Here is a 288,358-nt window from a genome sequence, read left to right as displayed (position 1 = left end):
TCCGACATAACCTCTGCCTCACCGTCGCTTTCTTTTCCACGCTTGGTGGTACCTCTGTTGGTTTTTTCTATCTCGTCTTCCATGGGCTCCTCTTTTTTCTTCTCTTCTTTCCTCGCTCTTTTTCTTCTTTTCCCTCTTCTTCCTCTTGTCGCTGCTCTTAGGCTGTTTGAAGCCGTCTTTCTCGTCCATGGATGAGGATGAGTACCCCTCGTTATCAGTCTGCAGGTGCTGAAACAGGTTAGAGCCCACTTTGCGTGGGCTCTCATTAATTGGCGGGGGTTGCGCCATGGATCGGGGCGGTGATCGAGACCTAGCTCGATCAATTGGTTGGGGGCGAACGGTCCTAATTTTGGATGAAGCCTTTTTGTCTACCGATTGGCCCGACACCACATCGGTTTCAGGGTTGGCTCCCTGCACAATTTCGCGGTTGTTCACGTACCCAGACAGAACTGAGTACGGGTTCCACTTGAGTTTCTCGATCTACTGACCTAGGGGCCGGGGCTGCATCGATGTAGATTCACAAAAGCTACACCCTGCAGTGTTTTAAACTACACCCTTCCCTTACGGAGGCACAGTAGATATCCCGTAGCGGGCTCCCGTCGAGCCCGCTTTGCTTCTTCTGCTAACCGATCTCTAGCTGCGGCGTCTCAGAGAATCCAACAAAATCAAATTCCCTAAGTTTCACCACATCCAGTCGATCGGCCTTTGCCTCTCCATCTTGCCTAAGGCTTAGAAGTGCACGATTTCGCTATCACGCTTACATTCGTGATGGAATGAAAATTCCTGCTAGTCGTACAACCTCTTTCACCGTTGGCTCCTCGTCGTCTTCTCGCCTCGGAGAGTGAAAACGCTCAACTGTTACCTCGCTTACATTCAAGGTAGGACTAAAAAGTCCCCAGCCGAGCAATCCCCACTACTCGTTGGCTTCTCTTCGCTGCTTCTCTGCTCCGCTCCGCTCGCACGCGTATTACCAGTCCAGTGGTCGGCACTAGACTTACTCCGTATACTCTCCTGTACTTACTCTCGCAGTTTGGTGTTTCGCTACGGTCTATTTATAGACTTCAACCCTCGACAAGGCGAGCGGCACTTAAACACACATCTGGGCCCTGATTCTAAATCAAATTTCGACACTAAACAAGTCGCTTTCAATATGGCGACGTCGAAATGCGACTGTGCGAGCCTTGTGGATTTTAGTTGAACTAACGAAATGACGTCACGAAATAGCGACTATCGAAATTAATAGCGACTCCAAAAAAGTGGTTGATATTATAATTTCGATGTCGAAATTATTTGACACGGAGATGAATGAATGACCAAAAGCGAGGTTAGGTTTAGTTTAGATGTGTTTTGTTTATTTCTTGCAAGGAAAACTAAAGCAAAAGGTATTAATATGGCTGGGTTTAATTGAAATTTGCTTGTTTTGAGGAATTAGATAGAATAGTATTAAATTAGAAATATAATAATTGAAAATGTCCACAACATGAATCATCAACTCAATGAAAGAAGTAAGGGAAAATTAGTAAAAAACAAGGAAAATTAAGTATGGGAAAATTAGTAAAAAACAAGGAAAATTAATTACCAGCTATTTTATTGCTGGACATGCTGAAATCAAATCTTAAGATTTCCTATATTAGTAATATAGCTGTGCAAAGTCCACAGAAAGTGTGCTATTTTGTTTATAAACAAATTAGCGCTCCGAAATCTTTTTTTTATTGCTTGCTCTATAACTCCGAAAATTTTAACTTAAACCAAAACACTCGCATAAAAATTGACAGTAATTTAATTCTGCACATTGATAATTTATTCCAATTTCCTTCGACGGAAATTTTCCTCGGAAAATTCGGGTTTTCCAAACAAAATCTTTAATTTTCAACTAAAATTTGAGAGAAGTAATTATTTATCAATAATTAAATAATTTGGTGACAGTGACATAAATCTTTTTTGTTATGAGTGTCTTGAAGATATGAAAATTTGTATGTACAAAGAGAACCGGAATTAAAAGGTATCTACCCAGCAAACAGACCGACGTGTTAATTACGTGAATTTTAGGTACATTTGTCACCAATATACGTAAATTGTTTACGTGAATTTCACGTGAAAATTTGGTTGGAATGTCACATTGAAAATACGTCTTTAAATTACGTGAATAACTCGTCTTCAATAGACGTGTTATTTACCTTAAATAGCAATAAAATATTTCGGGAAATTCACGTTGCAAATACGTGTTGATTAACGTATCTTTTAGGGAATGTATATATTAGTATTCACGTAAAAGGTACGTCCTCGGTTCACGTAAATAATTCGACCTTAATTAACTTATGAATCACGTAATTTTATCCTCATATTATGATATAAATAAAACAAGCATAGGTAACCATGTATTTATTTAGTAGAATTACAAGATAATGAACCAAAAATGGTACTGACCTAAAGACACATTAAAAAATTTGCCAACACAAAACACCACACAGGTCACTTTTTATTTCAAGGAAGACACTTCGACATTTTATTGTTTTTTCTGATTGCTTAATCAGCACTTCAACCCTCGAGCAGTGAGGTAAACGTTAATACGAAAGACATTATTATAAATAAACCCGCCTAAAATAAAACGAGAGAAATAAAGCTCTTCACGTTTCACTTTTTGTTGTGAGTGTGAGAAATATGTGAGAAGCTGATATTAAGTAGAGGTTATGATCATCGATTATAAAAATCGATTATTTTTAAAATTACAGTTAAACTATTCTACTTACTTTAAATTAGTATTACGTATTTTCTTTTTGTTTTTAAATTTCTTCTACTATTAACTAATTGGTCTTACTAAAAATCTATTTCAATACCAGAATAGTATAAAAAAATAATCCTATCGAAACGTATCTATTATTCGATAAATCGCTTAATTTAGTTTTCGAATCAACTATGTTAATCATGTACCGTGGTCACGTGATAGTATTAAAAGGAGGAGAAAGGCTTGGTAATACGTCATCACCGCGTGCGATTTGAAAATTAGACTCAAGATCATTTTTAGTTGCTGTGATATTTTTAAAGCAAAAAATTAAAAAATAGCTTCAAATCAAGGTTGGATTGAAATAGTTACTCTAAATGATTTTAAAAGCGAAATCATAAACTTTTTGTTTAAATATTGGTATTATTTACATTACTTTAACGTTTACGTGAAATAAATCTAATTTTTCGACGGCCATAAAATACAGTGAGTAAAATTCAAGCGATACGTATTTAACCAACACTGTTGTAAAATTTTGTTTTCCAAAATATTTCTCAAAATTTAACCAAAGGAAGTTATTTCTGTTTCGTGATTATTACGTGAAATACACGTACCTTTGCGATGTAACCAACATTCACACCTATTATAAAAAACATGTACTATATTCGTCATTATGATTTTATATTATTCTAATGTCAAACATGTGTAAAGGAAGCACTAATATATAAGTGAATTATTTGGCACTGAAATACGTTTTTTTTTCCCGTCATAAATCACCGAGTTACGTATTCGTTGAAATTTGCCGTAAATTTAACGTAATCATCACGTAACTGGGCTCAAACCTGTTTGCTGGGTAATGGTTCAAAGATTAAAATCCTGTTGTTTATAACTCTGTCGCAAATGCCGGTCAGTTTTGACCGGTTATACCTGGAATCACTCCTCGCAATTCAATTTTTTTTTTCTTCGAAAAGGGCACAGAAGCCGTGCGCTTTTCAACAGCGTTAACTTAATTTAATTTAATCTAATATTTTCTGAGGGGTTCTATTTGTTTATAAGCCAAAAAAATGTTTCTTTATAACATTCCTGAGACCGCTCAAATGGTCCAATTTCAATCCTGTAAGGTACGTTGAATAGGTATATAGTGCTTTTTTATACGAAAACCATAGTTATTCTGGTGTATCATAATCTTTCTGGTTATTATTTCGACCGAATTTTTTTAATTAACATTTTAATTATTGCTAAACTATTGGATAGATTGTCGCCGGTCTCCTGATATACAGAGAGGGGCTAAATTATGGAATAAATTCATTTTCTCTAAAATGGACGATTTTAGAGAAAAATCCCGAAACAGTTCGATTTTTATTTTTAAATTAAATTTTTTTGGCATATATTTCAAACTAGTGACGTCATCCATCCGAGCGTGATGACGTAATCGATTATTTTTTAAATAGGAATAGGGGTTCGTGTTGTAGCTCATTTACAAAGGCGTTCAATTCTCTATTCAGTATAGGGCTTTTCATTCACAGTCATTTATTTCAAGCTTCTGTCATATTTCGTATAATCCGTAAATATTAATATTATACACAGATTATTCAACATATTATGACAGGAGCTCGAAACAAATGACAATCGATGAAAAGCCCTATTATAAACATTAATATCATTATTTATACAGGGAGGCCAAAAAAGTTTTTGAATTAAATTAATTGACGCAAGAAGAACAATGCATGTAATTTATTTAACTCAAAATACATTCTATTGCTGTCAGAAAATAGAAAAAAATGTTTATTTTGCAAATAAACATTGCTTTTAGCTTAAATTAAATGTTCAAACTGCGAATAGGTAGGAGGGAGGCTGTTTGTGATTTAATTTAAGCGAAAAGAAATGTTTATTTGTGAAATAAACCTTTTTTTCTATTTTCTGACAGCAGTACAATGTATTTTGAGTTAAATAAATTACATATATTCTTCTTTTTGCGCCAATTAATTTAATTTAAAAATTATTTTTTGGCAACCCTGTATAAATACCTAATGATATTAATGTTTATATTACTGAATAGAGAATTGAACGCCCTTTCAAATGACCTTCCACACGACCCCTATTTCCATTAACAAAATTATTGATTACGTCATCACGCTCAGATGGATGACGTCACTAGTATGAAATATATGCCAAAAAATTGTAATTTAAAAATAAAAATCGACCTCTTTCGGGATTTTGCTCCAAAATCGTCCGTTTTAAAGAAATGAATTTATTCCATAATTTAGCCCCTCTGTATAATCTACTATAATAAATCTTTCATGTCATCAATTATTTAATTATGGATAAATAATTAGGTACTTCCCTAAAATTTTAATTGAAAATTGCAGATTTTTTGGGAAAACTCGGATTTTCTGAGTAAAATTTTTGTTGAAGGAAATCGGAAAAAAAAATAACTTTGTGCAGAACTAAATTACAGTGAATTTTTATTTGAGTGTTTTTGGCTCAAAGGAAAAATTTTAGGAGTTACTGACCACTAATTGAAAAAAAAGAAGATTTAGGAGTGCTAATTTGTTTATAAATAAAATAACACACTTTCTGCGGACTTGTCATACCCCATATTACTAATATATGCAATCTTAAGATTCGATTTTAGCAATAAAATAGCTGGTAAATAATTTTTCCCAAAAATGGCATTTTTTCGATAATTTTCCCAGACTATCAACAAATTCCAATAAACCGGAGCGCCAACCCAAATTCTGAGCAGTCTCAACATGATAAGGTTAATATCCCCAGTTGTAACATGGTTGTAACTAATATCGAAATGAATAAGAATCGCTATACTCTGCGGCTGTCATGGCGGTGTCGAAATGAAATTGCGACTGTCGAAATGAATTAGAATCAGGGGCCTCTGTTCGACTCGATGTCTCGATCGCGACTGTCTTTTTAAAATGCTCAATTCAAATTTAAACACAGACTGAAATAATGTGTAAATACGCCAATCAGTTGAATATGACCAAAATGGGCAAAATGATACAAAAACGATTCAAAGTTTTTATCATTTTCATGTAAAAACGCTGTAAAATAATTATCAACAACAGTTTTGAAACCACCATAGGCGTAGATATATTATTTGTACGTATTCCAAACTTTTGGACATGTGTGTATAATATCACCTTTATACTTTGGTATACTAATTGGTATACTAATCCAGTACATTCATTTGTCATTTTTAGCCTAAAATATTAAATAATTTTTATTTTATTGATTATACACTACAATGTACTGTATAATATATATATAATCGGTTTAAAACGTCCTCCGACGTCTTCCGATGCCCAATCTCCATGCATCTCTATCTTCCCAAATGTCTTCGTCTAAACCTCTCTCTCGGATCTCTCTGTCTATTCCTTCTCTCCAGCTCTTTCTGGGTCGGCCTCTTTTTCTCTTACCATGTGGTGACCAATCTAGAATCTGTTTTGGCAGACGGTGTTCTGGCATTCTCTGCACATGTTCATACCACTTTAGTTGTTGTACTCTTATATCTTCGACAATCGTATGTGTGACTCCCATAATCTCTCGTATACGTTCGTTATTAATTCTTTCGAGTTTTGATTTTCCTGCGGCACGTCTCCAGTAGTCCATCTCCGTGGCTTGTAGTGTTCTTTCAGTAGTTGTCTTTAACTGCCACACGTCACTTCCATACATTACTATGCTCTTTATAATAGTGTTGTATATTCGATGTTTATTTTTTTTGGATATATGTTGATCCCAAATAATACTATTTAGTTGACTGTATAATCAATATTATTATATGTGATATAATAATGTTGTTGTTAATTAATATATTTCGATAAGTAATTAAAATCGATTAATATGATTTATATAGGATAAAAAGGTATAGATATGTTATCTGTATAATAAGCAAGTACAGTTACAAGTTATAAACTAATAATTAATAAAAAAAAAGACTATGGCATATAAAACAACATAATGCTATTCTACATCCCACCAGAATGAAAACAATGGAAACCTTCTCTGGTTACACCTCCGAGGCTTCTACAATTTGCAAGCCATACGGATGCTGAGACTAAGGAAGATGAGGGAATTCTACAATTTACAATTCACGTCCCATCTGCTCAGCGCGGTAGAGTTCCAACAAGAATGGTTCCCTTCATACTCCACACAGAGTAAATGTAAATCAAAAATGAATAACCATTTTCAATTTCGTTGCAAAACGAAAATACAGCCGAACCATATTCTAGTCCAATCAGAGAGTGCCGCAAGCACCTCTACCGGTTTCGAAACTTATTAGTCTCTCATCAGGAGGCACATATGCTGCTCTCCCTGATCCAACCAAAACAAACCCCAGCGTGCAGTCCCTGATTGCAACGAACGAAATGGCATAGATGCCCTAGCGGCAACTGCTACCAAAAAGACTAAGTTTTCACTCTAATGGCATATAAAACAACATAATGCTGGTGGGATGTAGAATAGCATTATGTTGTTTTATATGCCATTAGAGTGAAAACTTAGTCTTTTTGGTAGCAGTTGCCGCTAGGGCATCTATGCCATTTCTTTCGTTGCAATCCGGGACTGCACGCTGGGGTTTGTTTTGGTTGGATCAGGGAGAGCAGCATATGTGCCTCCTGATGAGAGACTAATAAGTTTCGAAACCGGTAGAGGTGCTTGCGGCACTCTCTGATTGGACTAGAATACGGTTCGGCTGTATTTTCGTTTTGCAACGAAATTGAAAATGGTTATTCATTTTTAATAATTAATAATGCATATTATGCAATAATCGAATCCAAAGGGCCGGTACGGTTAACTAACCGGAGTTTAATCGAGAAAATACCGGCCCTAAGAATAACAGACTTCATAAATGGAATTATAATTATTACCTATAATTATAATAATAATTAAAATTGCATTTATTAAGTCTGATATTCTTACGGTCGGTATTTTCTGTCCCGATAGACACCGGCCCTACCTAGCGTCACCAAATTAAAATTTGATAACACGAATACTAATCCACAGCGGCTTCAGAGCCATCGTGCCCGCAAAATTTTCAGAGACGGTCCAGTCGTGACCGATACAAAGATCCTACCATCGTTGCCACTCACAGTAGTGGTAACGGCGCGGCGCACGGTAAGGGCACAGTATATGGAACCTCTTTATACTGTGGTAAGGGCGTATTATAATAACGTGCAACCGATTTTACATAAACTCGCTGATATTTTCGTACGTCTAGTTGGCTATTTGCTGAATTAGGTAGATACTATTAACAAATATTTCTATTTTTAAAAAATATAAATAGAATTATTTCATAGTAGTCATAAAATATTTATTTACAAATTTTAACTCTTACCAATTGTAACAATGGTTACATGGACGCTTCGCCAGTGTTCAAAAGGTTTGTTATAGGTGTGGAAAACCAAACCATATGAGCTTCGAATGCAAAAGCAAAGCCATAATCTGCTATAATTGTAAAGAATTGACTACTAATCATAATGGAAGAACATGTAAGAAGAGAAAAGTTTTAGGTAAGAACCGTGTAGGATATGAATATAAGATGACACAGAGAAGAAGAAGATTTTATAAGAATGTGGAAAACGAGGTCGTGGAGGTGTACAATTACAAGGAAACCGTAACATAAAGAAGTTCAAAAAGGTCAAACTCGCTGGTAGTGATGATGAAAAACCAAAATATGCATACATTGCAATGGATGAGAGTGAAATGGTTGAGGACGAAGGTGAAGCGAACGCTGTGGAAGTAGAAGGTATGAATTTAAATTCACTTAAAAATATTATATTTCTAGCTGATTCAGGGACTAACGAACATTTAGTGAATAATATAAATTATTTAACTGATATTGAAGAAGTTGATAGAGAAATTAAAATTAAAGGGGCAAATTCAAATAAGGATGCTGATTTAAAATAAAATATAAAGGTGTAATTAAATATAGATTATCAAATGGTACAATAAATAAATTGAAAAATGTTTTTTATTCTAAAAATTTAACTAAAAATTTATTTGCATTAAGGAAGGTAGTCAATAAAGGTGGGAAAGTAGATTTGAATAAAAATGGAATAGATATTATTGATAAAAAATCTAATAAACTAATTAAAAGAGGTAAATATGATGGATGGTTTTGGTGGTTGAATTTTGAGCTTGTTAGAAGACAAATCTGAAAACAAAATTAAATATTTGTTTAATTCCAAATCAAACATTGAATTATCTGATCATAGTTATTGTAAGTATGATATGATCAAAGTAATGATATAGCAAATGATCATAATTATAGTAAAAACCAAAATTTAAGTTTTGAGAACATTAATAATGAAAATACTTTAGATAAATATGTTGAATGTGTAAGTGAAATGAATAAATCTGATCTTGAGGAAATTGATAATAAAAAAATTGAAAGCTTAAAAGGTAATAGGTCTTTTGTGGCATTACCGTCTAGGTCATGTATCCAAATAATATTTAGATTATATGTCAAAGAATGTTGAAGTGTTGAAAAATGTAAAATTTACTTACGAACTTCAGAATTGTGAAGTTTGTAAAAGAGCAAAATTAGTTAGAGCACCATGCAAATCGGTTAGATATAAGTATGATGAACTTTTAAAGTTAATTCATACAGATGTAATGGGACCTATTAAGCCAGGTACATTTAAATTTGGTAACACTTATATTGTTACTTTTATAGATGATTATACGAGGTATGCATGGGCTTATCCGATGGCTAACAAAACTATGGTTCACATTGCTTTAGGGCTTATGTTGGAAGACGTTAGAAATATTCTAGGTAAAGATACAAAAATTACTTTTCTAAGACTTGATAATGGAACTGAATACATGACAGAAAGTATGAAGCTGTTAGTTCAAAAGGAGAAAATAACTCTTAGAGAAGCACCTCCATATACACCAAACCTAAATGGTACAACTGAGAGATTTAATCTGGAAATGCAATAAAAAATAAGAAGTCTTTTGTTTGATTCTGGCTTTCCTGCTCAAATGTGGGGATATACTCTAAGTTTTGCAGTAAATGTTTACAACAAAACTCCTAAAAATCTTTGGGTTATAAAATACCGTTTGAAATTATACATAGAAGACCTTGCTCAATAAAATATTTTAGAAGGTTTGGAAGTTTAAGTTACGTTCTAAACACTCAGATTAAAGGAAAATCTAATGATAGAAGTATGCGTGGATTCTTGGTAGCATGTGGTGAGACTAGTTACTATGTTATTGGACCAGAAAGTGGAAAAGTGAATAGAAGTAAGAATGTTCAATTTGTCGAATCTAAAACATATGGAGCTGTGTTTGCAATGAGTACAAATAAATCAGTTTTGTCTGATTTGTGTGAGAATGGTGATATATCTGAATGGTTAATATGTAATGATGAATTGTTAAAAAGTAGTAACATTGATATAGAAACAGTAAGAGAGAATTTTGGTCTTATATGTGAAAAATCAGAAAATGATAATGAAGATGAATGTTTAAATAATATTGAGTACAATGATAGAGTTATTTTATTGAAACATTTGCTGCTTATGTAGATAATGATCCAAATAGCTAGAAAGAAGCATTACAAGGTGATGAATGTAAAGATTGGATTAAAGCGATTAACGAAGAATTCAATTCTTTGGACAAAAATGAAATATGGTCTCTTATTGAAAGAAATGAAATTCCTAAAAATAGTAATGTCTTAAAATCAAGGTGGGTATTCAAAAAGAAAAATGACATAAATATGGGAACAAAATATAAGGCACGACTTATAATTAAAGGTTTTGCTGATAGAAATCGATACGATTTGACAGAAACCTTTGCACCTGTTGCAAGGCTATCAGATGTTAGGTTTCTTTTATCTGTTGCAAATAAATATAGTCTAGACATTCATCAAATGGATGTGAAAACAGCCTTTCTGAATGAAAAATTAGAAAGACCTATATTTATGTAGATTCCTGAGGGATATAAAGGTAAAGAAATATTAGAAAAGAAATATGTTTGCAAATTGTCTGGTGCTTTATATGGATTGAAAGTAAGCCCAAGAAGATGGTATGAAAGATTTAGAGTATATAATAAAAATGAATTTTGAAATTTATAACTTTCAGCCTTGTATTTTTGTATGGAGAAAACTGACTAAATTTGTAATTCTACTTCTTTATGTGGACGATATACTAATGGTTGGTAATTGTCCCAATAAAATAAATAAAATAAAAGCTAATTTGTCTAGAGAATTTGAAATGGTTTATTTAGGTTGTCCTGAAAAGTTTTAGGAATCGAAATTAAGAGAGATAGAAAGAATAAAATTATTTTCTTAAGTCAGAAGGAATTTACATTAAAAATGCTCAAACGTTTTGATATGATTGAATGTAAGCCAGTGAAAACTCCAATGGTTGCCATGAAAAATTTGGATTGTGAAAATATGATTGAAAATTGTAAAGAGTATCCTTATAGGCAAGCAATAGGCAGTTTGTTATATTTGGCTAATGGTTCAAGACCTGATATCACTTATGCAGTAAACATATTGAGTAGAAAACAAACAAATTTTGATAACAGTGACTGGATTAAAGTCAAAAGAGTGTTTCGATATCTAAAAGGAACTTTCAATTTGGGACTGCAGTATAAAAGTGAAAAAGATGGTCTAGAGTGTTTTGTTGATGCTTCCTTGGGAATGAATGATGAAGCATGGAAATCAACGAGTGGTCTTGTAATCATGTTGTTTGGAGATATTATAAGTTGGAGATCAAAGAAACAAAGCCACGTTGCTGAAAAGAACTCATTTGTTTTAAAGAAATGTGTAATAAATTGATTAAATTGGATATAATGCCTATCATGTATGAAGACAACAATGCAGCCATTAAATTAGCAACATCTGATGAATCTAAAGCGTTAAAACACATAGTTAAGTTGTGTTATCATTATGTTAGGCTTGAGGTAGCAAACAAAAATTTAGTTATTAAATGGGTGAGCACGAAAGATCAGATTGTTGATATACTGGCAAAAGCACTTGGCTATGAAATATTTGTAAAATTGAAAAATTTGCTTCTGACAAAAGGCGATGAGGTTTAATAATACTTGTTTTCTTTTACAGGAGAACTGTTTGAATAATAAATTGAAGCAGAAAAATTACAGTTGTTAAAATATGAAGAAAGTTATGAGATTTTGATTTAAGTTGTTTTTTAGTGCAGTCACTGCAGTTTTTCACCTCCGATTTCGTTGAACCTCCATCGATTTTCATGAAAATTGATGAGTAATTAGAGGATACCTTAAGGAACAAAGGTGACATAATGCCAACTTGTACTTTTACCCTGGGGGTGGATGCCATTCCTTCTCGGGGGTGAAAATTATTTTATTAAAAATAATACCATAAGTAGATAGAGGGACAACCCACATAACAATGATGTTCGCATCATGTTCTAAGCATATACTACCAACATTCGTCGGAGTATATTCTTTTTAGTATATGTGTAGTACAAGCATAGCATCTACCTTAAAAAAACATTCTAAATTTCATGTTCTTTGCATATACTTCAAAGTATATATTCTCGTACCGAATATACTAAGTATATTCGTGTACGTAGGATCTCGGAATATTCGTAAAAGTTTATTCTTAGAATATACCTTTATCGAATATTCTTAACACATACTTATAAGTACATTCTTAACACATACTTATAAGTAGATACTTTTAAAATATCTTAAAAATAATTTGTATGTATAGGAAGTATAATATTAGCCTTATAGATTATCAACTTCGTTATTTTTTAGAATACATAATTAATAAAATTTATGTATGTAGGTAGTATTGGACGAATTTCATTTCAAAATTGTTGTAGGGTAAAAAAGTTTAAACATTAATTGTATTAACGTTTATATAGATACTATTAAAAATTCGTTTTCATAATTGAAATGACTTTACCATTTCGAGTTTATCATGAATCATTAGTATTTTTACATCCTTGGAATTTGAATTTAGGTACATTCAATTCAATAGGCCATTTCGCAGAACCAAAACGTGCCAAACTGTACAACCAAAGCAACCAAAGGCTTTGGCGTTGCCAACCGTCGAGTAAGCTTTTTCCGTTAACTTACCTTAAAAATTCCCACTTTTATAAAAAAAAACTTCCCTCCTGTTTACAAAATCTGAGAAGATATGTTGAATTATTTTCAAATATTTTGATTTTTTCTTAATATTTTACAATTTGGACTGGAACAATAATTCCCTTTTGAGTTAACTTTTTCCCTTTATCACCTTTTATGTTGAAAATTCCCGCAAAAAGGGAAATTTCTCTCCGTTTGGCAACACTGACCACCGATTTTGTTATTCCACAATACATTCATAACCCCCCCCCCACCATCATATTCTGACCATTTCTATTCTTACCTGAATGGATCAGGGATAGGAAGAAACCGTAAAATATGAAAAAGAAAACAGGCATTATTTCATTATTTGTATCATCTATGGATCTATGCAGTGTTAAGGATGAAGGCGAATGATGTAGTACTAGGACTAAAGAACATACATAATCTGTTTATTTTGTTTGCGGAGCTTCAAAATACATATACATAATCTATTTTGATAACTCAATATTACTTAAATAGGTAAGTACATATAAGTATTATATAAATTTTAGTTACTTATTATGCATATAGTTTAGTTTAGCTAAATATTATATAATGATTTATATAAATAACTAAAATTTATAAAAATGTACTTACTTTTTAAGTAATATTGTAGAATGTAGGTACTAACTACATTCTCATTTGCAATTAAAATATGTAAATAGATATTTGGTAGAACCAGTAGAACCTAAGATGAGATTAGGTGATGCTGAAAACATACTTCTAAGCAATATAGCACTTGATAGCACTTTCTTAGAATATTCTTAAAAATATAATATTCTTCCCATACAAAGATGTGCGGTAGTACGTTCTTAGTATATAAATAGAAGGTTTATAGCACTTCCTTGGAATATTCTAAAAAGTACCGTCTTGGTATAAACTAAAAAGACGTGCGGTAGTATGTTCTAAGCATACACATAGAAGGTTTATAGCACATCCTTGGAATGTTCTAAAAAGAACATTCTTGGTATATACTGAAAAGAAGTTCGGTAGTACATTCTAAGTATATACATAGAACGTTTAAGTACTGTAATGTAGTATATACTCAGTATCTGCTCTGCACATTCGCAATGGCACAGAATAACTAACCATACAGAAGCGAAACTGACTGTCGTTTCCATTGATTGTGTGGGAACCGAAATATTTGACCTTGAGCCCTAGTTACAGAATGGAACTTGATGTTCTAAGGAATAGACCAATTCAAATGATGTGATATTTTTGACAAGTAATTATTAATTAATGTTGAAATATAAAGTTTAACTATAAAATATAAATAAACTATAAAATAAAACATATATAAATATAAAATTTAACTAAAAACAACTGTCACTGTCAGTCTAAAAGTGAGGTTATACCAGTTACGTTGACACATGAGCATGAAAATTATGTTACCATTTTGGGCCTGAGTTTCGCTTCTGTATGGTTAGTTATTCTGTGGCAATGGTAATTACGCACATTCTCAGTATATACTTTTTCTGAAAAGTATGTTCTATGAATCTACTAAGAACATGAAATTGTTATGTGGGAAATTATAAGCAAAATTTGTTATATAAAGTTATTAAAATAAATCAACACTTTTTGAGTTATTAAAGACCAAAAATTTTATTTTTTTGTAAAAAAAATGCATGTTTTAAATCGGTTTTTCACGTATAAATCAAAAACTATAAGCTTTTACTAAAAAGTAATTAATGAAATTGAAGATAATAAAAAAATTAATACATTCCTCACATAAAAAACTAAACTTATGTTAGTTTAAAGTGGGTTATTGGCAATTGAATGTGTATTTTTTTCCACGAGTACTCAAATCTAAGTATTCAAGCTTAAATAACGGGAAAACGATGCAATGTATAAAATATTCCTGCCAAACATTTTTCAAAGTAAATCGGAATACCTATCAAATGAGCTTCAGAACAAGATAATAACGTCAAAATTAAGCAAGTTATAATGAAAATAAAAGAACCGTTTCGATTTTTTTAGGAAAAAGTGAAAAATAAAACATACGCCATTTCCACAGAAATTAAAATTTATAGTAAGCCTTACAAGAATTTCTTTATATTAGCATAAGTAATGTTTTCGATAATTTTGACCGGTTTAGAATGCATATTTTTGAAATAAAGATATAATTTACACAATCATAATTTTTAAAATTATTGTAATTCTCATATTCTTTTGATAATAACTCCAAAAATACTTAATATATATATAAAAAATTATGTATAACCAAATTTTAGTTTTCCTGTGCTAAATATTTTACCTGTTTTAATATTTCTATAGGGTAAAAAATAACCGAGATAGAAACGTTTAAATCTTAAATTTTGCTGTGGGAGCCATGCAACCGGGGTCATTTAACCTTTTATTTTTAAAAAAGTAAGGGGTTTAAAAGATTAGGTTTAACGTGCTTAAATAGCTTTTGAAAGTAGATTTCAAACAGTTTGTAGATGAACCCGATATCGTTAACACAAACGGAGTTATTAAAAAAAACAATAACATTTTTTGGAAAAATTTTTAAAAGATAAATTTTGGAGCATAAATTTTAACGGTATCAACATATTCGGGGGCTCATTTTATAGATATTTTTAAGTACATTGACAAATGTTTAATAAGATTATGTTATAAAATGCATCAATTTCCCATTATTTCAGCTTGAATACTTAGAGTTTTTTACTCACCGAAAAAAATATACATTCAATTACCTATAACTCATTTTTAGTTAACATTATATAAAAGGTTTTTATTTCAGGGGTTTATTTCATTTTTTATTGGCTTCAAGTTTGACAATAATATTTTTTCTGTAAAACTTACACTTTTTGAGTTATTAATGAAAAATTGGTTAAAAACATGCAAGAAAAATTAAAATCTTTAATCTTTAATAACTCAAAAAGTTTTGATTTATTTTAATAACTTTATATAACAAATTTTGCTTGAAATTTGACCCTCTATCGAACTATGGGGTTAATTTTAATAAAATAATTTTCACCCTTGAGAAGGGGTGACATCCACCCCCAGGGTAAAAGCGCAAGTTGGCACCATGTCACCTTTGTTCCTTGAGATATCCTCTAACCACTCACCAATTTTCATGCAAATCGATGGAGGTTCAACGAAATCGGAGGTAATAGCTCATATCCACCTTCAGTGACTCCACTATTTATGTTATTATTATGTTTAATTTAATAAGAAGTTAAGCTTATACAGTTTTTAAGTTGATTTAATTTGAAGTTTAAAAGGAGATTATTTCTGTTTTACAATGTTTAAAAATGAAGGGAGTAAATGTTTAGTTGTTAAGTTGTGTTCGTATTCCAAGTTGTAAAATTAAATATAAGTTGTTCTTAAGATTTTTTAATAAAGATTTTACGTTCTTAAGAGGAAACAGTAGCGATCAACAGGTAGCGAAAACGCGTTCCAAGATTGCGGCTGTAATTTTGAATATTTTTTCGAGATATTTGGCACACTTATTCGTAATATAATAAAGAATGGCGCGCGGTACAGAGCCCAATTTGAAAAATATATTAATATGTGGAAATTACTCTGTAATTAAATACAATATTAAAAAACGAGCCTGTACCGCCATTAAGAAGAACAAAAAATACACTTTCTTCAAATAAATTTTTTTATCCGATGCCTAGATTTTGTGTCATTTTGGAACAACTAATGAAATAAACAATTTTGGTAGTTCCAAAATGACACAAAATCTGGGCAACAAATAAAAAAGTTTATTTGAAGAAAGTGTATTTTTTTGTTCTTCTTAATGGCGGTACAGGCTCGTTTTTTTAATATTTTATTTAATTACAGAGTAATTTGCACATATTAATATATTTTTCAAATTGGGCTCTGAACCGCCATTCTTTATTATATTACGAATAAGTGTGCCAAATATCTCGAAAAAATATTCAAAATTACAGCCGCAATCTTGGAACGCGTTTTCGCTACCTGTTGATCGCTACTGTTTCCTCTTAAAAGAAATTGTTTATTATGTGCGATTGTTTTGATAAAGGGTAAAAGTTTTTTTTGTTTTTGTTTTGTCTGTTTTTTCAGTATAGATTCAATGTTGGAGGACTCTGCGATTGGATTATTGTCAAGTCTGATCATTTCAAACTAGCCAAGAAGGGAGCGACGGAATATTAATGCCCCGTCTCACCATCAAATAATTGACAGTTATTTGATCAAACTTGACAGTTAGTGACACAAAGTGACAGTTAGTATGTATAGTTTGTGTCACTAACTGTCAAGTTTGATCAAATAACTGTCAATTATTTAATGGTGAGACGGGGCCTTTACAGATCTGACGGCTGGTTGCAGTGTAGAATAGAAGTCCGAACGGAGCTGGAAAATTGGCAACGTTTATCATGACTGATGACAGAAGGAAGGAAGATATGACTAGAACAAGCATGGCGAATATGGTGGTGACTTTGCATTTTAATTATGGTGTGTTAGTTTTATAAAAGTTGATTAATATAAATAAGTTGAGTACATCTATTTGTTTTAATTATTCCGACGGTAACGCCGACATAGGATTGAGTGGTCTAGTCTAGCCATCTTTGTCTGTCACATGCGCGGGATCGCTTGGTTAAAAGAGATAGATAAACCACCGATCGACTGTTTCCATGCTGTTTCCGCGTTACGCTTTTTTGGTGAGTATGCCGTGTCTACGCTTAATATGTCAATGCTCTATTCACTGTCGCCATATTTCAACGTTATTTTTAGGCCCTCTATTCACTGTGGCCAAATTTTTGTTCTGGTTTTGTGTTACGAGGGATTAATAAATTAATATTCATCATAATGGTACAAAATACCTACAGTCGGAAAAATGAAAGAATAGCACTTTTCATCGATTGTCATTTGTTTCGAGCTTCTGTCATGTGTCACAAAATAGTAATATAGCTACGTCATACGTCTTTGGTTTGTATCATTTGGTAGATACCAACGTATGACGTAGATATATTAATATTTTGTGACACATGACAGAAGCTCGAAACAAATGACTGCGAATGAAAAGCCCAAGACCACGGTTATTAGACTTTATTACGGTTGTCTTGTCCGACGGTGGTGGGGAGACTTATATTTTTGACTTTACGTCACAAGAGTTTACATTGGCTGCGTTCACCAGAAATAATCGGTTTAAGTTTCAACTAAACAGCTATGTTGCAGCGCTTTAAAACTACGTTTAGTCTGGTGAATGGTATTTTTCCGTTTGACACTTTCATAGTTGGTTTTTTTGTGTTCCCACCTGTTCTATGTATGAACCTAACCTAAAACGAGATTCGTTGTTTTTGTTGATTTATGATACTTATCGTTCAACGATAAATTGGACGTATCTTAAACAAATTTAAAAATGGATAATATACTACCTTTATTGATGTTTGAGAATGAAATGAACAAGAAATAATTTTTGGTGCTGCTGGCTGTGCTGGACTTGGCAGAGCAGAACCATTGGATGACCCACCATAAATAAATAATAATTATCACGTAAATATGAATTATGTTGAAAATATTGTTCATTATACACAGATTTACAATTTCGTGAGCATATCCAATTATGTATCTCCTAAGTTTCAATTACTTTATAATTAAAATCATTGTAAAATAAATATTTTCAAATAATCGCGCCATTACAATATATTTCTTAAACACGTTCAATATTGAAGCGATACAAATACTACGTTCAATAAAATGGCGACCGCTTCGTCAACACGTTGAAGTTTAGGCTAAATTGACATGACGTTCACCTGACGTTCACCCGAAAAATCTTAAACAGTTTCAGAGCGCTGACGTAGCGCACTGGTCTGGTGAACGCACCCATTCCCATATTTTTAAATTATTTTCGATCATTGAATGTGTGTTATTAGGTTTGTTCCAACACGACCGAGAACCGTCACGAAACGGTAATGCTCCTGCGCAGTAAACAAAATCCGTTCCAACAAAAATATGATCGTCATCGGATCGTCCTTCCCACTGTTTCAACAAGAATTGTGATCTTTCGGTGACGGTTTCGTGTTGATCATTTCACTAATCGGACAAATGCATAATGTGCTGGTTGGACTGACTTGCGCACTAGGACTTAATTCTTTAAAGTTTTTGAGCCTTTTATCGACTAAAAGCACACAAGCTGTCACCAATAAAAATGACAAATATATGATTACCGTCATGGGACGATAACTGGGCGATACAATTACGAACATGCGCACAACAAACGGTACAAGTAGTTTCGTGACGGTTTCTGGACCGTCCAAAAGTTCATGTTGGAACAAACCTATTGTGTATATATGTGTATTATTTGTGTTATTATGAAGCAATAAGACAAATAGTACACATTTTATCTTATACCGGGTGGTGAATCGTAAAAAGGGCCATAGGAAACTCAATGTAAAATTCTGAATTGTTGAATTCCTGCTTCCCTAATTATTCTACATCAAAAGTCATGAGAGAATATTTGTAGAGAATTAAAATCTGTATTAAAATCAAAAGTTAAAATTGTTCTACGATTTAAATGCATTCCAAAATTTTGAAAAATATGATACATTTGCCACGTTTTATATTACATTTGATACATTTGGTATGCGTGTAAAAGTAAGGCCACACGTTACTATTTAACTGACAGTGCTCACACCATTGACTGAATAAAAAAATCTTTATTATTAATCCTTTCTCCGCAACTGAGGGTATCTTATCAACTGTATTGTTTTTAAACAAAGATGATAAAATAAAAATATTGACAGTTTAAAAATGTGAACATTATTGCATTGTGTGTGGCCTAAGTTTGGGCTGAAAACTAAAATGTATTACATTTTTACAAAATTTTTGAATATGTTTAATTACGTAGACCAATTTTAACAGTTATTTCCAATACAGATTTCAATCCTCTTCAAATAGTTTCTAATGTCTTTTGATGTAAAATAATTAATAGGGAAGCTGGAATTCAGCAGTTCAGAATTTTATATTGAGTTAATGCAAAACTTTGACGCATGTCAAAATTCTCAATGTGTTTTAATTGTATTCATTTTTTTCGAATCCTGAGAAAACTAATAAATATTTTTGAAAAATTTAAACTCAGAATGAAAGACTACATTATTACCGAGGGCTGAAAGTCCCTGAAAACTTCTATAATGTTTATTTTAATAAGTTACAGGGCTGAAAATAAAAGAGAAGTGTGATATTTAATTTCAAATATTTCATTCAATAGAATCTGCTTGTTTATTCTAAGGGGCTTTCCGCCCTCGGTAATAATGTAATATTGCATCCTGCGTTTAAATTTTTTTGATTGCTTCTGCTGAATGCACCCAGCAAATAGGGCTTTTCATTCACAGTCATTTGTTTCGAGCTTCTGTCATGTGTCACGTAATATTAATGTATCTACATCATACGTTATTGGTATTTTGCTTTTTTGCAACGCTGTGTCTAGGTACACGCTAACGTGTACGCAAATAGAAAAGTTAGGTACACGCGAATTAAACTTCATCAAGCCAGTGACGTCATTATTTAGCGTGCGCAGTGACTTTATATTTTGGTACACGCTATTTTGATATGCTTAGTGTTTGTTGTTTCTTTGATAGAAAATATTTTTATTAAGGGAAGGGGAAGGAAAATAAAACTATTCAGATGTTTCAAACTTAATTATTGTAATAAAACAATATTTTTATAAAAGTATACAGGGTGAGTCATGAGGAACTGTACATACTCCTACCTCGTATAGAGGCTCCTATGGGGAATAACAAATGACCATTAAAAAGTGTCTGCTCCCATTGTTTAATAATATACAGGGCGAGTTTCGCATTTTGACAGAAACTTGTATTCGTCATAATTTTTGAACGGTCTGATCGATGTATCTCTTATTTTGGTCAATCGTTACACTATTACCACCCAATCAACTGATTTAGTCAAATTAGAAAAAAATCAGGTCCGGCTTTAAAAAATTAGTTCGTTTGGGTCTTAGAAAAAATTTTACCCTGTATACGCTTTTTGAAGACTCTAATATGAATTCTACAAATAAGACAAATGGGCAATTAAAATGGCATATTTATTTTTTTCCCCACACGATTACTTAATTTTTTATAAAAAAATCAAATTTGACTATGAATTAAAAGTTTGGTAAAGTGAACCATAGATTTAAAAAAATTAACTTTTATTACAAAAATTAATTTTTTTAACAAATATTTAATTTATCCTACCACCCAATTAACTGATTTATTCAAACTAGAAAAAAATCAGGTCCGGCTTTAAAAAATTTTTCGTTTGGGTCTTAGAAAAAATTTCACCCTGTATACGCTTTTTGAAAACTCTAATATGAATTTTTCAAATTAGACAAATAGGCAATTAAAATGCCATATTTATTTTTTCCCACATGATTATTTAATTTTTTATAAAAAAATCAAATTTGACTATGAATAATTATTAAAAGTTTGGTAAAGTGAACCATAGATTTAAAAAAATTAACTTTTATTACAAAAATTAATTTTTTTTAAACAAATATTTAATTTATGTTACCATCCAATCAACTGATTTATTCAAACTAGAAAAAAATCAGGCCCGGCTTTAAAAAATTAGTTCGTTTTCGTCTTAGAAAAAATTTCACCCTGTATACGCTTTTTGAAAACTATAATCGGAATTTTACAAATTAGACAAATAGGCAATTAAAATGGCGAATTTATTTTTTTCCCCACACGATTACTTAATTTTTTATTAAAAAATCAAATTTGTCAAAATCGGAATTTTAACCTAAAAATGAAAAAAAAAAATGAAATCACGGTAACTTGCTACGACTCTGTTCCAATTTAATATATTTTTTTTCTGAAATTTCTACAGCACATATCTCTTACCATTGTGAAGACTATGAAAATTGTTGTAGACTTTCAGTCTTCTTCTCGTAAAAGTTATGAATTTTTAAAAATAAAAGGTGCAGATTCGTGAATTGAAAAGTTAAATCGCAAAAATTAAGTGAAAAAATTTAAAATTTATCTATTTGATCACGTCTATGTTAAACTATAGAGTCCAAAGAGAAGTGTATGGGGAGTTTTAGATCTAGACGTGTTATAGAAAAAAAAAAGGTGAAACTTTTGATTTTAAGAAAAACGTTGTTTAATTTTTTTTATTTTTATGGTATAATTGCGATTTTGACAAATTTGATGTTTTAATAAAAAATTAAATAATCGTGTGGGGAAAAATAAATATGCCATTTTAATTGCCTATTTGTCTAATTTGTAAAATTCATATTAGAGTTTTCAAAAAGCGTATACAGGGTGAAATTTTTTCTAAGACCCAAACGAACTAATTTTTTAAAGCCGGACCTGATTTTTCCTTGTTTGAATAAATCAGTTGATTGGGTGGTAAAATAAATTAAATATTTGTTAAAAAATTAATTCTTGTAATAAAAGTTAATTTTTTTAAATATATGGTTCACTTTACCAAACTTTTAATTCATAGTCAAATTTGATTTTTTTATAAAAAATTAAGTAATCGTGTGGGGAAAAAAACAAATATGCCACTTTAATTGCCTATTTGTCTAATTTGTAAAATTCATCTTAGAGTTTTCAAAAAGCGTATACAGGGTGAACTGTTTTCTAAGACCAAAACGAACTAATTTTTTAAAGCCGGACCTGATTTTTTTCTAGTTTGACTAAATCAGTTGATTAGGTGGTAAATAGCACAGCATAGAAAACGTTTTGTTTATTATGCTGTGGTAATAGTGTAACGATTGACCAAAATAAGAGACACATCGATCTGACCTTTCAAAAATTATGACGAATACAATTTTCTGTCAAAATTCGAAACTCACCCTGTATATTATTAAACAATGGTAGCAGATACTTTTTAATGGTCATTTGTTATTCCCCATAGGGGCCTCTATACGAGGTAGGAGTATGTACCGGGTGTCCCAATAAGAATGGCTCTCGGCTATATCTCAGGAACCGTTTATAGTAGAGCTTTGAAATAAAAAATTTTATAACAAAAGTTGCCTCTGGAAAAGCCTGGAAATTATTTTTATAATTGTGGGACCACCGCTAGAGGGCGTAATTGAATATCAAAAATTAAAAAATCTAAATTTTACAAAATTTTCCTAATGAAGGGGCACTGGAAATCCGATCGTCGTATTCTTCATAAAATTCTACGCATACTTGATTTGACAAGTTTAGGTCTATCTTTGGAAATAAGAGGTGGGGGTGAGTGGGAACCTTGTTATGAAAAACTGGCTCTGAGTCCGGTTCTGCTTAATCAAATTTTGCAAACTTGGTCTTGTTGAAGATAGATCTTTTTCATCAATGTAAAAGTTATGATTTCGAACCAACTTACTGAGTAATATGCCAGCTAGAAGGCATTATTTAATTTTTTTCAGAAATCTAGTGTTCCTTGGAAAATATTAAATACAAACATGCATTTTTAATACCATATTACAAAATTAGACAAAATTAGCAACAGAATAGCGAAAACCGCATGTTAATACCTTTTTTCTATCTCGAGATATCTTACAAAACGTGTAAATTTAAAAACATAACTGTTACTGTCACCGGTAAACGAAATAATTCATTAAAAGTAGTGTGCTATGGAAACAACAAAGAAACATTTTCCAGCTCTCAACGTATATTAGGTCTTTTCAACGCTTCTCATTTGTTTCGAGCCTCGTTCATATCTCGTATATTAATATTATACACGGATTATACGGCATATGACAGAGGCTCGAAACAAATGAGAAGCGTTGAAAAGCCCTATTACAAAGAAATAAAAACAACTATTTAGTGATGACATAAACGTTCAAATTTTTGCCCATCATTTTCGTTGCAAACATTTACTCTTTCAAGAGTAGATTGAACAGCAGTCTCAATTTCTGCTCTCGATATGCTTTGAATGGCGTTTAGTATTCTCTGGATAATGTATTCTAGAGTAGTGTATGATGGGCAACAATTTGAATATTTAGATCGTCTCTAAGTAGTTCTTTTTGTTCTGTGTTATATTTAATTTTAATAGTATTGCTTCTCTTTATATTGTTGTTTTAATTAATTATATTTTTATACGCTGACATCTGGAAAATGTTATTTTGTTTTTTTCCACAGCACACTACTTTCCATTAACTTAGTTTACCGGTGATAGTAACAGTTATGTATAAAATTTACACGTTTCTCGAGATATCTTGAGATAGAAAAAAGGTATCGACATGCGGTTTTCGCTATTATATTGCTAATTTAATCTAATTTAATAAAGTATGATTAAAAATGCATACTCGTATTTAATATTTTCCAAAGAAAACTAGATTTCTGAAAAAAATTAAATAACGCCTCCCAGCTGGCTTATTACTTATTAGGATGGTTTAAAATTATCACGCTTACATTGAAGAAAAAGATCTATCTTCAACAAGACCAAGTTTGCAAAATTTGATTAAGCAGAACCGGACTCAGAGCCAGTTTTTCATAACAAGGTTCCCACTCACCCCCATTTCTTATTTCCAAAGATAGACCTAAACTTGTCAAATCAAGTATGCGTAGAATTTTATGAAGAATACGACGATCGGATTTCCAGTGCCCCTTCATTAGGAAAATTTTGTAAAATTTAGATTTTTTAATTTTTGATATTCAATTACGCCCTCTAGCGGTGGTCCCACAATTATAAAAATAATTTCCAGGCTTTTCCAGAGGCAACTTTTGTTATAAAATTTTTTATTTCAAAGCTCTACTATAAACGGTTCCTGAGATATAGCCGAGAGCCATTCTTATTGGGACACCCGGTACAGTTCCTCATGACTCACCCTGTATATTCAAGTTAGCAAAATAAATATTAGTAACATGATAATAATATATACAAAATGCTGCTAAAATAAATTTTATACGTAAGTTAATTATACCAGTTTATATTGGTGTTTATTTTTGCTGTAGTGTTTATTTTTATTTATACAGGGACTTGAACTTGTTACGATTTTCATAGAAAATTGGTTATAACTTTGTAAATACCCTATATAGCATAATAAACCTTTATATTTTTGTGATATGAAAGTTAAGACGATTTCGAACATAAAATAAAATATAGGGTGTTCCATTTAAAAAACATAAGTTTGGTCTGCCACTATATTATCGAACGTCCTGTAACATTCTAACTAATTTTAGTAATTTTGTAATATGAAGTTCAAAATTTGCTAAAATTTTTGTTACTAACTTTTATTGCTATCTATTACTATAGCGGATCTACTGAGCTTTATCACACTAATCAATCGCCCTTATATTTTATTGTATTACTTCTGCTACCCTTAATCACGAATTTTTGTCTCTTATCTTTTTCATACTGTTTTAGAATGTTGTTAAACTCATTAAAAGAACTATATAATTGTTCATACTCCATAGTTGATTTAAAAAAAAACACTAAACAAGTAAAAAATAAGGAAACTCTTTACAAATCAATATTAAAGTGTAAACATAACGTGATTAGACAAATTCTAACCACACTTACTAGCGATACTAGGGAGTTTTTGTTGCTACGTAACGTACGCATCTCCGTATACGTAAAGCCACTAACGTGTCGTAGAGGATGAACGTTAAAATAGGTAGTTTTTGTGACTGCCTTAACGTAACGTAAAGCAAATCGTAAAGTAATTTTTAAATTCCGTTGACATTAAAAAAATAAAACACAATATACAATTAATATACAAATGTAAAAAAAGATAAATGAATGATGAAATTGTATGGTTTTTATTGCTTCTATTTAAATATAAAAATATTATTTTTCCTTAGGTTAAAATTTTTTTATTTTTGTTTATACCTACTTTTTAGTTGTAAATTATTGTACCTACATCAGAATTCCAGTATAATGTAAATAGTTTGTTCATATTTATTTGAAAATTTTACAGAAATTAGCTCATTTATTTATCAAGTTATTAATTGTGGTGATCACTGTATTTCTTAAATTAATACAAGATTTGTTTGTTTTGCTTTATTAATAGACAACTTGAAAACAATAAAATTTTAAATCTATTATGAAGTTCCAATTTCCAATTACAAACACAGAATAATTTTACTCAAATAGACTAAACCAATAAGCAATATAACCTTAAATATTTATAAACGGGTACTGGTAGTACGCTGATGAAATGTTCATTTACTTCATTTGGTAGCCATTGGTAGATAATCCAGTGTTGCCAATGCAAAAATAAAAATTATCCGAATGTTGTGAGCCAAATATCCGAAATTATCCGATTCTAATTAAATGGCATAATTGACATTGACAGTTGACATTTGTACATTGGTCGATGACCTTGACTTGACACAATGTCATATCCAATATGGCGACGAGCAGGTTTTTATGTTTTATTATGGAATATTATGTTATTAATTAACTATTAAAATTATTAATTATTCATATATTTATATAATACAATATAATTTTATAATTATATATTTTATATGGAACAGAGTATACTACAAAAGAGTTGTTCCGCCATATTGGATAGTGCGTTTTTGTCAATGGAATCGAGCCCATGCCCATCTACTTAACCGTATGTCATATCCCCTCTCCGCCATATCACTGTAGATGACAAATAATGGCAATGGCAAGAAAACTTGTATGTTGTAAGGTTAATAGAAATCTATTTATTGAAATAAAAAGCATAACAAATAATACCTTGAATTATCCGAAATTATCCAAAAAATTGTTCAATCCGAAAGTTATCCGATGGTCCATGAAATTATCCGAAAATCGGATAATTATCCGGACATTGGCAACACTGAGATAATCGCCAATCGGGCAAGATCCTCGTGTGCATTCGGTGACTTTCGTCTCGATAGGGATGCGTTCTCACGTACGTATCAGAGCGCTACTTTAGGTAATACGCATCGAGATACGGGAGTTCAACCATTAATGCGCAAGCGTATATGTCAAAAAGATGGGTTACGTTTACGTATTTGTGTGCACAAAAACTCCCTACTTACAGATACTTAATACCACAACACACACGCGGCTCAAATTAGCGTGTACCAAAAAGCCCAGTCATAGTACACGCTAAATAATGACATCACTGACTTGATGACGTTTAAGCGTGTACCTAACTTTTTTATTTGCGTGCACGTTAGCGTGTACCTAGACACAGCGTTTTTGCAAACCAAAGACGTATGACGTAGATATATTAATATTATTTGACACATGACAGCAGCTCGAAACAAATGACAATCGATGAAAAGCCCTATTCTTTCATTTTTCCGACTGTAGATATATTTGATTAACATCTCATTTTAAAATAAAATCTCGTTTAAAAACAAAAACGTTTCCGAATTTTTTGTGCTGCATTCCTTAATAAACATGGCTGTTGGTATTTCTCAACGGAAATAACACAGTGTACCAACATAAAACTTTTATATAAGGTTCGTTCCAAGACGACACATTTGTACGATCCCTTGAACCGCCACGAAATCGATTGGACTGTTTTAATGCGCAGAATCGCCCTTGAACGGTTTTCTTTCGATCTCGATCCGATTACCGGTACATAACCCTCTTGGAACGAATTCGTGTACCATTTCAAGTTCGAGTTGCGCCTGAGCCATTTTCAGTGCGAGTACCACTGTTTTGCTAGATGGTTAGAAATTAATATTTCTAATGTCCACTTTACATCAACAATAAATTGAATAAGAAATTGACAAAGTTATTCAATACCAAATTTGACGAGTACAAAATGTATGGTTTGTAAAAGAAAGTGAAATAATTTGATGAAATAGAACAATTGGATATGTTTTATTTTGTCAATTTTCTTTTTATTCACGGCAAAATTGGATGTAGAATTGTGTTTTGTATAAGCCAAATTTGACCTTAAATAACTTTGTCAATTTCTTGTTCAATTTATTGTTGATGTAAAGTGGACTTAACATGTTCATTAAACATCACTTCAGCTTCAAAACCTTCCCCAGAATCGATATCTGACATTAAATCGTTGTCTTCTATGAAAAAAGAAAATAATAAATTATCCATTTTTATAAGATTAATTTGAAAAAAAAAGAATTAATAATTATTTAAACGGAAATCAAGATTCACAGGTACTAATAGCGTAAATTGTGGATTATTCTATTATTGAATCATCAGCTGATCTCATAGCAGTGACCAGTAAAAATTAAAACAATCCTAACTGCGCAAGTCAGTACAAATAGTTTCTGCTTGAAGGCATGTATCAAAAGGGCCGTTCAGTTACCGATTTCGAAGCGGTACATGGATCGCTTGGAACAACACGGTGTACGATACCAATCATCGTTCATGTTCGCTTGGAACGCATTTTTTATAATGCGCATGACGAGGGCAGTACGAAGGACGGTTTTCATGTCACTTGGAACGCGCCTATAATAACCTGAAAACTTGCTTTCCGATTTCCTGTTTCCTTCCCATGCGTCCATCGTCCATGTGTTCGTCAGAATACAATCGAAGTCCACGTTCTTATTCATTTTTCATCACCATTAAAGGTATTTTTATTTTTATTATATCTCATACATTAACTGCACTGTATAAATTATTTTCGATTAGCATTAATAGCATCTTTAATGTACCTATGTGCTTCCTTTTACTACAAATATTTCTTACTAAAACAACTTTCCATGATGAGTATTTGTCTCGTTCGTATGAGCTATGATTACAATTAATCGGAAATTTCTGATATAATATACGTATTTTTAACTGTAAATGTATTACAACAGTATTTTGTTTCAACAATATTTAAAATTAAAGTTGCAGTGTAAAATCATCGGAATGTCTATAGCTGAGATGCTTATGAATAATTCTCAAGATATGGTTTTTGAAGCCCTGGAAGATGTAAATTTGTACAGCTGATGGTAAGCAAAATGTTTCTTTTACTCATTTTTCGGGCTCAACATTCAATGCATACTAAATATTCAATAGCTGTATTTGCTGAACCTATATCCTGAACTTACCCAGAGGGAGATAGCCTGCACTCCTGCACATTAGGTGTTCCGAGGGAAAAATTTGACCTTATTGGAGGTATTGAAAATTGTAATGCGCAGGTGTTCTCCCTCTGGATAAGTTTGGGGCATGCTGCAGGAATAGGGCTAATATTAAAAGCCAATTTATGGATTTTTTGTATTAAATAGCTAGATAAGCAAGCAATCCTGTTCTGTATCCTCGTTATAGGCACTATCCTCGTCGAGGTATAGGGTCTCTTTCATATTTGGTTTGCGTAAACTTCTTTCTTGGATTTCTTTCCAGAAAGCCAATCTCTCCCTGTGCTTGTAACTTGAATGTGAGTAAATCAAAAAGCATTCACTTGTCAGTGTATTTACTTGGGAGCGTTCAAGTATTCGTAACGCAATTTTTGAAGATGTTTGACCCCTCCCCCCTACGTAACGCACTGTAATGGGATTTTAACTATTGCGTAACACAATTTTTGAAGATTTTTGACCACCCCCACCTGTGTTACGTAATACTTGAACGGCCCCTTATGTCCTGTATGTTCCTTTTCAGTATATGTTATTAGTTGTGTAGTATGTGAGTGTATCATTTTTCAGTTTGTCTGTGTTCTGCTTTACACATCCTGACTGTATCATCTGACACAAATGAACTCCCCAATGTTGGTCAAGATATTTGGGTGGTTTAAACCAGATTCAAATATAGTATTTTTACTACAAAAACGATATTATGTAGGTCAAAAGTTTTGACGTAAGAGAACTGTCAAAACATTAGAATGTGACTTTTCATTATTGCCATGTTTAAGAGAACTGTCAAAACATTAGAATGTGACTTTTCGTTATTGCCATGTTTATTATAAACATGGCAATAATGAAAAGTCACATTCTAATGTTTTGACCTACGTAATATCGCTTTGTAGTAAAAATACTATAGCTATAGGTAGCATGTTGGTTTTTAAGATACACTTTAGGATGACCCTGTTTAGCTTCCATGCGCGTTTGTTTACAGTTGGGAATCTGTAAAATGAATAGACATTAGTCCTGACTGTATCATCTGACACAAATGAACTCTCCAATGTTGGTCAGGATATTTGGGTGGTTTAAACCAGATTCAGATAGCTAGCAAATTCCCAACTATAAACAAATGCATGTGTTACTATTCGTCAAGAGGCTATTAAATCTAATTTATTGCCCTAAACAAGGCGGATTCTCATTTTACAGGTCCAAACTGGTCAGTCTGCAAATTCAAATTATAGGTAGCGTGTTGGTTTTTAAGATACACTTCAGGATGACCCTGTTTAGCTTCCATGCGCGTTTGTTTACAGTTGGGAATCTGTAAAACGAATAGACATTAGTTAACGATGGCTTTTTCCCATTAATGCATTCACTGTGCGTAGCTCCGATCTGAGTCAAAGTGATACTTTACTAGATGTGCATGACTCCAATCAAGACAATAACATTGATTTTAAAATTGATTTTGCTGTCCCTGGATAACAACTCTTACAAAAAGTCAGCAGCAAATGTGTTAATGAATTTCCTGTTTTCGTGCTCCATAGTACTATTCTCCTGGCCACCTTCTCTGAGGTTGGTAACATGTGCGTTTGGTTTAGTTATGGATTCATGTGAATGCCTTAATTGCATTATTAAATGTATATGTTATAGTCAAAGCCTGAATTTCAGGCACTCCTAGGTTTGACTAGACTATCCTCAGGTCTGACTGACAGTCTTAGTCAAAGCCCGAAATAAATTACAGTTTTGGCCTTTGACTAGTCAAACCCTGGAAAATATCGTAATTTGTTAGATTAGGTTTAATAAAACGTCATTTTTTTTAATTTTAATGTTGATTATCTTTATATTGTCGTAATTAAAATAAAAAAATTAGTGTTTATTCTCACATGTTGAGGCATTATGGCATTTAGAGTTACACAATATGTCTGATCTTTTACACTTAAATAATTTTGAAGAGCATTTCTTATTGCAGTAGCATTTTATAAAGCCTTGTCCTCCAAATTTAGAATTTTTTGTACTAATTTCTCTTAGAGACAGCTTAACGTCTGGAACATCTTCCAAATTAAGAAAATTCTCTTTGCATTCTCTTACTTGATTTCTTGAAAAAAGTGTTTATTGTTCCGTATTTCGTACCAACTCTCTGTAGGTAAACCGTCAATTGTTTTATCTTGTATGATACCCAAAATATGTCAAGCATCTCCTTTGGCTCTATCAAAGCTGGGGATAGGTATTGTTAGTTTTTCCAATCGAAATTGGAGGAAATTTTTTTCACCTAATTGTTCCATAGTATTAGCCTGGGCATGAAGACCTTAAATCGCCTTTCCTTTATTTATTTTAATCCTTTCTGTCTATGCACTATGCATGCATGTAACTTTTCTTTCAAAACCTTCATAGTATGCGCCAAGTGTGCTGTCAGCGCACACAACATGTACCACCTGATTACAAATTACGCACTTATGTACGTCAAGCTCTCTTTTTGGCAAATACAACAAACCACATCTGAAGAAGTAATCTGAATTGTTGTGACAATTTTCTTCCTCTCTTTGTGACTATGGTCCAGGGGCTTCGTTAGTATTATGGTGATCCTTAGTTTTTCTCCGATTGCATTATCTTAATAGCTAGATATTTTAATAGCTGATCAGGGTTTGACTAGTTAAACCCCGAAATTTCGACCTTTGCCTGACCAACTTCTCAAGTCTCGTAGGTTTGACTGGTCAAAGGCCAAAACTGTAATTTATTGCCTAGTCAAACCTAGGAGTGCCTGAAATTCGGGCTTTGACTATAACATATTATGACTCAGATGCAATGTGACCTATCCCACAACCCACAATTTTACCAAAACTCTTTTATTACAATAAAGTTAGCCCTTATTTAAGTGATAACTTGAATGTAATAAAAGCATTTTGGTAAAATTGTGGGTTAGGCCACTTTGCCTAGTAAAATCTCAGTGTCATTTTGTATCCATATAAGAGGTACAGTAGACTCCCATAAGTTCGGCCACCCTGGGACCGGACTCTAGGCCGAACTAACCGATGCTTATCTAAAAAATGCCATTTATTGTTTGTCTGGATCTAGCAAAAACAAAACACTTGTACATTAAGTACAAGACAACACAGAGGAATACTCTGACATATATTTAACATAATGTATGAAAAGATAGACTGTTACAAAAATACTATAAAACAATACTTACAGAACTCTCTCTCTCTCTCTCTCTCTCTCTCTCTCTCTCTCTCTCTCTCTCTCGTTCCATCCCTCCTTGTGGAGTATTGGGCGCTTATGCGTTTCTTGGCCAAAAGTGTAAGATTGCTGTCTGGCCGGGACAGCGCATCTTCTTTTGTTTTTATTCTCTGGATAAATTGTGAACTAATTCCCTCCACTCTCTTCTATCTTTTGCTCTCTTTTTGACTTCGCCCCATCTTAGTCCAATTGTTTCGAGTTCTCTCGTTGTTCTTTTCCAGCTGTTGTCTGGTCTGCCCCTCTTTCTTTTCCCTTCTGGTTGGTATTCAAGTGCTTGTCTTGCTATGCTGCTTTGGTCTTTCCTTAAAGTGTGGCCGATCCATTTCCATTTTTTTTCCTTGACTGTAGTACAGCGGTTCTCAATCTGTGGTACATGTACCACTGGTGGTACATTTCATTATTTGAGGTGGTACAAAAAATGCAAAACAGCCAAAATAAGCACCACTATTATAATTAATTAGATCACCTAGCTAAATAGGTATTTCAGTTAGGTGGCACCAAAAATAATAAAAAGTATTTGGTGGTACATGACTCAAAAAGATTGAGAACCGCTGCTGTAGTAGATACGTTAGTTTGCTTTGTCTTACAGAACTCTAGGCCTAATAAAATTTAAAAATATTTTTTTCCTTGACTGTAGTAGATACGTTAGTTTGCTTTGTCTTACAGAACTCTAGGCCTAATAAAATTTAAAAATATTATTGCACATTGGTGCTTTGGCTTCTTAAACACTTAAAAAAGTCAGTAATTTTTTTCTGAATTTTTTTTTTAATGATTGTTGATGTGCAAAGTGTGTGACTAATGCTCAGAGAGCCGGCCGGACTAAGCGGAGACCGAACTAACCGAGGCCGGACTTACAGGAGTCTACTGTATGGGAAATCATTAAGAAATCCTGTTGTTTTTTTTTCTGAACCTATGAATATCTAAACTTAGCAAAAGTATTTACAATCCTCACACTCAATAATGTGCATTGTTCAAATTTTATGTTTTCTCATTGATACTGAAGTGAGCAAATAGAAACATGGCATACACCATGTGTAATACCTTCACTTCATCATCAGTGATGATGGCTGATCCTGTGATTGGCACAATCTTCTGTAATAGTATGTTGATCGTCAGATTCTTAATTGTCTTTAATCATATATTGTCTCTTTTGTCCTAATTTATCTATTTCACAAATACACTGTTTAGCGTTATCCTAGTTGTCAAAATTTGGTGAATGTTTTAACATGATGTCTTTAGTTATCCCTGTCATAAACTAGTTGATGACATATGCTAGTCTGAATTATTATTACATTTGCTCTTTTAAATTAAAACATTTAAAACATCAATAATGTACATGACAATTTCTTTTTCAGAAATGCAAGGTGTAGTATTGAACGTGAAGATCTTTCTTTTATAAGGTTAGTGCAAACTTAGTTTTAAATAATGTTTATGATGATCTAATTTTCACAAGCATATTTGAGAAATACAGAGAATACTGAGAAGTACCAGATGATCATAAATCAAAAACTACAAAATACTAAAGAAAATAGAGTCAAAAAGTTGAACAATTATCAAACTACTTCAAAGAGATAATACTATATCATACTGCGACAAAAGTATGTGGAACAAGTAAAACGAGCAATAAAAGAAAGCAAACTGCGTGGTGGAATGAAGAAATAAAACAACAAGTTAAAAGAAAGAAACATGCTTGGAAAAAACACATACTTACAAAACAAAACACCAGAAAACTATGAAGAATATAAAAAACACAGGAGACTAGTAAAAGAACTGGTTACAAAGGCAAAGGACAAATGGACAGAATTTGGAGTGAATTTGGTGAATGTTTTAACATGATGTCTTTAGTTATCCCTGTCATAAACTAGTTGATGACATATGCTAGTCTGAATTATTATTACATTTGCTCTTTTAAATTAAAACATTTAAAACATAAATAATGTACATGACAATTTCTTTTTCAGAAATGCAAGGTGTAGTATTGAATGTGAAGATCTTTCTTTTATAAGGTTAGTACAAACTTAGAATAATACAGTTTTAAATAATTTTTATGATGCTCTAATTTTGACAAGCATATGACTGAACTTTCATGTGGATAATTTTAACTGACTTCAAAATTATATATAACATTTTGATTTTTTTTATATAGAAATATAACCAGAACATTTCTTTTTCAGAATATGTAAAAGGTTCGTGTTAATTCTAGAAGTGGACAGCGGATTCAGCAGATTTTTTTAAATGGTTAGTATGAAAGCTATATATTTTTCGCAATATGTTAAAAATACAATCAGTGTATTTAGAAATCATATCATTTTCCAAAAAAGGTAGCTTTCACTAAAACAATTCCTTTGTTTTTACATGACAGAATCGCTGTGTTTCAGAAGCTTTTGTTTTTGTTTATTTTAACCCTAGAATACAGGACCGTTTTTGTCAAATGTTAATACGGGACTATCGTAAATTTTACTACTCCATAGAAAAAAAGCCTATATTTTTTACTTTGAATTTTTTATTCAGTTTATAGAAAACAATTAAGATTCTTACAATAAAAATAAAAGCATAAAATTATGAAACAAACATACAGTAGAACCCTGAAAATCCGAACTAATTGGGGGAACAGCCAGTTCGGATTATCTGAAAGTTAGCCTAACTAGTAGTTCAAAGCTTTCATTGTCGTTGATTTTGAGTCATAAAAACGTTCTCGCAAGAGTGTGGTCAATATTTTTGGACTCAAGTTGACTACGAGAGAACCAAAGTAAGTTTATGTTTAACCGTTATAAGCACTATCATAAAGAAATTTTAAATGTCAAAGTCCTTTTAATCCTACATTGTTCAATTTTCTGGTTTTACTCTGTATAATAAATATGTTTTCAAGTTTTTGTCTTGAATTTTTTTCACTTTCCATTGGTTCGGATTTGCCGAATGTTCGGATTAGTGGGGTTCTACTGTAATTTGGGTATTTTTAGGAACATGGGGTACAAATATCTCCTTGGTGTTCTCCGCAAATTGGTTTCTTGCACTTCTTGCAATAGTTGGTGGTCCTGTGCCTTTTTTGTCTGGGCAGTAGAAACGAGTCTTCCTCATCTTTTTCTGGGTCGTATTCGCATCATCTCCTTTAGTTATGTTGAGGATTTCAGCTATATTTTGGCGAATATTTCGATGTAAACTTGCGGGGTTGTATCTGTTTATCGCCATGACTATGACTGCTATCAGAGCCATAGGATTCAGTTTCCAAATTGTCCTCTTCCCAGTCACTATCACTATCTTCAAACGGATCTGGATCACTCTCTTCCCCATTCATAATACGTGCCGATTCCTCCTCCAGTTGTTTTGTGGACTTAATTATCACAGATTATTTGAATCTTCTTGTTAGTTCCACTACTTTGAATCTCTTCAGGCGTCATGCATCATTATGGTCATCAGTGAGGTTGCTGGCTAACTCGTTTGGATGAGATTCTAGTCTCTTTGTGTATTTTTTGTAATATTCTGTTCTTGCTGTTTTTATGGATGGCACATTGAAATTGAAATTCTTTATTGAAATAGAAATCCTACTAACAATATTTAAATATGAATTTGCTTAATTAAATGTAACATACAATATACAATACATGCAATATACAACACATACAGATTTATTAAAAATTATTTTTTTTTATCCAGGTAAAATATGTCTTCAGTAATTTTTTAAAAATTTTAACTGTCACTGCATTCTTAACACTGGGGGGAAGATGGTTAAATTCATTCATACATTTGTAAAACAGGGATGTCATTGTGCTATGTTTATTAGTTTTTTTAATATCAAAATCTTCAATATTTCTCGTGGTATATGAATGAACTTGACCCCTCAATGTAACATATTCATTAAAATATGCAGGCAGCATTCCTTTTTTTAATTTAAAAATGAAAACCATAGTAAGGTAGTAAAGCCTTTATTGAACTGAAAACCAACCTAAAGTAGAGTACATCATCTCAATTGGCGTGTAGTGATTGCATCGAAGAATTGTTCTCATACCTCTGTTATACAAAATTTGCAATGATGGGTCAATCCATATCAAATCAACCAATTAAAATTAAAATGGTTGCTGACTACTTTTTTTTATTTTTTTACCCAAGATTGTACTATGTTCAGAGAGTTAAAAACTGGTAGTCATTAATTTTTTTTATGTTCAGTTTTTTTTTGGAAGCCATTTTGTTTGGTTGCGACAGCCGATTTTGCGTTTTGCAAAGGTTTGCGTTTAAGTCTGTATCTCATTCATTTTCAAAGATATTCAGTTATAACAAAAACCATCTTAAAGAGCATTAAATTTACTATATTTTAAACTTAATTAATACTTACATCTACTTAATAGTGAATTTAAAAAAAAATTATAAACATTAACGTTTTGGGAAGATAAATTCTCATTTTTGAAGTTAAAAATTTTAAAGAAGGAATTAAAACTCACCTTTAAATATTTTTTCAGATGTAGTCCTTATATAGCAGTACTTCTCCAAACAGTTTTAGCTTTGAATGTCTCATCCTTTTTTTTATATGATTTTTCAAAAATTGCAATTTGTCGAAAATCAACCATTTTCAACCTGAAATATCTCAAAAGGGACACACAAAAATCTAAAATTCTCACAAAGTACTCTTTACTTAGGTGGTAGTAAGTGGTTTAAATTGCATCATTGAGACTTTATTAGTTTTTAAGTTACAAATTTTTAAAAATAGTGTTTTATTCAATGTCGCAAACACAAAGACTCTTACCAATTGAAAATAAATTATAAAGACACATTGTTATTTTAACTTTAACTGTACATATTGCTTATTTCCTTTAAAAATTGTCAATAGGTTGCTGTTATTGTCACTTGGTGCTCTTAACAAATTGTTGTATAAATTTGACTGATCGCTGTACAAAGTTTTTCACTAATGTTGAAACTCAGACCTGTGGCAGTTGTAAATTCTGTTGGCGACAGTTTTTTTAGTACCTTGCTGATGGGCACCCACACCTTGTCATCTTTTGAGGCTTTAAAAGAGGTTCTTGGACCATGTGGATGAAAAAAGTGAATACAGAGATCATTATGTTCTTCCGATGTTTCTACGACTCTCCCGATCCACCATTTATCGTCATAAACACAAGCTATAGTATCATTTATTTCAAATGAAAATGCATTGCAGTCTGGAATAAGAGAAGTACTGCAAATAGTAAAGCGTTCTGATTTTGAGTACTCGTAGCATTTTATCTCTGCTTGACTTAGAGGTACAAATCGATGACACGCCCTTGTCTGCGGTACTTTTACACAGTAGTCAAATCTCTTTTGTAATTTTGTGCTGTTTGTTTCAATTTCTTCTGATGTTACAAAAATAAAATGTATGCCTGATATATTATCAAGGCAAAACTTGTACATTTCTTCAGCTGTTAAAATTTGATTGTTATAAGGACGTTTTAAACTGGCCTGAGTTACAGCTCTCTTTGTGGTACCACCAATTCCGTCACAGGCATTTTTGCCATGTGAGGAGGCAAAAAAGTTCCATTCACATGCAATATCAAAATCAATCTTATGGTGGCAAATGTTACTGAAGTTCTTTCGGTTCTTGTACTGACCGCTGCATCCATCACTGAAATAAATTATTGTCTTTACTTCTGGTGCTACTTTCTTCACTTCTTCGACAAAATATTTTTGGAATGTGTGAACAGTAGCAGTGTTATGATCCAAGTTGTCACTTATAATACATAAGCTTTTACATTTAATACCATCTTCATCATTTTGTTTGTAGTAAAATACAAAGGGGTGCAAGGTGGCTTGAGGATTGGACCAATGAAAACTTTGAATTTCGTCTTGTACAACAAATGTCATGTTCTCCGCAAAATCACACAACACTACACAAACATCGTTTGATAAATTTTCCTTAAGGTCTTTCAAATATCGAGACTGTGCTTTCGAAATGAAATGATGTTTTTTAATTCAATAAGCCTGTCAACTAAGGCCTCAAAAAAGTCATCAACCGGCATAGTTCGAGTGATTAGTTCTGCTCGATCAGTACTAACCCACTGCATAAAAGTAATATCATCAGGAAGATCATCAGTTTCAGTCTAGTAGCTCAATAAGAAATTGTCTACCTGGGCAGAGCTCACAAAGATCAAGCATGCATTCACTACTCTCAGAGTTGCAAACCAGTAAATCAATTAAGTCTTTGTAATCAGTATTGAGGTTTGCTCCAGCAATCATAAGTTTTACATTCTGGTGGTACTTGCACACACATACACTGTGTGTACCAGATGACCCAGGTAAAACACACCACTTGGGCCTTAAGGAGCAAAAAGCTGACCTACCAATTTTATGGCTAGGATATTTTTCTTTGAAAGCCACAAACAACTCATTCAATGTATACAGTATTAGTCTTTTTTGTTTATAAACTTTGTGACCCAATGAAACACATTCCTTTTTTTTTCCGGGGCATAACCGACTATTTTCATCGTCTTCATAAAACTTAATGACATCATTAACAACTCATTACTTAATCTGTGGCCATCCTTATTTTTTAATTCAGGTAAAACACTTTGACTTCATTAGTTTTCGTGATAATCGTACTTGATAATCAGTAACATCAAACTCTTTACATATCCGTTGTTTGGACCAAGAACTGGGTAACAGACTTATGATCTTAATTTTTTCTTCTTTTTTACTTAGTTTACATTTTTCTTGCAACTGTGCGATAAGTTTCTTGTAATCATTTGACAAGTCGTCTTCAGTTTCTTATGTGCTTTCTTCTTCATTTGGAACACTCTCATTGAAAGTGTAAGCCAATTTTCTTTTCACAGCTGTACTTATTTTTTCGGTTTTATATTTTAAAGCTGACTGGCGTTTTGTTTTACTCAATTTAATTATTTTTGAAGCAGGGGATATATTTAATGATTTACAAACAGAATCAACTAAATTTAAACTGGTGACTTCACCAACAAATGATTTCTCTACATCCGTTTCTGGTTCATAATCTATGTCAATGTCCCTTGTTTTTCCTTCTGCGGTGACACCAAATATTTTCTTATTACATGTAGGACAAAGTGATTTTCCAGGGATCAAGACAACGGGAACATTTTGATTCCTTTGTAAATGTTCAAATAAGATCTCCCTTAATCCATTTCTAATAGGTTTTTTTATGGATACCTAATGGGTCACAACAACTTCTACCAAATATATGATGGTACTTATTAAGATACTTCAATTTATGGTAGTTGCAAATTGTTTCTAGTTTACTTAATAATCGAAGCTCTAATAATAGTTGTTCACTTACTTTATATATATATATATATCCTTAGAAAAAGGCTGGTATTCAGATTTATGACATAACTCGCTAGTTAAAACTCCTAATGAACACTCCATATCAAAACTATCTTTTACAACACATATTGAAATACAACAACTCTCCACTAATGCATGAAGTCAACTGAACTACTATTGCTGAGCCTTGCCTGTAGAGACTTGTCTGTCAGTTATCTCTACTAGTCTCTTGGGGTCATCCATAAACTACGTCTTTGAAAAGGGGGAGGGGGTCTTTGCTTATTACGACGGTATACGACAGGGGGGAGGGGGCCATGAGTGCACATCCGACGTCGTTTGATGGTCACGAATATAAAAAATTACCCTATTTTAGAATTAAAAAGAATTAGTAGGTATATTAGTTTTATCGCATACTTTTCTTTTCGTTTTTATCACTCACGGCCTTAATAATATTGCTAGCAGTTTTGTACAGAATAACAAACAATAAAACATTGTTCTATGTATTTAAACAAACGTTTCTATACAGAACAACGTCTAAAAGCAATAAATATTAAACTGTTCATTTATTTACTGAATACTCTGTGTTAAACAATTCTACAAGAATGAATAGAAATAAAATATTCTATTCTATTTAGTTAGTCCATTGTATCCATTCATACTTAATAAAAGAAATGGCATTGGAATCAAAACAAAATAAATATTAAGATTTATATGATGCAGTTAAGAAAGCATAGGAACTCCGATAACAGTGTTGTCTTTTGTCCCAATAAAGCTAATTATTAGTTAGTAACTTTGATAGCTAACTTTAAAAAATCCAGAAATATCATGGAATTAAAAAAAATCACTAAAAAGGGGGATCATTAGTTGCAATTGCGACGTCGGTATGAGGGGGGGGGGGTCAACTGTAAACGACGGTTTACGACGGTAGGGGGGGAGGGTATTAAAAAGTCCGAAATTTTTACAACGTAGTTTATGGATGTCCCCCTTCTTGCCTCAACAGGCATGAGTGACTCATTCCTTTACAAAATTCAAAATTTAAACTTTTTTTTCTTTGAATATATTAAAAATCTAATGGAATATTCATTTTTAGGACTTAAAAATAAGTTAAAATACCAAGTTTCATTACAATCGGATAATAAATAAAAATATATTTTTTTGTTAGATTAGATTTTTTAATTTGACATAAAATTCAACTCATATATTAACTTAAGGCTATGGGTACATAATTCGCAAATATTTTACGTGTATCCCTACTTTTTCTGTCTTTACACGGCAAATTACGTGTAGTAAATTTCACACTGGTATGGATATGTAAACATTACTAGAATGTCATTCTACTTGAAAATGTCATCATTAATTTAAAGAGATGGCTTTTGAATGTTCTTGGATAACTGTTATTTTTATAATTGCAAATTATTAATTCAGTTAATAAATGTGATAATTTTTTCACTAACTATGTATTCAGTGATTGTAATAATTTATTTGTACAACAAAAACTAATACTCAATCGAGAAAAGAGGAAAAGTGTTAAAGTGATCTTTTTAATAATATATTGTTATGGAACGCTTACAATTTTGAACATCTTTAACAACAAAATACTTGGATCACAAAATATATTATCCTGATGTATTCTCTGCTTGGATCTTCCACAAATAATACACAATAAATAACTTTTTATTAAGTTCATGTCTTAAATAAATTATTTATCAAATACATTATATATCAATAATATTTAATCAATACCTCAAAATATTCCCGATGCAATGTCAAATATTTAAAATTGTCACTGATTGTCAGTGTCTGACTGACAATATATGCTGACAAAAGTTTATTTTGAATGAGATATTTGAAATTAAAAATCACACTAAATTTTCTCTTAGTTTTTCACCCCCGTAACTTATTTAAATAAACATTATAGAAGTTCTCAGAGACTTTCGGCCCTCGCTAATAAGGTAATCTTTCATTCTGCGTTTAAATTTTTCAAAAATACTTATTAGTTTTCTCAGGATTCGAAAAAAATTAATCCCCATTTGAATGGCATTGCAGCCGAAAATACGTACCGATCCTCTTATATTAACAGCTTTTGTAGTAAATAAACAGTATGTACAGTTAGAGTTAAAATAACAATGTGTCTTTATAATTTATTTTCAATTGGTAAGAGTCTTCGTGTTTGCGACATTGAATAAAACACAATTTTTAAAAATTTGTAACTTAAAAACTAATAAAGTCTCAATGATGCAATTTAAACCACTTACTACCACCTAAGTAAAGAGTACTTTGTGAGAATTTTAGATTTTTTGTGTGTCCCTTTTGAGATATTTCAGGTTAAAAATGGTTGATTTTCGACAAATTGCAATTTTTGAAAAATCATATAAAAAAAAGGATGAGACATTCAAAGCTAAAACTGTTTGGAGAAGTACTGCTATATAAGGACTACATCTGAAAAAATATTTAAAGGTGAGTTTTAATTCCTTCTTTAAAATTTTTAACTTCAAAAATGAGAATTTATCTTCCCAAAACGTTAATGTTTATAATTTTTTTTTAAATTCACTATTAAGTAGATGTAAGTATTAATTAAGTTTAAAATATAGTAAATTTAATGCTCTTTAAGATGGTTTTTGTTATAACTGAATATCTTTGAAAATGAATGAGATACAGCCTTAAACGCAAAATCGGCTGTCGCAACCAAACAAAATGGCTGCCAAAAAAAAAAACTGAACATAAAAAAAATTAATGACTACCAGTTTTCAACTCTCTGAACATAGTACAATCTTGGGTAAAAAAATAAAAAAAATTAGTCAGCAACAGTCATTGGTTGATTTCATATGGATTGACCCGGATGCTTCATGTAGGGGTTTGCCCACAAGAGTCTTCATTTGGTCTGCCCATTATGAGATCTTCCTCTCAGTCAGGTATACAGCCTTCTATCTTTCTTCTACTATCAGTAGTTCCATAGTCCCTATTCTTCTTGCTATATGGCTAAAGTAATTTAGGTATCCTCAGTTTACTTATTTTTTAATAGCCTACCTTTTATAATAATATGAAAAGCTCATCTAGAATTGACATGTTGGTTCTATCCAGCACACATGCAGAATTCTTCTGTACACCCGCTTTTGTTTCAGCTAAGTATGTAGCAATGGGGAAATAAAAACCCAACATGAGCTTAGTATTCCTTGTTGTTGTTTGGTCTTTCGATATTTTATATCTATGTTATAAAAAAACATCTATGATGATTTATTATTTGACAAGCATATGACTGAATGTCTGTGTTGATACATATATCTGATTCACATCTTCGTTAATCATTTAGTGTTTATTAAATAATGTGTTTTATTCAAAAACTCTTATTTTCAGGAACATTCTGATGAATAAAAATCAAGTGAAATTGGGTTATGCAGATAATAAAATAATGGTAAGTACCACATAAATATCTTAAATTTATTTCGCAGAATACTTATTATGTTCATCTGTCTATCTAATCAGCCCTAAACATCCATCCTTGGATATATGCCTCCTCTTCCTTCTTCCATGCCTCTCTATCTTGGGCAATGTGCATCCATTTTGACCCAGTGTGTTTCTTCAGATCATCTGACCATCGCATCTGTGGCCTTCCCCTTTTTCGTTTGTGGTTCCACGGTTTCCATTGTATAATCCTCTTACTTAGTCCATATTTCATCCTTCTGCTGTATGGTGTGTCCGGCGAACTTCCGTTTAAGCTTTGCTACTTGGCTAGAGACATCTTTCACTTTTGTTTATAGAGGATATAAAAATATATTCAAATATTTTTTAACACTTTCAGCTCCGGGCCAATAACAGATATTTGTCTAATGTGCCACTTTCATACAGTCCGTCAAATTTACTTACCGTTGCACGTCATTATCTACGCCAGATATCAAAGTTGACATAGTTGCCATATTGGCTATTTGTTCATTTGTTTGGTTTATTTGTAGTGAATCATTAGCTTGTTGGAAACAATTGGGAATTTGTGTAGGATTTTGGATCATTGGAGCCATGGTTTTTACATTTTGTTCATAATCTGGTTGGGAATAAAAGCCTGTTGAAAAGTTGTTCATTTTACCTGCTCGGTTGATAGGCCACTGGAATGTCGTAACATCATTGTTGACGATAAATCGCTGCTAACAGCTTTCAATGAGCGAATGTTCTTTTACTTATTAACGTTAAAGATTAAAATGTTATTAATAAAATAAAAGCACTCATAAAATCCGCAATAAATTATTGGTTTGTTTAAAAATACATTCACAAATTTTTATACACAATAAAATAATTGTTTTGTTGTCTCAAATAACTCATTAGCGAAACCGGGTTTGATTTGAAGAGCAACTAATAATCTTGTAAAGCATTAAATTTTTGATTACCGTAATTTCGGGTGACTTTGACTCACTTTCGAAGTTTAAATGTAGATTTCAGTTTTTTGAATACATAAAAGTATGTTTCTTTATTTATGTGTATTTGAGTCTATAACTACTCTTTTGGAAAAATTACACGAAAACACAAAAAAGCGCTTCCTGTATTATAAAAAAAAATAAAAATGTGGTGTGCAAAGTCACCCGCTAGTGTCGGGTGACTTTGTCTCAAGCTACACTTTATATTTATTCTCTGTGATTATTATTGTTCGGGCTAAAGTGACCCTACCAGATGAATCAGAAACAAACATTTTGTTAGGTGAAAAAAATTTATTTAAATTTCAAACAAAGAAAAACTAAAACTAACATGAAACTTTACATAGGACCCTAGGTTAACAAAAAACATCATTTCTTAACAAAAAATGAACAATAAAACGATTTACAAGCTTTTTTTTTTAAATCTGGAAAGAAATATCGGTTATCTACAAGTTCCAATGGCTCAGTGAAATCAACATAAGCCAAGTGGTAGGATTTTCTTACGGGGACTTCGGGCCATTGCCATAAACTTCTTTCACCCAGTACCATTACTTGCACCTAACCGTAACAGTTATTACTACCTCTTACAAATCCATCGAATTTTACTGGAAAGCTGTCAAAGTAGTCAGCTTATGTAGATCTTCATTATCCCTATAGCTCTCACTAAATGAAGAATTAGACGAAGTATCTGCAAGTTAATAAACCCTGCAGTTGTTACAAGGCTAAAAGCAAATTTAAAATCAGCATTTACTTACTTTAATTTAATATAGAAGCAACCAATGACCAAAATCCAACAATCAACAAACTGGGACAAAGTCACCCGAAAACCGTTAAATTTTGTAGCACCTTGCAAAATAATATCCGACCGTCTTACTGTCTATGTTTAGACTGAAATAACGATGCACGGAGGTTAAGAATTCACATATTTTCAATATGCCACTACACAATTAATCTTACTCTTGGAAGTATTATTGGTTGCCAACCAATTTTTGCAGTCAAAAAATCTTATGTGGAATGACCAAATTTTAGAAATTCGTTTTTTTCGTAACATAACAAATATTAGCATAATTTATTAAAATTTTCAAACAGTTCATATCGTACTGATGGTGCGGTATAATGAAATTTACTTGATAATTTATTGTACAATTGCCATAGTTGCTAAAATATATTTTTCCCAAAATGAGCCAAAGTCACCCTGGCGGGCCAAAGTCACCCGAAATTACGGTATTTATTTTTTATTTATTTATTTAAAATACGGGATAACAGATAAATTAACAGATTATTATTATTGATGAAATGAACATATACATCATTGTTATACTAGAGCATGTTTGCCTGTTGTGATTTAACAGAAAGTTCACCTCATAATCTTGATCCAGAGTATTAATTATGGCACACATCCAAATGTTTTAAATATTACTCAAAAAACATCTCATTCCTTGAACCCTTGTTGGGATGTGGTGACGCTTGTTAGCAGCTTCGCTATGTTTCGAGATGTTTATAAATTTACATTGAGTGCGTTATGAAGCATATATCCCCCATTCGCCACTTTGCGTTACCAGAAAGTTGAAGCAGCTAACCGTTAATCTATTTATCTATTTGTTAGTCTATTTGTCCTATAACGCAGCCAAGGTGTTAATATTGTTAGGTGGCTGTGATCCTGTGTCAGGTGGATGCTTCATGTAGGGGTTTTCCCACCAGAGTCTTCATTTGGTCTGCCCATTATGAGAAGATCTTCCTCTCAGTCAGGTATACAGCCTTCTATCTTTCTTCTACTATCAGTAGTTCCATAGTCCCTATTCTTCTTGCTATATGGCTAAAGTAATTTAGGTATCCTCAGTTTACTTATTTTTTAATAGCCTACCTTTTATAATAATATGAAAAGCTCATCTAGAATTGACATGTTGGTTCTATCCAGCACACATACAGAATTCTTCTGTACACCCGCTTTTGTTTCAGCTGGGTATGTAGCAATGGGGAAATAAAAACCCAACATGAGCTTAGTATTCCTTGTTGTTGTTTGGTCTTTCGATATTTTATATCTATGTTATAAAAAAACATCTATGATGATTTATTATTTGACAAGCATATGACTGAATGTCTGTGTTGATACATATATCTGATTCACATCTTCGTTAATCATTTAGTGTTTATTAAATAATGTGTTTTATTCAAAAACTCTTTTATTTTCAGGAACATTCTGATGAATAAAAATCAAGTGAAATTGGGTTATGCAGATAATAAAATAATGGTAAGTACCACATAAATATCTTAAATTTATTTCGCAGAATACTTATTATGTTCATCTGTCTATCTAATCAGCCCTAAACATCCATCCTTGGATATATGCCTCCTCTTCCTTCTTCCATGCCTCTCTATCTTGGGCAATGTGCATCCATTTTGACCCAGTGTGTTTCTTCAGATCATCTGACCATCGCATCTGTGGCCTTCCCCTTTTTCGTTTGTGGTTCCACGGTTTCCATTGTACAATCATCTTGCTTAGTCCATCTTTCATCCTTCTGCCATAGGGTGTGTCCGGCGAACTTAAATTTAAGCTTTGCTACTTGGCTAGAGACATCTTTCACTTTTGTTTATAGAGGATAAAAAAATCTATTCAAATATTTTTTAACACTTTCAGCTCCGGGCCAATAACAGATATTTGTCTAATGTGCCACTTATATACAGTCCGTCTCATTTACTTACTGTTGCATGTCATTATCTACGCCAGATATCTAAGTTGACATAGTTGCCAAAGTATAAAAAAATCCCGAATCCATTTTAAATCAAGTAGATCACTTAATTATTGTAAACGTGCATTACACAACAAAACAAATTAATATTCAATGTAAATAAGTAAAAACTTTGCATTGTTAATAATTTAAAAAACGGCTCCGAACTCTTGGCATGAAGCCGGTAGGTTTCTTTGTATCTACAATAACAACTAAAAAAGTTGTCAGGTACCTTGATTATTCCAAGTCGTGATAAAATTTGGTGAAATTTATATTTTTATAGTGAAGGATCTTTTTATAGTAAAGTAAATAATAAAAACAGTAAATATAATAAAACAGATACTTATAGTACAGAATATAAACAAATATGAAGTGTCGTCACCACAACTGTCAAATAAATGTTACAATTTATTCTAAAATGTCACCTTCGTTTGATTACAGTTACAGAGCGTTCCGAGCAAATGTGCTTCATAAAAACGCTTTATAATCCATTTATACAAATTAAATGAAACATATTGTGTATTTCTTTAGGTTAACATTAATAGAAATCTTCAAATATTATTCCTACGCGTATATAATAAAATATGTCAAGTGGCTGTAATTCCAGTATACTCGACAAAGTGATTCTAAAAAAGAACACACCTACCGCCTAAATATTTCGTGTTGGCATCATGCGACGTCACAGGCTATGACGCGGATGACATGCAATGGTTAGTAAATTAGACGAAGTATACGGTCATTGGAAAATTGTTGAAATGTAAACATGGTAGGCATGTCGGTGCCACCTGATTGATAACAGTGTGAACACGGGAGCCATTTGGTGGACTTGAAAGTGTTAATAAACTTTATATGGAGGTCTAATGTCATTGTAAGTCAGTATTCACAAAAATCATTGATGCATTTCTTCATAATATTACTGTTTGTTTTTTAATATAAGAGTCTAAAATATGTTTATATACTAATTTTCTTACTGGCACATGCATCTTATTCCTCCACAGTGAATAATATACAGTACGTAAATTGTTCAGCTGGACATAGGGAATATACATTGAGAGAATTGTTGTAACTGCGCTAACCTGTGTTAGTTGAAGCTTCTGTTCTAGTACGAGTTTTTGGTACAATAGAGCTGTTAGAGTGAATAGAATGAGTGACTTTTGAATCAAGGCTGTCCATAAATAAATCAAAAACGAAGTTTACGATTAATGAGTTAATAATTTTACTTTCATTTTTAAAATATTTTTTATTTAAAAACTAATTTCAAAACAGTTTTCTCATTCCCTTGGCCAAAAATATTTAGCTACTGCATTGTCATATTTTGACGTTTATTTGTATCAGTCAAAATGAGTTGTCAATTTTGAGGTTAATGTCCCTTAATGCTAAGAACTATATTGTCACCGAGAGAGCTGTTGCCACAAGTATCTAAATATAATACAATGTATATATTTATGTATCTAAATATATTATACAATGTATGTTCCATATGTCCAGCTGAACGATTTACATACTGTATGTGTTGTCTTGTAATGTTTGATTTTTGGTCATTACTGATACATATATGTAATTGCTTTGCTATGATGATAAAAATTACCGTCAGATGTAGCTGATTATAGTATGGTTGCAATTTTTTGTAACTGATTAAAATTCACGATCCTAAAAATTCTTTTTGTGGAAATACAGTTCTCTTCTTCTAATGGCGCTACAACCCTGTGTGTCTTGGCCTGCTTAACAATGTTCTTCCACTCTGCCCTGCCGATACTTTCCTTTGCCACTGCTTGATGTTCATGGTTTTAAGATCCCCCTTGTCGTCTATCCATCTTTTATGGGGCCTTTCTCTTGTTCTATATTTAGTCACAAAAAACTAATTGTCAACAACAGACACAAAACATCTGCTCCTAAAAATTCTTTGAATTTCATAGTTTAAAGTGAGTCTTTTATTTTGAAAATAATATCATTTTGTGGACAAAGTTGTGAGTTATACAGTGGCTGTATCTGTTTTTGTCCTATTTTTGAGGTATTTGTGTAATTTGCAATATACTGCTAAAAATAAAATACTAAAAATTTTAATTCTACAAAAAACTAGTTCTGATAAGGTAATTTGAAGATAGGCCAGTTAATGAGTTTGGCTTGTATATGGATTTAATTTAAGCAAGCAGAACCTTTACTCATTATAGGCCAGGTGTTAATTTGATTTTGCTTCATTAGTGAACTTAATATCTCCAATTCAACTTTAAAATGGTTAGCAAATGTTCCAGTTGTAATGATGATCTTCTTGACAAGTTTGTCGCATGTGATAGCTGCCATGTTACTGTGCACCAGTCTGAACACTGTACTGGTTTATGCGCCTCTGAACTACGCGCTGTTGTTATCCAAAAAAGAACCTTAATGTATTTTTGTGCTGATTGTCGTTTATCTTTTAAAAGTGTACCCAAACTTATTAGGGAAATTGACAATTTTAAAAATGAACTTAGTGCTTTGAAACAGGACATGTTAAAACTTAAGGCTGAAAAAGGTGCTAATTCATTTTCTGTTGATGATGTGGTAAACGAGCTTCATGAACGGGAAAAAAGATCTAAAAACATCCTCATTTTTAATCTTCCTGAATTAAGTAACACTTCTGAAGATGCTTCTCAAGTAAAATCTATTTTATCAAAGGCCCATGCCTCCATCAACACAAATGAAGTCAAAATCTTACGCTTTGGAAATGTGAACAAGAATGGACATCGTCCCATTAAAGTAATTTTTTCTTCAGCAAGTGATGCTCTTCATGTTATTAAAAACAAACAAACAGTTAGTCGTGAAAAAAAGATATATTTTATTTTAGATCAAACCCCTAACCAAAGAAAGCTTTTAGATAGTCTTAGGTCCGAGCTTTCAGAGAGACAAAATGCTGGAGAGGTTAATCTCACGATTAAGTATTTCAATAACATACCTAAAATCATTCAAAAAAACCTTTAAACTCTACTGACTTGGGCAAGTTTACAGTATATTACCAAAATGTCCGGGGTCTCAGAACAAAACTTACTGAATTAAGCCTCAATGTTTTTAATTGTACCTATGATATTATCATTCTTACAGAAACTTGGCTCAATAGTGACATTGCTGATGCTGAAATTGGTCTTGTCAATTACAATATCTATAGACAGGATCGTACACCTGCCTCTAGTTCATCTCTTAGAGGGGGTGGAGTATTAATAGCTATTTTAAAGAAATATTCATCATTACGAATCCAATCTGATCCTTCTATTGAACAGCTATTTGTACGGTTCCACGGCAAACTTATTCTGGGAGCTCTATACATTCCACCTCAATCTCCAGCCTACACCTATCAAGTTCATGCTGACCAACTGATGCTTCTAAGTGAACAGTTTTCATCCCTGAAATTTCACTTATTTGATGACTATAATCTCCCCTCAGCTAGGTGGAGAGTTGAAGATTATTGCTCTTCTGCAACCTCACAAACTTCATCACCTCTAGCTGTAGTTGATGCCATTGAGGTTGTTTCAAATATGTGTGCTTATCATAATCTTTTTCAATGTAACTTTATATTTAATAGCAGGGGTGTTATTCTGGATCTTATCCTGGCCCCAGAAGAGCTTGTCATTTCTGAAGCTGACGATGCTCTGGTTTCACCTGACTCTCATCATCCTCCTCTGTTAACATCATTGCAGCTTAATGTTTTTGATAGGTCAATTTCTGGTAACGAATATTATTATGATTTCCGTAATGCAAACTTTCCAGCAATTCACCAATGTCTAGAATATATAGAATGGGATAACCTGTTTCGTGGTAGAGATCTTTCCGACATGATCGCTATGTTTTATGACATTATTTACTCTCTCATTGAACATTTCACTCCAGTTAAATATTTTAGTACTAAGAAATTTCCTTGTTGGTATTCTTCTGAGCTTAAGCAATGGTTAAAGGAAAAAATAAAAGCTCATAAAATTTATAAAACCTTAAAGACTCCTGAAAGCTATGCTGATTTTTGTCATCTGAGAACAAATTGTAAAAATCTATCTAAATGCTGTTATGACAATTACATACGTTTCACCGAATTTTCTATACAAAATAACGCAAGGCATTTTTGGAAATTTGTAGGTAGCAAGCGTGAAAACAATTGTATACCTGACTCAATGACCCTGAATGACTCTGTAGCTTCATGTGGCAATGATATTGCCAACTTATTTGCAGATCACTTTTCATCAGTTTATAGTGATATTACTTTAAAATTCAATGTTGACCATATTCAGTCTCAACTCAATATCTCATCATATCGTATCCAGATTTCCAAAATTTACGAAAAGCTTTCATCATTAAGTGTCAACAAGGGTCCTGGGCCTGATGGTATACCACCTAATTTTCTTAAGGAATTCAGTTTTGTACTATCGCGACCTTTGTTTCATATATTTAAGAAATCTTTGGATGTAGGTCAGTTTCCAGACTTTTGGAAACTTTCTTATGTCACACCAATATATAAATCTGGTAATAAATCTAATATTAGTAATTACCGCCCTATATCTATTCTTAGTGTTATACCAAAGGTGTTTGAGAGTATTATAACTGATTTCCTCACCTTCGATAGCTCCGGGATCCTAAACTCTCAGCAATTTGGTTTTACTACAGGTAAGTCTGCTGAACTGAGTTTGTTGACCTATGTTGATTTTCTGTCTGAAGCCTTGGAGGAGGGACTTCAAGTTGATTCAATTTATACTGACTTTTCCAAGGCCTTTGACAGAGTAAATCATGAACTCCTGATTCAAAAGCTTAGCTCCTATGGCATAAGTGGACCTTTGTTGCAGTGGTTACAGAGTTATTTAACCGAAAGATTTCAACAAGTTCGAGTAAACCACTTTTACTCACAAACCTTTCCAGTTAAGTCAGGTGTACCACAGGGGTCCCATTTGGGTCCATTACTCTTTAATATATTTATTAATGATATTACCAACTGTTTTCACGATTGTAACGCCTTGCTATTTGCTGATGACTTGAAGTGCTTTAAAGTTATAAAAAATCATTATGATGCTGCCATATTGCAATCAGAACTGAATAACCTCTCTGCATGGTGTTCACTTAACGGTATGAACCTTAATTCAATCAAATGTCATGTAATTAACTTTAACCGTACTCACCACCCAATATTATCAAACTATTACATTGATGGCCAATTGCTCAACACTGTTAATAGAATCAAGGACTTGGGGATTACACTGGAAAACTCTCTTTGTTTCAATACTCACATCATCAATGTCATTCAAACATCTATGAAAATGCTGGGTTTTGTAAAAAGAACAACTCGTGATTTTACAAACATATCCAGTATTAGAGTTCTTTACTTCTCTTTGGTCAGGTCTCACCTTGAGTATTGTTCTTCAGTGTGGTCCCCACACTATTTGGTCTACATTAGGAAACTTGAACAAGTCCAAAATAGTTTCTTCCGTTACATTGCTTTTAAGCTTCATACCTATCAAGATTACGCTGTATGGCAGCATCAACTGCAGGTCCCTTCTCTTGCAAGCAGGAGAAAACAAAGGGACCTTTTGCTATTATTCAAGATCTTAAATGGTATATGCAGTTGTTCTCAACTACTTAATAAGATCGCACTGTTTGTACCACCTCGCACCACTAGACAAGTGCGAACATTTTATGTACCATTCCACAGGTTTAATTATTCACTTTTTTCATTCGTACCCAGAGTCTTGAATTTAGCAAACTCCCTTTGCAATTTACAACTGTTCGACAACTCCATCAGTCGTTTTAAAAGAAATTTAGATGGGATCAATATTTGATTGAAGCGTCTGTAATTTGTTAACTTGGTTTTGTAATTTGTTAACTTGGTTTTATGATATTATTTCATAGTACATATTTACTTCTAATATTATATTTGTATTTCTGTATGTCTGTTTTTTATATTATATTATGTTATTGTTTTTTTTCTGTACACTATGTATTTTTGTAGAATTGGGCTTGCCCGTAAAATAAATAAATAAATAAATATATCCTTGGGGCTTCCATCTCTGGATTACTTTCACCGCTCGATTATCTGGCATTTTTTTAAGTGACCAAGCCAGTTTAGTCTTTACAAATCTAACAATTTCTGTGCTCTGCATTAGTTCATCCAGTTCGTGGTTCATTTTAATTCTCCACGAACCATCGCTGCAATGTGTTGGTCAAAATATCTTCCTTAGTATTTTGCACTCAAATATTCTGTTGATTTTCATCAGTAGTTGAGAGGGTCCACATTTCCATATGTGACCACTGGTCTACTGTTTTGTAAATTCTAAGCTTAGACATAAAATATAGTTCTGACTTTCTGACATTCGCTAATTTGTTTTAGGTCTTTTGACTTTGCGGGACCTTTCCCACTATTCTAAACTTCAAATATAGGTAAGTTACTTATTAGAACCATAACTTATCGATTGATCACTGTTAAAATAAAATACGGTGAGCTTCTTTATAATATAAGAACTTTGGTTATATGTACTACAAAGAAGCAACAAAGTGTGATTTTGAAATTACTTTAATAAAATATTTTACTGATTTCTCCAACAATTCAACTGTGAGTTGAGTCAATAGGACTTTTCATCGATTGTCATTTGGTTCGAGCTTCTATCATAATATGTTGTATAATCTGTGTATATTAATATTATACACGGATTATACGACATATGACAGAAGCTCAAAACATGACTGTGAATGAAAAACCCTATGGGTATGTTCAGACAACCTCAGAGACTGGATAGGTAACTAAGCTGTAGCTGCCTCAATGACAAGCCCCTTGAAGTTAGCTGCTGCTAAATTATAACATTAGTTTCCTGGGATTGTATAAATTTCTTTTATCTATTTTCACCAGTGGCGACTGGTCAGAGGAGGCAAGGGAGGCTTAGCCTCCCCATAAATTTTGCTACACTGCTACACTGTTTTGTTTACTTTGCTATTTTGCTTCGTGTTAGTGATATCGGAAAAAGTTATTTGAACAAGTTGTTCCAAATAATGTTCTAACCCCACATACCAAGTTTCATCACAAAATTCGCACTTTTAGTTTTTTCATTATTTGTAGTCAGGATCCTAAAATTGGAGCGGAGGCTGCTGGCCGGACAGTCTCACTTGCTAATGCTCCGCGCAGCCCAGCAGCGTTTAAGGACACCCGGTCTCCTTAGTGTTGCATTATCGCTTAACGCACACGCTGCCCGGAGATTTAGCAAGGGCAGCTAATCGGCCAGCAGCCTCTGCTCCAATTTTAACATCCTGACTACAAATAATGAAAAAACTAAAAGTGAAAATTTTGAGATAAAATTTGGTATGTGGGGTAAGAATAATATTTGGAACAACTTGTTCAAATAACTTTTTCCGATATCACTAACGCGAAGCAAAATAGCAAAGTAAACAAAACAGTGTAGCATGTGTAAAAAATTTATGGGGAGACTAAGCCTCCCTTGCTCCCTCTGACCAGTCGCCACTGGTGAAAATAGAGAAAGAAATTTATACAGTCCCAGGAAACTAATGTTATAATTTAGCAGGAGCTAACTTCCAGGGGCTTGTCATTGAGGCAGCTACAGCTTAGTCATCTATCCAGTCTCCGAGGTTGTCTGAACATACCCATAGAACTTTTCATTCACAGTCATGTTTCGAGCTTATGTCATGTCGTATAATATTAATATACACAAATTATACAACATATGAAAGAAAATCCACGAGGAAAATAAACTTCCTGTAGCTGGCTGTATACCATAAATCACAAAAATGCCAAGTTTTTTGTAAAAGGTATATATTAAAATACCCTAAATAAGGGTCAAAATACAAAACGTTTTCGGATTAAGGAATCCATCATCAGTGTTTAAAAGCCAAAATTTGCATGCCTGAGCCACCAAAATGTATAGGGTAAAAACCCTTTAAATGTAAATAATAAAGATGTTTTACATATTTATATAAAATTCATCGGATGTAATAGATAAACCTGGATGTTACCCAGGGCAACACAGGACTCTCCCCACGTGGTTGGAACTTTTTTTGGTGAAAACCTCACATATTGGATTTCAATGGCCAACTGTTGGCCATTGAAATCCAATATGTGAGGTTTTCACCAAAAAAAGTTCCAACCACGTGGGGAGAGTCCTGTGTTGCCCTGGGTAACATCCAGGTTTATCTATTACATCCGATGAATTTTATATAAATATGTAAAACATCTTTATTATTTACATTTAAAGGGTTTTTACCCTATACATTTTGGTGGCTCAGGCATGCAAATTTTGGCTTTTAAACACTGATGATGGATTCCTTAATCCGAAAACGTTTTGTATTTTGACCCTTATTTAGGGTATTTTAATATATACCTTTTACAAGAAACTTGGCATTTTTATATGAAAGAAGCTCGAACCAAATGTATGTGTTTCTGGATTCGCAATAGGCCGCTTTTAGAATTAAAAAAATTAAGTTGAGTATCTTAAAAAATGTGAACCTTCAACCTGCATGCACTGCAAAACTTCAAGTCTGTATTTATTTTGATATGCATATCTACAGTGATAGAATTGTTAACAAATAAACGACACAAACTTTGGTAATACACTTTTACAATTAGACTAACTATTTTTAAAATGATATATTATGAAATTATGAATTATGATATTATAAAAAGTAAATAAAAAATGGTCAAAAAATGGGGCCTTAAATTTTTTTTGCTAGTGCAAATTTGTCATAAGATATTTTACAGTTAGGTATAGCCTCCCGTGTTGTAAAAATCACGAGCCGCCAATAATTTTCACATGGGAACAACATGAATTTTGACAAGGCTTATTTTGCCTATAACTTGATGATAAAAATTACCGTCTGAATCATGGTGATTATAACCCATGGCTGCTTTTTTAAACTGATCAATCTTTTTATTTTAATGTTTTAAGATATTTTGTATTGTATTCCTAATATTCCTTTCTATTGGTTACAGATTGGTTTTCGGAAGACCTCACACTTTCTAATAGGACATTAATAAACCAAAGTAAGTAATATTTTTTTGTCAGATACTAATATAATATGATCAAAGCAACTAACACATTGACTTGGGAACAACATGAATTTTGACAAGGCTTACTTTGGCTATAACTTGATGATAAAAATTACCGTCTGAATCATGGTGATTATAACCCATGGCTGCTTTTTTTAAACTGATCAATCTTTTTATTTTAATGTTTTAAGATATTTTGTATTGTATTCCTAATATTCCTTTCTATTGGTTACAGATTGGTTTTCGGAAAACCTCACACTTTCTAATAGGACATTAATAAACCAAAGTAAGTAATATTTTTTTGTCAGATACTAATATAATATGATCAAAGCAACTAACACATTGACTTGGGAACAACATGGATTTTGACAAGGCTTATTTTGGCTATAACTGATGATAAAAATTACCGTCTGATTCTTGGTGATTATAACCCATGGCTGCTTTTTTAAACTGATCAATCTTTTTATTTTAATGTTTTAAGTTATTTTGTATTATATTCCTAATATTTCTTTCCATTGGTTACAGATTGGTTCTCGGTAGACCTCACACTTTCTAATAGGGCATTAATAAACCAAAGTAAGTAATATTTTTTGTCGCCAACCATCACTAAAGTCATTCATTATTGTACTCATTTGCGGCAGTAAAGCAACATTTTATTGTACTGAAAGAAGATTTTACTTTACCTGCCGCGATTAATCAAATTAACTGAGATTGAATGTAAGTGGTCAATGGTTGTAATCGATTATTTATTTGAGTGACCTTAAAATTTATTTACTTTAATTATTAAAAATGTACAAAATTTAAGTTGTTACTAATTAAAATTATGTCAGAAAATGAAATTCTGTACTATCTTGCAATTATATTTATAAAACATAAATCAAAACTTTACAGATTTAGTAATTAGGTACATATTCAATATTGATACCTAACAACTATCGATTAAACATCGAAATCGGCTATCATGCAAGAGCCTTCTGTCATTACTGTCATATGAAATTTTTATTTAGTGTAAAAGTAAAAGAATTCTTAAATCTTTTAAGTTTCGTATTAATGCAAATATAGTATGAAATGGTGTTTTTGTTAATTCGATTTATATATAGGACGGTGATAAATATGTAGGTACTGATAATTTGTTAGCAAATATATTTTATTTAGATTTTATACTATTCATCACGGGAAAAGCAACTTCCTTCATAAACAATGACGTAACTGTTAACAGTATTTTTAATTTTTGCTATTTTACTAAGTACTAAAATTAGTATTATTATCTAAATATATTAGTATATATTATATAAATATGATAAAACTGTTTAAAATATATTTATTTCATTGAAATCATGATACCTAATAGAAATATAACTTATTTTGTGCGTACAAAGTACACACTCTTTTTTGATTAAAAGGATGTAATTAAGTAAGTGTTAATGTTTTTTTATGACTGGCGATAAAATTTTGTATGCACCCCGTCAGTAAATACTCTATCAAACTCGTATGTTATTCGCCTTGCCCGCTAGGCTCGCTCGGCTCATAATATCAGACTCGTTCGATAAAGAGTCACTTTACTGACTTGGTACATAAATAACTATTGTCAGGTACTAATATATGTAATATGTTCAAAGCAACTAACACATTGACTCCCGGGTGTGTGTGTGTGTGTACCACACTGGTATAGTTGTGCAAGCAAACTAAGAGAGTCATTAACATTCAGGTCAACGGGGTGCTATTGATGGAAATTTGTACTTAACCCGGGAGCAGTCGCGCCATTAGAAAAAATCTAACATTTTATTCTTTTCCGTGATAACTTATGAAAAATTCAAGGAAGAGTTGTAGGAATGCGTAGGTATTTTTTTTATTTTTTTTTTTGTGGAATTTATGGCTTTGATGAGAACATAAGTAAACAAACATTTTAACATAAGTAAATAAAAGTTTGTTTTAAATTCGTATTGTTAGATTTTTGCTAACGGCACGACCGCTTCTGACGACGAGGTCGAGGCGCGTGTTGAAGCGAGATTCAAGTGGGTCCTAATTTAAACGTCGGCAAAGAGAGATATAATATTATATAATAGTGGAAAAGAAAGAGAACGCAGATACCCTACAAGACGGTAAAATAAGTAATATTTACACTTTGTGATAAAATGTCCCGAATATGTCCCGAAGAATACAGGCAACCAAAAAGTTGACTGCTCTCAGTGGTGGAGATAAAAGTATTAGTTGGCTTTTTTTAATTCTCACAATGATAAAAATTAGAACAAAACGTAGTTTGACCATAAAATTACCACGCCACTGATCATACCCTCGGCTGACAAGACATCCACACTATCCGCAGGCTAATAAATTTTAGCATTTGGTGTTATTTTAAGGGTCATAAATACCAAATTTTGACAGAAATTTCTCTATCTATTCTTACGTTTAATCTTTTTCACGTTGGGTTGAATTCCGTCTTCAGTTTTTATCCTTTTCTGTTACATTTTTTTATTTCACTCATAGTGTCGCAACACGCTCTGTCAGTTTTCCTCTTTACGTGGCAGAAAAGAGCGCGACTGCTCCCGGGTTAAATAAACAAGGTATTATTCCATAAAACCCCTTGATCTCTGGTTGATAGAATTTCACACCTTAAAGAATAGCATCCTGCTGACTTGAATATTAATGACTGACAAAATACAGTTCTGCTGAGCGGGGTGCCATTGTCCGAGTTGTGAAATTATATAAACAAAGATTTAATTTTATAAAACAGGTAGATGAATTGTTTATGGAATTTCTCAACTCTGAGAGACAATATCACCCGGCTCAGCTGAATATTAATGACTCGTAGATAGTTTGTCAGACTTTAAAGTAGTTTTATCTGGATAAAATATACTGGCAAATAGTTGTAATGTTCTGGTCTAACAAAAAACCCATATTATAGTGGTCTGGGTCTTAACGTGTTAATCTATCATCTGACTGGATATTTTTTGCAGTGTTATCATCTTACATGATCTCTTCTTCTTAGTCGTCTATCGTTCATGTTTAGACATAGGCCTCTCCCAACCCCTTCCATTAATCTCTACCCTGAGCAACATAGTTCCAATTTGTTTTGGCTATTTTTACATCATTCTTTCTATAATTTAAGTGAATAGCTTTTATGGACAAAATAAGACTATTATATTATTATTTAATCAATAATTGTTATACAGGGTGTCCCGAAAAGATTGGTCATAGTGTGACCAACACCAATTCAGTCGAATTCGGGACAAGGCTGAAAAAAAAATCTAAAATTCGGGACTTTTCAATGAAAATTGAGCCATTTTTATGTTGACATTGATATTTTTAATGGGATTAAGCCACATTTGGTTGGAATGATATTCTTTTTCTCATGAGCATCTTTCAGTGCGTCACAGTTTTCGATTTCTTTCTAACGCACTAAATTGTATGTGATGACAGTTATAACATTTATTCTAGTTGTCGAGAGATGGCGCTATAATCGAACAAAAATTATTTACGAATTATATAATATATCTACGAATATAATCTATACAATACAAATCAAAGAAAATACCATTTTATAAATGCAATAAACACAATTGATTTGTTTTTATGCCAAATTGCAAATAAAATGTGACAACTGTCAGATTTAACTAAAATGTCATGTTAGAACAAATGTGTATTATCACGGACTTACCTTTTTTTCTATCATTTGTGACGCACTGAAAAATGCTCATGAAAAGGACTTAAATTACATTTTTGTTAGTTTTTGACGTTTCGACTTCCAATCCGGAAATTGTTCTCAAAATCGGAGAAAAATGAGAAAATCAACTGATGGATTTCCATATAAATCTAACCTTGAGTTGATATAAAAATTTAATTATCATTACAACCAATTGTGGCTTAATCCCATCAAAAATATAATTGTCAAACATGCCACAAGAAAACAGCTTCAGAACATTCTTATGGTGATTACATCTTTTATTTTATTTATCAACGGGCAATCACCCAATTAAAATACAGTATAAACATTAATCACAGGAGATTTATAACCTAACCTAAAGTAAATTTAAAAATTTTAATCATACAAACTAGGAACATTAAATAAATAACAAACATTAACAAAAAATGTACAAAACACAAGGATATCAAGTTATCACGCACAGTTTTTAAGCTGAGCTTTAAATTTATTTGGAAAACTGTAACAATCTAAACCTTCCGAATATTGGTTCGCAAATCTAGGTGTTCTGGACATGAAGGAGTTGTGTCCGTAGTTAGTGCGATGCGGTCTAATGTAAAAAGGTTGATTTAGCCTCGTTTGTCTACTGGGAACATGGAGGCTAATTTTCTCCAATAGTTGAGGACTAAAATTATTGGAGTGTAGTATATTATAAAACATTGTGAGATCCTTATGCATGCGTCGGATTTGGAGAGAGGTTATGTTGAGTGACTTCTCTATATTAGAATAGTTAATTTCATCAACCCTCTGATTTTGTTTAAATGCAACAAATCTTAAGAACTTGTGCTGAACTCTCTCAATAGCTAGAATATGGGTGTTATAGTGTGGAGACCAAACACATGAACAGTAATCTAGGTGAGGTCTCACAAGTGAACAATACAATACTTTTATGGATGGGATATTTAGAAAGTCTTTTGCACAACGTTTGATAAACCCTAAAAGTTGAAGTGATTTTGAGACAATAGATGAGATATGGGGGATGTAAGATAAACTGGAATCGAGCACAACACCTCGGTCTTTTATCTGAGATACAGAGTCTAAAGGACAATCCTTAATAGTATAGATATGATTTGCAGGAGTTCTATTTCGACCAAAAACCATTAAGTGACACTTTTTAACATTAAGTTCCATTCCGTTGTTATCACACCAATAGCTCAACCGATCCAAGTCAGATTGTAATTTTTGACAGTCACCATCATTCTCGATTTTCAAATATAATTTTAAATCGTCAGCAAACATTAGGAAAAAAGCAAAGTGGAAACAGGAGGCAATATCATTAACATAGATATTGAATAGAAGGGGTCCAAGGTGTGACCCTTGTGGCACTCCTGAAGGTACCTTAATTTCAAACGATTGAAAACCCTGAACACGCACTATTTGTATTCTTTCAGATAGGTAGGATAACAACCATTCTAAAAGTTCACCCTGGATACCCAGACCTCTCAACTTATTGATTAAAATCTTGTGATTTACCTGGTCAAACGCCTTTGTAAAGTCTGTGTATACAGCATGAACCTGGAAGCCACCTTCAAGAGATTCCACAAGGAAGTCGGTAAATGACAATAAATTAAGTTCAGTGGAGCGGCTAGAGAGAAATCCAAATTGCTGGTCGATAAAACAGCATTTTAAACTTGCTGACAAATAGTCACAAACAAGACTCTCAAAAACTTTGGGAATACAACTCAGAATGCTAATCGGACGATAATTGTTCACTTGAGACTTATCTCCAGATTTTAGTATTGGGGTAATAAAGCTAGTTTTCCAGTAGTCTGGGAACATCCCGGTCTTTAATGACAGGTTAAAAATGTGAAAAAGAGGTCTCGAAAGTAAAAAGCTTAAGTGTTTAAGAAAAGAAGGTGGAAGACCATCTGGACCTGGCCCCTTGTTGCTATCCAAAATGGAAAGTTTTTCATATAGTAGACGAAATAGAAATGACAAATTGAGATATGATAAATTGTGATAAGTTGATGTCACCAGAATCTAAAATATTATCCTGCAAATCACAATCTCTATCACTATAAGTTTTTGAAAAGTATTCAGCAAACAAATTAACAATTTCTGTACCACTAGAACCAGTGATATTATTATAGTGTACAACTGATGGTATATTAAGTTTGCTATTTTTATTACTAACAAATTTCCAAAAATTTCTAATATTATCCCCGAGAGATGATTCAGTTAATGCAATGTAATCACGATAACATTGTTGCTTTAAGCGTTTACATTGAGCCCTTAATGCAGAAAACTCATTAAAGAGAGTGGGGGATTTAGTTCTTAGATATTCTTTGTGAACTTTCTTTTTCTGAATAATTGTAACTTTGAGATCAGGAGAAAACCACACCGGAAATTTCATTGCTGAATACTTTTTAACAGGAACATAAAGATCAATTGTTAAGTATATAATATCGTAAAAAATACTTATCATGTCATCAAGAGACTTATTTTTAAACACATTATCCCAATTAAATTGAGAAAGAAAACTTGTAACATCTAGGACGTTCATCGCATGGAAATCTCTATAAAAAGCATCACCAGTCAGTCCAGGGTTGTTAACACATGATTCACACTTAAATTCAAAAGATATAGGTGGATGATGAATATCCAAAGGAAGTAGGACTATCTCTACTGTTGATATCTTAGCTTCGCCATCGTCCATGAAAATCAGATCCAGCAAATTGTTGTGTGCATTTTTAATGGAGTTGACTTGATAAAGGTTATGGTATGAACATGAAGCTGAGAGAATCTGTATGGATTCAACTTCACGAGGTGAAGCTCCTATCAAAGGGGTACCCACTGAAGACATTCCATCCTTGGACCAGTTACAGTAAGGAAGGTTAAAGTCCCCAAGGATACAAAGCTTGTGATCCGGATTTTCATCCGATAGTTTCTCCACATTCTCCGTAAACTCCCAATATTTCTCTGGTTCACTTCGTGGTGGGAAATAAGCAGTAGCAATGATGATCTTATTGCTTCCAACTTCAATTTTAACAAACAAATGTTCAACACTGTTACTTGCTAACAAAACTGTGCTAGATATTGTTTTACGGACAGCTATAAGCACCCCACCTCCACGAGAAAAAAATGCTTGTTGTTAAAGATCTATCCTTTCGGTGGATGTTATAGTCGAACATTTGTAGTTCAGAATTGTTAATGTCACTAGTCAACCATGTTTCATTTAGCACTATAATGTCATATTGTGAATATGATATATTCTCATAGAGTAGATTAAGTTTTGTTCGCAGACCTCTGACGTTCTGAAAATAAACAGGTATTGACGAAGTGGCTTGAACTTTTAATTCTGTTGATTTTCTATGTTTTTTGTGAGCAATTTTGGTATACCGTTTACATATTTTAGAATGAGATTTGATTCACCATTACGCTGCCTTTCTTTAAGTTCTGTTTTCAGAGAATTAACCTCTGCACGTTGTTCGTTAGTTAAGTCAGCCTCAATAAACACTTTTAAGCTTCTATCGAGTCTTCTTTTGTTCCTCAAGATTGAACGAACAATCTCAGGAGACTCAAGGGTTAGACGTAATGATTGATGTCCATTTTTATTGCGTTTCCCAATTCTGGCTGAGCTCAGTATGTTGACTGGGGAGTCTGACAGACCCAAGAGGATGTCGTTGGCTCTAGATAAGTCGTCTTCCTCATTGTTTTGGATTATCTTACTATCATATTTGTCGAACAATTGAATTTGCTTAAAAATGAGAAGAAAGCTTTTAAAAATCAAACATCTTTTCGTCCCAACAATTCAGTTTGATGTAAATTCTTATAAGAATAACGTATTCAAAATTTCAAAACAGAATTTTACCAAAACGTTGAAAATTCGGATGGCCCGGAAACCTTATTCAGGCACCGGAACACGACTTCATAATTCGGCCCATGTCCCGGGTTTTTCGGACTAGTTGGTCACACTAGTAATAAATTATACCGCAGATTCTGAGGTCAAAAATAGGTTGAATGAACCTCACTTACCTATATACAATAGTGCACACAAAAAAAGTTACAGCCCTTTGAAGTTACAAAATGAAAATGGATTTTTTTTTCATATATCGAAAACTCGAGATTTTTTATTGAAAAGGGACATGTGGCATTCTTATGGCAGCAACATCTTAAAAAAAAATAAAGTGAAATTTTTGCACCCCATAAAAATTTTATTAGGATTTTGTTCCTTTAACCCGGCATTGGTCGCTAGGTAGGTTGTTACGCGAGTGGTCGTGCGTGAGATTTTCTCTCACATATCCAACTTTTGCCTTTATAAAATTTTACAAAAAAGATGAGGTTTCATCAACGATGCCATTCGCTTAAAAAAAACACGACGTTTTTCTGTTTTATTATTATTATCTTTATATAAAATGTGACTATTGATGCCACCAATATTTAACATTGAAAAATATAAGGTAAGTGACCATCTACAACTTACCCGTGAAACAGAATATAGGATTTCATATCATCGACCACATCCACGGCGCCATTTATTACATCATAAAAGGATATTATTTTAGGTTTTAAGGGGAAAAATAAAATTAATTTTTATACACAGTTGATGACGCCGGTGGTTGCTTGATGAGAGAATCTCTCACATGAAGCGCACTGACTCAACAATATGGCGATACTAAGTAAACTGAGTCACTATCTGAGCGGACGAGTCTATTAGATTGTCGAGGGAGGATAGTTAGGAGACTAGAAGAAACTACAGCGCGTATAATTTTCCAGAAAAAAAGTTGTGCGCAATTTTCTGAAACCGTGAGAGAAACTCATATAGCGACCACTGGCGGGTTAAACCCCCCCAAACTTTTGTGTACGTTCTAACTAAATTGTTGTGGCACCATTAGCTAAACACAATGTTTTTAAAACTTTTTTGCCTCTTAGTACTTTTTCGATAAGAGGCAAAAAAGTTTTGAAAACACTGTTTAACTAATGGTGCCACAATAATAGTTAATTGGAACGTACACAAACATTTGGGGCTTGGGGATTTAAAGGAACAAAACCGCCATAAAATTTTTGCGTAAATAATATTAAAAAAGAAGCCGCATCTCGATAAAAACTGGCTTATCGAAAAAATACTAAGAGGCAAAAAAATTATAAAAACTTGTTTAATGGTACCACAATAATGAATTAATTGAAACGTACACAAAAGTTTGGGGGAGTTGTAAGGGAACAAAAACCCCCTTAAATATTTTATGGGGTGGACAAACTTTACTATAATTTTGTTTTAAGGTGTTCCTGCCATATGAATGATACATGTCCACTTTCAATAAAAATCTCTAATAGTTTTCGATATATTGAAAAAAATCGATTTTCATAGGGCTGTAACTTTTTTTATGAGCACATTTTGTACTAAAGTAATTTAGGTTCAATCGAACTATTTTTGACCCCAGAATGTGTGGTATAATTTATAACACAATCTTTTCGGGACACCCTGTATATTATGTAATCAATTGATGGTTGTTCTACTGTTTCTGTGTTCCCTTCAATCTATACATCTTTCAAATAAACAATTTTTTTAAGAACATAATTTTTTAATACTGGAGGTTTTTGGAAATCTTAAAGGCGCAAAATGTCGCCTGTTAAAATGTTCAGTGTGTTTTAAATGTATTCATTTTTTTTTAATCCTGAGAAAACTAATAAGTATTTTTGAAAAATTTAAACGCAGAATGAAAGATTGCATTATTACTGAGGGCCTAAGGTCCCTGAAAACTTCTGAAATGTTTTATTTTAATGAGTTATAGGTGTCAAAAACAGAAAAGAAAATGTAGAGTAATTTTTAATTTCAAATATCTCATTCAATTGAAACATTTTGGTTATTACAAGGTACTTTTGTCCCTCGGTAAAAATTTAATCTTTCATTCTGCATTTAAAGTTTTCAAAAATATTTATTAGTTTTCTAAGGATTCGAAAAAAATGAATACATTTAAAACACATCGAGCATTTGGATAGGCGATATTTTGCGCCTATACCCTTAAGGGAGCTCGCAAACCAAAGCAATATCCCTACATCGCATAACATACATTGCGGAAAGATACGCACTGAGGGTCACATCTGGTTTTCGGTGAACGAAATTCCATCGAAAGTCACCGAAGATTCACCGAAAACCAGATGTGACACTCAGTGCGTATCTTTTCGCAATGCATGCCACATGCGATGTAGGATATTGCTTCGGTATGCGAGCTCGCTAATGTTCTAATGATGTTTTTAGTTATCCCTGTCATAAATAGTATTTGATGACAGAATTTCTTCTGATTTAAATATTTACAATTAAAAAAATTAATTTATTGAGAAAAATGTTAATTAATATTTATCTTTTGTTTTCAGATAGAATTTTTACCTGCCACAACATTTTTAATGGTAAGTAATTCAAAATTCATGAGTTTTTTTTTTATTTGTGACTTTAGCACTTAGCTATTTAGCCAGATACAACTTGATAATAATTAATACTAATACAAAAAAAAACTATTAAACCTAATACAAATTATTAAAAAGAAAAACATATTATTCTAATTTACTTAATACTAAATAAAAAAGTGTCTATACCTACTATTGCAAACAGGTCATAATAGTCAAAAGAAAAAAAACCTTAAAAATTCCCAAAAAAACATTACTATAAATAGGGAAAAGGAGGGAAAATAAATAAACAATTGGGTAAAAAAATTCATGAGTTGATCTGTTCAATAAAAACCATTACATAAATTGATTCATTTTTGTAACAATCAACAGGAATTGAGGCTTACTTAGTGATTGATTTTTAAATCTTTACAGCCATAAACTCCTTCAATGATATTTGTCAATGGTCTCAGCATGGTGTCTCATAATGTCACAAGGAAAATATTATAGAGGCCCTTATAGCATTGAAGAGGGTCTTGGGTTCTAAAGAGATTCTAAGCGCAATATACTGAGAATTTTCATCTCAGCAGTCATCTCGACATGCTGCTCACAATTCATCTGACACGTATCTGGCATCTCACCATGACTCAGTCTCTATGTTCCCAAAACATTCAACCACTAACTTTTTTATAAATGCATATTCAATATTGAGAATTCCATTGAGTACTGAATAATTAAATTGTTAAGGAAATCCTAAGCCTTCAACCCGAAACTAGTTACCAGTTTTATTGATTTTCCATATTGATCTACTGAAAAATCTATATGACTTTGGTTGTTCTGGGGGATGTTTGCCAATATTAGGAATAAAAAAACTCTAGCCTGTCGCTATTCTCTTGGAATATAGTCCAAAATGAAACTTATCTTCAATATTTTACGAGGTGAGGCAGTAGTACATATCGCTGGTACCTATGATTAATGTGATTCCTAATACATTTTCAGTGAAAATAATAACTCTGATAAGTGTTGGCGATACAATTTATTTTTATATGTGTGTCCGCGAAGATTATAACTCCCAAAACATTTATGATGAAAAGATTTAGTTCTTAATAGATGCCGACGAAAACAATTATTTCCCTTTCTGTTCTCATGAAAAAAATAATTTCTGGAAGATTTGTTAAGCATTTTAGTAATTATAATTTTCGTGGACCCACAAAGAGAAATGATGTTTTTGCTGATACTCCTCAAAAAAATAATATTTTTCGCTAACACTTTATTAGAGATTTAATTTTCAGAATCATATAATCGAAAATAATATTCTTCGTGGCGTTCATTGAAAGTTATATTCTTAACGGCATTTTTCGGAGTTATACTTTTCGTAGGCGGCGGCGGCGATATATCCATTTCTTGTTGTAACAGCTATATTGGACAGAAAATTTCTTCTTATTCTCTAGCACTACAAGCTGAGGTCGGTCTTCGCTAATTTCACAATGTGTCTTTACTTGCAAAGATGTGTCAATATTATGTTATTCTACTTGTTCAATATTTAGAGCACGTGAATCTGCTGCACTACTATTACCTATCCACCACATCTTTGGCCTTTTCAGCGATCGATTTCTTTTTGGGTTCTCTTCCCTGACCAGCCTGGTGACATGCTGATTTCTGACTTTATTATTTTTATTATATCTCGCTGGTTATATAATCCTCCCAATTATTGTCGGTTAGTTCTTACTCCATATTTTGTGTGGTCCATAGTTAAGCGGTCCATATATCCTTAAGAATTCCTTTTTCTGCTACTTTTAATCTGTTCTCATTGTGTTTATATAAATCAATGCATACGTTAATATAAATCTTATGGCTTCTTATTTTTGTCCTGCGGGATACATTTCCAAGACTTTCTTTGACCTCTTATCTTGTCCATGATGGATATTCTCGAAGTTTGTGCTGGGTGATCTCTGTTTTCTTTTTCCTTGGAGATTCGACTCTAGGGCAGTATTTGAAATACTGGAACTATTTTTTCGGAGGGTGTGACCGATCCAACCCCATTTTCTGGACTTTATTCATTTTTTTACCCTTTTTTTGTTCGGTCAGGTGTAGTAGATCTTCGTTTCTGATGATGTTTGGCCAGAAAATACGAACAATTCTTTGTAGACATTTGTTAACAAAGACCTGCAGTTTGTCTGTAAGGGTTTTTGTCACTTTCCGGGTTTCACATCCAGAGTAGAATAGACTCATTTGACTGGAATATTCGGATCTTTGTCCCTGTAGAATACTCGCATATATGTAGAATATAAAGATACCTATATAGATAAATGAACAAACAATAAAAATATTAAATATGTACTACATTATACTACACTAAACAGCAAAATTAACGCACCACCTTAAAAATGGGACATTTTTGATGTCTCGAATTTCCTAAACCTGTTGTCCGATTTTAGTGATTTTTTTATGATATAGCCTTATTCTTTAAGAATATCGATGTAGTAATATTGTTGCTTGACAGGTAATGTCTTTGTATACTGGGTGTAACAATCATACTGTTTTTTCATTAAAGTTCGGAACATCCTGTGGAATATTCTAGCTTGTATAAAATATTGAAATTAAAACTCAATTGTAGCCTTAGGCTTTCTTAACATCCTGATTTTTGATTCATTCACTTATGTTGGATAATAAAAAAGTTAGGTACGTTAACAACTAGTCACGTTTTTCATCGATAAATCCTCATTTTCTGATCCTGATTTTTGATTCATTCACTTATGTTGGATAATAAAAAAGTTAGGTACGTTAACAACTAGTCACGTTTTTCATCGATAAATCCTCATTTTCTGTTTAGTTTAATAAAAAAAGCCTGAAGTTGGCTATGAGAAATTAACAATTTGATAGATGTCAAATTGTTAACAGTCAGAAAGTGTCTGGTTTGTTGTGAAAGTTAGTTGATTTATTATTTAAAGTTTTAAATATGCCAGTAGTTTTTTTTCTTGTTTGGTGAAAATGGAACGTACTACAAGGAATTTGGCCCGTGATTAGTGGGTTCAAGCAGTGGATTCCACCAACGCTCTAACCGTTGCGTTGGTGCAATATTTACTTTAAGACCCTTCAATATATCGATCGCATCTCGACCTTGGCTCAGCAAAATCCTCAGTATATTCTTGCGCTAAAACTACCTAAACTTCCTTACGTTCATTGTGTAAATGATAATTTTTTTAAATGCAAACATTACCATGATGATTTCATATATACGCTATTAAGAAGTTATAAACTTATGGTTACACTCTTGCCCTCTCTGATATTTTTAATATTAATCAATATGATAATTAAAAATAATAAATGACCTAATCTATGCTTTTTTTCTTCAGGTACTACACAACAAATGATGAATCTGGAGCAATCACATAGATAGATATGCTTATTGACAATTTTTATACAGAAAGCAATACATGGCATGTCTTACGTTAAGGTAAATTCTTGCGCTAAAACTTCCTAAACATCCTTACGTTCATTGTGTACATGATAATTTTTTAAATGCAAACATTACCATGATGATTTCATATATACGCTATTAAGAAGTTATAAACTTATGGTTACACTCTTGCCCTCTCTGATATTTATAATATTAATCAATATGATAATTACAATAATAAATATGATCTAATACATGCTTTTTTTCTTCAGGTATTACACAACAAATGATGAATCTGAGGCAATCACATAGATAGCAGATATGCTTATTGACAATTTTTACATAGAAAGCACCACATGGCATGCCATACATTAAGGTAAAAATAATACAAGAATAAAAACCGCTAAACGCCGTAAAGATGAGTGGCACATACAATATTCCAGCTACAAAAGGGCTGATATGAATAAGTGGCTCGAAAAGTATTTTCATTTTGTTGGAAAATAAAATGCTAGTTTTATTTTAAAAGATGTTTGCATAATATTTGCTAACTTTGAAGTAAATTTGATAGAGTTTGTATTTTGAAGCTCTTTTGTGGCACGTTTTACTTCAAATTTAGCAAATATAGAAACATCTTTTAAAATAAAACTATAATTTTATTTTCAAACAAAATGAAAATACATTTTTGCGCCACGTAATATTCATATAAGCTCTTTGTAGCTGGAATATTGTATGCGCCACTCATTTTTACGGCGTTTAGCGGTTTTTTATTCTTGTATCAGGAGTTTTTCAGAGTTATTTATAAATTAAATCTATGAGTTGAATGTAATGTTTTTCGATTCCGCGTTATAAATGGTCGCGGTTCTAGCATTATCTCTCAAATGATCTAGTGCCCATCGAATGTACACTAGATTTTTTTTCTATTCGAAATAGACTGAAAAAAATATTGGGATGGCCGGTAAATGAACTCGGATTTTCCTATCAAATTTAGCGTCGTAACCACTACAACTATGTACATCAACTATTTCGGCGATAATGGTCAAATGGATTATACTTTGAAGCTTGGATAACTTCGAAGCGGCTTAACCGATTTTAATCACTAAACATGAGTTTGAAACGTATTGACAAGTAGTATCTGATACATTCAAGGTCAAGTGTGATAACTGAAGGTATTACAGGAATTATTGAGCTTGAAAAACCGTTCTTCCCATAGGAAATAGATTTGATCACACTTATGAAGCCTATAACTTAAAAGTTCGAATTTTCCCCGATACGAGGTATACACCATTAGACGCGTCTAGAGTCCTACAAACGCTCAGTTATTGGCACAATTCGTAGGTTGAAATTTGAAATAATTGTCGAAAAACCAAAATTTTCAAAGTTTGGTTTTTAAGTTTTTTGGCTATACTGAGCCGTGTGTATGTCTGATCCTAATCGCTTAGGCATCATTTGAAAGCTTAACTCAACGCTATTGATTTGGTGTATTTGCTGTTTTCCTGCCTCTTCTAAAACCTAAGATATATACCCTCCAAAAATATGCCGTTTTGTACCTACAAAGTCCTATAAGCTGGCTTATGGGTGGTCGAAAGTCACAAACTACACCGGTTCTGAATCGACCCTGACCCCCTTTTGAAACACAGAAAAAAATTTAGATTGGTGAAACTTGTCCACATACACAAATACATACATACAAACATTTTCTCGGTAACGTTTGAATGGTATAACCGATTTTCAAAATTGGACATGCATTGGAAAGGTAATGTTCAGTACCATCAGGAGCCGCAAAGGTAGGACTTAAATTTTTGAAATTTTTGGGAGTTTTGGGGACAAGAACGAAAAACAGACCCTAAATGGGAAGGACCGTAAAATCCACACCCTTGGACCAAAATGGGTGGTTGACATATGGATGGGCGAGTCTTTTCATATACTTTAGGATGGGATTCTGTCCAATTTTCAATTCAGTCATATTTACAAAATCGAAAATTTCATATACAGGGTGTCATGAGGAACTGTACATACTCCTACCTCGTATAGAGGCCCCTATGGGGAATAACAAATGACCATTAAAAAGTGTCTGCTCCCATTGTTTAATAATATAAAGGGCGAGTTTCGCATTTTGACAGAAATTTATATTCGTCATAATTTTTGAACGGTCAGATCGATGTGTCTCTTATTTTGGTCAATCGTTACACTATTACCACCTAATCAACTGATTTATTCAAACTAGAAAAAATCAGGTTCGGCTTTAAAACATTAGTTCGTTTATGTCTTAGAAAAAATTTCTCCCTGTATACGCTTTTTGAAAACACTAATATTAATTTTACAAATTAGACAAATAGGCAATTAAAATGGCATATTTATTTTTTTCCCCACACGATTACTTAATTTTTTATAAAAAAAATCAAATTTGACTATGCATTAAAAATTTGGTAAAGTGAACCATAGATTTAAAAAAAATTAACTTTTATTACAAAAATTAATTTTTTTAAACAAATATTTGATTTATGTTACCACCCAATCAACTGATTTATTCAAACTAGAAAAAAATCAGGTCCGGCTTTAAAAAATTAGTTCGTTTGGGTCTTAGAAAAAAATTTCACCCTGTATACGCTTTTTGAAAACTCTAATATTAATTTTACAAATTAGACAAATAGGCAATTAAAATGGCATATTTATTTTTTTCCCCACACGATTACTTAATTTTTTATTAAAACAAATTTGTCAAAATCGCAATTTTACCATAAAAATAAAAAAAATTAAAAGTTTTTCTTAAAATTAAAAGTTTTACCTTTTTTTTTCTATAACACGTCTAGATCTAAAACTCCCCATAACACTTCTCTTTGGACTCTATAGTTTAACAGACGTGATCAAATAGATAAATTTTAAATTTTTTCACTTAATTTTTGCGATTTAACTTTGTAATTCACGAAGCTGCACCTTTTATTTTTAAAAATTCATAACTTTTACGAGAAGACTGAAAGTCTAGAACAATTGTCAGTCTTCACAATGGTAATAAGAGATATGTGCTGTAAAAATTTCAGAAAAAAATTTTTAAATGGAACGTTGTAGCGAGTTAAACCGTGATTTCATCTTTTTTTTTAGATTAAATTTCCGATTTTGACAAATTTGATTTTTTAATAAAAAATTAAGTAATCGTGTGGGGAAAAAATAAATATGCCATTTTAATTGCCTATTTGTCTAATTTGTAAAATTCATATTAGAGTTTTCAAAAAGCGCATACAGGGTGAAATTTTATCTAAGACCAAAACGAAATAATTTTTTAAATCCGGGCCTGATTTTTTTCTAGTTTGAATAAATCAGTTGATTGGGTGGTAACATAAATTAAATATTTGTTAAAAAAATTAATTTTTGTAATAAAGTAAATTTTTTTTAAATCTATGGTTCACTTTACCAAACTTTTAATTATTATTCATAGTCAAATTTGATTTTTTTATAAAAAATTAAGTAATCGTGGGAAAAAAATAAATATGCCATTTTAATTGCCTATTTGTCTAATTGGTAAAATTAATATTAGAGTTTTCAAAAAGCATATACAGGGTGAAATTTTTTCTAAGACTCGAACGAACTAAATTTTTTAAAGCCGGACCTGATTTTTTTCTATTTTGAATAAATCAGTTGATTAGGTGGTAACGATTAGTGTAACGATTGACCAAAAAGAGACATCGATCTGACCGTTCAAAAATTATGACGAATATGAATTTCTGTCAAAATGCGAAACTCGCCATATTATTAAACAAGGGAAACAGACACTTTTTAATGGTCATTTGTTATTCCCCATAGGAGCCTCTATACGAGGTAGGAGTATGTACAGTTCCTCATGACTCACCCTGTATAGTGTCGCATGTACGGGGGGTTGTGCGCCACTGGCGAGAACTGCCGTTATATGGGATAATAAGTATTCTCTTTTTTAAGGTTTCTATCAACATTTTATGATGGCTTTAATATACGCTATGATCAAAAGTGATTACTTATGATATAACTGAACAATTACTGCTTTTTGTCACATTTACTGATGTGGATTCCATGCAAAATTATAACTATTATTTCTTTTTCAGATTAGTTATTGTACGAGCCCTAACAACTATATATTGGTACAAACTACAAAACAAGCGTAATTCAGATAATTGACAGTTTATTTGTTTCTAATAATGTAAACATTTGATTAAATTCCACTAATGATTTTTTGATACCATGTACAATTGATTGAATAAATTATAACCAGTATTTTTAATTTGTATCACTAAAACAATATGTTAGTTTATTGCATGCCCAAAATGAGTATATAATTATTTGATGATGTAAGGGCAAAATTTTATATATCCTACCATGAAGTCCTAAAAAGTAAACTCCTGTAGCCTGTTCACTTAGCTTGAGAATTCTGATAGATTCATTGCCTGAAACACAAATTTCTATTAGGCTAGGAATTAAGCAACAAATCTACTAAATTTTCGCAGTTTGATGAATCTTATGAAACTTTTTGCATTCTATTTGCAAGAATCTTAACTATGAACAAAATTGATGATATGAAATGAAAATTACATTCCTGAACAAGAAAAGGGCATTTCGAAGTGATGATAAATTGAAGGAAATGAGTTTTTGGGCTCACGGAACATGAATATCATGACAGCGATGGTATCAGGCACCTGGTGTCCATAATGGGCCTCATCTGTATTATGAAAATTCGATAGAAAATCAATTCAAACTCATTACTTCTGAGAGTTTTGGGATTTCTTAATACGAATATTATGTCATCATTGGTCTCTGGAAACATCTATAGGCGCCTAGGAGGGAACTCTTCTACAGTGCAGTTTTATAGAAATTCGATACAATCGGTTGATCCTGCTTATCAGGAGACCATCGCTTCTGAGTTTGCACTGATTTTATATTAATTTTCTACAAAAATCCAGGCTAGGCTCTTCCAGGTCACCAGGTACATTGGAGACCATCGCCATCATGACACCCGTAATCAGCGACCCCAAAAAAATCTCGGATTAACGACTTAGCACACTAATTTTCACATACCAGAAGACGAGGCTCTTCCTGGTCACCAGGTACATTGGAGACTATGATAACCGTAATCAACGACCCCAAAAACCTCCGATTACCGACTTTTTTAACACACTAATTTTCATAAAACCCCCAGGACATGAAGTCGTTCTGGTTACCAGGTGCATCAGAGACCATCACCGCCATGGCATGTAATGAGTTTGCACTAATGGTATGTCGAATTTCCAATAAAACTCCAGATGGCCCGGATTCCATTATGGGCACCAGGTGCTCGGAGACCATCGCAGTCATGATATTCAGCGAGTCCAAAATCCCCCGAGTAGCAAAATTTCCGAACTACAAATTTTTCATCACCTCTAAATGGCATTTTCCTTGGCCAATGATGAAATTTTAATTTGGTCATTATTTTTAAAAATCCACAAGGAATAGCTATTTGTATAACAAGGGAGGAAAGTGCTACTTTTCCTCCCGAGAATGAAGTTTACTGCCCGACGCGTAGCGGAGGGCAGTAATCATTCAAGGGAGGAAAAGGCACTTTACTCCCATGATATACATATGGTTTTTCCACCTTCCTCAAATAAGTCATTTTTTAATTTTTACTTAATTTATTTATGTAACTAACCAACAAAAAATATTAGAACTAAAACTAGCAAGTAGGTACAATTATTATTAATAATTATTATTATTAATAAAATAATACTGTCAAATTATTACTGTAAACATTGTTAACTCATAATAACAATTTACTGTTTTTTACCATTCTGCAAAGTACAGGTTGTTTTATAAATAAACGTTAAAATGTATAGATACTTACGTAATAGAAAATAGATATTGTACAGGGCGTCAATAAGTTATTATTCATGAATGAAATACCATGACGTCACTTTTACTTTTCCTCCCTAGGGAGGAAAAGTACAACTTTGCTCCCTACAATCAAGTCCGGAAAAGTATACTTTCGGTAGAGGTAGGTGGAAAAAAGTTTTCCTGTAGTTGGATGTATACCATATGAAGAGTGGATATATATTATGGGCCAAGTGACAAAAATCAATATTTCTGTTTTTTTCATTATAATGGTCTATGTATGACAGCCCTGGGCACTAAGGCTATCTTCTCCCGGTGAGGGTGGTTATCCCTTATCCGAGGGGTGGAATAATTGATACGCTTACTTGTTGAGTTGGTTTATTTACACTCGCATTAGTATAAGCTGGTAGCACCTCACCCAAAGAACATCTCGTGTAGAAAGAGACACTATCTTTAATGTGGAAATATTACGTCTGATCACCAAAACAGAATGACGAATGTCCAATATAATAATAAAGAATTCCCTTGTTATAGTTTAACTGTTTATATATTTAGAACTGCCTATTCAGCATCGACCATGAAAAGTGTTTATAATTGACTCTGCAATTATTAGTGAATCGTGATCTTGGCTAACAATATTTATATAATCGAATGAAGGTTGTAATGTTGTTTTGATGACATAAATAACTGAAAGTAATTATCGTAGATAATTACAGGGTGTTTTTAAGATATATCTACTGAGTACAGATGAATTCTTGTACACCTTCCCTTTTTAGGAATTTTCCGACTACGGGGAGGGAAATATGAAAGTCGTGCTACCAACCCATACTGTGTTGTAATCAATACAAAAAAATTTATTTTATATACAACTTCCTAAGCCTACGCAAATACATAAATAATATAAAATGTTCGTTTAACAACATTGTTTCGTAACACTTGTCACTCACTGTGTTTTCGGATTGTAAGCATATAATCTATTCTTATGTATTTCCTTGATTTTATTGTTTTCTATTCTGATTTTACAATTAACGTTATTTACTTCTGTTATCGTGAAAGGACCTACATAAAGACTATCAAACTTACCATTCTCTTCCCTTTTTACAAGGACTAGGTCTCCTATTTTAAAGTGTTGTGGTGTCGCTTTGAGCCTATTCTTTTCTTGCCGCTCTTTTTTGTGTTTTAATAAGAAGGTTCTGGCTCTCTCGTGTGCGCTTTGTAGTTTGTATCGTAACTCATTGTAGTAGGCATCTATATTGTAACATGGTTGAATCTCCTGTGTAAGGTCTTCCGGTAGGTTAACCTTCCTGCCATATAACAGTTCGAACGGTGTGTATCCATGATACGCGTTAGGGGTTGTATTGTAGCAGTATGTGAACATTCTGCAACACACATCCCAATTTTCTCTGTCTTCGTCTATGAATGCTCTTACGTACTCGTTCAACGTTCTGTGTAGTTTTTCACAACTTCCAATGGACTGTGGGTGGTATGCCGTTGAAAAGTTGTGTTCTATTTTTAATAGCTTTGTTAATTCCTGCATTACTTCGTTCTTATACTCTGTGCCTTGGTCTGTTCTTATTTGCTTCATGAGTCCGTATGTTGGTATGAAATGATCAAAGATTCCTCTTGCTATTGTCTCTGCTTCTTTATTGCACACTGGTATGCTGACCGCGTATTTTGTCAGTTCGCACAACATTGTGATACAGTATTTATTACCTTCATTACTTCTCGTGAATGGACCTATTGTATCTATGTATACTATGTCCCATGGTTTGGAAGATGTGTCCGATATCACGAACTCTTCGACATGTGTTCTTTTCGGTTTGTTAATTTGACATTTGTGGCATTGTTTTACGTATTTTCTTACGTCTTTTTCCAAATTTTTCCATCGGAATCTTGCCTTTAGCTTCTTAATTAGTCTGTTATTCCCTACGTGTCCTCCGAACATCGGGTGATTATGGTATTCTTCTATTAATCTGTGTTTTTCTTTGTCATCTTTTATTGTTTCTGGTACTTCACATATGTATATTTCTATATTCTTCAATTTTTTATTTCCTTCTTTAATAAATTCATCAATTGTGCACATTTTAAAAATAATATCATTTACGTATATTTTTACTTTACGTACTGCATTCTCTACCGCCAGCTTATCAAGCTGTACCAACGCTTGGTTTAAATCGAAACGATTCAATCCTGTGGCTATGCTTTTGCTGCATTTTATTTTGTTTTTGGCCCTAATGCTCAGTCTTGGTGAGATTAGTTCTGCTCCAAAGGACAAAATTGGTAGTCTATGCGCCTCTAAATTATTTAGTACCTTCCTTACTGTCTGTTTGGTGGCCTCTGGCTGTAGTGCGAGTTCACTTTCAGCCTTTGTTTGTCTTGCTTCTCTCTCCTTTTCTTTTGCTTGAGCTCTTGTTATAGCTAGTATATGGGCGTTGTCTATGTATAGGTTTTTTAGTTGATGCAATGTTATTCTTGAAAGGCTGTCTGCGTAGTTACTTTTCCCTGTTATATACTCTATTTCGAAGTCATATTCTTCTAGGTCTAATCTGATCCTCGTGAGTTTTGAGGTTGGTTCTTTCATTGCAAATAGGTGTGTCAAAGGTTTATGGTCTGTTTTTACTTTGAATGTTGGTGCTCCATATAGATAACATTTAAAATAATTAATTCCCCAATGAATCGCTAGTAATTCCTTAACGATTATAGGTTTATTACATTCTCCTTTACTAAAACTTCTTGATGCATATGCTATAGGTAGGTCAATTCCGTTGTAATCTTGACTTAGGATTGCTGAACAACTCTCATTGGATGCGTCTGTTGTTAAGATAAACTGTTTGTTGAAATCAGGATATTTTAAAATTGGTGGTTTCGTCAGAGATGCTTTAAGCTTTTTGAATGCTTTTTCACACTCCTCGGTCCACGAAAATTCTACTCCTTTCCTCGATAATTTGTTGAGTGGTCTGCATATTTCCGCAAAATTTTTAATAAAACGTCTGTAATAGTTGCAAAATGCTACAAATCTCTTTGTTTCTTCCGCTGTCTGAGGTGTCGGATATTGTTCAATTGCTGCATACTTCGCTTTGTCTGGTGATACTCCCTCTTGAGAAAGATCATGTCCTAAATATGTTACTTCCCTTCTAAAGAATTGACATTTTCCTGGGTTAAGTTTCAAATTGAATTTTCGACATGTCTCAAATGTCTTTTTCAGGTTGTCTAAGTGATGTTTTTCGGATATTCCAATTACTACGATATCGTCCATGTAAAGAAATGCTTTGTCTGGTGTTAATCCTGAAAATGCTATTGACATCATTCTTGAAAAACTATTTGGGCTTACATTTAATCCAAAAGGTAATCTGGTAAATTGAAATGCTCCATTTTCTGTGCTGAACGATGTGTATTTTCTCGATGATTTTTCTAATGGTATCTGGTGAAAGCCTGACATTAAGTCTATAACTGAAAACCATTTTGCTCTTCCTAGTTGATCTAATATCGAATCTATTCTTGGTAATGGAAATTTGTCTGTAACTGTCTTCTTGTTCAGTTGTCTAAAATCTATGCATAATCTCCATGCTTTTCCTCCATCTATAGCTTTTTTCGGTACCAGTACTACTGGACTGTTGTACTCGGATGTAGATGGTTCTGATTCCTTGGTCTCTTAGGTTTTGTACTTGTCGATTTAATTCCTCTGTTTGCGCATGAGGTGTCCTATAATTCTTGATATATACCGGAGTTTGGTCTTTAACTCTTAGTTTTTGTTCGTAGAAATTGTTACAGGTTAACATATCATGCCTTAGGGCGAATATGTCCGAATATTCCTCGCATAACGATACTAAGTTGTCTCGTATGTATTCTGGTATGTCTAATTTCAGTGATTCTCGTAATTCTTTTTTTCTGTCCTTGCTGTCGTTGACTAGCCTATATATATTGAATAGTTTAATATCCAACGTCCTGATTGTGCTTGCGTCTACATTTACTGTTTCGTACGTTGTGTTCAAAATTTTGATGTATGGATTATTACTTGAAATAATTGCTCTTGCTATGAATATTCCTGGTTGTATTTCTTGCTGTTCCACTATCCTGTCTTTCTTTAACGTTTGAAAAATTTTTACGATTCTGTAAATTTCACATCTAGGCGGTATTATTATGGTGTCATTGTCTATATTATCCAGAATTTTCGTACTAATGTAACAATCGTTGTCCTCTTTAATGTGCATTTTAAGGTTTGCGTAATCTAGTATACATTGAAAGTTAGAAATAAAGTCTCTCCCAATGATTCCGTCTGTTGGAATTGGAAAGTTAGGTTCTACCAATTGAAAGATGTGTTCGAATCGAGTTCCTTTTACTTCGAGTGTTGTCTCAACTTCTCCCATTGTTTGCAACTCTCCTTTAGTGACTCCTTTTATTTTCGCCTTTGTGTTTGGTTTCACCTGTTCCTTCATAAAATCTTGTGAACATTTTAGTATTGAAATGTCAGCTCCTGTGTCTATGATAAAAGTGCTTGTGTTTTCAAGAATTCCTGTTTTCATTCGTACAAAGTTCGTTAGGTTTAGGTCGAAGTTGTAAATGTTATATTTTATTTCTGCCTGTGTGCTTCCAACTTGTTGTTCATTCAAAACCCCAACTGCTGGTTTTCTTGCTCTTCTTGACTGTCCTCTATTTCTAGTAATCTTACGTTCCTGTTACGTCCGCCTCTCTGGTTTCCTCTGTATGTTTGATTGTTAAATTGTCTGTATCCTCTGTTCGAATAATTTCGTTGATTGTCCGTTGCTTCTCCTTCGTTCCGTTGTCCGAAGTTATTTCTTCTTCCTCTGTCATATTTGTTATGATATCCTCTTCTGTATTGCTGCTGTCCTCTCCTATTCTCGTAGTTTGTCCTATAATTTAAGACTCTTCCTTGTGCATTTTCTTCAGTCGTATCGATCGACAAAAATTTAGATACTACTTCCTGCGGTGATGTAAAGTTACCTGCTTCCAGTATTAGCTTAGCTTTCTCTGCATTAGCGTTTCGTTTCATTGTTGTTACTACGGCTTCCGTCGTATATTTCTTTGCTAAGTCAAGTGGCATTCCTTCCGCTATGTATGCTACTTTTAATTGTTCTGCTAACTCTTCCACTTCAGATGCGTACACTGCTGCATCTCTATGCCCTTGCCTTTTTTTGGCTAATTTGGCTATTAAATTCTTCGGATTATCACCCTTTAATTCTTTCTTTAGTGCTTCAGCTATCCGTGGAATTGTATCTTCTGTGGTTATTAGGTTCCTAGCCTTATTGGTGAGTCGCGTTTTTATTAGCGTTACAGCTGTGTCTTCATGACCTTCTGCCAATTTTCCAAGTAGTTCTAATGCGTCTAAAAATGGTTGTAATTTCCCTGCGCTTCCATCGAACTCGTTGGGCAATATCTTGCTTGCGATATTCAAAAATTCATTGATTGTCAAAGCCATGTTTAATATTGTTATATCTTGTTTTATGTCACCTTTTTCCTCTTTTATTTCGTCGTTAATTATTTCTTCTTCTACTTCCTCGTCGCTTTTTCCTTCTTCTATTTCCTCATCGCTTTGTTCCTCTTCAACTTCCTTGTCGATTGGTTGATGTATTGAACTTGGAACCACTGTTCTCACATTTACTGCTTGAAATGATCGTATAACTTTGTCTCTGATTTTTCCAAAATATTTGTTGCACGATTCCCTTTGTTTGTCCGAAAGTGCTTCCCAGTTTTTCCTAGTCAATTGTGTGAACTTGTTATAAGCTTTAATTAGCTGTGTCGTTACTTCTTCCTTTATGTCCTTAGATTTCGGAACTTTTTTCTTTAAGACTCTTCTGCTTTGCCTGTCTGTTTCTTGTGCAATTTCCTCAACTATTTTGACAAAATCTTCCCAAGTAACTTTGTTCCTACTCATTTATACATAATTTTTTTCAGCTCCTGCACTTCTTAGCGAAAATATAAATTCGATAGTCTTACCCCAAACAGCACAGTACGTTTTGAGTACGTACAATTTTGGTACTGTACGTACATGATGTAAAATGTACGTTTTAAGTACGTACACTGGGGTACATACCAGTACGTACAGAAGAGTACGTACTAAGTACGTACTATCACGTCCAAGTATGTACCATGAGAAAGAAGAGCTAAGGCATATTTATTATGTCAGGTTATGTTAACCTAACCTAATTTATTTGGTTAGGAACAGGAACTTTCCTTCCACCTCGAGTACAGTTTTGATGTGATAATTCATTGCAAGACAGTTTCATTTAGATTTTTTTTACTTATTTTTGGTGTTGGAGCTTAGTGTGGTTTCCTGTTATCTTAAGATTATTGAGGTGAGTGTTTTTTAACTTATTATAGTAATACTGAAAAATGTATTTTGTGGGCGAGGAAGTTAGATAAATAAAATTAAATAAAAAATAAGTATATTTAAAACAAAACCATTTGGCAAACTTTAAGAGTCATAAGTTTTGCTTGTTTTTGTACTTCAAATATGAATTTTTTTTCATATTGGTGAATAAAAAGGTAATTTTAACAATTATTAATTCATCATTTAGGTATCTATTTTAAATTTTAGACATGTCATCAAATAGTAAACATTACAAAAATGCTACAAAGCAATTGAAACGATTTAAGCAAATGAATGTGCAAAAAATATCTAGTTTTAATATTTTGGTGAAAAGTGAAATACTAGTTTAGATAATAAAACTATGGATATGACAGACACTAATGATAATTCAATGGATGTTTTTGAAAATTTAGAACATCATCCATTACCACACTCTCTTTCAGACACACTCTGTTTTGAATATGAGAATATATTATTAGAAGATGAAAAATGTATTAGTGATACTAGGGAGAATACTACATAAAAGTCTTACCAGTAGCTTATAAGAATGGTGCTGTAAACATAATATTACACATGTGGCTATTAATGACCTGTTAAATATTTTAAAACCATATCATCCTGAATTACCCCGAGATGCTAGAACTCGTGTTACACACTCCAAGGAAAACTATTCTACAACCAATAAACTCAGGTCACTATATTCATTTTGGATTGAGAAATTGTTTGCAAAAACTACTGTCTCAGTATTCTGGAGAAGAGTGTCTTGATACTGTAGAAATTTTAATTAATATAGATGGTCTTCCACTTTCAAAAAGTTCATCCAGTCAAGTGTATCCAATTTTATGCAGTTTATATCCGAAACAGGGGCCAGTTGATATAGTTGGTATATATCACGGTTATGAGAAACCCAAAGATTCTAATTTATTTTTAGAAAAATTTGTAGAAGATGCCATAGAAATAATAATTAATAATGGTATGAAATATGAAAGTAGAACTTATTTTATTAAAATTAAAGGTTTTATTTGTGATGCTCCTGCTAAAGCATACATTACATGTACTAAAGGTCATTCTGGTTACATGTCTTGCAGTAAATGTGACATTGAAGGGGTTTACACTAATAGGATTTGTTTTCCTGACACGAAGAATTTTCATTTGCGCACTGCATAAATTTGACTGTATTTAAACTACATTTGACTGTAATTAAATGCATTATGTAACAAAGATATGTACTATACAGTTAACTATAATTTATTGGGCTTAAAATAAAGCATTTAATCGTACTAGAGGGACATCAGTCTTAAAACAGATTTTTTTAAATTATTGTAAAAAACAACCCACTTCTAAATTTCTAAATATTTAGAGCAGTTGCAAAAATGAATTGATTTTCGGAGACACACAAGGCAGACATACATTTAGCAGTATTATTTATTTATATGGGTGTATTTCCATGGGTTAATTAATGTTTCAGTTGATGATGGTTGTGATAAAATATTCTTTATCAAAAGTATCCAGTTTTATAATTTGATATTCTTTCTTTATAGAAGCTGCAATAAAAAGTCAAAAATGTAGTGATAAGAAGGTGGCGGAGCAAGAAATTGGACGATGGTTGAGGAGAGCCGGGGATCGCTTAAAAACTTTCAAGGAAAAGGAATCAGAATAAAAATTGAATTTATTTATTTTTTAAACAATAAAGATATATTCAGCTATATTTACTTTTATTTACATAAATCATCATAAGTGTGTATAGTATGTACATAATATTATGTATATACAGTGATGAGCACGCTAATAACTGGCAACATAGCACAACAGATGGAAAACATATTAAATTGTGAGATAAAAAGAAATAAAACTAGTAGAGTTGTTAAAATTAGCGATAGTAACATATAAATTGATATTATATTGATTGTTTCCCACCTTTAGACGTATCAGAGGAGTATGTCAACTAAAACTGTCACTGTGACAGTGGCATTTCTCAAAATCGTCTGATACGTCTAAAGGTGGGAAACAATCAATATAATGTCAATCTACAAGTTACTACCGCTAAATTTAACACCTTCACTAGATTAATCTCTTTTTATCTCACAACTTAATATGTTTTCCATCTTTTGCGTTATTTTGTCGGTTATTAGTGCGCTCATCACTGTATAGTATGTACTACGTACATACCTTCAATATGTATCTACTAGGTACGTACCTTCAGTACGTACTAGGTACGTACCGTCAGTACGTACTAGGTACGTACCGTCAGTACGTACTAGGTACGTACCGTCAGTACGTATTAGGTACGTACCTTCAGTACGTACTAGGTACGTACCATATTTTGGAAAATGTACGTCTTATGTACGTATTAAGTACGTACTTCGTACAGCAAAGTACGTACATTGTACGTACTTTATGTCCCATCAGTACGTACTTAGTATGTCTTATGTACGTACTTGTGCTTACTGGGTACGGTGTATATAGATATGTAGTATATAGATATATAGTAAAAATATAGAGATAAAATAATACGTCAATATATGGTAAAAATATGTAAAAATTGCAGTAGTAATAAAAATTCAAAAATAAATAACGTTATATTAACCCTTGTAAATAAGTAGTTAGAATAATAATTTAAATGTATTATGCATATAGCGTATATTTGTTATATCGTATATTTATTTTGATAGGTATATTTACGATAGCAAATATTAAAATCATAAAATTGCAAAAATGTACTGAAAATCAGTAGTCAAATAATAAATGAATAAAAGTCAGCAAAGATAAGGTATACGTTGATAAATATGTAAAAAAATCATAAAAAATTGTATCATTGCGTCCTATAATAACTTAATATGAGGGTAAAAAAAATCTTTGTATATTGATAAATATTGGTAATAGAATAGAATAATTAAGTAAGAATAGGTAAACTTGAAACATATATTAATGTAATTAAGGTAGCACATAATTTTTATACTTTATACTTTATATTAATCAGGAAATACCATAAAAATAGCTAATACCCTAACAACACACAACATTCCAGGAATGTACTACCAAAGTTCTATCAATATTTGAATGTCCTGGACATTTAGGGAACATTCGGTGAACATCTGTTTAAATTATTCCTGGAATGTTACCATAAGACATTCTGTGAACATACTACCAATGTTCCTATATTTTAAGTTGCGAAATAATACATACGTGTAAGAGATACAACATTACTTATAACATACCAGACAAACTAAGTGACATTTTAGGCCTACAGTGCAATAATATGTCAAATTTAAAGAGTTTCCCAAGTTCAATTAATACAATATTATAAACATACAAATGTAATAAAAATTATTGTTCGCGAATATTCAATTTGGAATGCGATTTTGTTAATAAAAAAAATACTTATAACTTATGCAAAACCCAAGAGAGGCATTTATATTTATTTCTTTTGCGTTCATTTTCAAATTCGCCGTGCATATATTTTTGTGCATGGCGCTTGAGAGGGCATCACGTGACTAAAAACGACCAACCAACGACCTCGCTTCGGCCATCTTGGCATCTTCATCTTGGCGACTGGCGACCTTGCCCGGCCTTGCCTTGCCGTGGATTGTTTGTATTATTTGTGCTTTTTAAGAATATTTTTTTAATTCGGATACTTTTATAATAGCTTTAATAGTATTATTAACATAGTGCATAAAATGGTGTCCTGTTTTTAACGCAGTTGGAGTAGCAGAAACAAATGTAGATAAAAAAATCTGCAGGAATAACGTTTCAATTATGACAGAAGCTCAAAACAAATGACTGAATGAACAGCCCTATTAAAAGGTTAGTATGCAAATATGTAAACGAAAGCATGCCCTGTATTTCAGAAAATAAATTAATACTATTAATACCCTAATAATACTATTCATAAAAAATCTTTTAAGTAACGTAGATATAACAAAGTGAATAAAAGGCATAAATCAGAAGAATTATTATTTTATTTTATAAGTTAATAATTGGTCATATCCATTTATTATTTTAATAATAATTGTGAATAAGCCACAAACTTCGCTTATTCCTAACTAAAATAGTAAATAGAGATAGGTAATAACAAAAGGATTTGTAAAACTAAAATAATTCTTTTTGCGTTTTTGCTAGTGTATGCGTTTATAAATAGGATGGTAGACCACACACTATAATATGCAGTACCAACTAATGAATACACAGAATATTATAGTCGATTTGCTAAACTCAGTCTCAGTACTAATTACTGTAATTTTGGCAAAATTGGCCAAAAACAAAAAAAATTACCTACTAAAATCACTAGCCAGTTGTGTCTGAGTTTGGGGAACGGACTATACTAATAAACAATTTCTAAGCTGTTTTATAATAATTTTGTGAGTTCATTAATCATATTTTTTATTTAAAACTAAAATTTGTTAATAATGCTTAGTAATGCATATATTTTGTATTTTTAGCTTTCCAGAAGATCCTGCGAAGAAGACATGAAGTATAGATCAGATTTGTTAATAGAGGAGTATGTTCAAAACACTTTCTAGAAAAAGATATTGACAGAACTTCACTTTCATCTGTTCGTTTGAGAGACTGTGCTGTTCCAATAGCTTATGTCACACAGGTATATGCATAACCTAATTAATAATACAGTCCGTACAATATAGATACTGTTGTAATTCATTATCTACATCGGAGATCTAAGTTGACATTGTTGCCCAACTGCAAAAAATTTTTGAATTCATTTTAAGTCAAATATATCACATAATTATTGCGAAGTAGATTATACAACAAAACAGATTAATATTCAATGTAAATAAATAAAAACATCAGAAATCGAAAACAAGAATTAAGGTATAATCTTATGTTACAGTTATTAAGGTACCAAGGGTATTATAGGGATATACGTTGACCGAAAGCGTTATTATTATAATACCTGTGGTGCCTTCAACGTTTAATGTCCGACTAAATTATTCTTTATATGCGAAAAATTTGAACGAATTTTGAATTGATTAGTTTTTAAATAAGTACATTTACCAGTAACAGTAGTAACGTAATTGTGGTAACCATAGTTTTACTTAGGTTGATATTTGTCAACTTGACAGTATCTAAGTCGTTATTTAAATTTAATGCCCAAGGGCGTTATATCGTACTTAACAGACTTCGAAATGTCATTATTTGTCAAATAATGTACCAGTAGGACATTAAAGTAAATAATAAAAACAATAAATATAATGAATACTAAATACTTATTTGTTTGTGAAAAATCTATTTCTTTGTGGCTTTTTTGTAATTAATTATTCTAATGGGGAAATAAGCCACAATTTACTTGAAAAAATAATTTTATTAAGGTTTCTACTTCCACATCGGATGTCGTTGTCAAAATACAAAATGTTCATTATTATTATTTTATTTATTAAATATTATTTATTATTTATTTAAATATTATTTAATATTTATTTTTTTATTATTATTATTTATGCATATTATTACCTGTAAATAATATTTCTTTTGATTGTTAATTGTAAAGGATAGAAAAATTACCTTTTATTTTATTTTCTTTTAGAATCAGCTGAGAGAAGTGGTCTACAAAAAACCAGAAAGGAAACAGAATATGTGGCTACGAAAAGCAAAAGAAAGGTTTACAAAGCAAATGTGACACATTTTTTTATAATATTTAGGAATGTCAGCAAATTACATTAAAAAATGTATGTAAAGATTTTTTGCAATAAAAATGTTTATATTTATCAAGGATGTATTATTTGGTATGGCCATATATCGTCAGTGATGTGACAGTACCTCCTATCTGTTTTTTTCAAGAGATTTGTAAGATAGACTAAAAACTTGTTTCGGCCACCTCCTGTTTTCATATATTTTTTGACTTGTTTTGCAGTAAATTCAACTATCTATTTACTACAAAAAAAGTCAGAATACGTACGAAACCAGAAAGTGACCTTAAAAAATGTTTTTTGTCTCCTGCAAACCTCATGAAAAAACATATAGGAGGTATTGTCACATTACTGACGATATATTTCAGTGAATGTCTAAAAAATATACTGTGAATGTTCAAAGAACGTTCGTAGACATTCATGGAATGTTCTAACAAGACATTCAGTCTAAAAATATACTGTGAATGTCCAAAGAACATTCATGGAATGTTCCAACAAGACATTCAGTCTAAAAAATAGACTGTGAATGTCCAAAGAACATTCGTAGACATTCATGGAATGTTCCAACAGAACATTCTAAGAATATTTAAAATGCTGACACAGCACTTTCCTGGTACTTTCCAGGGACATTCGTGTGCATTTGGGGACATTCCAGGAATGTTTTCAATGTCCTGTGTGTACATTCTAGGAACATTCATGGAATGTTTTGTGTTATTAGGGTATGGACTTACCACTTTTACACGTCTTTGTTCGTATCACAAGTCCTCGCTGCACGTTCCATAGCATTGTCCATTGTCCATTGTCCCACGATGTTCCATCTCCATACTATTCCATTCTCAGCTCCGCGTCGGCCTGATGTCTCCATCCATTTTACATATACCACACTGTTGTCTAAGGTGGTCTAGGTGCCTGAACATTGACGTGTTTCTTCATACCTGTCCTGTTTACCAGTCCTGAGTTCTTCCCTGGTTCTGGATCGCCATATGACAGCCCTGGGCACTAAGGCTATCTTCTCCCGGTGAGGGTGGTTATCCCTTATCCGAGGGGTGGAATAATTGATACGCTTACTTGTTGAGTTGGTTTATTTACACTCGCATTAGTATAAGCTGGTAGCACCTCACCCAAAGAACATCTCGTGTAGAAAGAGACACTATCTTTAATGTGGAAATATTACGTCTGATCACCAAAACAGAATGACGAATGTCCAATATAATAATAAAGAATTCCCTTGTTATAGTTTAACTGTTTATATATTTAGAACTGCCTATTCAGCATCGACCATGAAAAGTGTTTATAATTGACTCTGCAATTATTAGTGAATCGTGATCTTGGCTAACAATATTTATATAATCGAATGAAGGTTGTAATGTTGTTTTGATGACATAAATAACTGAAAGTAATTATCGTAGATAATTACAGGGTGTTTTTAAGATATATCTACTGAGTACAGATGAATTCTTGTACATATGCAACAAGGCCGTTAACCAGTATTATGGATTAAATGACAGTTCTAAATAAATAGAACTGGACAGTGGAAACAGTTCTAAATAAATTCAACAGATAGCGTCCACCATAAGTATAGCGTTCCGTTTCCTGATAAAAACTCATTTTTCTCGGTTGTGTATTTTGAAAACGGGCCATAGGAAACTCGATGTAAAATTCTAAACTGTTGAATTCCTGCTTCCCTAATTATTTTACATCAGTCATCAAAAGACATTAGAAACTTTGTAGATGATTGAAATCTGTATTAAAAACAACTTAAAATTGTTCTACGAATTAAACATTCCAAAATTTTGTAAAAATTTATTCCTTTCATTTGCCCCATACTCTATACAGGGCCGGATTTACATGTTGAACCCTACTAAGCATTAATATTTCTGGCGCCCTACGCCTTGATCGCCCCCCAACCCCCTTATAACCAACCAACTTTTGGCTTTACCAAGCTCTACCAAAAAACCAGCCAACGACTGATTATATCCTTTTACTTTACTTAAAGTTGTAGTTTTTATACTGAAGCTTGTACTGACTTTTTGTAATCGTTCTAAAACGGTACTCCAAAATATGAACAAAAATACTGTCTAGTGATTCAAGGTTTAATCTTAGAGCAGATGCATCACTACGGCATGAAGGTTTTTCGTTCCTGCCATTCTCTATTAGTTTTAAATATTCTTTAATTGCCGACCAATTTTCTTTCAAAGCTCGACAAGCATCGTTTCTCGCTAACCAAGGTGTTTTAGATAGGCTTTGAAGTACCACAGAGCATTTTGGTTCAAATAAAGCTCCCATCGATGTGTTGAACTTGTGAAAAAATTGTACAGTTCTTGAAGTAGACAAAAAAAGAAACAGCAACCACACATGAACTAATGGCCACAGATCCTACCAGATTTAAGGAATGAGAGGCACGTGAGACATACTCAGCCTGAGGACATAGTTTTTTGATTCTGGTTTGAACACCTGAGTCCCTGCCATATTACTGGCATTGTCATATGACTAACCACGGCATTTTGTGATATCCAAATCGAATTTATCACAAACATCGATAATAGCATTTACAATCTCTTCAGCTTTGTGTCCAACTTTAGGCAAAAACACAAAAAGCGTTCTACGGGTATGCCATCTCTAGTTATATTCCTTAATACCAACGTTAATTGGTCAATATGAGATGTGTCTGGAGTGGAGTCTACCATAATCCCAAAATATTTTGCTTAAGTATAACTTCTTCATATGTTGACTAGGAAATGTATGAAGTTGTACCTGAACCTCCATCGCCATATACTTTCAATTGCTCTTCAAGAAAGGAGTCAAATTCGAATAAAATTGTATTAAATCTAAAAAGATGCCTTGATCAAACAGTCCTAAATATTTATGGCTACCACAAAAAGCTAATCCTTTTGTGAATAGAAATTTTACAGCGGCAACAACACGCTTAAGAACATTCCTCCAGTTTTTAGTTTCCTTATTTAACTGATCAGCAAGACTTGAACTAACGTCCTTTTATTTGACCTCTCAGTTTTAATGTTTTCTGGTGTGACTTATGACAAGGACAATTTTCGTGGTCTACCACTCTTTGTGAAGCATTTTTCCAATCATTAAAACCGGTTGTAAATGCATTTGCGTTAGCAAGTGTAACAAAAATAAGAAAACTTCTGTTGGAGTGAAAGTAAAAAGAAAGATATACTCCAACAGAAGAAAGGGAAAAAAATAAATAAATAATGGGACATAGATGTAGAGAGATGGGCTGTAAAGAAGAGATAAGAGGTGAGTGTAAAGAAAAGGGTGAAGTGGCTTCTACGTTGAGAACCCTAATAGCACAAGGACGTCCAATGGACGTCCATTGGACGTACTTCACGGACTTTAGGGACGTCCATTGGACGTCCGTTTTCGTCCGAGGAACGTCCTTTATACGTCCTATTTTGGTCCAAATGTCGCGCTACCGAACGTCCATTGGACGTCCATCTAAGGTCCGAGGGGACGTATATTGGACCTTAATCGGACGTAATTTGGACGTTGATCGGACGTCCTAGGGGACGTAAATTGGACCTTAATCGGACGTAAAGTGGACCTTAATCGGACGTAAATTGGACCTTAATCGGACGTAAATTGGACCTTAATCGGACGTAAATTGGACCTTAATCGGACATAAATTGGACCTTAATAGGACGTAAATTGGACCTTAATCGGACGTAAATGGGACTTTAATCGGACGTAAATTGGACCTTAATCGGACGTAAATTGGACCTTATCGGACGTAAATTGGACCTTAATAGGACGTAAATTGGACCTTAATCGGACGTAAATGGGACCTTAATCGGACGTAAATTGGACCTTAATCGGAAGTAAATTGGACCTTAACCGGATGTTCTAGGGGACGTGAATTGGACCTTAACAGGACGTCCAATTTTGGTCCAAATGCCACGTTGCCAAACGCCCAATGGAGGTCCACTTAACATCCGAAGGGACGTTCGGTGGACGTCAATTGGCCTTCATAGGACGTCCCAGTTTGGTCCAATGTCTTGCTGCCGAACATCCATCTAATGTCGTGGGAAATAAAAAATATATTTTTTAAGGAACTTATATTACATCTTATATTAAATTACAATTATTGGATATTACATTATTTACATTAAATTACAATACACTTCTCCAAGAAATTAACGCACCACCTTAAATATGGGGTATTTTTGATGTCTCGTATTTCCTAAACCTGTTGTTTCATCTAAGTGATTTTTTTATAATATTATAGCCTAGGCTATAGGTTACCTCCTTAAGCTTGTCATGCACAGGCAGCTATGCTGTAATATATGTACATTATATCATATCGCTCTCTATAGTAATGAGTGAGCCTGCAGACAGGAAACAAATGGTTCCGTATGTGCAGGCTCACTCATTACTATAGAGTGCGATGTGATATAATATATATTACAGTATAGCTCCCCGTGCATGACAAGCGTAAGGAGGTACTTAACCTATAGCCTAGGGCCTAGGCTAGAATATTATAAAAAAATCACTTAGATGCAACAACAGGTTTAGGAAATTCGAGACATCAAAAATGCCCAATTTTTAAGGTGGTGCGTAATCGGTTGTATATACAGGGTGTAACAAAAATACACGTCATAAATTAAATCACATATTCTGGGACCAAAAATAGTTCGAATGAACCTAACTTACCTTAGTACAAATATGCACATAAAAAAAGTTACAGCCCTTTGAAATTACAAAATGAAAATCGATTTTTTCGATTATATCGAAAACTATTAGCGATTTTTTATTGAAAATGGACATGTGGCAGTATTATGGCAGGAATATCTTAAAGAAAAATTATGGTGAAATTTGTGCACCCCATAAAAATTTTATGGGGGTCTTGATCCCTTAGATCCTCCCAAACTTTTGTGTACGTTCCAATTCAATTTTATTATTGTGGTACCATTAGTTAAATTCAATATTTTTGTTTCTTAGTATTTTTCAGATAAGGCAGTTTTTATCGAGTTGCGACTTCTTTTTTAACATGTCTACATAAAAATTTTATGGGGGTTTTGTTCCTTTAAACCCCCCAAATGTTTGTGTACGTTCCAATTAAACTATTACTGAGGTACCATTAGTTAAACAGAATGTTTTTAAAACTTTTTTGCCTCTTTGTATTTTTTCGATAAGGCACATTTTATCGAGATCTGGCTTCTTTTTTAATATGGTTCAAAATATACCTAAAAATGTAAAGCATAAATAAGTCTGCATATTATTACCAAGTCTCCATAATCGTACTTAACCATATACAAATATGTGGTGGATTTGACAAATATTCAAAATATTTCGATAAAAATTGACTTTTCGAAAAAGCAATAAGAGGCAAAAAAGTTTTTAAAACGTGTTTAAATGGTACTACAATAATAATTAAATTGAAACGTGCACAAAAGTTTGGGGGGGTTTAAAGGAACAAAACCCCCGAAATATTTTTATGGGGTGTCCAAATTTTACTATAGTTTTTTCGTAAGATACTGCTGCCATAATAATGCCACATGTCCATTTTCAATAAAAAATCTCTAATAGTTTTCAATATATTGGAAAAAATCACTTCATCTTGTAACTTCAAATGAGTGATAAAGGCACAGAGACTTAGATGGCGAGGTCACATTGAAAGGATGCCAAACACGAGGACTCCAAAAATGGTACTAAACTACACTACAGCTTCAAGAAAGAGAAGAGGAAGGCCGAAAAATAGATGGAAGCAAGAGGTCGAAAAAGATTTGGAAAGAATGGTGCTACAGGGTCAGAAAAGAAAAATGAATAACAGGAAGGAATGGAGAAAAATCACATATCAAGCCAGAGAAGATCTCAGTACATAAAGAAACGTGAAAATGAAGAAAAAAACAAACTTTTCAAGCCATGGGCCTCTAAAGCCCTTAGTGCTATTATATATATATATATATATATATATATATATATATATATATATATATATATATATATAGAATTAAAAAATAGCCAGAGCAAGGACCCGGATGGAATGAACACAAAAATAATCAAGGCAATTAAACACAATATTAGCTTACCTTTAACTAAACTAATAAACTACTCAATTTCATCCTGCATTTTTCCTTCAGTGTTTAAAACTGCGAAAGTCATACCTCTCTTTAAACGTAAAGGTTCGGCTGATGATCATAATAACTTTCGTCCAATTTCTCTTTTGCCAATTCTTTCCAAAGTGTTTGAGAGAATCCTAAAGAAGCAGATCAATGACTATTTTGAATCTAATCGGCTTTTTGCAGTGCAGCAATTTGGATTTAGAAAAAACAAAACAACAACACTTGCTATCGATCATTTTACAGGCAGTATTTTGGAAGGATTTGAAAACTTTCTTGATACCCTTGCCTCGTTCCTTGATCTTACTAAAGCTTTTGATTGTGTCACTCATAGTATTCTTCTTAAAAAATTACATGCCTATAATTTTCATCCTATGTCTATTCAATTGATTGAGTCTTATCTATCAGATAGATTTCAATATGTGTTTTTTAACCAGCTTAAATCTGATAAAAAACCTTTGATGTATGGAGTGCCTCAAGGGTCAGTTCTAGGTCCAATATTATTTCTCATTTATATAAATGACTTGGGATTTTCACAAGAGGGCCCGGTAAGCACAGTCCTATTTGCTGATGATACTACATGCTATCAAAGTTACCACCCTTCCCAAATCAGTGATACTGATCTTGAGACCACAGAGAGCAATTTGTTCCAATGGTTTTTGGCAAATCGTCTCTCTCTCAATAACTCAAAATCACAAACAGTGAACTTTACCCTAAGACATAACACCATTACACATCCCATTTTAACAGATTGTTCACAGGAAGCTAAATTTCTTGGTGTTTATCTTGATCAGGGACTCACTTGGGAACGGCACATACTGAAACTTTCCCAAAAGCTCTCAAGCCAACTCTTTTTATTTAGAAACCTATCTAAGGTTACCTCCCTTCAAACCCTTCTTACATCATATCACAGCAACTTTCACTCACGACTAACTTATGCAATCCTTTCCTGGGGACACTCTTGCCATATAGATAAGGTGTTTGGTCAGCAGAGAAAGTGTATTCGCATAATCACAGGTCAGGGTTATCGGGACGATTGTAGGCAGTCTTTCAGAAACCTGAGGATTCTCACACTACCTTCTGTGTACATTATGCAGTGCCTGTTGTATGTTCATCAAAATGTAGATCTGTATAAAACACAACAGCATACTTATCAGACTAGAAATCATGATGCCCTTGTACCAGACTTCAGTCGACTTGAGAGGACCAGAAATGGAACCAGATACCTAGCATTGAAATTTTATAACTGTATACCAATATCTATTAAAAGTCTGGATTTTAACCAATTTAAGAGACAAATTAAAAATTATCTTCTGATGGGTGCTTTCTACTCATTTGAGGAGTACTTCAGATCTAAATTTTGTTTTGTCCTGTAATTTAATTAGTGTTTAGTTTTTAAAATAGGTTTTTTTTTACTGAAGTACTGTCAACTTTTAATGTAATTTTAGACAATTTTAATTATTGCTGACCTGTAAAAGTACATTTGTACATTATTACCAATAAATACTCTACTCTACTATATATATATATATATATATATATATATATATATATATATATATATATATATATATATATATATATATATATAACTTCAAAGGGCTGTAACTTTTCTTGTGTGCACATTTGTACTAAGGTAAGTTAGGTCCAATCAAACTATTTTTGGTCCCAGAATATGTGATTAAATTTATGACCTGTATTTTTGTTACACCCTGTATATATCTACATACTTCGTCTAATTTACTAACTGTTATTTATTTTAACTGAAATATTTAGGCGGTAGGTGTGTTCTTTTTTAGAATCACTTTGCCGAGTACAATGGAATTACAGCCACTAGACATATTTTATTATATACGCGTAGAAATAATATTTGAAGATTTCTATTAATGTTAACCTAAAGAAATACACAATAATATGTTTCATTTAATTTGTATAAATGGATTATAAAGCGTTTTTATGAAGCAGATTTGTTCGGATCACACTGTAACTGTAATCGAACGAAGGTGACATTTTAAAATAAATTGGTAACATTTATTTGACAGTTACGGTGATGACACTTCATATTTGTTTATATTCTTTACTATAAGTATCTGTTTTATTTATTATATTTACTGTTTTTATTATTTACTTTACTATAAAAAGATCCTCTACTATAAAAATATAAATTTCACCTAATTTTATAACGACTTGAAATAATCGAGGTATCTGACAACTTTTTTAGTTGTTATTGTAGACAAACTTATACAAAGAAACCTACCAGCTTTTTGCCAAGAGTTCGGAGCCGTTTTTTAATTATTAACAATGCAGTGCAAAAACTCTTGCACTGCAAATCTTAAAAGATTATAACTTAATTCTTGTTCTCTATTTCTTAAGTTTTTACTTATTTACATTGAATATTAATTTGTTTTGTTGTATAATCCACGTTTACAATAATTATGTGATATATTTGATTTAAAATGGATTCAGGATCTTTTTATACTGGCAACTATGTCAACTTAGATCTCTGGCGTAGATAATGACCTGCAACAGTAAGTAAATTAGATGGACTGTAGGTTATATTTGGACATTCCCTGGATATAGTCACTGATGTGACATACCTCCAATTTGTTTTTTCATTAGTTTTGTAAGAGAGACTAAAAACTTTTTTTATAGTCACCTCCTGTTTTCATATATTTTTTGACATGCTTTGTAGTAAATTCAACTATCTATTTACTACAAAACATGTCAAAATTTACATGTGAAAGCAGATGATCCTAAAAATGGTTTTTCATCTCCTACAAAATTCATGAAAAAGCAGATAGGAGAATTATTGTACATTACAATTCTCTGATGTTTGGGAAAAAGGGCTTAAGTCAGAATTGCACATCGATAATGTTTTGATGATTTCTACAGTACTGTAGTAGATTCTACTGTACATACAGTTTACATCTACAACAGTTTTTTTCTGGTCCAGAAATCATCAAAACATTATCAATGTGCAATTCTGACTTAAGTCCTTTTTGCCAAACATAAAAAAACAATCTGGTCATAACTGACCAATGAGCAATTTTAATTTAACCTAAATTACTACTGTTTCTTAAAATGAAGAGCTTACCCCATAGCGTCTCTTATCTAATCTAACAAGATCGTGCACTATTCTAACATACACAGGCACAGCACACAAGCACTATGCTCCGTTTTTCACTATCACCTATCACTCAAACTAGTTCAAAAGGCTTTGTCCTCTTCAATCTTCTAGTTTGCCCAGTAGTATCGAGGAGCTGGATTTCCTCGATATTCTTGAACTTATGAAGTTGTTGCTCGTGACCCTGCTATCTTCTTGATATTTGTTGATAAAGTAATAACTTATTATGCATGGACAATGTGGACTTTCTTCCAACTAGCCAATACACTTTTTATATCTCTCTTTTGCCTTTCATAGCCACAAGGCTATACATTTCCTTCTTGGTTTTTTTTTGTAGGCCACTTTCAGCTGATTCTAAAAAAAATTAAAATGAAGGGTAATTTTTCTATTCTTTACAATTAAAAATCAAAAGAAATAGGAAATAGGTACTATTTACAGGTAATAATATGCATGCATAAATGATTCGTTTCATAAAGAATAAAGAAAATTGAAAACGGATTTTATAATACTTACAAAATTGTTTAAACAAGAGATCCAGCCAGAGCCCAGAGCAAAAACTAGCAGCATAGAAAAAAGTGTTGTGTGATTTGACTAGCAGACAGTACAGCAGAAAAGCCACTAATTTCCATTTCCCACACCCCCTTATCGATGCATTTTTTTCCAATCAAAATTTTTACTAAATTTTTAGGTTATCGGTTATCTTATGAAAAACTCTTCTATGATGAAAATGAAATGTGATGACCAATGACCACGCGACGCTACATAGATACTCGCGCGGCAAATTTGAAAATGAACGCAAATTGAACAGTAAATGGCGAATGGCCTCTCTTAAAATCTTGTAATGGAAAATTTTACCCCTCCAGGAAGACATTGTACTATGTTCATAGAATATCTTGTGGTAACTTTCCACCCATAATTTAATCAGATAGATGTTCACGGAATAGAACGGTAGTACCTATATTCCTGGAATGTTTTGTGTTGTTAGGATTAAACTTTTATTTTATTTATTCTTGAATATTTCCTATTGTTAAACATTGCAACCAATAATTTACAAATAAGATTTTCATTACATTACATAAAATCAAAAACATGTTTTGGATATTAAACTATATAGTTTGTTTATAATTGTAATAATTGTATATACAATTTTGAATTAAGATTTAATCTTTTCGATTTAAACTACAGTAAAACCTGTGTTACCGGCCCCCTGCAAACACCGGCCACCTGTACTAACGGTCAGTTTAAAAATTCCCCAAACCAATTACAGTAAAACCTGTCAGTAACGGCCACTAAAAATGAAAAAGCTATTGGCCGATATAGAAAGGTGACCGGTATTGCCAGTTTTTGTAGTCCAGATATAATTGGTTTGGGGAATATTTAAACCGGCCGTTAGTACAGGTGGCCGATTTTATCAGGTGGCCAGTAACACAAGTTTTACTGTATATCTAGACTACAAAAACTGGCAATAACGGCCACCTTTCTATATCGGCCAATAGTTCTTTCATTTTAGTGGCCGTTACTGACAGGTTTGACTGTATTTCATTAACGTAAAGTTAACGCGTAAGTTAATATTTTATTGAATTATTTTGCTATTTGATCCCGTAATTGGTATAATGTGTCCAATATATTATATAAGCGTTCATAAAACGTCCGTATTTCGTCCAGTATGGACGTCCAAAGGACGTTCAACGTCGGACGTCCAAGGGACGTCCATATTTATTCCGTCCGAAGGACGTCCAACGTCGGACGTCCAAAGGACGTCCATATTTATTCCTTCCGAAGGACGTCCAACATGGGACGTCCAAAGGACGTCCATATTTATTCCTTCCGAAGGACGTCCAACATGGGACGTCCAAAGGACGTCCGTTTATAGTCCATGGACGTAAGGACCAAAAATGGACCTATTTTGGACGTCCAAAGGACGTCGTGTGCTATTAGGGAAGCCGCAATAGGAAAAAATACTACTTTGCAGTAGTACTGAAGAAAGGGGGATTAGAAGGGATAGAAGTAGAAGTGGGAAGAGACAGAGGCAAACTGAATAGAGTTGGCTAGCAAGAGATGCAAGAAAACCACTTGACACTCAAGGATGGATACGGCTCGTTTGCATGCCTGTCGAAGAACAGTAGCTCTATATAGATAGTAATGATGACTAAAAGATGAAATAATAAAATAAGAATAATGTACTGAAACTGAATGAAGATGGATAATTGCTAAAGACGAACAAAATAAATAAATCTAACAAATCATGGGCGCCATGAAAATGATCTTCGATCATTTTCCCAGGTATCTTACACTGCTGTCAAATATTAAATATATCAAACCTGTAATAGTGAACATAAAGGAGTAGTAAAATTCATGATATACAAAATAAATAAATATTTATTAAAATAACTACTAGATTTTTAACAATCTCTGAGTTAGACAAGCATATATCATGTAACTCTAAAATGACATAAGTTATACAAGAAGCTATATATATTTTAAAGATAACAACAATGTTATCTGTTATAAACTTAAATACCTCTTACATATATATAGGGTACAAAATTACATAAGTCTTCTACCAAATGGTTATAGTACGCCTGCTACGTACAACTAAAGGAAACTGACAAAGATGAAAATACTACAAATAAATAGGCCCAAGCCTCACTAAGGGAAAATACAATAATGAATAAATAAAGTTAAATATACAATTGACTAAAGTAGAAATGAAGTTGAGATAAATACCGACGATGACCTAAATTAACCGATCAAATGGAATAAAGCGAATAACAGTAAAATATTTGGGAAACAAGCTAGTAATATTAAAAAAATAAATTTACCCGAATTACATAAACCAATATCAAAGCAATAATAAAGTATTAAAAACCTAATTTTCTCTAGGCTTATTCCTGTGCACAAGAAGTTACCGTAGATACAAAGTTTGGGAACCAAATAATCTAATATACAAATATGTCAAAAAAAAACCAGAGGTAACCTAAATCTGGAAAAAAAACATAGTGTATTTAACAGATAGTCTGAAATATAAAAAAACCAATAGTTACTAAAACACCTCACTAAATGTTCCCAAACGAGGTTGCGGTTGCATCCTAGAAAATGATGCACCAGGATGGAGCGACCCCATGACTCCTGTAGGCCCAGGTGCCAAGACGAAAATTGAGCTGGAACGCTCCCATAGCTTGCTCCCAAATCGACATACTCCCATGATGACTTGACTGTGGCTGTAGTGGTTTCTCTAGGTGGTCAAATAAGGTCTATGACTTCATGGTAGGGTTTCTCCCAAATGGCTAAAAAACATTCCCAGTTTTATTTCTCATTTTAAACATGAGCAAAAAGTAAAGGGAAGAAGAAATAATTGAGGAACTTTTTAGAAGCAATAGTATAGAAAAACCGACCATTAAAACTGGAACAAAAACCAATCTCAGGTAACCTTGAACTGTTTTGAGTGTGAATACATGGACAAATGACATTGAAATGATTTATTTGAGGAAATATCTGTAAAAATATATTGAATTTATAAAATATTGGATGTTGAATAATTTAAAACCTACAGAGAAATGGTAATTATTTTCAATATTAATTTGAGGACTTCAAAAATGTTTGGTTATGTAAAACCAAAAACCACATTAATATAAAAGATCGATATAAAGATAATATAAAGATCGAAATAATCTACATCCTTCCCTTAATAGATTGACTAAGAAAGTTTAAAAATGAACCTAGTATATCAAATGTTCCATAACAAAAAACAAGGCTATACATAAAAAAATTATTATGAAAAAGTAGATCTCACCGAATGATTCCTATTTAGACTCCAACAGGAGTTGTCACTCACATGTCTCCTCACTCCAGACAATCCTTGGTGGTAACTTTTTACTTTACTTTAAATTGCTTGGTGTTATAAAATAAGTTGGATGAAATCATCCGCCATTCTATATGGTACCTCTATTCGAGACAACAGCCAACAGTCAAGTAAAGAACGAGAGGCGCTTCTCCGGTTATGAGATGTTAGCACCTCATTGATCGAATTTCGTAAAAATAATTATACCATCCTTTTGCTCACGGTTTGTACAGCAATGATCACTAGGTTTCAGATTTTGATCACCTGTAGTTTATTTTTTATTAAGGGTTGAAAAGTCAAGGACGAAAAAAAAGATGTTGGCACCTCATTGATCGAAATCTTTAAAACAAATGACTGTATTCGATAGGAAATAAAGCGCTGAGCAATGATCACCTATTTTGAACATTGATCAGGCTTTTTTTTGCACTGAAAATAATTATTAAAGTTGCAATAACATTACCACGCACGCGCAGTCCATTAAAAACTTTATATCTAACAGGAGCTCTGTTCTTTATTTGAAAAATTTTCAAGGACAGTCACTCTTCGGTCCGAGTAAAATTATTCTGTCTAAATCTTGACCCGAGGGGTAGCGGCGTGTAATTTGGGTTGCCTATATAAACATCGACGAAATTTGAGTTATTTAAAACGCTGAAAAGACTAGTTAGTGATAATAAAAACCGATATTTACTGCGGTTACATGATATTTAATATTAAAATATTATTGGATGTGGTAGAATGTAGACTCTTTGTATAATTACCAATTGAACAGTGAAGCTGTTAGATCAATTTTCCGATTCAATCATTTCTACTGTTTACAGTTCTGTGTTTGTGTTTGCTTTTGAGTATGTATTTCATTTTCTTGACATCGAAAATGTTAGGTGTGGAAAGAATTAATAAGTGCGTGAAATGCGAAAAAGTGTATAAACATAAACATGATTTAAAAAGACATGTAAAAAGTTCGCATCCCGACAAATTGGATGCAATTGCCCCTTTAAAAGTGCTTAAAGGCAACGTCTATAAGTGCACACATTGTGATAAACAATTTAGATATGTCAAGTTTAAACTTTCATGTCAAAAAAGTGCACACAAATGTATCAGTTTCTGCAGAAACTAAAACATTTCATCATAAATGTTCTCTGTGTAATTATCATGCAACTTTTAAAAAGGACTTTATTAAACATTATGAAACTTCTCATAGCATTCCTATGCAATGCGATACAATAGAGTTTTCCAACCATGATGACTTTATTTCTTGGAAGAATAAAATAGAGCTTGAAACAAATGCTAGTGTAGTTTTATTGCTGAAAAAGTGAACTACATAATTGCCACCGATAATGAACAGGCTATTTCGCGATTTAAGGTTATCAACACAAATTACACGCCGCTAATATTCGGGTCAGGATCTAGAATCGAGTATCAAAATTGTTGCAAGCTTTTTACTCTTCGAACGAACCGTTTTCTTACAGTGTTGCGCGATTTTGAATAAGTAATAAATTATAAGTTCTGACCCAGAAAACTCAGAATTGATTTTTACATTATAATCAAACGAAGCGGTTATAGTTAAATTTGTTGCTATCTAGAGAATGTAAAGATTATTCGTGATAATAAGAATTGTAATAGATTTCTTTGTTGTGGATATTAGGACTATTTTATTCCAAGGAGATAGTCAGATCACACTATTGGCAACTGAGCATCTTAAAACATGTCTTATTATATGCATTGTTGTCAGGTGTAAAAGTTACTTTTTCTCTTAAAGTTTTTTATACCTACCTAATAATATTAGTATAATTATTATATTATATTATATTATATTATATTATATTATATTATATTATATTATATTATATTATATTATATTATATTATATTATATTATATTATATTATATTATATAATTATATTATATTATAATAATTATACTATCATTTTTTAAAAAGGAATTTCTTTTTTAAGGAATGATAATATTATATAAAACTGGTGATTTTTTCCTTCGCCATGCGACGGGGGATACAATCAATTGCCATGTACAGTCGCTGTACTCAATTTTTTCTGGCATCCTCTAATTTTATTTGACAACCTCAACTATAAGAAAGACTGGATTGATTTCGCTAATTTTGATTTTGAAATATTTTTAGAAGTCGTGTTCTCACCATAGGTATAATAACACAATAGATTAGGCCAGGTCCGAAAAATAGCGTAACGCGGAGCAGTTCGGGTCGGTGGTCTATCTATCTCTCTTTACCGGCGCTTAGCTTTCTCTCTCTAGCATATGATGGCTGCCGCCTCTGTGTCACTCAAGGTTCATAGATAGTATGCAATAATCTACCTTGTGTGTCACTATCGTTCCATTACTCCCACCTCTTGGTAGATACGCTCACACTGGCACGACAGACAAAGATAGCTGGACCACTGTACTTAACCCGCGAGTAGTCACGCCGTTAGATAGAATCTCACATTTTATCCTTTTTCGCGATAACTTGATGAAAAATTTTGAAATTTTGAAAAAATTTCGTAAGTGCCTCGAGGAAGGGTGTAGTAATACGTAGGATTTTTTTATTTATTTATTTCTTCTTCTTCTTTTTGTGGAATTTATGGCTATGGGGACAGCCAATTAGCTTTAATAATTGTTAGAAATAATATAAAATAAAAATTTGTTGTAAATCCGTATTTAAATTCCAATTTTGAGATAGAATCTAACACGCGACTATTCACGTTACAGAAGTGAGCGCGACTACTTCCGGGTTAATATTGGCGTTACACCCAGAGATATGTCAAGAATAGATCTGGCTAGGGATATGCTAAATAATGCATCGGGGTGTAACGTCAATATCAAGTACGGTGGTCTAGCTATCTTTGTCTGTCGTGCGAGTGTGAGCGTATCTACCAAGAGGTGGGAGTAATGGAACGACAGTTAAGGCCGCGTCCCACCATCAAATAATTTGATCAAACTGGTTTGAGCAAATTGAAAGTGACAATTAGTGACGTCACATCCTGAGTGTTCATTGTGGATAATAATGAAAAATTTTAATTTTAAATAAAGTACAAACAAGTTAGACAACTCAATACACAAAATTTGATCAAACTAGACTGATAGTGAGAGCACAGATTTTTAGAATTTCAAAAAAACTGCAATTGTGACGTCACTTTGACGTACTTCCGGAGTTTGCTCAAACTGTTTGATCAAATTATTTGATGGTGAGACGCGGCCTTTACACAGAGGCGGCAGCCATCATATGCTAGAGAGAGAAAGCTAAGCGCCAGTAGATAGAGATAGATAGACCACCGACCCGAACTGCTCCGCGTTACGCTATTTTTCGGAGTTGACCAAATCTATGTGTATAATATCTTTGGTTACCCCCCGATGCCACAGTATAGGAGGCCGATGCATTGAGTAGCATATCCCTAGCCAGATCTATTGTTGACATATCTCTGGTTCTCACTTATCTCTTGACATATCTCACATTATCAAATAATGAACCGTGATAGTGCGACGTCAAAAGGTCCAAAAAGTTTCCAAACAAAGCAAAGGTTTGACGTCTGTGAATTGTTTATACACGTGATTTGTGTAATCCATTTTAATTTTATTTTCTTTTAACAATAATCTGCACATTTTTTCTTAAGACACAATCCTTGTTAGTCATATCAATATAGTCATATCATATTGCTTTTAATTTTATAAATGTCCTTACACAAAATCAAGGATTTACACACTACATAGTACTTACTGCTCTTCAGGTTCTTAACCAGTCCTATATGGAAATATGGTGGGAAATATACTATGAGCATTGATTACAATCACGGGTACCCACCACCCAACACATTACCATTTTGTAAAAATTAAACATCTTACAATAAGCAATATATTCCAATTATCAAAGAATACATATCTCCCAAGAACCGACACAAACGGATTATCTATGAACTAAATTTTTATGCGCATGTGCCAGATCGGCCATTTCTCAATTTGTATGAATAGCAAATAATTTTGGTGACATTTGTCTTGTACAGGATCGGCGTTTGTTGTCACAGTTGTTTGTTTGGCTTGGCTTGGCGTTAGTTTTTTTTTTTTTTTTTTTTTTTTGTGTGAGAGTGGGAATCTTCTAAAGACCGTACCAGGCGAATCGTACCTGGCGTGTGTTGGATTCAGAGTAAACGGAGTACATCCGAACGCAGTTCCCCCTCTGGGGGCCTTGCCTCCGGATGCATCCGTGTTACAATGCCTACCAACTAAACCCACTCTCGGCTTACGCGCGTGGCACGTCTCTCCAGACCGTTCTCTCGCGCGCGCAGCCTCCCTTTCTCTACTCTTTTCTTTTCTCTCTGTTACTTCATTGCTTTTGTTTACGCCTGTTGTCTCTCTCTTTCTATAATCTCTTTTCTTTTAATGATTTTTGTCACAGCCTCTATCACTTCTTTAAACTCCCTTTCCCCCCTTGTCACTATGGCCATAAAATTGTTTGCTCCTAAGATGCCTACTTCTGCATGTAGCTCCGCTCTTTCGCCATTAAACTTTCTGCATTCAAACACGCAATGTTCTGCTGTGTCGCTTACTCCGCAATCTACGCAACTATCATCTATTATCTTGCCTATCCTCTCAAGGTATGCTCTAAACGATCCGTGTCCTGTTAGTATTTTGCTTGGCGTTAGTATTTTGTTTTTGTATCAGTTTGTAGCTCATAATATTTTGTATAGACTTATTTTCTATATATATTTTCTTATATAGCCTACAACTATTAATTGTTATTTTCCAACATTTATACAATTTAATTCTTTTTGAGATATCTTGATTATGTGAATTCATTATTTTAAGCTTTTTCATGAACTATAAACTATCGTATAAAAAATTAATTTTGTATTTATTGGGATTTCACAAAGAATTTGAATCTAAAATATCATACAAATTCTCTAACCTTTCTTTGACCTCTACTGTACCAAATGCATCTGCAGGAAGAGCACATAGTCATATTTTATATGTGTTCATTCCACAAGCCAGGTGCTGTGTTTAAAAAGTTGAGAATCCAATACTCACAAAAACTTCCGTAAAGTACTTTTATCAGCAAACCTAAATTAAATTTAATAAACTATGTTTCATTAAATTGTTTCTGTAGTTTGTATAAAACAATAACTTAGGTCAAATATATAAAACAATTTATGACTGACTACTTGAAATTCAGGATTTTCAGGAGTAACATTATATAATTTAGCTAACTCAAAAAGTTTGATCCAATATCACTTGAAATTGTTTCAACATTCAAGTTAATGCTTGATAATTGACAATACACTCTTCATAATAGGTTTACATTCTCTTGATTATACTTGCGTTCCAACAAAAAAATCTAAAGGCTGCTTTCATATGGAATATAAGCTTCTGACCATAATGATCAAAACGTTTCCATATATATATATATATATATATATATATATATATATATATATATATATATATATATATATATATATATATATATATATATATATATATTAATTAATATATTAATTAAAAAAGTTACTTTTTCTCTTTTCTCGATTGCTTATTAGTTTTTATTTTATACTATATATATTTTTTCAGTTATTACATCTTTATATTTATGGAAATAAAATAGTACAATACTTATTGGTTTTTTATTTATTTACCCCGATATTCGACTTTAAAGAATGTACTGGCTGGTTCTGGCTGGAATGTACGGAATGTTTTGGCTGGTTTCCAAGACAATAAAAATTGAAAATATTGACATTCGATTTTAACATACAGTTTCTTGTTGTTGATCACGAACATTTGTCATCCAAAAAGAATTGGATTCAAATAACGAATATAATGAATTAGGAGATACCTTGACAAACAAGTAATTGGTCCTAGGTTTTCACCCAAAGTAATCGAAAGTAGAACTGGAAGTCGATATTGGAACTCTTCGTGTAACTTTGCGTCGATTGATCTACGATTTTACTAATTTTGTCATCTTGTTTTACATTCATATCATATTTTGAGTGACTTTAAAGCAGTACCTACGGTTGTAACTCTAAAACCGAAGTCCGATGTCAAATTTCTCATCTTTAATACCATCCATGGGTTATAAGCTTTCATTCGACACCTCATTTGTCATTCTATCTGTATTAGTAACTGAGGAGTTGTATTCGCGGTCGGACGGACAGACAGTCATGAAACCAGAAGTATATATTTGTTCTCGTCTTTTGAATGCGCGTCGAATAATATATCACTTGTGCTATTGCGGTGACTTTAAAAGAGTACTTCCGGTCGCATTTCTAAAACCGGAAGTCCTAGGTCAAATTTCCCACCTTTAGTACCATCCATGTATTATGAGCTTTCATTCGACACCTCATTTGTGATTCTACCTAGTATAGTGACGGAGGAGTTACATTTCCGGTCGGACGGACAGACAGTCTAGGTCAAATGTCTCACCTTGAGTACCATCCATGGATTATAAGCTTTCATTTGACACCTCATTTGTCATTTTACCTGGTATAGTGACTGAAGGAGGTATATTCGCGGTCGGACGGACAGACAGCCTATTAGGTCACACCAAGTCGTTCAAATTCTCACCAACTTGTTCACACTTTTTCAAAATTGGTGAAAACAACAAATTATATTTTGTATCGTTGTATCAATATAAGCCAAAAAGAATAATTAGTGAATGTCACGCCACTATAATATATTTTATTATTGGTCTTTCAATGCTCAGGATAAAAAAGGTATTTTATCCATGGTTTTAATCAATATAATTCTCACCATTACTTTGTGTTGTATTTGCAACCTTTTGTAAATCAAAAATAATTCCACCATATTAAGAATGTCAACAAAAGCCGGCCCTGCATGCAACTTTTCTCTCAGTGCAACTAAAATTTTATTGATACACGCCAGAAATGTGCGAGACTTTTCTCAGTGTACTCGCGTGTACACTTGCCAACTCGATACTAAAATTAAGTACATGCTAACAACAAAAGAATCGCCGTCCGTGTCGGTTCTTGTGAGAGATATGTATTCTTTGCAATTATAAAAACCAAAACAAACACCACGTGTGAATTTTTGCTTTGTTTGGAAACTTTTCAGAGTAGCCAACATTGATTTGACGTCACGACTATCAAGGCCGCATCTCACCATCAAATAATTTGATCAAACAGTTTGAGCAAACTTGACGTACTTGAGGAAGTACGTCAAAGTGACGTCACAATTGCAGTTTTTTTGAAATTCTAAAAATCTGGGCTCTCACTATCAGTCTAGTTTGATCAAATTTTTTGTATTGAGTTGTCTAACTTGTTTGTACTTTATTTAAAATTAAAATTTTTCATTATTATCCACAATGAACACTCAGGATGTGACGTCACTAACTGTCACTTTCAGTTTGCTCAAACCAGTTTGAGCTCAAATTATTTGATGGTGGGACGCGGTCTTTACGGTCCACTTGATCAAACTGGTTTGAGCAAACTGAAAGTTAGTGACGTCACATTCTGAGTTTTCATTGTGGATAATAAGGATAATAATGAAAAATTTTAATTTTAAGTAAAGTACAAACAAGTTAAGGCCCCGTCTCACCATCAAATAATTGACAGTTAATTTGATCAAACTTGACAGTTAGTGACACAAAGTGACAGTTAGTATGTATAGTTTGTGTCACTAGTCAAGTTTGATGTCAAGTTTGATCAAATTAACTGTCAATTATTTGATGGTGAGACGGGGCCTTTAGACAACTCAATAAAAAAAATTTGATCAAACTACCCAACAAACATTTTAAGTTGATTTAACGTTTCATCAGCTAATTTTAGAAGCTTGCATGTTGAACAAAGGTAGTCGATTAATTTGTTTATGCATCTGTTCAGTTTCTAAACAGGCGAAAAAGGAGAAGATAATCAGCTTAAAGCTGAATAAAGTAGCATTTATAAGCGCTTCTTCAACTTTTATATGGCTATTCATATTGCTACTGTACCACTTCTGCAAAATGAAGAAATACTTATTCAGTTTCTAAACAGCTTTACTTTCAGCCTTTGTTCAGCTGCTTTTGACCAATTTTCACGTGTTATATAATTTGTTTCCTTGCTGAAAAGTAGCTTTTGCAGATATTATACAGTCTATTTTTCAACTCTTCTTCAGCTTTTTATAAATAAAACAAAAATGTTTTTTTTTTATATATTTATTACGATTTATTATCGACATTAGCTTTCTTTTAACTTCAATTTCACACTTATTTTATTATTTTATTTAAAATCGTAATACTTACTTTTTTTATTTTATAGTGTCTTCTGTGCGATTTGAACCTGCTACCTTTCGATCCATATATCACTGCCTATCCCACTGAGCTAATCTGGCACTTACCAAAAATGTGTATTTTATTGTATAAATGAAAAGCTTTGGAAGCTGAACAACAGCTGAAATAAATTTGAAGAAGCGCTGTTTATTTGTCGAACAAAAGCTGAAAATAATTATCGGAATTTTAGTTGAATAACTTCTGAATACTTGCTACAAAAGTAAACAACGCCACATTCACTAAATTTTAGCTGAATTGAGATTGATTATTAGCAGAACAAAACACTCCTGGGATTTACCGCGAAAATACTGTCTTGTCTGTAAACGGAGATCAAAATTTATTTGTTTTTCCTATTTTTATAGTGATTTTTGCGTAAGTTTTAAGTCAAAATGAATAATTGTAATCCAGGTAAGTACGTTGTTTATTATTTATTCTTTAAGTATATAAAGTGTTTGTAAAAATGGATATTAATAATTATCAATATTATACATTTAAAAAAACATTTATACATTTAAACAAAAATTATGAGAATAAATGTAGCACTTGATAACATTCCCCCTTTTCTTAATTTCTGGCTGTAAACTTGTCTTTTTTGTATCATTGCTCAATATTAAACTTCTTTCGCCAATTCTATTAACAATTTGATGCAAACTGTTATATATTTCCTTGGCGCAATAATTTTTTTAGTTGAAATAATGTATTCTCAAAATGGTACGTAGATATTGTAAAAAGTTGTCCAAATCTATTAACATCATCAACCACATGTTCTAAGTTATAAATGTTGCTTGTAATAAATTGTACGCCATAAATAATCTTAAAATCATCTATATATTTTTCAAACATTAATTGGGCAACCGAACGATTTTCAGCATACATGTCAGAAGAACATATTCTAACAGCAACAAAAAGAAGTAAAAAATGTTTATAAACGTCAGTGTTCAACACATCTTTTAAAATAACAATTCCAATATAATTAAGAAAATTGCGCCATTCTACTCCTTTCCAGTATGCCAGGCAATCTAATCCTCTTGTGTAACGATGAATTTCAGATGGAAGTTTCACAGATATTAAATGTTTGGAGATCCTCTCAATATCACGAGCACATAGCTTACTTGAGAAACCCATAGAACCATCTTTCCATCCTGTTAGACAACGCTTCATCACACCTAGCTCTAAAAGATGTAGTTCATCTGCTACTATAAAATCCTGCACCATGTCAACTTCGGAAATTTTCAAAATTGGTGACTCTTGCCCTTTATGGTGCTTACCATAATGTTTACTTCTGAATTTTGCATCAGTTCTAAGAGGACATTTTATATCAGGAAATACAACAGTTCGAGAAAGATAAGAATATTCGCCTTCAGTAGTGCATTTAAGGCATCCATTAATCCCATTGAAATTGACTACACCTGTAAAATAAACTAGTCAATTTAAGCAATAATTAAAAAAAACAGATACCTTTAATAAATGCCCGTGCAGGTGAATCGCAGATAAAGCATCTAATTTTTATGTGAATCATATGCCCATTAACACAGAGTCCATTTGATTGCAGCCGCTTAACATCCTCAACAAAAGGCTCCAAAAATTCCTTTATATCTAGAGGCTTGTTATTTCCATGGAAAATGCCAACAATCATAGGTTGTATATCAGGCATTTCATATATGCTACATAAAATTGGCCAAAACTGACGTTTGGAACTTTTTTTTATATTGGCAACCCATCTATATTTACATTGAGCTGTATTAACATGTCTTTTGACAAGTTTTTAAAAGTGTTCGTTAGACAAACGTCAAGACCTTGATGCCAATAATATTCTCCACCCTGTATAACTTTACAACTTTTTTTCGTATTTTGTGGCGTTTTTACTAATGTTCTAGCATCGATAAATAAACTAGAATCATACTGTCTCTTGATTATTTGTAGGAGATCTTTTAGAGCTGCATGTGTAATATTATGTCGGATTGCCCAATTTCCTAATTCGGTACTTAAACAAGGCAATAATTGCGTTTCAGTATCTTCTGTTTTAAAAATGTCTTTATCAATAAACTGGTCACCATCATCTGATGTTTCACTGGTTTTCATTAGATTATCGTCAAGATCACTTGATGTGCTAGAAATACACTCCTGTTCTTTAGAACCTATGTAACAAATTATTTTTTATTTAAAATATACTCACAAAATTAAAACAAAATTACATGATCCTGATGCTGTGTCGTTAGCTTTTGAATGAGAAGAAACACTACTTGGTGCATATAGATTTTTTAAAAACTCTTCATAATTTGAACGGTTTACCTTTAATTTTCGGTAATAATGGCCAGATTTTTTTATTTTTTTTAAATTTGGAATTGATTTTTTATCCATATTTTTTAAATATTAAGTAAAGCTAAAGTATATCTTTTATCTAAATAATTAATTATCTCAATAATCATCAGCTGCATAAGCCATTTTTCATCGAACTTAAGTATACACCTTTTGCAACGAATATGAACGATTTAATTAAATTAAGCTCCTTTTCAGCTTTATATCAGCTTTTATAAAGTTGCTGATTAAAAGTACTTACAAAAGTTCTGGACAAGCACTATTTCAGCCCAGAATATAACTGAATAGAGAAGGTTGAATAATGTATTATGAACTGACTTAAATAGCGCTTCCCCAGCCTCTTGTTCAGTTTTTTTTACATTATTGATCAAAAGTAGACAAAAATTCTGCAGCAGCGCTAGTTCAGCTTAGCATTCAGCTGAATAAGAAATGCTGAATACTATAATACAAAGTGCCTTAAATAGCGCTTCTCCAGTCTAATATTCAGCTTAAGTCAATTGGCTGCAAAAGGGCTTACAAATAACCTGAAGCAGTGTTTGTTCGACATATTAAACAGCAAAATAGCTTAAACAGCCTTTGTCACTTTTATGCGACTACTAATCAGCTGCAGTACTCAGTATTTAGCTTGACCAGCTATTATATGTTTGTTGGGTAGACTGATAGTGAAAACACAGATTTTAAAATTTTAACAAACTGCAATTGTGACGCCACTTTGACGTACTTCCGGAGTTTGCTCAAACTGTTTAATCAAATTATTTAATAGTGAGAACACGACTTAACGCTCGGTTTCATAATCAGATAAAGTGAACTTTAAATTTTAAGTTGGTACCTTTATCAATAGCTAAGGCCATGATACTATAAATAAAGGCTAAGGCTAATAAATAAATGGCTAAGGCTACGCCGAGGCCGGCGTAGCTAAGCGGTAGTGTGCTTGGCTCGCGTGCCGGTGGTCCGGAGTTCAAATCCTACCGCCGGCAAGAACAACTAGACATTTTTAAAATTTTTATAGGCCCCAGGTCGACTCAGCCTGAATAAAATGAGTACCTTGGGTAAAACCAGGGGTAATAATAGGCGGTTGAAGCGTGGCACGCTGTTGAAGGTGGTTGAAGGTGTTACCTTCCTTGTATACCGTAGGCCCTAGATATTCGCTCTGAGCGTTAACAAAGTGTCAAAACAAAATCGACCGACCTGCTCATGGTGGCGGTTTTTTGAAATTTTATCAGGACGCTTTGTGTATGTTTAAATGAGACATTTAAAAAAAATTCCTTGTCACGCTAGTGATATTATGTATTAATATAAACAGAAAATAAAAACGCACTTAATCTGATATAAATTCTTCTAGTTCCAATATTGATTATCAGTTTGATTTTGTATACATAACCTCACTATCGCAGTTTATGTCAATAAATCTTTATTAACGAAAAAGAAAATATTTTTGTTGCACTATAAATTACAGTATAAATTAATAACTAATGAATTCTAACAATTGTATTCGGTTATTATCACTACAAAATAAAATATTCAAGTTTAACAAAATAATCCCATAAGACTCAATGTTAAAACGTCCTGACAAAATCTGACAGTGTGTCACGTGACTGTAAGTAGAGGGGAGACGCACGGAGCCAATAGCAGACTACCCTGCTATACTCCCAAAGCCACGTGAGCGGTATAAAACGGGAGACTATTCATATTACCTTTATCAATACAATAATTCATATGGGTAAATGTCAACGTTAAAGTGAACTTTAGTTGATGTTTAACACTTTAAAATTGACATTTACCCATAGGGCTTTTCATCGATTGGCATTTGTTTCGAGCTTCTGTCAGATGTTGTATAATCTGTGTACAATATTAATATACACGGATTATACAACATAAGACAGAAGCTCGAAACAAATGACTGTGAATGAAAAGCCCCATATGATAAGGTTACCAACTTAAAATTTAAAGTCCACTTTAACTGATTATGAAACCGCACGTAAGGAGGAAGATCTCTATACCTACTCTATACATTGAATCTCATCAGATATCAAATGCGTTATTAGTTGTATAGAAAGTGTCTAAATAATGTGCTCCTTGTTCAAGAATATCTCTATTTTTGACAATATCGAAAATTAATATACGGAAAATATGTTTATAAATAAAAATAAGTTTAAAATATTGTTTATTTATTAGGTATAATAAAAAGTGTTTTTCAACATTTACTCTGCGATAAAGTTTAAAATTCAAAACCTTCCAATGATTGACAGACGCCTAAAAAGACTTTGGCCAGAAGCAGAAGACCAAGCTGCTAGGTCAATTCCAGAGAGTCGTCAATGGACGACACCTGCCACAAGCCAAGAATTTATAAAATATTCAGTGATGAGCGCGCTAATAACGGGCAAAATAACGTAAAAGAGAGAAAAGATAACACGTTGTGAAATAAAAAGAGATGACACTAGTAGAGATGTAAAATTATCAATAGGAAGCTATATACTTAAATTTATATTACATAGTTTCTCACCTTTAGACGTCTGTGACAGGAGAATTTTATAAAATTGTGTAACAGTGGCACTTGTCATACTCCTTTCATACTAAAATTGTCTAAAGATGGTGAAGTATGTAATGTAATGTAAATTTATAGGTTCCTATCGATAGTTTAACACCTCTGCTAGTTTCAACTCTTTTATTACACAACGTGTTATGTTTTCAATCTTTTGCGTTATCATGCGTAAGCAAGGTTTGATAATTGAATTGAGTTGAAACTAGTTTCTATAATAAGAACATTCTTGCTGAATAGGTATACAGTATGATGAGTGCACTAAGAACAGGCAAAATAACGCAAAAGACGGAAAACATAATACGTTGAGAGGTAAAAAGAGATGAAACTAGTAGAGGCGGGAAATTATCAATAGACATCTATAAATTTACATTATATTCATAGTTTCTCACCTTAAGACGTATCGGATGAGTTTGGCGACGTATAGGAGTCAAACTGTGGCAGGAAAATTTTATAAATTCTGTCATAATTTGACTCCGATACGTAGCCAAACTATCAATATAAGGTAAATTTCTAGGTTTTTATATATAATTTCCCACCTCTACTGGTTTCATATCTATTTATTTCACAACGTAATATGTTTTCCGTTATTTTGCCAGTTATTAATGTACTCATCACCGTATATTTTTACCACCAAACTCTGAACAATGTTATCTCGTTCAAATATTTTAATCTGTTTGTCCTTTGTCCAGTGTATGTTATTTGTATCGTTAATTTTAAGTAAATGTCTTCATTCTGGGAAGGTATACTTAGATCGAAAGTATGCTTGGGCAAGATAATATTAATAAATAACTATGCTCAATATTTGCATTTTATTTTTAAAAATAAAAAAATATACCTATATATAGGTGCATATTTGCCTTTAATCGGTTTAATAAATACATATATTATATATTCGATAGTTAATTTGCAAGTAAGGGGCTTATTGTTAAAATGTTAATAAATGGTGAACTTATATCTAATATGGAAAAAACATTAATCGAAGCCATCGAGATAAACTTCTAAATATTTACATTTATATGTAATATTTCAACCAAGTTCGTTGATTTAAATAAATATTGAAACTCAGGCAACACTGCTGATGGTAACAACAATTTGCATTAGAAGTAATTTTTTTCTCTCTCTGTTAATAGTTCTATCCCTTCTACTGGAGTATTATGAATGTACAAGTTGGCTAACTTGATAGACAGCTGATTATACAGTGTTGCCTTGTTGCCTAAGTTTCAGTATATATCGTTAAACCAATTATAATTTACTATTTTATTTGGCTATCAGCCACAATTTAAGTGTGAAATTAAATTTATTTGGCGTTTTATCCTAAGTTGCCATAAGAAAATAGCTTCAGAACAATACAGTATAAAATTGTTTGAAATAAGTTACGTTTTTAAGTAAATATTTATAAATAATATGTAATAATTCATCTCGATGGCTTCCATTAACGTTAGTAGGTATAACTCAGCATTTATTAACATTGTAATAATAAGCAGCTTACTTTGAAATTAACTATTGAACTTGTTATTTGAAAATTATCAATACAATTCTGATTGAAAACAAACATATTCTGTAACAAGTTGCTTATTTTGGAAGCTAGCTTATTTTCTGGGTTGCAAATTGCAATGCAATTATCAAACCTCGCTACCGTATCAGCGATTTAAAGGACGAATCCTGCTTTGTTTTATTTCTTATATTCAATCTTTTATATTTTGAAACAAGGTGGATAACAGAAAACAAACGTAATTTTTAAAATGTGGTTGCATTAAAAAACAACGTGTACTAATTATATAGGTATTTATGGACAAACTAGGGATTCCAAAAAGGTAATTTGCATGATAATAATGACGATTGGGTACGTAGATCTTATCAAACAAGAAAATACAGAACGATATTAAATATATAGATAGAGTGAGATCGACAGAGAGAATAAGTCTTCTTAACAGACCTTAAGCTGCGACAGAAACATCCTGTTATGGCTGTTACTTTACTCATCTCATACTAATGGCACCAGTGGCGCACCCAGGGGGTGGTTTGGGTGTTAAAACCCCTCCCACCGGCCACCAGTACATACAAAGAATAGTAGGAAAATGTAACTTGTCTTTAACAAACATACAAAAAAATTGCTGTGTAATATGTAAAAAAAGTAGAAAGAGGCTTTTCATCGATTGTCATTTGTTTCGAGCTTCTGTCATGTGTCACATAATATTAATATATCTACGTCATACGTCTTTGGTTTGTATCATTGGCAATACCAATAACGTATGACGTAGATATATTAATATTATGTGACACATGACAGAAGCTCGAAACAAATGACTGAATGAAAGTCCCCATGAACGATCACATCAATCACTTATTTTGTATTTGCTGTCTTTTTCTATAAATAACAAACTTTTGTTATAGAAAAAGACAGCAAATACAAAATAAGTATTTAAGGTCAAATGTCTTCTTCTTTTTTTTTTTCTCAAAATGTCATTTTATGCGATTTTACATGATTTGGTGTTTATTTAAACAAATTTGCATTTTACATCGTAAAGTATCAATGAAAAAAAATATATTTTAGTAGAAGTAGAAGGGACTCAAAAATATCATTATATGGCATTATAACAAGTTATTTTGATGGAAAATCAGTTTTTGATCAAATTTTATAGTGTATAAAACGTTTAAATATCGTTTTTCTACAACCGTGTTAAAAATGCAATTTTTAGCACTCCATACGATCGTTATGCCACTTTAAGGCACTAGTGCTTTAAAATTTGTATGGCACTGCAGTTCGTATTGACCGTATAGGCAATTTTGATGTAATGTCAAAAAAATATAAAAATGTAAGTCAAGTTCAAGTAAAAGTTTTTGTGGATATTGCCCTGTAATTACGTTTGTAGAAAAAATATTGTGTGATATGCGTGTTAAAAAGTACATTTTTAAGGCACTCATGTGAATTGCAGAACTCGCTTCGCTCATTCTGAAAACTTTCACATGCGTGCCTTAAACGTGTACTTTTAACACTTATATCATAAATAACTATTTTTACATTTTCCTCCATTCCCAAAATACATTATAATCGATTTGGCTGAAAATATGCCCACAGATAGACTTTAAGTGGTTAGAATGATTTGAATTAGAAAAGAAAATAATCGTTTTCGTTTTGATTCAATTCGAGTCTCTTGCCATCCTCTGACACCGTGTTTCGGGGTCTCTACCCCTTATCAAAGAGGCTATGCAAGTAGACTGAACTGAATCAACTCGAAACGAAGAAGAACTGCATATATTAAAATATCTGCAGCAGAGTGTGGTTAGACTATCCTCTAACGGGGAATGACAAAATGAATAAAAATAAATTTCGACCAAGAGTCAGGATTCTGTTAACCGAGATACGATAGTACACTTCGCGTCAAAAAAAACTGGTACAACTCTTATAACCGAAAATCGTGTTTTTCAAGTTGTGTAAGTTGATCTTGTCACGAGTGTCATTCCAATTTCTAGGGCAAAGTTGCCAGTTCAACGAAAATATTATATCAAACTAGGTAAAAACGGGGCTGTGCGACAGACCGCATTTTTTAATACACTAAAAACTAAAACAATTGTAATTTTCCGTCATCTAAATTAAGTATCCATACATTGATTCGGTTTTTATTATAATTTATAAAAATATTTCAATTCAAAAATAATGATAGATAATAAATCTTGGCATGACTTTAAATTATTATGTTTAATGTCAAATCGAGAGGTGTGATTGGTTTCTCGTAAATTGTAGGACAAAACTGCATTAAGTTGTGTAGAATACATAAAACACACTGGAAAAATGAAAAATTTAATTTGAAATTAATACAAAATGAATAACTTTTACAGTGAACAAGTGTGTAATTTAAATATATGTATTACAATTATTCGAAATATACATTTTAAACGTTATTTTTTTGTATTTAGATTTAGTGCAATTGCGTTATCTGTGATGGCAACAACGAAGTGATTCACGAACAATAATTGTCAGTCTGAACACAGGTTTACATTGGGAAAAAAAGTGTACCAGTTTTATATGACGCGAAGTGTACCAAGCGACGCCGCTAGGAGGAGCATTGAATTACATTACAATACAAACTCAAAATACTCAAAAGTATAATTAGTCCAGTCGGGATAGCATTTGACCTTGCATGCCGAGCTGCTCAAAATTTTATTTTTCTTATCTTTAGGGGGTCAAAAGTAGTCTAAATTTAAAATCGCGAATGAATTCCTCCGTTACGTTAGCCACCATCTTGATTTTAAAGGAGAACCGTTTTTGTACAATATCTCCGCCATTTTTAACTTTTCCACAAAAATGGTAGAAACTGAAATTGTTAAAAATAAATCGTATTTACAATTATTACAATTTCTTTTTAAAAATTTTTGTCGTGAGGTCGATATTTTCTGAGTTAATTATACTTACAGTAACCGCCTATATTTTTGACCATGATATTGCATGTAACTTTTTTATTATTGTAATATAATTCAAATCCTTCTAACCACTTAAAGTCCTATGTTTTGGCTACCTGTGGGCAAATTTTCAGCCAAATCGATTATGATGTACAGTCGAACCCGCTTATTAGAATACCTCTTAAAGGAATATCCCGGTTTAAGGAATAGAAATTTGAGGTCCCGAAACATTTATAGTAGCAACCAATGATCGGTTATTAGAATATCCCGGTTATAGGAATACTTTTACTTGGCACAAAGGCTATTCCAATAAGCGGGTTTGACTGTATTTTGGAAATGAAGGAAAATGACGGTATTTTAACGTTTTCTACACTATAAAATTTGATCAAAAACCTGTTTTGAATCCAAATAACTTGTTACCTATACCTATAATGCCATATAAATGACATTTTTGAGTCCCTTGTATTAAAATAGTATGTTTTCCATTGATACTTTACGATAGAAAATGCAAATTTGTTTAAATAAATACAAAATCACTATAAAATCGCTTAAAATAACAATTTGAGAAAAGAAGAAGAAGACAATTCGACCTTAAATGTTTTATTTCTACATCTCTCAGATGCTATATATATACAAATTTTCAGACAAATCGGAGATCCAAAAGTTTTTTTGATCCAAAATTGAGTGATTTGAAATGGAATCACCCGTAATTATATGGTATAAGTTCTTGGCTTGTGGCAGGTGTCGTCCATTGACGATTGACGACTCTCTGGAATTGACCTAGCAGCTTGGTCTTCTGGCCAAAGTCTTTTTAGGCTTAGGAGTCTGTCAATCACTGGAGGGTTTTGAATTTTAAACTTTATCGCAGAGTAAATGTTGAAAAATACTTTTTATTGTACCTATTATATTATATAAACAATGAAATATTATTCTGGTCCAGATAATAAAAATATTATTTATAACAATTATTAAAGCTAATTGGCTGTCCCCATAGCCATAATTTCCACAAAAAGAAGAAGAAGAAAAAAAATAAAAAAAGTCCTACGTATTACTACACCCCTCCTCGAGGCACTTACGAAATTTTTTCAAAATTGCAAAATTTTTCATCAAGTTAATTATCGCGAAAAAGGATATAATGTGAGATTCTATCTAACGGCGCGACTACTCGCGGGTTAAGTACAGTAGTCTAGCTATATTTGTCTGTCGTGCGAGTGTGAGCGTATCTACCAAGAGGTGGGTTTAATGGAACGACAGTGACACAGAGGCGGCAGCCATCATATGCTAGAGAGAGAAAGCTAAGCGCCGGTAAAGAGAGATAAATAGACCACCGACCCGAACTTCTCCGCGTTAGGCTATTTTTCGGACCTGGCCTAATCTATTGTGTTATTATATCTATGGTGAGAACACGACTTTTAAAAATATTTCAAAATCAAAATTAGCCAAATCAATCCAGTCTTTCTCATAGTTATAAAATAAAAAAAAAAGTACGAGTCAGAAAACGTTGGTTGTCAAATAAAATTAGAGGATGCCAGAAAAAAATTGAGTGCAGCGACTGTAAAGGCAATTGATTGTATCCCCCGTCGCATGGCGAAGGAAAAAATCACCAGTTTTATATAATAGTATCATTGCTTAAAAAAAAGAAATTCCTTTTTAAAAAATGATAGTATAATTATTATAATATAATATAATATAATATAATATAATAATTATAATAGTATTATTAGGCAGGTATAAAAAACTCTAAGAGAAAAAGTAACTTTTAGACCTGACAACAATGCATATAATAAGACATATGTTTTAAGATGCTCAGTTGCCAATAGTGTGATCTGACTTAGTCTCCTTGGATTATATTAGTCCTAATATCCACAACAAAGAAATATATTACAATTCTTATTATCACGAATAATCTTTACATTCTCTAGATAGCAACAAATTTAACTATAACCGCTTTGTGTGATTATAATGTAAAAATCAATTCTGAGTTTTCTAGGTCAGAACTTATAATTTATTACTTATTCAAAATCGCGCAACACTGTAAGAAAAAGATTCGTTTGAAGAGTAAAAAGCTTGCAAGAATTTTGATGAGATCGAAGAGTGACTGTCCTTGAAAATTTTTCAAATAATTAATACAAAATTATCTGCTAATGACTAAACCCTGGAAATGTGTGTCCTTTCGTGAGCACTTTGTTAACTTTCAGATGGTATAAATATATTTCAGAAATACTAGCCGTAACATAGTAATTTAGCAAAACTCGGGAAGGCACTGATTTCACAGTAGGTTTAAAATTTTTACCGCGCTAAAGAACTGGGCTCCTGTTAGATATAAAATTTTTAATGGACTGCGCGTGCGTGGTAATGTTATTGCAACTTTAATAATTATTTTCAGTGCAAAAAAAGCCTGATCAATGTTCAAAATAGGTGATCATTGCTCAGCGCTTTATTTCCTATCGAATACAGTCATTTGTTTTAAAGATTTCGATCAATGAGGTGCCAACATCTTTTTTTTCGTCCTTGAATTTTCAACCCTTAATAAAAAATAAACTACAGGTGATCAAAATCTGAAACCTAGTGATCATTGCTGTACAAACCGTGAGCAAAAGGATGGTATTATTATTTTTACGAAATTCGATCAATGAGGTGCTAACATCTCATAACCCGCTTCTCCGCCAAGGTAAACGTCAAATTCTCTCAGAAAACGAAATCATTCTCGATAAGTGGAGTACGTTCCATCACCGAGGTATGACGTCACCCCAGTAGTCCTATACGAGAAATTAGAGAATTTAAATGGAGACCGAGGAAAAATAATTATAATAATAATTAAAGAGCTAATTTTGTAACGTGACCCTTACAATCCCCTTCTACTCGGGAAAAAAAATTTTATCCATAAAATTTTTTTTTCTAAACTTCAAAATATTAACAACTAAATTTACAATAGTCTAACAATCCACGTTGATTCGCAAGATTACCAATAAGAATAAACTAATGATCAGGAAAAATAAATAAATTACTCAAATTCATACTAAAATGTTACTATGTTACTCTCTGCTACCAAATATTAATATATTGCTTAAAAGTCAAAACAGAACTAAATATTGCACTAATATAAAGTTCATCATAATGCTAAGTGTCGAACTGGGCACCAAAACCAAAATTGAACTATCCATGGACATCAGATTTATAAAGGGTATATCCAAGGACGGAACAACCAGGAAAAGGTGTGAGCCAATTCGAACCATCACAAGTAAATATACCAAAGTGAAATTAAAAAAAAAATCAGTAACTAAAATAAGTAAAGAATTGAACACTTTATCCAAAACTGAACTAACAATGGACACCAGATTCATAATAGTATATCCAGAGAAGAACAATCAGGAAGATTTATGGAACAATTCTCACTAATGTCAAATAATACCAATAATAAACATACCAAAGGAATCCAAAACTCAATAACCAAAATAAATGTGGAATCGGACACTTAATCCAAAGTCGGACTATCAGTGGACACCAGATTCATAAAAGGCATATCCAAAGTAGAACGACCAGGCAAATTTATGGACCAATTCACACCAATACTAAACCACATAAACAGATCAGGTCTACGTACACCCACATCCGGTGATACGAACCTATCCAACCAAATACACAAAATAAATGAAGAATCGGACACTTATCCAGAATCGGACTATCAATGGACACCAGATTTATATAAGAGTATATCCAAAGAAGAACGATCAGGCAAATTTATGGACCAATTCTTACTAATACTAAATAAACTAAATTATTGGATCCAATGGTAACTAATACTGAACAAAATAAATAAATTAGGTCTACATACACCCTCATCCGGTAATATGAACCTATCTAAACTAAGTAATCCAAAATAAGTCAGAAAAAAAAATACTAACAGACTAAGTAACAGAGAGGTAACCAAACTAAATCAAAGGTAAGATAAATACCTAAAGTGTATTGACTAAAGTATTCTAGAAAATACATAACTTAATTCATGCTGGTATTCGTGAACTATAGCATGTTGCTACAACAGATGTATGAGAATAACCAGACTCAGATAAGGTACTAATATAAGAATAAGTAAGGAAGAAAACAGAATGAATGGTGAACTTACAAGGTCTATGGCACTATGATAAATAATAGGAAGAAAAAAAAATATGATAAGTGATAGGAAAAAAAATTGACGAGAACGAGCACAATTTTAAATAAAACTGCAAATTCATGCGTTCTCACATACGTGGAATTATTCAGGAAATATTCCAGAATCTGAATAGCAAAACTAATGCTTAAGGAAAGAAGTGGGAATATACTCAAATGAACAACTCATCTGTCTAAACACTCCAAATACTGACTTAACGAACCTACTATGTATAAGGATGGCCTAAGCATTGATTTATAAACAAGTGCGCAAGATATTTATCCATGTTTACTCATCAACTCAAAGTACAAACATACTATGAAGTAAAAGGCCTAATATGAACTAAATACTTCCCTATTAAATTGTAAAAAAAAACTGGAATACTTGGACTAATTACAGAAGAATGGTTAGGACATGCGACCATCATTTCCTAACAAGAAATATTATAATGGTAAAACGTCTGCTTACTCTGCCATGAAAGACATAGATTACGAAGTCAGTCAAACAGCAGTGATCAGTTGCTGAGAAACAACTTCGAACCCACGCATTCACAAATCAGAGCATTGACAGACTAATCATAAGCAGAAATATGAAAGACTCAAGAATTCATACATACTTACATCAACATTCCAAACTAATTCCAGAATCATAGTGTGTAGGATAGAAGGATATAAATTATTAAGTGTTTAAGATATTGGAGACAAATGTTAATAGAGTAACCCAATAACAAATTAAAAACCACATCTTTCGAATATGGCAAATTCAATAACAGTATATCAAAAATAATAAAAAAAATTAGTAAGTAATCAAATATTCAACATAATATAACGCATAACCTGAGATATGGTAGTGTAACATAGTTCCATCATAATATCCATATTAAACAAGAGTACTTGTATGAGCTTTCCTATCCAACTATATAAATACATAATAAGTTCCCAAGCAACCAAACGACGTTTTTATAACGTAGATAACACGTCATAAAAATGACCAAATGACGTGTTTCTATGACGTAGTACTGACGTTGAAAATCACGTGTATTTGTCTCATCGATTTGACGTCATAATGGTGACGATTTTAAAACGTAATCGTATCTACGTTTTTTTCACGTCGAGATCGTGACGATTTTCCAACGTCAAAAAGATGACGACCTTTATACGTCGATAAAATCACGTCTTTAATACTTTCAAAAAGTGACCTTTTTCAGATGTTTCAAAATAGTATAAAAAATAGGTAACAAGAAACCTATAGGCCTACTTCCCATGTGTCGAAGATATACTACCACTTGTTTAAGATCGCTTGTGCGCTAGAAGCAACATTGATTCTGCATGATTGTACCAGCCCTCACATTATAGAACTTTCACTAGTTATATATACCTACTTACTGTGTCAAAACTGAAACAACATATATATGAAACTAATAAATAATTTATTAACAAATTATCCAGCATACTTAATATCTTAATTTAACGCTGTCTTAATATCTTCATTTAACGCTTAATTAAAAACAAATAAACATAACCTCAAATAGTTGTCAAGAAGAATTACTGCATTAAACTAACTCACTGAGCAAAAACGCATAAACATCTCTTAATTAACACGTTTCTTCAACTAAATATCTAAATGAAAAGTCTTATTTTATCACACAAGATATAAACAGCATAAACAATAAATGAGAAATTTCTTATGAGTTATGAACATTTAGCGAAATTGTTGGAACATAACTAAACGAAATTGTTTTGAGTCAATACAAACAAGCAAGCTCCTCCCAATTTTGTGACGTCAGACTTACGCTGTCTGAAATTAAAACGTTTTTTAAACGTAATTTTAACGTCATTAATTTTACGTATTTAAAATCACCTACAAAAGACGTCTATATGACGTAATGTTCAAACACGTGTTACATTCAACCAAAAACTGACGTTTCCTCAACGTTATATGACGTCACTTGGTTGCCTGGGTTAACAACCCTACTAACTTAGGGGTTAGGTGTGCAAAACTAAACAAAAATACAAGTGAAGTTATTATTAATTGTGTAATCCTACTGACAGGATCAGCAATCAACAATATTGACTCATACTAATAATTAAAATGCATCATGTATAATACCAAAAAAAAATAAACTCATACATAAAGTACTACATAATATTTAAACCAATAAGTAATAAATTCATAAATAAAGTCATCAACAACAAAGCCAAAGATGAAATCAAGCAATGTATGTAGGTACCTGCATTATCAGATGGAAAAAAAAATTAGACTAAAATTTCTAACCATACTAAAGATTGAGTTAAGCTAAAGACAAACAGAAGAAGAGATTAGCTTGAACAACACTGTTAAGGTAATCTTCTTCTGAAGATTGTTCTATAACTTAGTAGGAAAATAGTATCAATGTTTCCTAACTAATAAAGAATTTATATTTAAATCTCAACCTAAAGTATCTGATTTCTATGAGCATTATATTATGGTACCCACATTGATATAATATTATTATCAACAATAATAAAACTAGAAACTGAGATGGATAATGGAACTACTTTGCTATAAAATAATTATAATTGTTATGTTTAACACTACCAATTAAAGAAAAATAATTTGGATGACCATCTGTAATCATCCGAACCATGCGAATTCAACGTATCATGTATAGAAGCTAATGTTCTGGACTGATATTGCTTTGTGGTGTGTACCTGTCTTACCAAACAACCCAAATATCAAAAATAACAAATATAAAATATAATCTAAAGTTTGTAAGACAAAGATACATATGGAGAAAATATTAGCGACACACCAACAAATCAAAATGCCAGCAAAATATATAAATAATCAAATCAATATAGTAAATAAAATACCTAAATACTGAAAATAATTTCTAGTTAGGTGTAAAATATAACCACACTAGAAAAAAAAATATGCATAGTCAATAATTAATTGTACGTGCAAACATACTACCATTGGTAGAAGGACTAAAAATCCATAATAATAGAACATAATGTCAGTCATGTATACTCATTCTAAATACACAAATAAGTTTCCAATAAAAATACAAAATTCAAACTAAAATATGAGCTGTACCACTAAAACTAAAAATGAGGTATCAAAAATAAACTAATCAAAACCAAAAGCAGTATAAGTCTACCTGTTTAGTATTAATAAAAATAAAAAGACCAAAAATAAATCAGAAATAACATGTATACAAAGATATCAAGAAGGTAATAATACAGAAAATTCCAATAAAAGGAAAGTGAACTAAAAGAACTACTGTCTTAGAACCATAAACGGTTGGCACCACGCATTGGGCAGCCAGTGTAACAAAAATGAACTTCTGTTGGAGTGATATACTCCAACAGAAGTAATGAAAAAAAAAAAAGAATTGACTAGATTAGGTAACTAAATAGTTGTGGCTGAAAAGAAAATAAAAATGAAAAGAAGAGAGTGAGATGTGTAGAAAAGGAAGGAGTGACTTCTAGCTCAGTCGGTAGAGCATGAGACTCTTAATCTCAGGGTCGTGGGTTCCAGCCCCACGTTGGGCGCCAGTGTAACAAAAATAAGAAAACTTCTGTTGGAGTGAAAGTAAAAAGAAAGATATACTCCAACAGAAGAAAGGGAAAAAAATAAATAAATAATGGGACATAGATGTAGAGAGATGGGCTGTAAAGAAGAGATAAGGGGTGAGTGTAAAGAAAAGGGTGAAGTGGCTTCTACGTTGAGAAGCCGCAATAGGAAAAAATACTACTTTGCAGTAGTACTGAAGAAAGGGGGATTAGAAGGGATAGAAGTAGAAGTGGGAAGAGACAGAGGCAAACTGAATAGAGTTGGCTAGCAAGAGATGCAAGAAAACCACTTGACACTCAAGGATGGATACGGCTCGTTTGCATGCCTGTCGAAGAACAGTAGCTCTATATAGATAGTAATGATGACTAAAAGATGAAATAATAAAATAAGAATAATGTACTGAAACTGAATGAAGATGGATAATTGCTAAAGACGAACAAAATAAATAAATCTAACAAATCATGGGCGCCATGAAAATGATCTTCGATCATTTTCCCAGGTATCTGAAGGCCCCGTCTCACCATCAAATAATTGACAGTTAATTTGATCAAACTTGACAGTCAAACTTGACTAGTGACACAAACTATACATACTAACTGTCACTTTGTGTCACTAACTGTCAAGTTTGATCAAACTAACTGTCAATTATTTGATGGTGAGACGGGGCCTTTACACTGCTGTCAAATATTAAATATATCAAACCTGTAATAGTGAACATAAAGGAGTAGTAAAATTCATGATATACAAAATAAATAAATATTTATTAAAATAACTACTAGATTTTTAACAATCTCTGAGTTAGACAAGCATATATCATGTAACTCTAAAATGACATAAGTTATACAAGAAGCTATATATATTTTAAAGATAACAACAATGTTATCTGTTATAAACTTAAATACCTCTTACATATATATAGGGTACAAAATTACATAAGTCTTCTACCAAATGGTTATAGTACGCCTGCTACGTACAACTAAAGGAAACTGACAAAGATGAAAATACTACAAATAAATAGGCCCAAGCCTCACTAAGGGAAAATACAATAATGAATAAATAAAGTTAAATATACAATTGACTAAAATAGAAATGAAGTTGAGATAAATACCGACGATGACCTAAATTAACCGATCAAATGGAATAAAGCGAATAACAGTAAAATATTTGGGAAACAAGCTAGTAATATTAAAAAAATAAATTTACCCGAATTACATAAACCAATATCAAAGCAATAATAAAGTATTAAAAACCTAATTTTCTCTAGGCTTATTCCTGTGCACAAGAAGTTACCGTAGATACAAAGTTTGGGAACCAAATAATCTAATATACAAATATGTCAAAAAAAAACCAGAGGTAACCTAAATCTGGAAAAAAAAAACATAGTGTATTTAACAGATAGTCTGAAATATAAAAAAACCAATAGTTACTAAAACACCTCACTAAATGTTCCCAAACGAGGTTGCGGTTGCATCCTAGAAAATGATGCACCAGGATGGAGCGACCCCATGACTCCTGTAGGCCCAGGTGCCAAGACGAAAATTGAGCTGGAACGCTCCCATAGCTTGCTCCCAAATCGACATACTCCCATGATGACTTGACTGTGGCTGTAGTGGTTTCTCTAGGTGGTCAAATAAGGTCTATGACTTCATGGTAGGGTTTCTCCCAAATGGCTAAAAAACATTCCCAGTTTTATTTCTCATTTTAAACATGAGCAAAAAGTAAAGGGAAGAAGAAATAATTGAGGAACTTTTTAGAAGCAATAGTATAGAAAAACCGACCATTAAAACTGGAACAAAAACCAATCTCAGGTAACCTTGAACTGTTTTGAGTGTGAATACATGGACAAATGACATTGAAATGATTTATTTGAGGAAATATCTGTAAAAATATATTGAATTTATAAAATATTGGATGTTGAATAATTTAAAACCTACAGAGAAATGGTAATTATTTTCAATATTAATTTGAGGACTTCAAAAATGTTTGGTTATGTAAAACCAAAAACCACATTAATATAAAAGATCGATATAAAGATAATATAAAGATCGAAATAATCTACATCCTTCCCTTAATAGATTGACTAAGAAAGTTTAAAAATGAACCTAGTATATCAAATGTTCCATAACAAAAAACAAGGCTATACATAAAAAAATTATTATGAAAAAGTAGATCTCACCGAATGATTCCTATTTAGACTCCAACAGGAGTTGTCACTCACATGTCTCCTCACTCCAGACAATCCTTGGTGGTAACTTTTTACTTTACTTTAAATTGCTTGGTGTTATAAAATAAGTTGGATGAAATCATCCGCCATTCTATATGGTACCTCTATTCGAGACAACAGCCAACAGTCAAGTAAAGAACGAGAGGCGCTTCTCCGCCAAGGTAAACGTCAAATTCTCTCAGAAAACGAAATCATTCTCGATAAGTGGAGTACGTTCCATCACCGAGGTATGACGTCACCCCAGTAGTCCTATACGAGAAATTAGAGAATTTAAATGGAGACCGAGGAAAAATAATTATAATAATAATTAAAGAGCTAATTTTGTAACGTGACCGTTACACAAGGCAACTGGACATTATGCATGGTACACAAAACAGAGACCCTTTTCTCTGAGAAAATGACATCCAATTTCTATTTATTATATCTCCATTTTTAAGTTTACAAGAAAATGGCTTATCAGTTAAATAACTGTCTTTTTTATCTGATCGATAGTACTGCTTTGCTGATGTGTAAGTTGGTTGCCGGTTTTTTGATGCACCGAACAAAATCTGCCTGTTCCGCGCCCTAACAAATTTGGCGCTCTAGGCCAGTGCCTAGTCGGCCTAGTGGTAAATACGGCCCTGACTATACCTTTTATAAAGGATTCTATTGGTTTTTTTCACATTGTTTCCTAACCCGTTGTCGTAGGTGAGCGACGAAAAACGACGCGATGCGACCACACGATGGAAAGATTCGCTTTCCATCACTCGACCACAGTATAAAGAGGGACAGTAGAACTTCTCTCCGAAAAATTGGAAGTAAAATCGTTAAGGCGCATGGCGACCGCGCAAGGTGTCGCTAGAGCACCACTCTCGCATTGCTGATCGCGTAGAAACGTACGGGTTAACAAGAAAAACCCGCATCCACCACTGGTGAATTACCAATTGCGTACTCTGCCGGTAGTACTTCTTGAGATCAAAGTGCCGACATAGAAGAAATTTTACTGTCCCTTTTTATACTGTGACTCAACCTAGGACAAACGTGACGATGTCAATTCATTCCTATTCTTTAAGTATGGGAAGTATACGGCAGTGTTACTAAAAAATTCATATTTTAAATTCTTAGTCTTAAAAAAATTCCATAAATGAAGAAGAAAGATAACAAATATATCATATATTTAGAGCGAAATAAATTTGGAGAGTTTCATCATTTATATTCGAAATTAAGAAATAATTCACGTTGGTTTAAAGAATATTGTGACATATTACCAAGCACTTTCGATTAGATTAGTGCAGCTGTTCTGTTAAACCCAGTACTCAACTGTCAATAAGTAATTTTCAAAAACCAATTTCTATTGAGGAGCGGCTGTTACTGACTTTAAAGTATGGTAATGAAAAAACACTGGTACTACATAGTTACTGTTGTTTTTATTTATTTAATAAACTATTGCGTAGGATAATTTGAATTGAAAAAAGCAATGGTGCTTGATGAAGTCTGGGATGATGATGATTGTGGTTAGTGGTTGTGTCTCAAATTTGCTAATTCATTCAAAAGCATTTCTTGTACGTTTGTCTGAAACAGAAGTTTATTTAGTAGCGGCCATTTTTTTTAAATATGGGGATATAGATTTTAACCAATTCAGATCATCGTCATCCTGAACGCCCATGTCCTTCTTTAACAACTCAATTTTCTCTCTTTCAAGATTCATAAATACTTCTGAAAAATCACTGGGGTTTCTCTTATTTTTTCCAACAGCAGCTGCAGATTGATTATCACGGGTTTGTGGACGCGACGTACCAACTGACTAACTGACTGATTAATCTGAGACATTCCAGGTGTTAAATTATCATTTCAGTTGACCTTCAGTAGCATGAGCGACCGAATTGCTGTCATTTTCATGTTGTGTCTCAGTTTGATTTGTATCAAATTGATCGGTACAAACGGCTTGTAATCAAACTGCAAAACCTTTATAAACTAGGTTTTAATATACAAGAAATCAGCATGAGGTGATTCATGAAATTACAATAACATGACATAATATACATAATATAAATATATATATATATATATATATATATATATATATATATATATATATATATATATATATATAACGATGTTTTTTTTATTTAAAATATTGCTAATACTATATACAGCGTGTCTACTTGAGTTGGAAACATATGGGAAACTTTTTTATTATTAATTTTACGAAAAAAAGTTATTCTTTATAAAAAGTTCTGCATGCCCCAAAACCTAAGATTCAATTATCAGATATCAAATTTTCTCAATATTATACGAGGTATGTCAAAAAATATGAATTTCGGCTAAGGGTAAAGTACCTTTATTTCTGTCAATATCGAAAATTCTTATTATGAAAAGTTGTTTGGAAATAAAAACCAAGCTCAAATATGTAATTACATGCTTCTAATTGGAAAAAAATATTTTCCAAATTTTTCTCAAATTTATTGATACTAACTTCGTTTTTATTCATTACACATACGATAACTCTTTTATTAATACTTTTACAAAAAAAAGGTATTCTTTATAAAAATCTCTGTATGTCCTAAGGCCGAAGATTCAACCAACAGATATGACATTTTATTAATTTTATACGAGTTATGTCAAAAAATATGAATTTCACTCAAGAGTAAAGTACCTTTATTTTTCACAATATTGAAAACGGTTATTAAAAAAGTTGTTTAGAATTAAAAACTATGTGTCAATATGCAATTACATCCTTCTAATTGAAATACTGTGAAATATAAAGGTGCTATAATATTGAGCGAATTTCATATTTTTTGACACACCTCGTATAAAATTAATAAAAGTTGATATGTCATGGTTGTGTCTTAGATTTTAGACCATGCAAAGTTTTTTATGAAGAATAACTTTTTTTCGTAAAATGAATAATAAACGAGTTATGATATTTGTAATAATTAAAAACGATGTTGGGTATCCGTAAATTTGAGAAAAATATTTTTTTTTTCAATAAGAAGCATGTAATTGCATATTTCATCTTAGTTTTTAATTCCAAACAACTTTTTATCATAAGAATTTTCGATATTGAGAGAAATAAAGGTACTTTACCCTTAGCCGAAATTCATATTTTTTGACATACCTCGTATAATATTGAGAAAATTTGATATCTGATAATTGAATCTTAGGTTTTGGGGCATGCAGAACTTTTTATAAAGAATAACTTTTTTTCGTAAAATTAATAATAAAAAAGTTTCCCATATGTTTCCCACTCAAGTAGACACGCTGTATATAATTAGGTTAATAAGTATATATTTTGACATTCATTACAAGTGACATGAAAACCGTCCTTCGTACTACCCTCGTCATGCGCATTATAAAAATTGCGTTCCAAGCGAACATGAACGATGATTCGTCGTATCGTACATGATACTATAAATTGGCGAGGAACCGCAAAGTGGGCGACGCCTGGTGGCGAAATTGAAAAGCATCAACTCAAGGAAAACATTGACTTTGCCATTAACTTGTGTAAATATTTGCGGTCAGTTTATGTTGTAATGAACAATAATTTCGACTTAAAAAATCTATTGCAGTGTTCCTCAGTATTCATTCCTATTATACTCTACGTAATGACCTAAATTAACCAATGCCAAATAACACATTTTGTTAATTTAACGTTTGTATTAAACGTAGTATTTTTTAATGTTTAAGCGACTGCAAAATTAAATAAATGAATAAAATGTAGTATATATTATGTACATAGAATGTACATTGTTATGAAAAATATCCCGACCACTTCGTAATTTCCAGAACACAATTATTATAAAATAAATTCACCTACTTAGTTTCCAAGTTTCCAGTTTTTATTTAATTAAAAATTGTTGTCTGTCGGTGTAAAATAAACTGTAGTGCACCTATTAATTAAATTAAAAACAAAATTAGAAATCCTAAGATAGATTAATAATTTTTAGAACGCTGTGTGATTATCGGGGGCCAGATTTTTTTATGAAAAAGTAAAAACAAATCAGTAGTTAGCATCAAATTTTAATGAATGCATACAGATTAAACATAATTTTGAGTCGTCTTTAACTTATAAGATGTCTTATAAGGCCCCGTCTCACCATCAAATAATTGACAGTTATTTGATCAAACTTGACAGTTAGTGACACAAAGTGACAGTTAGTATGTATAGTTTGTGTCACTAGTCAAGTTTGATCAAATAACTGTCAATTATTTGATGGTGAGACGGGGCCTTTAGTTGCAAAACTTAGTGGTTACTTTGGCAAAACACTCCTGTAAATGATTTTAATTTAACGTTTTAGAACTGTGAATTCAAATGACAAAATGAATTGTTTTCCTAGCGTTGTCGTCCATCTTTGAAATTTTGAGCGCCCTCTGTTGGAATTTAATTTTGCGAATAACTTTATTTATAGTATCATGGTATCGTACATTTCGCGTCATATAAAATTGGTACACTTTTTTTCCCAATGTAAACCTGTGTTCAGACTGACAATTATTGTTCGTGAATCACTTCGTTGTTGCCATCACAGATAACGGAATTGCACTAAATATAAATACAAAAAAATAACGTTTAAAATGTATATTTCGAATTGTAATACATATATTTAAATTACACACTTGTTCACTGTTAAACTTATTCATTTTGTATTAATTTCAAATTAAATTTTTAATTTTTCCAGTTTGTTTTATTTATTCTACACAACAATGCAGTTTTGTCCTACAATTTACGAGAAACCAATCACACCTCTCGATTTGACATTAAACATAATAATTTAAAGTCATGTCAAGATTTATTATCGATCATTATTTTTTAATTGAAATATTTTCATAAATTATAATAAAACACGAATCAATGTATGGATACTTAATTGAGATGACGGAAAATTACAATTGTTTTAGTTTTTAGTATATTAAAAACTGCGGTCTGTCGCACAGCCCCGTTTTTACCCAGTTTGATATAATATTTTCGTTGAACTGACAACGTTGCCCTAGAAATTGGAATGACACTAGACGTTTCACGTAAATTGTCAAGGTCAAGACAGCAAATTAGTTACCATTCCAATCCAGAGATGTCGCTGTCAGTCAATTTTCTTGTCATATTTAACAACTGACAGTTGACAATTATATTAATTTGTTATTTACTTTTTATTTTACAGTTTGTGGCTTAATTATTTTATTATAATGGTGTTACGTTTTTAATTAGATTTAATCACAATTTTAATCAAGTGTATTAACCTCTTCTCCGTTTTTATGAGTAGAATTGATCATCCCGTGTTGTGTTTCTCCACATAAAAAAAAACCAATATAATATACCCTGAAACAGTTTATTCCAATAGACAAGTGTGTCATCAACATTTCGGACCTAGTATATTTTTGGAAGTTTGTAAAAGATTATAAGGTAATATTTATCTAAACAATCATCCTACAAGATTCTTTCAAAAATTTTCATTCAACTCGATACCTCGATACACATCAGTGCTTTCACGCGACATATAGCAGTAGTGTTTAGCATTTTGAAAACAAATTGGAATATTTGAAGTTTTCAGTAAAATATGGAATAAAACATTGAATTGTCTTTCTGTTGTTTTAATTTCCTGCGAAAATTCATCAAAAATCCCGCAAAATTTATAATTTGAAATTCTCACGTAACTAAAATTTGTCAATTTAGTTCCCATTCCAATCAAGAGATGGCGTTAATTCGATCCGAAAGATTAACATGGTCGTGAAACGTCTATGAGTATGTATGGTTTGTGAATGACACTTGTGACAAGATCAACTTACACAACTTGAAAAACACGATTTTCGGTTATAAGAGTTGTACCAGTTTTTTTTGACGCGGAGTGTACACTGTGTTGTTCCAAGCGATCCATGTACCGTTTCGAAATCGGTAACTGAACGGTCCTTTTGATACATGCCTTCAAGCAGAAACTATTTGTACTGACTTGCGCAGTTAGGATTGTTTTCATTTTCACTGATCACTGCTATGAGATCAGCTGATGATTCAATAATAGAATAATCCACAATCCACGCTATTGGTACCTGTGAATCTTGATTTTCGTTTAAATAATTATTAATTCTTTTTTTTTTTTCAAATTAATCTTAAAAACATGGATAATTTATTATTTTTTTTTTCATAGAAGACAGCGATTTTGTCAGATATCGATTCTGAGGATGATTTTGAAGTTGAAGTGATGTTTAATGAACATGTTAGAAATGATAATTTCTAACCATCTAGCAAACTACTAGTTGTACTGTGGTACTCGTACTGATTTTAACATTTCAACTCGAACTTGAAATGGTACACAAACACGTTCCAAGAGGGTTACGTACCGGTAATCGGTTCGGGATCGAAAGAAAACCGTTCAAGGGCGATTCTGCACATTAAAACAGTCCATTCGATTTCATGACGGTTCAAGGGATCGTACAAATGTGTCGTCTTGGAACGAACCTCATAATATGTACTATTAAGGGCCGGTACTTTATGTCTTGATTAACAGCCCGTTAGTTAACGGAGGTTTAATCGGGACCTCTTTAGGGTCTCTTGCGTTGTAATAAATGCAATTACAAATTACAAGTATTATTATAATTATAAATAAGTATAATAATAATTATAATTGCATTTATTACAACGCAAGAGACCCTAAACAGGTCCCGATTAAACCTCCGTTAACTACCCTAATAGCACACGACGTCCTTTGGACGTCCAAAATAGGTCCATTTTTGGTCCTTACGTCCATGGACTATAAACGGACGTCCTTTGGACGTCCCATTTTGGACGTCCTTCGGAAGGAATAAATATGGACGTCCTTTGGACGTCCGACGTTGGACGTCCTTCGGACGGAATAAATATGGACGTCCTTTGGACGTCCATACTGGACGAAATACGGACGTTTTATGAATGCTTATATATTGGACACATTATACCAATTACGGGATCAAATAGCAAAATAATTCAATAAAATATTAACTTACGTGTTAACTTTACGTTAATGAAATACAGTCAAACCTGTCAGTAACGGCCACTAAAATGAAAGAACTATTGGCCGATATAGAAAGGTGGCCGTTATTGCCAGTTTTTGTAGTCTAGATATACAGTAAAACTTGTGTTACTGGCCACCTGATAAAATCGGCCACCTGTACTAACGGCCAGTTTAAATATTCCCCAAACCAATTATATCTAGACTACAAAAACTGGCAATACCGGTCACCTTTCTATATCGGCCAATAGCTTTTTCATTTTTAGTGGCCGTTACTGACAGGTTTTACTGTAATTGGTTTGGGGAATTTTTAAACTGACCGTTAGTACAGGTGGCCGGTGTTTGCAGGGGGCCGGTAACACAGGTTTTACTGTAGTTTAAATCGAAAAGATTAAATCTTAATTCAAAATTGTATATACAATTATTACAATTATAAACAAACTATATAGTTTAATATCCAAAAAATGTTTTTGATTTTATGTAATGTAATGAAAATCTTATTTGTAAATTATTGGTTACAATGTTTAACAATAGGAAATATTCAAGAATAAATAAAATAAAAGTTTAATCCTAACAACACAAAACATTCCAGGAATGTAGGTACTACCGTTCTATTCCGTGAACATCTATCTGATTAAATTATGGGTGGAAAGTTACCACAAGATATTCTTATGAACATAGTACATGTCTTCCTGGAGGGGTAAAATTTTCCATTACAAGATTTTAAGAGAGGCCATTTATTGTACTGTTCAATTTGCGTTCATTTTCAAATTTGCCGCGCGAGTATCTATGTAGCGTCTTGTGGCAGGGTCACCATGTCTAGGGATTTTCCCCGAATTTAGGGATTTTTTGAAGCTTGTGGAGCTCTGGAGGGATTTTTTTAAATCTAGGGATTTATTAAACTGTGCTGGCGCCATTTTTTGTTGTTATTAAATATCTTTTTGTTCAAATATTATTATTATTGTCATTATTTATTGTTCCCTGACATAAATATTCCTAAGTAAACATTAAAACATTACCTAATCAATGATTAAAGTGGATTAAACATAGTGTTTAATTCGTTTAATTGGTTATAAATTAAATTGACAGCTGTCATCTGTCAATTTCTTCTTTTTTAGGTCAAATTAATACGATTTAGGGATTTCTAGGGGAAATTGAAGCTCCCGTCTAGGGATATTCTGAAATTTCATCTGGCAACCCTGTCTCGTGGTCATTGGTCATCACATTTCATTTTCATAACATAACCGATAACCTAAAAATTTAGTAAAGTAAAAATTTTGATTGGAAAAAAATGCATCCATAAGGGGGTGTGGGAAATGGAAATTAGTGGCTTTTTTGCTGTACTGTCTGCTAGTTTTTGCTCTGGGCTCTGGCTAGATCTCTTGTTTAAACAATTTTGTAAGTATTATAAAATCCGTTTTCAATTTTCTTTATTCTTTATGAAACGAATCATTTATACATGCATATTATTACCTGTAAATAGGTACCTATTTCTTTTGATTTTTAATTGTAAAGAATAGAAAAATTACCGTTCATTTTAATTTTTTTTAGAACAGCTGAAAGTGGCCTACAAAAAAAAACCAAGAAGGAAATGTATAGCCTTGTGGCTATGAAAGGCAAAAGAGAGATATAAAAAGTGTATTGGCTAGTTGGAAGAAAGTCCACATTGTCCATGCATAATAATAAGTTATTACTTTATCAACAAATATCAAGAAGATAGCAGGGTCACGAGCATCAACTTCATGAGTTCAAGAATATCGAGGAAATCCAGCTCCTCGATACTACTGGGCAAACTAGAAGATTGAAGAGGACAAATCCTTTTGAACTAGTTTGAGTGATAGGTGATAGTGAAAAACGGAGCATAGTGCTTGTGTGCTGTGCCTGTGTATGTTAGAATAATAGTGCACGATCTTGTTAGATTAGATAAGAGACGCTATGGGGTAAGCTCTTCATTTTAAGAAACAGTAGTAATTTAGGTTAAATTAAAATTGCTCATTGGTCAGTTATGACCAGATTGTTTTTTTATGTTTGGCAAAAAGGACTTAAGTCAGAATTGCACATTGATAATGTTTTGATGATTTCTGGACCAGAAAAAAACTGTTGTAGATGTAAACTGTATGTACAGTAGAATCTACTACAGTACTGTAGAAATCATCAAAACATTATCGATGTGCAATTATGACTTAAGCCCTTTTTCCCAAACATCAGAGAATTGTAATGTACAATAATTCTCCTATCTGCTTTTTCATGAATTTTGTAGGAGACGAAAAACCATTTTTAGGATCATCTGCTTTCACATGTAAATTTTGACATGTTTTGTAGTAAATAGATAGTTGAATTTACTACAAAACATGTCAAAAAATATATGAAAACAGGAGGTGACTATAAAAAAAGTTTTTAGTCTCTCTTACAAAACTCATGAAAAAACAAATCAGAGGTATGTCACATCAGTGACTAAGAATGTCTAAAAAATATACTTTGATGTCCCAAGAACCAAATATAACCTACAGTCCATCTAATTTACTTACTGTTCCAAGTCATTATCTACGCCAGAGATCTAAGTTGACATAGTTGCCAAAGTATAAAAAGATCCTGAATCCATTTTAAATCAAATATGTCACATAATTATTGTAAACGTGGATTATACAACAAAACAAATTAATATTCAATGTAAATAAGTAAAAACTTAAGAAATAGAGAACAAGAATTAAGTTATAATCTTTTAAGATTTGCAATGCAAGAGTTTTTGCACTGCATTGTTAATAATTAAAAAACGGCTCCGAACTCTTGGCAAAAAGCCGGTAGGTTTCTTTGTATAAGTATGTCTACAATAACAACTAAAAAAGTTGTCAGATACCTCGATTATTCCAAGTCGTTATAAAATTAGGTGAAATTTATATTTTTATAGCAGAGGATCTTTTTATAGTAAAGTAAATAATAAAAACAGTAAATATAATAAATAAAACAGATACTTATAGTAAAGAATATAAACAAATATGAAGTGTCATCACCGTAACTGTCAAATAAATGTTACCAATTTCATAGAGTTAAATATTAGCATAGAGAGAGTGTCATTCAGAGCGAAGTGACGACACCATCTTTTTTATTTGGATTAGTGCTGTTTCACTCTTACGCATAGTAAAGCTGCTACAGTTATCCTCCTCTTCCGTGCCTATATTCACACTGAATGTCATTATAGATTCTCGATACAATGTGTTAGAAGGAGATGCAGCAAACCAGTCCCCTGAGATCTTGTCGTCAGGAAGCGCGGAAGGTAGGCTCCCTCTATGTTAATATATACCTCTATGACCAATTTATTCTAAAATGTCACCTTCGTTCGATTACAGTTACAGTGTGATCCGAACAAATCTGCTTCATAAAAACGCTTTATAATCCATTTATACAAATTAAATGAAACATATTATTGTGTATTTCTTTAGGTTAACATTAATAGAAATCTTCAAATATTATTTCTACGCGTATATAATAAAATATGTCTAGTGGCTGTAATTCCAGTGTACTCGGCAAAGTGATTCTAAAAAAGAACACACCTACCGCCTAAATATTTCGTGTTGGTACCATGCGACCTCACAGGCTACGACGCGGATGACGCGCAACAGTTAGTAAATTAGACGAAGTATGTAGATATATACAGGGTGTAACAAAAATACAGGTCATAAATTTAATCACATATTCTGGGACCAAAAATAGTTTGATTGGACCTAACTTACCTTAGTACAAATGTGCACACAAGAAAAGTTACAGCCCTTTGAAGTTATATATATATAATAGCACCAAGGGTCTTAGAGGCCCATGGCTTGAAAAGTTTGTTTTTTTTTCTTCATTTTCACATTTCTTTATGTACTGAGATCTTCTCTGGCTTGATATGTGATTTTTCTCCATTCCTTCCTGTTATTCATTTTTCTTTTCTGACCCTGTAGCATCATTCTTTCCAAATCTTTTTCGACCTCTTGCTTCCATCTATTTTTCGGCCTTCCTCTTCTCTTTCTTGAAGCTGTAGTGTAGTTTAGTACCATTTTTGGAGTCCTCGTGTTTGGCATCCTTTCAATGTGACCTCGCCATCTAAGTCTCTGTGCCTTTATCACTCATTTGAAGTTACAAGATGAAGTGATTTTTTCCAATATATCGAAAACTATTAGAGATTTTTTATTGAAAATGGACATGTGGCATTATTATGGCAGCAGTATCTTACGAAAAAACTATAGTAAAATTTGGACACCCCATAAAAATTTTATGGGGGTTTTGTTCCTTTAAACCCCCCCAAACTTTTGTGCACGTTTCAATTTAATTATTATTGTAGTACCATTTAAACACAACGTTTTAAAAACTTTTTTGCCTCTTATTGCTTTTTCGAAAAGTCAATTTTTATCGAAATATTTTGAATATTTGTCAAATCCACCACATATTTGTATATGGTTAAGTACGATTATGGAGACTTGGTAATAATATGCAGACTTATTTATGCTTTACATTTTTAGGGATATTTTGAACCATATTAAAAAAGAAGCCAGATCTCGATAAAATGTGCCTTATCGAAAAAATACAAAGAGGCAAAAAAGTTTTAAAAACATTCTGTTTAACTAATGGTACCTCAGTAATAGTTTAATTGGAACGTACACAAACATTTGGGGGGTTTAAAGGAACAAAACCCCCATAAAATTTTTATGTAGACATGTTAAAAAAGAAGTCGCAACTCGATAAAAACTGCCTTATCTGAAAAATACTAAGAAACAAAAATATTGAATTTAACTAATGGTACCACAATAATAAAATTGAATTGGAACATACACAAAAGTTTGGGAGGATCTAAGGGATCAAAACCCCCATAAAATTTTTATGGGGTGCACAAATTTCACCATAATTTTTCTTTAAGATATTCCTGCCATAATACTGCCACATGTCCATTTTCAATAAAAAATCGCTAATAGTTTTCGATGTAATTGAAAAAATCGATTTTCATTTTGTAATTTCAAAGGGCTGTAACTTTTTTTATGTGCATATTTGTACTAAGGTAAGTTAGGTTCATTCAAACTATTTTTGGTCCCAGAATATGTGATTTAATTTATGACGTGTATTTTTGTTACACCCTGTATATACAGCCGATTACGCACCACCTTAAAAATTGGGCATTTTTGATGTCTCGAATTTCCTAAACCTGTTGTTGCATCTAAGTGATTTTTTTATAATATTCTAGCCTAGGCCCTAGGCTATAGGTTAAGTACCTCCTTATGCTTGTCATGCACGGGGAGCTATACTGTAATATATATTATATCACATCGCACTCTATAGTAATGAGTGAGCCTGCACATATGGAACCATTTGTTTTCTGTCTGCAGGCTCACTCATTACTATAGAGAGCGATATGATATAATGTACATATATTACAGCATAGCTCCCTGTGCATGACAAGCTTAAGGAGGTAACCTATAGCCTAGGCTATAATATTATAAAAAAATCACTTAGATGAAACAACAGGTTTAGGAAATACGAGACATCAAAAATACCCCATATTTAAGGTGGTGCGTTAATTTCTTGGAGAAGTGTATTGTAATTTAATGTAAATAATGTAATATCCAATAATTGTAATTTAATATAAGATGTAATATAAGTTCCTTAAAAAATATATTTTTTATTTCCCACGACATTAGATGGATGTTCGGCAGCAAGACATTGGACCAAACTGGGACGTCCTATGAAGGCCCAACTGACGTCCACCGAACGTCCCTTCGGATGTTAAGTGGACCTCCATTGGGCGTTTGGCAACGTGGCATTTGGACCAAAATTGGACTTCCTGTTAAGGTCCAATTCACGTCCCCTAGAACGTCCGGTTAAGGTCCAATTTACTTCCGATTAAGGTCCAATTTACGTCCGATTAAGGTCCCATTTACGTCCAATTAAGGTCCAATTTACGTCCTATTAAGGTCCAATTTACGTCCGATTAAGGTCCAATTTACGTCCGATTAAGGTCCAATTTACGTCCGATTAAGGTCCCATTTACGTCCGATTAAGGTCCAATTTACGTCCTATTAAAGTCCAATTTACGTCCGGTTAAGGTCCAATTTACGTCCGATTAAGGTCCCATTTACGTCCCATTAAGGTCCAATTTACGTCCTATTAAGGTCCAATTTACGTCCGATTAAGGTCCAATTTACGTCCGATTAAGGTCCAATTTATGTCCGATTAAGGTCCAATATACGTCCGATTAAGGTCCAATTTATGTCCGATTAAGGTCCAATTTACGTCCGATTAAGGTCCAATTTACGTCCCCTAGGACGTCCGATCAAGGTCCAAATTACGTCCGATTAAGGTCCAATATACGTCCCCTCGGACCTTAGATGGACGTCCAATGGACGTTCGGTAGCGCGACATTTGGACCAAAATAGGACGTATAAAGGACGTTCCTCGGACGAAAACGGACGTCCAATGGACGTCCCTAAAGTCCGTGAAGGACGTCCATTGGACGTCCTTGTGCTATTAGGGTAACGGGCTGTTAATCAAGACATAAAGTACCGGCCCTAAGTGTATAATAGGTTTGTTCCAACATGAACTTTTGGACGGTCCAGAAACCGTCACGAAACTACTTGTACCGTTTGTTGTGCGCATGTTCGTAATTGTATCGCCCAGTTCTCGTCCCATGACGGTAATCATATATTTGTCATTTTTGTTGGTGACAGCTTGTGTGCTTTTAGTCGATCAAAGGCTCAAAAACTTTAAAGAATTAAATCCTAGTGCGCAAGTCAGTCCAACCAGCACATTATGCATTTGCCCGATTACTGAAATGATCATCACGAAACCGTCACCGAAAGATCACAATTCTTGTTGGAACAGTGGGAAGGACGATCCGATGACGATCATATTTCTGTTGGAACGGATTTTGTTTACTGCGCAGAAGCGTTACCGTTTCTTAACGGTTCTCGGTCGTGTTGGAACAAACCTAATATTATATGCTTTTCAAATTGCCCGCCAAATCCAGAGACTGACTGTCAATTGTCTAGAAGCTCGTCAGCCAGGGCCTAGATTCCGTGCACTGTAGATATCTACAGTCGCTTTCTGTCGATGGCAATTGTCATGAAAATATTTGAATTTTTAGTTTTAATTCAAATATTTTCTTGTTTTACTAAGTGTCACTTCAGCATCAATTAGAGTATAACCTAGCAAAACTAGAAAATAATTCAATTAAAGCTAAAAATTCAAATATTTTCATGACACGTGACATCGATAGAAGGCGACTGTAGATATCTACAGTGCACGGAATCCAGGCCCAGACGTCAGCAAAATAGAATTCTATTTGGCGTGCTCTGGGCCCAGCAGGACCGTGATAGTGTGACGTCAAAACGTCAAAAATTTTTCCAAACACGCTGTGTCTAGGGTATACGCTAACGTGTACGCAAATAAAAAAGTTAGGTAGAATGGGTAGAATTAAAGGTCATAACAAATATTTTTCTATCAAACAAACACTAAACATATCAAAATAGCGTGTATCAAAATATACAGTCACTGCCCACGCTAAATAGTCACTAGCTTGATGAAGTTTAACTTCTTTATTTGCGTACATTTTAGCGTGTACCTAGACACAACGTGTTTGGAAAACTTTTTTTGACGTCACGACTATCGCGGTCTATTTACTAATAGGTTTGTTCCAACATGAACTTTTGGACGGTCCAGAAACCGTCACGAAACTACTTGTACCGTTTGTTGTGCGCATGTTCATAATAGTATCGCCCAGTTATCGTCCCATGACGGTAATCATATATTTGTTATTAGGTTTGTTCCAACATGAACTTTTGGACGGTCCAGAAACCGTCACGAAACTACTTGTACCGTTTGTTGTGCGCATGTTCGTAATTGTATCGCCCAGTTATCGTCCCATGACGGTAATCATATATTTGTCATTTTTATTGGTGACAGCTTGTGTGCTTTTAGTCTACCAAAGGCTCAAAAACTTTAAAGAATTAAGTCCTAGTGCGCAAGTCAGTCCAACCAGCACATTATGCATTTGCCCGATTACTGAAATGATCATCACGAAACCGTCACCGAAAGATCACAATTCTTGTTGGAACAGTGGGAAGGACGATCCGATGACGATCATATTTTTGTTGGACGGTTCTCGGTCGTGTTGGAACAAACCTATTTTTGTTGGTGACAGCTTGTGTGCTTTTAGTCGATCAAAGGCTCAAAAACTTTAAAGAATTAAATCCTAGTGCGCAAGTCAGTCCAACCAGCACATTAAGGCTGTATGACACTATGCATTTTCTTGTATCATTTCTAATATCGTTTCTTGTATACATTTTCTTGTATCATTTCTTGTACGTACATTTGTGCCCTGTATGACACTATGCAAGTTCTTGTATCGAAAATTGTATGAAATTCGGCACGTGATTGGTCGACATTTTGTTTGTCACCCCGTGTCACATTATGGTAGTACTGCATCTACAGCTGATTTTAAGGATTTTATAAAATTTATAAACTTTTAATTAACATTTTAATGTTAACCAGAATTTTAGGTTGACTGTTTGAGGTTGATTATTTGTGTTTTTATTTTGTTTTGAATTTGTGCTAAAAATTTGCATTAGAATTATCTTCAATTTGATCCAAATTAGGAGCTATTGTATTTTGTAAAAAATTATGCACCATGAAACCTAAATTTATAGTTTGAACTTTACTAGGAGCTAAATATAAATATGGTTATTAGTAGAACAGTAGTCCATACCAAACGGTATATTAAGTATCAATATAAGATTTATAAATAATACCTACAAAAACACAAATAAACCCATCAATACATGATCCCATTTTCATTTCAGCCGCCATTATGAGTAAGTAATTATGACATTTTAGATGTTTTACCAGCAGGTTTTACGTTTTTGCTATTGGCGCAGTTCTTGTACAAGAATCTGTGTCTGACTCAAATTCTTGTATCGTTTCTGATATCGTTTCTTGTATCTGTGTAGGACACTATGCATTTTTTTGACATATCAGAAACGATATTAGAAATGATACAAGAAAATGTATAGTGTCATACAGCCTTTATGCATTTGCCCGATTACTGAAATGATCATCACGAACCCGTCACCGAAAGATCACAATTCTTGTTGGAACAGTGGGAAGGACGATCCGATGACGATCATATTTTTGTTGGAACGGATTTTGTTTACTGCGCAGAAGCGTTACCGTTTCGTGACGGTTCTCAGTCGTGTTGGAACAAACCTATAAAAGTGCGTTCGCGGGTACCTGTCGGCGACAATTCCTAACCTCACCTAATATAAATAATACCGTTAAAAGATAAATAAACAAGGTAAATTTACCTTTAATTAATATTAAAAACTAATTATTAAATTATACTAGGTAAATATACCTTGTATATTTATCTATTAACGATATTATTTATATTATTTTAAAGTGCGCATGCGATTTGCTGACAATTTGTCGCCGACAGTTACCCGTACGCGGCCGTACCCGCGAACGCACTGTGCATGGGCTGGTAACTAAGGTTTGTTCCAACACGACCGAGAACCGTTACGAAACGGTAACGCTTCTGCGCAGTAAACAAAATCCATTCCAACAGAAATATGATCGTCATCGGATCGTCCTTCCCACTGTTCCAACAAGAATTGTGATCTTTCGGTGACGGTTTCGTGATGATCATTTCAGTAATCGGGCAAATGCATAATGTGCTGGTTGGACTGACTTGCGCACTAGGATTTAATTCTTTAAAGTTTTTGAGCCTTTGATCGACTAAAAGCACACAAGCTGTCACCAACAAAAATGACAAATATATGATTACCGTCATGGGACGATAACTGGGCGATACAATTACGAACATGCGCACAACAAACGGTACAAGTAGTTTCGTGACGGTTTCTGGACCGTCCAAAAGTTCATGTTGGAACAAACCTTCTAATGGGACTGACAGGCCCCTGAAATCTGTAATTTGTACCGACTAACGACAAGAGATGGCGCAGCAAAGGTTCTTGTCTGCACAATACCTACCTACAAGCAAAGAATACATATCTCACAAGAACCGACACAAACGGATTATCTATGAACTAAATTTTTATGCGCATGTGCCAGATCGGCCATTTCTCAATTTGTATGAATAGCAAATAATTTTGGTGACATTTGTCTTGTACAGGATCGGCGTTTGTTGTCACAGTTGTTTGTTTGGCTTGGCTTGGCGTTAGTATTTTGTTTTTGTATCAGTTTGTAGCTCATAATATTTTGTATAGACTTATTTTCTATATATATTTTCTTATACAGCCTACAACTATTAATTGTTATTTTCCAACATTTATACAATTTAATTCTTTTTGAGATATCTTCATTATGTGAATTAATTATTTTAAGCTTTTTCATGAACTATAAACTATCGTATAAAAAATTAATTTTCACAAATTTCACAAAGAATTTGAATCTAAAATATCATACAAATTCTCTAACCTTTCTTTGACCTCTACTGTACCAAATGCATCTGCAGGAAGAGCACAAAGTCATATTTTATATGTGTTTATTCCACAAACCACGTGCTGTGTTTAAAAAGTTGAGAATCCAATACTCACAAAAACTTCTATAAAGTACTTTTATCAGCAAACCTAAATTAAATTTAATAAACTATGTTTCATTAAATTGTTTCTGTAGTTTGTATAAAACAATAACTTAGGTCAAATATATAAAACAATTTATGACTGACTGCTTGAAATTCAGGATTTTCAGGAGTAACATTATATAATTTAGCTAATTCAAAAAGTTTGATCCAATATCACTTGAAATTTTTCAACATTCAAGTTAATGCTTGATAATTGACAATACACTCTTCATAATAGGTTTACATTCTCTTGATTATACTTGCGTTCCAACAAAAAAAGCTAAAGGCTGCTTTCATATGGAATATAAGCTTCTGACCATAATGATCAAAACGTTTCCATATATATATATTAATTAAAAAAATTACTTTTTCTCTTTTCTCGATTGCTTATTAGTTTTTATTGTATACTATATATATTTTTTTAGTTATTACATCTTTATATTTATAGAAATAAAATAGTACAATACTTATTGGTTTTTTATTTATTTACCCCGATATTCGACTTTAAAGAATGTACTGGCTGGTTTTGGCTGGAATGTACGGAATGTTTTGGTTGGTTTCCAAGACAATAAAAATTGAAAATATTGACATTCGATTTTAACATACAGTTTCTTGTTGTTGATCACGAACATTTGTCATCCAAAAAGAATTGGATTCCATGACGGTTACAACGGCTGTTATTTTTCGATTATTTTACGAAATAACGAATATAATGAATTAGGAAATACCTCGACAAACAAGTAATTGGTCCTAGGTTTTCACCCAAAGTAATCGAAAGTAGAACTGGAAATCGATATTGGAACTCTTCGTGTAACTTTGCGTCGATTGATCTACGATTTTACTAATTTTGTCATCTTGTTTTACATTCATATCATATTTTGAGTGACTTTAAAGCAGTACCTACGGTTGTAACTCTAAAACCGAAGTCCGATGTCAAATTTCTCATCTTTAATACCATCCATGGGTTATAAGCTTTCATTCGACACCTCATTTGTCATTCTATCTGTATTAGTAACTGAGGAGTTGTATTCGCGGTCGGACGGACAGACAGTCATGAAACCAGAAGTATATATTTGTTCTCGTCTTGCGAATGCGCGTCGAATAATATATCACTTGTGCTATTGCGGTGACTTTAAAAGAGTACTTCCGGTCGCATTTCTAAAACCGGAAGTCCTAGGTCAAATTTCCCACCTTTAGTACCATCCATGTATTATGAGCTTTCATTCGACACCTCATTTGTGATTCTACCTGGTATAGTGACGGAGGAGTTACATTTCCGGTCGGACGGACAGACAGTCTAGGTCAAATGTCTCACCTTGAGTACCATCCATGGATTATAAGCTTTCATTTGACACCTCATTTGTCGTTCTACCTGGTATAGTGACTGAAGGAGTTATATTCGCGGTCGGACGGACAGACAGCCTATTAGGTCACACCAAGTCGTTCAAATTCTCACCAACTTGTTCACACTTTTTCAAAATTGGTGAAAACAACAAATTATATTTTGTATCGTTGTATCAATATAAGCCAAAAAGAATAATTAGTGAATGTCACGACACTATAATATATTTTATTATTGGTCTTTCAATGCTAAAATCAGGATAAAAAAGGTATTTTATCCATGGTTTTAATCAATATAATTCTCACCATTACTTTGTGTTGTATTTGCAACCTTTTGTAAATCAAAAATAATTCCACCATATTAAGAATGTCAACAAAAGCCGGCCCTGCATGCAACCTTTCTCTCAGTGCAACTAAAATTTTATTGATACACGCCAGAAATGTGCGCGACTTTTCTCAGTGTACTCGCGTGTACACTTGCCAACTCGATACTAAAATTAAGTACATGCTAACAACAAAAGAATCGCCGTCCGTGTCGGTTCTTGTGAGAGATAAATATGTATTCTTTGCTATTCGCGGTGTGCAAGTACTTGGAAGGGAAACGAGAAACGACCGTGCGCGAGTCGCGGAGAAATATTGCAACTATCTTAAATAATTCATATTGTCAATTGAAATTGTCAAATTGACGTATATTTCATACCTTCTGTCACTGAAGCAGAAAAATTATATATTGCTCCACAATATTGATATGATATGCAATTATTATATAAAGGTAAATTTAATTAATTGTATTTTGCTTGCAGTACTGCATTTTAATAACTAATTGTATTTACTACATACAATTGTTTTCGTTTGCATAACATAACCTGCATCTTATTTTTTTTTCTTATTATTTTTTTGGACTATGGCCTTGACAATTATTCAATAACCAGGACTAATATAATTGGCCAATATAATTAACAGTGCGAATAAAAGTACAGAGCGTAGAAATAGGGGTCGCTTTGCCTAACTTGCACGGTCCCAATTACAAGGAACAAGGAACTTTGTGACCACAAGCTGTGGCTGTGCCACAAGTGTAAATAAGTTGCGTTCGCGGGTGCAGTCAGGTGCAATGCAGTGGACAAATTGTCGCCGGCAATTCTAACCTGACGTAATATAAATAATGCCGTTACTTTTAATTTATATTAATAACTAATTATTAAATTATACTAGGTAAACATACCTTGTATATTTATCTATTCAATTAACGATATTAATCATTTTAAAATGCGCATGCGTTTTGCTGCTAATTTGTTGCCGACAGACACCCGCGAACGCACTTAATATAAAGTTCCTGTCATTTCGTTATTTGTCATTAGTTGCAGTTGCATACTTGCGGTTAGCGAAAACCAAATACTTTGGCTTCGGAGCTTCTAGACAATTGACAGTTATAAATTATTGGGGACTTAGAAATTTTACACCCGTATTTTGAATTTCTCTAATAGATGGTTTGTTTAAACCCCAAATTTTCCTTTAAGGTTTTTTCTTATTAATTGAAAACAATCATTTTTGTTTAAGAATATTTTTATTATGTGAAATATTTATGTTTTTCTTTGGTAGTAGGTACCGTCTATTTATGAACCTTGGTAGGTACCTACTGTTTTTGATGTGGTAATAATATAACTTTCATAATATGGTTAATTATTTGACTGTAATTTATAACTTTCCTATGGTTAATTATTTTATAGAGAAATTCAAAATACTGGTAAAATTGTTAAGTCCCCAAGAGGCCAAGAGGTACCGAACTATAAGTAACATATCCTATACATACATATAGGTACATATTATTATAAGGTACCTACATGACAAAGTTTTTTATTTAAAATATTGCTAATATGTACTATAATATAATTAGGTTAATAAGTATATTTTGAATTTCATTTACATTTATATAGATAATCTACAAAGCGAAGTGAGGTTTTTCATTTACTGCCTTAAACTCAATGATGTATAAGTTGTATATGATGTATAAGTAGTATAGGTACAATATATATACTTTTCAAATTGCCCGCCAAATCCAGAGAACTGTCAATTGTCTAGAAGCTCCGAAGCAAAGTATTTGGTTTTCTCTAGACGCAAGTCAGTTGCATGTGCATTTATTAGTTTCTCCTTGGCCTTGGCAGAGTGCAGAGCAGAACGGTAGTTAGAGTGTTTTAAATTGTTTTTGACAAACTCTCCTTTTATTAATTTGTGGTAAGTATTATAGTTAATAATGGTAATTACTGATTTAGCAACGAATATAGATAATAGATGCATGTGTCTATATTCGTTGGTAATACTTTTAATAAGAACAACATATTGAAAATTAAATTTATTTAGGTATTTGTGAAACCTACAGGCTTTTTATCATTTAAAATATTTTATAGAAGTAAATGATGATTAGCATTAAGAAAGATAGGAAAGTGAAATATGTTTTTGTAATTTAATATGGAAACTAATAACTTGAGAGAAAATGAAGTTTCATAAAATAACATACATAGTAACATATCATTTTATTTGCTAAGTTGAATAACCCCATAGTGGAGGCAAATATGGACCTAATTTTTTCATTCTAAAAATTGACTTAAAATCAATGAACACATTCTAAGATTTATGTGCCTAATAAAATTTAACATTTTAAATGAAATTTAAACCTTTCATCAATCATTGACAAGCTAATTGATAGACAGATAAATGAAAGAATCATAAATATTCCAAAAGCCAATTTATATAGGGTGTCCTAAAAGTACCGGAACAGTCAGAATATTTCTCGAACTAAATGTCTTAAAGTGCTGCAAAAGACAACATAAGTTGGCATTAAATCATTGTCCATATATTATGGCCAATTTTTTTTTAAATATAAGTTGTGTGTACATATACAAAAACGATGTTGTTTCAAATGTTTTCTTCTTCTTCTTGATGTGCCTATTGCCTATCCGTGACGCGATCATCATGGTAATCTTTATTTTATCTGCAGCAGCGTGGAAAAGCTGCATAGATGTTATAAGAAAGCAGGTTCTGAAGTTCTTTAACCATCAGGAAGTTCTTCTTCCTGGAACTCGCTTTCCAAATATTTTTCCTTGAAGGATGACTTGTTCAAAAAATGTTTTGCTCAAACTTAATTTTCAAAGCTGCATGTCCGTAGTTACTACCGATATTGACTTAACACTAGAATGTCTGGCTTAGCATACCTACCTAGAAAGCCAGAAGGGATCATTTTGGCCCCACATTATTTAATCAATAATTAAAACTCAGTTTAACGAAATTAAATCAACTCGTAGACGGTAGAATCTAATTTTAATTTTTACTTTTATTGTTTAACACATTCGCTGCCCATCAAAAACATTCGGAACACCATAAAATTTGCAGTTTTTGATATTTGCCACACATTACCTTATTACAACCATGGCAATGATTTGAAGTATATTCCTTTACAAAATATTTTCAACTGATATTTTTTTCGTTTTTGGATAGTAACAGTGATAGTTGTTGGTAGACCTGGTGTTGCTAGACGTAGTTCCAGATTTCGGGAGACAAGGTATGGGGCCCATAATTCGTCACACAGCCGAAGAATAAACTTACGGAAACTGAGTCTACTTCCAGTTATTTCTTTATAAATAATCCATGCATTTATTGCTTCCAAGTCAAGAGTATGATAAAACACCATCGGCCATCGTCTTGAAGTTGCTTTTGTAGTATACAGACGCGTCATTTGGTCCTCTACACCAACAATTGCATCTTTGTGTTCACTTGTGTTCGCCAACAATTGTATCTTTATTACGTAGATGATCAGTACCAGTATAAGGGTAACCATTTACAATTAACATACATAAATATAATTTTACCCATTTGACAGGAATTTGAAAGAAAGGATCGTCGAATTTACCAGAAAACGATAATAACTTACACGGGGCCAATTTGGCCCCTTTAGAGTTCTATGGTAGATTTGTTAAAAAACCATTAAATAAATTTAGTAAACAATATTTTTTTGTTTTAAATAAGGCTTTGTATCAAAATATTAAAAGTCATAAAATATGAAAATATTATTGCCTCAAATAAAAAAACTACAATAACTTTAAATCGCAACAGGGGCCAAATTGGCCCCTTCGGCTTTCTAGTGTTAAATGATATTTGAAGTTTAATAGTTTTAATTTAAAATAAATTTACAGTCTCATTTACTTGTTTTTATGTAGATTTATTAATATTATTTATATCTCAAAGCAATTGTGTTAACATTATTTTTGAAAAATTACCTAACCAAATTGTTCTTTAAAACCATTTACCGCATATTTATAAGAATAACATAAAATTTTGTAGGTAAAATATTGAAAAACTTAAAACTACAATCATCATCAGAATCATCAGATTTGACATAAGACATCAACATCTTGCACATTCTGAGATTTGAACATAATATGCACTATTATGCAGTGCTTCCACTGGCAGGTGTTCTAATTTCTTTCTTTTTATGTTTCTTTTGCTTGTGATCAGTGGATCACTACTAATCAAGAAAAAGTGGAATATTTGTTTTGAATCTATGACACTACCTTGAATTATTATGCTTGAATTATAGAGTGTTATTCAATTTAAGGTACTAGTACACTTTACAGGACCAAAAATAATCATTTTTTTCAAGAATTTTTTTCTCAGAAACTTTATTACACATGAACATAAAACTTTCTACATATTAATCTCTAACTCTTAGAGAGTACCAAAAATATATCTTTTTTTATTTATGCACGTACACTAATATTGTAGAGGGCGCAAAAGTCGAGGCCTCGAAAAATGATGGCGGACAGTTAATCTCAGGATTGGGATATCCGAAACAAAAAAATCGTACGGCATATGAAAAAGGAAGATTTCTTACGTGACAATTTACCACAATTTAACCAAAAAATAAAATATAAATATTTTTTATCCGTAAAAAACTGAACAAAAACGGGCGATTTTTTCACAAAAATTTTTCAAATTTCCGTAAAATCTTTCTTTTGAGGAATTCTTCACTAACGGTGGTAAATTGTCATGTAAGAATCCTTCCTTTTTCAAATGCCGTACGATTTTTTTCTTTCAGAGATCCCAATCCTGAGATTAACTGTCCGCCATCGGAGCTACTTTTTTTCGAGGCCTCGACTTTGGCGCCCTCTACAATATTAGTGTAAGTGCACAAATAAAAAAAGATATATTTTTTTTTATTCTTTACAAAATAGATATTAATATGCAAAAAGTTTTATGTTCATTTTTAATAAAGGTTCTGAGAAAAAAAATCTTGTAAAAATGCTTATTTTTGGTCTTCTAAAGTGTACTAGTACCTTAATTAGGTTAACATAACCTCACAAAAAATAAAATTAAGAAAAAAGGAGCAAATATGAGCAAAAAGTTAAAATGACTTTTTAAAGAATAATACTCAAGCTTTCAAAATAAAACAAAATTAAAGTCGGATCAGTCTTGGAACACTAACAAATCACTTGCTCTTTTTGAAAAATGCATATTTTGACAGTGGCGGCCCGTCGGGGTAGGCAAGGCAGTGGCGGCTCGTACCACTTTAAGAAGGTAGTGCCACAACTCGGGCAGCCGCCAAAATTTTTAGTGACGGATTCACGATATTGTCAAAAAAAGGTATACTGACAACAAAAACTAAAAAAAAAAATATGCGCGGATACTTTTATATCTTAAGTTTATTGATCTGAGGTGCCAAGCAATTGTCCAACATTGATCAAAACAGTTCTGTAAATTAATTAATAATAAAAACCTCTTAACCTACCACCAGCATTTACTGCTGATAGTGCTTGAAAATTGTTATTACGATTTAGTCTCTATTTACCAATTTATAAAAATAATACTATTTCATTATTCACACACATGCACAAATTTTTGTAATGTCACTTTTAAAGTTTACGATATATAAAGTTCATTCTCTTATTTTTTGGTTGCAAAGTTTTCAATGACTTTATAATTAATATTATCAATACAATTTACAAAATGCTTTTCTGCAGATAGCATACCTAAAGCACTAGGTTTCGATGTAAACATCGAAAAACAGCGTTCTGCTTCAGATGTTGATATAGGAATGGTAACTAAAATACTTAAAAGTTTAATAGTTTCTTCAAATGTGCTTTTTAAACCTTCCCTCTACAATAAAACCGATAGCGAAACAGCCCCAGAGGTAGTACTTAATTCGTCTCGCTAATACAGTACATACCTACATCTAATTCAGTTTTAAACCGAGTTTTGCTTAAAAATTAAAATTGTCTCCATGGTTCATTAAGAAATGATTCGGAGAACTGATGCTTATAAGCAGAAAACTTCTCCGACATAAATAAATTAGAAGCAACTAAATGTCCGGAGAAGGTAGACCTTTGAAAGATCTGGTACTTTGAATAATATGAACCTTTAAGTCGTTGTCTAATTCGGCGCTAAAATTGACCAGCTCCCTAAATATGCCTCTATTTTCTGAATTTTCTTTTTCGTCGTGACCTCTTAATGCTAACTCGAAAGCTCCACAACACCTTATAACATTTGTAGTTTTTTTTTTCTAGCGAAAAACCATCAAAAAATTTTTTAAAATACTAATCTTTATTGTCAATTAATAAATTAAACTTAATAAATAATCAAAATATTATCAAAATACCCACGATCATGATGCACTAAAAGTTTAATTATAAATACAAAAACTTTTTAACAGAAAATATACATAATAAAAGCGACAAACCAGCACGTAAAGAAACTCAAAATAAATAGACCTGGCTTCATACCCTCGTGCCTGGCACAGAGATTCTAATGTTAAGGTATACTAATAGTCCAATATAGCTCTTTCTCCGTCACTTACATATAATGCTCGTAAAATCTTTCTCTCTTTACTCGTGCCAGTACTGACTTCGGCGCGAAGGAGATTCTCCTGTCGAATACTCTCCGCTGTCGGCAGGGATTGTATTGCGCCCATAGTTGCCATATTTTATATAATTTATGAAGATCAAAAGAAATACACACAAAAAAATTAATAGGAATTAAAAAGTTTTGAAGATAAAAAATATGTTTATGGATAGTTAGCAAGGTAGTGCCATGGCTCTATGGCACTACCTCACGGGCCGCCACTGAGGCAAGGTAGGCGCCGCCTAACCTCTTCATATGTACAATAATATAAATTATTAATATAAATTACTTATGTCAAAATTTGTTAAATTTTGACACAATACCTACAATAAAACAACTACTTTTAATTTCTCTCCGAAATTGTAATTATTGTACGCCCCTTGTAGTAGTAGTATAAGATTCTATATTCATTGGTAAGGCACTTTTAAACGTCGCGTCGTATTGAAAAACTAAAAAATACGTTTTCAATAATTTTCAAAAATCTATCGAATGACATCAAATACGACCCCCCACTCCACCCCCTAGAGATGGGGAGGGAGTAACTTTTAAATCTTAAATAGAAACCCCCAGTTCTTATTTCAGATTTGGATTCTGTAAAAATAAGGAACTTTTATTCGAGACATTTTTTTCAGCTGTGGATAGATGGCGCTATAATCGGAACAAACCATTTATCCTGATACCGTAGGTAAATTATAGAAACAGTTTAATATCTAGAGAAATACACTTTCAAATGAAAAACCAAAAAATTCCTGTTTAATACTTTTGAAAAACCTATCGAATGACACTGAACACGACCCCACACTCTACACCCTGGAGGTGAGGTTGGTGGGGAGTAACCCTAAAAGATTAAAAAGCAACCCCCATTTTTTATTACAAATTTGGATTCGTCATGAAAAATTAAGTAACATTTATTTGAAATATTTTTTAGAATTGTTGATAGATGGCGCTAATAAATCGTCTTTTTCTAATTATAGCGCCATCTATGAATAATCCTAAAAAATGTTTCAAATAAATGTTGCTTAATTTTTTATGGCGAATGCAAATCTGCAATAGAAAATGGAGGTTGCTATTTAATATTTTAAAGTTACCCCCCACCCCACCTCAAGCAGGTGGGGTGGACGGTCACGTTTGGTGTTATTCGATACGTTTCTGAAAAATATTAAACATGTGTTTTTGGGTTTTTTCATTTGAAAGTGAATTTCTCGAGATCTTAGACTGTTTCTATAATTTACCTATGGTATCACGATAAATCGTTTTTTCTGATTATAGCGTCATCTGTCCACAATTCGAAGAAATGTCTCGAACAAAAGTTGCTTACTTTTACAGAAGGAATGCAAATCTGCAACAAAAATTGGGGGTTTCTATTTAAAATTTTAAAGTTACCCCCACCTTACTTCCAGGGGTGGAGTGGGGGATCCTGTTTGGTGTCATTTGATAGATTTTTAAAAATTGTTGAAAACATGTTTTTCAGTTTTTCGATACGATGTTTAGTTCGCGAAATATTCGACCGTTCCGCTACTTTTGGGACACGCTGTATATTTAGGCAGCATTCAACAGATAAAAAGAAACCCTGTTAGGCCATCTTTAGAGGTTTGGAGGGGGTCTAGAGAAAGAAGTTTTTTACCAACTATCAGAATGAATACCTACCTATAGATATACCAAAAACCTAGTTTTCCTTGGAAAAAGTATTTCTTTCATTTTTTTATAATCACATTCCTATTAAGATGCCCTAGAATAAGAATCAAGATATCGCGTAGGTAAAAGTGTTCAGAATTTGTTTAAATAATTTTATTTATCTTCTTCTTTAAGTGCTGTCTCCCAATTAGTGGTTGGATATCATCATCACTATCTTTACACTATCTACCGCTGCTCTGAAGAGTTTTATAAAACTGCATTTAAACCAGTAACTTTAATTCTACAACCATGACACTCTCCTTCTTCCTATACTCCTTCCTCTTCTTATCTTTCCCAGTATTATCAGTCTTAGGTCCGCTTGCTCATTCGGAGTTCAACTGAAGTTCAGCGACATAACCAACTTTAAGGCATGAAATGTACTGGATGGTGGTAAGCACTTCATGCATTGAACTCAGTAATAGTGCTAAACTTGAATTGAACTCCGGGATGAGCAAGCAGCAGTGGCGGCTGGTCAGAGGAGGCAAGGGAGGCTTAGCCTCCCCATAAATTTTTTACACACGCTACACTGTTTTGTTTACTTTGCTTCGCGTTAGAGATATCGCAAAAAGTTATTTGAACAAGTTGTTCCAAATAATATTCTAACCCCACATACCAAATTTCAGCACAAAATTCGAACTTTTAGTTTTTTCATTATTTGTAGTCGGGATCCTAAAATCGCAGAGGAGGCTGCTGGCCGGAAAATCTCACTTGCTAATGCTCCGCGTAGCCCAGCAGCGTTTAAGGATGGTTTAAGGAGACCCGGTCTCCTTAAAGCTGCACATCGCTTAACGCACACGCTGCCCGGAGATCGGGCAAGTGAGATTTTTTGGCCAGCAGCCTCCTCTGCGGATTTTAGGATCCTGACTACAAATAATGAAAAAACTAAAAGTGCGAATTTTGTGATGAAATTTGGTATGTGGGATTAGAATAATATTTGGAACAACTTGTTTAAATAACTTTTTCCGATATCTGTAATGCAAAGCAAAATATCGGTAATTTACCGTGTTTTTGCATTTGCAGAGTAAGCCGCTTTTAGAATTAAAAAAATTCAGTTGAGTATCTTAAACAATGTAAACCTTCAACCTGTATGGACTGCAAAACTTCAAATCTGTATTTATTTTGATATGCATATCTACTTACAGATATAATATTTTATAAACTAAAAACTTTATATAAAATATTTTTTAAACTCATTAATAGCATGATTGACTGTCCTTCATTGATGTCCACAATGTTGTTTTCAGTTCCATTAAGAAACACCAGATCAGTTAACGTATTTCATCAGCCATTTAGGAGAACCAATGTTGGCCTAAATTTTTATATACCTAGAGTGTCACGAATGGCTAACTGTTATGCTGATAGTTTAGATTTTTTTAATGAAAGCTATAGTAAATTTGTGAGCCTGTTAAAGCAAATTGTGATATAAATTTTTCAATGTGATATATTGTGATGTATTGTATTTGTACCTGTCAGTTTTATATTATATCAATGTTGTATTGTTTTATTATTTTAACTTTAACTTTATTTTTCTAAACACTTTGACTGTTTTTAGATTGTTTTTATATTAAGATTTTATTATTTGACTAATTCTATTGAGGTTTTTAAACTGTAAATTATTGTACTAAAAGTGGGCAAGGCCCGTTAATAAATAAATATAATATAATATAATTGTTAACAAATAAACGACACAAACTTTGGTAATACACTTTTACAATTATACTAACTATTTTTAAAATGATATGATATTATGAAATAATTATGAATTATGATGATATTATAAAATGTAAATAAAAAATGGTCAAAAAAATGGGGCCTTAAATTAGATTTTTTTGGCGGATTTTGTTTTGCTAGTACCAATTTGTCTAAATAATTTACAGTTAAGTAGCTAGAGCTTCCCCTATTGAAAAAATCACGAGCCGCCACTGGCAAGCAGGCCTTAGCATTTCATATCTCTGCCCCTCATTATGAGGAGATTATATATAGATATTGTAACTCTTTCAGTATTTTGCAGAATACTCATTAGAAATACATACTCAGAATACTACGATTAATAAGTTAATTTATATAAATTGTAAAAATAAATTATTTTGCCCTGACAATACTTTTATTTGTCTCAGTCTAAAAAAAATCCTAATGTTCTGAAGTTTATAGTTTTCAAGTCATGAATTAATTATTAATTAATTATTTTTAAAGCACAATCTGGGCTTAATTGATTTTAATTTTTTTTTTAATTGTGAGTTCTGTTAGGTAAAAAGGCATAAACATAGACTAGTTGTTCTGAGAATGAACTTTAAGGTTTAATAATAGGTTTGTTCTAGCATCAGTTTCAAACGGTTTGAAACCATCAGCGAATAGTCGACCAGCACGAGTAGAGGGGATAGCACTGGTGACTGTATTATGTTCTCTCACTGACCAACTGTTTGCTGACGGTTTCTGACTAGTTTGACTGTTTGCTAGAACAAACCTAATATTTCTAAAATTGGTTTATTCTTTTTATCCATTATTCAGTACATTGACATTGTGACAAAATACACTAATAATATCACTTGTACTTTATTAAGTAATAGTAAGAATCCAGCTCAATTTTTCCATCAAAACGTTTAAATAGATTTTTTCTTAAAATCAAAGCAAATCAAAGGCAAAATACAGACATAAATAATAATTTTTTAGTATTTATTTTTAATTTTCTTTTTCAGTTAATGTTGAAGGTTATAAAACTTGTGAAATCAAACAAAGTTAAATATTGTCCAAGCAGATTTGCTTTCCCCTCTTAACCTTCATCTGGTGGGCCTTAAAATATTACACAAAAGATGTGCCAGGGTCTGAACTGACCCCATTCTTATAATGCGCGAACTATGCCTATACGAAAAAATAATAACTAACAATAACACACTGTTTTTATAGTATTAAACATTTATTAGACTAAAGCATATACATTATTACAAAATAACATTCTACTGATTGATACTCATCATCAGCGTCATTGGCTCTACAACATGGTGGGTCTTGGCCTGTTCCAGAATCACCTTCCATTCCTTCCTATCCCTCGCCTTGGTTTTCCAATTTTGCACTCCTAACACTCGCAAGCCGTCTTCCACCTGGTCCTTAAATCGTGCACTGAACCTGCCTCGTCTCCTAACTCTATCCAGTCTCCGGCTATAAATGTGTTTCGACGGCGCTCCGCCTCATTCATTCTCTCCAAGTGACCTAGCCACTGCAGCCTGTTTATTTTGATAGCTCTACCAATACTAGGCTCACTATAAAGGCGGTAAAGTTCAAAATTATACTGATTGATGCTAACAAAGTAAATAACAACTACATAGGTACTATTTGTACAATGTACACAAATTGTCTCTGATTTTGCGTGTTCTAGGCATACAAAATTATTACACTTTACACATATTTTAGTTGTTTTTCTGTCTTTCCCTCTTCAACACAAATGGCACCGTCCCCTTATATTTTTTTTGTTTTACTCTGAGCTCAGTACCGAATATCCAAAAGTTCTCGTAATACGTCTGCCATATATAGCTTTTTAATCTTTTCGATCTGCTTATTATTATAACGCCTGAAAACATATTCCTTTATAAGTTCCTTGTCTAGTGCCAAAATATACATTTTAGGCTTACTGAGATTGTGTTTTTTACAAACAGGATATTTTATTAGCCACAATTTATAGGAATTATTACCTGCGACATCAATGGGGAATTCCCCATTTATATAAAACGATAGTATACTCCGTCTCAAACCCTTTTTTCAGTGCGTCACAGATTATCGAATTCTCTATAACGCACTATACTTGGAAGTGACTGAAAAAACACAATTGCTTAGAATTAGTCATTTTATCCAATTCCGGACTTATTTTGAATGTATATTTTTTCACCCCCGATAAGGGGTATTCCCTTCATTTTTGTAAAGTGGAGGGGATGTAGAATTGTAAACTTTTTCTTATATAATAATAGAAAATTTCAACTACATATTTCCAAATTCTCATCCTTCCTTTATCTTTTTTTGGGTCAGATTGTTCTTTGATCCGGCTTATTATTTTCTCTCATAATGTCAAAGAACAAATCATTCGGATGCTGTATTTACAAATTACCTATTTTATAATATAGAAAAATAGCTATTTTAGTATTAAAATTCTTAATTTACAATTTAGCCCAGTAAATGACCGTTTTGGAATGTAATTTTCAGGGTCAACTCCGAATTGCATGACAATTTGGATTTAGGTTCTACTTACTTCAACTTAAAATTGAACTTGTGCCGTTGGTTGCTTTTACTTGGGGGGTTAAAATCACTCGCTTCTAGGTAGTGAAAAATCACATGTTTCAAATAAGTCCAGAAATGGATAAATTGACTAATTCTAAGCAACTTTTATTCTAGAGTTTTTTTAACTGAGTCAATACTTTTCGAGGTATTTGCGAGTGAAAATATTTATTTTTCAACAAAAATTCAGGCGGTTTTTCGCAAATATCTTAAAAAGTAAGTATCTTATAAAGAAATATTCTTTGCAATAGTATTTTTTGCGTAGCATATAAAAAAATAAAAAAGCGAAGCTCAGTAAAAGCAAAGTTGTAGCTCATGAAAAATACGTTTTTTTAGTCAAATTCCAAATCGAATATTTCAACGTGAATTAACCAAAAATGAAGCACTGTTCGGGGAAAATCTATTAAGTCTTTTTTAAATTGTTGAATAGTGTATGTCATTATATGAAGTCTGTAGATCCAGTAGAAGCAAAGTTATAGCTAATGAAAAATAAGTTCTTATTTGTAAAATTCCAAATCGAATATTTCATCGTGAAATAACCAAAAAATGAAGCACTTTTTGGGGAAAACTCATGAAAACTTTTTTTCTACGAGCGTGCAAAAATGTCTACTTTCGCGCACGCATTTTAGTTTAGAAAGTTTTACTTTTCCGCATGCGTGTTACTTTTCCGCACGCGTGTTACTTTTCCGCGCGCGGTTTTTACTTTTCCGCACGCGTGTTAATTTAGATATGTTAATGTGGCCTTAATGTAATTATAATACATGCAATAAAATAATATTTAGATATTATTTACTAATTTATTTCAAATATATCTTATTGTATTCCTGTTTTAATGAAATTAACGCGACAATTCGATGAAATAAAATTATTTTGACATAATATTCGAAAGTCAAATCGGTAGACAATAACAGTCGTTTTGAATCATCGTCATGGAAACCAAGATTGTCGTCATTCTAACTAATTATAGTGAAAGTTTGGTTTTGACAACCTTGTCAAAGAATTAATTTGTGTATGTATTTTCATATTAATTAAATTAATTGATTAAGATTTGGTAATTTTTTAAAGACTCTTAGAAAAAATATTGTTCCTAACTCTTGCAGTAAGTCTCTTTTCCGCACTCGACTGCTTGCCGAACTCCCGCTTCGCGTTGTTCGGCAAACTGCAGTCGCGTGCGGAAAAGAATGACTTTCTGCACTTGTTAGGAAAATAACTATTACAGCATTTAAAAAAAGCTTTATTTTTGTTTTTTAAAAAAGTTTATAGCATCAAAACTAAGTCAGTTAGGTTCAAAATAAAGTTTTGGTAAAAAAAATCGTGCAAATCTCCTATTTAGCACCCTAAATGAAATTAATCGTTACCGCTTTACTATTTACTTTATAGGTACCTATATATTGTTTGTATGATATGTAAGTTTGACCGGTTTGAAGTGCTTATTAAGAGGATCGGTACGTATTTTCGGCTGCAATGCTATTCAAATGGGGATTCATTTTTTTCGAATCCTGAGAAAACTAATAAGTATTTTTGAAAAATGTAAACGCAGAATGAAAGATCACGTTATTAGCGAGGGCCGAAAGTCCCTGAGAACTTCTATAATGTTTATTTTAATAAGTTACAGGGGTGAAAAACTAAGAGAAAATTTAGTGTGATTTTTAATTTCAAATATATCATTCAAAATAAACTTTTTATTTATTCTAAGGGACTTTCGGCCCTCGGTAATAATTGAGTCTTTCATTCTGCGTTTAAATTTTTCAAAAATATTTATTGGTTTTTTCAGGATTCGAAAAAATAAACACAATGCCGTGGTAATATTTTCTAAATCTATCTTTGTCTTACAACGCACTCAGCCGAATATAATATTGTCAGCATATATTGTCAGTCAGACACTGACAATCAGTGACATTTTAAATATTTGACATTGCATCGGGAATATGTTGAGTTATTGATTAAATATTATTGATATATAGTGTATTTGATAAATAATTGATTTAGGACGTGAACTTAATAAAAAGTTATTTATTGTGTATTATTTGTGGAAGATCCAAGCAGAGAATACATCAGGATAATATATTCTGTGATCCAAGTATTTTGTTGTTAAAGATGTTCAAAATTGTAAGCGTTCCATAACAATATATTATTAAAAAATCACTTTAACACTTTTTCTCTTTTTTCGATTGAGTATTAGTCTTTGTTGTACAAATAAATTATCACAATCACTGAATACATAGTTAGTGAGAAAATTATCACATTTATTAACTGAATTAATAATTTGCAATTATAAAAATAACAGTTATCCAAGAACATTCAAAACCCATCTCTTTAAATTAATGATGACATTTTCAAGTAGAATGACATTCTAGTAATGTTTACATATCCATACCAGTGTGAATTTTACTACACGTAATTTGCCGTGTAAAGACAGAAAAACTAGGGATACACGTAAAATATTTGCGAATTATGTACCCATAGCCTTAAAAAAAATTGTTTTATAGTAAAACATTTTTGGAAAAATGCTCTTATTAAAGTATTAGTGATACGAAAAATCTCAAAACCTAAAAAATGTAGCTTTTGCTTTTATAAATATTTTAGTTTTATTTTGTTTTTCTGTAAGACAAAAATCGGTTAAGATATGGCTGTTCAAATTTTGCATACACTCTTGATTAGTGACTAGTTCAAGCCCTTTCAACTATAGCCCTTTAAAAAATAAGCACTTTAAACCGGTGAAACTTACAGATCATATAAAAAAATGGGTCTACCCCAAAATCCCGACAGCCAAAATCCCGACAGCCACAATCCCGACTGCCAAAATCCCGACACGCCAGAATACCGACAGGCCAAAATCCCGACAGGCCAGAATCCCGACAGGTTTGATAAGTTTCTTTTTAACATATAATTACATTTAGTTCTTGTTTTTTGTTTATGGCCATCTGTTTTTAATTTTTGTTACTAAACAAAATGTAGAGGTCGGAATTTTTACTTATGCGAGGATTGTTGCATGTCGGGATTCTGGCCTGTCGGTATTCTGGCCTGTCGGGATTCTGGCGTGTCGGTGTTTTGGCTGTCCGGATTTTGGCTGTCGGGATTTTGGGCGGCACACAGTGGTTCTAAATGCCGAAAACGTGGTCATGAACCTTTAAAAGCATATATTGTTTATACACTTCGGAATTACCTTCATATTAAAGGATTTTTGGCATCGCTGATTACGAATCTGACATTATTTTTTCTGAAAAACAAAATGGCGGATCCAACATGGCGGAAAGAAAATGAAAATATCAATCAAAAAGGAAAATTTTTTGTCAGATTTGGTAGCTTGAGGTCGCTGATTACAAATCTAATATTACTTTTTTAAAAACAACATGGCGGATCCAATATGGCCGAAAGAAATTAGAAAATTTTATTTTAAACGCATATTTTTTTAAAATTTTATATTATAAGGGACTTTTGAAACTGTTGATTAGCAATACATTTTCTTTATGAAGTACGATATCCAGAACTTATTGCTTATGTACAACTGCCCAGACATACTCAATAATCCCCAGAATAATGTAATATGCGTCATTTCCCACTTTTGTATTCAAACAACTGCCAGCAATGCATAGGCAGTTATAGGCAGCTAATTTAGAGTGATTCTATATCTTCTTACTATATACTTTAAGATTAATAATCATTAGTCGTAGAATTATGCAGAATTTTGTACTTTTTGAATGTATCTTTACGAAATTTTGATTATTTTAGTTATAACTTCACTATTTATGCATTAAAAATTTAACTGGCTTAGTTTTGATGGTAAAAACATTTTTTTTTTGGTTATTTCAGGTTGACATTCGATTTGGAATTTGACGAATAAGAACGTATTTTTCATGAGCTACAACTTTGCTTTTACTATGTATATAGACTTCACGAATAGATAATTTTTTTCGGCTTTTTATATGCTAAATTTTTCCAAAGAATATTTTTTGCATTAAAATACTTACTTTTTGAGTTGTAAAACCGCCTGAGAACGTGTTTTTTTATTGAAAAATAAATATTTTCAGTCGCAAATACATAACTCGAAAAGTATTAACTTAGTTAAAAAAACTCTATAGAACAAAAGTTGCTTCGAAATAGTCAGTTTATCCATTTCTGGACTTTTTAAATAGTTATTTGTATAACAAGGGAGGAAAGTGCTACTTTTCCTCCCGAGAATGAAGTTTACTGCCCGACGCGTAGCGGAGGGCAGTAATCATTTAAGGGAGGAAAAGGCACTTTACTCCCATGTTATACATATGGTTTTTCCACCTTCCTCAAATTAATAACAAGTCATTTTTCATTTTCACTTTATTTATGTAACTAACCAACAAAATTTATTAAAACTAAAACTAACAAGTAGGTACAATATATCTGTCAACTGTCAAATATAAGTCAAATTATTAATGTAAACATTGTTAAATCAAAATAACAATTTACTGGTTTTTACCATTCTGCAAAATATAGGGTGTTTAATAAATAAACGTTAAAATGTAATAGAAAATAGATATTGTACAGGGCGTCAATAAGTTATATTTGATGAATGAAATACCATGACGTCACTTTTACTTTTCCTCCATAGGGAGGAAAAGTACAACTTTGCTCCCTACAATCAGGTCCGGAAAAGTATACTTTCGGTAGAGGTAACAGAAACCAACGGCAAAAGACCAACTTTTAAGTGGAGGGTAAGTAGAACCTAAATCCAAATTTTCATGCAATTCGGAGTTGACCCTGAAAATTACACGGTATCGCTGTATTTCACGTTCATTTACTGGGCTAATTAGCAGCATATTATGATTATTTATTGATTATTTATTAAAAGCGTAGTCGCAAATATTTTATGGCTATCCCTACTTTTTCTTTCTTTACACGGCAAATTACGTGTAGTAAAATTCTCACTGGTATGGAGATGTAAACATTAGTTGACAATGACATTGTCATCATTAACTTAGAGATGGCTTTTGAATGTTCTTGGATAACCGTTACTTGTATAATCGCTTAAATTATTAATTTAGTTAATTAATCTGATTAGTTTTACACTACTATGTATTCAGTGATTACAATAATTGTTTATATACTATAACTATACAATAAAAACTAATACTTAGTCTAGAAAAAAGGAAAAGTGATAAAATGATTTTTTTTAATAATGTATTGTTACTATGGAAGGCTTAGGTACTTTTGGAACATCTTTAACAACAAAATACTTAGATCACAAAATATATCCTGGTGTATTCTCTGCTTGGATCTTCCATGAACAATAAACAATAAATAACTTTTTATTAATTTCACGTCTTAAATAAATTATTTATCAATAAATATACTATCAGTAGTAATTGCACAAGAGCTCTAAAATTCTATATTAATTTTAGAGATTGAGTGCAATTTGTTGCGATTATTTCATGAATAAAACTGTTCAAAACCAAAATTTTATTGTAATTTATTTATGTAAGTACAAATTAGTACAATTAAACACACAGTTGTTATAAATATTTACGGTTGAAAGTCATCACTTTTATAATTTTTAAAACATTAATTGTCATTAATGTCACTGAATGTATTTTTTCATAGCAACGAAGGGCATGTGACGTAATATACTTGACGACGGGAAATTATCAAAAATTATCGGGTATAATATCACAAGAGAGTGAGAATAAATTGAAAATAATGCGACAGTTTTTCGAAAATTTGTTGTCTGGCAATAGACACGAGAGCTCGAGTGGCTATTACCCAATGACAACAAATTTGAGTAAAAATGAAGCATTATTTTCTTATTTATTCTTACTGTCGTGTGATATTCGTAAGATTATTTTTTAATACGTATATTATGGATATTTTCTTAAATGTGACAGTTGTGAAAACTAGGAAACTGGTTGCCATTAAACAGAAACAATCTACTTAAAAAAATTCTATCGGTAATTTTCTACAGTAGATAATTCTCAGTATAAGTTTAATCTGATTGGACGGAATTAAACACGTGATCAAATATCTTACTATACGATTGGAAGTTAAAATCATTAAAAAATAACCGGGTATAATATCACAAGAGAGTGAGAATAAATTGAAAATAATGCGACAGTTTTTCGAAAATTTGTTGTCTGGCAATAGACACGAGAGCCCGCAGGGCTCGAGTGGCTATTGCCCAATGACAACAAATTTGAGTAAAAATGAAGCATTATTTTCTTATTTATTCTTACTGTCGTGTGATATTCGTAAGATTATTTTTTAATACGTATTATATTATGGATATTTTCTTAAATGTGACAGTTGTCAAAACTAGGAAACTGGTTGCCATTAAACAAAAACAATCTACTTAAAAAATTTTATCGGTAATTTTCTACAGTAGATAATTCTCAGTATAATTTGAATCTGATTGGACAGAATTAAACACGTGATCAAATATCTTACTATACGATTGGAAGTTAAAATCATCAAAAAATAATCAGTTTAATTTTTATTTCTGTAGCTTTGTATTGGTCAGAATCTCCTATGAATGAAATAATCAATATTATTGAATAAACATCTTACAACATTCCTGAAGCCATGTCAAATATTTAGTAGCTTTGTTTGTCACTGTCTTGTCATCACATTGTGTTCGACTGAGTGCGTTGTATGACAAAGAAGGCGAATGTTCGATTTGGAAAATATCACCACGGACATGGTGTTCATTGTTTTCCAATCCTGAGAAAACTAATAAATAATATATTTGAAAATTTTAAACGCAGAATAAAAGATTGCATCATTACCGAGGGTAGAAAGTCCCTAGCAGTGGCGTAACAAATTCCGTCGGGGCCCTCCCGCAGAATTTGAAATGGGGCCCCCATTAAAAAGTTACTAAACACCACTTGTGTGTTATAGTCTAGTAAATGAATGTGAAATACGGAGATATCGGGTAATTTTCAGTGTCACCCCCGAAATGGTCAAGTCAATACTTTTCAAGTTATTTGCGACTGAAAATGTTTATTCAACAAGAAAACCACGGTTTCAGGCGGTTTTTCGTAAATAACTAAAAAAGTAAGTATTTGATCGAAAAAACGTTCTTAGCAAAAATGTAGCTTATAAAAAATGATGTCTATCGAACCAGTAAAAGCAATGTTGTAGCTTATGAAAAATTCTTCTTATTCGTCAAATTCCAAATCGAATATTGCTATAACTTGAAATATCCAAAAAAATGAAGCACTTTTCGGGAAAAACTCATTGAAACTTTTAAAGTGCTTGTGATTAAAAAAAGCTTTATTTTTATTTTTTATAAAAGTGTCCAGAATCAAAACTAAGTGAGTTACGCTTAAAATAGAGTTAACCCTTTGTTTTGGTAAAAAAAATTGTGCAAATCTCCCCCTAGTTTGCACCCCAAATGAAACTAATCATTACTGCTTTACAAATTACTTAACTTTTTTTTAGATGACCTGTAAGTTTCACTGGTTCAAAGTGCTTATTTTTGAAAGGGTTCTAGTTGAAACGGCTGGAACGAGTCACTAATCACGAGTGTATGCAAATTTTGAACAGTCATATCTTAACCAATTTTTGTCTTAAAGAAAAACAAAATAAAACCATAATATTTATAAAAGCAAAACCTGCATTTATTTACTCTTTGAGATCTTTTGTATCACTAATACTTTTTAAGTTATTTTGAAAAAAGGGTTGTTTCCAAAATAAAAAAACTTTTTTCTACTATAAAACAAAATTTTTTCATACATAAGAACTTTGAACCGGTCAAACTTACAGATAATAAAAACAATACATATATAAAGTAAATGGTAAAGCGTTAACGATTCATTTTATTTGAGGTACTAAATAGTGGGAGATTTTCACGATTTTTTTACAAAAAAGGGGACAACTTTATTTTGAGCGTAACTCGCGTAGTTTTTATCCTAGAAACTTTTATAAAAAATAAAAATAAAGCTTTTTAAACATTAAAAAAAATTTTAATGAGTTTTCCCCGAAAAGTGCTTTATTTTTTGGTTATGTTACGTTGAAATATTCGATTTGGAATTGGACGAATAAGAACAATTTTTCATGAGCATTAACTTTGCTTTTACTGTGCCCATTTTTTTGTTTTTTATAAACAACATTTTTGCTAAAAATATTTTTTTTTAAATTTAGGTAATTCGATAAAATTTGTTGAGTTATTTGCAAATGACCGCCTAAAAACGTGTTTTTTTTTGTTGAAAAATAACAATTTTACTCACAAATAACTCGAAAAATATTAAACCAAAGTTGTAGGTGGTCCACAGTACGTCGTCCTTTTTTAAAGATGATTACAAAAGTCTTAAAAATGGTCTTAACTTCTTCGTTTGAGCGAGTCTGCCACTTTCTGAACATTTTTAGAGTGCAGGTTGGACGCGTTTCCGCGTCCCGCGTCATTAACATATTTACATTGTCTGACTAACGAAACGCGGCAGTAAATTTGCCGGACAACAGATCGACAATCTTTATTAATTAAATATAAGTACTTTAAACTGAAAATTGTTCCAAAAAGGACGATGTACTGTGGACTATTGCTTATAATAAGTAGATTTAACCATTTCCGGACTTATTTTAAACGGGGAAAAACGTAGGCGGTGAAAAACATCACTCCCCAAGTGGAGGGTAAGTAGAACCAAAATCCAAATTGTCAAGCAAATCCATCGTGACGCTGATAATTACACTCCAAAACGGTCATTTACTGGGCTATCAGTGTAAACATGCACTGTTTATTATGTCTTACCTTTTTCATCTTTATTGGTATAGAATAAAATAGAACAAAAATTAATAAATGATTACATTATTGCATAGTAATATTGATGAGGAACAACTTTCTTCGTACACTACTATCAGCGAATATATCTACAATTTTATTAATACATATCTATCTGATGGACAACTTTATTTTCAATACTACGTTACAATACACTCCTTAAAAAACGTTGCGTATGTATGCGTAAAATAATATAAAAATGACACATTTTTACTTATCTTAGACGACAAGATGGGCCCCCCGCAAGCTTCAAGACTCGAAACATGTAATCCATCTTCTGTATAATAAAGAGTTCCTGTAGAATAGATGGACAACTTACAGAACCTATAGACATAGGTAACGGAAAAAGGCAGGGGACTCATTGAGCCCAATTCTCTTCAGGTTAATCATGAATGAAATCGCCAACAGCATATACAAAGGCAGAGGATACAGAGTGGGAAACGCAAATAAGTAAAAATACTCTGTTATGCAGACGATGCAATATTAATAGCCTATGCTGCGGGGGCCTCTGCTACGCCTTTGGAAACTACTGCCAATAATTAAATCTAAATACTAAATGTAAAGAGAAATCCCATTTCTAGATTTAGAAATATTGTTCTAAAATTCGGCAAATTGCAATTCTCAAATCGTTCAATGGTCACGTACAAAGTATTATAGTTTATTGTCGTCACCATAAAAGTCGGAAGACCGGAAAGGATTACGTTTACAGATATGAGCCGATTCACTTGCCGAACATGCCTATTTAGAAATGTACGTTCTTAAATTTAAAAACACGACGTAAAATAATATGACAATAACAGATTTTTACATAATATCAGACGACAAAATGGAGCCCCAGATCGATTGGGGCCTCCCCGCAAGCTTCATGCTGCGGGGGCCTTTGTTACGCCCCTGGTCCCTAGAATAAACAAAGAGTTTCTTTTAAACGAGATATTTGAAATTAAAAGTTACACTCAATTTTCTCTTCTTTTTCACCCCTGTAACTTATTAAGATACATTAAAGAAGTTTTCAGGGACTTTCTACCCTCGGTAATGATGTAAGCTTTGTTCCAACATGAACTTTTGGACGGTCCACGACGATCACCGTCCTGCGCAGTACCATGGAACGTATTATTTCGTTCCCATGGAACCCATAGAACGTTAATTATCTAGTAACGAAACGGTAATCTGACGGTTCTTGGTCGTGTTGGAACCAGTGATATGTGGGAGGGAGGGGATGCGGCATACGGTGAAGTATATGGGCTCGGTTTCACTCGCAAAAACGCTCCATCCAATATGGCGGAACAACTCTTTGGTAGTATATTTTGCTCTATATAAAACATATAATGTACGCGCCACTCACCCCCAATTTTAATTTGAGTCAGAGCGCATCGTGGATGCGTGCGATCATCACCCCGACTGAGGGGAAAGACAACAGCACTCATTCGTCTTCAGGGTAGTACACTACATACAATTTTGTCACTATAGCGATAAATACATTAGCATTTATAGTGTTTTTCAATAGTTATCAGTAAATACAGAACACTTCAAGCGTCAGCTACAATTTTGGTCCTTCGTAATAAACCAGATCTACAGTTCAATTAATAATAATAAGATTAGTTCTTTTAAAAGCATTGTGTTTCGTGGAAGTGACGCCAAGCCAAGCCGAAAAAGCGCGCGCTCTAGACCCAGTCATCCAACGATTCATCATTCATGAGAGGAGTGCTGCATTGTAGGATTCTTCGATTCTTCAACTGGCCGATCGCAACGACCACATCGAGGCGAGAACAGACAAAGATTCTCAAGTCAGGTACCTATTATACAAACCGTTTAAACTATTATTTACCGTTTTCCTATACCATTTTTCAATTATTCAATGAAAGCAATTTAAAGACATTTTAACATGTTTTAATTTTAATTCAATTACATATTTCATTTTATTTATCTTACGCTATACTTATCTATTAAATAATAATATTACATATATTATTAAATATAATATTTATCATATTATAAAAATAATTACACAATATCATTATATCGCATATTTATATAGTACAGTCATATTTAGTATTCGGTTTTATTTTAGTTAAATTCTATTTGCACTTTTAAATAAATCTTGTTGTTTTTGTTTTGTTAATAAATAAAATGGAACATTTAAAAACATTACGTGTCAAGCGAGGTAGCTTAGAAGCGCGACTAGCAAATTTTCAGATATACGTTGAAAAATGCATGACACAAATCGATTCAATAGACGATAGAGTCTTAAAAAACAGACTTTCGGATATTGAAAGTCTACTCGCGGAATTTTCGGAGCTTCAGGTAGGCATTGAATGCTCGGTGAAAGAAGAAGACTTACAAGGCGAGTATGACAAGCGCAAGGCATTTGAAAACGACTTTTATCCAATTATTTCAAAAGCGCAAGGTCTTGTCAAGGAAAATAGTACAGATAATGTAGGTTCAGCTTCGGTTTCCAATCCAGAAAATAGCAGATTCCCTAGCTCATCAGAAGTACGATTACCGGCCCTAAATCTGCCAATATATTCAGGAGAGGCAGGTGAATGGCTCCAGTTTCGCGATAGCTTTGATAGCTTGTACAGAAATTTCACTATCTAAAGAGAGCTTTGAAGGGTGAAGCATTTGAAGTTATCGCCAATATCCAGGTCACACATGACAATTTTCCGATAGCTTGGGATTTATTGTGTGACCAATATACTGACAAGAGGGCATTGTTGCATGTACATACCAAGGCCTTATTCGATATCCATCCTGTAAAAAAGGAATCTTCAAAGAGTTTAAGCCACTTGGTAGATCATGCGAGGATGCACTTAAGGTCTTTAAAGTCATTAGGACAGCCTACAGAATCATGGGATACTTTAATTATATATTTGGTATTCACTAAACTTGATCCAGTGACAATTAGAGAATGGGAATCAAAGGATTTCATGAATGATACTCCTAAGTTGGAAGCTTTTCTCACATTTTTGAAACAAAAGTCAAAAATGCTTAAAAGAATGGAGGAAAAACCTACAGAGGCAAATTCAAGCCAAAACGTAAAGGGACAAACTTCTAAACCACCAGCAGAGTCTAGTAATAGATCTAATTCTCATGTTCAGAGAAGTTATCAAATCTCAAATCGTACTTGTGCATCATGCGATGCTCCAAATCATAAAATTTATACATGTACAAAGTTTCTAAGGTTGTCTGTGCCTGAACGAACCGATTTAGTCAAAAAATCCAATTTGTGCATTAACTGTCTAAATCGGGGGCATCAAGTAAACAATTGTAACTTTGGTCATTGCAAAAATTGTACTGTTAAGCATCATTCTCTGTTGCACGTTTCCGAACCTTCTACATCTAACACCAATACGCAACAGTCTCTATTTACATTTAATTTAAGTTCAAAACAGGTACTTCTATCCACTGTCTTGTTAGAGGTAGTTGATTCAAAGGGAAATCGTCATGATTGCAGAGCACTTTTAGATCCAGGGAGCCAGTCTAATTTCATTAGTTCACATTTATGCCATAAACTTGCACTACCAAGAAAGCCTACAAATATTACGATTTCAGGGGCATTCAAGGTGGAATCCAAAATTCAGGCTGTTTGTCAAATTCAAATTGTGTCTAAAAACACTCCATTTACTGCTCCTTTAGTCTGTTTGGTAGCTCCAGAAATATGCGATGTTGTACCCGAAGCTCCTATTGTTCCAGTATCTCTTTCGATACCTACATGTAATAAATTAGCAGATCCTGATTTTCACATTCCCAAACAAATTGATCTTCTCATAGGTGCTGAGTTGTTTTGGGAAACATTATGCGTAGGACAGATTCGTCTTAAACCTTCAGGTCCGTTTCTTCATAAAACTAAGTTTGGTTGGATAGTTAGTGGTCCACTTTCAAAGCCCCTTCTTTCAGACCGATCCAGTTCTTCTCCAAGTTATTCACAAAACTTAAACATACAAAGTCAGCTTGCTCGCTTTTGGGAAATAGAGGAGTGTTCTGACTTAATTCAGTCTCCAGAAGAGAAATCTTGTGAAGATATGTTTACTTCTACACACTACAGAGACAACGAAGGTCGATTCGTGGTCTCAATACCCTTGAAAGAACCTATTTCTAGACTAGGTGACTCAAGATCTATTGCACTTAAAAGGTTTCATGGTCTAGAACGTAAACTTCAGCGGAATGCACAGCTTCGAGAGTTATACACTTCATTCATGAGAGAGTATAAAGAGTTAGGGCACATGTCCAAGGTAGACCCGTCGAATAATACAACACAGTTCTTTTTGCCACATCATGGCGTATTAAAGGCAGATTCACTTACAACCAAATTACGGGTTGTATTCGATGGTTCTTGTTCTTCATCTTCAGGCTGGTCCTTAAATGATATACAAATGGTAGGACCAACCATTCAAAATGATCTTTTTCACATCTTACTTCGTTTCAGGCAACATACATATGTCGTTTCAGCTGATATATGCAAAATGTATCGGCAGGTTTCAATTCATCCTCCACAAAGAAATCTTCAACAAATTCTGTGGAGAGAAAAACCTTCAGATCCTCTTTTGGAATTTCCATTAAATACGGTTACGTATGGCACATCTTCAGCGTCATATCTAGCCATAAGATCCATTTTTCAATTGGCTTTAGAAAATATGAATTCATATCCAGTCCCTTCCAAGGTCATCCAAAACGACTTCTATGTAGACGATCTACTCACTTCATTAACAGACCTGTCCAATATTTGCAAAGATGTATCTTCAATCCTCAAACAAGGTTGTTTTGAATTACGGAAGTGGATGTCTAACGAACCTCAAGCCCTTAAACATATTTCAGATTCCAATGTGCAATTACACACATTGAACTTAGGTTCCAAGGAAAATACAAAAACATTGGGCATATTTTGGTCATCTTCGTCAGATGTCCTCACCTACAATTCAGAGGTTTTATTAGGCAACTCTTCCAAAACCGTTACAAAACGCCTAATTTTATCCAGTGTCTCACAGATCTTTGATCCATTAGGTTTACTAAGTCCTTGTGTCATAATAGCAAAAATTCTTCTTCAAAAACTATGGACGGAACGGTTATCTTGGGATGAGTCCGTCCCAGCATATATCCACACAGTGTGGGTAAATCTTCGTGATGAGCTCAATCATATTAATACCTTTACGATTCCTAGACATATAAGATGTAACAACCCTGTTGTAACTGAACTCCACACTTTTTGCGATGCAAGTGAGAAGGCTTATGGTGCCTGCGCATACATTCGCACAATTGACATTCAAGGCAATGTTCATAGACCTGGATCCCGCGTAAGAAAAAAAGTTGATTAATAGCAAGCTGAAAATTTGTTAATAGCTTAACGGTGTCTAGTCGGACAAACATTGATGCACGGAAACACTGAAACAGGGGAACTTTTAACGGTGGAGCATGATAAACGTGTCGTCCTGACAAGTTTATGATGGTGAAAAATAGCAAGTTGTTTTTAAGTTTATTCAATAGCCAACGTTATATAATATATGAAAAAATGTTTGTCCGACAAAAAGGTTGGGCATTTTAACGAGTCCGACACGTAGAACATGTCACATCACAGGAACTATGTTGGTGATGAATAGCAGTCTGATTTTTGCATGAGAGTTTAATGAAAGGTTAAAAAAGCAATTGGAAGGTCTGTCGGACAAAATGAATGGGAAATTTTCCTAGTCGGACATTCTAAACATGTAAGATATAGACAAAAATGTTGGTGATAAATAGCAAGCTAATTTTGATTTGTTTATGTACAAATTATATTTTGTAACGCAAAAAGTTATATGTCGGACAAAAAGTTTGGGCAAATCGAAGGAAATAAATAAAAAACATTTTTCAGAATGACTTAGTCACATATTGATAAAGCTATTTTAGTTGTATATTATTATTTATATTCACATATTTGCATGTGCATATATATAAATGCACACTCCAAAAACAGTGAGGTAAGTATCAATGCATGTATATATTGCAAAACAATTATTTTTTTGGGTGGAGTTTGTTCTAGATATTCTCAAAATGACAATAAAAAATGTCAAAGAACATGTGAAAGCAATCTCTTAGGGTTTTCTAATTAGGCGCATCAGAAAGTACGGAAAATTTTCTACAAAAAACGTTCTATACATTTTTTTCCATACTCAAATTTTAACCCTGTAAACGACATTGAAAAATGTGAAGAGTCTAAAACTTCGGTGCTTATAAGAATAGACGTAAATATGACACATTATGCTTAGAAGTATGTATTAGAAGGCTGCATTTGTCAGTGTGACACTTTGTGCTATACAAAGTAGTATTTGAAATTACATGGTCTCTGAGTTTCTGTTTGCCACGTGTGTTGGAAATTAAAATTTATATTAACTATGGAGTGTTTTTGTGTCTATTTTTGAGTGTCAACAGTTTAAATTTTAAGTCGCCAAATCAAAAGTGAAACCATTCAACGGAACATTTTTGAGTAATTTTCGAACATTTTACAAAGTTAGTAAAATACTTGGTCATCAATTCAATGAGGTTCAGTTGCCAGATAATTGTGAAAGTTCTATTGAATATCATTCTTCGTGCTATAATGCTTAGCTTGATTGAAAAAGGGTACCTAAATAAATTATTACTAAAATTGTATAACGTAATTTTTCTCAACTTTCTACAAATGAAATAATAATGTAATTAATATGTCACATGGCAAGAAATAATTTGCTGCCAAAATAAATCGATTAGTTTAAATTTGAAGTTATGATTGCAATTTATTATGAATTATTGTCAAAAGTGACAGTTTTTCTTAAATGGAAATGTATTCATAGACATAAGGGTAGACAGGGAATATAGTGCAAAAAGTCGATAGGTGGTCTATCTATCTCTTTTAACCAAGCGATCCCGCGCATGTGGCAGACAAAGATAGCTAGACCACTCAACCCATAATATAATTTGCCTGATCTACTATAAATGTATTACAGTGAAGTATCTAAATGATGTTGAGATAAATCGAAAGATATCGATTGTAATTGATTGCAGGTACTTTTGACATAGAATAATCACCCCTTATTGAAATTTCAAAAATTATTTTTTTAAATTGTCCGACTACAAAATCTACCCCTTATTTTTTTCCGACAACAGTCATTCTTGGTAAGGAATAATTTGCTTAATTAAATTTCGTCTTTGTCGGAAAGCTATTTATCACCAGCATTTTTGTCTATATCTTACCTGTTTAGAATGTCCGACTACGAAAACTTCCCATTAATTTTGTCGGACAGAACTTCCAATTGCTTTTTTAACCTTTCATTAAACTCTCATGCAAAAATCAGACTGCTATTCATCACCAACATAATTCCTGTGATGTGACATGTTCTACGTGTCGGACTCATTAAAATTCCCAACATTTTTGTCGGACAAACATTTTCGCATATATTACATAACGTTGGCTATCGAATAAACTTAAAAACAACTTGCTATTTTTCACAATCATAAACTTGTCAGGACGACACGTTTATCATGCTCCACAGTTAAAACTTCCCCTGTTCCAGTGTTCCCGTGCATCAAAGTTTGTCCGACTAGACACCGTTAAGCTATTAACAAATTTTCAGCTTGCTATTAATCAACTTTTCTTTCTTACGCGGGATCCAGGTCTATCATGTTCATCTACTTTGTGCCAAATCCAAGGTGAGTCCAATCAAGGCCATACAATTCCTCGATTGGAATTGTGCGGTGCTCTTGTAGCCGCCAAATTGTCCCATCATATTCAGAGGGCGGTCACCATATCTTTCAGTGGCATATTTCATTGGACGGATTCTACAATAGTCTTGGGCTGGATAAACATATCCTCTTCTTCACTAAAAACATTTGTTGCAAACAGGATATCTGAAATTCAGAGCAAAACTTCATGTGAAAATTGGTACCACGTCAATTCATCTTCGAACCCTGCAGATCTATTGTCACGAGGTGTCACTCCAACTTCATTATTTGCATCTTCTTTATGGTGGCATGGTCCAGACTGGCTTTCTCTTCCCTCAGTGAATTGGCCCATTGCTTCCGTTTTCAAGGAAACGGAACTTCCTGAAATAAAAACCCCTCAAGTGCTACAAACTACAATAAGAGGTACTGCAATAATAGATATTGAACGATTTTCAAATTTCTCAAGACTTCATCGCTCTATGGCATTTTGTTTACGTTTTATTCATAACCTCAAACCAGGTAACGATAAGTGCCATGGGCCATTGAGCAGTGAAGAACTGTCAAATGCGTTGAACATTCTTTCAAAGATAATTCAATCTGAATATTTCAGTTCAGAAATAAAATTGTTGAGAGAATCATGCCCAATAAAAAAGGGTACTCTTAAGTTTCTTTCGCCGTTTTTGGACGACATGGGTATTTTGCGAGTTGGAGGTAGACTCAAACATGCCTCATGGTCATTCGAAAAACGCCATCCTATTCTACTTCCCAAAGATTCGCATTTTACAAAATTACTTTTCATTGATGAACATAAAAGGCTTCTTCATTCAGGTCCCAACCATTTACTTTCTTCTGTTAGGGACAGGTTTTGGCCCATTTCCGGCCGCAACATTGCTCGCAAAACAGTGCATAGTTGCATAACATGTTTCAGGGCAAAACCCTCTTTTCAAACCCCTATAATGGGTGATCTTCCCAAGGAGCGGGTTACCCAAACGTTTCCCTTCCATTCAACTGGCGTGGATTACGCTGGGCCCTTTCTCCTAAAGGATAGGAAGCGTCGGGGGTGCAAGACGTTTAAGGCTTGGGTTTGCCTCTTTATATGTCTTACAACCAAGGCTATTCATCTGGAGATAGCCACAAGTCTTACTTCCGAAGCATTCGTTGCCTGCCTCAAGCGCTTTATAGCTAGAAGAGGCCGGCCCTTGCAATTATTTTCGGATAATGGCACTAATTTCACAGGAGCCAAGAGTGAGTTGGATGCAATTTCAAATTTTTTACTCAATAATGAGGCTGAGCTAGCTTCATTCTGCGCTAACGATCAAATAGTTTGGAAATTCATTCCGGCAAATTCTCCACATTTCGGGGGAATTTGGGAGGCGGGCGTAAAATCAATGAAAGTGCATTTACGCCGAACAATGAAAAACAACATACTCACTTTTAAGGAATTTCAAACACTTTTAATTCAAGTAGAGTCAGTATTAAATTCCCGACCACTCTCACCTCTTAGCTCCAATCCCAATGATTTAAATCCCATTACACCAGCTCATTTTATCATCGGCAGACCATTCACTGCATTGCCTGAACCAGACCTGACGGACATATCTACAAACCGATTGTCTCGTTATCAACATCTTCAGATGATGCACCAGCACCTATGGCATCGCTGGTCCAAAGAATACATGGGAGAGTTGCAGCAACGTCAGAAATGGTTTTCTGACCCTTCACCTAACATACAAATGGGACAATTAGTTTTAATCAAGGACATGCGGTTTCCACCTCTGTGTTGGCCATTAGGCCGTGTGACTGCCATTCATCCAGGACAAGATGGTGTGACTCGCGTAGTGTCAGTGAAAACAGCTCGCGGCGAATACAAACGCGCGGTTAAGAACATTTCACCACTAACGAACATTTAAGCTTTACTTATATTGAAGACTTTTCGTTATTTTCACTACCGAACATTTAAGCTTTACTTATATTGAAGACTTTTCGTTATTTTCACTACCGAACATTTAAGTTTTCACTTATATTGAACACTTTGCGTTATTCTCATAACCATTTTTTTTATCTCATTTATGTATTTTATCTTATTTATATGTATTTCCTTCATTCATTTGTATACTTTATATATGTTGTATATGTCCTTGCATAATTTGTGTTGACATATTTGAAATGTATTTCAAGGCGGGGGGCATGTACGCGCCACTCACCCCCAATTTTAATTTGAGTCAGAGCGCATCGTGGATGCGTGCGATCATCACCCCGACTGAGGGGAAAGACAACAGCACTCGTTCGTCTTCAGGGTAGTACACTACATACAATTTTGTCACTATAGCAATAAATACATTAGCATTTATAGTGTTTTTCAATAGTTATTCAGTAAATACAGAACACTTCAAACGTCAGCTACATATAACTATAAAATTATATTATATTATATAAATATACAGGGTGTAACGAAAATACAGGTCATAAATTTAATCGCATATTCTGGGACCAAAAAAAGTTTGATTGAGCCTAACTTACCTTAGTACAAATGTGCATATAAAAAAAGTTACAACGCTTTGAAGTTACAAAATGAAAATAGATTTTTTCCAATACAGTCGAACCCGCTTATTAGAATACCGGTTATAGGAATATCCCGGTTATAGGAATACAAATTTGAGGTCCCGAAACGTTTCTAATAGCCACCAATGATCGGTTATTAGAATACACCGGTTATAGGAATACTTTTGCTTGGCACGAAGGCTATTCCAATAAGCGGGTTCGACTGTATATTGAAAACTAGTAAAGATTTTTTATTGAAAATGGACGTATGGCATTCTTATAACAGTAGCATCTTAACAAAAAATTATAGTGAAATTTGGACACCCTATAAAAATTTAATGGGGGTTTAGTTCCTTTAAACCCCCCAAACTTTTGTGTACGTTCCAATTAAATTATTATTGTAGTACCATTACTTAAACACAATATTTTTAAAACTTTTTTGGCTCTTAGTACTTTTTCGAAAATTCAGTTTTTATCGAGATATTTTGAATATTTGTCAAATCCACCACATATTTGTATATGGTTAAGTACGATTATGGAGACTTGGTAATAATATGCAAATTTATGTATGATTTACATTTTTAGGTATATTTTGAACCGTATTAAAAAAGAAGCCATATCTCGATAAAAGTTGCCTTCTCGAAAAAATACAAAGAGGCAAAAAAGTTTTAAAAACATGTTGTTTAACTAATGGTATCCCAGTAATAGTTTAATTGAAGCGTACACAAACATTTGGGGGGTTTAAAGGAACAAAACCCCCATAAAATTTTTATGTAAACATATTAAAAAAGAAGCTACAACTCGATAAAAAATGCCTTATCGAAAAAATACTAAGAGCCAAAAAAGTTTTAAAAATATTGAGTTTAAGTAATGGTACCACAATAATAATTTAATTGGAACGTACAGAAAAATTTGGGGGGGTTTAAGGGAACAAAATCCCCATAAAATTTTTATGGGAAGCACAAATTTCACTATAATTTTTATTTAAGATGCTCCTGCCATAAGAATGCCACACATCCATTTTCAATAAAAAATCTCTAATAGTTTTCGATATATTCGAAAAAATCGATTTTCATTTTGTAACTTCAAAGGGCTATAACTTTTTTTATGTGCATATTTGTACTAACGTAAGTTAGGTTCATTCGAACTGTTTTTGGTCCCAGAATATGTGATTTAATTTATGACCTGTATTTTTGTTACACCCTGTATAAATAAGTAATAATTTTAATAACTAATTAATAACATATTATTCCATACATAACGTATAAAAACCTGCCCGTCGCCATATTGGATGTAGCACAAAAGTGTCAAATCAAGTGGTCCCATTTACTAAATACAAAATCATCCCTTATGTCGTATCCCCTCTCTCCCATATCACTGGTTGGAACAAACCTGTAGTCTTTCATTCTGCGTTTACATTTTTCAAAAATAATCTCAGGATTCGAAAAAAATGAATGCATTTAAATTGCATTGGATAGTTAGATATAGGATGGTTAGATAGTTAGATAATGGATAGATAAGTTTGCGCCTATCCCCTTAATAATATTAATATTAATGATTATTTGAATCTCCAACCATAACCCACAAACGAAAAATCGCAAAATTTTCCGCTATAAAGGCCTCAGTTTGAAGATACCTTGTTTAAATATTTGTACATGAACCGTGTTTTTATCTCGTTATTCAATACATACTGCAATAGTTAATTATTTTAAAAATGCAATGACAATAAACTTCCTATGTTAGTTCGAGTGTAATGTAACCTTCAGCCCACTATGTGATAATGAACACACATTTTAATAGAGCATAAAACGTGATATAAATGATCGATATTGACAGTGAAATTTTAGATAAATGTAATAATGTGCATATTTACGATATATATTATGTACTTATGATACGACATGACGCACGGCGTGATTTTCCAATAAATGCGCTTTTGCGTTTTACTTAAAGCACTGAGAACTTCTGATTTTGTGACCTTTCTATCACCATACAAACATCACAATAATAAGAAGAAAGAGTAATAATTATTTTAAAGATTAAAAAGGGTTCAAGGCAGGTTTTGTTTATATTCGATTCAGAGTTGGACTACCATCTCCATATAGCAGCTATTTCAGCATCCTTATGCATCATCAGTGAAGATTATGCAGTCACAACTCTGAAGGGAATATAAACATTCTGCCTCTTTTAAGGCAAAACATCGCGATGCAATGAACCCACCTTTTGAGACGCAAATCAGCGACATCTCTCGTATTACGAGGAAAACAACGAAAAGCCCCAGATACAAAGTTTACTACTTTTTAAACAATTAGAATAATTGAAATAAAAATATAATAAACAATATTTTAAATCTAAGACTCTTCGTTAATAATTATTTTCTTCATTTATATTGTCGCATTAAAAAATGACAACACAACACATTAAGAATACAAAGGTCCGTAGCTCAGAATCGGAAAAGATGTGGGGTGGTTATTTGTATCTTCTTATTAATTTATTACCTCTGAAATAAACGATAGATAAAATAGAAAAGATAATATAGACCAGGGTAATAAGCTGGAAATAGACCATGTTCGGGACACTCAAAGATCCAGGTAGCTGACTACTTTTTTAGTTATTGTAGAAATGAAACAAACAATTTCTTTTTGAGACAGTTAAGAAAGATAAAAAAATGTAATACAAAAACAAAAACCGAAAATTACCTGCTGAAAAAATGTTTATACAAAGTGATCAAAACTTTTTTCTGTAAAACTTAACTAAAATACATTTAATAATAAGCTTCAACAATAATAAATGTTCAACAAAAATTTTTTTGTGCTCTTATACAGTATGTCGGCTTAAATTGGAACCTATTGATAACTTTTTTATCAGTTTTACGAAAAAAAGTTATTCTTTATAAAATATTCTGCATCGTATAGAATCTAAGACGCAACCATGAGATATCACATTTTACTAATTTTATACGAGGTATGTCAAAAAATTTGAATTTCACTCAAGAGTAAAGTAGCTTTACACCGAACTTTAGGCCCAACACCGAAAGGTACAAATGGGTCTACTGATTAAGTAAGTAAGTGGGTCTCGGTGAATTCGTAACTATTTTAATCCCCCATCCTAATTACAGGCCAACTCGTAACTCTGGCGCGCAGGTAATTCTTCGATAACCAACTAACTACCGGTGAATTAGTAACTTTCATTTTTAAGTAATGTTGATAATTGAATACCGGTATTCCAGGTATGTACCTGTAAAAATTACTCTCTTTGAAGGTGGTGTAAAAGGTATTCATCATTTATGTATTGTCTTTTGGAAGAGTTACTAGAGAAAATCCAAATAAATTTTGTGAAAATGACTGAAATTCTTGTAACAGATAACAGATTTCGTAATGAGTGCACGTGGGTGTAAGTTATTGGTGGTAAATAATTTTAAATTTCAATTAAAGAAAGTGCTAAAACGTGGAAAACATTTATGGTATACCGACGGAATCATACGGCCTGCTATCATACGGCCCCTATTCTCATTTAAAAAATCATCGATTGCGTCATCACGCCCAGATGGATGACGTCACTAGTATGATATGTATACCAAAAAATTAGAATTTAAAAATAAAAATTGACCTATTTCGGGATTTATCTCCAGAGACGCCCATTCTCGAGAAAATGAATTTATTCCAACTCAAACGTCCTCACTGTATTTGTTTATAAGCCAAAAAATTGTTTATAACTTTAAAACAGTGCTGAGGCCGCTTAGATAATCCGATTTTAATTCTGTAAAGTGTATTAGATAGGTAGAGAGCCTCTTTATATGTGAAAAAATTAGCAAACTTCTAAATGATCTACTTTCTGTTCATAAAGCTTTTAAAAAATTTAAACTTTAAGAAAAAATTTAGATTGCAAAATTATTATGCAAAATCTATCAGGTCGACTTTAAGAGGAAACAGTAGCGATCAACAGGTGGCGAAAACGCGTTCCAAGATTGCGGCTGTAATTATGAATATTTTTTCGAGATATTTGGCACACGTATTCGTAATATAATAAAGAATGGCGGTACAGAGCCCAATTTGAAAAATATATTATTATGTGGAAATTACTCTGTAATTAAATACAGTATTAAAAAAACGAGCCTGTACCGCCATTAAGAAGCACAACAAAATACACTTTCTTCAAATAAATTTTTTTATCCGATGCCTAGATTTTGTGTCATTTTGGAACTACTAATGAAATAAAAAAAAGTAGTTCCAAAATGACACAAAATCTAGGCATCGGATAAAAAAGTTTATTTGAAGAAAGTTTATTTTTTTGTTCTTCTTAATGGCGGTACAGGCTCGTTTTTTTAATATTGTATTTAATTACAGAGCAATTTCCACATATTAATATATTTTTCAAATTGGGCTCTGTACCGCCATTCTTTATTATATTAAGAATACGTGTGCCAAATATCTCGAAAAAATATTCAAAATTATAGCCGTAATCTTGGAACGCGTTTTTGCTACCTGTTGATCGCTACTGTATCACCTTAATGAAATTTGGTGGACGATTTAACTATGTTATAAGGATTTTCTATGCGAATTACGAAGGTTCTAAGTGCAATCAAAGTTGTTGAAAAACACTGAATAAAAGAGGCCTATTTTGCCCCCTTATTTTGTATTTATTGCTATTTTTCAGAAAGGGTAATAATTTAAGACATTTTTAACTAGTGGTATATTATAAAAAATTCAATTATCTTTATTTTAATTCACTACGAAATGAATCGTTTGCTCCAAAATGAATCGTTTTAAAGTTATAAGCAAATAATATAGAAAAAAATTAATGTTTTTCGAAATTTTTAAATATTTTAATTTTTTTATTAATGTTCCGGGCATATTTGAGAAGGAGCATAAGTCAATTATTATTATTGAAGTTGTCACCTAACTTTATCTGCAAAAATCCGAATGCTACCTCGCACATCCACAAATAGACGTTTTTTTACAGATCTATACATATCTGGTCTATACATATGTACAGTGCGGTGGAATAAGTGTTGCCCCCCTGTTAATTTGTTTATTTTAAGAATATAAGCAAAACGCTCGAACAGGTCGATTTTTAAACTAATCATAGTATATCATAGCATCAACGTTTTGAACTTTACGCGATCCCTCTTCAGGTGACAGCCATAACTTTGATTTTTTTAAATGGTAAAGTACATCATGTGACACCTCATTTAACAGCTTTTAAAATACTGATTTCAAAAATGTATAATACTTTAATCCTTTTTGAGATCGCAGGCCCAAAATTTCGGTCGAACTCTTTTTAAACGCATTCATTTTTTTTCGAATTCTGAGAAAACTAATAAGTATTTTTGAAAAATTTAAACGCAGAATGAAAGATTAGATTATTACCGAGGGCTGACAGTCTCTTAGAATAAACAAAAAGTTTCTTTTGAATGATATATTTGAAATTAAAAATCACACTAAATTTTCTCTTTTTTCCACCACTGTGACTTATTAAAATAAACATTATAGGAGTACTCAGGGACTTTGGACCATCGAGAATACTGTAATATTTCATTCTGCGTTTAAATTTTTCAAAAATATTTATTAGTTTTTTCAGGATTCGAAAAAAATGATTGCATTTAGAAAGAATTCGACCGAAATTTTGCGCCTACGCTCTCAAATAGGATTAAAGTATTATACATTTTTGAAAGCAGTATTTTAAGAGCTTTTAAATAAGGTGTCACGTGATGTACTTTCCCATTTAAAAAAATCAAAGTTATGGCTGTCACCTGAAGAGGGATCGCGTAAAGTTCGAAACGTTGATGCTATAATATACTATGGTTAGTTTAAAAATCGATCTGTCCGAGCGTTTTTCTTATATTCTTAAAATAAACAAGTTAACAGGGGGGGGCAACACTTATTCCACCGCACTGTATAATATTGTTTCAATCAAAAGAGATTTCAATTTTTGTCATTTTTTTTTATAGGTACATATAATACACAACATGTTTTTAAGCAAACCAAGAACCATTCGCTTACATTACATAATAATATGCTATATGCCCCGTGTCCCCGTGTTGGCTTAATACGTTACTGTTCAAATTTATTTCTTACCTTTTAACCTAACAACTACCAGGGGTGTTAGAATTAAACAATGGTTTCGAATTCACCTGTATAAAGTTGCGAGTTGGTCAGGTAGTATAAAGGTTACGAATTGGCCGGTGTACATTTTGATTTAAAAAAGTTTGTCATTAAGAGTTACGAGTTGGCGCGTGTCCAAGTAAGTAAGTAAGTAAATTAACTTTAAATTTCACAATATCGAAAATTGTTATTAAAAGAAGTTGTTTGGAATTAAAAACTAAGTTTAAATGTTCAGTTACATCCTTCTAATTGAAATATTGTGCACTATAAAGATGTTAAGTGAAATTCATATATTTTTTACATATCTCGTATAAAATTGAAAAAGTTTGATATCTGATGGTTGTATCTTAGATTTTAGACCAGTAAAGGATTTTATGAAGAATAACTTTTTTCGTAAAATTGATAATAAAATAGTTATCATAATTGTAATAAAATGATGATGAGTATCGCGTAATTTGAGAAAAAATTGAATTTTTTTTTCAATTAGAAGGATGTAATTGTATATTAAAACATAGTTTATAATTTCAAATAAATTTTCATAACAATTTTTAATACTATGAAATATAAAGGTAGGTACTTTACTCTTTAACGAAATTCATATTTTTTGACATACCTCGTATAAAATTGATAAAATTTGATATATGATGATTGAGTTTTATATTTTAGACTAAGCAGAGCATTTTATGAAAAATAACTTTTTTTCGTAAAATTGACAATAAAAAAGTTTCCCATAAATATGGTTTCTAGAAGAATTTTCAAATTGTAATCCCATATTCGGATTCAGCATAATCAAAAACAAAACAGAAACATATTTGATCAAAGTAAAATGATGAATTGAACGATATTTTTAAAATTATTTATACAAAAAATTGTTATTGTTTAAACAATCAATAAACAATTAGCGGCAAAATCTGTGAGCAGAACTTTTTACTTTAACATATTTATAAACTAACAAAAAAAGTTTTAGAAAAATATAAGCTTGTTTGTTTTTTTCCGAAAGAATGCATGTTTTTGTTCTCTATTGACTCCCCTAAATAGAATGTAGCGCTATTTATACGCGAGAGTAGAGAATTTTGTATAATTAATATGTACTTTAATTGCCTTTTCTTTTTTTCAGAACGAAATGGCACCCAAATATAAGGTCACCTACTTCGATATTACTGCTCTCGGTGAACCAATTAGGTTCCTCTTAAGCTATGGACAACTTGATTTCGAAGACAGACGTCTTGGTGTAGACGGCATCGAGTGGTCTTCTGTTAAACCGAGTAAGTCACAAAAACTGTACAAATATATTTTTTGACTGTCTGCGTCTATTTAGCAAATAATTAGGAAATTTAAGACCTCAATGACCATTGTAGCTGAAGATGTTACTAAAGGTATTAGAACCCAACCTAAAGTATTAGTATCCATATTCTGGATATTCTGTTAGAAGTTAAACAATTTCTTTGCGAAGCATCTGTCCATTACGTTAGGGCACCCGAAGCTCCGACAAATAATCCCGGACAGAAAATCCCCACAAATTATCCCTGGACAAAAAATCCCCAGACAAATAATCTCCGAACAAAAAATCCCCAGACAAATAATCTCCCCGGACAAAAAATCCCCACAAAAAATTCCGGACAAAAAATCCCCACGAGATATTTGCTGCCGAATAGTTACCCGTGTTGAGCTGCCCCTCCCCCACTTGCAAAAATTAAAAAACAAATATATACACATATTCCCCAAATTAAAAATTTTGAGCTCGTTACCCTGGGCAGGAATTTAATATTTTAGTGGGGGGGGGGGGGTATAGGGATATTGAATCAATCTTTGCGGCAGAATTACGAGCTATTTATGAGCTCTCGAAGTGACATAGTTTCGATTTTTGAGCTTCACCCCCCAAATAACCCTTTAATTGATTTAACTTAAGAGAAAAATGCTGAGAAAAATTAAAATACGTCGTATCGCGGATATAATTCGTATAGCTTATATATTCTAAGAATAAACTTTTAAATTACGCGCATTTCAATAATGGAGCTACAACCCCTTCGCAAGAAAACCACCCCATCTTCCCGGCTTAAAAGATAGTTGTACTTAAAATGATTTAAATTCATTATTTGGCGACTACATATCATTTAATAATTTATGAGCCCCCAAGATACGAGCATTTAGATCATTAAATTGCAATTTCTTTTGTATAGTGCAGTCACTGAAGGTAAAAATCAACTATTACCTTTAATTTCGGTGAACCTTCATCAATTTTCACGAAAATTGGTGAGTGGGTAGAGGATACCTCAAGAAATAAAGGTGACATGGTGCCACCTTGCGCTTTTACCCTGAGGGTGGATTCCACCCCTAATGGGGGGTGAAAATTATTTTATTAAAAATAACTTCAATAATCGATCGAAGGACAAATTATAAGCAAAATTTGTTATAAAAAGTTATAAAAATAAATCAATACTTTTTGAGTTATTAAAGATCAAATATTTTAATTTTCGTAAAAAAATGCATACCTTTAAAGCGATTTTTCATAAATAACTCAAAAACTGTAAGTTTTCCCAAAAAAGTTTTCATTGCCAAAATTGAAGCTAATAAAAATATAATAAATTTCTTACTTGAAAAACCTTTTAATATTAATTTAACGTAAGTGATAGGTAATTGAACGTACAGTGGAACCCCGATAAGTCGGCCTCCGATAACCCGGAAGTCCGGCTAACCCGGACCGATTTTCATCAGACAAAACAAACATTTTTTCACTTTGACTAAGTTTTAACCAAGAAATAAACAATACTCTATACCGGGGGTGGGCAAAGTGCGGCCCTCGGGCCGCATGCGGCCCTTTATACATTTTTTTGCGGCCCGCGGAAAAGAAGTGAATTATTTTCATTTAAAGATTTTTTGAATTATTGCTAATGTTAATAAATAAATATAGATAATGAAGCTATTAATTAACACTTTCGCAGCGGTGATTTTTCCGCAAATTTTCAACTAACGCGGTCAATTATTTGGGTTTCCGGCAGAGTTCGGCAAATCCACGAAATTTCAACAAATGGAAACGATATTTTTGAAGTAGTCTGGAACTGTTTGGAAAATTTTAAATTAACGCTGTAACCACCTAGTAAGTGTAACAACTGACCACGCCGGAGCACCAAATTTAAGAGGAGCAAATATTGTAATGTTGAGAAAACTTTACGTCCATGAACGTCCATGAACAATTTTCAGAACATCAGTTATTATTTTTCACTGCTTAATCCATGAGCAGGTATTGTGCAAAAATGTTTTGCAAGTAGTCAACGCCAACGTCATTGCAATTATACAATATTGAATTAAATTAAATTCTCTAACGCGAGAATTTCAGTACCACCGTTGCATTTGGTTGTCTTTTTAAAGACAGATCACATGCTATGATTTTTTGGGGCGGATATTCTTGAGTTGGGATTGATTTCATATAATCGAATGAACTATCTTTTAGTAAAGTCGTCCCAGGAACGCAACTCATCAATATTGGCAATATCATTTTAAAGTCGTCTACTTTAAAATGTATAATACGTGTCTGAATTGCCGATATAAATGAGTCAGATTAAATAAATTATTAGAAGAATTTTTTACTAAGCAACAACATTTTTGTTTATTTAGTATTATTTTGTATTTTGACAACGACACCCGACTTGGACGTCGAAACGTTAATAAAATCATTTTTAGGTAAAATTGTGGCTTATTTCCCATTTGAATATACTTGATTATAACAATATTGTTAATTATTCCTTCAATAGGATTAAATCGTCGTGCATATTTTTATATTTTTTAATTCTTTCAAAGAAAACAAAAACAATGAAGGGACTCTAAGATTTTTCAAATTTATAACTTTGTTTATTTTGATTTAAATGACGCGTGTTGCATATTACGTATGATGCGTGTTTACATCTATTTAAGCACGGAATTTCCCTTCATTAAATAACTAATAGCAATGTGAAAATATAATTTACTATTTTATTTGGATATAAGCCACAATTTAAGTTTGAAATTAAATTTATTTTACGTTTCCATTTCCACTTCGGAAATCGTTATCAAAATACAAAACATTAATAAATTAAACTAATTAAGTAAATGCTTAATTTATTAATGTTTTGTATTTTGATAACGATTTCCGAAGTGGAAATCGAAACGTCAAATAAATTTAATTTCAAACTTAAATTGTGGCTTATTCCCAAATAAAATAGTAAATCGCATTAGATGTCACAAATCAGATGTTCATAGATAAAATAAAAATAAATAAATATATAGATACACATATATTTAAGGGAAATATCATGCTTAATTAAGTGAGAATGCTGTTTAGGGGAGAGGGGTACGGTTTGAAAAATTTGAAATTTTTGATTTTTTTATTATTTTTAACGAAAGTACATACCTATATTTATTTTAAACTTTATTTTAAGTGAAATTACATAAATAAATAAATAAATAAACTTCAAGAATAGTCTCTAAAATTTTCAGCTTGACCGGAGTAAAATTACCGGAAGTAACCCATGCTTAATATCCCTACCTTCGACTCGCTTTGCAGTAAAATGAGCGTAGTGAGATACGTTCAACAGCTGCTCCGTCTCTTTTGTAAATTACTCTGCGATTCAAAAACATATTCCGGAGTGCATTACTTTACGATTTGACAAACAAAAAATAAATTTAAATAAAAGTTTGCGAAACCAAACGCGTTTTCCCAAAACTGCTTTTTTCAAAGGCGGTGGACATTGTAACTCAAAAACTATCTACTTGACAGATCCACCTGAAATTTTTCATATATTTTCTTTAGAAATTTCGTGAGGTAACTCTGTCGAGATACGTTTTGGTTAACAATAATAAATATGTTGATTTTCACCATTTTTTTACAAAAATTTCCTTATTTTGACTTGTATTTTGAGTGATATCAAAAACTCAAAAATCGTTAAAACTAAAAAACTCAACAGCGTTACCTCGAGAAACTCATAAACTAATAAAATATTTTTGAATTTTGTGTTTCCTATGATCCATTGACGAGTTCTACTGCTAAATCCATTTTTTTGGAGCTGCCTGTAAAAATTTGCCACCGTTTGCTTATTTTTCAATATTTGGTCTTGAATTTTTTTTGAATAATCTTCGGATTGTACTGAATATGTTTATTTACTTTAAAAATAAAATATTTCTACAATAATTGCAAACAAAATTCAAGAAAAAGTGCTTGAAATGTTGATTTCAAACCATACCCCCCCCCTTAAACAAAATTAGTAAAAAGTTAAAAATTCGAACATGTTAAGGTAACAAATATTGTGGCCCTTGGTAATAGGCCAAAAATATTTTGTGGCCCTTACTAAAAGAAGTTTGCCCACCCCTGCTCTATACTCTATACTCTTCATGTTTTTGCAATTATAATGGAGTTTATCTGTAGGTATACCGTATTTTATTAATTTTTACCATATTCTCCGGCTAACCCGGATTTTCGATAACCAGGATCGGCCGCGGTTTCTATTAATCCGACTTATCGAGGTTCCACTGTATATTTTTTTTCTGCGTGTACTCAAATCTAAGGATCCAATCTTAAATAACGGGAAAACGATGCATTTTATAACATATTATACTTACTAAACACTTGTCAAAGTATGTACTTAGAAATACCTATCAAATGAGCTCCAGAAGAAGTTGATAGCATCAAAACTTATATGTACTCCAAAAATTTTCCAAAAAATGTTTTTTTTGGAATAACTGTTAATTTTTGTGATATCAGGCACATACAACTATTTGAAAGGTAGTTTGAAGATATATAAAACTGTATTACATCTTGTCTTTCAAATACAGTAGACTCGCGATTATCCGAGTCTCGGTTATCCGAGCCCCTCGGTTAACCGAGGCAAAAGTCATAACTGGTGAGTTACAACTTTCTACCTTGGCGCAACATCGCCGCCTCAAAAACAGGAATGAAGCTTACGAAAAAATCAATCAAATATTTTTTTAAACAGTAATATTGATAAGGTAAATGTTTTTATCTTTTATAGATAGTAAAAGTTATTAGTTTTATGATTAAAATATCCACAGTTATGGTTATTTACGTGTTTTTCTATCAACATAACCAATCTCAGTGTTAACCGAGTTTTTCCATATCCGAGGTAGTCACGGTCCCAGATACCTCGGATAATCGCCAATCTAGTGTACTTTATTTTTTTTAGGATAATTTACTTAATTTTGATGCTGTCAACTTCTTTCGGAGCTTATTTTTTAGGTATTTCTGAGTACTTTGACAAATGTAGGTATATTAAGGTATGTTAGGTTTTAATTATGGTATGGACTGTAATTATTTGCGCTGGAACGGATATATTGCATTAAGGCCCGGTTTTTCAGTGAACGGTTAAAATTTTGGTTAGCTAACCTAGTTTAAATTTTAACCAGTATTTCAACCCTCATAGCGTTTTTCAGTGCTTTAAATCAAGTTAAGAAAATCTCGGTTAGCTAACCATTTTTTTCTTCTGTTGGCAGTAGTAACTGTACGTGAGCATGTGCAATTCGAGAAATAATGAACAATTTGACAGAAAAATAAATACTGAAAAGACAATTTCATAACCAAATTAAAAAAATGATTAATGCAATGCAATATCAAGTTCGGAATCTTTGTTTAGTTCATAACGTCTACCTCGGTTTCATAACAGAAGAGAATTAGAATTACTGGGACGATTTAGACTTTTCTTCCGATTTTGTTTGTCAAAGACCACGGTGTTATCACTATTAGAACAGATTGACCAGGAAATCAGACTCTTTGGCAAATAATTAAGTATTTTGCTGTGTAGACAAATATAAAATAATCTTCTTAAAATATTACTAGGAATCATGCATTAAATCCTGTTACAGTAAGTGTAAACATAGGTACCTGTTACAGTTATATTTAAATATATTTCCTTATAATTCCTTCCTACATAATAACGATAATAATTTATAATTTCAATACTAATAATTTTCTTCTTTAATTTTCTTTAATACCTCCTAAAAGGAGGTATTAAAATACTTCCCGCGATGAAAGAAAATAACATAACCCAACTAAAGTCGACTTTACACTACATGATTTATCATGTGATTTGTCATATGATTTTTCCCATGACGAGCCGCATGACAATGCTTATGACAAAACGAGCCGTATAAACAATGCAAAATCATATGACAAATCACACAGTGTAAACATGTAAATTTCACTCCATGACCAATTCATATGACAAATCACATGATAAATCATGTAATGTAAAGTCGACTTAATCCCTTCTGTCAGGCATGTACTCAAAAAAATAAACATATGATTCATTCACTGCACCAATCCGCAAGCGTAACCGCAAAATTCGGAGTTAAACCATCTAACGAGGATCGGTTAAAATCGTGGTTAACTTAAACGAGTTTAAGCTCTAACCTAGTACTGAAAAACTGATTAACCATGAATATTTCGGTGACCAAAAAATCAATAGGTTAACCCAGCACTGAAAAACCGGCCCTTAGAAAACTATATTTTCTATATATAAAACTATATATTATGCATTAAGAAAACTTTCTAAAAATTCAATTCTTTTTATATTAAGTACATTTTATAATATATAGGGTGAGGCAGATAAAGGGTCTATTAGAAATATCTCGAGAACTAAAGACAACTTAATCATGAAAATTGGAATAAAGGGGTTTTAAGACTGGTCTATTTAATGAAAATATTTTCATCTATTCTCCCTGATTTCTTCTTTCTTAAAATATAAGGTTTTGTAATATTATACAGGGTAGTTTAAAAGATAATTACGTTTTTTTATTAATTTCGTAGCAATTTTCACACCCTGTAGAATTGTAGTAGTTTGACATCAAAAATTATCTTTATATTTAAATGGTTTTTAATATAGTCTACTATTGTTAAGAATTATTAGTATAGCTAAATTTTCAATTTTAGTGTACAGGGTTGGTCGAAACTCGGAATGAGTATTTTCTGAGTTTTCTTAAATGGAACACCCTGTATTTTAGTATTGTAATGAAATGCTATTTAATGGTACTTTTTAATTTCTTAAGCATTTCCTATACCTAACTGCTTTAATTTGTGCTTAATTGTTAATCGCAGCAAAATCGTAGGTACGTAGGTATTTTGATAGCTCATCCATTATTGTCAATTTTAAGTCGGAATGAATTAAACAAGCAAATATTGCTGTGGATAATTGTAAGAAATTTAATAATGAATCCGACCCATTTCCTCTTGAATTTTGGTGCAAGCATTGTCACGGGCTATTTTATTTTTATAATAGAGATGATTTAGGTGAATTCCAAATACACTCTAATTGCATAGCTATAAATAGAAATGAATTTGATATTTGTTCATCACCCCAATGAAACATTTTTTAAAACAAGTTTAACGTTTAAAAACGGTTAAAAAACAAAATAAAAAAGTGAAATCACGTTTTTTTGCGTTTAACTAGCTACAACTCTGGTCCATTTGAATATTTTTTTCTAAAGTTTGTACACTATATGTTGCTCACTTTTTTTTAAGACAACGGTATCTGTTTTAAAATTTTAGTGTTATTCTAGTAAAAGGTATGAATTTTTTAAAGTACAAGGTGCAGATTCGTGAATTGCAAAGTTTAATCGCAAAAGTTGAGTGGCAAAATTTGAAATTTATCCTATTAATCACGTTTTTGTTAAAACAGAATTTAAAGAAGTTTTCTGGAAAGTTTTAGTTACAAATGTTTAATAAAAAAAATGGCGCAACTTTTAATATAGACCTTATACATCCCCAAAATAACGCTTATTTTTCGAGATACTGACCATGGGCCGTGAATGGCTAATTTTGATCTTATTTTATGTTTTCGATGTTGCTGACAATGAAAAAGAGGTTTATTTTGAATTATACGTGAGGGAACATTGTCAAAATCGCAATTTTAACCTAAAAATCAAAAAAGTTAAGTCACGAATTTTTACTTTTAACTCGCTACAACTCTGTTCCATTTTAATATTTTTTTCTAAAATTTCTACAGCTTATATTTCTCAACTTTGTGAAGACTATGAAAGCAACTGTAGTGTTTCAGTCTTTTCTTCATAAAAATTATGAATTTAAAAAAATCAAAGGTGCATATTCGTGAATTGCAAAGTTAAATCGCAAAAATTAAGTGACAAAATTTAAAATTCATCTTTTTGATTACGTTTATGTTCAAAGAAGTTTTAAGGAGAGTTTTAGGTCTAGATGTGTTATAGAAAAAAATATGGTGCAACTTTTAATTTTAAGAAAAACGTGGTTTATTTTTTTTAGAGCAAAATTGCGATTTTGACAATGTTCTCCCACCTAACATTCAAAATAAACTTGATTTTCGTTTTCAGCACCATCAAAAACATAAAATAAGAAAAAAATGAGCCATTTACCACCAATGATCAGTATCTCTAAAAATTAGCGTTAGGGATTTATAACGTAAATGTTAAAAGTTGCACCGTTTGTTTTCTATAAAACATTTTGATCCAAAACTTTCCAAAAAACTTCTCTGTACTCATGTTTTATTTTTGAATTTAATTTAAGATCTATATTTCAAATTTTGTCAGTCAAATTTTGCGATTAAACTTTGCAATTCACGAATCTGCACCTTGTACTTTAAAATACTCATAACTTTTACTAGAATGAGAATAAAAGCTTAAAGCAGAAACCATTATCTTCAAAAAAGTGAGCGACATATAGTGTACAAACCTTAGAAAAAAATATTAAAGCGGACCAGAGTTGTAGCGAGCTAAACGCAAAAAAACGTGATTTCATTTTTTTATTTTTAGGGTAGAATCGCAATTTTGACAATATTCCCCCACCTAAAATTTAAAATAAATTTAATTATCGTTTTTATCACGGTCAAAAACATAATCTAAGACAAAAATTAGCCATTCACCACCCATGGCCAGTATCTCGAAAAATAAGCGTTATATTGGGGATTTCTAATGTCGACATTAAAAGTTGCACTATTTTTTTTTCTTACTTAACTTACCAGAAAACTTCTTTGTACTCTCTATTTTAACATAAACGTAATTAAGAAGCTAAACAACTTCGTCACACAACTTTTGCGATTAAACTTTGCAATGCACAAATCCGCACCATTTTCTTTGAAAAATTCATAACATTTATTAGGATAAGAATAAAAGCTTGAAACAGGTACCGTTGTCTTTAGAAATGTTAGAGCTATATACTGTAAAAATTTCAGAAAAAAATATTAAAATGGAACAGAGTTGTAGCGAGGTAAACGCAAAAAAACGTGATTTCATTTTTTATTTTTAGGTTAAAATTGCGATTTTAACAATGTTCCCCCACATAAAATTCAAAATAAACCTGATTTTCGTTTTCAGAACCCTCGAAAATATAAAGTATAAATAAAATTAGCCATTCACCCCTCCATGGTTAGTATCTCGAAAACTAAGGCTAAGGCTCCACAGGCGACAAATTTACGCTAGCAGTAGCCGTAAAACGAACTTAAGGTTCCGCGGAACGGAATAGGAATAGCCTATTCCGTTGGCAGGATTGTGCGTAGTCGGTTCAGTTCGGCTATTCCTATTCCGTTCCGCGGAACCTTAAGTTCGTTTAACGGCTACTGCTAGCGTAAATTTGTCGCCCGTGGAGCCTTAGCTTAAGCGCTTTTTTGAGGGTGTGCCGCTCGTGTATTAGTCAAGGAACATCTATATACAGAGTGGGCCAAAGAAAACAGTCCACCTTGATATTTCGCAGTATTTATTAGATTTTAAGGAAATGAAGAAACAGGTCGATTTTTAATCTAAGGGGGACATATTTTTGCGGTACATACATCTTTCATTTGTCAACCCCCTCCCTTCCACTTCCACCACCCCTTATTTTTAAATAGGGAATAGGAGTCGTGTGCTAGCTCATTTTAAAGGTTATTCAATTCTCTATTCAGTAATATTAACATTGACATAATTATTTATACCAAGAAAAATTATTTTGAATTAAAGTAATTGACACAGAAAGAAGAATGTATGTAATTTATTTAAACCAAAATACATTCTACTGCTGACAGAAAACAGAAAAAAAGTTTATTTGATAAATAAACATTGTTTGTTGCTTAAATTCAATATTCAACCTACCAAGAGGCAGATGGGTGTCAGCTTAAACATTGAAATTAAGGGAAAAGCAACGTTTATTTATCAAAAAACATTTTTTTTCTGTTACATAGCAGTAGAATGTATTTTGAATTAAATAAATTACATACATTCTTCTTTTTGTGTCAATTAATTTAATTAAAACATTTTTTTCTTGGACACCCTGTATAAATAATTATGTTAATGTTTATATTACTGAATACAGAATTGAATACCCTTTGAAATGAGCTAGCACACGACGCCATGTTTAAAAATAAGGGGTGGGGGAAGTGGAAGGAAGGAGGTTGACAAATGACAGGTGTATGTACTATGTACCGTAAAAATGTGTCCCACTTAGATCAAAAATCGACCTGTTTTGTCATTTCCTTAAAATCTAATAAATACTGCCAAATATCGGGGTGGACTGTTTTTATTGGCCCACCCCGTATATTAGTAAATATTGTATCATACTCAACTGTATTCAAAGGTGATATTTATTGTCCTCAAAATAATTATAGAATATTTTTTATACTATTTTCAGCCACTCCCTTCGGCCAAGCACCACTTTTGGAACATGATGGAAAAGTGGCCCATCAGTCAATTGCCATCAGCCGTTATCTCGCTAAGCAAGTAAAACTGGTAGGAACCAACGATTGGGAAGACTTGGAAATCGATGCTGCTGTTGATACCATCAATGACTTACGCGCAAGTAAGTTAAATATAAATCCTAAAAAGGAACTTGCATAACTTTTTATTTTAAAATGTTGTATTATTCATGCCTATTCTGTAACTCATTTCGATGATTGAAGTAAGGAAAATCGAATAGAAGTGACCAAGTCGAATTGAAATAGTCCAAATCGGTATTCCATGACTACTCCCAAATCTCTACAATCGGAATAGTGAATAGAAATGACTTCGACAGCATTTTCTCTGTCGAAATGAGTTTTCGATATTGTAATAATTATGTTTGACGCAAGCGCATTTTATTTTGTTTTGACGTGTATATTTTATAGGTACATATCCACTAAAATAGTTATTTTACTAACTAGTGCGGAAAGTGATACTTTCACGCACGAGACTGCCGTTGACCCGAACGACGCGATAGCGGAGTTCGGGCAAGCAGTCGAGTGCGGGGAAGACACTTTACGCATGAGTTAGGAACAATATTTTTTCTAGGGCCGTACGTTTGGAAGAAAGCCACAAAAAATAGAGTCATATCAATTTTTATTTAGGAGTGAAAATACACAAATTAATTCTTTGACAAGGTTATCAAAACCAAACTTTCAACATAATGGGTTACCACGACGACGATATTGGTTTCCATGATGATTTAAAACCATTGTAATTGTCTACTGATTTGACTTTTAAATATTATGTCAAAAAATTTTTATTTCATTGAATTATTGAACATGAACACAATAAGATACATTTGAAATAAATTAGTATCTAAATAATATCTAAATATTAGTTTATTGCATGTATTATAGTATATTATAATCCCACATTAGAAGGTATTCTACTTTTCCGCACGCCGTGCGAGAAAATTTACTTTTACGCACGCCGTGCGGAAAAGTGCAACTTTCGGAAACGAAATGCGTGCTAGAAAGTGGCTGTTTAAGCACGGCCGTAGAAAAATAGTTTATTACTATTTATAAATAATTGAAGAGTCCGAGGGGAAAACGATGAATGTCAATTTTTGGCCATTTTGCGATTTTTGTGCAATCTGTTAGCTTAGAAAGAGTACTATCAACCTGTGAATGGCCAAGGGGAAATAACGGTGAGAATTGTCTTAAAAACACATCACAAGATTGGACTTTACGTCCAGGGGGAAAACAATGAATGTTGGGGAGGTTTTTATTTTAAATCTCACCCCACCGCACCGTGGCGAAAGGGGTTAATTATTCCCTTTTGCCTAATTGGACATCGTCAAAATATTTTCATAAAAGCGAACTAATTTAAATGTTGTTTTCACAACAAATATGTAACTTTGTTTCGCATTTTACCGAAAAACTTCCAGATAGACATTCATCGTTCTTTCCCCTGACCCTTCAATTATTTATAGTATTTGTACCTTTTTGTAGTTGCTTAATTTTTTAGTACTTATGTGGTGTTATTTATTTAGAGAATTGTATATTTAATTTAGACATGTTGTACGAGTATGTATTGAACCTAACCGTAATTTATTTGGCATCTGAATGTTTGCCAGTCACAGTGTTGCCAAACTTTTTTTGTTTATTTCTTGTACAATTTCAATCAATGGTATAATGTACAAGAATAAGATTGTATAGTATAAGAACGTTTACAATATGAAGATAGACTTACAATGTTGATTGGTAAATATATTATACCAGTATAGAGGGTGATCAACTTCTGTGACAAAGTTTAATATATCTGTTATTATACAATATATGAAAAAAAGTTGTTAATAAAAGTTATAGACACCTTTAATGTACAAATTTTAAAATTAGTCAGAAATATACAGGGTCTTCCATACCACGGTGCCAAACAAAAGTTATGTTTTTTTAAATGGAACACCCAGTATTTTATTCAAAATCTGGTTTCTCTACATTTTTCTGATTCTAGAGATATAACACTTGTCTAGGGTTATACTGAGTGTTTCAAAGTTACGAGCACTTTTATTAAAAAATCATACTGATTTGATCGCCCTGTATGTTTCTAGCGGTGTAACATAAATTTATTTTTTTAATGCTTTTGACTGTCGATATTAAAGTCGTTTTGCAACAATGTACAATTTTTTTATAACTACACAAATTGTATACAGGGTAAGTCAAAATGTAAATACAAGATTTTCTTCATAATTTTAAATGGAACACCCTGTATTTTATATTATTATCGAAAAGTTCTATCACTATACTTACATGTCTTTTAAATATTCCCTATACCTAAAGTTATTAGTTTTCGAGATATTTTAGTTTTATTGTTGATAACAACATGTATTACTTAGTTATTAATAACAATAGTTTAATTCATTAAAATTTATTAAAAAAAAACTAAATTAAATAAAAAAAATGTTCAACGCACTTTTTATGATATAAAAGGTGTTCAAAATGACCTCCCATAACGTCTACACAACCCTGGAGACGAGTTTCGAAAGACCTACTGATGTTTGTAAGCATTTGTTGTGTGACACTTTGAAAGGCGTTTTGAATCCTTATTTTCATATCAACTATTCTTGGAGGTGTCCTATACACTACGTCTTTAAAATAACCCCAAAAAAGAAGTCAACTTCGTTTAATTCTGGTGATCTGGGTGGCCAGTGAAATGGCCCATCTCTTCCCATCCATATTTTAGGAAATAGTTCATTGAGTTCACCGTTGACAAGTGCGTTGTGGTGAGCAGGGGCTCCGTCGTGAAGGAACCACATATGTTGCCGGATGTTTAATGGTACATTTTCAAGTAGAATAGGTAAATTATTCACTAGAAAATTTAAATAAACCTCACCATTTATTGATTCCTCAAAGAAAAAAGGACCTATAACGTAATTGCTTATGATTCCACACCAAACATTTAAGGACCATCTCGTTTGACTATGCGTCTGAGATTGTATCTATGTATCTGTTTACACTACCATTTTTGTGGAATGTGGCCTCGTCTCAAAAAAAAGCACAAACTCAAAAAAATCTCTCTGTATAACTATTTGTTGTTGTGACCATTGACAAAATTGTACTCTTCGTTCGAAATCATCCCCAACAAGTTCCTGATGTAATTGTATATGATATGGGTGCATGTTGTTTTTCTTGAGTATATTTTGGATATATCCATAACTTATATTTTGCTCTCTTGTAATATTTTGAATACTTGTATGAGGATTTTATGTAACAGGTAGTAAAACATTTAATTCATTTTCATCCGTAATAATGATTTTTTTTCCTTTGCTTCATAAACAGAACCAGTACGATTAAACATGTCTAATAAGTTGTCAAATGATCTCTTATTTGGTTGTTGACGCTATGGACACCGTTTTTTATAAATTCTTGTGGCAACTAATGAGTTTTTGAAACACTGTCCTAAAACCCATATCATGTCTGTCATTTCTTCACGGCTAAAATTCATTGTTAGGTAACAATTATAACAATATGGCAAACAATTATAATCAATAACAAAAATAAAAACGTACACATAATTAAAATCTTACATCTGACAGTTCTTTTGTCAATTATTTCAAAGCCACCTTAAACAAGAACTTGCAGAAATTTATAGTTCCCACTTCTTCGCGGAAAATTAATATCATTTGGTTAGTAAATATAAAATTGTCGTTATTGTATAGAATTTACCATAAACTTGGAGAAAAAAATGAAATGCAGTCTAATTCTAATTATCATTAACAAACTCATTGGAAGTTTCTAATATTAAGGGTAATTCATTTACTGTAATAAACGTATCTATGAGTTATCAACAATAAAACTAAAATATCTCGAAAACTAAGAACTTTAGGTATAGGGAATATTTAAAAGATATGCAAGTATAATGAAAGAACTTTTCGATGGTAATATAAAATACAGGGTGTTCCATTTAAAAATATGAAGAAAATATTTTATTTGCATTTTGACTTACCCTGTATACAATTTGTGTAGTAATAAAGAAACTGTACGTTGTTGCAAAACTACTTTCATATTGACAGTCAACAGCAGTAAAAAAATAAGTTTATATTATACTGTTAGAATCATACAGGGCGATCAAATCAGTATGATTTTTTGATAAAAGTGCTCATAACTTTGAAACACTCAGTATAACACTAGACGTATAAGTATAACCCTATAAGTGTTATATCTTTTTAATCATAAAAATGTAGAGAAACCAGATTTTTGGCATAACTTTGGTTTGGCACCGTGTTATGGAGGACCCTGTATATTTCTCACTAATTTTAAAATGTGTAGATTAAAGGTGTCTATAACTTTTATTAACAACTTTTTTTCACATATTTTATAATAACAGATATATTGGACATTGTCACAGAAGTTGATCACCCTGTATTCTATCCTACTGCATGGATTTTAATGAAATTTTGAGAATAACTTCTACTTATCTCCTAATTCAAAGTCTAGCCTATGCCGATTGTGCTTTTATCTTGGGGGTGGTTCCCACCCCTTCTCGCGGGTAGAAAATTTCTTGGTTAAAATAACCACGAAAGTGGCTAGATAACTTAATTATAAGCAAAAACTGTTCTATATATTTTTTTTGAAAACTCAATATTTTTTTGTTATTCGTGGTTGAAAATTGGCCATTTTCATTGAAACATAACAAACACCTTTTCGAACGGTTTTTTGCAAATATCTTAAAAACCATGCATCTAACTAAAAAAACTATATAAAACATTTTTGTAGCTTATAAAAAAACAAAAAGAGTAGTTCCTTCATAAATCTTCTAGTTATAATATAAAAAGAGATATGATAGGTGAAAATAGTTTGGTTTTTTGGTGCATGCTCAAATCGTTGTATTCAACTTGAAATAACAGACAAACGGTCGATTCTAGGTGTATAATGATATTAATACCTTTTGTAGTGCTTAAAAAGATCTTTAAAATGAGCAATATTAAAGGTATGTTGCATTCAAACTAAGCGAGATATGCTGCAAAAAATTTATGATTAATGTATTTTAAGAAAAAATGAGAAGTTTTCTTAACCTCTCATCCACCAGAATTTTAATGCATCATTTTACTTCTAGAATAACTTTTATTATAGTATTATGTACGGGTTCAAAAAGTTGGACGGGTTTAAAATGAATGGTTTAAAAAAAAATAAAATAAATTTATAGAGCGCATTTTTAGATTTCCTTAAAAATCTTTTTTTTCTACATGTAACTTGAAAATGATAAGAGATACAATAATGAAACACAAAACAAAATTTTTATTAAACAAAATCCTATATTTTTGTGTGGTACCTTTTTTTCTTAGTTACATGGAGTAACTAAGACAGTAACTTTACATTTTCGAGTTACATGGAGAAAAAGGAAAATTCTAAGAAAACTTAAAAATGCGCTCTATAATTTGATCAAATTTTTTTCAAAAACTATTCATTTTAAACCCGTCCAACTTTTTGAACATAGAAATAACACTATAATAAAAAGTATTGTAGAAGGAAAACGATGCATTTAAATTCTGATGGATGAGGGGTTAAATGAACCACATTTTTTACAAAAGGTACTGGTAGCATTATACAACTAAAATTGACCGTTTCTCTTTTATTTCAAGTTGAATACACCGATTTCAGTATGCACCAAAAAAACAAACTCTTCTCACCTACCACATCTCTTTTTGTATTATAACTAGAAGATATATGAAGGAACGAATCTCTTTGTTTTTTATAAGCTACAAAAATGTTTTGTATAGTTTTTTTCGTTAGATGCATAGATTTTAAGGTATTCGCAAAAAAAACGCCCGAAAAGGTGTCATTTTCAATGAAAACAGCCAATTTTCAACCACGAATAACTCAAAAATTAATGAGTTTTCAAAAAAAAATTATTGAACATTTTTTGCTTAGAATTAGGTTCTCTAGCCACTTCCGTGGTTATTTTAACCAAAAAATGTTACACCCCCTAGAAGGGGTGGGAACCACCCCCAAGATAAAAGCGCACATCGACATAGGGTAGACTTTGTTTCTTAAGCTATTCTCTACTTATTGTGAAAATATCAAGTAAATCTATATAGTGGGATGGAATTATCAGCCAAATAACCTCATTGACTGCCCTATATATTTGAAATAATAATATAGAAAAATGTGAAATAATAATTTGAAATAATTCTCAAGTTCTCAATATTTTTTAGTGACTAAAACGTAACCTGACTAAACCTAATTTAGCGTCATCGAAAATAATATAAACAAGTTAATAACTGAACATTTAAGTGGCATATTACCTTTAAAATATGCTTTAAAATGACTAAAACATAACCTGATCAAACCTAACCTAATCAATATAAACAAGTTAATAACTGAAAATTAAAGTGGCCTAGTACCATTCAAATATTCTTTAATGACTAAAACATAACCTGATCAAACCTTACCCTAATCACCTTAAATTTAAGGTCGCCTTTCACCTAGACAAACACCCAAATAATTATACTTAATTAAATTAACACATTCTATATTTCTATAAGGAATTATAATTTTTTTAAATAAGACAACATTGCAGAATCAACTGCACTCAACCCATGCTTAAACCTTTACCCCAAATGCACAACTCTCATGGCGGCCATATTTTGAAAATATCACATTTTTAAATGAGATAAACACAAAAATTAATGGCGAGCGTACTTAGTTGGGAATTTTAAATTGATTATTTTGTTCACCTGCCAAATTCTGACGTTTTTGCCTTTTCAGCCAATCACCACGCGTCGTTCTAGCCAATCATTGAGTGTAATACTGATAAAACAGCCTCTTCCTTGATAAAACAGTATTTTTTATTTTATTCTTCCCTGATAAAACTTAAGGTACCCTAAATTTCACATAATACGTTACGAACGACATTGGAAAATCTCATATTAGTTATAAAAATTGTGTTTTTAATAATTGTTCATTTTCGATTTAAACCGTTTTTTATGTATTAACAATATAATAAATAAATTGGTTCATTTTTAAATCATAAAATAATTTATCTATAACCTACTTAAGACATTGATCCTAGTTGTCTTAAAAATATTTCACAGATGCCCGTATTTACTAATAATACATATTGGTTCACAAAATAATCTTTTCAAATACCACTCGTCCTCTAAATTTTGCTTGATAAATTTTTTCGTTTTCATACTTAAACTTTTTTATTTAGGGTAAAATAACTCAAACAAACCGAAATGGATAAAATCACTCGTCTTTCGGACTCGTGATTTTATCATTCGGTTTGTTTTCGTAATTTTACCAAATAAAGAAGTTTTCGTAAAAACAAAAAAAATTATCGATAAAATTTAGAGGACTCGTGGTATTACCTTTGATAAAACAGTAAGGCAGATATCATATACACACTAGACTCGGGGGGGGGGGAGTGAGTCAATACCAAATAAATACCCTTAGATTTATACCCTCTGAGCTATAGAAATAAAACATTGAGACGATGATTAATATAGTTTATCATTCAATAAGGGCTTCCTTTTCTCCAGTAACTCTCGCATTCCTTCTACTCAATTCGTTTTTCAATGCACAAACAGCCCAAGATCCATATTTTTCGGCCATAATTTATTATTTGTTAAATCGTAATCAAAAACACCATATCGTCGCGTCGCCTCAAAGCAACAGTAGGATATGTAAAAAAATTACTTTTGTGATGTCCATGTCAAATGATTCGAAATAAACCCTTGTGTTGAGTGTAACACTAAGATAAATAAAAAGTGAAATACTTTTTTCATAATATTACATATCCTTGTGTAGCTTAATTCATTTTAGATCAAATTCTATAATGCAACACTAAGACAACATACATATTATGATACCATTATATTTTGTCTTTTACCCATTTTGGTCATCAATATTAATGCAACACTAAGTTATCTTACGCACATATCCTACTGTTGCCATGTAGTTATTGCTGAGATGCGATTATGTCTTTGTTTATATTATCCAGCTTGCGGTCACAATTTTATCTTCAGTCTTCAGTAATCTTAAACAATAGTTCTATTACATTGATGTTAAAAGGTGTATGTTAAGAGTAAAAATGAATAATTCAGCCAATTTAAATTGAAATTATAAAAATTATGTGTAAACTAAAAATTAAAAGCGACAACTTATTCGAACAAAGATTTATTTCAGACTACCAAATTATTCATTCTTTATCGAAAACGATAGTTCGTCACCGACAAGAATGATTTCACACACTTTTTTTTACTTAAACTAAACAAAACCGATAAATCGTCTCTTACAGGTCCGTCGTGAGTATTAATCTGTTACAGTCGGCCAAACCTGACATCTTCGCGTCCTCGAGAAGAATCAGTGACGTTTACCTGTAACAGAAACAAAAGCATAAATTAGTTACCGTAATAAGCCTAAGCATCTTGGTGTAAGTTGACTTCTTCCTCGGACGTATCCGAGCTTACACCCGTTTTATATAACTTTATTTTATCAGAGGGACGTATACCCTTGTATGACAGGCGCGTACGTTTCACTCCTGGCATATCTTCTACGACATATCGATCTTTATCGAGTACTTTCGTTATTATAAAGGGACCCTTATAGCGTAGCTCGAGCTTGGTACTTTTACCATCATTGGCGCTTTTCGCCTTCTTTACGAGCACGTGTTGCCCGACTTAGTATACATGAGGACGAACATGTCTGTAGTTGTAGGCCCGTTTCTGAACCAGTTGCTGTTCGGAAAACCTATCAGAAACCTCCTCTCTAACTACAATCAAATCCTCATGTTCGGCTGGGTACTTTTACCATCATTGGCGCTTTTCGCCTTCTTTGCGAGCACGTGTTGCCCGATTTCGTATACATGAGGACGAACATGTCTGGAGTTGTAGGCCCGTTTCTGAACCAGCTGCTGTTCGGCAAACCTATCAGAAACCTCCTCTCTAACTTCCGCCAAGTCCTCATGTTCGTCTTCGCATACCTCAACGCTAAGAAATGCATCATTTATGTCTCTAGGCCGATTACCCAGGAACATCTCGTAAATCGATTTGCCGGTAGTAGAACAAACTGTTGAGTTTATTCCCCACCGAACCTTACTAATCACTTCATCCAAACGCTCTTCGATTTGGACTGTTGTAGTCAGAGCATTAAGGATGACGCGATTCATCCGCTCTACTTGGCCGTTTTCCTTTGGAGTAGCGGTGGCACATAAAACGTGTTTTATTCCGAGGCTAGCCCAAAAGCTTTTGAAAGTCTGGCTTGTATATGTGGTGCCTCTATCCGAGATTATGCGTCGTGGAACACCAAAAATCTCTATAATTTCATTTAGGAATTTTATTAAGGATTCGTACTTGTATTGGGCACTGCTTTCATAAAGGTGAACTTCGTGAATCCATCCACAGCCACGATAACAGAGCTGTTCTTTCTTTTGCTCTTCGTAAAGGAGCCTATATGATCCAAATGGATTGTATCCATTGGTATTACCCTTTTCTCTATTGGGTTTAGACTACCAGTCGTTTACCGGCTCGTTTCTTATTATATAGGCAACCTAAACAACACGAGATATAGTTCTTCATATAATTTCGCCTTTCAGGAAACCAGTATCTTTTCTGAATAGCCTCTAAGGTCTTATCCAATCCGAAATGGCCTGCACCATCATGGTAGTACGTTAAAATATTCTTTCTTGCTGCGTTGGGTACCACCCAACGCCTTCCTTCCAAAAATTCTGTTATCTTTTAGAACATACTCCTGATGAACCTTTCGTTCTTTTGCACTAGCGGGTACTCCAGGCAAGATTTTGTGTAGAATTTTACAGCGGTTTTCAGTAAGTTGTGCAGATAGCACCCAATCATCCTCACTTATATTTACATGTAGAATTGGTAGCTCATCATATTCTTCATTGGTGACAACAGGATTCCTGCTTAGGGCATCGACATGGTTTATTTTTGAGCCAGCACGATATTCGACTTCAAAATCAAATTCTTGAGTAGACAACCACCATCTACCAATCCTTGAAATCAGATCACTTTTAGTTAGTGTAACAAGCAACGCATTACAATCGGTGACAACCTTAAATTGAATACCTAACAAATTATATACTCTGAACTTTTTCAGCGAATTAACCACGGCTAGCGTTTCAAGCTCATAGTTGTGGTAGTTTTATTCTTCTTTGGTAGTTGACCAGCTAAATATTGGATCGGCTTTAATTCTCCATTTGGTTGCGCTTGTAGTAAGATGTCTCCGATTCCTATTTTACTAGCATCTGTGTGATGTTCCATAACTGCCTCGTGATCGTATATCGCCAGCAGTGGCCTTGACGTTAGTTTTGCTTTGAGATCTACGAATGCACATTGTTTATCAGCTGACCAGTTAAATGTGATATTCTTTTTCATCAGATTAGAAAGTGGCTTTGCAATAGCTGCGAAATTACTGATAAATTTCTGAGACCCAGAAACTGGCGGACCTGATGAACGTTGGTGGGAGTAAAATGACATCTTTGAAGTCTTAGTGTTCTGCCAGACTTCTTAATCAGTTCTAGCACCGTTTCTAAACCTGTAAGACGATTTTCGACATTTGCCGATGGTATGAGAATATCATCTAGGTAAGCAAGAGCAGTAGTAAAACGAAATGAACCTAGAATCTCGTTCATTATCCTTTAGAAAACTGCTGGAGCGTTGACTAATCCAAAGGGCATGCGTAGATGCTCATAATGATCGTGGAAGTGATAAATGCTGTCTTAGCAATAGAGTCTTCTTCTAATGCTATTTGATGGTATCCTGCTGCTAGATCTAAACTATTAAAGTAATGGCAACCGTTGAGGCGGTCTAAAAGATCATCAATTCGAGGTAGGGAACATCGGTCCTTGACTGTTTTCCAATTTAATGTACGGTAGTCAACACATAACCTTACTTCTCCATTTTTCTTTTTAACTAGTAGTATCGGGCTGGCATATGGTGAATTAGATTCACGAATAATGTCATTATCTAAAAGTCCTTGTACTACGTCACGTACTTTTCCTCGTTAAACGGCAGTCTTTGAAAGACTGTCTCGGAACCGTCAACAGCTCGTACCTCTGGTACAGCATTCTTCCTACTTGAAAGGCAGTCTTCGTCCAAAACCATAGGATCGCCGTTCAAAACAATCGGAACCGTCATTCAAAGCCATCGGGAGCGTCATCCAAAATCATCGGGACCGTCGTCCACAACATAGGAGGATCGTCGTCCAACATCATGGGGATCGTTGTCCAAAACCATCGGGACCGTCATCCAAAACCATCGGGACCGTCGTCCAAAACCATCGGGGCAGTCGCACAAAACCGTTTTAACAAAAGCATCGGGACAACTAGAACCCTAACTCTGGCTAATGCTAAATCGACCATTACATAAACCAATACATTACACATAAATAAACCAATACAAATCTCAGAGTTTGCAAAAACTCATCCACCACCGTAACCCGTAGACAAGGCATACTGAGGAAAGAAGCGCAACCCATCTCTTTTAACCAAGCAATCCCGAGCATGCGACAGACAAAGATGGCTAGACCACTCAATCCTTAACATTGGCGTTACACCTCGATTCACAGAGCGGCCCACACCTTGCCTAATCCACATATTACCATATCTATTCCGTAACCACGTAACATTATTTTTTACAGATCTTAGATCTAAATTCAATATTCTGGCTTCGGTATAACGTGAAGTAACAGCAATGCTACCCGAACCAACATAACCTCTAAATACATGGCCATTTACACCACAATCAATAAAGTAACATGCATTATACTTAGCAGAATTATTTTTAGTCATGCACATTGGAATACATATTATTCATAGGAATATTATTCATTGGAATATAGTAAGAATACATATTATTCTTAGTTACTGTTACATATATATAGTTTGTACTCACTCTCAGTCGTGTGGTACTGATAAATATGGTTTGTACTCACTCTCAGTCGTCTTGAAGGTGCCTGGCTTCAATTTGAAACAATTGTCGTGTTGTGATATCTATATCTATCACGAGAACTTTCCCTACTACTTGATGAATAGGACCTTTTCTATCTACTTCAGGATCTACCTTATATATTTACTCTATCTTATAAGTTAATAGTTTAAACCGTATATTTAAGCTATGTTCAATCTATCAGAATTAACACGCACTATTGTATATAGTCAACACAATATGTACCTACTAATGTCTAAAGTTATAGCTTAGACCTCTTATCTAAACTACAACTTAGTTAATTAAAAACGAATTTTTAAATTAACAATTAAATAAATATCTAGCCCAAACCTTATATTTAAACTAAACAAGAAAATACTTATCACTTATAGTCTCCAAATTTAGAGATTAAACCTTGTATTTAAACCAAAAGCTGATAAAAAAGCTTTAAACCGTAGATATTATATTTAAATTAAAAACTTACTGCGTCGCCATTTTCCAAAATAAGCATCAAAAGTCCAGACCGTGTATCTAGACAACAAAATACCTATGCAATATAATGTAGGTATAACTCACTAAAGTCATAGCCTTAAACCTTTTATTTAAACTATAACTTAATAATTCAAAGCGTATTTTTAAATTAACAAAGAAATAAATATCTAGTTCAAACCTTAGTTATATTCAAACTAAACAAAAGAAACGCATCACTTTTATAAATAGTTTCCAAATTTACAGGTTAAACCTTGTATTTACATCAGAAACTGATTAATTTAAACCGTATATTTAAATTAAAAAAACTTCCTGCGTCGTGATTGTCCAAAATAAACACCAGCTGAAGAATCCAGACCGTATATCTCTATTATAGTTTAAACCTTATATTTAAACTAAACAAAGAACACTTTCGTATCACTTAAATTATTGTACACTCTCCCGTATTATTTTTTTAACGAAACACTTTAATTAGTCACCCAGACAAAAAAATTATCTGCATAGAAATATTACGTTCAAACTGCACCGCAAGAAACAACAATAACATAAACGGCCAAAGCGATATATTATAGCACGTAGAATATCCCGCACCTGAACTGTAAACTAAAAATTAAAAGCGACAACTTATTCGAACAAAGATTTATTTCCGACTACCAAATTATTCATTCTTTATCGAAAACGATAGTTCGTCACCGACAAGAATGATTTCACACACTTTTTTTTACTTAAACTAAACAAAACCGATAAATCGTCTCTTACAGGTCCGTCGTGAGTATTAATCTGTTACATATGGGTATCTAGAAGTCAGTATTTAGTGTATTTAGCGAACAAAAATAATACTGATTCTGAGTTCTGTTGTAATCTGGAATGTATTAAGCACAGGAAAAATGTAAGTTAAATTTATAATAAATTCCCCTTTAAAAATTTCAGGCTGATTTAAGAAAATGCAATAAGTTTTTACTTACACAACTATAAGCATTCGCTATTACCAAAACTGATTCTGATGTTTTTTTTATTTTATTTTGTTTATTATCTTGTAAAATTTTTAAATTTGTGAAAAACAAGTATATATGTTCATGTTATAATTTATGTAATAACATATTTGAACAACAAAATTGTTTTGTTTTTTGTATTGAAATGTGTAAAATTTTAAACAAAACTTTAGTGCAATATAAGTTTATATAACAGAAATTTACGGATATCTTTAAAAAACAGATTATCTTTGAGGGCAACAGTAGGACAACTAATTTTTTTCCAATTATTTTTCACTTTTTTATGAATTATTATAAATGGTTATGTTATGCATGTAAAGTTAGGTACCTACTTAAACAAAATTCCATGTAAATCCATTCAAATATAAAAAAAATTATTAATTACTGAAGTTTCGTAAAATTTTCAATTGCGTTTTTCTCGAAACTACATTATTTTACAGATCCTACTGTTGCTTTGAGGCGACGATATACAAACTTCACGAATTGTCAAAACGTTGACCTCCAACTAGACTCGCGCCGCCAAGCGGGATCGAATGCGTACATAGCTGTCATTGGAGCAAGCTATATCTCTCTCCACGTGTAATATGTCCGAGATATTCCAATTTTCTTGTTTTGATGGTATTTAGGATTTCCATTTCTTTATTCATCATTCTCAGAACCTCTTTGTTTGTGACGTGTTTTGTCCACGATATTTTTAGAATTCTTCTGTACACCCACAGCTCGAATGATTCTAGTTTTTTCATTGATGCAGCATTCAAGGTCCAAGCTTCCATTCCATAAAACAAAGTCGCGAAAACGTATATAGCACCTAGCCAACCTAACTCTTAGCTCCAACTTCAAATCTCTTGTGCAGAGCACTTTTCTCATTTTGTTAAAATTTGCTCTAGCTTTTTCTATTCTGATTTTGATTTCCTGTAAGTAATCTCCTGTAGAGTTGATCATTGTTCCAAGGTATGCATATTGGTCGACTCGTTCGATATTGGATCCGTTTATGAAGAGATTTTCGTTATTTCTTTGAGGTTTCGATATTCTCATAAACTTCTTCTTGACATTCATTGTTAGCCCCTATTCTTGTCCAAACTCTGCTATTCTGGTCACCAGCCTCTGAAGATCAAAATATTTTCAGATAAGATGACAGTGTCATCCGCATATCTAATGTTGTTAATGGGAACTCCATTTACCTTTATTCCAGCTGTTTCACCCCCAAGAGCTTTTTAAAGATCTCTTCCGAGTAGGCATTAAAAAGAATTGGCGACAACACGCATCCCTCTCTCACTCCACGTCTGATTTCAATTTCCTCTGACAGCTGATCGTTAACACGTACTTTTGCTCGTTGCTTATAGTATAAATTCGATATAATCTTGAGGTCATGGTAGTCCAACTGCTTTGATTCCAGGACATGCATTAATTGTTCATGTCGGACTTTGTCGAATGCTTTATTATAGTCAATAAAACACGCATATATATCTTGATTGGCGTCCAGGCACCTTTGTATAAGTATGTTAAGTGAAAAAAGAGCTTCACGAGTTCCCAAGCCTTTGCGAAACCCAAATTGCGTATCATTAATTAGTGAGGCCGATTCGTGAAAAATATTATAAGAATTGTGCATTTAATGATAGAAACATATAATTCGGATCACATATACTACACATATAAAGGTTTAAAATTATATATGAGGCCATCTCAGATTTTACCTTTTACAAAAATGGCGGGCATTCAAAATGGCGACGATACCTACATGTGACTAATAGCATAACTTTTGAACGAAAAGTCCCACTTCAACTAAATTTGGTATATACCTAGGTTCTTTTTTTTGGTGTATAAGATTGGGCTCTTGAACCGGAAGAATCGGTTTACCGGAAGTTGTGTTTTTCCTGATTTTTTATGTAAAAATATGTTGTTTTTTTTTCAATTATTTTACCTTGTATATATTAATTTTTCAAAAAGGTAATACTGGCATTAAAAAGAGCGTGAAAATATTTTTTAGGAGCTATTTTTAACTTTTTAGTTATGTTAATTACCATTTAATAAATGCATAACTTATCTTCACATGTACCTGTGAAGGCAGATGTGTGCAAATATTATAAGAATTATTGTGCATTTAATGGTAGAAGCATATAATTCGGACCACATATACTACACATACAAAGGTTCAAATTTAGATATGAAGCCATCTCAGATTTTGCCTTTTACAAAAATGGCGGGCATTCAAAATGGCGACTATACATATGTGACTAATAGCACGATAACGTTTGAACGAAAAGTCCGATTTCAACCAAATTAATTATATAGGTTCTTTTTTTGACCTAAAAGATCGAGGTCTTGAACCGGAAGAATCAGTTTACCAGAAGTTGTGTTTTTCCTGATTTTTTATATAAAAATGTTGTTTATTTTTTTAATTGTCTCACCCCGTATATATTAATTTTTTAAAAGGTAATACCGGCGTTGAAAAGAGCGAAAAATATTTTTTAGGAAATATTTTGAACTCTTTAGTTATGTTAATTACCAATTAATAAATGCATAACGTATCTTCACATGTACCTATGAACATATGTGCGGCAGATTCGTGCAAATAATATAATAATTATTGTGCATTTATTGGTAGAAGCATATAATTTGGACCACACACACTACACTTACAAAGATTCAAATTTAGATATAAGGCCATCTCAGATTTTGTCTTTTACAAAAATGGCGGGCATTCAAAATGAATCTGCCGCACATAGGTACATGTGAAGATACGTTATGCATTTATTAAATGGTAATTAACATAACTAAAAAGTTCAAAATATTTCCTAAAAAATATTTTTGCTCTCTTTTCAATGGTGGTATTACTTTTTTGAGAAATTAATATATACAGGGTGAAAGAATTGAAAAAAAACCAACATATTTTAACATAAAAAAAAACAGTAAAACCACAACTTTTAGTAAACCGATTCTTTCGGTTCAAGACCTCGATCTTTTTCATCAAAACAAGAACCTTGATGCCAAATTTGGCTGAAATCGGAGTTTATGTTCAAAAGATATCGTGCTATTAGTCACATATGTATAGTAGCCATTTTGAATGCCCGCCATTTTTCTAAAAGACAAAATCTGAGATGGCCTTATATCTAAATTTGAACCTTTATGTGTGTAGTATATGTGGTCCAAATGATATGCTTCTATCATTAAATGCATAATAATTCTTATAATATTTGCACGAGTCTGCCGTACATACGTGCATGTGAAGATATTGTCCTTTTCATGAGCATTTTTCAGTGCGTAACAAATGATAGGAAAAGTAAGTCCCTGATAATACACATTTATGGCATTTATTCTAACATGACATTTTAGTTAAATCTGACAGTTGTCACATTTTATTTTCAATTTGGAATAAAAACAAATCAAATGTGTTTCTTGCATTTATAAATTTATAGTCTTATAAATTATACAGATTATATTTGTAATATTATTATCTAATTAAAAAAAATTATTTTTTTATTATGGCGCCATCTATCGACAACTAGAATAACTAGAATAAATTTTGTAAATGTCTGTAATCACGGACGTGCCTGTTTTTCTGTCACATACAATTTCATGCGTTAGAAAGAAATCGAAAAACTGTGACGCACTGAAAGATGATCATGAGAAAAAGAATACGTTATCCATTTATTAAATGATAATTAACATAACTAAAAAGTTTAAAATATTTCCTAAAAAATACTTTTACGCTCTTTTCAATGGCGGTATTAACTTTTTGAAAAATTAATATATACAGGGTGAAAGAATTGAAAAAAAAAACATATTTCTACATAAAAAAACAGTAAAAACACAACTTCTGGTAAACCGATTCTTCCGATTCAAGACCTCGATCTTATTCATAAAAAAAGGACCTATATACAAAATTTGGTTGAAATCGTTTGTCTCGTTCAAAAGTTATGGTGCCATTAGTCACATATGTGAAGTCGCCATTTTGAATGCCCGCCATTTTTGTAAAAGGCAAAATCTGAAATGGCGTCGTATCTTAATTTGAACCTTTATATGTGTAGTATATGTGGTCCAAATTATATGCTTTTATCATTAAATGCACAATTGTTTCACATATCGGTTGCACTAAATGTCTATGTCCAGTTTATGATATATTCGGTTATGGATGACTTTCAGTAGCAACTTTAGCACATGGGACATCAAACTAATGGCGCGGTAGTCGCCGCATTCTCTTGCGGTTTTCTTTTTAGGGAGGAAAATAAATATCGACGTCAACCATTCTTTGGGTAATGTGCCTGAGCTATAAATTTGGTTCAAGAGAACCACTAAAACATCAATATGCTGCTCATCTATAATTTTTAAAAGGTCGATAGGAAGCATGTCAGAGGCGGTAGCACGCCAAATAGAGTTCTATTTTAGTGACGTCACGTTGCCTAGCAACCGTCGATTCTCCCATTATGAAATTCTATTTTGTGACGCAAAATAGAATTCTATTTGGCGTGCTCTGGGCCAGGTCCTGGGCTTTTCCTGTTCTTCATTGTTTTTAACGCATGTATTATTTCTTCCTTTGTAATACCTGGACCTATTTCTCCTGAAGTAAGTTCTATGTGTTCCAGGTGCCCTCTTTCATCATCGAACAGTTCATCGATGTATTCTGCCCAACGTTGTACTTTCTCGTCGGTCCCTGTTATAGCAACCCCGTGTCTATCCAGAAGTGCACCAGTGAGATTTTGTTTTCTTAGTCCAGCCATTTCTTTGACTTTCTTATGTAGGTTAAATAGATCGTATCTTTTTTGGAGGTCCTCGATCTCTTTGCATTTTTCTTCAAATTGTTTTTCTTATGCCTGCTTTATCATCTTCCTTATCTCGTGGTTAATCTCCCTGTATTTATTGTCATCTTTGTTCTTATATTGTCTCCGTTGTTATATCATATTCAGTATCTCATCGTTCATCCATTCCTCTTTTCTCCTTGTGGAAGTCTTTAGTATATCTTTACAAGGTTCTAAAGTTTGTTTTTTAACCAAGAGGAGTGATTCAAATTTACCGCGCTGTATTGCTTATTTGTAATTGGTCCAACCGCAGTCAGGTTTACTCCACTGTTATAAAATTTTGACACTAATGACATTTATCAAATTTTGACACTAGTGACATTTCATAGGTTAATTAACACCTTGACGGACACCTAAGTTTTTCAAAAATGGTCAATTTGTACAGTGCCCTTTTTGTCGATATTATTATTCAAAAGGATGAAATATAACTAGGGCGACCTGAAATTTTACTCCAAGTATTAAAATTTTACAGAAAATATTGTTTAAGTTTTAACGCTTATCAGCGTTCTGCCACAATATAAGACTAGTATTAAGTCTATCTTGGCGGAACGCTGATATGCGTTCGACGTCATACAGCGTTGTGCCTATTGTCGTTTTCAACCTAATACATGCAGTGACTCGACGTCTATCAGCGAAATATTTTTCATTAAGAAAACGTATTTAAATAAAGCAATATTTATTTAAAGAAACCAAAAAGACATAATGATTCTTAAAACGTATTCAGAAGTCAAAAATATTAATTTATATCAACATAGTTTACGCATAAAGCTAACTTATACAAAGATATCTAAAAAATTATTCTTGATTTTTTGTTATTTCGTGCCACTCTTCAAAACAGTCTGGACATAACGGAGGCTTCTGGGGACATCCTTTACATCTATATCCTGATTCTTTCCGTTGACCTTTTTTGGCACACAGTCTACACTTCAAAAACACTTTTTTCTTATTCGATTTTGCACTTGGAATGCCTGGATTTCTTTCAGGCCAATGATTTGCTAAGTTTGTTTCATTTGTGAAACATTCAGGCTCGTAGTTTGAATTTTCCGGTAACCTGTTATCATGTTTTTCTCGACGAACTAAATTCTTTGCTTCTAAACCTGGTGGTAACTTCAAATAGGATTTAATGAGACTGTCACGGAACTCTAAATATCTGTACGTCTTGGAATTATTTTTACAATATTTTCGGTATAAGTAGAAAGAGTTCCATACAGTTACATCTAATAAATGGAAAATTACCTTCTTATACCAACGTATCGTTTTCCTTGGCGTTGAATAAGTTGAGGTCATCTGATCACACCTGTCGATGCCTGACATATGACGATTATAAACATCAACTTCTTCAGGTTTTATTTTCTCATGGCCATATCTGTTTTTCACTTGTATCAATCGTGGGTGATTTCTTGTGGTGATAACAAGAACATCGCGCTTATCACGCCATTTGGAAACGTAGACATTCTTTTTACGCATCCAGAAATGTTCACCCTTCTTGAGTTTTTTCTTTATAAGTTCCTTGGGGTTATTCCTGCGATTTGACCGGAGAGTTCCATTAGTATGAGTTTTTAAGCTTAATAACTTTTCAGATAATATAGAACTATTATAAAAGTTGTCCATAAACAGTTCGTGTCCTTTCATGAGGTAAGGCTTCATCAACCTCATAACTATAGCTTCTACTTTTGTAGTTCCCACATCGGAAGCGTTTTGAATATCCCCACTATACATTTCAGTATTTAAAAGATACCCATCGGAGGTTGTCAGTTCATAAAACTTAATGCCGTAACGTGCCTTTTTATTTTTGAGGTAAACTCTAAATCCAAGCCTGCCACGAAAATGTAAGAGGGATTCATCTAAAGACAACTCTTTAGACGGTCCATAAGCATTGTGGAATTTGGCTATAAGCATGTCTAAGAATGCTTGAATCTTTTCTTTATGTTTTGCGGTTCTCGAAGAGCAATTTAAAGTTCTCAATATTTTTTCAAACCTTCTTCCTGACATAATGTAACTAAAAATTGGATGAAAGTACAATACATCTCCATATGAAAACAACCTGCGCATGTTTGAAGTTGTAATTTGACCCTGCAATAAACACAGTGCCAAAAATTTCTTCATTTCGTCGATAGTCACAGGTCTAAAACTATTATCTCGAGCATTCCTTGTTTTGGGTCTATTAGATCTTGTTAAATCTTCTCCATAATTGTTGGTACATTCCACCAAATAGCTCATTATGTCATCGGTAAATAGGTATTCAAAAACATCTTTTGGACTATCTTCTGCATTTAAATTAATTTTCAGACGATTAGTGGATTCATCAAAGTTGAAATCTGGTATATCTGCAGTTGTAAACTCCCATTCTGTATCTATGTCATCTGAAGAATCAGAATTTTGATTCTGCAGTGCTTGTAGGGGTATACTGTCTTGAGATTTCTGAATAATTTTCTGGGAATCCTGGTCCAATGCGTCGGGCTCTTCTACTTCACTTTCCTCTGGCAGATTATATTGCTGGGGATTGTGAAGAGTATTATTAGACGTCTCTACATTGGAGAGCTCGGGGAGTTCGTTTAAATCAGAGTCTTCACTTTCATCTGACTGCGAGGCAGACGACTCACTGGGTACATAGTTTTCATCTGAGCTGAACTCTCCCTCATAAGCAGCATCTGAGTTCTCTTCATCCGACGTAATATCGTCATACAGCTGAATCAACCGCTGCTGTTCTCTCTTATACGGGTCACGGTCCGCCATCTGAAAGCAAAATAATATATTTTAAATTATACATCCTACTATAATAACATAAAATATTAGGCACAAAAATATCACACTAAATAAATTTATTTTTTACTTACATTTTTCGAGTAAAACTCGTATTCAACCTAACCTAACCACGTGTTTTACTATCTGCGGCACAGTACAACACACACCGCATACTTCAATATAACTGGCGACGCTGTACAGCTTCGCGTGTGACTTAGCCGGTTAGATACTTTAAATGGGTGGGGTGAAATAGAGAGGTGGAATTTACCAGACGGGTAACAGATTGGAAGGTATAGATAGGTATTCTATGACAGTGGCTTACGTGTTACCATGTATTTATATTATAATTATAACGCGGTACAGCGTTCTGCCACGATATTAGATTTTGTTAAGGACGCTTCACAGCGTTCTGCCACAACACAATTTTAAAAAAAGACGCTGCACAGCGTCTCTGTCCATCAAGGTGTTAAGTTATATCGGTGATTTCCGTGTTTTCTGTGTTATTCTTTTAATTTTTAGATTATTATTAGTCTGCTTTTATACAGGGTGCACCAAACCTCTGGTTTTCTTTGATTACGGCTAAACTATGGGATGTACAAAAAAATGTTTTTAATAAAACTAATGTATATAGTCCTGTCGCCAATGGGGGTACAACGGCCTCCTTAATTCAGATGGACTTACCCAAGTTTTTTATGTATTTTGACCCGTAGAACACAAATTTTTTGGGTAACAGTCGATCCAGATGTCGATAAGATTGTTATAAACAAAGAACTTGAGGAATCACTTAACAGCAATTTTTCGCAAAACAAAAAACATTTTTTTGTATTTTTTGGGTCATTCTGAGCAAAAATTGATCTTACAAGTGTTTTCGTAGGATGCATAGGTTTCGACATAAACGCGGTTCAACTTTCAAAAAATCGAAAAATTGCAATTTTTGAACCCGAATAACTTTTGATTGAAAAATAAAATAGCAATTCTGCTTACATTTGAAAGTTCAAGTAAAATTCTATCGGTTTTGATTATTTTCATTGCTAAAAATTAATTTTTTTATTGTTAAACAAAGCTATAAACACATAGTGATTGAATTATGTTTTCAATGCATTTCTCATTTGAAATCGAACGAGTAGGCGCGCATACATACAATTTCTACGTAGATTACGTACATTAAAACACATGCATTGGGCACGGGAAACACTATGTGTTTACAGCTTTGTTTAACAAATAAAAACTTAATTTTTAGCAGTGCAAATAATCAAAACCGATAGAATTTGACTTGAACTTTTAAATGCAGTAAGTAGAGTTGCTATTTTATTTTTTAATCAAAAGTTATTCGGGTTCAAAAATTGCACTTTTTCGATTTTTTGAAAGTTCAACCGCGTTTATCTCGAAAACTGTGCATCCTACGAAATAACTTGTAAGACCATTTTTTGCTGAGAATCACCCAAAAAATACAAAAAAATGTTTCGTTTTGCGAAAAATCGCTTTTATGTAATTCCTCAAGTTCTTTGTTTATAACAATCTTATCGACATCCGGATCAACTGTTACCCAAAAAATTCGTGTTCTACGGATAAAAATACATAAAAAAACTAGGGTAAGTCCATCTGAATTAAGGAGGCCGTTGTACCCCCCCCCCCTGGCGACAGGACTAATATCAAAACCGTCTATAATCTAAAATTAATTTCGATTATACAGGGTGAGTCAGAACGACGGTACGAATCAAAGTTGTTTTTTTTAATGGAACACCCTATATATTAGATCATTTTTAAATATAGTTTTTAAAAATATGAAAAATTTGTATAAGGTCTTATAGGCCTAAAGTTAATAATTTTCGAAATATTTACATTTTTATTGAGAAAAATGGTAATATTTATAGGGCTGTGGATTATGTTTCCAAGGTAATAAAAATTTAAGTGGTAGGTCAAAGTTTTTATAATGTAGTGTCATTTTTAAATAATTTAATATCTTTTACGTATAGCCATAAAATATACGGTGTGATCACTATTTGCAAATACAAAATTTTCACACATTGCAACAACATATTACAACCTTTCTTTTGGTATAAGGTTGTTTGTACATAGCATGTTTGGTTTTGTAAATATTTAACAAAGAACAATAGATTTTACGTTTCGCGGATATTTTATATCCGCGATAATTTTATTTAAATTTTTTTGCAAAAAAAATTATAATCTGTAAAAACGTAATTAAAAATTAAAATAAAACGTATGCAAGTGCAACTTAATTGAATTTAATAACTTTAAAATTATGTTACAAACAATATTTTACCATACTAATATGTAATTAATATAAATAAATTAATTATTAAATTAAACAACCAATTTTAAAATCTATCCTAGAAATTTTTCTACCCTAGTAACTTTATTGTACCCAATTTTGTTAGTTAAATTGTATTTATGAGTAAGATCAGTTAATAACTTTTTAATTTACCTACATCTTGAGAACGTATAAAGTATGCTTTGAAACAAATGAACGTTATAGAAGTATATTATGAAGTAAATAGTATCTATGTAGTCGTGTCACAAAAGCTGGTAATCATTTCTAATGGTTTCGCCCAAAACAAATGTCATATCCACCAATTGTTCGGATGAAAAATTAAAATTTAAAATATAAAAAATTGTTATAAAAATTTCAACTACAAAAGTATTACCAGCTATTGTGACACCATTTAATATTATTTATATTAATAAATAATTTGGCTGATACATTTAACATTCATATTATGTTCTCAAGATGTAGGTAAATTTAAAATGTAAATTAAAAGTTTAACTGATCTTACTCTTAAATACGATATAACTAACAATTAATTTGGTACTGGAAAGTTGCTGTGGTAGAAAAATTACTAGGGTAGATATCAAATTTGGTTGTTTATTTAATTTAGTAACTAATTTATGCATTCATTAGTATGGTAAAATATTTTTTGTAAAATAATTTTAAGTTATTAAATCAATTGGATTGTACTAGTATACGATTTATTTTAATCTTTAATTACGTTTTTATTTTCATATTTGATATTTTATGGTATGTTTCTAAAACAAGATTATAACTATTTTTTTTGCAAAAAAAATTTTTAATAAAAAATCCGCAAAAACTTAAAATCTATAGTTTTTTTTTAAATATCTACAATACGAAACATGCTAGGTATATACAACCTTATACCAAAAGAAAAGTAATATTTACTACAAAAGGCAATACTGATATACCCATTTAAAAAAAATGAGAAAATTTTGTATTTGCAAATAGTGATCACACTGTATATTTTATGGCATATGTCAAATATGTTAATTTATTTAAAAATAACAGTATACTAATAAAACTTTGTCATTTAAATTTTTATTATCTTGAAAGCCTAATTCACAGCCCTTTGAATATTACCATTTTTCTCAATAAAAGTGTACATATTTCGAAAATTTTTAACTTTAGGCCTATAATACCTTATACAAATTCTTGATATTTAAAAAAAATATATTTAAAAATGATTTAATATATAGGGTGTTCCATTTAAATAAACACAACTTTGGTTCGTACCGTCGTTCTGACTCACCCTGTATAATCGAAAATAATTTTAAATTATAGGCGGCTTCAATATACATTAATTTTGTTAAAAATATTTTTTTGATATCCCATAATTTAGCCTTAATCAAAGGAAACCAGAGGTTTGGCGCACCCTGTATAAAAAGCAGTTGTTTTTGGAACTTTTTAGCGACGTATTAATTTAATATAATATTTATGGATTACCGTTGAGGGCCGACTAGATCAACCAAAAAAGAAGATGTACTTCTTGGGCGTGAATCTGTCTTTTTAGTTTACTCCTTCTGGTTAAAAAATAAACATTAGTATGCAATGTTTTAGTTGCTCCCAGTGCTCGTCAATGTCATTGGTGTCTATGTTCAGCTCTCTACAGTTCGTATGCAGTTCGTGTTGAATACATTCTTTTACGTTGGGTTCTTTAAGCTTGCTTATGTCTATTGTAGCAGTTCTCTGATGTCTTTTAATATTTTTAAGTGTGAGTGTAATTTTGGCGATAAGTGGGTTGTGATCTGAGGCCACGTCTGCTACGGGATATGCTTTTATGGCTTTAACAGCATTACGGTATCTTTCGTTTATCATAATGTAGTCTATCTGGTTTCTAACTACTTTCTCCGATGAATCTGCGGGCGATCGCCATGTATACAGTGGTCTGTTGGGTAGTTTGAAAACTGTGTTTATAATAATGAAGTTCTGCTGTTGGCAAAATTGTAGTAGACGAGTAGACGATCCCCTCTCTGATTGCGATTTCCCAGACCATATTTTCCTACACACTTTCCGCTTTGCCCCTTTCCAATCTTTGCATTGAAATCACTTAGCACTATCGTGATTTCTCTACTTTTTGTTTTTTTCAGTGCCTCTTCGATATGCTTAAATAATATACTTTTAAATAATATACGCGATATAATTAAATATACTTTTATATAATAATTGCATATTCATATCAATATTGTGAGCAACATATCATTTTTCTTCTTCAATGACAGTAGGTATGAAATATTCGTCAATTTGACAATTTCAATTGACAATATGAATTATTTAAGAAAGTTGCAAGATTTCTCCGCTATTCGCGCCCGATCGTTTTAAGATTAAATAATATTATTTAATATTTTCGTTAATTCATACTTACCTAAATATAAGTACCTATTCACTCCCATAAAAGTTATATTTGTTTTGAGAGATAGCCGTTCTTGAAATCAAATTAAATAAATTTTATTATCTGCTTAAGTATCGTAAATACACAAGTCAATGATAAGATTTTTTTATATTAAGATATAAAGATTTCTTATACTAAAAATGAATAACCATTTTCAATTTCGTTGCAAAACGAGAACACAGCCGAACCATATTCTAGTCCAATCAGATAGTGCCGTAAGCACCCCTACCGGTTTCGAAACTTATTAGTCTCTCATCAGGAGGCACATATGCTGCTCTCCCCGATCCAACCAAAACAAACCCCAGCGTGCAGTCCCGGATTGCAACGAACGAAATGGCATAGATGCCCTAGCGGCAACTGCTAGCAAAAAGACTAAGTTTTCAATCTAATGGCATATAAAACAACACTTGTGCTTGCGGCACTCTCTGATTGGACTAGAATATGGTTCGGCTGTGTTTTTGTTTTGCAACGAAATTGAAAATGGTAATTCATTTTTGATTTACATTTACTCTGTGTGGAGTGTATGAAGGGAACCATTCTCGTTGGAACTTTACCGCGCTGAGCAGATGGGACGTGAATTGTAAATTGTAGAATTCCCTCATCTTCCTTAGTCTCAGCATCCGTATGGCTTGCAAATTGTAGAAGCCTCGGAGGTGTAACCAGAGAAGGTTCCCATTGTTTTCATTCTGGTGGGATGTAGAATAGCATTATGTTGTTTTATATGCCATTAGAGTGAAAACTTAGTCTCTTTATTGCTTATACTATTAAGTTGCGTAACGTGAGAAAGTAAATAAAGAATGTAATAAAATCTCATTACAAAGAATTAAGAAGTGTAAATTATATCCTTTAGGCAGAATGTGCACAACACGAGTTAAGGGGGGAAAAGAAATTTGACTGAAATTAACATAATATATACCACATCCGAAGAAAACAGGATGAAACAAAAGACCTATTTTATGAGCGACTAATGGATCAATATGAACATCTGCCAAAACGGGAGCCGAAATTGAATCTGATCCATTTTCTGGTAAAAACTGCCTAGTACAAAGCGATAAAGAAACAATAAAACCACAGACAGAAAAAAGAAGACGATATGATATAGAAAAACTAAATTAAATAAATGAAAAGCTATTCTCTAAATTATAGGGTCATCACCTAGGCATAGAACAAATAATGCGGCTATGACAGCCCTGGCATTAAGGCTATCTGCTCCCGGTGAGGGTGGTTATCCCTTATCCGAGGGGTGGAATAATTGATACGCTTTTACTTGTTGAGTTGTTTTATTTACACTCGCATGAGCATAAGCTGGTAGCACCGCACCCAAAGAACGTCTCGTGAAGAAAAAGAGACACTATCTTTAATGTGGAAATATTACGTCTGATCACAAAATAGAATGACGAATGTCTAATATAATAATAAGAATTCCCTTGTTATAGTTTTGCTGTTTATATATTTAGAAATGCCTATTCAGCATCGACCATGAAAAGTGTTTATAATTGACTCTGCAATTATTAGTGAATCGTGATCTAGGATAACAATATTTGTATAATCGAATGAAGGTTGTAATATTGTTATGATGACATAAATAACTGAAAGTAATTATCGTAGATAATTACAGGGTGTTTTTAAGATATATCTACTGAGTACAGATGAATTCTTGTACACCTTCCCTTTTTAGGAATTTTCCGACTACGGGGAGGGAAATTTGCAAGTCGTGCTACCAACCCATACTGTGTTGTAATCAATACAAAAAATTTATTTTATATACAAACTTCCTAAGCCTACGCAAATACATAAATAATATAAAATGTTCGTTTAACAACATTGTTTCGTAACACTTGTCACTCACTGTGTTTTCGGATTGTAAGCATATAATCTATTCTTATGTATTTCCTTGATTTTATTGTTTTCTATTCTGATTTTACAATTAACGCTATTTACTTCTGTTATCGTGAAAGGACCTACATAAAGACTATCAAACTTACCATTCTCTTCCCTTTTTACAAGGACTAGGTCTCCTATTTTAAAGTGTTGTGGTGTTGCTTTGAGCTTATTCTTTTCTTGCCGCTCTTTTTTGTGTTTTAATAAGAAGGTTCTGGCTCTCTCGTGTGCGCTTTGTAGTTTGTATCGTAACTCATTGTAGTAGGCATCTATATTGTAACATGGTTGAATCTCATGTGTAAGGTCTTCCGGCAGGTTAACCTTCCTGCCATATAACAGTTCGAACGGTGTGTATCCATGATACGCGTTAGGGGTTGTATTGTAGCAGTATGTGAACATTCTGCAACACACATCCCAATTTTCTCTGTCTTCGTCTATGAATGCTCTTACGTACTCGTTCAACGTTCTGTGTAGTTTTTCGCAACTTCCAATGGACTGTGGGTGGTATGCCGTTGAAAAGTTGTGTTCTATTTTTAATAGCTTTGTTAATTCCTGCATTACTTCGTTCTTATACTCTGTGCCTTGGTCTGTTCTTATTTGCTTCATGAGTCCGTATGTTGGTATGAAATGATCAAAGATTCCTCTTGCTATTGTCTCTGCTTCTTTATTGCACACTGGTATGCTGACCGCGTATTTTGTCAGTTCACACAACATTGTGATACAGTATTTATTACCTTCATTACTTCTCGTGAATGGACCTATTGTATCTATGTATACTATGTCCCATGGTTTGGAAGATGTGTCCGATATCACGAACTCTTCGACATGTGTTCTTTTCGGTTTGTTAATTTGACATTTGTGGCATTGTTTTACGTATTTTCTTACGTCTTTTTCCAAATTTTTCCATCGGAATCTTGCCTTTAGCTTCTTAATTAGTCTGTTATTCCCTACGTGTCCTCCGAACATCGGGTGATTATGGTATTCTCCTATTAATCTGTGTTTTTCTTTGTCATCTTTTATTGTTTCTGGTACTTCACATATGTATATTTCTATATTCTTCAATTTTTTATTTCCTTCTTTAATAAATTCATCAATTGTGCACATTTTAAAAATAATATCATTTACGTATATTTTTACTTTACGTACTGCATTCTCTACCGCCAGCTTATCAAGCTGTACCAACGCTTGGTTTAAATCGAAACGATTCAATCCTGTGGCTATGCTTTTGCTGCATTTTATTTTGTTTTTGGCCCTAATGCTCAGTCTTGGTGAGATTAGTTCTGCTCCAAAGGACAAAATTGGTAGTCTATGCGCCTCTAAATTATTTAGTACCTTCCTTACTGTCTGTTTGGTGGCTTCTGGCTGTAGTGCGAGTTCACTTTCAGCCTTTGTTTGTCTTGCTTCTTTCTCCTTTTCTTTTGCTTGAGCTCTTGTTATAGCTAGTATATGGGCGTTGTCTATGTATAGGTTTTTTAGTTGATGCAATGTTATTCTTGAAAGGCTGTCTGCGTAGTTACTTTTCCCTGTTATATACTCTATTTCGAAGTCATATTCTTCTAGGTCTAATCTGATCCTCGTGAGTTTTGAGGTTGGTTCTTTCATTGCAAATAGGTGTGTCAAAGGTTTATGGTCTGTTTTTACTTTGAATGTTGGTGCTCCATATAGATAACATTTAAAATAATTAATTCCCCAATGAATCGCTAGTAATTCCTTAACGATTATAGGTTTATTACATTCTCCTTTACTAAAACTTCTTGATGCATATGCTATAGGTAGGTCAATTCCGTTATAATCTTGACTTAGGATTGCTGAACAACTCTCATTGGATGCGTCTGTTGTTAAGATAAACTGTTTGTTGAAATCAGGATATTTTAAAATTGGTGGTTTCGTCAGAGATGCTTTAAGCTTTTTGAATGCTTTTTCACACTCCTCGGTCCACGAAAATTCTACTCCTTTCCTCGATAATTTGTTGAGTGGTCTGCATATTTCCGCAAAATTTTTAATAAAACGTCTGTAATAGTTGCAAAATGCTACAAATCTCTTTGTTTCTTCCGCTGTCTTAGGTGTCGGATATTGTTCAATTGCTGCATACTTCGCTTTGTCTGGTGATACTCCCTCTTGAGAAAGATCATGTCCTAAATATGTTACTTCCCTTCTAAAGAATTGACATTTTCCTGGGTTAAGTTTCAAATTGAATTTTCGACATGTCTCGAATGTCTTTTTCAGGTTGTCTAAGTGATGTTTTTCGGATATTCCAATTACTACGATATCGTCCATGTAAAGAAATGCTTTGTCTGGTGTTAATCCTGAAAATGCTATTGACATCATTCTTGAAAAGCTATTTGGGCTTACATTTAATCCAAAAGGTAATCTGGTAAATTGAAATGCTCCATTTTCTGTGCTGAACGATGTGTATTTTCTCGATGATTTTTCTAATGGTATCTGGTGAAAGCCTGACATTAAGTCTATAACTGAAAACCATTTTGCTCTTCCTAGTTGATCTAATATCGAATCTATTCTTGGTAATGGAAATTTGTCTGTAACTATCTTCTTGTTCAGTTGTCTAAAATCTATGCATAATCTCCATGCTTTTCCTCCATCTATAGCTTTTTTCGGTACCAGTACTACTGGGCTGTTGTACTCGGATGTAGATGGTTCTATGATTCCTTGGTCTCTTAGGTTTTGTACTTGTCGATTTAATTCCTCTGTTTGCGCATGAGGTGTCCTATAATTCTTGATATATACCGGAGTTTGGTCTTTAACTCTTAGTTTTTGTTCGTAGAAATTGTTACAGGTTAACATATCATGCCTTAGGGCGAATATGTCTGAATATTCCTCGCATAACGATACTAAGTTGTCTCGTATGTATTCTGGTATGTCTAATTTCAGTGATTCTCGTAATTCTTTTTTTCTGTCCTTGCTGTCGTTGACTAGCCTATATATATATTGAATAGTTTAATATCCAACGTCCTGATTGTGCTTGCGTCTACATTTACTGTTTCGTACGTTGTGTTTAAAATTTTGATGTATGGATTATTACTTGAAATAATTGCTCTTGCTATGAATATTCCTGGTTGTATTTCTTGCTGTTCCACTATCCTGTCTTTCTTTAACGTTTGAAAAATTTTTACGATTCTGTAAATTTCACATCTAGGCGGTATTATTATGGTGTCATTGTCTATATTATCCAGAATTTTCGTACTAATGTAACAATCGTTGTCCTCTTTAATGTGCATTTTAAGGTTTGCGTAATCTAGTATACATTGAAAGTTAGAAATAAAGTCTCTCCCAATGATTCCGTCTGTTGGAATTGGAAAGTTAGGTTCTACCAATTGAAAGATGTGTTCGAATCGAGTTCCTTTTACTTCGAGTGTTGTCTCAACTTCTCCCATTGTTTGCAACTCTCCTTTAGTGACTCCTTTTATTTTCGCCTTTGTGTTTGGTTTCACCTGTTCCTTCATAAAATCTTGTGAACATTTTAGTATTGAAATGTCAGCTCCTGTGTCTATGATAAAAGTGCTTGTGTTTTCAAGAATTCCTGTTTTCATTCGTACAAAGTTCGTTAGGTTTAGGTCGAAGTTGTAAATGTTATATTTTATTTCTGCCTGTGTGCTTCCAACTTCTTGTTCATTCAAAACCCCAACTGCTGGTTTTCTTGCTCTTCTTGACTGTCCTCTATTTCTAGTAACCTTACGTTCCTGTTACGTCCGCCTCTCTGGTTTCCTCTGTATGTTTGATTATTAAATTGTCTGTATCCTCTGTTCGAATAATTTCGTTGATTGTCCGTTGCTTCTCCTTCGTTCCGTTGTCCGAAGTTATTTCTTCTTCCTCTGTCATATTTGTTATGGTATCCTCTTCTGTATTGCTGCTGTCCTCTCCTATTCTCGTAGTTTGTCCTATAATTTAAGACTCTTCCTTGTGCATTTTCTTCAGTCGTATCGATCGACAAAAATTTAGATACTACTTCCTGCGGTGATGTAAAGTTACCTGCTTCCAGTATTAGCTTAGCTTTCTCTGCATTAGCGTTTCGTTTCATTGTTGTTACTACTGCTTCCGTCGTATATTTCTTTGCTAAGTCAAGTGGCATTCCTTCCGCTATGTATGCTACTTTTAATTGTTCTGCTAACTCTTCCACTTCAGATGCGTACACTGCTGCATCTCTATGCCCTTGCCCTTTTTTGGCTAATTTGGCTATTAAATTCTTCGGATTATCACCTTTTAATTCTTTCTTTAGTGCTTCAGCTATCCGTGGAATCGTATCTTCTGTGGTTATTAGGTTCCTAGCCTTATTGGTGAGTCGCGTTTTTATTAGCGTTACAGCTGTGTCTTCATGACCTTCTGCCAATTTTCCAAGTAGTTCTAATGCGTCTAAAAATGGTTGTAATTTCCCTGCGCTTCCATCGAACTCGTTGGGCAATATCTTGCTTGCGATATTCAAAAATTCATTGATTGTCAAAGCCATGTTTAATATTGTTATATCTTGTTTTATGTCACCTTTTTCCTCTTTTATTCCGTCGTTAATTATTTCTTCTTCTCCTTCCTCGTCGCTTTTTCCTTCTTCTATTTCCTCATCGCTTTGTTCCTCTTCAACTTCCTTGTCGATTGGTTGATGTATTGAACTTGGAACCACTGTTCTCACATTTACTGCTTGAAATGATCGTATAACTTTGTCTCTGATTTTTCCAAAATATTTGTTGCACGATTCCCTTTGTTTGTCCGAAAGTGCTTCCCAGTTTTTCCTAGTCAATTGCGTGAACTTGTTATAAGCTTTAATTAGCTGTGTCGTCACTTCTTCCTTTATGTCCTTAGATTTCGGAACTTTTTTCTTTAAGACTCTTCTGCTTTGCCTGTCTATTTCTTGTGCAATTTCCTCAACTATTTTGACAAAATCTTCCCAAGTAACTTTGTTGCTACTCATTTATACATAATTTTTTTTTCAGCTCCTGCACTTCTTAGCGAAAATATAAATTCGATAGTCTTACGGTGTATATAGATATGTAGTATATAGATATATAGTAAAAAAATATGGAGATAAAATAATACGTCAATATATGGTAAAAATATGTAAAAATTGCAGTAGTATTCTCCTTTTCATGAACATTTTTCAGTGCGTCACAAATTATAGAAAAAAAGGTAAGTCCGTGATAATACATATTTATGACATTTATTCTAACGTGACATTTTAGTTAAATCTGACAGTTGTCAAATTTTATTTTCAATTTGGAATAAAACCAAATCAATTGTGTCTATTGCATTTATAAAATGGTATTTTCTTTCATTTGTATAGTCTTATAAATTGTACAGATTATATTGATAATATTATTATTTTATTTAATAAATAATTCTTTTTTGATTATGGCGCCATCTATCGACAACTAGAATAATCACCGAACTAGAATAATTACCGAAGTATTCCCAGACGTGCCTTTTTTTCTGTCACATACAATTTAATGCGTTAGAGAGAAATCGAAAAACTGTGACGCACTGAAAGATGATCATGAGAAAAAGAATAATAAAATTCAAAAATAAATAACGTTATATTAACCCTTGTAAATAAGTAGTTAGAATAATAATTTAAATGTATTATGCATATAGCGTATATTTGTTATATATCGTATATTTATTTTGATAGGTATATTTACGATAGCAAATATTAAAATCATAAAAAATTGCAAAAATGTACTAAACATCAGTAGTCAAATAATAAATGAATAAAAGTCAGCAAGGATAAAGTATACGTTGATAAATATGTAAAAAAAAATCATATAAAATTGTATCATTGCGTCCTATAATAACTTAATATGAGGGTAAAAAAAAATCTTTGTATATTGATAAATATTGGTAATAGAATAGAATAATTAAGTAAAAATAGGTAAACTTGAAACATATATTAATGTAATTAAGGTAGCACATAATGTTTATACTTTATACTTTATATTAATCAGGAAATACCATAAAAATAGCTAATATGGACTTACCACTTTTACACGTCTGTGTTCGTATCACCCAAAAAGTCCTCGCTGCACGTCCCATACCATTCCATTCAGCTCCATGTCAAGCCTGATGTCTCCATCCTTTTCTGCATACCACACTGTTCTAGGGTGGTCGAGGTGCCAGAACATTGACGTGTTTCTCCATTTCTCGTTCTAGACTGCTTGTTCCTTACGTTCTCGCCTGGTCTTGGATCGCCATATGACAGCCCTGGCATTAAGGCTATCTGCTCCCGGTGAGGGTGGTTATCCCTTATCCGAGGGGTGGAATAATTGATACGCTTTTACTTGTTGAGTTGTTTTATTTACACTCGCATGAGCATAAGCTGGTAGCACCGCACCCAAAGAACGTCTCGTGAAGAAAAAGAGACACTATCTTTAATGTGGAAATATTACGTCTGATCACAAAATAGAATGACGAATGTCTAATATAATAATAAGAATTCCCTTGTTATAGTTTTGCTGTTTATATATTTAGAAATGCCTATTCAGCATCGACCATGAAAAGTGTTTATAATTGACTCTGCAATTTATTAGTGAATCGTGATCTAGGATAACAATATTTGTATAATCGAATGAAGGTTGTAATATTGTTATGATGACATAAATAACTGAAAGTAATTATCGTAGATAATTACAGGGTGTTTTTAAGATATATCTACTGAGTACAGATGAATTCTTGTACACGGCAAAGTACAAAGAGGGCGATAACTGTGGCAAAAACTGTGAATTGTGCATAATATCATTCCACAAAAGAACGAAAATAAAACAGAAGAACTGGTTCGGTGAATATTACCTTAAAATAGCGGAAGACAACAATAATATCCTGAACCGACGTTACTAGGATCGAAGAAGAAAAAAGGGAGGTATATTATGTAGATGGCAGAAAAGGAAATAGAAAGAAAAGTACTATTCGCGGTGTGCAAGTACTTGGAAGGGATACAAGAGACGATCGTGCGAGAATAGCGGACAAATATTGTAACTTTATTAAATAATTCATTGTCAATTGAAATTGTCAAATTGACGTATATTTCATATCTACTGTCAATGAAGAAGATAAATTATATATTGCTCCACAATATTGATATGATATGCAATTATTATAATAAAGGTAAATTTAATTAATTGTATTTTGCTTGCAGTACTGCATTTTAATAACTTATTTTATTTACTACATACAATTGTTTACGTTTTAATAACATAACCTGAATCTTATTTTTCTTCTTATTATTTTTTTGGACTATGGCCTTGACAATTATCCAGTAACCAGGACCATATGATTGGTCAATATAATTAAAAGTGCGAATAAAAGTGCAGAGCGTAGAAACCAGGTGTCGCTTTTCCGAACTTGCACGGTCCCAATAGAAAAGAGAAGAGAAATTCCAGAAAATAGCAATATATTTCTTGTATCAGGAAGTTAAAATGACTTCAAAAGGAATACCAGAATTTTAATATATACCTAAAAAAGAAGACGGAAAGCTGACCAGTAAAAATGAAACAGTTGTGAGATTTTAGGGAACTATTGAATGGACAAAATGCACAGGATAATAAAAATCTTCTATAGAACAAGATGACATTTGCGATCATAAAAAGCGGGTCACTCGATGAATTATTCAGGTTAGATGTCTCGAATTTTCTAAACCTGTTGTCCGATTTAAGTGATTTTTTTAGTATCTTATACCCTTATTCTTTAGCAATATCGCTATAATAGTAATATTGCTAGACAGGTAAATTGTCATTGTATACCGGATGCAACAATCATACTGTGTTTATTTAGCATAGATAAAATATTGAAATTAAAACTCAATTGTAGCCTTAGGCTTTTTTAACATTTTCCTTTTTGATTTATTTGTTTATGTCGGATAATAAAAAAGTTAGGCACGTTACTAACTAGCCATATTCTTCATCAATACAGAGTGTTTCTAAATAAGTGCGACAAACTTTAAGGGATAATTATTCGGCATGAAAAAGATAATGACAGTGTGTTTGATAATCGTATGTCCGCAAATGCTTCGTTTCCGAGATACGGGATGTTAAAGTTTTTCTTACAAACTGACGATTTATTTATTGCTCTAAAACCCGTAGAGATATGCAAATGATTTTGGTAGGTTTTAAGGGACAGTGATTGTGCATTTTTTGGCATACAATTAATAATTCTATATTCATAATTGGCGTGCATACGAGTTTAAACATTTTAGATACACCCCGTATGCACGACAATGGTGAATATAAAATTCTTAATTGTATGTCAAAAAACGCGGCATAAATACCTCTTAACACTTACCAAATTTCATTTGCATATTTCAACCGGTTTTAGAGCAATAAATAAATCGTCAGTTTGTAAGAAAAAATTCAACATCCCGTATCTCGAAACCGAAGAATTTGCGGCCATACGTTTATAAAGCAAATGGTCATTATTTTTTCATGCAGAATTACCCCTTAAAGTTGGTCGCACTTATTTAGAAACACCCTGTATTGATGAAGAACATGGTTAGTTGTTAACATGCCTAACTTTTTTATTATCCAACATAAACAAATAAATCAAAAAAGAAAATGTTAAGAAAGCCTAATGCTACGATTGAGTTTTAATTTCAATATTTTATCTATGCTAAAACATTCCACATGGTGTTCCGAACTTCCGAGGAATAAACACAGTATGATTGTTACACCCGGTATACAATGACAGTTTACCTGTCTAGCAACAATATTATTATAGCGATATTGATAAAGAATAAGGCTGTAACATACTAAAAAATCACTCAAATCGGACAACAGGTTTAGAAAATTCGAGACATATAACTTGAATAATTCATCGAGTGACCCGCTTCTTATGATCGCAAGTGTAATAAGTAGAACACTTAGCGCAGCTAAGAATGTAAGAGATTAAGAATATAATAAAGGCTTTCAAAAATCGAGATAGCTACACTAATCCTAAAAAATGTAGGTGAAGAGCTTCCTTCAAAAAAGTGTCTGTAACCTTATCCAGAGGACAGAGAAGAGGAAATACACTCAAAGACTGGATCAGGCTTTATTATGCCCTGTATACAAAAGAGGGATGCATTGTCATGTAAAAACTATAAAGGTATCGCTTAGTTGGATGCTGTCCAGATTTGCGGAAGATAAGCTAACCCTCTTTTGCCCAATATATCTCACAAAATACATGACTTTATAATTGATTTTTTAAATATTGGGGGCTTTTTCAATAGTTCAAACCTTGGTTGTCACAATCAGTTGTTCTTCCTCTACAGGGTTGGTTATCTTTGTTTGATTTAAACGGTTTCAAAGTATTAAGTTATGTTGATTTAGTTTCTCGTTCTGTGAGTGTGCGCGTTTTTAAGCCATCGACAGAAACGGTAAATTCAGTTTACCTACTCTTGTTATTCTAATATTTTTTTTTATAAAAACCAATTAAAGTGACTTATTAATATGTTAGGAGGATTTCTTCTCTTGGGCAAAAGAGGGCTATGGAGGCGAATATCAAGCGACCTTAGAGATAATAGATAACAGTTCTGATCATCTCCTGGGATAAAATGTTCCAAGGCCTGCCGGAGCCTAGGTTGGGATGTCTGATTAAAGTCTATAAAAATCGTGACACAAGATTTTTATATACAGTAAGCACGTAAAGAACATACATTTTTTTTTGTGTCAATTAATTTAATAAAAAAAAATGTTTTTTGGACACTCTGTATAATAGGCTTGTATCCCCCGTACCAAAAAAAATGTGTGTACCTACTTTGTACGCACGTAAGAAGTTATACTTCTATTATATGATTTCAACGAAATCAATATACTTTAAACAGTTTATTTATATTTAATTTAACTATTAAACTAATTTTAATACTTACTACTTTTCAAAAAATTTTATTAAAACAATACCAAAAATTAAAAAAATAAAAGAATAAAACACACACAAACACATTGAAAAATGCCACAAAGAAATGATTTCTGAACAATAATTGTTGCCAAAAATTTTAACTAAATACGTATTTTCTGAAAATATTATATAATAATGTACTTACAATCATGAAATGTATAAAAAATGAAAAAATAGTAACTTGCGTTGGGGATCAAACCCGCTTCCCGCCGATCAAAAATCGAAGTGCTTTCCCATTGCGCCAACTTCGCGTGTCTGTCATGTGGGAATATACGCCAACTGAACGTTTACACCATAAACTTTTTGACAGTAGTTGTTTATTACTTATATGAATTTAATCAAATCAGTTTGATTTTTGTGGAATTGACAGTCTTATTTAAAGCAAAAAATATTGTTTACTAAATTTGCTAAATGGATTTTCTAACAAACCTACCTTAGAAGTCTGAAGGGGCCAAATTGGTCCTGTATCACTTATTATCGTTTTCTCGGAAATAAGACGATTTCTTTTAACTTTCTGTCGGATGGATAAAAGTTTGTTTATGCACGTTTATTCCTAGAAGGTATTTTGGTACATAGTGTTTGTTCCTTGAAAGTATTTTGTTTATTGTCCGGTTTATTAGGTTCTGCTGACTCTCGTTTCTGGAATATTGAAATATTCGTTCATTTGTGAAAATTCAAGACGACTGTAAAAAGTCTCGTCGTGGACTATCAGATCTTGAACTTCTTGAAGAAATACGAAAAACAGAAGAAGATGTTTCGGGAGGTGAATCTGAATTTGAAGAAAATAATGAGTCAGACGATGAACAATACATACCACCACAAAATAATGATTCGAGTGACTCTGATGATTCAGAGCAGTTAGAAAGTTTTATTGTACAAGAGCCATCAAAGTATGTAAACACTGCTTCTACATCTCAACAGTACGACTCAGCTAATCTTATCGTGAATCCAAGTGCACCTAGGCCAAGTCGCAAGAAAAAAAGAGGTCAACAAGGAAAAGCTATTTCAATCGGAGACACCGAACAATCGAAAGACGGAACAACGTGGAAAGTTATTGATTCTGGATCAGTACCTGGTAAGATTATGATTTTTAGTATCTTCATATTCATTGAATGTTTGCTCATTACAGGACTACGCGCTCAGCACAACATTTATCGAGAGGAATCAGGTCCTACGTCGTATGCAAAAAGGAACGTGAGGAACAATTGTGTGGTAAGTGCTTGGCATCTTATAATCAACGACAGCATGTTACGTCATATACAAGAATGCACTATTGCAGAAGCACATCGATGTTTGAAAAATGACACATGGACTATAACTTTGGAAGAACTGGAGGCTGCCCTTGCTATTATGTACGCAAGAGGAGTCTACGGCGCCAAAAATTTCCCAATCAACAGCTTGTGGGAAACAGTATGGGGTCCTCAGTTTTTTAGGCAAACTATGTCACGAGACAGATTCAAGGATATTATAATATATCTCAGATTTGTCATAAAGCAAACGAGATCTGAACGATTGAAAACCGACAAATTTGCTCTAGCCTCTGCGGTTTGGAATGGATTTATAGAAAATAGTGGTGCATGTTACAAACCGGGAATAAACCTCACTGTGGACGAACAACTACTGCCTTCTAAAGCCAGATGCCCGTCCACACAGTACATAGCAAATAAGCCGGATAAGTTTGGCATAAAATTTTGGCTTTTGGCATGCGTGGAATCAAAATATATTGTAAATGGTTACCCTTATACTGGCACTGATTACCTACGCAAGAAATGTGTTGGTGAACATGTTGTTTTGCGGTTAATGGAAAATCAACTGGGAAAGGGCAAAAATGTTACGACAGATAACTACTTTATATCGTTAAAATTGGCCAAGGCCTTGCGAAAGAAATCAACAAGTCTTGTGGGTACTTTGAATCGCAACAGAAAGGAAGTTCCTCTAAGCGTAAAGAGTGAAAATAGAGATTTATACGTTACCCATATATTCCAGAGCGACGAAAAGATATCACTTACGGCATACCAAGGAAATAGTCACAAAAATGTGCTTTTGTTGAGCTCATTACATCAAACAGTGGATGTTGCTGTCGATGAAAAAAAACTTCCTGAATCAGTAAGTTTTCATAATCAAACAAAATATGGGGTTGATGTAGTGGACCAAATGGCGCGTCTTTATATGACAAAAGTTGCTTCAAGACGATGGCCAATGCACTTGTTTTATAACATTCTTCACTTAGGAGCAATAAATGCATGGATCATTTATAAAGAAGTAACTGGAAGTAAAATTAGTCGTCGTAAGTTTATTCTTCAGCTGTGTGAAGAATTACGGGCTCCATACCTTGCCTCCCGCAATCTGGTACTACACCCAGCACCACCGGATTTACCAACCACCAGCACTGTTACTAGCCAAAAAAGAAAAAAATGTCAGTTAAAAATGTTTTGTAAAGGAAATCATACTTCCAATCAGTGCCACGGCTGTAACAAGGCAATGTGTGGCAAAGGCCAAAAACTGCAAACTCTATGGTGTTCCAAATGTTTAATCAATGAAAGTAAAAAATAAAATTAAATTCTATCGTCCGAGTTTATATAATTTCTTTAAACTGTTTATTTTTATTTTTTGTTTATTCTAAAACAAAATAGTAAATTCTTTAAAACAGGTTTTTATTGATTTAAGAACTTGGGGCCAAAATGATCCCTTCCGGCTTTCTAGGTAGGTATGCTAAGTCAGACTTTCTAGTGTTAAAGGAATATTTTGTGGAATAAAAATATATTAGGTGAATATCGGTAGAAATTTTGATGGTAATCAAATTATTTATATCAATGCATTACATACTATTTTGGTAGATTCATTTTAAATTCTCCAAATAGGTAGGAACCTATGTAATTTTTTATTAGGATACTGAACCATTTACAATTATTACGTACCTGTCGCTTTTAAAAAACTATTTAAAAAGTCACTACAAATATAAACTTGCTTTTTTCTCTGCCATCACAACAACATAAACTAATATACACTTACACAACATTTTTTTATCCGTAATCTCCATATTGCACAATTATTGACACATGATTTTAACACTCAATCAGATCCCGTATAACGTTTGAGCGACTAATATGTTAATACCATACAGTCGGTGTGCGCATGCGCCAGGGAATGTAAAAATTCACCCTCGTGCCCAAAGAAGTATAACTTCAAAAAGTTTATTCATAGCAAGCTGAAAATTTGTTAAGAGAACGGAGCAAAATGCAAAATTTTGACTCATATCAAAATTTTCAATGTGTTTTAAATGTATTCAGTTTTTTCGAATCCTGAGAAAACTAATAAGTATTTTTGAAAAATTCAAACGCAGAGTAAAAGACTACTTTATTACCGAGGGCCGAAAGTCCATTAGAATAAATAAAAAGTTTCTTTTAAATGAAATATTTGCAACTAAAAATCACACTAAATTTTATTTTCACCCCTGTAACTTATTAATATAAACATTATAGAAGTTTTCAGGGACTTTCGGCTCTCGGTAATAATGTAATCTTTCATTCTGCGTTTAAAGTTTTCAAAAATATTTATTAGTTTTCTCTGGATTCGAAAAAAATTAATACATTTAAAACACATTAAAAATTTTGACATGCGTCAAAATTTTCCATTTTGTTCCGTTCCCCTTAATAGCTTAACGGTGTCTAGTCGGACAAATTTTAATGTATGTGAACACTAGAAGAGGGGAAATTTTAATTGTGGAACGTGTCATCCTGACAAGTTTATGATTATGAAAACTAACAGCAGGTTGTTTTTAAAAGCTTATTCAATAGCAACAGGGAAAATTTTAATTGTGGAACGTGATTTTAATTGTGGAGCGAGTCATCCTTACAAATTTATGATTGTGAAAACTAGCATTTATAATAAACATTTTAATTAGTCCGGCACGTAGAACATGTCAAATGATAGGAATTATGTTGGTGATAAATAGCAGTCTGATTTTTGCATGTAGTGCGGCAGATTCGTGCAAATATTATAAGAATTGTGCATTTGTGCATTTAATGATAGAAACATATAAATTGGACCACATATACTACACATATAAACGTTCAAATTTAGATGGGAGGCCATCTCAGATTTTGCCTTTTACAAAAATGGCGGGGATTCAAAATGGCGCCTATACATATGTGACTAATAGCACGATAACTTTTTAAGGAAATAACAGATTTCAACAAATTTGGTATATAGGTTCTTTTCTTGATATATTATATAAGATCGAGGTATTGAACCGGAAGAATAGGTGTACCAGAAGTTGTGTTTTTCCTGGTTTTTATGTAAAAATATGTTGTTTTTTTCAATTCTTTCACCCTGTATGTATTAATTTTTCAAAAAGTTAATACGGCCATTAAAAAGAGCGTAAAATATTTTTTAGGAAATATTTTGAACTTTTTAGTTATGTTAATTACCATTTAATAAATGCAAAACGGATCTTCACATGTACCTATATGCGGCAGATTCGTCCAAATATTATAAGAATTATTGTGCATTTAATGGTAGAAGCACATAATTTGGACAACATATACTACACATACAAAGATTCAAATTTAGATATGAGGCCATCTCAGACTTAGTCTTTTACAAAAATGGCTAGACACCGTTAAGCTATTAACGAATTTTCAGCTTGCTATTAATAAACTTTTTTTGTTCGCGGAATTCAGGGCTTTAAATTATTGGGTTAAAATTAACTATTTAGATGGGAAATAAGCCACAAATAAATTGAAAAAAATTATTTTATTAACATTTCGACGCGCGACGCCCAAATCGGGTGTTGTTGCCAAAATTATTTTTTTTAATTTAATTGTGGCTTATTTCCCATCTAAATAGTTAATTATAAAAGTTTATATTACTGTATAGAGAATTGAATAACCTTTTAAATGATCTAGTACACGACACCTTTTCTCATTTAAAAAATATCGATTACGTCATCACGCCCAGTTGGATGACGTCATTAGTATGGCATATATACCAAAACATCATTATTTAAAAACTAAAATCTACCTATTTCGGGATTTATTTCAAAAATCACTCTTTCGTGAAAAAAAAATGAATTTATTCCATCCTTTACGTGCTCACTGTATAAAGGTAATGTGTATACAAACGTATAATTTATTAATGAATGTATTGTTTTTAGAGATCGCTGCTTACCACTATGAAAACGACCCTGCAGTTAAAGAGACAAAGAAAAAACCATTGTTTGAGGACGTTCTCCCATTCTATCTTGAAAAGTTGGAAGCACAAGTACAGAAAAATAATGGTTATTTGGCTACTGGAAAAGTAAGTTACAAATTCGACACTGTGCGTCAAACTCGACACTGTCTGTCAAACTCAATGGATAAAATATTATTTAATTCTTCTTCTTCTTCTTGTTGTGCCTATTTGTCACGAATATTGGCGATCATCATGGCAATATTTATCTTAGCGCGGAAAGCTACATAGATGTCGTGTTGAACCAGGTTCTGAGGTTCTCTAACCAGGATGTTCTTCTTTTTGCTGAACCTCTCTTCCAAATATTTTTCCTTGCAGGATAGCTTGTAGGAGGGCATATCTGGATTCATTTTGCATAATGTGTCCAAAGTACTCTAACTTTTTGATACTGATCGGTACCTCTCGGCTCTTCTTCATTCTTTTGAGAATTTCCTCATTTGTGACCCGGTCAGTCAGGGATTTTAAAAATTCTCTGATATAGCCACGTCTCAAATGCTTCCAATTTCCTGCACATATCTTAGTTCAACGTTTACGATTCAACACCATAAAGAAAGGACAGAAAATACGTAGCATCGCAGAATTCTTACTTTTATACTAAGAGAGAGGTGGTGGCTCTTAAAGAAGGCCTTCATACGGTTGGAGGAAAATGTAGCTTTTCCGATGCGCGCTCTTATCTCTTGTTGCTGCTCCAATTCTAATTTATTTTGGTTATGTGGTACGCCACGCTTTAAACAGGGGTTTGGTTGATGTAGAGTTGACCTCCTGTTATCTTTTTCTTGCTAATGATCATAAGGTTTGTCTTCTTTACGTTTATATTGATTCCGTATTCTTCTTCTTCTTCTTCTTCCTCTATTTGTATGGACATGACTCTGTCCGTTTTTTCAATGTGCCTCTAGTAAGTTATCGTTCCATCGTTTTCGTGGTCTTCCCACTGATCGTCTTCCTATTGGTGAACCGTCTCTCGCTGACCAGACTACCCTATTTGTTGTCATTCGGCTTATGTGGTCATTCCATTCTATTCTTCTGTTTCTTACCCAGTTATTAATGATATCCACCTTGCATCTCCGTCGCATATCTGTACTTCTAGCTCTGTCTCATAGAGTCTTACCATCGATTTTTCGAAGGGTTTTCAAATCCGCTGTTTCGAGCAATCTTTTTGTCCTCTCTGTGCCGGGTCGTGTTTCTGCCGCGTATGTCATTATTGGTCTGATGATTGTTTTGTAAATTCTGCCTTTCATTTCTTTTCCGATATTTTTATTTCTCCATATTGTGTCAATCAGGCAACCTGCTGCTCTGTGTGCTCTGTTCACTTGATCTTCCACTTCTGTTTCGACCCTTCCGTAGCTAAATAGTGTGATGCCTAGGTATTTAAACTCTATCACTTGTTCTTATATCTGAGCTTCCAGCTCCAATTTACATCTTATTGGATCCGCTGGTATAACCATGCAATTTGTCTTTTTTGGGGAAATTAACATGTTAAATTTTCTGGCGGTTATGTTAAATTGGTGCAGCATACGTTGTAAATCATCTTCACTTTGAGAGATTAGTATTGCATCGTCTTCATAGCAGATTATTTTAAGTTGTTTTTCTCCCATTAATATCCTTTTTTAGTTCTTACTTTTTTTATTATTCCATTCATGATCACGTTCCATCCATAAAAGACTCAAGGAATCCCCCTGTCTTATACCATTGCCAGCTTTAATTGGATCAATATCAGTTAGTTCCATGCTGAAACTGAACATTGGCACCAAGTCCTGAAACGATTACTGTGTATAGTACAGTTTTTGGGGACACAGGGGTTGGCCTTTCGAGGGAAAAAGGATGTTCTTTTTGAACGTAACAACGGAAACTTTTTAAAATTGGTAGAACACATAGCAAAGTTTGATGTTTTTATGGCTGAACATGTGAGAAGGATCAACTCAAAAGAAACACACGTTCATTATTTGAGCAAAAATATCCAGAGCGAGTTCATTCTGTTCTTGTCAGCCAAGATCCAAGATAAAATCTTGCAAGACCTACAGCAAGCCACATATTATTCGATAATATTAGACTGCACTCCTGACGTTAGCCATACTGAGCAAATGACGTTTGTGATAAGACTTGTGAAGATTACTGAAAATGAAGATGTGGTAATTAAAGAACATTTTTTAGGTTTCATTCCTATTAAAGATTCATCAGGTGAAGGTCTCACAGAAGCATTATTGAAAGAACTAAAGGAACAAGGAATTCCTTTAAAAAACATGAGGGGTCAGGGCTATGATAATGGTTCGGCAATGAAGGGAAAGCATGTTGGAGTTCAGAAGAGGATCCTTGATCTAAATCCTAGAGCATTTTATGTTCCATGTGGAAACCACTCCCTGAACTTGGTAATTAACGATGCAGCTCTGTCTTGCAATAGTGCAGTAGACTGTTTCAGCACCATACAAGAAATATATAACTTTTTTTCAAGTTCTACTCAAAGATGGAGTATTTTGCTGAAAAACGTTTCGAGTCGTAACAGTCAAACCACTCTGCAACACTAGGTGGGAAAGTAGAATTGAGGCATTATTACCCTTGAGGTACCATATTGAAGAAGTATATGATGCATTATATGAAGCTTCTCAAGACAAGAACCTTGATGCATTTGGTAGAAATACTGCCGTAGGACTAGTAAAAAAACTGCAAAGCTTCAAGTTTCTGTGTTGTATTGTAACTTGTCATGAGATCCTGTATAAAACAAACATGGTTAGTAAACTGATGCAAAAGGTCACAAATGATCTTCAAAGTTCAATAGATCTTCTTAAGAATGTAAAATCATTTTTGGAAACTATGAGATCTGAAGAAGGACTAAACAGCGTCATTACTGATGCAAAGGAACTTGCAGAAAAAATTGATGTTGCAGGTGACTTTGAACAAGAAAAAACAGTTTGACCAAGAAGAGTTAAAAAACAATTTTCTTACGAGAGTGAAGATGAAGCTGCAAGTTCTGGTAAAGATTTGTTTAAAGTAAATTTCTTCTTTGTTGTGCTTGATAGAGCAATATCCTCGTTAATGGAGAGATTTGAACTGATGGAAAACCATAGTGAAGGTTTTAAATTTCTCTATGATATTGCTAGCTTAGGAAAAGCATGGAGTGAATCAGAGTTGAAGAAAGCCTGCAAACACCTTGAAATAGTTTTGAGCGGTGGTGATGGAGATGACAAACCAAAAGAATATGACATTAACGGAGATGAGCTGTTTGATGAGCTTCAAATCTTTGGACCAATGCTGCCCCCTAGAAGTCACCCAGCTGGAGCGTTGTCTTTTATAACCAAACGTGGTTATGTGGATACTTTTCCAAATATTTTTGTAGCATTGAGAATCTTGTTAACGCTGCCAGTATCCGTGGCCAGTGGCGAAAGAAGTTTTTCCAAATTAAAACTGATAAAAACTTACCTACGATCAAATTTGAGCCAAGAACACTTAAGTGGTCTAGCAACCTTGGCGATTGAAAATGATGCCCTAAATGAAATGGAAACGGACATTCTACTGCAAGAGTTTACAAAATTAAAAGCCAGACGAATTCCTTTTTAACTGCAACATTGAGTATCTTAATTGTAATTATTAGGCTATTATTTTTTAATTTGAATTGTCTGTAATACAACCTGACGTTTAACAATGACTTGTACACACAATATTGATTGTAGACGATTTTGTGTTTTCTATCATACATCATATAACTTAATAATGTAATGTATCGTAATTGTAGTCTACAATGTGTCACTGTATTTGTAAATGAACACTGGTAAATAAACATAAACTCTGGTTTGTCAGCTATTTTTTTTCTCCTAATTTGTTCCCCTTTGTTTACTATTTAGGTACAAGGTATGTGACATTTACCGTTCTACGGTGTAGTGTATGACGGTTTATCGGGGGGGGGGGGGGCGCCAAAACTACTGTTTGCTTACACTATAAAATTAGCTAGGGCCGGCCCTGATCAGTTAGTTCATCTTCTATGGGCCATTCCACGAACATACGCCTGTTTTGGATTATTTCGACAACGAATATTTTACTGTGCAACATATTTTACTTGCACAGTAAAATATTCGTTTTCGAAGTAATCCAAAACAGGCGTATGTTCGTGGAATAGGGATACTTTTACTTTTATTGTGTTGTTCTGGTAGATGTTTTCGATCGTTTTAATTATTCCTAGAGGTACGTCTCTTGAGTATAACAAATGGATAACATCCTTTAATTTGACCCTGTCAAATGCTTTAAATTGGTGCAGCATACGTTGTAAATCATCTCCACTTTGAGAGATTAGTATTGCATCGTCTGCATAGCAGATTATTTTAAGTTGTTGTTCTCCCATTTGGTATCCTTTTTTAGTTCTTACTTTTTTTATTATTTCGTTTATATGATTCCATGTTGTTAACTATAATTAAGAAATTACTATGTTGATAAGGATTTATAGGTCTTCTAGGTTGTCTGCAAATACTATGGTGACACATGCACACCTGATGTTATTTAGCCGGTATCCGTTTAGTAGAATACGTTTTTCAGTTTTGTGCAAAAATTATTTACCTAATTAAAATATTGATAGTTTATTATTATATGGTAAATAAATTCTTACTATTTAAGGACAATACTTTTTATATCCATATTTATGCATATTGATATTTTTTTATAGTCCAGAAAGCCACTGCGCATCCGCTAGGAAAAATATTCCAATTCGGATTTTTTGCACAATCTTACTCAAAAAGGACCCCTTTTAACAAATTTGCATGTTGCCAGGACCAAAAGCTGGTCAAAAATTTTTTAAATGTTTTCTTTTTGTTTTTTTTTTCTAAAATTATTTTTTTTGCATGGAATAAAATTTTTTTAAATTTTTTGGATCATTCCAAACAGAAAAGTTCTTTATGCCTGGTTGCACCAACAGATCTTAAGCTCCAGTTTAGCTAAGCTCTATTTATAGATAGGGCCTCATTGAGTATCACTTCCATTGCACTATAATTTTAGATTCTTACCTTATTATCAATCATATCTATTACTAAATTATGATATTTTTATTATAATATATTATAATTATATTATATTAATACTTATGTTATTCTCGTCTTAAGTTTAAGATCTGTTGGTGCAACCGGGCATTAGTGACTTTTCTCTAAAGTTGATAGTTTTTGACATATAAGCGATTAAAAATTGAAAAATTGTGAAATCGGCCATTTTTAACCCTCAAAAACGATATGAAAAACTGAAAATTTGAATGTTACCAAGGTAGGTAGATATTCTTTAAACATCGATTGATTAAATCCCGAAGAGTTTTTTGCAATACAATATCAAAAACCCCTTTGTTTTTTAATTGCCAATCAAGCGTGCGCGACACTATTTTCCACCGTTGCATATGTATACAGTATGGCGCAAATGAAAGTAATAAATTCGTTATTTCGTAAACCGGTGACTTTAAGGAAAAATCCCAAAACAGGTCGGTTTTTATTTTTAAGTTATGATATTGTGTCATATATAGTATACCTATGATGACCTAATCGATGATTTTTTAAAATGAGAATACGGGTCGTGTGCTGGCTCATTTGAAAGGTACTTTAATTCTCTATTCAGTAATATAAACATGTACATAATTATTTATACAGGGTGTCCAAATTTTTTTTTAATTATTTCATTTGGCAAATTGACAAAAAAATTAAATTATTGGACACACTGTATAAATAATTATGTAAATGTTTATATTACTAAATAGAGAATTGACGAACCTTTCAAATGAGCTAGCACGCGACCCGTATTCTCGTTTAAAAAAAATCATCGATTACGTCATCACGCCCAGATGGATGACGTCACTAGTATACTATAATATGACACAATATCATATCTTAAAAATAAAAACCGACCTGTTTTGGGATTTTTTCTTAAAGTCACCGGTTTACGAAATAACGAATTTATTCCTTTCATTTGCACCATACTGTATACACATGCAACGGTGGAAAATAGTGTCTCGCACGCTTGATTGGCAATTAAAAAACAAAGGGGTTTTTGATATTGTATTGCAAAAAACTCTTCGGGATTTCATCAATCGATGTTTAAAGAATATCTACCTACCTTGGTAACATTCAAATTTTCAGTTTTTCATATAGTTTTTGAGGGTTAAAAATGGCCGATTTCGCAATTTTTCAATTTTTAATCGCTAATATGTCAAAAACTATCAACTTTAGAGAAAAGTCACTAAAGACCTTTTCTGTTTGGAATGATCCAAAAAACCTAAAAAAATTTTGTTCCGCGCAAAAAAAATAATTTTAGAAAAAAAAAACAAAAAGAAAACATTTAAAAAATTTTTGACCAACTTTTGGTCCTGGCAACATGCAAATTTGGTAAAAGGGGTCCTTTTTGAGTAAGATTGTGCAAAAAATCCGAATTAGAATATTTTTCCTAGCGGATGCGCAGTGGCTTTCTGGACTATTATCCAACCGCACCACTAGATGTTTGTATGATAGGTCTGGATCCCGCGTATGAAAAAAAAGTTGATTAATAGCAAGCTGAAAATTTGTTATATGGGAACACTGTAACAGAGGCAGTTTTAATTGTGGAACAGGTTAAAAATTTGGAACGGTCAGAACACGAAAATGGCACATTTATTTTGTCCGACAGAACAGACATAAACTCTCCGAACAGAGATTAAACTCTCATGCAAAAATCAGACTGCTATTTATCACCTGTCATAATTCCTGTCATTTGACATATTCTACATGTTCCACTCATTAAAACGCCAATTTGGTGATAAATAGCAGTCTGATTTTTGCATGAGAGTTTAATCTCTGTTCGGAGTGTTTAAGTCTGTTCTGTCGGACAAAATAAATGTGCCGTTTTCGTGGTCTGACCGTTCCAAATTTTTAACCTATTCCACAGTTAAAACTTCCCCTGTTCCAGTGTTCCCATATATCAATGTTTGTCCGACTAGACACCCTTAAGCTAATAACAAATTTTCAGCTTGCTATTAATCAACTTTTTTTTCATAAGCGGGATCCAGACCTATGAGTTTTTATTTGATTTGGAAGGTATTTCGATATTTATGTAGTTGCCCTCTTTCAAAATTCCCATTTTACAAGTCTGTTTAGTTTAATTTCCTTTCCTTTTTAGCATAATATATTCACCCCATAAACTTTTTTCGTTTTCATGTGTGTCGTTGATCGTCATATATTCTATTATATTGTATTTTTTCATTTTCTTTTCTTTATTTAACTACTTATTATAGTTATACTACAGATGTCGGTTCTGATAGCTTATTCATGTTCAGCTACCCCAAAAACCGCCAAGTAACAAGAACTGGTCCTTAATGTACCTACTGATTTTGACCCGTTTATGAACCTGTTAATTAATGCAATTATGCATGTCCGGCTATTTTTTTATTGTAGAATTTTTTTCTGACGTCACAACACAATGCAAAAAGTTAGTCGATAGATGCTCTATTCAAAAATTGATTTATTCCGGTGTTTTTAGTTCTAAATTTTTTTTTTCTCCCATAATCATCACTACGATGATGATTATTACAATTACAATCTGGTCATACTTGACCAATGAGCAATTTTAATCTAACCTAAATTATTACTGTTCCTTAAAATTAAGAGCTTGCCCCATAGCGTCTCTTATCTAACCTAACAAGATAGTGCACTATTCTAGCATACACACTAACGCGCACAAGCACTATGCTCTGCTTTTCACTATCACCTATCACTTAAACTAGTTCATAAGGTTTTGTCCTCTTCAGTCTTCTAACTTGCCCAGTAGTATCGAGGAGCTGGATTGCCTCAATATTCTCGTGCATGTGAAGTCGTTGCTCGTGACTTCCTGCCATCTTCTTGATGATTATATCCACAGTTTCCACTCCTAGGTCCTTATGGAGATCACTGTTTGTAACATACCAAGGAGCATCTACAATATTTCTTAGTATTTTGTTCTGGAATCTTTGTATTACTGTTATATTACTTGGTCTAGTACACCCCCATAGTGGGCATCCATAAGTCCATACAGGTCTCAATATTTTTTTGTAAATTAGTAACTTATTATGCATCGACAATGTGGAGTTTCTTCCAATTAGCCAATACATTCTTTTATATCTTATATTTAGTTCTTCCCTTTTTTTCTTAACGTGCACCTTCCAGCGTAGTTTTGCATCTAAAGGCGGAGACAGATATCCGCGCGACGAACTCCGCGCCGTGTGTGCGCCGCGCGTTCGTGGCGCGGTAAATGTTTGTTAAAATTTTTCATTTTGACGATCCAGAGGAAACTTACGAACGTTTAGTAATTTTGTAGATAATCATGTCTCTGTCCTGTACTTCTACTACATCTTATTTTGGTATTGTTCTAAAACTATTATCTTGTGTCATCTTATGCAATTTACTATTTTATGTGGAATAAGCCACAGTTTGGGAACATTTCGGGAACTACCTTTTTCGCTTCCCGGCAACACAAATATAATGGTAGGGGAGCCCAAGCGGGGATTTTTGCAGTTACTCGAGCGCGTCAGATTATCATATGGGGAGAAACGTGGTACCCTGCAGATGTACCTCCACCATATATTGGCTCTTAACACAGGGGAGTTCGTTCAGGGGGGCCCGAAAAAAAATCTATCCTTAAAAATACTCGAAATTGTCAGATTAAGATAAGGTAAGTTAAGTACATGCAAAAGAGTCTATATTTCAAAAATATGACGATTTGAGCGGGCCGTACGGAAATGGGTGAGTCAAAAAGTTTCACAAAAAAAAGCGAATATTTCGCGAAATGAACGTCAGATTGAAAAACTAAAAACTACGTGTTCAATATTTTTCAAAAATCTATCGAAAAATACCAAACTTGACCCCCCACGGAGAAGGGTGGGGGGTAAATTTAAAATTTTAAATACAAATCCCGCGATCTTTCGCAAAATAAACATCATATCGAAAAACTGCAAAATACACATTATCAATATTTTTGAAAAATATATCGAATGGTTTCAAACACGACCCCCACGGAGGTGAGGTGGGGGGTTAGTTTAAAATCTTAAATGGTAGCCCCCGTTTCTTAATGCAGATTTGGATTGTTTGTATAAAAATAAACAACTTTTATTCGAAACATTTTTTTGAATTATGGATAGATGGCGCTATAATCGGAAAAAACATTGTTGGAAATGGAAAATTAAATTAAAAATATGGGAAGTCCCCACTAAAATGGAAAATTTTACTTAACTTTTTTGGTTTTAGGACCTAATAATCACAACCCAATAGGTCCCCAAAGCGCTCGAGTGACTGCACATTTAGCATACTTTGCTCCCCTACCATAATATATCTGCTTGTTCCTACAACCAGAAACAAAATTAGAGAACTATAGGTACTTCCAAGTCATGCGTTACCTTTTTCGTTTTCCGGTGACACAATTGTAATGTATCTGCTTGTTTCAACTGCGTAGCTTCACTAGAAACGAAATTAGAGAACTATAGGTTCTTCCAAGCCCTGTGTTAACTTTTTCGCTTTCCGGTGACCCAATTATAATATATCTGCTTGTTCCAACTCAGTTGCTTCACCAGAAGCGAAGTTAGGAAACTATAGGCTCTTCCAAGATGTGCGTTACCTTTTTCGCTTTCCGACGACACAATTATAACATATCTACTTGTTCCAACTCCGTTGCTTCACCAGAAGCGAAGTTAGGAAACTATAGGCTCTTCCAAGTTGTGCGTTACCTTTTTCGTTTTCCGGTGACCCAATTATAATATATCTACTTGTTCCAACTCCGTTGCTTCACCAGAAGCGAAGTTAGAAAACTATTGGGTCTTCCAAGTTGTGCGTTACCTTTTTGGCTTTCCGGTGACCCAATTATAATATATCTGCTTGTTCCAACTCAGTTGCTTCACCAGAAGCGAAGTTAGGAAACTATAGGCTCTTCCAAGTTGTGCGTTACCTTTTTCGTTTTCCGGTGACCCAATTATAATATATCTACTTGTTCCAACTCCGTTGCTTCAACAGAAGCGAAGTTAGAAAACTATTGGGTCTTCCAAGTTGTGCGTTACCTTTTTGGCTTTCCGGTGACCCAATTATAATATATCTGCTTGTTCCAACTCAGTTGCTTCACTAGAAGCGAAGTTAGGAAACTATAGGCTCTTCCAAGTTTTGCGTTACCTTTCTGGCTTTCCGGTGAACCAATTATAATATATCTGCTTGTTCCAACTCAGTTGCTTCACCAGAAGCGAAGTTAGGAAACTATAGGCTTTTCCAAGATGTGCGTTACCTTTTTCGCTTTCCGACGACACAATTATAACATATCTACTTGTTCCAACTCCGTTGCTTCACCAGAAGCGAAGTTAGGAAACTATAGGCTCTTCCAAGTTTTGCGTTACCTTTTTGGCTTTCCGGTGAACCAATTATAATATATCTGCTTGTTCCAACTCAGTTGCTTCACCAGAAGCGAAGTTAGGAAACTATAGGCTTTTCCAAGATGTGCGTTACCTTTTCGCTTTCCGACGACACAATTATAACATATCTACTTGTTCCAACTCCGTTGCTTCACCAGAAGCGAAGTTAGGAAACTATACGCTCTTCCAAGTTTTGCGTTACCTTTTTCGTTTTCCGGTGACCCAATTATAATATATCTGCTTGTTCCAACTCCGTTGCTTCACGAGAAGCGAAGTTAGAAAACTATTGGGTCTTCCAAGTTGTGCGTTACCTTTTTGGCTTTCCGGTGACCCAATTATAATATATCTGCTTGTTCCAACTCAGTTGCTTCACCAGAAGCGAAGTTAGGAAACTATAGGCTCTTCCAAGTTGTGCGTTACCTTTTTCGTTTTCCGGTGACCCAATTATAATATATCTACTTGTTCCAACTCCGTTGCTTCAACAGAAGCGAAGTTAGAAAACTATTGGGTCTTCCAAGTTGTGCGTTACCTTTTTGGCTTTCCGGTGACCCAATTATAATATATCTGCTTGTTCCAACTCAGTTGCTTCACCAGAAGCGAAGTTAGGAAACTATAGGCTCTTCCAAGTTTTGCGTTACCTTTTTGGCTTTCCGGTGAACCAATTATAATATATCTGCTTGTTCCAACTCAGTTGCTTCACCAGAAGCGAAGTTAGGAAACTATAGGCTTTTCCAAGATGTGCGTTACCTTTTCGCTTTCCGACGACACAATTATAACATATCTACTTGTTCCAACTCCGTTGCTTCACCAGAAGCGAAGTTAGGAAACTATACGCTCTTCCAAGTTTTGCGTTACCTTTTTCGTTTTCCGGTGACCCAATTATAATATATCTGCTTGTTCCAACTCCGTTGCTTCACGAGAAGCGAAGTTAGAAAATTATTGGGTCTTCCAAGTTGTGCCTTACCTTTTTCGCTTTCCGGTGACACAATTATAATATTCCGCTCGTTTCAACTGCGTTGCTTCACCAGACACGAAGTTAGAAAACTATAGGTTCTCCAAGTCGTGCGTTACCTATTTCGCTTTCCGGTGACACATAAAATATCTGCTTATGAATGTTTTTTTGATATTGATAACTATTTCCGAAGTGAAAGTCGAAAGGTCAAGTAAACTTGATTTCAAACTCGAATTGTGGCTTATGCCCAAATAAAATAGTAAATCTTATTTTTAATACATGTTATTTTTAGTACAACAATGAACTAACATTTTTTAAAAAGGTCCGCATGTACATTTTTTTATTTCAGCTTCTATTTCCGTTCAGATCGGATTTAAGTTGTTTCTTTAAATTAAATGGTTCTTTATTAAGGATCCCACAATAATGATTTTCCACGGTAAACATCAATAAGTTAGATATTTCCTTCCGACAGTTCCGACCATTCCATTACTTACAAATATTCAACTCATGCGCGCCAAAACCAACAAACCACTCGCAAACCCGTCCAAATACGTATTGCGAACCATCAAAGCGTTTGTTGAAAAACCGACAGAATTTAGATCGTGGTGCGCCGTGTGCGTGCCGTTTGTGCGTCACTTGAAAACACGTACTAATCTGACGAATACGCTGCGCGCGAGCGGCTCGCACACCGAGCAGAGCGCATATGTATCTCCGCCTTAATGTTATACCCAAATACTTAGCAGTATCTGCATATGGTACTTGGATATTGTTGATTATAACTGGTATATATTGTATTTTTTTTGTTGGTGAAATTAACATGGACAGATTTAGCTTCATTTAGCCTGATTCTCCATTTTTGTGTCCACTTATAGATTTGGTTAACTGCTATTTGGACCTTGTTGGTCGCCTCTTCACTTGTCGTCCCTACTGCTTGAATAGCTGTATCATCAGCAAAGGTGGCAACTGTGTTTTTTTCCAGTACAGGTATATCACACGTGTATAGTAGGTATAGGACCGGACCCAACACACTGCCTTGTGGAACACCTGCTCTAATTTCTTTTAAGTCTGAAAAACAGTCTTCTTGCTTAATTCTAAAATGTCGTTCTTTTATGTATGACTGTAAAAGTTTTGAGTACTGTATAGGTAAAAAACATTTTAGTTTGTATGTTAAACCTTCATGCCAGACTTTATCAAAAGCCTGTGCAGCGTCAAGGAATACAGTTGAACAGACTTTCTTTTCTTCTAGGGATCTTTCGATAATATTTGTGATTCTGTGCACCTGGTCAAGTGTTGAATGCTTATTTCTAAATCCGAATTGATGTGTCGGTATCAAATTCCTTGCTTCAATAATTGGTTTTATTCGCTTAAGGAGCAGTTTCTCAAACAGCTTCGATATTACAGGAAGCAGAGATATCGGTCTGTATGACGAAACCTCATGTGCTGGTTTTCCTGGTTTAGGAATCATAATGACTTCTGCCATCTTCCATATCATTGGTACATATTTTAATCTGAATGCACCGTTAAAGAGGTTTGTTAATTTTACGATAGCTCTTCGGGGAAGATTTTTCAATAGCTCGCCCGTAATTAGATCGTAGCCCGGAGCTTTCTTCGGATTAATATTTTCCCTTATTTCTTCAAGTACTTCTTTTAGTGTAGTTAACCGAATTTCTTCCTCTAATTGAACAGGTTCCTCCCATCTTTCTTCATCCCCTTGAGGTTCATTTGGTTTGAATGTATTTTCAAGATGTATGGCAAATAGCTCTGCTTTTTGTGCACTATTTCTGGCCCAGTTACCATTTTCTAGTTTAATAGGAAGAGAGTGCATAATATGTCTTTTCAGTCTTTTAGTAGCTTTCCATAAGGAATAATCTGTACTACCGTCATCTGTTAGCTCCTGTAAGTAAGAATTAATCGAGTCATTCTTTAATTGTAGGATAGTTCTTTTGAGTTGTTGACTTGCACGATTTAGTTTAGTCTTATCTTGAGGAGATCTTGTTTGTTGCCAGATTCTTCTCAGTTTTCTTTTTTCAATTATCATGTTCCTTATTTCCCTTGGATAATTATTTCCTTTTAGCCTAGGTTTCAGCGTAGGAGTGTTTTCCCATGCTGCTTGCTGGATATTGTTCACCAACAATTCTGCTTCTTTATCTAATTGCTCTGCGTTTTGTATTGGTACACTTAGATTTATTCTCTCTTCAAGGCTTAGCTTAAAACTATCCCAATCCGTCCATTTATTTGTTAATGTGGGGTTACCTTGTTTTTTAATAATCCTGTCACTCATGGTTAGTAATATAGGGGAATGATCAGAATTTAAGTCCCAACTGTCAACAATGTCTATGAAATTAGTTGAAATATTCTTAATAATAAAGAAGTCTATTAAATCAGGGGTCTTGTTTCTATCCGTAGGCCAGTAGGTTGGTCTACCAGTTGATAGTGCTTCACACCTCTGTTATTTAATGGCTAACAAAAGCTCTTTTCCCTTAGTAGTAGTGATTCTAGAGCCCCAGTGTGTGTTCTTTGCATTGAAGTCACCTCCAATAATGAACCTTTCCCCTAAGCTTTTCAAGAATTCATTATACTGCTCTTTTTTAATGGAATGTTTAGGTGGGCAGTATATTGAACTTATATTTATTTTAAAAGTTTTAGTTTTTATGTGTACTGTAGTGGCTTGAATATGTTCAGTTTTATATTCCAACTCTTCATGATGACATATATTATCCTTTATGATGATTGCACTGCCTCCTTTGGCCGCATTGTCAGGGTGTATATTGAGGTAGTTCTAAATAAGATAATTTTTGTTTCGATTTTAATTTTGAGGTGCTAGATATTGATACTTTTTTAAGTAGTATTGTTTTCCTCAATTAGTAAGTTTTTTTTTATCTTGCTTGACTTTTATCTAACATTCCATAAAAACGTTTTAACTTCTAAACCTATGAGTTGCTTTTATTACTGAGTAAACGATAATAACGATTGTTAGGTAATGTGCTTTTCTAAATGAAATCACCAAGTAAATAACATTTTATCTATTTTTAGATGAATAATAGTAAATACTCATTGATTAACTTTGTCCTTGCATTGCAAAGAAACACTCATTTTATATTATTTTGTACATACTTTTTATGAAGTGTTGTTAGTTCATAAAAATATTATAAATTAAATGTTTATCTTATTTCAATATGTAGATTGAATACAACTAGATGTAATGAACCTCTTATCGTTTCTTTTGTAATATAAAAAATATATCATTTTTTTCATACCTATTCAAGAAATAAATTATTATAGGTATCCCATTTCTTAGTATCATAAATCACGATATTCTCATTATAGGCGAGCAGCACACCCCTAATTTGGGGCTTAGATAATCTAAAAAGCGACCATGATAGGTGAATGGCAAATTTTAGCCATTTTTATGTTTTCGAGGTCGTTGAATCCGAATATGAAGTTTATTTTTATTTAGAATTGGTGGAACATGTTCAAAAATAAAATTTTATGCAAAAATGTGAAAAATCAATTTTAATGATTTTTCAAATTTTTTCTCGCTGTATCTTTGGTCGCTGTAAATATTTCCTTTTGAAAATTTTACTGTGTCATCGTTGAATAATTTAGATAACAACGGGATTTGTCCGAGATGTTTAGACAAATCAAAAGAGGAGTTGTTAATTTTTAATAATTTTGTCTTCAGATTTCGGTAGTTTCATGTTTACTTAAAAAGTTGTGTGACAAACTTTTTTAGTGAGTGGTATTTTAATTAGTGAGTTATTTTAAACGATAGTGAATCATGTATTATGCAGGCATTTACACAGTTTTACCATATATTTACGATAACATTTTTAAAATGTTCAGTTACATGGTTAGTCCAGGAACTGAAGCTTTTCACCCCGCAATTTTTACAGAATGAATCAATTTGCTTGAAAATTTGAGAATAAATAGTGGATAGTCCAAGGATCAATATCTATATGATGACGAAAGGCGCTTTTACCATGGGGGTGGTTGCCACCCCATCTCGGGGGTGGACATTTTTTATTATATTTTGACCGCAAAATTTGATAAAAATGTTAATTTTAAGCAAAAACTGTTCTATACATTTTTTTGATAACATTAATATTTTTCGATTTATTCGCTATCGAAAGTGTTCGTTTTATATCGAAAAATCAATGTTTTTCGATATTATACTCATTTACGATTCACTCAATTTTTACCGTAGAATAAAATTTTTCAAACCAAGTTCTTGAGAACTAAATATCCTACAATTTCATATTGAAACATTTTTCCGTATCTCTGATGCAAACCTTTCTATTCTGAAGAAAATGGCATTTTTTACCAAACTACAAAAATTCTTTATTCGCTTTTAACTCCAGTTCTTTTAAAACTAATCATTCTAAGCCAGTCAAACTTCTGGAATCTATTAATAATACATAAATAAAGAAGAATGAATAAGGCCAATGACTAAAAACAGCGCTAACTTACATTATTATGCTTCCAATTGGATTGCTTCTTTTTTTTTCAAAAAAATATATTAATTTTTGATACGTAACTTTTTATCTTTCATACTATAAAGTTTGGTAAAAAAGAATTTTGTAGGTTTTTACAAGATTTATAAGGCTATTAATATTAAATCCTTTTAAAGTCCTCCGTCGCAAAAAGAGGTGACTTTGAACGGGTTGGTAAAGGCGGATTTTGCATGTTATTATAAGTTTTAATTGTCAATAGGTCACTCAAATTTTGCCGTAAAAAATTTTTGCAAACGAATTTCTTGGGAGTTAAATAAGCTACCATTTTATATTTAATTATTTTTTCATATGTTTGATCCTAACTTTTCTATTCTGAAGAAAAGGCCCTTATTTATTTACCAAACTACAAAAATTCGTTATTCGCTTTTAGCTCCATTTATTTTTAAAACTAATCATTCTAAGCCGGTCAAACTTCTAGGTCTAGAACCTATTAACAATACAAAAATAAAGACGACCAAATAAGGTAAATGACTAATTTTAATTAGGGTGGTCAGTAGGAGGAAGTTTCCGATCATTTTTTCGCTGCAAAAAATAGGGACTGACATTCTTTTTATTATGTCATTTAATTTTTGAGCTAGAGACTATTCTTTTATTCATGGAGATAGACATTTTTAAGTACTTTAAACTAGTTTGAACAAGTTATCCTCGAAAAATGCATAGTTTTCCGGTCTGTTGACTTTGAAACTGCAATATTTAGCATTTGACGAAGAAGAGCTAACATATTTATAATAAAGTATAGCGCGATTACTATTGGTCTTAAAGAAAATTTAAAAAATAGGTTTTGTTTATTTTTTTAAAAGGAACATTTTTGTTAAGCAAAGTTGTTTTGATAAAATGAAAACTTTTTGAGTTATTAGCAGAAAACTGATTAAAAACATTGATTTTTTCGATATAAAACTAACACTTTCGATAGCGAATAAATCGAAAACTGTTAATTTTATCACAAAAATGCATAGAACGTTTTTTGCTTAGAATAAATGTTTTTACCAACTTTTGAGGTCAAAATAAAATAAAAAATTTCCACCGCCGAGACGGGGTGGCAACCACCCCCACGGTAAAGGCGCCTTTCGGCCTCATATAGATTTTGATTCTTGGACTATCCACTACTTATTCTCAAATTTCCAAATCGATTCATTCTGTAAAAATTGCGAGGTTCTGTCCTATTTTAAGCTTCATTAATTGGACTAGGTAGAGTTTTAGCTGTTATAGTCCATTCACTGACGGTAAAATATTGCAAAACCTCTAAATTTTAAAGAACCGCTTGAATTGACATGTTTGGCATAAACATAGCTAACATGTTAAAGAAAAGAAAGTGATATTATACCGATGTGTGCTTTTGTCCTGGGAGTGAGTTTCACCCCTTCTCGGGGTGAAAAAATATACGTTCGGAATAAGTCCGGAAATAGATTATCGCGACAACGAATATTTTAGTGTGCAACATAAGAAGTACGAAAGTAAATGGATCTAATAATTATTCCAATAAACAACAATGTAATTTGCAATTTACTTTCGTTCTTCATATTTTGCACAGTAAAATATTCGTTGACGCGATAATCCAAAACAGTATAGCGTTTTTTCACTAAGTTAATATTTTTCGAGTTATTTGCGAGTGTAATATATTCATTTATTTTTCGACAAAGAAAAACACGTTTTTAGTCGGTTTTTCGCAAATAACTCAAAAAGTAAGTATTTGATAAAAATAAAAAGCATTCTTAGCAAAAATATAGTGAAAACAATGGCGTATGTACGAGGTCTCTAGACCTAGTAGAAGCAGAGTTGTAGCTAATGAAATATACAGTAAGTGCCATCCTATTAGATACATAGGAACATTGAGCTATTACACTCCTAGACCCTTCACTTGTTGCAATGTTTATTATGTCTAGTGACGTTTAGAACGTCAGAAAATGTATGTGTGTGTGTTTATGTTTTATTGGCACTGGTTTAAGCAACCAACTGGCCAGTCAATGTGTTTTCAGTTCTCTCTTTTACAAAATATATGCTTAGTATTTAAATTTAAAACTATTACTACTACTAAGTTTTTTACTCTGTTTTTTTATTATTATTTTTTTTGTATTATATTTTTTAATTATATTTTTTATTTATTTATTTAAGGTAAGGTTTCAAAAAATAATAATAGATAGCGAAGAATGGATATGGGACAATGATGCGGATAAACTAATACCTGAGATAAGCAACAAATACCCAAGAACAATCCATCCAAAAAACTGATAAGCGAATTGGACGGAGAGACATTGATGACGACCAGGAAAGGACATGGAACATCCAGTAATATGAAAGAGCAAACAACGAGGAAAACTAATAAAAAGGAAGAAAAGCAAAATGAAAACAAATGTCAAACGAGAATAGGTACATGGAATATAACCTCGATAACAGGAAAGGAACGTGAATTAACAGAGGAAATGGAAATATTTGAGCTGCAGTTGATAGGAATAAGCGAGACGAATAAAGTAGGAAATGGAATTGTCGATATCGGAGGGCAGCACATACTTATACTATTCGGAGTTCAGATAGGACAAAGGGCAAAAGAAGGCGTGGGAATAGTTGTAACGAAAGAAATGAATAGAAGAATAACCAAATTCAAACCAGTATCATCAAGAACCATATACATAAAAATAGAGTTAGAAGAAGAAGAATGTCACATAATACAGGTATATGCACCGGTAGAAGGAACAGAGCATGAAAAAACAGAACTATTCTATGATGAGATATAGAAACTTATTGATGAGATACAAGAGGAAAGCAAAAACATCATTTTACTAGGAGACTGGAATGCACGAATAGGAAATGATGAAAATATGGCATTAGGCTTCTTGGGAAGGTATGGAGAAGAGACGATAAGTAGAAATGGTAGAAGAATGATAAGTTTCTGCCAAATAGATGACTTATTAATAGGTAATTCTTTCTGGTATCAACCGAGAAACGAAAAATATACATACGTAGCAGAAGAAAGAAATGCGAGAAGCATAATTGACTACATAGTATATCCTCGAGACGCAGAACTAACGATACAAAATATAAAACAGAGAACGAAGCCGAACTCGGTACCCAACACAGACTAGTGACAGCAGAGATAAACATGAAACTAATGGAAATAATAGAGAGTCCTCAATATACAAGAATAGCAACACATAAGATGAAAAATATGGAAATGAGGAAGTTATACCAAGAGAGACAGATAAAATACTCGAACAGCATGAAAACAATGAGGAAATATGGAATATGGAAGAGAGATGGAAAAAATTGAGAGACACGTTATGGAACACTGCAAAACAAGTATGTGGAATAAGAAAGAATGGGAAGAATAATAAAAGAACTGGATGGTGGAATAAGGAAATAAAGCAAGCTGTAAAAAAGAAGAAAGAAATGTGGAAGCGATACATAAACACAAATGAAGAGCAAGACAGAGACGAATACAGAAGACAGAGAAATATAATGAAAGAACTAGTAAAAGATGCGAAGAAGAAGAGCTGGAAGGAATTCGGTGAAGAATTGAACGAAGGTTTTGGGAATAACAATAAACAGTTTTGGAATAAAATAAGAAGCATGAAAGGAACAAAAAGGAAACAAATAATAGGAATTCGAAATGAGCGAAATGAATTGAAAACAAACATACAAGACATACTAACCATATGGAATAAGCACTATAAAGAAAAATTCGAGGCAAGTAACCAACAAAATGAGGAGAGAGGACAGCAGGCAAGAGAAGTGGATAGAGACAATCGAGTAGACGAAATTCATATCAAAGATATTGAAGAAGGATTGGCAAGAATAAAGATTGGAAAAGCGGGAGGTGCCGATGACATAGATCCAGAGATGATGAAATGCGTGGGAGAACGAGGCAAGCTTTGGCTACTGGAAATAATGAGGGAAGCATGGAGAACAGAAAAGATACCGGAAGACTGGGAAGAAAATTTATTGATACCAATACACAAGAAAGGAGATGAAGCGGAATGTGATAACTATAGGGCTATATGCTTATCATCAGTGGCATATAAAGTCTACACCGGGATAATAGAAAGGAAGCTCAGGAAAGAACTGGAAGGAAAACTAGAAGAAGAACAAGCGGCTTTTAGGAAGGAAAGAGGAACAACAGATAATATATACATATTGAGAAATATAATTGAAAGGAAAAACGAAATAGGAGAAGACTTATATATTACGTTTATAGATATTAAAGCTGCTTTTGATTCTATAAATAGAGAAGTAATATGGTCAGTAATGGATGATCTGCAAATCCCGCAAAAGATAGTAAGCGTGGTAAAAAGTACATATAGAAACGTACTTGCTGAAGTACAAATAAACGGAAACAGATCGCCGATAATAAATCTAAGGAGAGGAATAAAACAAGGGGACAAGTTTTGTTTATATTAGTAATGGATAGAGTAATGAAGAGCGCTAAAAGAAGGTCAAGGCAATTACAGTCAATAATAGGGTACAGGAATTTAGTACCAGTGAGAATGGAGGGATTACTATATGCAGATGACTTAGTACTAATAGCAGACAATAAAGAGAAAATGCAAAAATTAATCGATATCTGGGTGGAGGAAATAGAAAATTTGAAAATGGAGGTAAATGTAAAGAAAACGAAGACCATGATAGTAACCCAAAAGAAAAGGGAAGAAATAAACCAAACGATATTTAGGTGCAAAAACGAAATAATAGAAAGTCTCGACGTTTGAATACCTTGGAAAAAAAAAGCAAATAAGTACTATGCACTAAATAAAACATTATTTGGAAAGGAAGAAATAGATAAAGAAATAAAATTGAAGGTATACAACGCAATCTCTGTACCAACTTTAATATATGCAAGTGAGACATGGGTAAACAATGCAAAAGTAGACAGTACAATAAACGCAGCGTAGATGAAGCAGTTAAGAAAAATAGCAGGAAAAACGAAATTGGACAGAATAAGAAATGAAGATATTAGACAAAGACTGAAACAGGAATCGATAATAACCAAGATACAAAAAAGAAAATTAAAATGGTATGGACACATTAACAGAATGGACCAGGGAAGACTACCAAAGCAGGTGATGGAATCGAAAATATATGGTAAAAGAAGGAAAGGGAGGCCAAGGAAGAGATGGATCGATCAGATTATAGATATTGGACAGGAAAAAGGAAAAACACATCAACAAATGAAAGAGTTAGCAAAGGACCGCAAGAAACGGAAGAGATGGATAGAAGATGAATAAAACCTCCGACGCCCCTGAGGGGCATAAGGAGTTTCGAGAAAGAAGAAGAAGATTTATTTATTTATTTTATATAACATGTATAGAAGCTTAAACCACATTCACATAGCAAATTCCCAACTATAAACAAACGCACGTGTTACTATTCGCCGTCTCATTCGTCAAGAGGCTGTTAAATGTAATTTATTGCCCTAAACAAGGCTGATTCTCTTTTTACAGGTCCAAACTGGTCAGTCTGCAGATTCAAATTGTAGGTAGCGTGTTGGTTTTTAAGATACACTTTAAGACGACCCTGTTTAGCTTCCATGCGTGTTTGGGAATCGTTTACAGTTGGGAATCTGTAAAATGAATGGATTTTAGACATTAACATAGACTTAGTCTATTAACATAGAAAGTTGACAAACAATAGATCAGCTTTATTTGACGTTTAAAGTTGTCATTTTGTTAAAGTTGTAAAAGTTTTAAAGTCTTGTAATATTATGACTGGGATGAAAGTCACATCTGAGAACGGACCGGATTAGCCCATAAGCATAGCAATTAGGTACCCACCCATGTATCTAGTAGCGTGGCGCTTACTTTATACAAACATTGATAAAATACACATAATACAAAAAAGATAGACCTGCAGCCATCTCCAAAAAAAGTTAAACGCATTTGAAAAAAAAATAAATACAAATGCATTTTGAGATTATGAATACTCAACCTACGGGTCATGTTAAAATAGACATGTTTTGTAAAATAGACATGATTTGTAAAAAAACTCTGCCTGTAATTTTTTTTGAAATTTCTAAATCAAATATTAGTGTGATACAATTGATCCAAAAGATGGCTTAACCCAGACATCCAAAGTGAAAGTTATTCTCCAACACCAAATTGTTCTATATGTGTATAAAGATAAGGATATAAACACCGAATAGCGATAAAGGTATTTATTGATAGAACCGACACTAGGGTAATTCTACCCCGGGAGTACTTCCGAACACTGATTAATTACTGATACGCGATTAGCTAAAGACTGATGTAGACTGATGAATGCTCTTTTTCTAGGCCAGATATCTTGGTTTTATAGAAGCTTAAATTGGGTCATTGGTGACACGATGCCCGCGTTATTTGTATATTTAATTAAGGTAAATAATTCTACTTTTGTTAGCACTTTCGTGTCATTTCCAAATTATATTGTTGATAATTGACCAATTTGGATCTAAACTAATAATCTACGTGTGTGAATATAAAAACAAATAAATTCGTGCAATCTACTGGGTGGTCTAATTATTCTGTTCAATACCGGATATGAATTCTGAATATTTGTTATTGGACATACTGCCCGCCGGAACAGCGGTCCCAAGTGTCAGTGTTCGAAATTTACAAGTATAACATAAACATAACATATAATAAGTATATTTCTAATATTACAACATAAATAGTTTATTAATAAATAGTTTAAGAATAATCAATATTTCTCCAACTGTTAACTTAGCTTTCAACGTCCGACTCTATATTTAGATCAAAATTGGGACTATTAGATGAAAAGGTGTTGAGAGGGATGTCGGCTTTGGAAGTCGACGGGGAGTCGTCTTTCCGGTTGCGAGCTAATGTAGGTACCTCGTGTTCGGGTTTCTGACTAAGTGTTTTAACTAAGCGACATTTTCGTGTAACAGGACAGTATTTCCACAATATGAGCAGACCAATCACCACTATCGAAGTAATGACCCCGGTGGCCGTTAAATAAGCCCAATGTGATTCGTGTATCTTTCGCCAAGGCGTATGCGCGACTTCTTGCTCCAGACTCTCTTCTTCCAATAGTATAGTACGGAACTCATCTCCTTGTGTGTTAATGTGTGTGGGTTGAGTCGTACTTAACTTACGTCGTGTCATCGTCAGCAACTGCGCTACGGGAGTGATCGGAGTCTTTAGGTAACTGGTTATCGCTGTCTCCACTCCACTGCTAGTTGGGAGTAGTGTAATGTTTTTCGTTTGGGCGATGCATCGGGGCGAGAGTTTCAGAAATGTGACTCGCTCCAGAACTCTTTCGTTTCGATTTCCATCACAGATAATGGACAGGTGTATCGGAATCGGTGTGATTATTAACCAGAGGTTGGGTGTACCCATCTTACTCCACTGAGCTTGATGTATTGCCCGGGTAACCACTGGACATGTGCTATTCTTAGATCGCTCATAAATTTCTTCCAGTATACAGTTTGGTTTGGTATCCATGTTCATTACAGCCGTTGGGGAGCACGCTATCTGTGACCGTGCCAACTGTAAGCATCTTGCTTTATGTTCTGCGGTCAATTCGAAGTAGTGGAGAGTGTTATAATCTACAATCAGTAGATTTCTTGGAGCGACAAATGAATGCAACACTGACCCCTCGACCTTAAGTGGTATCGCAGTGACCTTGAGCATGTTGTAATTATTTCTCCCTGTCACTATGAAGTAGCCGATGACCTTTATATATTTGTCGTCATGGCTAACCTCCGTTTCTATAATGGGTTGTCGTCGTATTTCCACTCCTTGTGGTAGTATCTTCCCTGCTCTTTCTATTAACTTGGCTATTTGACCCGGCTTTATTATATCAATGAAATGGCCGTGGTTGTAGTGAAGGTTTAATATTCCCTCGTAAAATTGAATATATTCGTTTATGAACTCCGTAACTTGTAATGCTATAGTTTGTATTCGTAACGTGCTATATTCGGTTTCTAATCTTTGTGCTTTGTCCTCTACTTCGTTGAGACCTCTAGATATATCTTGTAGACCGGTTGTTAGTGCTTTTTGGAACTTATTCAGTTGTTCATTTATCCTCATCTCCGTGTGGTTTATTGACGTTATTGTCTCTAACATTATCTTTGCCTGATGCTGTGACCCCTTTATCAATTCTCTCTGGTTTTTGTCTAGTGTCTCAATGTCACTATAGGCTTCGTCGTTCACTCCAAATATGGAGGTTAATATTGTGCCTAATATTCCTCTTTTTTCTCTTCCTTTTATTTCTACTGTCAACGCCTCACTTACTGACTCCGCCTTCCTTCGTCCTTCCTCTAACTTCCCTATTATCTCTTTACAGTTTACGATTTTTGTCTCTTGACACAGACCTGTATGCTTTCTATCATACTTCCTATCAGTTGATGCTCCTTTTGAACTCTTCCTTTTTCGATTAGCACCTTTATTCGGAATGTTCCCCGGTCTATGTAAACCTCTCCAAGGTCTTCTGTAAATAACCCTGGTTCCGGATTGTATATTTTATACAGTTCTGCATTGATGGTTTTTAATAGTGTTAAAAACATTATTGCGATTAGTATTTTCTTCCATCTTGATCCTGATGAATTCTTTGGTTTTTCCTGTTTCTCTTTTTCCAATTTTATCAGCTTATGTATAGGCCTTTTTGTTATTTTCCCGTTTGCCTTTCTCACTGGCACTACTCTGGTTAATCCCTCCGCTCCAGGGTGTGTTTCTATTACCCTTGCTAATGGCCATCTACCTGGAGGTGTATCCTCTTCCTTAATTATGACTATTTCTTCTTTTTCTATGTTTGGGTGCGTTTTATGCCATTTATTCCTTTGTTGTAACTGTTGCAGGTACTCTTGCCTCCAAATCTTCCAGAAATCTCTTTTTATTTTTTCCAATATTCGCCACCTTGCTGGCATCTTCAAATACGTCGTGAGCTCTTCTTCCCGATTCGGTGATACGATTTCTTTCCCTATAAGGAAATGAGCTGGTGTAATTGCTATTTTCCCTTCTGGGTCTTCTGATGATCCACATAATGGTCTCGAATTCATACAGGCTTCTATTTGTGTTAGCACCGTACTCAGTTCTTCATATGTTAATACTGTTTCCCCTATGATTCTTTTCAAATGATATTTCATTATTCGCACTGCGCTTTCCCACAATCCTCCGAAGTGTGGCGCATATGCAGGTATGACATGCCACTGGGTGCCTAGTGCAACTAATCCTTGTTTTATCTCGTCCTCTATGTTTTGATTTTCCTTTTTTAGTAAATTTGCCGTTCCTACGAATGTGGTTCCGTTATCACTGTAAATGTTGATGCACTGTCCTCTGCGTGCCGTAAATCTTTTGAACGCCGCAATAAATGCATCCGTAGACATATCACTTACTACCTCGAGATGTACTGCCTTTGTTGACAGACACACAAATACTGCAATGTATCCTTTATAACTCCTTTGTCCTCTGCCTTTCGTAGTACTTATTTTTATCGGCCCGGCATAATCTATCCCTGTATTCGTAAAGGGATGACTCGGGTTCACTCTGTCCTCCGGCAGGTCTCCCATTAACTGTTGTGCTACTTGTCCTTTATACCTCCTACACTTTATACATTTAGTTAATTGATTTTTCACGGTTCTTCTTCCGTTTATTATCCAATATTTCCTCTTTATGTACTGTAATGTCTGTTGTAGTCCGCTATGTAGATTTCTTGTATGACTCTCCGATATAATTAATTTTGTTAGTGCACTGTTCTTAGGTAAAATTATAGGATGTTTTTCCGCGTACTGTAGCTTCGTGTGCCTCAGCCTTCCGGTGACTCTTAGAATCCCTTGTTTATCCAGGAATGGTACCAATGATGCTAATTTGTTCTTCCTGTCTAGTTGCTGTTTCTTCTCCAGCTTATTGATTTCTTGCTTGAAGTTGTTGAGCTGTGTGAGCTTTATCACTTTTAACAATGTTTCCTCTAATTCTCGGACTGTAAGTTGTCCTTGATTTTTGTCCTTCTTTCTGCAGTTGTTTGCAAATCTCATGCAATATGATACTACTCTTCTCATTCTTTCTAAATTCGAGAATCTCTCGCATATGTCCTCCTTTATCGTTACCATGTGCGCCGTAACTTTCGTTTTGACTTCCTCCTCATTTGTTTCAGGTATATCCTCTGCCGTTAGCCTAAGTGCTTGTTTACTCGTCAGCCAAGTTGGTCCCTTCCACCATAACTCTGCTTCTAATAACTCTGATGCGGTACTTCCACGTGAGAGGATGTCCGCTGGGTTTTCTTTCGTATCCACTTTATGCCAATTTTCTGGTCCTATAACTCCTTTTATCTCCTCTACTCTGTTGGCGACGAACATTTTCCATCTTTTTGATGATCCCTTTATCCAAGCCAGGGTTATTGTTGAGTCCGACCATGCATATATTGCCATGTTCTCCAGGTTCAATGCTTGTAGGGTTTTCTTCATTAAATTTGCTAATAGTACCGCGGCACACAATTCCAATCTTGGTAATGTCGTTTTCCCTTTCAATGGTGCGACTTTAGATTTTGCTATCACTAGATTCGTTTTAATTTCCGGGTCTAACACCCTTGAATAAATTACCGCTCCATATCCTTTCAGAGACGCATCTGCGAATCCATGTAGTTCTACTCTGCTTGTTTTATTTAAATTGTTCCACCTGGGTAATGTTATTTTCTCAAGATTTATTAATTGTGCCTGATATGCTTTCCACCGGCTTTGTTGCGTGCTAGTTAATTCTTTATCCCAACTGGTCTTTTGCTCCCAAAGTTCTTGTATGAACATTTTCGCCTGAATTACTACTGGTGCTATCCATCCTAATGGGTCATATAGTTTTCCTACTTCTGACAGTATGTGTCTTTTCGGTATTTTCTTTGTCGTCGTTATTTCTATCTTGAATCTGATTGTATCTTCTTTAGGTGACCAATGTATTCCTAACGTCTTTCGTATTTCTTCTTGCTTGAATGCTTTTGAGTCTACATTCCTCATTTCTTCCGGTACGTTCTCCATTATTTTTTCTTCGTTGCTCAACCATTTTCTAAGTGTAAATCCACCTTTCTTGAAAATTTGTATTAGTTCCTTTTGGGCTGCTTCTGCTTCTTTTAACGTCTCCGCTCCTCCTAGTATATCGTCTACATACATATTTTCTTTTATTATTTTCGATGCTGTAGTGAAATTCCCTCCTTCATCCTCCTGTAATTGTTGTATTGTTCTTAACGCTAAAAATGGTGCTGCGGCCGTGGCGTATGTCACCGTCTTCAATTTATATTCTTGCACTGGATCCTTTGTGTCCTTTCTCCAGAGTATTTTTTGATACATTTGGTCTTCTTCTGCCATTCTGATCTGTCTAAACATTTTCTCCAGATCCGCTGAGTATGCTACCTTATGGGATCTCCATCTCAATAGTATATCTGTCAAATCCTGTTGTAATTTTGGCCCCGTGTGCATAATATTCAAGCTTACTGTTGATGAGCTTTTACTTGATGCATCAAACACGGCTCTTATTTTTGTTGTAGTACTGTCCTCTTTTCTCACTGGATGATGAGGTAGGTAGTAACCGCCTCCTTGGTTTTCCGCTATTGCCATATGACCTTGGTTTTCATAATCTTCCATGAATTGTCTGTAATTCGCTTCTAACTGTTTGTCTTTTGTAAACGTCCTTTCTAGTTGCATCAATCTGGCGAATGCCTGCTGCTTAGATTCTCCTAACTTTGTGACGTCTTCCTTAAACGGAATTCTCACTTCGTATCTCCCTTCTTCATTTCTTTTTACTGTCTGTCGATACATTTCTTCACATTCTTGCTCTTCTACTGATAAACTTGTTTCTTGATTCACTTCTTCTAATTCCCAGAATTTCTTTATTTGTATGTCCATTTCTTGTCTGGATATCATACAGCATACTTCTGCTCTTGTAGTCTCCCTTTCTCGTGCTATCCCCGACACTATCCAACCTAGTTTGGTGTTTTGACTTAGGAGTCCATTACTTATTCTGTGCATCCCTTCTGTCAATATGTAACTATATTCTTTTACTCCTAGCAGTAAGTCTATTTTTCCTACCCTGTAGTATCTTGGGTCTGCCAGTAGTACATTCTTCTCGTTATAGTCCTGTAGGATTATGTCCTGTTCCGGTAAATCCCTTGTTATTTTCGGTAGTACCAGTGCCTCTATTTCCATGTCGAAGTCACTTTGGTAATGATTTCCGATCAAAAGTTTCATACTCCAGTTGGCTGTCTTTTCCCCTGACGAGCCTATTCCGGATATGGTCGCCTGTATTGGCTGCCTTTTTGTTCCTAGCGCCGTCGCCGCTTGTTCCGTTATAAATGCGCATTGTGACCCTTGGTCGATCAATGCTCCCATTATGAGAGACTCTCCATTCGCATCCCTTACGCGTACTACTGCTGTGGCTAGTAATGCTTCACCTTCCTTATGGCTCGCACAGTTAACTGAGTTCTGTCCTCTTTGCTGTGTGTTGTTGTTTCTTTGCCCCTTGTTCTCTTGCGTGTTTTCTCGTCTTCCGTTATTTTGTTCTCTGGCGTTGTTGGAATAATTATTTCCTCCTCTGTACCTGTCCGATTGGTACCCGTTTCTTCTACTGTTCGATTCTCTTCCATTTCTTTCTTGTGTTTGTTCTCCTTTTGTTTCATTTGTGGTTCTTCTGTTGCCTGTGTTTCCTTTTTCATAATGCAACATTTTGTGGTGGTCTCCGCCACAGTGTTTGCACCTAATCTGTGAAAAGCATTGTTTCTCCTTCTTATGTGCTAGGCAATTCGCACACCATTCTTTTTCTCGTATTATCCTGTTCCGGTCTCTTACATTGAGTTCCTGAAATTCTCTGCAGTATGGTACTCCGTGATCTCCGTTGCATATCACGCAACTCATTCTTGTTTTCTTACCCGATCCTCCATGCTTCTCTTGTCTCTTTTCTGACTCCAGCAGTTCCAGTGTTTGGAATCGTCGCTGTAAAAATGTTTGTGTTGATTTGTACGTCGGTATCTCTCTACTGTCTCCGATGTGGTTTTCGTATAGCCTCCTTGTCTCATTGTCCCATTTTGTTATGCTAATTCGCGCTATCAATGGGCTCCACGCTTCCGTGTCTGTTCCTAAGCCTCCTATGGCTTCCAGGCACTCATGGAAGGTGTCATGTAGTGATTTCAGTGCTCTAGCGGAAGATTCCTTTACTTCCTGTGCTAGTAACATCCTGTCTATTAGTTTAAACAGTATCATCCTCGGATTTTCATATCTTTCCTTTAACATGTTCCATGCCACTTCGTAGTTGGCCTCGGATATGTGCAAGTGTTGTATCATCCTGTGGGCTTCCCCTCTTACTTGTGTTTTTAGGTACTGCATCTTTTCTGCTTTCGACAATTGGTCGTTTTCATGTATTACCTTCGTAAACAGATCGTGGAAAGTTCTCCACGTTTCGTATCTTCCTTCATACACAGGGATTTTTACCTGCGGTAATGTCACACCATCTCTTCTCTGTGTGCTGTCTGGTCGTTGCATCCCAGGCCGTATTTTCTTTAAAGTCTCCCTGACTTTCCTCCTTAGCTGATCTATCCTCTCTACTTCGTCACTGTCTATAACGTCTAGCTCATCATTTACTGTTGCTTCTGTGATGAGTGTGTTTATTTTCTCCATGTGTTCTTTCAACTCTGCTTGCAGTTCTTCATCGTACTGCAAGTCTTGTTCATATTCTTGTAATAATTCCTCGATTTTTTGTTTTCTTATTTGTATCTCCTTTCCTTTTGTTGTCTTTCCTCTTTTCAAGATTCTTCCATATTCTTCCAATAGGGTTTTTCCCTCAATATATGTCTTAAAGACCTACTCGTAGTATTTTGTTTCGAAGTATTTGTCTTTCGTTACTCCACTCTCTAGTAATTTCTCGTGGTTATGCACAAATCTTGTCCAATAATCCTCTAATCTATCCTGGCGCTCTTTAATGTATTGTTGATTCTTGCGAGATCCAGGGTCTCTTTTAAGAGACGATACCTGTTTACAAATCTCTGCTCCAATCTCTGCTTGCTTGTTCTGTACCGCTTCCATGTTTAAATTCACCTACTTTTATCCAGCAGTAAGTGTTTTTACGGTATTTTTAAAATGTTATTTATATTTTCAATTTACTATGATTCACGTTTAAATGATGCGGGAATTTTACTCTTTTTGACCTTGCTGACGCTCAGTTTTTCTGTAGGTCAGTTGTACATGTAGGTTAATGTCGTCAAGCAAAATATTATGTTACACAACTATAAATAGAAACCTCTCGGCTACTATGTTTAATTAAAATTATGCAATATGAATGAAATACAAACGCAATATGTACCTATTAACGTATACGTTTTTTCTTTATCAAATTTTTAAATAAATAAAAAAAATAGGTAGTAAATATTTGTAGGGATAAATACTGTTTATTATTATTATATAGGCAAAAAAATATCTATCTGTAAGTTAAATAGTTTGGGTTTAAATGGCAAATATTGTATATAATGCACTAAAAATATATATATTGTATGTATGTATACGTCAATTAGTTTGGGTTTAAATGGAAAATATTGTATAGAATGCACTAAAAAATATATATTGTATGTATTGTTGTGTTCTTGATTATTGATATGAGATAATATTCTTATATGTCATTTAATTTAATCAATGCATTAATAATAATCTAATTAATTTACCAGATCACATATCAATATGTTTTCAATCTCAGGGCTTTTTATAAAATTAATTACTTACTTACGTGGCTTCTAAGTATTTCTCAATGGTTCCTAATCGGGATAGGACAGAAAAGAGTAAAATAATACACACATATGGGTTACAATTATAATCAAAATATTGTTTATTTTATTTAAATGGCAATCACTGCTTAATATTTGCTATATCTTATTATTCTTAAACATAACATTTACACATGGGAATCTTATTTCCTTTTGGTTTCCAATTGAAAGTTTTTATTAACATTTAACTATTATGATTTATTAGCAACAATTCTATTTAAGTTTGATGAAACTTTTCTGATATTATTGATTATGTTCTTCAATTTTAAATGTGGTATTTAATACGAAAAACCCATACATTCATGTCCAAACAAATGAGACTGACCTTTTTCTGGTGAACTGAGAATGTCTTCACACAAGACCCGTTTCCTGCTATCCTTGGCTGCGATCAAAACCTCGTCCTGGCTTCCAGTAATGTTCTCCTTTGAAAACTAGCTCGTATAGCTCCCGTTCCTGCTTCTGTCGTGATGCCGTGTTTCTACCTTTTTCGAAACTTCAATCAGCTACCCGGGACACTCTTGGCTCAAGGAGGTTCTTTACTCTCGACCTGGCCTACCTCTCGTTCCACGATAGATACTCCACACTCACGGAACCACACCGGCTTTCTCACTCTCCGTACACTACCGTCTACTACTGGACTTCACTTCTCGACAGCTCAAAACATTCTGATCTCTCTTTTCAGTCATTCACCTACTTTCTAAATATCCCTTCCAGATTCACAAATCAACCTTCCACCACCAACTCTCATTCGCAGTATTCCTCAAAACCCATTTTTAATCTTTCTAAATATGCTTAATGGATTTCCAAAAAAAATAGTTAATTCCCATTCTAAAATTCATCATCATCATCATCAACCCGTACGCGTCCACTGCTGGACATAGGTCTCCCTCAGCTCTTTCCATTCATCTCTATTTTGTGCGGCTTGCATCCAGTTACCGACAACATGTTTCAAATCATCGGCCCATCTGGTTAGTGGGCGTCCTCTGCTCCGTAGTGCTTCTTCTCGCGGCCTCCACTCGACAATAGGTTTTGTCCATCGGTTGTCTGGCAATCTGGCGACGTGTCCTGCCCAATTCCACTTAAGCGACGCGATTTTTTCGACAGCGTCTGTTGTTTTTGTTCTACGGCGTATTTCTTCGTTTGGGATTCGGTCTCTCAGGGAGACACCCAACATCTGGCGCTCCATAGCCCTCTGAGTTACGCGAATCTTGTTCACTACCTTTTTTGTTAGTGTTAATGTTTCGGCTCCATAAGTGAGTACAGGCAACACACATTGGTCAAAGATTTTCCTTTTGAGGCATATGGGCAAGTCCGATTTAAATACATAGTTAAGTTTACCAAACGCTGCCCAGGCTAATCCTATGCGACGTGGGAGTTCGCACGTCTGGTTATCTCGTCCCAACCGAATTTCATGTCCTAAGTACTTATAAGATGCAGTCTGCTCAATATCCATTCCATCAACAACAATATTACAATTTAGCACCAGATTAGTCATTATTTGCGTCTTGTTGATATTAATCTTTAGTCCGACCTCTAAGGAAGCGTAATATAATTTGTTCAACATTATTATTGCATCATCCATACGATCGGCTATAAGGACAATGTCATCTGCGAATCTCAAATGACTGAGCTTCTCTCCATTTATATTGATACCATATTCGTTTAGATCTGCCTTCTTAAATGTGTGTTCTAAAAGGGTTGTGAACAGCTTTGGTGAGATGGTGTCTCCCTGCCGTACTCCTCGCTGTATACAGAATGTATTTGTTTGTTGTTCAGACAGTCTTACGCTAGCCGTTGCCGTTTGGTAGATATATTTGATCATGTTAATGTAGCGATGGTCTATTCGGCATTCTGTCAATGCTTTTAACATTTTCTGCTGGCTTATGGTATCAAATGCTTTCTCGTAGTCCACGAATATCAGTGCCAATGGTTTGTTGTATTCCGCAGACTTCTCTATTAGATTTTTTATTACCAGTAAGTGATCGTTAGTGCTATATCCAGATCTAAATCCAGCTTGTTCTCTAGGTTGATAGAAGTCTAACTTAGCCTCCAGTCTTTTTTTGATAATTTTTGTGAAAAGTTTATATATGTGTGATAGCAAACTGATAGGACGGTAGTTTTTCAGATCTGTTATGTCACCCTTTTTGTGTAATAAAACAATGACTGCATTGTTCCATTGAGAAGGAGTTTTTTCTTGGTAAATGCATTGGGTGAAAAGTTTGGCCAAAGCCTGGATAATTTTATTTCCACCTTGTTTGATTGCTTCGATTACTATTCCGTCATCGCCAGGGGATTTATTATTTTTCATTTCTGAAAGTGCCTTTTTAACTTCATGTGGTGTTACTTCTGGCATTAATTCTGATCCCTGGTTTGTGATTTTGGGCAGGGGCTGATCTTGCCTTTCGTTGGTGCTCTCATACATTTCGCGATAAAACGATTCGACAACCTTGAGGATTTCGGCTTTATCGATGGCAATGTTGCCATCTTTGTTTCTGATTTTGTACATATTTTTGTTACCGATGTTATTCGTATTACGCCTCAAAACTTTTAAACCTTTGTTTTCTTGAATTATGTGAGTTATTTCTCTTGTGTTGTTTTCTCTTATGTCTTTTCGGATTGATCGGTGGATATCTTTATTTAATTTCTTCAGTGTTGTGTAGTTGGAGTCGTATTTTTCCGTCAATTGTCTTCTTTTACTTATTAACTCTTTGGTATTTTGGCTTAATTTTTCTTTATGGGTCACGACAGTCGGGCAGCACTCCCTTTCTGTTTCTTTTAGTGCTTTCGTTATGACATTATTTGCTTGTTCAATGTCTTCTATGTCGTTTTCAAGGTCTTGTATACGTCTGGTTAGTACATCTTCATAGAGGTTGTTGTTTCCTGGGGGAATCCATTTCGTCTTTCGTGTTTTGAAGATCATCTTGGTTCTTTCGAAATTGACATTTAATCGTATCTTTGCTCGGATTAATCTGTGGTCGCTTCCTACCGAAAATTTGTTAAGTATTTCAATGTCTTTAATGATTTCTTTTCTGTTTGTTATGATAAAATCTATCTCATTTTTGACACTGCCATCTGGGCTTATCCATGTCCATTTACGCTGAGGCTTTTTATCGAAAAAAGAGTTCATCATGGATAAATTTTCCTGGTGTAAGAAATTAAGCAGTCTTTGTCCTCGTTCATTTCTGTCGCCATACCCATACTTGCCCATTGCTACTTCTGCATCATCTTGTTTGAAGCCAATTTTCGCATTAAAGTCGCCCATAATTATTGTATAATATGCTGGTGTAGTATGTAATGCTGTTTCTAGGTCATCATAAAATTTTTCAATTTCTTCATCGGAGTGGCTTGTCGTTGGAGCATATGCCTGGATTATCTTAAGGTTATATCTTGCATTTAGTTTGAAGATGAGGTATACAATCCTGGGGCTTATGCTGTTAATTTTAGTTATATTTTGGGTGTGTTTTCTATGTATAATAAATCCTACTCCACCGTGTGAAGTGTCTTCTTCTCCTCTAAAATGAAATAAATGTCCCGATTTAAGAGTAATTTGGGCTTCTCCTCTTCGTCTGATTTCGCTGAGGCCGATGATGTCCCATTTTATTGTTTTCAGCTCTTCCTCCATTTCCATCATCTTCTGGTCCGATATAAGGGTTCTAACATTGTATGAGGTGATATGCATTTGTCGTTCTTTGTGGTAGCCTGATCTTTTCCGGGGATTCTTAGCACCCTCTGCTCCAACCCTTTTCCATCCGCTACCTTGGTTGGGGGTATTGGAGCGGCCGGAGACTGAGGGCCGTTCAGTACTATCGTCTTTCATGAAAATTTGCCTTTGGGGTTTTAAGCCATTAAAACGCCACGCTTGGCTAGTGCGTGTTGGCGAGTTGGACTGGATATGTGGAGGGAGGAAAGGGTGGAGATGGGATTGCTTTGGGATAGGACATGGTTTCCCCGGTGAAGGGATGCTGGGGAAATCCATGAGCTCGCGTGGGCAGGTGTGCTATTCCTGAAGTAGATCTATTCCCTGCCGGGATCGCAGAGAAGTATCTACCCGCTACCACTATTCTAAAATTACTTTCTACTATTTACAAAATTTAATGACCTATTATCTACTTCAACTGATTCTTATTTAGCATCGGCTAATGATCGAACCTTCCGCGAACAACGATAATGACCTATTATCGATTCCAACTGAGTCTTATTTATCATAGGCTAATGATCGAACCTTCCGCGAACAACGATAATGGTACGCGCCATTCACTTTGTTTATTCTAAGCGCATTTTCCCGAGTTTCGTTTAATCACTTCTTAAAATTAAATATAACAATTTTTTGTATACAGGTTGTTCTAAATTTATATGCCCGTGGTTGAGAAAATTGAAAATATTTTATATTAAATTGAATTCTGTTTATAATTATCAAAATTTAATTTTCATATCAAATAGAAATATAACAAATCCCCGCCTTGTATTCGATAAAATTTATCTGCATTTTTAAATAAATTTTCTCGAGGCAAAACCAACTCCCTGTATATTTCCTAACTTTAATCTACGTCTTATACCCCTTCTTCTTGTATTACTCTAATTAGTCCCACCTGTAGAGTAATTGTTTCCTTATTTTCAGTGTCCTCATCCTGTGTTAGAGTGTCGGCTATTATGTTGTCTTTCCCTTTTTCCCATATCAATCTTCTGTCTTTTTCCTCAGATTTTTCACATACTTTTACCGTGTATTCTGCATCCTCGTTTTCATATGCCTCCTCTTCAAATGCCACTGTTTCGATCATATCTTTTTCGCTTTCATTTGTTAGCTTTATTTCTTCTTCTCCTGAGCTCATCTCTTCTTTTGAGGAATCCCAGTTTTCTTTTGCTTTTGATACTCTCAATTTTTCTTCTTCTGGGCTCAACTCTTCTTTTGAGGAGCCACAGGTTTCATTTTCTTTTGTCTTTTTCTGACTTTTTCTCCCTTTTCTTCTTTGTCCTTGCTTCGTTGCCAAATTCATTTCCACTGTTTGTTCTTTACCTGATTCGTCCGTATTTTGTTTCTCCTGTTCCTTGTCCTGTTCTTCTTCTTTTTCTTCTGTTAGATTCATCGTATTATTTTTAAAATCTATCACTACATGTTTTTCTGCCAATTCGTCAACTCCTACTATCATGTCATGTGACATGTTTGGCATTATTACACATTGTAGTGCATACATCTTCTTACCCAGTCGTACCCTTACTCGTATGCCTTCATTTATAGTTGCCAATGTCCGTTTGTTTGCGCTCACTAAATTTACCCTAGGTATTTTGTAAATTAAATTTGTTAAGTTAACTTCTTCTATTAGTTTTCTGTTGACCAATGTTATTTCAGATCCAGTGTCTATCATAATTTTAATTGGTTTCTCGTTGATAAATCCATCCACAAATTTTAAATTAACTCCATTTTTCTTTTCGTTGTTTCTTGCCAATTTAATAAACTCCTTGGGGTTACAAAAGATTCCTGTTTGATTTTTGGTTTTTAGTGAGCGCCGTCGTGAAAAGACGCCGGTTGCTCATCGTTGTTTATATTTTCGTCATAATGTCTCTCTCCGTCATATTCATCTGTCTGGGTATTATTTACTTCTCTTCTATTTTCTCTTGGTCTGTCGGATCTGTTTCGGTTTTCTCGATATCCCTGTTCATTTTGTCTACCATTATTTCTGTTTTCTTGATTTGCGAGTGTGGTGTTTCTATTCTGGTATTCTCGATTTCTGTCCTCATTCCATTGCCTATTTCTTTGTTCATAATTTCCTCTTCCGTTGTCTCTATTTTCGTTTTCCCTTCTGGGATTAAAATCTCGTCTTGTATAGTCCCTCCTATTTTGATTTCTATCTCTGTAATCCTGTGTTTCTCGGGGCCTGTAATCTTCTCGCGACCTTCTTGATTTTCTTTCTCTTAAATGTGATTCTCTTATTTGTAGGAATTGGCATAAACTATCTATGTCTTTGTAGTTTTGCAATGTGATATGGTCTTCCAGCGTTTCTTCGAAATGTCTTGCAATCAGTTCGACTAATTGTTCCGATGAGTAATTATATTGTAAATGTTTTGCGTTATAGTAAATTTGTAATGCATATGTCCTTTCTGATATACCCATCCTATCATTGTATTTCCCATTTTGCAATTCCTTGTTAATTTCCAATTGTTGGACTTTTCCCCAGAAATAATTCAAAAATTTTTGTTCAAATTGTTGCCAACTGTCAAATTCTTCTTCTTTGCAATCGAACCATAGGCTTGCTTCATATTTTAGATGGTTTCTGATAGTTTCTTTTGCTGTTTCGAAATTTCCGATGTGCTGTATTTTATTTTTCAGGCTATTTATGAACGGCACTGGGTGTAATCTTCTTACATCCCCGCCAAACCTTATCTTCACGTCATCTGTGCTATGTATAACCATTTCTCTTCTTTCTCCGACATTCTGTTGCGTCCTGTTTTCGGTGACTTGTTTTTCTATTTCTGTGATTCTTTTTTCCACTTCTTCTCTGTCTACTTGAATAGCATTTTCCAACTTATTTTCCAAATTTTCTAGTTCCTTTATTTTATCTTGAATTTTCATTTCATACTTTTCTATGCGTTCCTCCATTTTCTTGTTGTTCTCTTCTATGGCTTGTTTTGTTTCCTTCTGATTTTCTTGCATTATTCTTTTTGTTTCATCCATTTTTTGATCCAATTTTTGTTGTGTTTCATCCATTTTTTGTTGTGTTTCATCCATTTTTAGTTGTGTTTCATCCATTTTTTGTTGTGTTTCATCCATTTTTTGATCCACTTTATCCATTTTCTGTTGTGTTTCATCCATTTTTTGATCCATTTTTTGTTGTGATTCATCCATTTTTTTTTGTGATTCATCCATTTTCTTTGATGTTTCTTCCTGATTTTTATCCATTGTTCGTTTTGCTTCATCCATTTTTTTTGACTGGAGTTGCATAAGTTGTAATAGTTTATCTATTCCTGATAATTCTTGCTGTTCTGATGCCATGATTGTCGTGTCTAAAATATCTTCTTGGTCTGAATGTTCTTTTTGTTTTTTGTTGTCCTTGCTTTGGCTTCTTGTCACAGATATTTGTTTTCAAGAAGTACTGTCCCCGCCAAATATGAAATTTTACTAGTATGTTACCAAGACGACTTTTTCTCACCCAAATATTATAAATTGTCAATAAATATATCAAATGTAAATATCGTAAAAATAAAATATTAAATCAGTTATGTAAAATTTGTACCTAAAGAGATCTAAAATTTTATGTTATCAAATGTAAGTATCTCACTTTTTACCACAGGCATATAAATTTTCAAATACCGGCTTTACTCTTTCTATCCTTCAAATTTGCCACTAGAAATACTTTACAATGCTTTCCACGTTGGACGACAGTTGTTGTGTTCTTGATTATTGATATGAGATAATATTCTTATATGTCATTTAATTTAATCAATGCATTAATAATAATCTAATTAATTTACCAGATCACATATCAATATGTTTTCAATCTCAGGGCTTTTTATAAAATTAATTACTTACTTACGTGGCTTCTAAGTATTTCTCAATGGTTCCTAATCGGGATAGGACAGAAAAGAGTAAAATAATACACACATATGGGTTACAATTATAATCAAAATATTGTTTATTTTATTTAAATGGCAATCACTGCTTAATATTTGCTATATCTTATTATTCTTAAACATAACATTTACACATGGGAATCTTATTTCCTTTTGGTTTCCAATTGAAAGTTTTTATTAACATTTAACTATTATGATTTATTAGCAACAATTTTATTTAAGTTTGATGAAACTTTTCTGATATTATTGATTATGTTCTTCAATTTTAAATGTGGTATTTAATACGAAAAACCCATACATTCATGTCCAAACAAATGAGACTGACCTTTTTCTGGTGAACTGAGAATGTCTTCACACAAGACCCGTTTCCTGCTATCCTTGGCTGCGATCAAAACCTCGTCCTGGCTTCCAGTAATGTTCTCCTTTGAAAACTAGCTCGTATAGCTCCCGTTCCTGCTTCTGTCGTGATGCCGTGTTTCTACCTTTTTCGAAACTTCAATCAGCTACCCGGGACACTCTTGGCTCAAGGAGGTTCTTTACTCTCGACCTGGCCTACCTCTCGTTCCACGATAGATACTCCACACTCACGGAACCACACCGGCTTTCTCACTCTCCGTACACTACCGTCTACTACTGGACTTCACTTCTCGACAGCTCAAAACATTCTGATCTCTCTTTTCAGTCATTCACCTACTTTCTAAATATCCCTTCCAGATTCACAAATCAACCTTCCACCACCAACTCTCATTCGCAGTATTCCTCAAAACCCATTTTTAATCTTTCTAAATATGCTTAATGGATTTCAAAAAAAAAATAGTTAATTCCCATTCTAAAATTACTTTCTACTATTTACAAAATTTAATGACCTATTATCTACTTCAACTGATTCTTATTTAGCATCGGCTAATGATCGAACCTTCCGCGAACAACGATAATGACCTATTATCGATTCCAACTGAGTCTTATTTAGCATAGGCTAATGATCGAACCTTCCGCGAACAACGATAATGGTACGCGCCATTCACTTTGTTTATTCTAAGCGCATTTTCCCGAGTTTCGTTTAATCACTTCTTAAAATTAAATATAACAATTTTTTGTATACAGGTTGTTCTAAATTTATATGCCCGTGGTTGAGAAAATTGAAAATATTTTATATTAAATTGAATTCTGTTTATAATTATCAAAATTTAATTTTCATATCAAATAGAAATATAACAGTATGTATACGTCAATTAGTTTGGGTTTAAATGGAAAATATTGTATATACGATACGTAAAAGTTGGAAAAATATTATGTTATTCAAAAACTTACGGTTTTTTCTTTATGTTTCTGGACGTTGCGGCTCTCCTGGTTCTGGAATGGCTGTGCAAGTGATCCTGTAGTTTGTAGGTTCTGTAGTGGCTTTCTGGATCTGGCTTCTGGTTCTGTAGTTCGATCTCTGGCTCTGCTATGGCTTTCTGGATCTGGTTTCTGTTCTGTATTTCGATCTCTGGCTCTGCAATGGCTTTCTGGATCTGGCTTCTGGCCTGTATTTCGATCTCTGGCTCTGCAATGGCTTTCTGGATCTGGTTCTGCTCTGTATTTCGATCTCTGGCTCTGCAATGGCTTTCTGGATCTGGCTTCTGGCCTGTATTTCGATCTCTGGCTCTGCAATGGCTTTCTGGATCTGGCTTCTGGCCTGTATTTCGATCTCTGGCTCTGCAATGGCTTTCTGGATCTGGCTTCTGGCCTGTATTTCGATCTCTGGCTCTGCAATGGCTTTCTGGATCTGGCTTCTGGCCTGTATTTCGATGTCTGGCTCTGCAATGGCTTTCTGGATCTGGCTTCTGGCCTGTATTTCGATCTCTGGCTCTGCAATGGCTTTCTGGATCTGGCTTCTGGCCTGTATTTCGATCTCTGGCTCTGCAATGGCTTTCTGGATCTGGCTTCTGGCCTGTATTTCGATCTCTGGCTCTGCGATGGCTTTCTGGATCTGGTTTCTGTTCTGTATTTCGATCTCTGGCTCTGCAATGGCTTTCTGGATCTGGCTTCTGGCCTGTATTTCGATCTCTGGCTCTGCAATGGCTTTCTGGATCTGGTTTCTGTTCTGTACTCCCGGGCCAAGCGTCGTCTATCTGCTACTGGGTTCGTTTGGTGTGGACTGTAGTTGTAGGCCTCCTTTTTTTCTCGATAAGGACCATGTATAAAGCCCGTATAAAGATAAGGATATAAACACCGAATAGCGATAAAGGTATTTATTGATAGAACCGACACTAGGGTAATTCTACCCCGGGAGTACTTCCGAACACTGATTAATTACTGATACGCGATTAGCTAAAGACTGATGTAGACTGATGAATGCTCTTTTTCTAGGCCAGATATCTTGGTTTTATAGAAGCTTAAATTGGGTCATTGGTGACACGATGCCCGCGTGATTTGTATATTTAATTAAGGTAAATAATTCTACTTTTGTCAGCACTTTCGTGTCATTTCCAAATTATATTGTTGATAATTGACCAATTTGGATCTAAACTAATAATCTACGTGTGTGAATATAAAAACAAATAAATTCGTGCAATCTACTGGGTGGTATAATTATTCTGTTCAATATCGGATATGAATTCTGAATATTTGTTATTGGACAATATGGTCCACATAATGTTCAGCAAAAGTCACACCACTTTGAGCGTCGGGTCTGGGGGAGGGGGAGAGGGGGGAGAAATCGGTAAATGCGTAGTTTTTTACGTTTTTCGTCAATATTTCTAAAATTATGCGGTTTAGCATGAACAACCTTTTATACAAAAATTTTCTACATTAAATTTTAAATAAAAAAGATCCTATGCATAATAATTCTTCTAAAATGAATGGTTCCTAAGTTACAGAGGTAGTATAGTATTATATAATTGGTCCAAAAAAAAAGGCTTAACCCAGACATCCAAAGTAAAAGTTTTCCTCCAACACTAAATTGTTCTATATGGTCCACATATTGTTCAGTAAGGGGGGAGATGGGGGAGAAGTCGGTAAATTAGTAGTTTTTTTAAAGTTTTTCGTCAATATTTCTAAAAGTATGGTTTAACGTAAACAACGTTCTATACAAAAATATTCTACATAAAATTAAAAACAAAAAAGGTCCTATACATAATTGTTATAAAATCAACGGTTCCAGAGTTACGGATGGTGAAAAGTGGAGGTTTTCGATACTTTTTATATTTTTTGGGCAATTGATGATGATTTTGGGTGGTGAGGTTGACGTTTCTGCAAGGGCTTATCACTAACATACCATCGGCCACTGAAATAGCAAATTTTATTTACAAAACACAATCCTGTTAAAGAAAATTTCTTTCATCAGTAATAATATAAATTGCCCAAAAAATATAAAAAGTGTCGAAAACCTCCACCACTTTTCACCCTCCGTAACTCTGAACCGTTGATTTTATAACAATTATGTGTAAGACCTTTTTTGTTTTAAATTTTATGTAGAATATTTTTGTATAGAACATTGTTTGCGCTAAAGCATAGTTTTAGAATATTGACGAAAAACGTAAAAAAACTGCTAATTTACCGACTTCTCCCCTATGTCCCCCCCAAACCGGACGCTCAAGATGGTGTAACTTTTTACTGAACAATATGAGGACCATATATAACAAGTTGGTGTTGGAGGAAAACTTTTATTTTTGATGTTTGGGTTAGGCCCTTTTGCACCAATTATACTATACTACCTCCGTAACTTTGGAACTGTTCATTTTAGAATGATTATGCATAGGACCTTTTGTATTTCAAATTTAATGTAGAACAATTTTGTATAGAAGGTTGTTCATGCTAAACCGCATAGTTTATAAAATATTGACGAAAAACTTAAAAAACTACGAATTTACCGATTTCTCCCCGTCACCCCTCCCAAACCCGACGCTCAAAATGTTGTGACTTTTTTATTTTATGAACATTATGTGAACCATATAGAACAATTTGGTGTTAGAGGATAACTTTCACTTTGGATGTCTGGGTTTGGGTCTAGTTATACCATACTAAACTAAAGAACTAGCACAAGAGGCGCCAGACAATCTTTCCAATGATCTCCTGGCAGAAGTATATCGCAGTTGTTTAGAATAATTAAAGATGACACAGTCAATAAATGGACTTTCTAAGGAACAAATTACAAAAGAAATTGGACCCAATGTAAGAGTTTGCCAATTAAATAATATTTATTTATTTAGCGTATGGCTTAAGTATATCACAGATTATATTTAGATTTATGCATTATACAATGCATCACAAACAGATGTCCAATTTTTTTATATATTCGATTGACCCTTCGGTTGCCATTACAAAGTCTATAGGGTCGCCTGTGTATGCTCTGCGTGGGCAGTCCTGAACAATGTGACTGATCGTCTGTCTTGCAGCGCCGCAGTCACAAGAAGGCGAGGGGAGTTTACCCCATCTGTGGAGGGAGTCGGCGCATCTTCCACAGTTTGTTCGAATTCGATTAAGGGCTGCCCAAATCTTACGGGGACGTTCAAATTCGCCAGGTTTCCCTATGATGTCCGGTAGACTATGGTAATGCGGATCTGTCCTACTTTCCCAATCTTCTCTCCATCGGGTATTTAAGTCAAAGTTGGATTGCTGCAGCGCTTGAGCAGATTGTAGAGGGGGTAACCTGGATCGGAGACGGTTTCCAAGAATATCGGGGATGTCGTTGTGGACTAGAAGCTGGCGACTGTCCATTATTTTGTTATATTCTTTAACCAATGCATGTTCGCGGCGTAGGTTGGGTGGTGCTATATTACTAAGGGTAGGTAGCCACATTGTAGGGGTGGGCTTAATTGTGCCTGTTATCATACGCATAGTACGGTTTAGTTGGGTGTCGACCAGGTGGGTATGCCTGCTATTTAGCCACACTGGAGCACAGTATTCTGCCACCGGATATATCAGGCCAAGAGCAGAGGATCTTAATGTTGATGTTGTGGACCCCCATGTAGTGCCGCAGAGTTTCTGTATTATATTGTTGCGTGTTTTTAATTTTGCTGCTGTTTTCGTCAGGTGTTCTCTGAATGTGAGCGTTCTGTCTAGAGTAACCCCAAGGTATTTCGGGTATTTATTGTGTTTTAACAGCTTGTTATTAAAATACACTCGCAATTCTCTGTTTGCCAACTTGTTGTTTAGATGAAAAGCTGATACTTCAGTTTTTGTAGTACTTGGCTGTAGTCTCCATTTCTTAAGGTATTCGCTGAGGATGGATAAGTCATTCGTGAGAGTGATTTCTGTAGTTTCTAAAGATTGGTGGCTTGTTGCAAGGGTCCAGTCGTCAGCATATCCAAACTTCCGAGATTCGGTTTCAGGCATGTCAGCAATATAGAGGCTGAAAAGTAAAGGGGCAAGGACAGAACCCTGTGGAAGACCATTGTTAAGTTTCATCTGTCTACTCGTCTCCTTTCCCATTATAACCTGGAAGGCTCTGTTGGTCAGCATGTTGTCAATGAGGTTAATTATCTTTCTGCAGGGGATAATGCGGGCCAGTTTATATATTAATCCCTGTCTCCAAACAGTATCATATGCTGCTGTTAGATCTATAAATACTGTTGCTGTCTTTTGTTTCTTTTGAAAACTAGCTTCTATAAAAGTTGTTAATGAAAGCACTTGGTCCGTACAGCTTCGATGAGGGCGGAAGCCAGCTTGTTCAATGGGGACATTTTCTAGTATCCTGTGACTAATTCTGTTGAGGAGAAGCTTTTCTAATAGTTTATATACCATGCTGAGTAGAGCTATGGGGCGGTAGTTTTCTGGCTTATCGTTTGATTTGCCCGGTTTCGGAATTGCAATTATCTTTGTTCGCTTAAGTGAGAAAGGAATGTTACCTGACTGAAGTATATCATTAAAGAACATTGCAAGCCACTGTTTCGTGTATGCACCACTGTGTATCAAGAACTCTGGATGGATACCATCAAAGCCAGGTGCTTTACCTGATTTCATTTCTTTCAGCGCATGTGTGATTTCAGAAATAAGTATTCTTGCTGAATATTCGGAGTTCGTTCTGTTCATTTGTTTTAATGCCCTTAAGTCTCTTTTCACGTTGGTAGTATGTGTTCGATCTCGTGGAGCTCTGGATAGAGATACTATATGGGAGGCAACCTTGTTAGGAGACATTTTAGACTCTCTGGATTCCAGCTGGTTAGCTCCTCCAATTTTCCGCAACAAGGACCATGCCTGCCGGCTTGATTTTTTGAAGTCAAGGTTTTCGACAGTCTTTATCCATTTTTGGCGTCTAGCTGTATCGATGTTGTGTAAAAGCTCATCGGCTATTTCTCGGTCACCACTTTCGAGAAACTTCGTGTATAAGTCTTCACATGTTTCAGTCCATCCAGGCACATATTCTTTGCGATACCCCCTAGGGATGGTTTTCTTGGCAGTGCTTATTACTGCGCCCACAAACCTCTCATAATGTTTGCTAGTTGGAGGGACCCAGCTCAAGGTCCGGTCTAGTTGTTCAGAGAACTTCTTCCAGTTTGCTTTTCTAAGATTCCACCTGGGTCGAGGATATAATCTAATTATTGGAATTGATATTCCGATGGTGATAAGCACCGGACGATGTTGAGTATGTGGGAAGTCTGCAAGGACACTTCTCGCAGTTGTTAGTGGTCTGTCATTGGTATCTTTTGAGACAAAACATAGGTCTGGGTTATATTCTTTTCTCCATGCAGCTGATTTAAATGTTCCTCTGTCTTTGGCATCAAAAACTAGGTATGTGTTTTGCTCTTCGGACCATTCTACTAGTGCCTCCCCATTTTCATCATTCGTGGTGTACTTCCACATTTCGTGGTGGCTGTTGAAGTCGCCGATGTATATAGTAGGATGTGGATGAGTCTTTAGCACTTCTGGGTTCCATGTAGTGGCTGGAGGTTTGTATATGTTAACTACGGTAATATCTCCAATCTTGGTGACTACTTCATGTATATTATTTTCATTGGAAGCAGAAAGTAGGAAACCATTTTCTATATTGCAGCGAATGTAGGTTGCGACGCCGTAATGTTTATCATAGGTGGCTCCCAGTAAATCGTAGCCAGGTATCTTTCCCCTTAAATCAAGCTGGACTTTGTCTTCAGTATGGGTCTCTTGTATGGCAACCAGGTCAATGTCGTTATCGTGTAGGATTTTTTGCAACACTTGGCATTTTGCCTGGCTTATGCCCTCGATGTTAAGGTGACAGACTCGGATACACGGTCCGAGATCTCTAGTCAGTTGGTTCTGAGAAGAACCTTTATTTGTTCCCATCGTATGTTTACGTATAGATAAGATTTCTGTTTGTGATCTGTGATGTTGGCAGGATATTGTTTTTGTTTTTCGTTCGTCTGCCGCCAAATTTTTGCTAGTTCATTTAGCGTTACCCAGGGTGCACCACATGGAGGCGAACTAGCATTACACCCTAGCATTAAATAATAGAAGGTATATGTAGAGCAACATGTCAAATTCTATACAGACTATTCAAGGATAACGATGCTGATCTGGTCTCAATACAAGAAACACACACAGAAAACAAATTTCAACTAAATTTTCGTTTATAAAAATTAATTATTATTTATAATGCATTGTTATCTTTATTTATATACAATACAAAAACTTTGATATAGCCATACGCTAAATAAATGTACCATACTATATTGCATCCTACCTAATAATAAAATAAAAACGAAAAAATGACGTTTTGGTAATGGGGAATGGGGTGGAGGGTTAAAACTCCGCTGAACCTTATTTTTTAATCACATAGAACGTAAAAAAATGAAAAATAATTTAATTCTGCGAATGAGGGCATTTTGTCTGCCAGTTGCTGACGAGTTATATAATATATACATATTATGTAGGTGATGGCTATCTTATTACGAGTTCACCGCTCGCCTGTTTGTTAGATTCTGTCAAACGTTAAGAAATAAATTGTAGATGGTTTAATATTACCAGTGACCTACTTTCGAGACTCTTTTTTTTTCGCAAACACTAATTATGATCGAATTTATAAATAATTTTATTTGTTTCAGTTGACCTGGGCTGATTTGTTCTTCGTCGCTCTCTTGCAATACTTCCAGTTTATGCTTGGAAAAGATTTAGTGGAAAACTCACCAAATTTGAAAAAGCTTAAAGAGAAAGTACTCGCATTACCCAACATCAAAGCCTGGGTAGAAAAACGTCCCGAAACTAAATACTAAATCGCATTTACTCGTTCCTTGTGAATTTACTCGTTATGGATAAAATCAACAGTATTTTTTAAATTTGTTCTAAATTTTATAATAAATAAATCAAAGTGAAGACACGTCGTTTATATTTTTTGTTGTTTGGTTTTCTATACCTGCTGACGTTTGGGATCCTTTATTTTGGGAGAATGTTCTAACCACCTTCTATTTGGGAGAATGTAGTTTTAGAAATATTGATGAAAAACGTAAAAAAACTGCTAATTTACCGACTTTCCCCCATCTCCCCCCCAAACCGGATGCTCAAAATGGAGTAACTTTTTACTAAACAATATGTGGACCATATAGAACAATTTGGTGTTGGAGGAAAACTTTTATTTTGGATGTTTGGGTTAGGCCTTTTTTGCAACAATTATACTATACTACCTCCGTAACTTTGGAACCGTTCATTTTAGAAGGATTATGCATAAGACCTTTTTTATTTCAAATTTAATGTAGAACATTTTTGTATGGAAGGTTGTTTATGCTAAATCGTATAGTTTTAGAAATATTTACGAAAAACGTAAAAAACTACGATTTTACCGATTTCTCCCCCTCACCCCTCCCAAACCCGACGCTCAAAATGGTGTGACTTTTTTCTGAACATTATGTGAACCATATAGAACAATTTGGTGTTGGAGGATAACTTTCACTTTGGATGTCTGGGTTTGGGTCTAGTTATACCATACTATATTGCATCCTACCTAAAAATAAAATAAAAACGAAAAAATGACGTTTTGGTAGTGGGGAATGGGGTGGAGGGTTAAAATTCCGCTGAACCTTATTTTTTAATCACATAGAACGTAAAAAAATGAAAAATAATTAAATTCTGCTAATAAGGGCATTTTATCTACCTTAACGGGGGTACCCTTTGCCAGTTGCTAACGAGTTTAATGTAGGTGATGGTTATCTTATTACGGGTTATCCGCTCGCCTGTTTAGGTTTTTTACTCGTTAGATTCTGTCAAACGTTAAGAAATAAATTGTAGATGGTTTACTATTACCAGTGACCTACTTTCGGGACTCTTTTATTCGCAAACACTTATATCATATTATGATCAAATTTATAAATAATTTTATTTGTTTCAGTTGACCTGGGCTGATTTGTTCTTCGTCGCTCTCTTGCAATACTTCCAGTTTATGCTTGGAAAGGATTTAGTGGAAAACTCACCAAATTTGCAAAAACTTAAAGAGAAAGTACTCGCATTACCCAACATCAAAGCCTGGGTAGAAAAACGTCCCGAAACTAAATTCTAAATCGAATTTACTCGTTCCTTGTGAATTTACTCGTTATGGATAAAATCAAAAGTATTTTTAAATTTGTTCTAAATTATATAATAAATAAATCAAAGTGAAGACACTTCGTTTATATTTTTTGTTGTTTGGTTTTCTATACCTGCTGACGTTTGGGATTCTTTATTTTGGGAGAATGTTCTAACCAGGAAAACACAAGTTTTCGAAATATATAAATAAAATATTTTCTCGATAATAAATAATTTTACAAATAAATAATAAAATTAAAGCGATCGTTTCTAGAGTAGTGTACCGAGTGTCTCAATAAGAATGACTCTCGCCCATATCTCAGAAACCGTTTATAGTATAGCTTTAAGAAAAAAATTATGACAAAAGTTGTCTCGGTAAAACCCTGGAAATTATTTTCATAATTGTAGGTCCACCGCTAGAGGGCGTAATTGAATATCAAAAATTAAAAAATCAAAATTTTACAAAATTTGCCTAATAAAGGGCACTGGAAATCCAATCATCGTATTCTTCATAAAATTTTGGGCATATTTAATTTCACAAGTTTAGACCACAAATTAGACCAAATTAGCAACAGATCTCGAGATATCTTGAGAAACGTGTAAATTTTAAACATAACTGTTACTGCCACCGGTAACTAAACGAAGTTAAGAAAAAGTAGTGTGCTATGGAAAAAAACAAAGAAACATTTTCCAGATGTCAACGTATATAATTAATTAAAATAACAATAAGACAAACAACACTATAAAATATAACAAAGAAATAAAAACAACTACTTAGTGACGACCTAAATGTCCAAATTGCTGCCCATCATTTTCTTTGCAAACAGTTACTCTTTCAGGAGTAGATTGAATAACAGCAGTCTCAATTTCTGCTCTAGAAATGCTTTGGATGGCATTTCGTATTCTCTGGATCTTGTTTTCCCAAAAACAAGGTCTTTAATCCGTCCCCATAAATAAAATCTAACAGTTAAATCTGGTGATCTAGCTAGCCAAAAAATAGACTTCGGCGTCCTATCCATCTATCAGCGAATGCCTCATCCAAAAAATCTAATTACTCTGGAGAAATGCGCGGGACAACCATCGTGCTGAACAACATGGACCTACAAACCGCTAGCGGTGCTTCTTCCAGACGAAGAGACAATTCATTCCTTAAAAAATTTAGATAGCGTTCACCAGTAATAGCGTTATCGAACATAAAGGGTCTAATTATCTGATCATCACCAGATTTTACTGTTTTAGTCTATTGTTTATGGGGCGGATTAAAGGCCTTGTCCTTGCAGCTAGGCCCACTACTCGAGAAAACATGATCCAGAGAATACGAAACGCCATCAAAAGCATTTCGAGAGCAGAAATTGAGACTGCTATTCAATCTACTCTTAAAAGAGTAAATGTTTGCATCGAAAATGATGGGCAACAATTTGAACATTTGGGTCGTCACCAAGGTGTTTTTATTTCTTTGTTACATTTTATAATATTTGTCTTGTTGTTGTTTTAGTTAATTATATACGTTGAAAATGTTTTTTTCCATTGACGATTCGGATTAAGATTGCAGCGCCAATGCGGTATCAAATTGAACCGAGCTAAGAGCCATTATATTTGTTTACATCTTGTATTTTGCATTAGTTTTATGTGTTTTTGAGTAGTTTTGTTCGTTTATCTATGATTCTGGAAGCAATAAAAAATTGAAGATACATCCTACAGGTATATGGAAAATATACAATAAAAAATTGGCCAGGAAATGGCCGTTTTGATTTTATTTGTAGTTTTTGCATTTTTTTACCACAGTCTATTAATAATGGAAATTGATTTTGAATTTTGCTTCAATATGTTGGCAAAAATAAAACATAATTATTTTTACGTGCAATAGGTAACTTTGTAAAGAATAAAAGACATGTTAGTATTTTTATTTACCTAATCATTCTACAGCATAGGTTCTCAAACTTATTTTGTCTGCCGCCCACATCGAAAATTAATTATTTTCTAGCGCCCCCCATTTTTTTTTACTGAAAATAAGACTTTCTGATGAGAGTAATTTAAAACACCATTTTGTAATATTAGAAAAACTTTTATTCATGTTATTAAAACAAACATTTCAATTTGAATTTTAAAACTAATCTAATGTGAAGGATGAATCTGATGATTTTTAACAAGTTTGTTAATATCAGGCTCGAATTTACTCAAAAACAGCCGTAAGTCACCGCGTTTGGTAATCTGCAACCGATTTCTCTTTTTAGTTAGCAACGTTGTCACAGCACTAAATCCACGTTCACACAAATACGATGATGGGAATGCTATCAAAAATAGTTGAACGATGGACCACAATCCAGGGTACAATTGCGGGATTAGCCTTTGTAGCCAAAATTCTTGATATCCATTTTTGAATTTTATTTTTATTTCCTCGTTCGTTGTCAGTTCTATGAGTTCTTCTTCCAGCTGGGGTGATCCTGCTGTGTTGACATTTGAAAAAGGATCCAACACCCAGTCCGGTATTTCCAAGTTTAAAATGTCCTGGAATCGTTCTGTGAAATTCCTGTGGAGGTTCTCCAAATGTTGGCAGTAAACAAGCAAGTCGTCGTTGTTGAAGGATACTGCTGACAAATTAGGGAAATTGTGAAACTCACGTCTGCCGATATTATTCTTGTATAAGAGCAGTTTAGCTACAAAAGCAGCAATGACATTTTTTGTTTTAATCAAATTCGAGTCGTCACCTTGAAGTTGGAGAATGACATCAT

The 288,358-nt window shown here is 33.2% G+C and overlaps 4 protein-coding genes, 5 long non-coding RNA genes and 1 other non-coding gene across 11 annotated transcripts; 7 read left to right on the top strand and 3 right to left on the bottom strand.

Annotated features, from left to right (window-relative positions):
- The first annotated feature begins 11,048 nt into the window (after nucleotides 1-11,048).
- On the top strand, nucleotides 11,049-11,516 carry LOC126882653 (uncharacterized). The gene has a single exon (XM_050647627.1). The coding sequence runs from the start codon at nucleotides 11,049-11,051 to the stop codon at nucleotides 11,514-11,516; it is 468 nt and encodes a 155-aa protein (XP_050503584.1).
- Nucleotides 11,517-43,872: 32,356 nt separating this feature from the next.
- LOC126881458 (uncharacterized) lies at nucleotides 43,873-44,816 on the bottom strand. Its single transcript, XR_007696861.1, has 2 exons — nucleotides 44,354-44,816; nucleotides 43,873-44,286 (listed from the first exon to the last, which is right to left on the bottom strand). It is a non-coding gene; the product is annotated as an uncharacterized LOC126881458 (long non-coding RNA).
- A 36,076-nt stretch (nucleotides 44,817-80,892) lies between these two features.
- LOC126881456 (uncharacterized) lies at nucleotides 80,893-82,606 on the top strand. The gene is made up of 2 exons (XR_007696859.1): nucleotides 80,893-81,076; nucleotides 82,442-82,606. It is a non-coding gene; the product is annotated as an uncharacterized LOC126881456 (long non-coding RNA).
- Nucleotides 82,607-83,887: 1,281 nt separating this feature from the next.
- On the top strand, nucleotides 83,888-86,620 carry LOC126881454 (uncharacterized). Its single transcript, XR_007696857.1, has 3 exons — nucleotides 83,888-84,704; nucleotides 85,340-85,497; nucleotides 86,440-86,620. It is a non-coding gene; the product is annotated as an uncharacterized LOC126881454 (long non-coding RNA).
- A 21,085-nt stretch (nucleotides 86,621-107,705) lies between these two features.
- Nucleotides 107,706-110,169, bottom strand: LOC126881450 (uncharacterized). The gene is made up of 2 exons (XM_050645734.1): nucleotides 109,300-110,169; nucleotides 107,706-109,250 (listed from the first exon to the last, which is right to left on the bottom strand). Exons 1-2 carry the CDS (start codon nucleotides 109,493-109,495, stop codon nucleotides 108,496-108,498), a joined length of 951 nt encoding a protein of 316 aa, XP_050501691.1. The 5' UTR covers nucleotides 109,496-110,169; the 3' UTR covers nucleotides 107,706-108,495.
- Nucleotides 110,170-114,680: 4,511 nt separating this feature from the next.
- Nucleotides 114,681-118,076, top strand: LOC126881459 (uncharacterized). The gene is made up of 2 exons (XR_007696862.1): nucleotides 114,681-114,782; nucleotides 117,748-118,076. It is a non-coding gene; the product is annotated as an uncharacterized LOC126881459 (long non-coding RNA).
- A 6,635-nt stretch (nucleotides 118,077-124,711) lies between these two features.
- Nucleotides 124,712-124,783, top strand: Trnak-cuu (transfer RNA lysine (anticodon CUU)). Its single transcript has one exon. It is a non-coding gene; the product is annotated as a tRNA-Lys (tRNA).
- Nucleotides 124,784-147,941: 23,158 nt separating this feature from the next.
- On the top strand, nucleotides 147,942-285,724 carry LOC126881452 (glutathione S-transferase-like). Of its 2 annotated transcripts, none has more exons than XM_050645735.1 (5): nucleotides 147,942-148,158; nucleotides 184,919-185,066; nucleotides 195,413-195,580; nucleotides 238,008-238,150; nucleotides 285,454-285,724. In XM_050645735.1, exons 2-5 carry the CDS (start codon nucleotides 184,925-184,927, stop codon nucleotides 285,619-285,621), a joined length of 621 nt encoding a protein of 206 aa, XP_050501692.1. In that variant the 5' UTR covers nucleotides 147,942-148,158; nucleotides 184,919-184,924; the 3' UTR covers nucleotides 285,622-285,724. The 2 variants fall into 2 exon arrangements, with proteins under 2 accessions (XP_050501692.1, XP_050501693.1); XM_050645736.1 differs by lacking the exon at nucleotides 285,454-285,724 and adding an exon at nucleotides 284,177-284,448.
- On the top strand, nucleotides 170,293-175,777 carry LOC126882652 (uncharacterized). The gene is made up of 2 exons (XM_050647626.1): nucleotides 170,293-171,202; nucleotides 175,767-175,777. The coding sequence occupies exons 1-2, from the start codon at nucleotides 170,293-170,295 to the stop codon at nucleotides 175,775-175,777; spliced, it is 921 nt and encodes a 306-aa protein (XP_050503583.1).
- Nucleotides 203,603-208,697, bottom strand: LOC126881457 (uncharacterized). Its single transcript, XR_007696860.1, has 2 exons — nucleotides 207,870-208,697; nucleotides 203,603-203,818 (listed from the first exon to the last, which is right to left on the bottom strand). It is a non-coding gene; the product is annotated as an uncharacterized LOC126881457 (long non-coding RNA).
- Nucleotides 285,725-288,358: the final 2,634 nt, after the last annotated feature.

This window comes from Diabrotica virgifera, chromosome 3, assembly GCF_917563875.1.
Source record: "Diabrotica virgifera virgifera chromosome 3, PGI_DIABVI_V3a".
In the NCBI taxonomy this organism is placed as follows: Eukaryota; Metazoa; Arthropoda; class Insecta; order Coleoptera; family Chrysomelidae; genus Diabrotica; species Diabrotica virgifera.
Note: the sequence above shows the minus strand (reverse complement) of the source record. Positions and strands in the feature narration are given on the sequence as shown.

Coding starts and splice junctions, on each gene's coding strand:
- LOC126882652 (XM_050647626.1), top strand. CDS start 170,293: ATGCACTTAAGGTCTTTAAAGTCATTAGGACAGCCTACAGAATCATGG.
- LOC126881450 (XM_050645734.1), bottom strand. CDS start 109,495: ATGCCTGATATACAACCTATGATTGTTGGCATTTTCCATGGAAATAAC. Junction 109,251..109,299: donor TGCACGGGCATTTATTAAAG/GTATCTGTTTTT, acceptor TTTATTTTACAG/GTGTAGTCAATTTCAATGGG.
- LOC126881452 (XM_050645735.1), top strand. CDS start 184,925: ATGGCACCCAAATATAAGGTCACCTACTTCGATATTACTGCTCTCGGT. Junction 185,067..195,412: donor GTGGTCTTCTGTTAAACCGA/GTAAGTCACAAA, acceptor TACTATTTTCAG/CCACTCCCTTCGGCCAAGCA. Junction 238,151..285,453: donor GTTATTTGGCTACTGGAAAA/GTAAGTTACAAA, acceptor TATTTGTTTCAG/TTGACCTGGGCTGATTTGTT.
- LOC126882653 (XM_050647627.1), top strand. CDS start 11,049: ATGCTCAAACGTTTTGATATGATTGAATGTAAGCCAGTGAAAACTCCA.